A 288,358-nucleotide genomic window follows, 5' to 3' on the forward strand; every position below is an offset into this window, starting at 1 on the left:
AATGTTGAGCTTTAAGCCAACTTTTTCACTCTCCACTTTCACTTTCATCAAGAGGCTTTTGAGTTTCTCTTCACTTTCTGCCATAAGGGTGGTGTCATCTGCATATCTGAGGTTATTGATATTTCTCCTGGCAATCTTGATTCCAGCTTGTGCTTCTTCCAGCCCAGCATTTCTCATGATGTACTCTGCATAGAAGTTAAATAAGCAGGGTGACAATATACAACCTTGACACACTCCTTTTCCTATTTGGCACCAATCTGTTGTTCCATGTCCAGTTGTAACTGTTGCTTCCTGACCTGCATACAGATTTCCCAAGAGGCAGGTCAGGTGGTCTGGTATTCCCATCTCTTTCAGATTTTTCCACAGTTGATTGTGATCCACACAGTCAAAGGCTTTGGCATAGTCAATAAAGCAGAAATAAATGTTTTTCTGGAACTCTCTTCCTTTTTCCATGATCCAGCAGATGTTGGCAATTTGATTTCTGGTTCCTCTGCCTTTTCTAAAACCAGCTTGAACATCAAGAAGTTCACGGTTCATGTATTGCTGAAGCCTGGCTTGGAGAATTTTGAGCATTACTTTACTAGTGTGTGAGATGAGTGCAATTGTGCAGTAGTTTGAGCATTTTTTGGCATTGCCTTTCTCTGGGATTGGAATGAAAACTGACCTTTTCCAGTCCTGTGGCCACTGCTGAGTTTTCCAAATTTGCTGGCATATTGAGTGTAGCACTTTCACTCGTCATCTTTCAGGATTTGAAATAGCTCCACTGGAATTCCATCACCTCCACTAGCTTTGTTCGTAGTGATGCTTTCTAAGGCCCATTTGACTTCACATTCCAGGATGTCTGGCTCTAGGTGTGTGATCATACCATCATTATTATCTGGGTCTTGAAGATCTTTTTTGTACAGTTCTTCTGTGTATTCCTGCCACCTCTTCTTAATATCTTCTGCTTCTGTTAGGTCCAGACAATTTCTGTCCTTTATCGAGCCCATCTTTGCAGGAAATGTTCCCTTGGTATCTCTAATTTTTTTGAAGAGATCTCTAGTTTTTCCCATTCTGTTCTTTTCCTCTATTTCTTTGCATTGATTGCTGAGGAAGGCTTTCTTATCTCTTCTTGCTATTCTTTGGAACTCTGCATTCAGATGCTTATCAAATATTTTCTCATACCTTTGTTTTCTTCTCCTTCTGGAACTCCTATAATTCGAATGTTGGTATTATTCCAGAGGTCTCTGAGACTGTCCTCATTTGTTTTTATTCTTTATTCTTTATTCTGCTCTGCTTCAGTTACTTCCAGCATTCTATTTTCCAGCTCATTTGTCCACTCTTCTGCCTCAATTATTCTGCTATTGGTTCCCTCTGCTGCTGCTGCTAAGTCGCTTCAGTCATGTCCGACTCTGTGCCACCCCATAGACGCAGCCCACCAGGCTCCCCCATCCCTGGGATTCTCCAGGCAAGAACACTGGAGTGGGTTGCCATTTCCTTCTCCAATGGATGAAAGTGAAACGTGAAAGTGAAGTTGCTCAGTCGTGTCTGACTCTTAGCGACCCCATGGACGGCAGCCCACCAGCCTCCTCCGTCCATGGGATTTTCCAGGCAAGAGTACTGGAGTGGGGTGCCATTTAGTGTATTTTTAATCTCAGTTATTGTGTTGTTCTTTGCTGATTTTTCAGTCTTTAATTCACTTAGGTTCTTGTTAAACATTTCTTGTATCTTCTCGATCCCTGCCTCCAGTCTATTTATCTGTGCCTCTGTTGTATTTCCAAGACTTTGGATCACCTTTACTATCATTACTTAGAATTCTTTTTCAGGTAGAATGCTTATTTCCTCTTCATTTGTTTTATCTTATGGATTTTTACTATGTTCCTTCATCTGCTGCATGTTTGTCTGTTTTTTCATTTTGTTTAATTTACTGTATTTGGTGTCTCCCTTCTGCAGGCTGGAAGGTTTTAGTTCCTCTCAATTGTGGAGTCTGCCCTCCATGAGTGGGCTTGGACCAATGCCTTGTGAAAGTCTCCTTGTTTGGGGGACTTGTACCTGTGGTCTGATGAATGGAATTGGATGTGTCTCTCTGAAGGGCAGTACTGTGTCCAGTAGTATGTTTTGGGTTGTCTGGACTTGATGTGGCTTTTGGCAGCTTTTCTGCTAATGGGCAGGGTTGGGTTACTGTTTTGCTAAAGATTTGGCATGAGACATCCGGCCCTGGAGCTTGTTGGCCTTTGGGTGGGGCTTGGTCTTAGTGTTGAAATGGAGCCCTTTGGGAGAGCTCTCTCCCAGTGGGGTCAGGACTTCTCTGGTGGTCCAAAGTCCTGGACTTGGGTCTCTTACCTCGGGGTTCAGGCCTGACCCCTTATTGTAGTACGAAGACTTCACAGGCCACACAGCACAGAAGAAAAAACTCCAAGACTGATGGAGAGAGCAACACCCAACAGCCAAGAACACCCAAAGAAACTCAGACACTTATAAAGAAAAAAGAGGGGAAAAAAGAATAAAAACAGGAGTCAAAAAAGAAGAGAGGAATCAAGTCAATAAACAAATCCCTAAGTGAAAATGAATACTAAAAACTAGACTAGCAAATATACAAAATCAAAAACATGTAAAAAATGCAATATAACTAAGTGATACTGTAAAAGTAGGAAAAAATGAATTTAAAAAGAAGATGGTTTAAAAATGGAAAAAGTAGGTTATGAAAAATAAAGGAATAATATAGACAGAATAAAATGAGAATATGAAAAAGAAAAAAGAAGAAATGGGAATGTATATATAGAGAGAGTGGTAGTGAAATAATGACCTTGTGATTCTTTCATTTCCTCTCCACACAGGTTTCTCCAGTCCCTCTGCCTACTCAGAGAGTCCTCCAATATTTCTAGGAAGGTCCTGCTGTTGGCCGTGTGGAATTAGCTCAGACTCAGATCTTACCTTACTCCAGCTTGTGGTGGTGGTGATCTTTAGTCTCTAAGTTGTGTCTGAATCTGCGACCCCATGGACTGTAGCCCACCAGGCTCCTCTGTCCATGGGATTTTCCAGGCAAGAATAGTGGAGTGGGTTGCCATTTCCTCCTCTGAGGGATCTTCCCAACCTAGGGATCTTCCGAAACCCAGAGTCTCCTGCATTGGCAGGCAGAGTCTTTACCACTGAGCCACCAGGGAAGCCCCCACTCCAGCTTGTACTTGCTCCTAAGGTCCACAGTTGCCCCTGAAGCCCACAGTCTCAGGCTGATGGTGGGGATATCATCCCCTGCACCTGTGGCTGCAGGGGTGCTTTTCCCTTCTCTCTTTGGCTCAAGCTTCCCCTGGTGTTCAGTTTTGGTTTGGGGTTCGCCTCTGCCTGTAGGTGGTCCTCAAGACACAGTTAGGGGAGTGGGCCGGGACCTGGGAGGTCTTCCCAGGCAGAGGCAGATGTGCATTTCCCCAGGGCGGTGGTGTTGGGCTGTGGGCCTCTGGGCAGTGCCAGGCTGCTCAGGAGGATGTGGGCAGTGACCCCTGTGCCTGCTCACAGCTCGTTGATGGAGACCGTAGGGTCCTCCTGACCTCTGGCACTGGCGGCGGCTTTTCTATCTCTGGAGCTACAGGCTGCAGCCGGCTTGTCCCCCGATGGCTCTCCCAAGGGCACGGGTCCTGCGTCCTGCACCCGCGCAGAGCTAGAGCGTTCCCACAGCAGTGATGCATGTGCCTCTCTGGGAGGCCCGGGCTTTCTCCTGGACTCCCTCAGCTGTGTCGTACCAGTCCTTTGAGACGATCTTCACAGCAGCCAGCCCTGGTCCTCTCCCGGGGTCCGACCCTTGAAGCCTGAGCCTGAGTACCCAGCCCCCACTCTCTGCCGCGAGGCTGTGTAAGCCGCTTCTCAGCTGGGACGTGCTGCTCGGCAGCGATCTCTGGGCTGAATTCTCTCCATTCTGCCTTCTGAGCACCTGTTGTTGCGCTCCCCTCTGAGGTTCTGAGGCTCCCTCTCCTGTGTCCCCGCCTGTGAGTGAGGTCCCGATTGTGCAGAAACTTTTCCTTCTTCACGTCTCCTTCCCCGAGGCACAGGTCCCCACCCTGAAATCCTTTCTCTCTCTCTCTTTTTAATCTTCATCTTTTGCCTTACTTCATTTTGAGGAGATTGGCTTGCCTTTTTGGAAGTCTGAGATCTTCTGTCCGTGTTCAGGTGGTGTTCTGTAGAAGCTATTCTACATGATGAAGAATTCTTGATGTATCTGTGGAGGGGAAGTTGCTCTCCCCATCTTACTCCTCTGCTATCTTAAGTTTGTCTCCAAATAGGTTAATCTTGATAGAATGGTGATGCAGTGTGAGAGGGTCATGGGAAGTCAGCTTGGAGATACAAAATGGGGACAACTGGAGGAGCCTTGAATATCAGTTTGATTTTTATTCTTAAAGGGCGTTGATTAAAATAGTCAATCACTTCAGTTCAGTTCAGTTGCTCAGTCGTGTCCAACTCTTTGCAACCCCATGAATCGCAGCACATCAGGCCTCCCTGTCCATCACCAACTCCCAGAGTTCACTCAGACTCATGTCCATCGAGTCAGTGATGCCATCCAGCCATCTCATCCTCTGTCCTCCCCTTCTCCTCCTGCCCCCAATCCCTCCCAGCATCAGAGTCTTTTCCAATGAGTCAACTCTTCGCATGAGATGGCCAAAGTACTGGAGCTTCAGCTTTAGCATCATTCCCTCCAAAGAAATCCCAGGGCTGATCTCCTTCAGAATGGACTGGTTGGATCTCCTTGCAGTCCAAGGGACTCTCAAGAGTCTTCTCCAACACCACAGTTCACAAGCATCAATTCTTCAGTGCTCAGCCTTCTTCACAGACAATCCATAATAGGAATATGAAAAAGTTTCATTTGAGCCAAACTGAGGACCTTAGTCCAGAAGACTGCTTCTCGATAACTCTGAAGAACTGTTCCAGAAAAGCATGGTTTTCAGCACAGTTTTATGTCTTGTCAGAATAAAAAACACCAAACAAGTCAGGGGTACATTCCTTCATGGTTTCAAAAAAACCAGATCAGCACATACACAGTGAGTCAGTATGACCTTGGCACCTGGGAAGGGATCTTATCATTGAGGGAGGATCAGCATTGGTATCCCAGGAAGGGAGGTATTTAATCTTTATTTTTAATATGGATATTATTGTGATCACTACACCCATTTCTTTAACAATTAAAGCAGATGTACAATATATATCGGAGAAGGCAATGGCACCCCACTCCAGTACTCTTGCCTGGAAAATCCCATGGACGGAGGAGCCTGGAAGGCTGCAGTCCATGGGGTCGCTGAGGGTTGAACACAACTGAGCGACTTCACTTTCACTTTTCACTTTCATGCATTGGAGAAGGAAATGGCAACCCACTCCAGTGTTCTTGCCTGGAGAATCCCAGGGATGGTGGAGCCTGGTGGGCTGCCGTCTATGGGGTCGCACAGAGTCGGACACGATTGAAGTGACTTAGCAACAATATATATATGAGAAGCCACAAACAGGTTATTTTGGTTAAGAGGTGACAGTGTCTTGAGTGTGACGGTGGCTGTGGAAATGGAGTGGCAGGAGAAGTTTGGAACTGACGTGTGTGCTTACTGTGGTGTCAGGCATTTTGCTAATACTTACATTACCTCTGTTTCCCCTTATAACCACCTTGACCATGTTAGTTATCAACTGCTGCATAACACGTTACTCCAAACATCGGAGCTTACCAGCAGACATTTATTATCTCACATTGTTCACGTGCCAGAAACCTGGATGTGGCTTAGCTAGGACCCCTGGCTCGGAGTCACTCATAAGGCTGCAGGCATTTCAAAGCTTGACTGGGAAAGATCAGCCTCCTTGCATACTCACGGGTTGTTGGCAGGATTCAGTTCCTTTGGACTCAGGTCTCCATTCCTCCCTCCCTTTCTTGCCCTGTAGGCCTCTTCATAGAGCACCTTGCTTCATCAGGGTGAGCAAGTGAGAAGGCAAGGGAGAGTATCAGCGAGAGTGAGAAGAGGGTGTGAGGAGCGAATTAGGGATGGAGCCAAGTGGGGGGAGTGTGAGTGAGAGAGTGAGCACCAGCAGGATGGGAGGCGTCTTGTAACCTAATCACGTTTTTGTTCCTTAGAAGCAAGTCCCCAGATCCATGTCACACTCATGGGGAGCGGGGTATTAAACATCATCTAGTGTGTAACATGTTACCAAGACTAGCAGGAGGTGAGGCTGGGCAGGTTGGCAGGGAGTGTGTAGCATGCCCTGTTTGATCCCAAGGGAGTAAAGTATATTTCACTTCGCAAGAGTGAAAAAAGATCTGTGATAAGTGTCCTTTTTATTTTTTAAACCGCAAACTTTTACATTCTTCCTGGAAATGGAATTGTCTTAAAGATGGGAAACAGACTGTGCTCATTTTGCTTTTGTTACGTCTGGGATATTCCTAGTCTGCCTTGCATATAGAAAAATCCTTGTTAGTTTCACACAGTTTAACTATATAACATGATTTTGTTGCAAGACAGACATTTTGGAAAGTGCCCCACATAAACACTTCTCTCTCTGGAGAGAACTGCTTTTACCACAAAAGTAGGGTAAAGTGATTCTTGCACTGGAAGATTTTTCAAAGCAGCAGTTATCCTTTCATCAGTTAGTTTTACTTCCTTCAAAATCCACCCACTTGCTGCTCCCAATATTCTGTCATCATCTAGACAGAAGTATTAATCATTAGAAAAGAGAATTAGAATTCCTTTCCCCTTCTTTTTCCTTTCCTGGTTGTTGGCTAAAGAAATGACATCTCAGGCATGTATTCTGATTTTTTTTTTGCCACTTTATTTTTTTAATTGAAGAATAATTGCTTTACAGAATTTTGTGATTTTCTGTCAAATATCAACAAGAATCAGTCAGGCATGTATTCTTAAAGATGCTCAAGAAAGAAGTCCTCAGTATGGAAGCCCAAGTTCACCATCATACAACCATTTACTAGTCAATGAAAATTCCCAATTTTGTATGATAATAAGTTTGGAGATTTCCCTGGTGGTCCAGTGGTTAGACTCCACACTTCCACTGCAGGGGACACAGATTTGATCCCTGTTCAGGGAACTAAGGTCCTATAGCTATGCTGCTGCTGCTGCTGCTAAGTCGCTTCAGTCGTGTCTGACTCTGTGTGACCCCATAGATGGCAGCCCACCAGGCTCCCCCGTCCCTGGGATTCTCCAGGCAAAAATACTGGAGTGGGTTGCCACAGCAAAAAAAAAAAAACAAACAAAAAACAAAAAACAAAACAAAACAAAACAAAAATTAAATTAAAAAACCCTTTTTCACTTTTCACAAATGTCTTAATAAATGTGAGCACTGTCCTGGGGACAGCCTAAAGAAATAGAGCTAGTGTGGGCTTTTACTTTTTAAAGTTTTTATTTCCACAGATAGAACCACATATGGGTAGTTGGATGTCTTGTGGACATCTCAAACTTACATTTCCAAAAGTGAATTTTTAATTTCTCCTTCAGAGTCCTCTCTCTTCCTCCAAACTTGTTTATATGGCTAACTTTGTCTTCCTGGGGACTTTCCATTTCCATTTGTGGGTTAACATTTGTTTTAGTCCTCAGCTACTGACTTAAGTACAGAGAAGCTAGAATTCTGAATCAAAGGTCTTTTAGTAAATTACTTAGCACCCTTCACTCAGGGGATCACCAGGGTATTCCCTTTATGGTAGGATAGACCGTGAAGATTGGTGGGTAGTTATCATCCTGGCTAGTGGCGAGTGGACTTACTGTAGGCAGTGAGGTCTCAGCTGGTTTTTCAAAGAATGCCTTTTATCATTTCATCTGTCTAGCCCCTAGGAACAGGGTTCCTTGTGAAGTATACGAGCTAACAGATCCATGGCAACACTGAGGCAATGTGTGTCTTTCGGCAAACGGGCTCAATTTGTTGCCACAATAACTTTCAGTAATTCCCTAAAATCAGTGCTGGGGGAACATCAAGGCTCCTCTCGTGAAGGAGAAAACTATGTTTAGAAAAGGAAAAATGCAACCTAACCAGATTGTGGGGTATAACATGGTCCATCCACTCATTTGAGGTTGCGTTGGTGTCTGTGTGGTTAACTAACAGGTTTTTTGTGTTGATCGATTTATTGTGAATTAGCATTATGTCAGCCACAATGTGTCCAGTGTCTCACTCATCAGGCCCTTTAAGGTAGGAGTCAGCCCCAATTTACTGTGAGGAATCTGAGGTTTAAATAGATCGAGTCTTGTTCAAAGACTATTTTATCTCCATAACAACTTAGTAAGTAGAAGGGCTGGGATTTGAACCTAGATTGGTTTGGATTGGAAAAAAAAAAAGGAAAAACTGATTCAACAACTTTCAAAAAGAATCCCAAACTCTTTGCATGTGCTTTATCTACACATTTTATTTTAGCCAAAGACTTTTTGAGTTTGTTGGACTCAAGCATCTGATTCTACAGTTATTTTTACATATAGGTTATATATGTATGCATCGATAAATATGCAGATATTTTTGCATATGTTAAATTACTTCCCAGTTATATCAGGTATATACATTTAACTTTATCTATATATATGGATGTAACTTACATAAAAGCAGGGTTGGGGGTGGTCCTTATGTCCTGATTTCACTGCTGTGCCACATTTAAACAAACAGTCCAGCAATCAGAAGTAAAGTATTTCTGATTTTCACTTGTATCTCTTGAAGGACATTACTAGAACCACTTTCTAACCCAGAGCGTGATGCTGGGGACATATCCCCTAGCCTCTACTTTTAGCCCATAGAGGCTCCAAAGCTCTCTGTCTCAGGCCCTACAACACTTGACCTAAATTTGCCTTTGCTTTCTCTTCCCCCACCCTCTCCCTTGAGCCAGATCTCTATTATTTAGGATAATTTAACTCCTTTAGCCATTATCTGGATTCTTTACAAGAAGAGAGAGCCTAGGAGCTGATCCAGAAAGCCAGAAGACATTCTACTTAGAAGCCTGGGGGGCGGGGGGGTGGAGGTGAAGATGAGGCTGGAGGAAGAAAGATGGTAAAAAGTCAGACATTAGCCATATCTTTTAATAGTTACAAATTAGAAATTTTAGTCCTTGTTATGGGCACCATTTTCACATATTATATTGTTATAATCCTTGGCTTTCTTGTACACCAATGTACTATTTGTGATACCCTTTGTGGCATTAAATAATTATATAGTACTTGCTTTGTGCCAGATGCTATTCTGGGTGCTTTATATATATATTAACTGATTTAATCTCCATAACAACCAGTAGGCAGCTACTATTTTTCTTTCTATTTTAGAAATGAAGAAACCAAGGTACAGAAAAGTAACTTATATGAAGTCCCACAACTAATAAGTGGTAAAATGAAATTGAGTCATGCAGTCTGGCTTCAGAATTTATCCTTTAAGACAGTTGCCAAAACAACCTCTCTTATGAAATAATATAATTTTACTTAATAATATTTTCAACATTTACTTTAAAAAATAATGTGGGGGTTGATAGACAATAAGATACTGTCTAAATTTCCTCACTGTTCTAATCTTTTTCTTGCTTGATGGTTGATATTATAGTTGGACTGTTAACTAGATCTGGGACTTTTCTCATGTGTGGAGGTCTCAGAGGTAATGGGCTTTGAAAGACATTAATTTTCTTTCCTGGGCTTTCTGGGTAGCTCAGTGATAGAGAATCCACTGCCAGTGCAGGAGACGCAGGAGATACAGGTTTGATCCCTAGTCCAGAAAGATCCGCTGGAGTAGGGAATGGCAACCCACGCCAGTATTCTTGCCTGGAAAATTCCGTGGATGGAGAAGGCTGGCAGGCGGAAGTCCATAGGGTTGCAAAGAGTCAGACATGACTGAGTGCAGCACAGCATAATTTTCTTTCTACTACTTTCTCAGAATGAATAATCACTTCCCTTAAATGGGGAGGCAGTCACTGTTTCTGACACCGGATGAGAATGCATTGAATTTACAAAACATGAAGCTCCAAACAAAGCACACACATGGAAGAACAAGGTTGGGCAAGGGAGGGTGGGAGCGATAAACTGTCCATCTCTTTCTGTGCATTAAGTGCAGCCTGTGGGCTTCCTTGTCATTGCCTGTGTTTTTTTTTTTTTTTTTTTTTCTTTTTGGTGTATCACTTTCCCATTAGTGAGGATCAGGAGTAGCTATTTCTGAGACCGTGAGTGTACATACTCCTTTAATCTTCTGCTGCTCGCGACGTGCTTGCCACTTATCGGATTCTCTTAAGGAGTGACCAAGAATGACAAATACTTGGAGCCTGTTCTGCTTCAATCCCTGCCTCCTGAACCCCAGGAAGATATCACTAGTTGAATATGAAGAATTTTTGATCCTAGATTTTGCTTTGGAATCCTCCACAATGTTCCCAGCAGCCTCTGCCAATCAGTCAGGTATGACATAAGGCACACCTACTCGGCATCTCTGACTAGACCCTTAGAACTAGGCTGGGTGTGACCAAGAAATCAAAATTGACGCTTGGAGGAGGACTGAGATATCACCTGGGGGCCAGCCTTGTATCTAACAGATAAAAAATCTGGCAGAGGAAGGTAAAGTGATTTCTTTAAGGTCACATTTCTACTTAGTGGCAGAAGTGGCAATTAATAGGTTTCTTGCCTCCTAATCCAGTGCTCAGATACGTCTGTACTGCTTGTCTGAATTCATCTACACCAGATTTCTTTGAGTCTAAACATTTTTCCAGTTTCAGATAGTGTCTTTGCTGAGGCTCCAGTATTTGTCACCTTTCACAGTGAATCTGAGCTGAGGCATCAGGTTGGGCGATGAATGACAAATGTGAAATTCATTCCTAGCTTGTTGGGTTAGGGTTCACTCACTGCAACTTCTCTTGGAGATGGTGGCAGAGAAGCGGAGGCTTGGAGGGGCACTGCTGGAGCACGCAGCCTGCTTGTTGTGATAGCAAGACACACCCATACCCTCTCCTTGTTATTTGACCCAGGGAAGTTGGTTATTCTGGGGGATCCCAGGTGATGTAGGAGCTGCTCAGGGAGCCCGTAGGGTGTTCTAGGTAAAGGTGCAGGCTCTGAAGTGGGTGTAGCCCACTCTTCAACACCCAGCTTCACTACCTGTTCACCGAGTTACTTTGGGAAAGTTATCTCTCTCTCTCTCTCTGCCTGAGTGTCCTCCTCTGTAGAATGGCCATAGCTTATAGGGTTGTTGTGAGGGTTAAGAGAGAAGATGTCACATAAAGTGCATAGTACAGTGCCTGGCAAATACTCACAGTGGCTACCAAGTGGCGTCATAGGAAACGGTAGAGGAAGGACCTTACAGATTGGTCCCTCCACTGAGAGACCTTCCTTAAGCTAGCAAAATCTGTCAGGGTCCACTTGTTCTGAACTCTGGTTGTTAGGGGAATGCTGAATGAGGAAAGAGGCTGCTAGATTTTGACATATATGAAAATCTATCAGGTCACTGGCTGGCCACTGAGATAACAGAAAAGAGACTTCAGTGACCACATTCAACAAGGAACACAGTCTTTGCAAAATCAGTTTAGAAAACTTACTAGACAAATGGATAATTGCAGCCCTTAACAGCATTCCCTGATAGGCAGAATCTGGTTTCCAGAGTTACTACATTGTGATATTCAAAATGTTGTTTTTGACAAAAAGACATACAAAATGGGAAAGTATGCCCTATTCACAGGGAAAAAGAAGAGATTGACAGAAGCTGTCCCTGAGAAAGGCCAGCTGGAAGCTGGCACCCAGTCACTGAATGTTGGCATCCTGGAATTTAGCATAACTTTTAAAAGAAAATGTGGTTGCTTTTTATTGGAAACACCATGTTTTTTTTTTTGGCTTTATATTACATTATGAGTATTATAAATATTTTGCCCTTTTGTCTTAGTGGAAATTACCATGAGGGGAAAAAATGACCAATTTGCACCTGAGAAAAATTAAAATTTTACTCTTTTATCTGGCCTTAAAAACACACATTCTCACCATTCCACTGGGTTTTTAAAAAAAAATTTTATTGGCGTATAGTTGATTTAAAATGTGTTAGTTTCAGGTGTATAGCAAAGTGAATCAGTTTTACATATACATATATCCACTCTTAGTAAGATTCTTTCCCCATATAGGTCACTGTGGTATATTGAGTAAGGCTACTTGCGCTATACAACTGGTCTTTATTAGTTATCTATTTTAAATCCATTGATTTCTTTTTAATGCTCACATAAGTGAATAAAATTAGATGACATTTTCTGTATTTTCAGTGAATCACTCATTAAAGACATATTTGAATTTAACACATTCATTATTCTTGTTTGAGGTACAGTCTATTTGGTATGACAGAAAAGAATGCCTTTCTACTATCCTTGGCTACTCAGACACGGTACATTGTTATTTTCTTGCCCTTTAGATGCTACTGGTGTCACATCTAAATAGAAGTTTAGATCGGCTAGGGAACTGGCTGCCAGCACGTTTAATGAGGAGCCAGAATTCCAAGTTATACCTAGATCAGGTCTAGGCGACCCTCAGGTCTCCATTTGGATCTGAAGCAGTGGCAGGAGAGTTTTACATCTGAGAGCGCAAATCATTCACAGAAGTCATTCACACAGGTCAGAGCCCTGGGTTGGGACTGAACATAGAAGGGTGCAGCGGAGCCAGGAGCAGTCATTCCCTCCACTTGCTTCTAGAAGAGGAGTGTGCTGGTGAGAAAGATGAGCAGGATCTGGATGGCCTCTCTCACAGGGCTGAGGAAGGCTCTGTTGGCTGAGCTTTTGTGGGTTGTGGTTAGTTTGGGGTGGAGTGTGTGCTGGGTTGTGGTTGTCTTGGGGAGGGTATTGGTTGTCTTGGGGTGGGTTGTGGTTGTTTTCTCCTGGGCTGAGGTTGGTTTTGGGTGGGGTGGGGTTGGTTTCGGGTGGGGCAGGGTTGGTTTGTGGGTTGGGGTCGTTATGATGTGCTTGGTTGAGACCTGCTTGATGGTCACAGGTGAGGGTGTCCCTAGGGAAAAAAAAAACAACAACAGTGGCATCAGAACCTCTTTTCAGTGATGAGTGGGCACTAGAGAAAGGAGGCTAATGTGACGGAATGCTGGGACCAGAGTTCATAGGCACAATTCAATGGCCGCTTCTCAAGGGCTGAGTGTGTGTAGAGGAGAGGGAAGCCAGGGGGTGCAGAATGTCAAGGATCAAAAAAGAAACACTCTGACCTTAGGATCTATGGAAGAAGGAATTTATACTGAGCTTATATGACTACCGAAGGAATTTATACTGAACTTATATAACTACCGAATTTGCTATTGGGAAAGTAGTCTGCCCTCAAATGTCCTCATGTCCTTAATATTATATTTGATCAATCAGTACAAATGTTTAATTTTTGCTAATTTCAAAGGTTATAAGAGCTAGACACCATTCCGACCTGAGGATGGCCGACTCTGCTTTCAAGGAAGTGTAAACAAGTCCTGTCCAAACCCATGAATCCGTTTTCGTGGTGTCTGAGGCACTGGTCATTCTCACGGTGATCTGACCACATGTTGGTTCTCTGAGGTTGCCTTGCAAAGAAGCAGAGAAAGCTAGGCCTATATCCCTGGGAGGCTGTCTGCTCCTAGAAAGCTGGAGCTTGGCAATGACACCTCCAACGGTCTGAGTGAACCACGGAAGGGACTCTTAAAGAAGGAGGAGGGAAATGCCCAGTAATTTGCTCAGACCTGTATGCATTCTGCCCACCCGGAAGTGCCTTCCAGCTTTGTGGCATTGTCTATCTCATTTAGCATGTCCTCAGGGCAAATGTTTCTCTAGCACACCACTGAGCCAAAAGTCTGAACACAAATGCTTTCTTTTCCTTATTTTTTTAAAATCTTGATTTTATTAGTGTGGAGCTAAGGAGTCCTGGGGGGCTTTCCAGGTGGCTCAGTGATAATCAGCCTGCCAATTCAGGAGGCACATGAGACATGGGTTCAATCTCTGGGTCAGGAAGATCCCCTGGAGTAGGAAATGGCAACCCACTCCAGTATTCTTGCCTGAAAAATTCCATGCACAGAGGAGCCTGGCGGGCTATAGTCCATAGGGTCACAAAGAGTCGGACACGACTGAGGAACTGAGCACCAAGGGGTCCTGACTAGAAACAAGCTTTTTTTTCCTTTTCCTTGTATTTATATGAGTGTTCATTTTGAAAATGTCCTGGAAAGAGACTAATATCCCAATCTTTTCACAAAGGGAAGCCACCAAAGAAACAGTTAATGTTTTTGTAACATAGTTTGATTTGGCATGATCACTTTAACATCTGTTGTGGAAAATAGATATGTCTTTGACCACATTTGCAATGCTTGGCTGACTGGAAAATGGGCAGCATAACTAGATGTATTTCAGTGTTCGAGGGCTCCCGGGGAAGACCTGTTATCTGGGCACTGAGAAAGACTAATGTTTCCTGTTCTTGGCTGAAACTTGTATTTTAAAACTTAATTTTTTAAAAAAGATTGTATTTATAGTTTTAATGTAAGTTCAAGAAAAGTGGAAAGAAGTATAAGATGTGGAATTTGAGTCCTAGCTTTGTTGTTAGTTTCTGTGTGGCCTTTGGCAAGCTACCTATCTCTTCTGAACCTGTTTCTTGAATTCATTTTAGCTTCCCAGAGAGAGATAAGAGAGAAGGAAGGGGGCAGAGAAAGGAGAGAATGGGGGCAAGGAGCCTCATGATGGTTTGAAGTTGAGGACGACAGCCTGGTAAATGTAAGTGGAAATTTCTGGTTGTGTTGGAGGCCAGAGGCCACCTTGAGAATTAGTGGCATTATTGGTTCTCATTGTTATCAGCCCTTCTTTATACAAATCCCTCTTCTCCTCCCTTAAACTCTTCGGTAAGGTCTGCTATACCTATGAAGGCTTTGTGCCGGGGGGGGGGGGGGGGATTATTATGGAAACTGAGGAAGGAATATATGCCTGCAGATATGGAAAGAGCTCGTGAGGAAGCTGGAGTCTGGAGCCACAAGTGACCGTGAGAATAAAAGACGAGCTGGAACCAGCTTTCGTTTTCCACAGGGCACAGGGTTGAGCTTATCTTATGAGATCTCAAGATGCTGAAAGACTCAGCTGGTATCTGGGTAAGGCACAAGTAGACTTTTTTCCTAGGGCACCCACAAGATTATTTTCCAGGCTGATGGATTTCACTGCCAGGTATGTAAATAGGCTGCAGAGGAACTTACCATTTCTCGGCAGTATTACGGAAGTAAGTTCACCACGTCTCAGGGAATTGAGAGAGTAGATGCTGTGGAGGGCAAATCGAGGAGAGTTAATGGTGAGGAATTCACAAGTTCAGCCCACATGGCTGCCTTCCTAGGGGACCCCAACCTCTTAGTTCTGTTTTTGCTTACATACTTTATAAGCACATCACTTTATTTACATCACTTTGCCAACAAAGGTCCGTCTAGTCAAAGCTATGGTTTTTCCAGTAGTCATATATGGATGTAAGAGTTTGTGCTTTTGAACCATGGTGTTGAAGAAGACTGTTGAGAGTCCCTGGAACCGCAAGGAGATCAAGCCAGTCAATCCTATAGGAGATCATCCCTGAATATTCATTGGAGGGACTGATGCTAAAGCTGAAACTCCAATACTCTGGCCACCTGATGCAAAGAACTGACTCATTGGAAAAGACCCTGATTCTGGGAAAGATTAAGGGCAAGAGGAGAATGGGATGGCAGAGGATGGGATGGTTGAATACCGTTACTGACTCAATGGACATGAGTTTGAGCAAACTCAGGGAGATAGTGAAGGACAGGGAAGCCTGGCATGCTGTAATTCATGGGGTTGCAAAGAGTCATACAAGACTTAGTGACTGGACAACTTTATAGCACATCTAGCAGATCGTTCAGTAGTGATCGTCTCTATATTGGCTTGACTAAGAACCTCCACAATCTTACTCCAGACGAGCTCATGTCCATTCCTCTCCCCACTCTACTCCTCCACCCTGTACTCCAAACAGGCTGGTGTCCAGTGCAGTCTTTGTTCAGGCCCGTCTTTCTGCTTGTAATACTAGTCCCAGGCACATCTGCCCACAGACTCAACAGTGGCCTCTATGACATTGCTTTTCCCTGTTGTCATGAACCCAGATAGGTCTGCATCAGGGAGACTGCACAGCCTAGCTGTGTGCTTCTCCTCACACTGGAGGGCCAGCTCCTCAAGGGCCAATTCTGTCATCGACAATGCCTGACACTTAGCATCATATGGGGTGCTCAGTGTCTGTTAAATGATCTGTACAGCCTGGTCTGTTGTTCTCATATCAGTGGGTCTGTTGTTATATCAGGCTCTTGTCCATGAGATGGTTGGAGAGCATCACCAACTCGATGGACATGAGTTTGAGCAAATTCGGTGAGACAGTGAAGGACAGGGAAGCCTGGCGTGCTGCAGTGCATGGGGTCACAAAGAGTAAGAAACGACTCAGTGACTGAACAGCAACAATCTTGTCCAGACATTAACAGTTAAAGAGAGTGCACTGCATGCCAACCCCTGTGCTTGGTGCTATGGGGACAGTGGTGAACAGCGGGAACCTGGTTCTTATCCTGGTGGCACTTCGAGTCCCTTCAGAGAGAAAGACTTGAAACAAATAATCGACTGACAAGTAATTGGTCACAGTTGTGACACGTGTTTGGATGAAGCAGTGGCAGTGATGAGAGTAAGGAAACTGGGAGCAGGACTTGATGTGGGGCTTTGGGGAGTGCTTTCTGAGGAAGTGACATATAAGCTCAGTCATTACTGTTGCATAGGCCCTGCCTCCCAAGTCCCTGCTGTAACATTCTGGGCAGGAACCTCCTCCTGTTCCCCTTTGTGCCCTACCCAGCACAGTGGGCTTCCTCTAGCCCAGGTGCTATCTCCCTTCCCTCGTCAGCCTCGCTGCACAGCAAGGCATTGTCAGACAACGCTGCATGTGCACTTCGTAAACCATCTATTGTTGCAGGAAGTGTGGAGGACTTAAGGAGGTGAGATGAAAGGAAAGTCATTGCCCTCATTGGTCCTGGCTGGCTTCTAAAAGGCTGCTGTCATTGTGAGGCTGGGTGGTAGCAGCTTCCTTCGGATTCTACCCTTGCAAGTCACTCTGTGGACATAACAGTACCCTCTCCAGAGCTCCAGAAACAGCTAGGTTTGATCAGGCCCAGGGTGTGGCAGGAGAGGGTGGAGTAGCCTGATAACACACCCATCATCACTGTCTACAAAAACCTGCACGTAGTGGACATGGCCTGACGGTCAGACCTGCCCTTTCAGTACAAAAGGGCAGTCTGAAAGTATAAGCACCTCGCCACATTTGGTCCTTGATGAGAACCTGAAAACAAATCCCTAACTGGGAGTGAGAGGAATTTTCTCTTAAACTGTAATGCGAGTCCCCGGTGGCCTCACCTCAGAATCTGTGTCCATTTTGCGGGACACTAGGAAGCCAATTTTATCGTGCAGTCATCACACGTTCTGCTAGCAAGCCATTTCCAAAATGCATCTGTTTTAAAAAATGATTCTCTGTGTAGTGGTGAAACTGGCCTGCTAAAACTGAGATCCCCTGCTGAGTTTATGACCAACCTCTCTATCCAAAACTTTATTCTCTTTCTTATGCCGACACTTCTGCCTATTCCTATGCCCCTTAGGATTGAGAAGTATCAAAGAAAAGGGGAGACTAAAACCAAGCAGGACCCCGAGGCCTGCTCTGGTACAAAACCCCCTCCATACTCCTCATTTCTTGTCAAAAAAGGCTTTAGTTTCCTAGACCCTCCTTGAGTTCCAAAGAGCAGACCCATCAGTTACTAATTAGCGAAGTAAGGAAAGGCAGAAACAAGGGAAAGACAGACAAGAAACCATATTTCAGTGATAAAAGAGTCCTAGTTCTCTTCAAGGGATATACATAACAATATCACACATATCTTTGCGTTGTTCTTCAGAAACTAAGACCACCCTCTGCCCAGGTAGTCATACCTGCTGACCACAGGCACACAGACCCCAGACTGTCTGGAATCAGAAGGCTGATGATTAAGACTCCTGAAACATCACTCTGTTCCCTCACCACCACCAGTGAATCAGAAGAAAGTCATGCCCCTTGCAAACTTCACCCCAAATATGGCCTTTGAAGGACCTTCCCTGAGGGCCATCAGACCAGGTCTTTTGTGCCTGAGCCACCCATTTTCCTCCCTCAGTGCCTGCAGTAAACACTATCCTTTCTTTCATCACAACCCAGTGTCAGTACATCGGCTGCGTTTTGCAGCAGGCAAGTGGAGGGTTTGGTTCAATAACAGTGGGGCTAAGAGCACCCGTCCTGCAGGCTCTTAGCTACAGGCAGCTTCTCTGCACCCTCAGTTTAGCAAGTCTCCTGAAGGGCTGCACAGGGCTTGGCAGAGAGGGCAGTGCCAAGGTAGCGAGATGATTTCAGGATGAGTGTCTTTATTTTTAACTATTTGCTACTGCCGCCCCCAACCCTGTCTGGCTCTGGAGTTCTGTCAGCCCCAGACTAATAGGAGTGAATTGCGTGGAAGTAGCAGGGGAATATAGAGAGTCTGAAGCAAATTGGGTGCTGATGACATGGATTCTTTCTCAATCCAAACTTTAGTCGGGTTCTAGAACCTTCAACTACCCATCTGTGCACTTCCTTGTAAGATCCAACTTTAGCCAGACTCCTTATAAGTCAATTTAGCAAGAACCTCTCACCCTTGATATCTGATCACCCTTATCATCTGATTGAATTCCTCATCCTCTACTATCCCCAGATGATGTCTGATCACCTTGGCCTGCCTTCAGCAGGAATCCTGTTAGGTCAGTTTAGCCAGAGTCCCTCTCACAGGTTTTGATGTTTCCTCTTCCTGATTTTCCATCCGCTCACCCCCTACCCCATTCCCTGGCTATAAATTCACGCTTGCCCATGTTGTATTCAGAACTGAGACTGGTTCTATACTGAGTTCTTGTTTCTCTTATTGCAACAGTCCCAAATAAAATCTGTGTTTATCCATCCATATTCATTCATTTTGCTTTAACTACTCTCCAGCTCTGGGTTTTTCTTTAACACTAGTTTTTTTTCTGTTTATGTTGAGCATAACTTGTGTGTTTGTGTCTGTGTGTGTGTGTTTGTGTGATGTATAAACTTTTGCAGATAAAAGGTAGGACAAAGAATGGTGAGGCAGAAAAGGAGTGCAGCTACTGAATTCTTCACATCATATCTGGCTCGTATTTTGAATCCTCCAAGGTCAGTATAAAACTGTACAAACCCAATGTGAAATTGTAAAGCCCCAGAGCAAATCATTTATGGATCATTTCTTACTTTATCTTGACTGCGGTTATGTCCGTGGAATTAGAAGACATCCATTTTGCCTCGAAGAGCGTGCTGAAATTACCCTTCAAGTCGTACTCAGCTCTGCCTTCACAATAGTGGCTGGGGTTTTGCCAGGAGCCAGTGACTAAGTGGTACTGGTCCCGTGCTTCCAAGACCACAGAGATAATATCGTGACTCACGTGAGTTGACACTAGGAGGAAATACAGAAAGAGTCAGCTGTCTGTGCAGTGAGACGAGAGATGGGGTCATAAAATCAAAATTAAATATGAAAAAGAAAGTTTCATGTATGTAGTATGTAAATAAATAGTAGTATGTAAATAAAGTATGGTCCCATTTTTATCAAATATAAAATAAGTTGAAAAAAATCTGGAAGGAAGTACATCAATATTAGCTAGGAGGATTTCCTGATTGTGCAATTACAGATGATTTTTATTTTCTTCCTAGTTCTTTTTTTGTGTGTTTTCCAAGTTTTCTACAGGAAAAGGTGGACAAAAGAAGACCTGTGCTCTGGTCCTGGCTTTGTTACGTACCAGGGATGAGATCCTGGCTGACTTTTAACCTCTTGAGTCCTGTTCCTATCTGTGAGATGAGAGTTCTGTCCTTTGTGGGTAGGTGAGAGGCATGATAGTGAAGTGGGGGGATTGAAGCTGTAGATGTATGTGAAAAGCTCAAGTGGGCCTCCTGGGAAGTGCTTCAGGAAATAAGGGTCTGTTATTGCCTAGTCAAACAAAACCTATTTGCTGGCTCCAGAAATGCTGATGTTCTTGGACTCTGTTGTGGAGGGTGAGGGAAAGGAGGGGGGGTCTGAGACCCAGAGGCCCTAATCCAAGCACCTAATATCAAATAACCACATAGGGTTCCCTGATCCCCTCTACTCAGTGATCTTACCTATTGACTTAGCCCAGCGTGTGCCCACAGTGGCGTGGGCCACAGATACTTGTGAATTCCACATACTATTTTCAGCATTCCAAAGTGTATTAGGGAGGGAATTTCAAGAGAATATTTCAGTTTGTCCATTTCCTCCCTTAGAAGATCCCTTCTGCGCAAGTTTCTCAATCCTAAGGGTATTATTCTCTAGCGCCCTCCCAACCACCCCAAATTCCTTCAACAGCCTCTCCTTTACAAAATAAAGAAAACTGATCATGTAGCATGATAAGAGCAGACAGTCCTGGATCTGAATCCTAGCCCTAGCATTTAAGACCAAGTCACTTCACCTCTGATCCTTGGTTTCTTTTCTGTCCATCATTCACTCCACAAATATCTATGCTTTGCAGTAGGCTTGGTTCTAGGTATGAGGACAATGACATTATCTTTCATTGCATGGAGATCATGATACTTTATCTTGAAAGGTTCTTGGGATAGTGAAGAGAGGAATGTAAAAACTTTAGTACTGGTGGGTGTTGGATAAGTTGTCATCGTTATTCTTAGCACGAAACAGTTCTCTGTTCTGTTTGTTTTTGCCAGTCAAGGTTGCTGAGCCAGATCCCCTGGCCCTGACTTGCTCAGCTAGAACCTGATATTTGTCCTTAATACCTATGCATGGTGGTGGGGTGGATACTAATGAGCAACAGTGTCATCCAGTCATCATCAAGCCGGTCTTGGTCCTGTTGAGGAGGGTGAGGGCAGGGAGGAGGGCTCTGAGCTTGCCTTTGTCCTTCTGCTTTCTCTCTCTCTTTCTGGCTTATACCCTCCTTTCATCCCTCCTAGTTATCTGTATTATTCAGGTTCCTGACCTCCATGGCCCCCTCCCTTCAGGCTGCCACCTGGGGACCCACATCTGTCCAAAATCTTCAAAGTGCTTTTCTTTCTAGAGCCTCTAAACAGTTTTGGTTTCGTATTTCTGCTTCTGTTCTGTTGTTCCCAACACCCAGCATACAGCTCTCGTGACTGCCATAACCCCACTCACTCTGCTGTTTGCACCCCTCCTCTAGGATAGCGAAGCTTCCTCTGTTCTGCAGACGCACCTGGCTTGCCTGCCGCTCACCCTTGTTCATATCTGGTGCCTGCCTAGAATCTTCCTTCTCATCTCACATCTCACCCCCACTGACTCTCCAAGATCCTGCTCTCTTTCCCTCTCATTCCTGAATCATGTACGCCTTTAACTAGAGAGTTGAGGACTTAATCACATTCTGGCTTGTACTCTGCACTGTAGTTTCACCTGTGGATCTGGGCAATCCAGTGCTGGGTACCTGGAAAGCACTAAGTAGCTGCTCACTGATTTTTCAAAAGCTGTGTATCCGGTGTTGCATAGTACCTTAAAGCCGAAGGTTCCGGAAAAAAGGCAAGCAAGTTAAATTTCTCTTGCCTGTCAAAGTAAAAACAGAGGCAGATGCTTACCCCGCACATTATAATGTATTATAAATGCTACTGCCTTACGATTTTCTTTGACTGATATTAAGGCAGACCCAGGGAACCTGTTCTATGATGTTGCATGAGCTGCAACTGTACCTTGAAACCTGCGAAACCGTTTATACATGTCTCACCGATGTTAACACAAACCCTGAAAAAAAAATTTCTTTTTTAAATAAGGAGAAGCAGTTGGCCTGTGTGGACATTTACTTGGTCTTCCCAAAAGTCCTGGGGATCCCAGTGAGGTCCTGTAATGACACAAGGAAATCATGCAGCCTGTTGTGTAATTCCAGGTGTGGAATCTGATACATCACATATCCAAGGGCATAGGATTTTGACTCTCAACTTAAATCATTCCTACAGTGAGTCAGTTTCTCACAAAGCTTTAGCACATTTCTGTACTGAGAGGAAATCAGATGAAGTTTGGAGAAGTGCATGACACATAGCAGATGTTCAATGAGTCTTAGTTTCTGCTTCTGGTACCTGATGCCTCGGTAAATGTCATGTCCATCGCATCCGGCATGTTCCCTTATGGATCGTCTTCCAGATCGTCTTTTGATTCTTCTTTCTCCTGTGTTCCTACTTTCAGAAGGTTTCTCTGCCACCCCCATCTCTAACTGCCCCACCCACACCCTTTGCGTCTTCACAAGATAGTTTTCTTTCTCTTCCATTTCAACAGCAAAATTCCTCACCTCACGATGTGTTTGTTATCTCAAGTCAGAGATCTCTGACCACCCAGATCCTTCCCTGTATGCAAGCTCCCGCTCTTCCCTGTACACAAGGCCACACCTCCTGGGCCTCATCTTGAATCACAGGATCATCCTCCCTGCCTTGGTTAGAACAAGATCCACTGCCTGAGGGAGTCAGACATAGGGAGCCTTGCCACAGCTGAGGCACTTAGTGACAGTCCCCAAGGGAAAGGAAAAAAAAAAAAAAAAACAAACAAGAAAAAGGACAAGCCAGAATGAGTGTGTGGAGGCAGGCGACAGTCATTCTCCTCAAGCCTAGAATCTGTGGATCGTGGGTGTGGGACCGCTCCAGTGTTCTCTGCAAAATTTGGTGAGAGTTCTAACAGAGGCAAGGTAATATGTTAGATGAAGAGGCAGACTCTGAAGCTGGACAGCCTGACTGGACAAAGGTGGACAACTCCTGGCTATTATTTAGGTTCAAATATTAGTGGTACAATCTACTAGTGACCTTGGGTAAAACTTTAACTCCCCTGTGCCTCAGTTCTCATCTGTAAAATGTAGATGATACTAGCGTTTCCCCTTAGATCAGTACTCAGAACACAGGAAGATGTCTTAGCTCTCACTCCCGTAATTGAGGGGTATGTAGGGTTGTGATTAAGAGAAGGGTCTCTGAAGCTAGAAAGCTCAAGTTTAGATCCCAGGTCCATCATTTAAGTAGCTCTGTGACCTGAGTGATTCCCTGGCATCTCCGCCTGTCTTCTCATTTACAAACAGGGGATGACAACAGCATCTACTCAGCAGGTCGTTGTGAGGGCTAAATGTATTGGTACACGTAAACAACCATATTAAATTTATTGTTAGTATGAAAGTTATATTAGAGAGCACTTGCCTTGACTTGTAGGTCTGACTGATCCCCAAAGGGATGTTTATATAATAGTTTTAGGCACACCAAGGAAAAGCACTGGATTCAGAATGAAAAGACTAAGATTCAAGAGGCAGTTCTGCCACTTACTAGCTGTGAGACCCTGAGCAAGTCATTTAACTTCTCTCAGCTTCAGACTCCTCATTTATCAGGTGGGGCAGTAGCGCTTTCCCTGTCTAACTCACTAGATGTTCTGCCCGTAGACTGAATGTGAACAGTTGCACACTGTACAATCATCCATGGTGGCATTGTTTTATCAAGTGGATGGGAAAAGACTACAAACTGAGGGGCAATTATTGCTTCTTAAAGTAATAAAAATGCCTCCCCCTCCCAAATACAGTTTAAATCCAATTTATTTAAGTGAGAGAACTTGCCGCCGTTGTGCTCTTGCTGCGACTCACTTAACCTGAGTGTTGGGGCATCCTGACTCTCGTGGCTCAGCTTCACCGAGGGGACACGCAGGAAGTGTCCTGGCCAATCCACCCATTCCCACATTCTCATTCTCCCTTCTTCTGCAATCGACTCCTAGCCAGGTCAAAGACACACGCTTTGTGTGTGTCGCTGAGAGCAGGGATGGAGGGGTATGTCCTGCAGTTCTGGCTTGATCTCCCTGCAGAGAACAAAGGAAAGCAGAGAGAACGGCTTCTACTTACCCGTGTAGAGTGTGTTGCTCTTATAGACATCTGGGTTGATGTGGATTACTGAGGGTTTCTTGGCGGTGACCCACGAGAATGGCTTGCATTGGGTAGAGGGATTCGTACAGCTGGCTGGAGAACACAGAAGCCAGAGGCAAAGAAGCAACCCCAGTGGCAGAAGCGGGGCCCTCAGGATCGCCATGGTTTCAATCTGTTTGCAAACTGCTGAGCCTGGAACTGGGTAAAGGCGACAGCTCACCTGTTTATATGCTCTGGGGCTGGATCTTCCGGGCGATGTCATACATGTAGATGTCCTGCCCACTCCTCCTTCTGGAATTTGGCCCAAGATATCACCAGGAACGAATCTCTCCTAGTTTCTGTGACCCTTTGCTCGTTCCAGTTTCACTCAAGAAGGGGAATGTACCGATCATGATTTATTTTGCATCTCATTCACCTCAGCCTCTGATATGTGAAGGAAGCTATGGGAAGGAGTTAATACCGGCAAAGTGAGATTCGGAGTTGAGTAATCATAACCTACCTGGCCCGTGTAGAAACTACATTCTTCTCTGTGTAGGAAACTCAGGCATTAAAGCACTTTTTTTTTTTAATCGAATATTACATACCGTTTCCAATACTCCTTAATCGAACATATCCTCCTGACCCAGTTCATTTTCTGACTATCACAGAACTGGAAAGACTGTACTTCTGGATTTATATTTGTGTCTTTGAAAAGAAACAGCTTTCTCTTACTTAACACTTTCCTCTATAACACAAGGAAACTACTGAAAAAAATCGGAAAATGTGTTTTTTCATATCTATTCTCTGATTTTAATTCACTCACTGAAGGAGAAAAGAGGAAAGATGTATTTTATTGTGTGAGTAGAAGGAAAACAAAACATGTAGACTTGAATCAAAGAGATGCTTATCCATGTTTCTTCAAGAGACATACTTACAAAATGGACCTCTGAAAAACCCCCTCCTCTAGAAAAGTGATAAGCAAAAACAAATTCAACTTTTTCAGAACTCTGGAAATCACCAAAACTTGCAGCAATTCGAGGAGCATTTGTTTAAGAAAAATGGCTAAATCTTATTAAGCACAGTGAGCATCATGACATTTTAACTTGCCCTCTCACTTAACTTTGCCTTTTAACTTTGCATCCCTCTCACCCCACGTCTTCAGGTAGCCTTAGAAACCAACAACCTTGCAACTGTGATAGCCATGAGGACCAGCAAATTAGCGGTCAAGAGGGAGGGGAAAGAATGGGTTTGGAGTGCTCCAAAAAGCTTCATTTTCAGAGAGTTGTCACTATGTGACCTATTTGCAAATTGTCTATAAAGATAAATTCTCAGAGCTTTCAGAACTTTCTCTGTGCAAACAGCCTTATTGTTAGGATATTTGTTGAAAATAGTCAGTGGAAAGTTTTTTTTTAAGAAATTAATAATTATTATTAATACAATTTAATTATGATGCTATGAATTTTAAGAGTATTTTATGACTTCCCAGGCATTTTCATTTTATTCTCATCAAAGACTGATGAGTAAATGATGTTCCCGTATATTTACTAAGTAATATAATCAGGTTGAAAAAACATTTTCTGAAACCCAGTCTGACCATCTTTCAGCTATATTGCTGTTACATAAATTTTGGTGTTTTGCACATATGTTAAGAAAATCATTGCTTGAATTTGGAACTTCATTTATTTAAATCAGGTATTTCTACACTTTCTTTAACATAGACTTTATCCAGGTATTACAGAGTTTCCAAAATGGTGAACATCAGTCTGAACTAAACCTGGAAATGTCCTTTGTTCTTTGCACTGTTGAGTATTTTAAAATAGGATACAAAATCTAGATTACTAGCTTCTTTTGAAAAGAGGGAATATTGAGCGAAAAAGTTTCATTGAATAGCGCTAAAGAGTTGCTGTCTCCTTGACATAAGATATTCTGTTTTCAGTAACCCAGTAAACTCAGTAGAATCTTTGAGTCTTCCTGACACAGCGTCACATGCAGAACTAAGAACAAAGTACGTTGACACTATATTACCAAATTTTTTTTTTCATGAGCTCAGTTTTCTCTTCTGTGTTATGAGTCCTAACTACTTTAGGCTATTGATTTGTGACCTTTATTGAGTCACTTAATTCCTACTTTTATGGGCTTCCCAGGTGGCACAGTGCTGAAGAATCTGCCTGCCAATGCGGGAGACACGAGTTCAACCCCTGGCTCAGAAAGATACCCTGGGAAAGGAAATGGCAACCCACTCCAGTATTCTTGCCTGGAAAATTCCATGGATAGAGGAGTCTGATGGGCTACAGTCCCTGGGGTCACAAAGAGTTGGACATGACTGGGTGACATGCACGGCAATGCCTACTTTTGGGTTGTTTACTCTGAGTTCTTATTTAACATTCTTTATCATTGGAAAGTTTTTTTTTTTTAACATTGAAGCTGCCTGAGGCAGTGGTTGCAACTAACAAGGAACTGAGCAAAAATGTAAAAGAAAAAACTGGAGAATGAGATTTTGACTAGGGGCCTTGGCAAGCTCTGACAAATTCCTGGGAATCTAAAAGGCCACCTGCACGAACAGAGCTATGCACAGGCCTGGAAAAGATCTGAGAAAGCCCTTATCTCTCATCTGTGGCTGACCTTGAGGATCTATACAAGTAAGAAAAATGCAGCTAAGGCAGAGTTGTAAAATGCTTATTCCACCAGTGAATTCATGCTTTAAAATGCACACAGAGGAAGCTGAGAGGAAGCTGGCAAAGGTTGAGAGACTTATTGGTTCAAGATGTTTAGGAAATCTCTGTCTATTCATTAACCGACCACTAAGCTAACTGAGGGCTTCCCCTGTGGCTCAGTAATAAAGAATCTGCCTACAAAATAGGAGACCCAGTTTCGATCCCTGGGTTGGGAAAATTCCCTGGAGAAGGAAATGACAACTCACTCCAGTATTCTTGCCTGTGAAATCCCATGGATAGAGGAACCTGGTGGGATACAATCTATGGAGTTGCAAAGAGTTGGATTTAGCAACTAAACAACAACAAGCTAACTGAGCAGAGACTTCAGTGGCCACACATAATAAGGAATATTGACTTTACAGAATTAATTCAGAAAAGTTGCTAAACAGACAGCAGCATCAACAACAAATGATAACCAACAGCTGCTGCTGCTAAGTCACTTCAGTCGTGTCCGACTCTGTGCGACCCCATAGAAGGCAGCCCACCAGGCTCCCCTGTCCCTGAGATTCTTCAGGCAAGAACATTGGAGCGGGTTGCCATTTCCTTCTCCAATGCATGAAAGTGAAAAGTGAAAGTGAAGTCACTCAGTCGTGTCTGACTCTTAGTGACCCCATGGACTGCAGCCTACCAGGCTCCTCTGTCCACGGGATCTTCCAGGCAAGAGTACTGGAGTGGGATGCCATTGCCTTCTCCAAAAGGAACTACAACAAATCCTAGGAAGGAGGGGAACTTGGTGTACAGAATGGTCAATGGTCATGTTATATATTTTAAATGTTCAATTGTCAACAAAAAATTGTGAAACATACAAATGAAAAAAAGTATGTTCTGTTAATAGAAAAAAAAAAAATCCCAGCCAATAGAAACTGTCCTTGAAGAAGTCCAGATGTTGGATTTACTAGACAGAAATATTAATTCAATTATTATAAATATGTTCAAAGAACTAACAGGAGCCATGTTTAAAGAATAAAAGAAAAGTATAAGAATGATGTCTCAACAAAAAAGGAATATTAACAGAGAGATAGAAATGATAAAAAGAACCACACAGAAAATTTGTAGTTGAAAAGTAAAACTGAAAGGAAAAATTCACCAGAAGGACTTAAGAACAGATTTTAACTGGCAGAAGAAAGTATCAATAAACTTGAAGGTATTCAGTAAAGATATTCAATATATTTAAGAAAAGAAATGCAAGACTATATACTGAAAACTACAACAAGGAACTCATAAGAGCCAAAATGATCTTGAAACAATAACAACAATAATGTTGGAGGACTCACACTTACCAGTTTCAAAACTATGAGGGTATTGTGATCAAGACAGCGTGGAAAGATGGTGGCGTAGAAGGACAATAAGCTCACCTCCTCTCCTGGGCGCCCGAAACTGCAACTGTTGATGAGAAAGACTGGTTTCTACCAGGAAAGATCTACAAGTAAAGACATAGAGAAGGAACCGCAAGGAGACAAGTAAGAGGTGAGCAGTTGTCAAGACCTATACCCCTGAGAAAATAATGACGATTTCAGAGGTTCTCCCCAAGGAATAAGGGATCTGAGCCCCACATCAAGCTCACCAGCCTGGGGGTCTTGCCCTGGAAAAACAAGCCCTTAGAATGTTTGGCTTTGATGGCCAGCAGAGCTTAATTTTGGGAGAACTACAGGGCTGGGGGAAATAGAGATTCCACTCTTAAAGCATGCATACAAAATCTCACATGCTCCAGGACCCAGGGCAGAAGCAGTAATGTGAAAGGAACCTGGATCAGACCCACCTGCTGATCTTGGAGAGTCTCCTGGAGAGGCAAGAGGAAACTGGGGCTCATCCCAGGGATATAAACACTGGCAGCAGCCATTCCTCGGAGCTCAATCTGCCACAGGACACTGATGCTGCAAGTGTCTTTTTAAAAAATCCTTCCTCTAGCTTACTGGTGCCAGGACTCAGCCCTACCCACCAGGCTTTTGACACCAATAATGGGACATCTCAGGCCAAGCAACTACCCAGGGTGGGGCACAGCACCACCTACCAGCAGACTGGCTGCCTTAATACCCCCAGAGCCCAGAGCCACTACTGGACAAGGCCCTTCCACTAGAAGGCCCAGGACTTGTTCCCACACTCCAGTGTACAGGCACTAGACCTGGAATCCCCAGAGATCCCACGGTCCAAGGTAGGACCCAAATCAATAAATTCAGATAGAAAACAGAAGTTAAACCAATGCCACAGAAATACAATGGTGCCTAAGAGACTACTCAAATAACTATAATAAAATGGACTACCTAGAAGCCATAGGCAAATTCCTAGAAATGTGCAATCTCCCAAGCCTGAACCAAGATGAAACAGAAGTTATGAAGAGACCAATTACAGGTAGTGATATTGAATCAGTAATAAAATAAAACTCCCAACAAACCAAAGTCCAGGACTAGATAGCTTCACAGGTGAATTCTACCAAACATTTAGAAAAGACTTATTTATCCTTCTTAAACTATTCCAAAGAATTTCAAGACAACGGCACTGAACTCATTCAACAAAGCCAGCATCACCTTGATACTGAAACCTGACAAAGATATCACAGAAAAAGAAAATTATAGGCAAATATCATGGATGAGAGCTTCCCAGGTGGTGCTAGTGGTAAAGAACATGCCTGCCAACGCAGGAGACATAAGAGACATGGTTCAATCCCTGCATTGGGAAGGTCTCCTGGGGAAGGGCATGGGAACCCACTCCAGTATTCTTGCCTGGAGAATCCCATGGACAGAGGAGGCTGGCGGGCTATGATCCATAGGGTCACAAAGACCGAAGTGACCTAGCACACACACACACATCATGGATGATCATAGACATAGATCATAGACATAGACAAAAACCCTCAACAAGATGTTAGGAAATCAAATCATTACATTAACAATATTAAAAGGATCCTACACCTTGGTCAAGGGGGATTTATCCCAGGGAGGCAAGAATAATTTAGTATCTGCACATCAGTCAATGTGATACACCACATTAAAAAATTGAAGACTAGGGGCTGGCGGCTCAGTGGTAAGGAATCTGCCTGCCAAGACATGGGTTTGATCCCTGGTCTGGGAAGATCTCACATGCTGCCGAGCAGCTAAGCCTGTGTGCCACAACTATTGAACATGTGCTGTGGAGCCCAGGAGCCACAGTTGCTGAGCCCTCACACCACAGCTACTGAAGCCCATGTGCCCTACAGCGCACGCTCCACAACAGGAGAGGCCACCACAGTGAGAAGCTTGTGCTCTGCAACTCGAGTGCGGCCTCCTCTCACTCTAACTAGAGAAAAGCCCACGAGGCAGTGAAGACCCTGCACGCTGCTGCTCCTAAGTCCCGGCAGTAGTGTCCGACTCTGTGAAGACCCTGCATAGCCAGTAGACAAATGAATTTTAAAAAGACTTTAAAAGGTCAGAGAATAAACATCATAAAATCATCTCAATAGATACAGGAAAAGATTTGGACAAACTTCAACATTCAACTAATTTATGACTTTTGGCCAATTAATCTATGACAAAGTAGGCAATAATATACAATGGGAAAGGATAGTCTCTTCAATAAGTGGTGCTGGAAAAAATCAGCTACATGTAAAAAAAAGAGATTAGAATATTTTCTCACGCTGTATATGACCATAAACTCAAAATAGATGAAAGATCACAGTGTAAACCTGGAAAAGTCCTGGAAGAAAACACAGGCAAAACACTCTTTGACATAAATTGTAGCAATATTTTTTGGAATCTTTCTTTTAAGGAAAAGGAAACAAACTAAAATACACACACACACACACACACACACACACATAAAACATACATGCATAATGGCCTATTACTCCAACATAAGAGGGAATAAAATTCTGTCATTTGCAACAATATGCATGGACCTAGAGATTATTATGTTTAGTGAAATAAGTCATACAGAGAAAGACAAAGGCTGTATGTTGCCATTTATATGTGGAATCTGAAATATAAAACAAATGAACACAAAAAATAAAATGAAACAGACCTACAGATACAGAGAATAAACTAGTCATTATCAGTAAAGAGATCCATAGAGATAGAAGGTGGTTTTTAGGGGCCTGGCAGACAAGGAGAATGGAAAATGACTGCTAGTTGGTTTGGGGTTTCTCTTTGGGGTGATGGAAATGTTCTGGGATTAGATAATGGGGATAGCCTCAAAATCTTGTGAATATACTAAAAAACCACTGAATTGCATTTTATGGTATCTGAATTATGTTTCAGCAAACTCTTTACATTCTATTCTGTGTAGGCAAGTTGGGGTAGTAGAAAGAACGAGACTGAACTTTATTTTTTATTTATTCATCTTTTTAACAAGAGAAAAGTATACAAATTTACATGTTTGAAGTGACATGGGAGCCATCACAAGGAACTGACACGAAGAATGAGTAAACCCAAGTGATTTTTTTCAACTCTATTTTTTTCAGCTATATTGAGATATAATTGACATATAACATTGTGCAGGTGTAAAGCGTACAACAGGCGCTTCCTGTTGACTGGATAGGAATCTGCCTGCCAGTGCAGGGGATACAGGTTTGTTCTCTGGTGCGGGAATTTCCACCTCACAGAACAACTAAGCCCACGGGCCACGACTACTGAACCTGTGTGCCCCAACTACTGAAGCCTACGCTCAGCAGCTAGAGGGGCCACCGCAGGTAGAAGCCTGAGCACCGTAATAAAGAGCCGCCCCTCTGCTGCAACTAGAGAAAGCCCATGCAAAAGCAACGAAGACCCAGAGCAGCCAAAAATAAATAAACATTTTAAAAAATTAAGTGTACAGAATACTGATAACACTTTTGTCTTGCTATATGACTACTACCACAGTGTTGGCTGACACCTCCAGTAATGGGGAGATTAAAAAAATACTAATTTAATTTATTTTGCAGTTTGGCTGCAGTGGGTCTTCATTGCTGCGCACGTGGGCTTACTGCAGTTGTGATGCGCGGTGCAGTGTGGTGGCTGCTCACGTTGTGGAGCACAGGCCCTAGGACATGCGGCCTTCAGTAGTTGCGGCACGTGGGCTCAGTAGTTACGGCTCCCAGGCTCTAGAGCACAAGCTCAGCAGTTGTGGCTCACGGACTTAGTTGCTCCATGGCCTGTAGGATCCTCCGGGACCAGGGGTCAAGCCTCTGTCTCGTGCTGTTGCCCTTGGCAGGTGGAGTCTTTGCCATCAGCCACCAGGGAAGTCCGGGAGGTGTTGACTAAGGGTATAAACCCGAGTGTTTTTATGGAAAGACTGAAAAGTCGTGGAAAGGTGTCATAGGAAAAAGGTGAGCAAGTGTAGTAAACAGAAAGGGGAGAGATGTGATTAGCAAGGCCAGTTCATTCAGATTCCTCTCAAGACAGAACGTTAGTGTTAGGAAAATTTTAACCTATGTGAACTTTAGTCTCCACTGCTGAAAATTGAGACATTAATACCAATTTTACGTATTTTTATGCATATTAAATGAGAAATATATGTAAACCATTTAGGGGGGTGAGATGGGTCTGACTCACAGTAGGGGAGTTAATGTTAATTTGTTCTCTTCCTTCTTTCCTTCCTCTCTCCCTCCTTCTCTGTTTTCCTCCCTTCCTTTCCTCCGTTCTTCTTTCCTTTATACCAGATTAAGGCACTGAATCTGGAGAAAAGAAAATACAGGGGTCCTGCTGTTGACATAGAGATAAAAGTCTAATCCTCCCTTTGAACTGGGGGCAGAAGATTGGGGCAATGGGGGACGACTCAGAGAAAAGCTCTGATTTAAGCAGAATTCTTCCATTCATTTATTGCGGTGTGGCGCTGAGCCTAAGAGAGGGCCTGTAGAAGTCATCAGCATTGCCCCGTGGGAGGAGGGAGCTGTCTGTTGGCTACAGTGGCAATTGTTGACCAAACAAAGCTGTTCTTTGATTCCAGCCAGAAATGGCTTGATTTTTCCAGAGGACTAGGGACCACAAGAAAACTAGTTTTTAAAATCATACATTTCTTTGGGCTTCCCTCTCCTCCACCCTTTTCTTTGGAATTTTGGACCTTAGTTCCTGGACATACACACATTTAAAAATCTGCATAGGTGATTCTAAAACAGTGTGTGTGTGTGTGTTTTTTTTTTTTTAACTTTAACATTCATTCAAGTCACATGGAGGGTTTTGCTAACATGCAGTTTCTGATTCACGCATCTGGTATGGAGCCTGAGACCCCTCCTTTCTAACAGGCTCCCATATAAAGCCAAACTGTTGCTTATCCATGGACCACACCTTGAACAGGAGAGGTTTAGCAGCTGATCTGCATAAAACAGATTGACTGTTAAACTAATTGTTAAAGTTGAAAAAGCTGGGTTCTATGACTACTGTGCACCTCAAACTAGTCAACCTGCCTAGAGTTTATCTGATGAAACGCTTCATGGTGGAGAAAGTGGGCACTTCAATACCTGGCTGGTCTCTCTGGAAAGGAGCACTATCAGAGAGGAGAGGGCATCTGCTCTTCTAAGGTCAGTCTGAGGGGAGGGTCCCTGAAATTCACCAGAAGAGACCACTGGTGACTGCAGGCTGCAGGGATTATCAGCCTGAATTTCTCGGCATTTTGATCCAGGGTCATGGGTGTGTCAAAGGTGTTTGGGAGGCAGTTTGGCTACCATGGGGGTATAAGCACAGACTTTGGAGTCAGAGGGGCCTCAGACCTCTTTGTAGCCTCAGATTGTACTTGACTTATGAAAAAGAGAACTATCTAAGCCATAGTTCTCTTATTCATATAGTGGAAAAAATAATACCAGCCTTGCATGATTGTGTCAAGGTTTAAGAAGTAATGCAGGTGACTGCCTGCCATGGCCAATGCTCTTTAAGTAGGGGTTCTTAGCCGCTGATGGCAGGTCAGTGCAAATCTAAGAAAAGGGCCACCAGGGGGAGGGAGGGGCCCCGAGAATGTTTACTCTCATCTGTCTCCTTACAGTGGGTGCTTCAGTCAACATGGGTTGATTCAGGGACTGATTGGCTTTTACCCTTTGGCTCTTTAGTGGTGGATGTTATGTTTTTGAGGCTCCCATAGCGTAGACTCTTTTGCTTTAGGAGAAGGCAGTGGCATCCCACTCCAGTACTCTTGCCTGGAAAATCCCATGGACCAAGGAGCCTGGAAGGCTGCAGTCCATGGGGTCGCAAAGAGTCGGACACGACTGAGCGACTTCACTTTCACTTTTCGCTTTCATGCATTGGAGAAGGAAATGGCAGCCCACAGTGTTCTTGCCTGGAGAATCCCAGGGACAGGGGAGCCTGGTGGGCTGCCGTCTATGGGATCGCACAGAGTCGGACATGACTGAAGTGACTTAACAGCAGCAGCAGTGGTCAGTTGCTCAGAAGATATATACTATCCTTCTCATTCCCTGAAGCTGACACATTTTCAGAGAGATGACAAACTACTGTACATGACAGTAAGAATTTTCAAGCTGAACTGGCCCTAATCATTTTAACCAAGCTCCCTCACTTACGTCTGAGAAAACTGAACATAGATTAAACTTGCCTCAGGCTACAAAAGCTGGGCCTAGAATACCATTCCACCCCACCCCTACCAGCTCCTGGCTGGGTGTTTCTGCACTGTACTGTTCTAATGTCTAGTTAATACCTGCTTGTTCCTACTTGGCATTTTAGATCCAGATGGGACAAAGTCAAGGTATAGTATGTTTTAATTTTAACGTGCCAGGCGTGTACATCCAGGACTCTTGCTCAGTCTGTTTCCATTTTATAGAATTTGGAGAGAAGTTTACTATTGCAATAGCTCATTATTCTATCTTTGCTCAAGACTTTTTATCGGTCACATCTGTGGCTTTAATCCTGAACTGTGTGTCCAGAGAACAGTTGGAATGGCACAGTACTTTGGCCACATGGCCTCATTTGCACCTTCAGTTGCTGGGATTAGGGTTGGGGATATCAAAATAAGTTGCTCAAGGTCACACAGCTTTCGGGAAAAGTGATCCCTGTCTTATACTCAGTTGTTGCCAAATTCCAGGCTGATGACGGTCTCGATCCACACACACTTGTCAAAGGAATGAGAGAAATTGAGAGTAAAATGATGAGACTTTAAAAAGAGAACATAAAAATTTATTAACAGTCCTGCTTTTTATTCTAATTGTATAGCATTTTGACATTTTATAATTAAAATGTCCTTTTTAAAATGAAAGTGTGGTCCTTGTAGATTATAGATAGTAGATCCCTCTCCCACTCATCGGTTTACTTTTTAAAATGTTTTTGTTTGGCAAAATGAGAAAAAATTGGTCTTCTCTGGAACAATTAGCATTCTATCTAGGTCCCTGAAATCCAAAATCTGGATACCAGGGGTCTATGAAGACTTTGCATCATAACTTTCCAAAATGCTTTGTGTTACTGTGGCAAGGAGCCAAGATTGCTGGCATTTAAGTAGGAGTCAGAAAATTGTCTCAGGGTGTGTTCAAAGATCTTTTTCTCATTGAGAGGGAGGCTGAACCTTTTAAGTGCCTCCTTCCAACATTAGAATCCATAGCTCCCCCCCAGTTGAAAATTGATTTCATTCATTTTTTTTTAGGCAGAAATAAAAGCATTGAGGGTACTTCATGGTCTGGGTTGGTGGGTGAAGGACTGGAATGAGACAAGAATAGAACTCTGTGCTCGCTACTCCCCAAACCCCAACAGAAAAGGAACTCGAAACTGCACCCCCAACATGGGGAGGAGGAAGCTTTGGACATCCTTTTCATGTGACCGGCTAGCATGGCTTTGAAACCATGCCCCACAGCTTTAACAGAAACTGGTGACTATCAGAAATTCTTGAGCTTATCTTACAGAACAGCAGGTAAGGGAAAAGCTTTTTAAAACTTCCTTCTGCTTATAGCCTGCCCTACTTGAGCAAGCGCAAGCTCGCCTTTAATCACTTCGTTGCCGATTGCGTGTCCTCGTAGATTCACATGGCCTAGGAATTTGGAATCAGCTCTTGCCCAGTTTGAACCAGCTGAGACTATTTGGGATCATTGACTCTAAAACTGGACCTGAGTAGAACACCGATTACCTGACCTTTTCCCTGCCTCCACTCATCTTTCTGAATGCCTCTCTGCTTCTTTAACTACTCTGCTTCTTTAACCTGTAAATATTTCAAGCCCCTTGACTTTGACAAGGCAGATCTCAGAGTTCTTCTCCCATCTTTTCATTTGGCTGCTTCATGAATAAACCATTTCTCTGTTGCAAACCTCATCATCTCAGCATTTACCTTGCTGAGCATCATACAAAAGAACCTGGCTTGGTAACTGGTTTCGCCTTTGAGAGGCAAGAACTCTGCCTGAGAGGAGGTGGATTGCAAGGTGCTTGGGGAGAGTTTAGCAAGCCCTGGTCAATTACCTCTGCAAAAAGTTGGCTTTCTGATTAGTTTCCGTTATTGTTGTTGTTTAGTCGCTAAGTCTTGTCTGACTCGGAGAAGGCAATGGCGCCCCACTCCAGTACTCTTGCCTGGAAATTCCCATGGATGGAGGAGTGTGGTGGGCTGCTGTCTATGGGGTCGCACAGAGTTGGACACGACTGAAGTGACTTAGCAGCAGCAGCATGTCCGACTCTTTTGACCCCATGGACTGTAGCCTGCCAGGCTCCTCTGTCCATAGGATTTCCCAGGCAAGAATACTTGAGTGGGTTTCCATTTCCTTCTCTAGGGGATCTTTCTGACCCAGGAATCAAATCCTTGTCTTCTGCATTTCAGGTGGATTCTTTACTGCTGAGCCACAGGGAAGCCTTTAATTTCCATTAATTAGACTTTAAAAGTACTTTGGAGGGTGAAGCACTTATCAAGAAATTCAAATGCTTGTTCCTACTATTTAACTGGACAGCTCAATAGTGAAAAGATATAGGATGGTTTAATCAGTGAGGCATGCCTTGGAACTCCCAGGATGAGCCATGGTTTGGTGTGTTGGTCTAATGAGAAAGTGATGGAGACAACTCTCCAGAGGTAAAATAAAAAAAAAAAAAAAGATGCCACATATGAGAATTCCCTTACAGCCTGTTCTTTCAAAGTGTATTGATTTTCTAGGGACTTCCCTGGTGGTCCAGGGGTTAAGAATCCGTCTTTCAATGCAGGGGATGAGGGTTCGATCCATGGTCAGGGAACTAAGATCCCACATGCCTTGGGGCAACTAAGCCCTCTCACTACTGAGCCCACATGCCGTGACTAGAGAAGCCCCGGTGCTTCAGCAAAGACCCAGCACAGTAAAAAAACAAACAAACAAACAAAAAAAAAACAAAAAAAAACAACAGAAAATAGGTGTATTGATTTTCTACCTACTTTATTCATGTGGGTTTAAGGTAGCTAACAGAAATACAAGATTTAAAAAGCAAAAAGTTAAGGATATAAGGATAATAAGAGTAGAGGAATAAGATGATTATGAGGAAGTTGAGGCTCATCATTCAGAAATGCTGGGTGACTGTCTCTCTGAGTTTGGTACTGTTTAGGGCACTGAGGAAATAAGACAAACCCCTGCTCCAATAGAGTTTATGATGTTTTCATGTAATGGACAACAACTCTATTGAAATGCAGACCTGAATCCAGCCCATACATTTCCCTTTTCAATATCATTCCATTAGTTGAGTCCCAGGGACATCCTTTAATTCATTTAATTCTCTTAGACACTACTGACTTCTGCCATTAATTGTGAACTGTGATTTTTTTCCTCCTTTTGTACTGATTTGGTACAATGTGGCAACATTTTAAATATCATTACTGCATACTGTAGCTTCTTATCTTTCCTAAAAACAAAACAAATAACAGTATCTATTTTCCTGATAACATATAGGCTCTATTTCTAGCCTTGTGTACAAATGCATTTTTTTGTCACATGCAACTTGTTATTGATAAAATAATTTCAGATTATTTGTAGCACTATTTCCTGAAACTTTGAGAATCATCAGCTGAAGAAGTTAAAGTCTTATTTGAACATATCTTTCAATTAAGAATGACCAATTCAAAGATGCTTTGTAAAAAATAACATATAGGGCTTCCCTGGTTGTCCAGTGGTTAAGAATCTGTCTTGCAATGAATGCAAGGGATACCAGTTCAGTCCCTGGCCTAGGAAAATCCTGCATGCCGCAGGCAACTGAGCTGATGAGCTGCAATGACTGAGCCTGTTCGCCTAGAGCCTGTTCTCTGCAATGAGAAGCCACCACAGTGAGAAGCCGGCATGCCACAGCTAGAGATTAGCCCCGCTCTCTGCAACTAGAGAAAGCCCGGGTATCACAATGAAGACCCGACACAGCCAATAAAATAAATAAAGAAATATTAAAAAATAAAAGTAACACATAAAATATGTTTAAACTTTTAAACATATAGATTTTAAAATAAAATCTATTTTAAAGTTTTTATTGGAGTATAGTTGACTTACAATGTTGTTAAGTTTCAGTTATACAGCATTGTGGTTGTTATATATATAGGCTTTCCTGGGGGCTCAGATGGTAAAGAATCTGGCTGCAATGCAGGAGACCTGGGTTCAATCCCTAGGTTGGGAAGGTCCCCTGGAGAAGGGAATGGTTCAAGAACACTCCAGTATTCTTGCGTGGAGAATGCCATGAACAGAGGAGCCGGTGGGCTACAGTTCATGGGATTGCAAAGAGTTGGACACAGCTGAGCAACTAACACTTTCACTTCTTGGCCAATATTCTTGCCTTGAGAATTCCATGGACAGAGGAGCCTGGCAGGCTGCAGTCCACGGGGTCACAGAGTCAGGCATGGCTGAGCGACTTATACACACACACACACACACACACACACACATAATTCTTTCCCCACAAAAGTTATTACAAAATATTGAGTAGGATCTCCCATGCTATAGAGCAGGTCCTTGTTGGTTATCTATTTTATATATAGTAGTAAAAGTCACTTAGTTGTGTCCAACTCTTTTTTGACCCCCACGGACTAAGCAGCCTGCCAGGCTCCTCTGTCCATGGGATTTCCCAGGCAAAAATACTGGAGTGGGTAGCCGTTCCCTTCTCCAGGGATCTTCCCAAACCAGGGACTAAACCCAGGTCTCTCACACTGCAGGCAGATTCTTTACTGTCTGAGCCACCAGAGAAACCCACATGTGGAAGTGAAAGTGTTAGTTGCTCAGCTGTGTCCAACTCTTTGCAATCCCATGAACTGTAGCCCACCGGCTCCTCTGTTCATGGCATTCTCCACGCAAGAATACTGGAGTGTTCTTGAACCATTCCCTTCTCCAGGGGATCTTCCTAACCCAGAGATTGAACCCTGGTCTCCTGCATTGCAGGCAGATTCTTTACCATCTGAGCCCCCAGGGAAGCCCGTATATAGTAGTATGTATATGTTAATCCCAAGCTCCCAATTTATCTATCCTCCCCCAACTATAAGGGGATCTTATAAATGATCTTTGAAATTTAAAACATAGAATGATCTTTGAAATTAAAACACAGAATCTAAAAATGCTGATGAAACACATGGGTACTAAAGATAAAATAGATGTGGGAAAGAGAATGGCAACCCACCCTGGTATTCTTGCCTGGGAAATCCCATGGACGGAGGAACCTGACAAATTACAGCCTATGGCGTCACAAAAGAATTGGAGATGACTGAAGCACTAAACGAAAATAACAACAATCATGATGCTCTGAAGAGCTGGTGACAAGTGAGGACAGGGAAAAGAGCGACTATTTTGAAGCCCTCTTGAGGCAGACCTTGGTAGATGGTTGCTTTCCATCTGTTTTATTTAATCATCACAACAATCCCATAAGCTGCTGCTGCCACTGCTGCTGCTAAGTTGCTTCAGTCGTGTCCGACTCTGTGTGACCCCATAGATGGCAGCCCACCACGCTCCCCCGTCCCTGGGATTCTCCAGGCAAGAACACTGGAGCGGGTTGCCTTTTCCTTCTCCAGTGCAGGAAAGTGAAAAGTGAAAATGAAGTTGCTGAGTCATGTCTGACTCTTTGCGACCCCATGGACTGTAGCCTACCAGGCTCTTCTGTCCATGGGATTCTCCAGGCAAGAGTACTGGAGCAGGGTGCCATTGCCTTCTCCCGTTTCATAATCTAGGAACCAACAACTCCCTTCTCATAGGAACTGAGACCCAGTGATACTGAATTGACCAGAAGCTAGTAAGTGAAGGAGCTGAGATTTACAAACATTTATGTCTACTCCATCTTGTTACAAAAATTGATTTGGGACTACAGGCTGAGGTTTGAAACCAGGCCTTTCCTTTTTTGATTGTGGGTTCCCATAGCTTAACATGCCATTACGAAAGATTCTACTAGTGGAAAATGACTCGGTTCAGGCATAACAGAAACATTATCTTGATCTTCTGAAATTGGTGCTCTGGGGCTGTTATTTAATAAGCACTTCTCAGGAACTCTCACATTTATTATCTGTGAGTAATAAGAGTGCATAGGTGGAAATAAGCTTTCTTGCAGTTTTACACTAAGAGAATAAATGCCATCATCTTTATATGCTTATTCTAGAGCAATAATTCCCCACTGGGAGTGATTTTGCCACCTGGAGGATATTTGGCAATGTCTAGAGGCATTTTTGTTGCTACAACTAGTGAAGGGGGTGCTACTGGGGAATAGTAGAAGCCAGGCTGCTGCAGAATGTTCTACAGTGCACAGCGTGGCCCCCATGACAAACAGTTGTCCAGCCCCGAACGTCAACAGTGCTGAGGTTGTGAAACCCTGCTCTAGAGGAAAGGCATTACCTGGTATGTGAAATATTTGTGGCTTTTAATAACAACTGATAAATACCAGTTATTAAACATCCATGGTGGACCTCCCTGGCAGTCCAATGGTTAAGAATTCACCTGCCAATGCAGGGGCACAGGTTCCATCCTTGGTGTGAGAAGATCCCATATGACATGGGGCAACTTAGCCCGTGCACCACAGCTTACTGAAGCCCGCATGCCTAGAGCTTGAGAGCTGCAACTACTGAAGCCTGTGTACCCTAGAGCCTGTGCTCTGCAAGAGAAGCCACCGCAATGGGAAGCGCATGCATCACAACAAAGAGGAGCCCCTGCTCGCCACAACTAGAGCAAGTCTGTGTGCAGCAACGAAGGCCCAGAGGAACCATTGACAAATAAATAACTAAACAAACAAAACCAACAAAAATCCGCAGTGTCTGAACACTTCAAATGATCAGTCAATACTTATGTTCCTGGTATCACTTCCAAATCACTTCCAAAAAATGATTTTCATATATGGGAAACTGTAATGGGAAACCAAGCAGTTCTGAAAATTTGGGCAGCTACCAAAAGGGAAAAATCGTAGTCAGTCCATACAATGAAAAAGAGCTATACACAGGGGCAAGGAAGATGGTCCCTTCAGTGTGGGTGGTTAAGAGCAGGATTTTTGAAGTGGGGAAGAAAGATCTTTTTTTGTCTTCCTGATTTGACCTTCACCATCCAGGTGACTTCAGAACAATATATTGCATTGCTCTAACAATTCATCTTCCATAAAATGGGGATAATGGTAGCACCCAGGTCATAAGGTGGCTGGGAGCTTTTTAATGAGATAATATGTGTGGCACACAGTGCCTGGCACAGAGAGACACTCAGTAAAGTCTTGCTTCCCTAGTTGTTATTCTTGGAGAGAGTCCACAGAGGTGGGGCCTGGGAGCTGCCCACAGTTCCTCCAGAGGGGAGCTCCTCCTTGAGCAACTACAGTTGAGTCAGAGCCGTGGGTGCTTCATGCGGGTTCCAGGACACAGCCTGTCCAGCTAGTCATGAGCTGTTCATCACCGCAGCTGAGCCGGGGTGGAACTGCGCTTGATTGACTGCAGGGTGGGGGGCGGAAGAAGTAGGAAAGAGGATGGAGAGCAAGTTCCTTTTTCCTGTGAAACTTCCTAAACTGAGCACCTTCATCTCGATCTGCAGAGCAGAAGCAGCATGGTGAGTGGAGTGTGAAAGTCTCCATCTGTGAATGATACATAAGGTTTAGAGCTGGGGCTGCCCCAGACTCCTTCCCCAGACAGGATGCGAGCTCTCTAGAACCCTTCAGGGAAGGTGATAGGCTGGCTTGGCCCCCAGGCGTTCGGGTGAGGACAGAGGGCTGGGTGTTCTTGCCCTGGATACCTGCCAGGTTCTTGCTCATGAGGTCATTTGGGCTCTTCGCTTTTGTCTGACGTGGATTTTACCAGGGAACAGCACTCTGTTTTCATCTTTTGTTATCCACACCCTCTGCCGCCTTTTCCTGTGCTTTGTAGACAGAGATATTTTTAGTTTTCTTTCTCTGGTATTGTTCCAGCCCCATGCCCTTGTGACTTCCTGGTCCAGGGCAGTCATCCTGCAGGGTCAGGAGGGTCGTGTTCTGATCGTGCAGGTGTGGGGCCTTTAGCTACATCTAACAGCTCCCCTTGTTGACTGCTGTCTCGGAATATTGCCTTCGTTCTGTGTGGTCATGGACTTGAGCTCTCCTCAGCTTATATCAGCCTCTACCACTTGACTCCTTTGGTTGGTGGCCTTCTGCTTCAGGTCGTGGGTGCAGGCTGCTGGAAAGTGGTGGGGAGAGATGGGGAACTCCCTTGGAAAGAGCGAGGGACACAGCAGCTCTTGTTTGCACGGGTCCACTTTTATTTATCTTCTCATAATTTTTGCATATTTAAGTTTGTCTTAAAAAGTGTATTTGTTTATTTGGCTGTGCCAGGTCTTAGTTGAGGCAGGCCGGATTGTTAGTAGCGGCATGTGAACTCTTATTTGCAGTCTGTGGGATCTAGTTCCCTGATCAGGGTTTGAACCTGGGCTGTCAGCATTGACAGCATGGAGCCTTAAGCCACTGGACCACCAGGGAGTCCCTGGATATTCTCTGTCTTGATCTACACTAGGAACTTCCTGGAGGCTTGTGTCCAAGAGAGGGGGGCAAGTGCAGGACTTAGAAGATGGCCATGAAGCACCGACTTGTGTGTTGGTGGGGAGACTGGCTGCCTCAGGCCCAGCATCTGGATTTATCTACCTGGTAGCTCAGACAGTTTATCACATCAGGGTTCTCCTTAGAACCAGCAACCCCAGGGTCTCAGGACTATATGCTTCTGCCCACAGAATTATGCCCACCTTCCCTAGTTTGCTCACATATAGCATCACTCCTAGGCTGGTACCCTGACCCACCATTCTCATCTCCATCTCCACACTTAGCTTATGGTTTTCAGGTTGTGCTTGAAGGAGCACAGACCTTAAAGTTGGTTTCAAGTTGCTGCTCTCCCACCTACCAGTAGTATGTGACTTGCTATTCGAGTCTGAGTATTTTTGTTTGTACCAGGCTCATTGCCCTGCTGTGACAATCGATTCAATAATTGTAATATGAGTGCCTAGTATGTGTCAGACAATGTGCTCAGTATGGAAGGGCACAAAGACCAGCACCCAGAACTCGATTCCTGATCTTTTTTTTAAAGATGCATATGTTTAAAAAATCTGTTTATTTATTTGGCTGCACCAGGCCTCAGTTGCAGCATGAGGGATCTTTAGTTGTGGCGTGTGGGATCCAGATCCCTGACCAGGGAACAAACCCAGGCCCCTTGCTTCAGGAGCATGGAATCTTAGCCACTGGACCATCAAGCAAGTCCTTCAATCCCTCATTTTGAATTTGGTTTAGTGTTGGGAGGTAGGGCCAAAACCAGATAACTTCAAAATAATGGGTAAATGCTAAGATAGGGGTAAGCACAAGATGATTTAGGAGTACAAATGAAAGACAAAATTGCTTTTCAGAGTAAACAGTGGATGAGCTGTTTTAAAGAATGGGGGGATATGACCCAGGCAAGTGGGTGAAGTTGAGGTACATGCTCCTGGAAGACAGAAGTGGGGAAGATGAAATGACGTGATGGAAGCAGGGGATTACTAAAAGTTAATGTTCAAGACAAAGATTGATGGGGCTGATGCTGGAGAGTGAATAGCGGCTACGTAATGGGAGGCCTTATAGGTCAGACCAAGAATTTAGAACTCCATCCTATAGGCAAGGGGTCTTAAAGCAGGAGAGTGACATGGCCAGATCTGGGTTTGGACCAGTCACTTTAGCAATTATGTTGGGAACGGATATGAGAGTGAAATCTCTGGAATTAGGAATCCAGGTAGGAGGCTGTTGCAATAGTCCAGGTGAGTGATGATAAATTACCACACAATTCATCATCAGCAGGTGCAGGGTATGGAGGAGAGGGATCAGATGTTAAAAATCAGGACAATGAAAAGAGCAGATCCTAGAGGCAGGTTGCTGAGGGGAGGGTGGGGTTAAGGATGACTCCGGGTGTCCGGCTTACCTGGGACGGGTGGAGGATGTGCCATTGACTAATGGGGGTCACAGGAGGAGCCGGTTTGGGATAAGAGTGGAGACGATGAGTTCAGCTTTAGACAGGTCTAGTTTGAGGTGCCTGTGAGATATCCCAGTGGAGACGCCTAGCACACAGTGTATACACAAATCTGATTTCAGAAAGGAAATCCAGGCTGGGGTATAGATTTGTGAGTTGCCTGAACATAGATGATAGTGAAAACTCCCACAGTGGATGCTATTGTCCAAGAGCACTGTATGGAATGGGAAAAGTACTGGTTCAACGGCTGACTGACAGGAAACTCCAGTGACTAAGTGGTGGGTGAAGAAAGGGTCCAAAGCAGAAACTCATACCTACGTGGAGAGGATGCTGTTACAGTCATGAGGGAGTAGATGGTTTCAAGAAAGAGAGAGTGAGTAATAGAGTCAAGTGCATCAATAATAAAAGTATAGAAAACTCCCCACTGAATTTGGCAATAGGAAGGTATTGATGGTTTTCAACTGAGGAGTGGACTAGGGGACCAGAGAGTGCAGTGAATTGAATTGCGGAGGGGAGGAAGTGGGAAGAGTTGTACAGGTTTCAGTAAAGGAGTAATAAGGGAGACAAAGCGGGGCTGAGAGACCCAAGTGAAGGATGCTTTTTGTTTGCTTTTGTTTATTTATTTTTTATTATGTCTACAACCTCCGTTTTATATATTAACTTTTTATTTTGTATTGGAGTATAGCTGATTAACAATATTGTGATAGTTTCAGGTGGACAGCAAAGGGACTCAGCCATACATATGCATGTATCCTTTCTCCTCCAAACTCCCTTCCCCTTCAGGCTGCCACATAACACTGAGCAGAGTTCCCTGTGCTGTCCAGTAGGTCCTTGTTGGTGATCCATTTTAGATATAGCAATGTGTTACGTCCATTCCCAGCTCCCTAACTATCCCTTCCTCCCATCCTCCCCTCGTCCCCAGCAACCGTATATTCGTTCTCTTTTAAAACGTTGCAAAATTTCAGCATATTTATAGTATCAGAGGCAGGAAGATATTAGAGAAGGGGAGGCTGAAAGACAGGGAGTGAATACAACCGTCTCAGCCTGTCCTGATATCTGTGACGTGAAACTCCAACAAGTTCAGACAAGCAGGCTTCCTTTTGCAAGCCATTTTTCAGCTAAACTGTAAGCCTTCCGTCTTCACCCAGCAACCGAGTCCACTAGTCTTTGCGTCTCAGTCTGCAGCAGCTCAAATTCCAGCTTTCTCTACGGACCCAAGTCATTATTCGATCATCCAGCGTGAACAATTGGCTCCCCACATACTTGGCTGAGCAACAAGGCTTCCAAGCAGGTTTTCTCAGCCTACTTCAGTTCAGCTGATTCCAGCACTTACTTATGCACCCCTGCCTCCAGCCCTACTGTCTGGGTGCCAGACCTGCTGTTTCCCAGGCTCAGGAATTATTTAGCTTTCACTTCAACCATAGAAATCTCAGCCAACCTTTATGCATAGCAGTCTATCCCCACCATCTGTGGCCCTTCCTGGTACTGCCATCCACAACTTTCCAGCTGTCCAATACCAGGAACCTGCCAATTGGATCTTGCCTTTCAACAAACTTCAAATATGCAGACTATTCCTGTATTATATGAGCATCAGCTGAGCCAGGCAACAGGACTAGAAGGTTCTCACCTGATTGACACACATCTTCTCCAGGCTAGAGTGGATCCTACCAGACTTCAAATCTTTATTCTGGACAAGTAAAATAGCCTGGTCAGACAAATTTTTATAACACTGCCCAGGCATTGAGGGCTCTCCAGCAGATTACATTACCTTTATCAGCATCCCAGGTTTTTTTTTTTTTTTTTTTTTTGCCTAATTTTGGATCTTAAGGGCAGGCTTTAATTTCTCTGCCTCAGACTCTTCAGATGCTACTTGGCATCTCCTTTCTTCCATGAAACTCTCCCCATTCAGACATGACAGATTTGGTAAAATATTAGGCTGAGTCTTGCTTTCCTCCACTCAAGTCATCTTTGTATGAATTCAATGGTTGTTTTGTGTTGTTTTTCTAAATGGATTTTAGCTGACGTTCATGAAGAGCAGTGAGTACCTATAACTGTGGTTATAGGAAGGAAATCCGAGAAGGTGCATTTCTGGGCCAGAGCTGTGTCACAGCCATCCCTTGGGTCCTCTGCTGGAAACGCAGAATCAAGTCTCAAATGCATTTAAAAATTGTATCCTCTGGCTTTATAAATGTGGGACAGCACTGTACCCCGGGCTTTCCTAATAGCTCAGTGGGTAAGGAGTCCACCGGCAGTGCAGGAGCCACAGGAGATGTGAGTTCAGTCCCTGGGTCGGGAAGATCCCCTGAAGTAGGAAATGGCAACCCACTCCAGTATTCTTGCCTGGAGAATCCCAGGGTCAGAGGAGCCTGGCGGGCTGCAGTCCACAGAGTCACAAAGACAAGGACATGACTGAATGACTGAGCATGCCTGCACTGTATCCTACCTCTGTGAATGTAAAATATCTTGTGCCTATGTAGCAGTGACTATGCTTTATCAGAGCTGTTAATTAACATTATTATTATTTGGCTGCGTGGCTTGAGGGATCTGAGTTCCCTGACCAGACCATGGATTGAACCCAGGCCCCCAGGAGTGGAAGCGTGGACTCCTAATCACTGGACCACCAGGGAAGTCCAAGACATTTTTTTTTTACCTCTCTATTTTTAAGATAATTTTTACAACTGTATTTTATTTTTAAAATAATTTTATTTATTAATCTATTTATTTTGGGCTGTGCTACATCTTGCCACACGAGCGTGAGCTTTTCTCTATTTGCAGTGAGCAGGGAAGCCCACACCCTTGCAGTGTGCAGGCTTCTCATTGCAGTGTTGCTCCCCTTGTTGTGGAGTGGGGGCTCTAGGGTATGTGGTCTACAGGAGTTGCAGCTCCTGGGCTCTAGAGCACAAGCTCAGTAGTTCTGGCACATGGGCTTGGTTACCCCGAGGCATGCGGATTCTTCTTGGACCAGGTAAGAGCCCCATTGGCAGGAGGATGCTTTACCACTGAGCCACCAGGAAAGTCCCTCCCCAACACCCCCACTCCAGCTGTTTTTAATGAGGTTATTCTATTCTAGAGTGTTTTCTTTCCAGATTATGATTGAGAAACTAATAAAGAAATAATGCAGGATACTACAACAAAAACAGATCTTGGCTGTTTTCTGGGGTTTTGTCCTAAGAAGAGGTGGCAAGAATACACAGAAGAACTGTACAAAAAAGATCTTTATGACCCAGATAATCATGATGTGATCACTAATCTAGAACCAGACATCTTGGAATGTGAAGTCAAGTGGGCCTTAGAAAGCATCACTACGAACAAAGCTAATGGAGGTGATGGAATTCCAATTGAGCTGTTTCAAATCCTGAGAGATGATGCTGTGAAAGTGCTGCACTCAATATGCCAGCAAATTTGGAAAACTCAGCAGTGGCCACAGGACTGGAAAAGGTCAGTTTTCATTCCAATCCCAAAGAAAGGCAATGCCAAAGAATGTTCAAACTATTGCACAATTACACTCATCTCACATGCTAGTAAAGTAATGCTCAAAATTCTCCAAGCCAGGCTTCAGCAATACGTGAACTGTGAACTCCCTGATGTTCAAGCTGGTTTTAGAAAAGGCAGAGGAACCAGAAATCAAATTGCCAACAACCGCTGGATCATGGAAAAAGGAAGAGAGTTCCAGAAAAACATCTGTTTCTGCTCTATTGACTATGCCAAAGCCTTTGACTGTGTGGATCACAATCAACTGTGGAAAATTCGGAAAGAGATGGGAATACCAGACCACCTCACCTGCCTCTTGAGAAATCTGTATGCAGGTCAGGAAACAACAGTTAGAACTGGACATGGAACAACAGACTGGTTCCAAATAGAAAAAGGAGTACGTCAAGGCTGTATATTGTCACCCTGCTTATTTAACTTCTATGCAGAGTACATCATGAGAAACACTGGACTGGGAGAAACACTGGACTGGAAGAAACACAAGCTGGAATCAAGATTGCCAGGAGAAATATCAATAACCTCAGATATGCAGATGACACCACCCTTATGGCAGAAAGTGAAGAGGAACTAAAAAGCCTCTTGATGAAAGTGAAAGAGGAGAGTGAAAAAGTTGGCTTAAAGCTCAACATTCAGAAAACGAAGATCATGGCATCCGGTCCCATCACTTCTTGGGAAATAGATGGGAAACAGTAGAAACAGTGTCAGACTTTATTTTTTTGGGCTCCAGAATCACTGCAGATGGTGATTGCAGCCATGAAATTAAAAGACACTTACTCCTTGGAAGAAAAGTTATGACCAACCTAGATAGCCTATTCAAAAGCAGAGACATTACTTTGCCGACTAACGTCTGTCTAGTCAAGGCTATGGTTTTTCCTGTGGTCATGTATGGATGTGAGAGTTGGACTGTGAAGAAGGCTGAGCGCCAAAGAATTGATGGCTTTTGAACTGTGGTGTTGGAGAAGACTCTTGAGAGTCCCTTGGACTGCAAGGCGATCCAACCAGTCCATTCTGAAGGAGATCAGTCCTAGGTGTTCTTTGGAAGGAATGATGCTAAAGCTGAAGCTCCAGTACTTTGGCCACCTCATGAGAAGAGTTGACTCATTGGAAAAGACTCTGATGCTGTGAGGGATTGGGGGCAGGAGGAGAAGGGGACGACCGAGGATGAAATGGCTGGATGGCATCACGGACTCGATGGACGTGAGTCTGAGTGAACTCCGGTAGATGGTGATGAACAGGGAGGCCTGGCGTGCTGCGATTCATGGGGTCGCAAAGAGTCGGACACGACTGAGTGACTGAACTGACTGAACTAATATATTTATTGATGGAGGAAAGTCTCATGTATTTCGCTAGGATCTCTTGGTTTTAGCATTGTTTTTCCAGTACGCTTATTTAAAAAAAAATTTAACTGGAGGATAATTCCTTTACTATATTGAGATGGTTTCTGCCATACATCAACATGAATCAGCCATAGGTAGACACATGTCCTCTCCCTCTGAAGCCTCCCTCCCACCTCCCACCCCATCCCACAGTTCTAGGTTGTCACAGAGCACCAGCTTTGGATTCCTTTGTCATACAGCAAATTCCCATTGGCTATCTACCTTATATATGGTAATGTATGCGTTTTAGTGCTACTCTCTCAGCTCATCCCACTTTTTCTCTCCCTCACTGTGCCCAAAACTCTATTCTCACTACTGTCTTGTAAATAGGTTCATCACTACCATCTTCCTAGATTTCATATATATGCTTTAATATACAATGTTTGTCTTTTTCTTTCTGAATCACTTCACTCTGTATAATAGGCTCTAGGTTGGCTCACCTCATTAGAACTGACTCAAATGTATTCCTTTTTATGGCTGAATAATATTGCATTGTGGATATGTATCACAACTTCTTTGTCCATTCATCTATTGATGGACATCTAGGTTGCTTCCATGTCCTGGCTATTGTAAATAGTGCTGCAATGAACAGTGGGGTACATGTGTCTTTTTCAATTATGGTTTCCTCAGGGTATATGCCCATCAGGTCATATGGTAGTTTTGTTCATGGCAAATATATGGGAAAACAATAGAAACAGTGAGAGATTTATTTGAGGGGGCTCCAAAATCACTGCAGATGGTGACTGCAGTCATGAAATTAAAAGACGCTTGCTCCTTGGAAGAAAAGCTATGACAAATCTAGACAGCATATTAAAAAGCAGAGACATTACTTTGCTGACAAAGGTCCATCTAGTCAAACCTATGGTTTTTCCAGTAGTCATGTATGGGTGTGAGAGTTGGACTATAAAGAAAGCTGAGGGCCAAAGAATTGATGCTTTTGAACTGTGGTGTTGGAGAAGACTCTTGAGAGTCCCTTGGACTGCAAGGAGATCAAACCAGTCCATCCTAAAGGAAAGGATTCATTGGAAGGACTGATGCTGAAGCTCTAATACTTTAGCCACCTGATGTGAAGAACTGACTCATTGGAAAAGACTCTGATGCTGGAAAAGATTGAAGGCAGGAGGAGAAGGTGAGGACAGAGGGTGAGATGGTTGGATGGCATCACGGACTCGATGGACACGAGTTTGAGCTAGCTCCACGAATTGGTGATGGACAGGGAAGCCTGGTGTGATGCAGTCCATGGGGTTGCAAAGTCGGGCATGACTGAGTGACTGAACTGATACAGATGGTAGCTTTATTCCTAGTTTTTAAAAGAATCTCCATACTTCTCTCCATAGTCTTTTAAAAATTATTATTATTTTTAAATGGATATGACTGCAAAACTTGGAAAAGCTGTTACTGCTATTAATGCATAATGTATTGATATGTTCTCTCTCTTTGCATATAAACTCATATTTTATATACAGAAAGTCCCCTACATATAAACAAGTTCCATGCTGAGAGCATGTTCATAAGTCCAACTTGTTCATCCAATAAAGTTATCCTAGGTACCCAGCTTTTATAGCTAGCACCAGACACATGAACTAACTTATGTGATTGGATGTGTGAATGCATGTTCCTATGTTTGTAAGTTCTCAACTTGAAGGTTCATATGTAGGGGCCTACTGTACATAAAATTTGAAGTTTTGGAAATATTAGCAGTGCTCTCAACTTTGGAAACAGTATCCCAGTTATAACATATTTGGTTGGCGTTATACAGAAATTAACAGTCTCCTGGTATAGACCCATTGAACATTTTTTTTTTCCTACTTGTATAGAGGTAACACATTGTATTTGGAGAAGGCAATGGCACCCTACTCCAGTACTCTTGCCTGGAAAATCCCATGGATGGAGGAGCCTGGTAGGCTGCAGTCCATGAGGTCGCTAAGAGTCGGACACGACTGAGCGACTTCCCTTTCACTTTTCACTTTCATGCATTGGAGAAGGAAATGGAAACGCACTCCAGTGTTCTTGCCTGGAGAACCCCAGGGACAGGGGGAGTCTGGTGGGCTGCCATCTATGGGGTCGCACAGAGTCGGACACGACTGAAGTGACTTAGCAGCAGTAGCAGCAGCAGCAACACATTGTATTAAACATATAAGGTCTTATCTACATAGGTTTAACTACAGAAGTTAATGAAGTATTCTCCAAATGAAAAGAAGATAAGGCGTGAAAATTGATAAAGACAGGTTCTAAAGGTAGAGAATGCAGATGGAGGGACTGGCCTAGGGTAGGAGGAAGGACTCTCACCCCTGCGGGAGAGGGAAAAGGAAAAGTGACGATGGATAAGGGTGTGGATGGGGGCTGGAAAGTTAACGAAGCTCTCATCTTAGGGCTTCCATTTTCTCATTAAGATCGGAAGAGCTGTTGTCTGCTGAGATGGAGGGGCTTTGGGGTTGGGTGGGTGGGTGGCTTGAAGAGGGCTGTGGAGGCTGGAACAATTTCTGAGGAGAATGGGAGAGATCACCTGCAAAGCCCAAGGGCAAGGATCCTTGATCTGTGACATTCAGAACCCAGTTGATATGGGAGCCCCTGTTGCCATGATGGAATTGTGTGCTTTCCTTCAACGGCAGAGGAGAGTTGAGGCAGGTCATGGCATGCGTTAGGCATCCTCAGAAGAATGAGGCAGAAGGTAGCTGCTTGTGAGAGTTGGGTTCAGGTCAACTGTGTGGTCTAGGCTGGGTGGGCAGGAAATGAAGGACTCGAGGTAGGCGTCTGTGAGGCTGAGGGGCAGACGTAGTGAGTGAGGCCAGGGGAGAAGTGCGTGGCAAGAGGGTGGCTGTTTGAGACTGGGCTACTGGAGCTTGCGATGTCTGATGTGAGGCAGTTCTGACAATGTTCTTGGATGTGGGGGAAACTGAAGGGAGTGGAAGCAAAACCACGGGATTGGGGAGGTTTGTGCACGGTGTCTATGAGCTACGGACATCCACGTTTCCCAGCAAGGTGGCGGACGTGGAGGAGAGAGAAGGGGTGTTGGGCCTGAGTGTGAGGTTAGATGTTGAAAGGTAGAGGAACGGCAGAGGCTCATGGAACCTCAGGGAAAAGGCTCTTTTTCAGGAAAAGGAAGAGCAAAGGTTTGGAAATGGCCCTGGGGAGTGAGGAGGAGAACACCCCCTCTTCCTGACCTTGGGTCCAGTGGGAGTGGGAAGTAGAGCGATCTCCAAGAAGGGCTACAGGGAAGCTGTCAGACTGGAGTCTGTGCAGTTTGCACTCTGTCCAAGGAGGGGAGGGACCGAAACCATTAGTCACACTCTGAGTCCTCAGGGGCTGGACTGCCTAGGGGGTACTTTTAACCAATGTGACCTTCTAAACCAGAGGAGCCACCTTCTAATTTGCCCAGGGTTCAGAAGGGCTAGCGGTAGCCTTGAGGAGTGCTGTTCTCAGCAGAGAGCTGGGTTTCATCAGAGATCGCAGAGTGTAGAGAATGGATCAAAGATGTCATGGAGTTCACTAGGCAGTCAGGGCTTCAAATGGCCCAGAGGGAAGGCTGGTGAGAGAAGCATGAAGATGGGGAGGAGAGGGCGGCGGACGGAGGATGGAGCAGCCCTGAAGTGTCCTGTGGAGGAGGGGTGTCTGGAGGGGCTTTCCCCAGGGAGCAGGGGCTCTGAAGCATGAACAGACTGGCTGATTCCAAGGGTCAAAAAAAAAAAAAAAAAAAAAAAGCCACTAGCCTCCCAGGGCCTGGCTGGAGCTCCAGAATGATCCCATTTGGATATACCAGCATAGTCCTCAGGACATCTACATTGGTGTCAGTATGCTTGTTAAAAATGCATGCTTCTGGACCCCACCCAAGATTTGAAGACGTGACGCCTTGGTGTGCCATTATGCTCTGCTCCAAGGTGATTTTTAAGCATGTCAAAGTTTGAGAACCTCTGCCTGGGAGTCTCGATGGTCCTGGGTGCATAGCGCCTAGTGGTATTCAGTGGGGGTAATATCGATGCAGCACCTGGTGCAGGGCGTGTCTGGACAATGACAGGCGTTACACACAACCCCGGGGTTGTATTGGTGACATGGGAGGGGCGTAGGAACCCACAGAGAGTTTACTGTTAGCTGATACAGATGCCATCCAGGGCGTGGGCAGAATATTGCTTCACTTTTCCCTTCACAACACCTCTCAGTCACACCTCTGGGGATCCCCCTTCTTGCTCTTGTCTCCCCCTTTTGCTCTTCCACAGGCCTCTTGGTCTTTTCTGTCCACAGCCTCTCTCACGGCTCTGCTGCAAGTAGGGGCCCCAGGTCATTCCTGAGGCTGGTGTGTGGACCGTGAGCAAGGCAGCTGTACTGACAGCCTCCCCTCACTTCCTTCAGTACTGTGCCTTGCTGACAACTTACCTCTTTTCTCTGTGTCATGAAGGCTCCTCAGAAGTGGGGGGAGGAGGAAAGGAAAGCATGGGGTGCAAGGACCCCTGCCCCCTTGTCCCCTGAATCTTACACTTTACGTGGGTTCCCGTCCCGCCTTGGCAGCCAGTTCTCTCCAACACCTCCAGCCCACAACTGAACTGGAACTCTCTTGAAATTCTAAGCAGAATTTGAATTAATTCAGTTCCAATTCAACATCAGAGTCTGAGTAAAGCAAATGTCTATTTAGTCGGGAAGCTTTGGGCTTCCCAGGTGGCTCAGTAGTTAAGAATCCACCTGCCAACCCAGGAGATGCGAGAGGTGTGGGTGCAATCCCTGGGCCGGGAAGATCCCCTGGAGTAGAAAATGGCAACCCACTCCAGTATTCTTGCCTGGAAAATCCCATCGCTAGAGGAGTCTTGTGTGTTACAGTCCACGGGGTCACAAAGAGTCAGACAGAACTGAGCACATGCGCAAGTGCAGGCTAGATGCTTTGGCAATACGGATGACACACATCGGTGAATGGCGGAGGGAAGACTCTTGCGCCCTAGGGGACAGAGAAAAGAGCCCAGGCGGGCCTGGGTTTGAAACTGCCAAAAGTGGGGAAAAGGGATGGGCCGGACATAGCGCAGCAGGTGAAAGGGTAAAAAACAAGTCAGTAGGGCTTGTGAAATGAAATTTGCTCAGCCTAGGTGTAGAGGGGCTGATTTCTTGAGTCAGATGTTTAGGAGATGATCATTGGCCTATGGGACCTGCGGTTATCTGTAAGGTATGAGAAGGTGAAAAACAAGCAAGCAAGCATGCAAACAAATCCCAGACCCCTGAACCCCCCTACGTGTACACTCCCCCCCTTGTAAATGAATGGACAGAGGAAAACCTTAGGATCTGGTGGTAGAAGGGAGTGCGGCAGTTATTTAATCAAACCGGCCGTGTCATTCGGGTGGGTTTGGTTTCATGCTAATTTAATGAATATTGCCACACCCTTGTAGATCAGTGCTTGCCTGTGCTTCTGAGGTTCTCAGACCTAACTGGACTAATGGGGATGGGGGTGGGCTGTGGGGAGAGGACATGGCAACCTGCCACTCTTTTACAACAATGAATACTGAATTGTGTAGGGTTATGAAATCATTCACTGACATGATGTGACAAGCGTGAGTAAGACACCATCCCAGCCTCTGGGGCTCTCAGGCAACCCAGGAAGAGAATCATATGGAGTTTACGATGAATCCCCCAAAGACCTGTTGGATGTGGAAAGACAGTTCCACAAAAGAACAGAAAAGGGAAGAATTAAACTCAGAATGCCTTTATGTATGTTGCTTTTTTCCCCTCCCCAACAAGACTGCAAGTTCTGGGAAGGTAAATATTATACAAGTTCCCTACATGCGAATGAGCTCTGTTCTGAGACTGTGTTCATAAGTCCAATTTGTTCGTAAGTCCAACCCAGTTAGCCAAGGTACCCAGCTAACACAGTCAGCTATACAGAACTGTATGGTAATAGGTTTATAATACTTTTCACATAAATAATACATCAAAACAAACACAAAAAATAGAAAACATTTAATCTTACTGTAAAGTACCTTGGAAGGTATGGTTGTACAGGACAACAGCTGGCATACAGGGCTGGCATCAAGTGAACAGGCAAGAAGAGTTACTGACTGGAGGAGAAAAAGGAGAGGGGAGATGGAGGGCAAGCTGCAATGTCACTCATGCCTGACGTTGATGGATCACACGTTCCCATCTTTGAAAGTCCACAACGTGAAGCTTCATGTGTTGGGGACTTACTGTGACCCCTTAGTGTCTCCATGATTCTCAGCGTGCCTGGGGTTGAGCATGGAGTAGGCATTCAATATTTGCTCCTTCTTATCCATTTCAGTGACTTTAGGTCTTACACCATGATCTGCATGTGTTAGGTACTTGGTTTTCTGAAATGAATAAAATTAATTTTCCCTGTCTTCCACCTCATCCCTTCATTTCTCCCCTGTCTTCCAAGGATTTATGCAAGAAACCATTATTAAGATGAATCATGAAGTGGTCCGTGCTATTAAAGTTCAGCTTCATTGATGAGAAATTTCAGTTAAAATATCAGCAGAGATGAATGTAAGTAATTCCCAACATTAATGAGGCTGCAGGTAAATGAAACTTCTATAAATGGTTAATGCGGGAGTACTTGTTCAGTTTTTTTGAGAAGGCAAACTGATGCTCTGTCGATAGCCTTAAGATGCACATATCTCTACATATTTACCCTAAGGAGAAAAATTACTGTGGAGTGGATAGAGATAAACAGCATTCTTCATGCTGGTGAAAGTGGAAAACATCTTAGGACTGTGTGATTAGCATCTTCAAGCAACCTATAATAATGTGGTAGAAATGTATTTGAAGAAATGGGAGCATATTAAAGATGGATTAAATTTTTTAAAAAATAAAAAGCACCGGCTCAGAAAGCGAGAGCGAAAGGCATTCTGGAATTCTGGTCGGTCCCTTACTGGCTGTGTGGCCTCAGGAAAGTTACTTGACCTCTTTTGCCCTTTGATTTTCTCTTCTGTGAAATGGAGCCGTGGTTCTCCACTTTGCAGGGTTGCTGTAAGGACTGTTGATATATACACAGAACAATAGAACACTTGGTTCTGAGACTGATGTGTATTGGATGCTCAATCAACAGTGGCTTTTATTACCCAATTTCTGCTTTATAAAAAGATATGTATTTGCACATGTGAAAGAAAAACCAGTAGAATTTACAGCAAGATGTTACCAGTGTTATCTCTGACTGGTGAAACTATAGTGATTTTTCTTTCCTTCCTTGGGTTTTTCTCTTTTATCAAATTTTCTACAGTGAACATTGTAGAAATGATATTAATCTTATAATCCAAAACAGTACTTAGAAAAGAAGCAGTCCTGGACTTGTACTAAAACATGAGAGAGATGGAGATGAACCTAGTGACTTATCTGTGCTAGGTTATAAGAGACCTTAGGGATCGTTTGTTTAATTTCATTGTACAGCTGAGGAAACTGAGGCATCAAGAGAGAAATGTATCAGGTTAAATATGAATTAGTAGTGAGCATCATTGTTTCCTGAGCCAGTACTTTTTTCTTGTTTTCCTTTTCTTTTCCTATTGGAGCATAACTGCTTTACAGCGTGGGGTTAGTTTCTGTGGTACAATGAAGTGAATCAGCCTGGTGTATACATATATCCTCTTCTTCTTAAGCCTCCCTCCCACCACCCCCATCCCAGCCCGCTAGGTTATCACAGAGTACTGAGCTGAGCGCTTTGTGCTATATTAGCTGGCTCCCACTAACTAGCTATTTTACACAGTGTATATTATATATAGCATTTCCTTGATGGCTCAGTGGCAAAGAATCCGCCTGCCAATGCAGGCGATGTGAGTTCAATCTCTGAGTCAGAAAGATCCCCTGGAGAAGGAAATGGCAACCCCCTCCAGTATTCTTGCCTGGGAAACGCCATGGACAGAGGAGCCTGGAGAGCTACAAGTCCACGGAGTTGCGAAAGGGTCAGACGTGACTTAGTGATTAAACAAGTGCATATGCGTCAATCCCAACCTCCCAGTTCCTCCCACCCTCCCCTCCCCTCACTGTGTCCCTCACCTAGTGCTTTTTCAACTACACTCATCTGTCTTTGAGAATTTGGGGCTCAAGAAACGGGTGACTTTAGCCCTGGATATTCCCCCAACCTCTGGAGTCACCAGAAGAATCTTGAATCTCTAGAATCTTCTGGATCTCCTGGGGGAGAGACTTCTGTGTCCTTTCCTCTCTCCAGGAAGGGCAGTGTCGGGTAGGGTCCATTTCTGGAATCTGCTACTTTCTACCATCCAAGTGTGAGCAAGTTCCTTCTCCAATTTTGTTTTTTAATTCATTAAATGGAGACAGCAACGTCACTGGAAATCTTTGGCATGATTTCTGAGCCAGGTCACTCTCCCGGGAGGGCAGAGTCACCTGCTGATCAGCACATGCATGTTCCGAGAGCACATCCAACCCCTTGTGTCTAAAAGGGACTTGTCTTACCTCCCGAACCTGTTTCGGCTCCTGTAGTCCACCTTGGAAAATGGCAACACCAGAATCCATGATGTCATCCTCCACATCGCCTTCTTTTTTAAAATTATTTAACTTTAATTTTATTGGAGTATAGTTGATTTACAACATTGTATTAGTTTCAGGTGTACAGCAAAGTGATTCTGTTATACAAACACATGTCTTCATTAGGATTTTTTGAGATTCTTTTCTCATCTAGGTTATCACAGAATATTGAGTTGAGTTCCCTGTGCTATTCAGTAGGTCCTTGTTAGTTACTTACCTTGTATACAGCAGTGTGTGTATGTTCACCCCAAGCTCCTGACCTGTCCCTCCCTTCCCTGCCACATTTCCCCTTTGGTAACCCAAAGTTTGTTTTCAATCTCTGTAAGTCTGTTTCTGTTTTGTAAATAAGCTCACTTGTATCTTAAAAAAAAAATTAGATTCCATGTACGAGTGATATCATATGCTATTTGTCTCTCTCTGTCTGACTTTACTCAGTATGACCGTCTCTAGGTCCACCCATGTTGCGATTGCAGCATGATCTCATTCTTTTTTATGGCTGAATGATGTTCATTATTCAGTGAACATTATATGATGGAGCAATGTCCATTGTGTATATGTACCACATCTTTATCCATTCTTCTGCCAGTGGATGTCTAGGTTGCTTCCATGTCTTGGCTAGTGTAAATAGTGTCACCGTGAACACTGGGGTGCGAGTATCTTTTTGAATCAAGGTTTTCTCTGGATAGATGCCCAGGAGAGGGATTGCTAGATCACATCTTCTGATCCCTAATCGACTAGTTGCTAAGTACTTGCTGAGTAGCCTATAAACAACTCACATTCATGCAATCAGTATTGATTAGCACAAGGCACTCTCCATCTGGAAAGTGGGAGGGTAGGAGGAAACACAAGAATGAACCAAACTGTCCTGGAGGAGCTTATCCTTGGGAGAGGGTTTCAGGGACATAAACAGCAGTAAAATCAGGTAGAGAGGGATCATCACCATAAGCAAAGGACAGCTAATGAGACGTGGGGCTTGAGATGAAGGGGAGATTAGTTCTAGTGGGGCTTGGTGGAGGAGAAGAGCACTCAATTGATCTGGACCTTGAGGGTGGTGTAAGGATTTGGATGTGCTTGAAGGCTTTGGGAAGGAAGGCCCAGGGATGACCAAGGAGGAGGAGAGCCTCGTGGGCGAGGGGAAGAGGAGGGGAGGAGGTGTGGGAAGCAGGTGAGGTCAGCAGGGCTGGTGTGAGCGGAAGGCCTTGACCTCACATTCAGTCTTCCTAACCACAGAGCTGACGGTCTGAGTGACCAGGAAGAGAAGATTCCAAGGACATCATTGTCACTCCTCAGGGATGCTGGTGCTATATATTTAATCCATTCTGTGAGATTCACTGAGTCCTACTCTGGGACAAGTACCAGGCTAGGTGGTGAGCAAGACATCACTGGCCCCGTGGACAGTACAGTTTAGTGGTGCAGACAGGCCATTAAGAAGCAAACACCTTAATTGCAAACTATGATATATGTTAGCAGAAGCAGATTTACCCAAAGCTAATGGAGTTTACCCTTCAAGGTCTCTACCTTGCACGTGGGCGTAGCTGTTTTGAATTTGTGATTTTGTGACCTTCCTCTTTTTGAAATTATTTATTTGCCTGCGTTGGGATTTAGTTGATGCAGGATGTAGTTCCCGGACCAAGGATCGAACCTGAGCCCTCTGCACTGGGAGCATGGTGTCTCAGCTGCTGGACCACCAGGGAAGTCCCTGTATAACCTTCTTCTTAGAGTCAGCCTTCAGCAGGGCATGAGCTTCAGGTCCCATAGAACCTGGAGGTACCTGGTGCTCTGGATGGAGACCCAGGAGGCGGGAAGGAAGCCTGCTCAGATGGGCATGTTACCAAGCATCTCAGCGCAGGCTGCTCTCACAGGCCGGCCTGCGTCACGTTTTACTTTATGTCCTGCACCCGTGACATCATCTGTCTCCCTCTTCTTCCCGTGGCTGTGCTTAGGCTGCAGGGTCCTCTTCTCTGTTCCTCTAAGACTTTTCTCAGCTCAAGGCCTTTCACAAGCTTCCACCTAGAAGTCTTTCCCTCAATTCCTTGCATTGAAGGCTCCTTCTTGGTTTTGTTTCAGGTCTCCGGGTTAAACGTCCCACTGTCAGTGGTGATGGGAGGTGCTCCGCAGCCTTGCTAATATTTGGAATCCTCATACTTTAATGTTTTGCAAATTTGGTATGAAGCAGTATCTCATTGTTTGAAGGAATATTTCCTTTATAGAACAGTTATAAAGTGGCCCTTTTGACTTTCTCTTTGCTCATTTCTTTGTTTGGTTGCTTGCCATTTTCTTATTGGTTTGTAGGAGTTCTTTACAATACTGGGGACTGAACATTTTTGGTTATATGTATTATATTGCTCCTCAAAATATAGGCTTGTCATTTACCTTTCTTTGTGGTGTGTTTTGTTAAGCATGCATTTTTCATTTTAACATAGTCACATTTATGGGGCTTCCCTGGTGGCTCAGCGGTAAAGAATCTGCCTGCAATGCAGGAGGTGTAGGAGATATGGGTTCAATCCCAGGTTGGGAAGATCCCCTAAAGGAGGAAATGGTAACCCACTCTAGTATTCTTGCCTGGAGAATCCCATGGACAGAGGAGCCTGGCGGGCTAGAATCCATGGAGTCGCAAAGAGTGGGAGATGACTGTGTGACTGAGCATGCATACACTTTTATAATCTTTTATGGGCAGTTTTTTTTTTGAGTCTTTTATTTATTTTTTATTTTTTTGAGTCTTTTAAAAAGAACCTTCTCCTTTCATGAAGTAGTAAAAAGTTATCTTTCTTTTAAGTATTAAAAAGGTATATTTTCTTCTGAAGTTGGGAAGATTTACACGTCACCTTTGGGTCTTTAATTTACTGGAGATCTATTTTTGTGGCTAGAGGAGATAAGAATAGAATGTGTCCCCCATGTAGCTAATCAGTTACATCAAAAGCATTCCATCTCCACGGATCTGTAACGCCAGTGATGAGTGTGGGGTGGGGTGTTTAGATAGAAAGATACGGAAGCCCTCTTTGATAAGGGAACTTTGAGCTTAGAAGAGAGAAAAACAAACACAGAAGCCCTGGGGTGAGACACCCTCAGTGTCGGAGCAATGGCCAGGAGTAGTGTCGTGGTTAAGAGGCTGGAATGGCACGCTCACTGCAGGCCAGGTCATGAAGGAACTTGATGGTCACAGTAAAGGCTTCAGATTTTGGCAGCTGCTGAAGGGCTTTAAGCAGGGAATGACGTCAGATTTACGTCTTGTGATGACCACGTTGACCGCTGCATGAAGATAACGCTGTCATGGGGCTAGATATTAGTTAAGAAGCAAGAGAGCATGGCAGTAGGAACAGGGAGGGTGGGAATTCAAATCCAGGGTGTATCTTGAAGGTGGAGTGAAGAGAACCTGCTGGTAGATTGGATGTAGGGTGTGAGAGAAAGGCTAAGACCTCGTCACTATTCTTTGCACCCTCTTCTTCTGAAACTCCTAATTGAATGTTTGCTAGATCTTCTTGGTCCTTCTGCTATCTTAGCTAATCTGTGTATCTTTCATCTCTTTGAGCTCCAGCTGCATTCTTGGCGAATCTAAGGTCAGCCAGTTCAGTCACTTAGTCGTGTCCGACTCTTTGCAACCCCATGAATCACAGGACACCAGGCCTCCCTGTCCATCACCAACTCCCAGAGTTCATTCAGACTCATGTCCATCAAGTCAGTGCTGCCATCCAGCCATCTCATCCTCTGTCGTCCCCTTCTCCTCCTGGCCTCAATCCCTCCCAGCATCAGGCTCTTTTCCAATGAGTCAACTCTTGGCATGAGGTGGCCAAAGTACTGGAGTTTAGCCTCAGCATCAGTCCTTCCAATGAACACCCAGAGCTGATCTTTAGGATGGACTGGTTGGATTTCCTTGCAGTCCAAGGGACTCTCAAGAGTCTTCTCCAACACCGCAGTTCAAAAGCATCAATTCTTCAGCACTCAGCTTTCATCACAGTCCAACTCTCACATCCATACACGACCACTGGGAAAACCATAGCTTTGACTAGACGGACCTTAGTCGGCAAAGTAATATCTCTGCTTTTCAATATGCTATCTAGGTTGGTCATAACTCTTCTTCCAAGGAGTAAGCGTCCTTTAATTTCATGGCTGCAATCACCATCTGCAGTTATTTTGGAGCCCCCAAAAATAAAGTCTGACACTGTTTCTACTGTTTCCCCATCTATTTGCCATGAAGTGATGGGACCAGATGCCATGATCTTCGTTTTCTGAATGTTGAGCTTTAAGCCAACTTTTTCACTCTCCACTTTGACTTTCATCAAGAGGCTTTTTAGTTCCTCTTCAGTTTCTGCCATAAGGGTGGTGTCATCTGCATATCTGAGGTTATTGATATTTCTCCTGGCAATCTTGATTCCAGCTTGTGCTTCTTCCAGCCCAGTGTTTCTCATGATGTACTCTGCATATAAGTTAAATAAGCAGGGTGACAATATACAGCCTTGATGTACTCCTTTTCCTACTTGGAACCAGTCTGTTGTTCCATGTCCAGTTCTAACTGTTGCTTCCTGGCCTGCATATAGGTTTCTCAAGAGGCAGGTGAGGTGGTCTGGTATTCCCATTTCTTTCAGAATTTTCCACAGTTTATTGTGATCCACACAGTCAAAGGCTTTGGCATAGTCAATAAAGCAGAAATAGATGTTTTTCTGGAACTCTTTTCCTTTTTCCATGATCCAGCAGATGTTGGCAATTTGATCTCTGGTTCCTCTGCCTTTTCTAAAACCAGCTTGAACATCAGGAAGTTCATGGTTCACGTATTGCTGAAGCCTGGCTTGCAGAATTTTGAGCATTACTTTACTAGCATGTGCGGTGAGTGCAATTGTGCAGTAGTTTGAGCATTCTTTGGCATTGCCTTTCTTTGGGATTGGAAAGAAAACCTACCTTTTCCAGTCCTGTGGCCACTGCTGAGTTTTCCAAATTTGCTGACATATTGAGTGCAGCACTTTCACAGCATCATCTTTCAGGATTTGAAATAGCTCAACTGGAATTCCTTCACCTCCACTAGCTTTGTTCATAGTGATGCATTCTAAGGCCCACTTGACTTCACATTCCAGGATGTCTGGCTCTAGGTGAGTAATCACACCATCGTGATTATCTGGGTCATAAAGATCTTTTTTGTACAGTTCTTCTGTGTATTCTTGCCACCTCTTCTTAATATCTTCTGCTTCTGTTAGGTCCCTACCGTTTCTGTCCTCTATTGAGCCCATCTTTGCAAGAAATATTCCCTTGGTATCTCTAATTTTCTTGAAGAGATCTCTAGTCTTTCCCATTCTGTTGTTTTCCTCTATTTCTTTGCATTGTTCATTGAGGAAGGATTTCTTATCTCTTCTTGCTATTCTTTGGAACTCTGCATTCAGAAGCTTATATCTTTCCTTTTCTCCTCTCTTCTTTTCACAGCTATTTGTAAGGCCTCCCCAGACAGCCATTTGCTTTTTTGCATTTCTTTTCCATGGGGATGGTCCTGATCCCTGTCTCCTGTACAATGTCACGAACCTCCATCCATAGTTCATCAAGCACTCTATCAGATCTAGTCCCTTAAATCTATTTCTCACATCCACTGTATAATCATAAGGGATTTAATTTAAGTCATACCTGAATGGTCTAGTGGTTTTCCCTACTTTCTTCAATTTAAGTCTGAATTTGGCTATAAGGAGTTCATGATCTGAGCCACAGTCAGCTCCCAGTCTTGTTTTTGCTGACTGTAGAGAGCTTCTCCATCTTTGGCTGCAAAGAATATAATCAATCTGATTTCGGTGTTGACCATCTGGTGATGTCCATGTGTAGAGTCTTCTCTTGTGTTGTTGGAAGAGGGTGTTTGGTATGACCAGTGTGTCCTCTTAGCAAAACTCTATTAGCCTTTGCCCTGCTTCATTACGCATTCCAAGGCCAAATTTGCCTGTTAGCCCAGGTGTTTCTTGACTTCCTATGCGGGCGAGGAGGGCTGAGAGGAGCTACTCTACGTTCAAGATCAGGAGGGGTGGCTGTGAGGAGATACCCCTCCTCCAAGGTAAGGTGCAGTGGCTGTGCTTTGTTGGAGCAGCCCTGAAGAGATACCCCACGTCCAAGGTAAGAGAAACCCAAGTAAGACGGTAGGTGTTGCGAGAGGCATCAGAGGGCAGAGACACAAACCATAATCACAGAAAACTAGGCAATCTAATCACAAGGACCACAGCCTTGTCTAACTCAGTGAAACTAAGCCATGCTGTGTGGGGCCACCCAAGATGGACGGGTCATGGTGGAGAGGTCTGACAGTATGTGGTCCACTGGAGAAGGGAATGGCAAATCACTTCAGTATTCTTGCCTTGAGAACCCCATGAACAATATGAAAAGGCAAAATGATAGGATACTGAAAGAGGAACTCCCCAGGTTGGGAAGTGCCCAATATGCTACTGGAGATCAGTGGAGAAATAACTCCAGAAAGAAAGAAGGGATGGAGCCAAAGCAAAAACAATACCCAGCTGTGGATGTGACTGGTGATAGAAGCAAGGTCTGATGCTGTAAAGAGAAATATTGCATAGGAACCTGGAATGTCAGGTCCATGAATCAAGGCAAATTGGAAGTAGTGAAACAGGAGATGGCAAGAGTGAACGTCGATATTCTAGGAATCAGTGAACTAAAATGGACTGGAATGGGTGAATTTAACTCAGATGACCATTATATCTACTACTGTGGGCAGGAATCCCTTAGAGGAAATGGAGTAGCCATCATGGTCAACAAAAGAGTCTGAAATGCAGTACTTGGATGCAATCTCAAAAATGACAGAATGATCTCTGTTTATTTCCAAGGCAAACCATTCAATATCACAGTAATCCAAGTCTATGCCCCTACCAGTAACACTGAAGAAGCTGAAGTTGAACGGTTCTATGAAGACCTACAAGACCTTTTAGAACTAACACCCCAAAAAGATGTCCTTTTCATTATAGGGGACTGGAATGCAAAAGTAGAAAGTCAGATTCTAAGGTGCCTTCTTTCAAATACTAATTCTCGCTCTGACTGTGACTAGTGCAGAGATTCTTGTGACTCCTGAATTCTAAATTCGATGAGTATATTTTTCATTTCCAAGGTGAAAAAAATTTATAGCTAATTGTTTTGGTTTCATAATTTTTTTGTTTTCTTTGAAGTAGACATTGAAGTAAAAAGGTGTCTATGGGAGATAAGACTGTGGGAGCTGAAGAATAGAATATTTTCCCATGTGGATAACCAGTTACATCAAAAGCATTCCATTTCCATGGATCTGTAATGCCAGTGATGGGTGTGCGGTGGGGACTGATCCCCCACAGATGGGCTCCCCAGAAATGAAGTTGATGTCCTGTGGGAATCCTGGGGAACTGTCCCACGTGCTTCCTGGGTATCAGCCCTCCACCTCCACTCCCTCCCTCATCATGCTTGGAAAGGGGGGCTGGTTCTTCCCCAACCATGAATCCTCACCACTAAGGTGCTAAGTCATTGAGCTGCAACCATTAGGCTTGGATGAGTCTCAATCACAAGGCATTGGATTGGTACTTCTTCCCATCGGGAACACTGAGCCTGGATTCTGTCACATTGTACTGCTCTTACATCCCAGCCAACGATTAAGTTACATCTGACTCTTTGAGATCCCATGGATTACAACACACCAGGCTCCTCTGTCCCCCACTATCTCCCAGAGTTTGTTCAAATTCATGCTCACTGAGTCAGTGATGCTATCTAACCATCTCATCCTCTGCCGCCCCCTTCTCCTTTTGTCTTCAATCTTTCCCAGCATCAGGTTCTTTTCTAATGAGTCGACTGTTTGTATCAGGTGGCCAAAGTATTGGAGCTTCAGCTTCAGGATCAGTTCTTCAATGAATATTCAGGGTTGATCTCCTTTAGGATTTACTAGTTTGATCTCCTTGCAGTTCAAGGGACTCTCAAGAGTCTTTTCTAGCACCACAATTTGAAAGCAACAATTCTTCAGCGTTCAGCCTTCTTTATGGTCCAACTCTGACATCCATACATGATTACGGGAAAAAACATAGCTTTGACTATATGGACCTTTGTCTGCTAAGTTATGTCTCTGCTTTTTAATATGCTGTCTAGGTTTGTCATAGCTTTTCTTCCCAGGAGCCAGCGTCTTTGGACTTCATAGCTGCCGTCACTATTTGCAGCGATTTTGGAGCCTGAGAAAAGAAAATCTGGGACTGCTTCCCCTTTCCCCTTCTATTTGCCACGCAGGCTTCTCTAGTCCTCAGATCTAGTGCTGTCAGTCTGAGAGTCAGGGCCCCTCTCCCACAGTCTGGACTTCTGTGCTGGACTTCCCTGAGCTGCCCTAAGAGCAAAAGACTCGAGACCTGCTCCTCTCTGTGGTTCCCCCAGTGGGTGTGGCCCTAACAGCCAGGGCCTGGGCTCCTTGGTCCTTGCTTTTATTTGCCAGGTGGACATTACAGCTTCATTTATCTCTCAACTTTCCTCAACATACTTCCATAAGTCTATTATGCTGCTCCCTAAAACTGACTTCATTCGGATGGGGTCACGTGTGGATTATTGATGTGTTTGCCTCTTATTCTTAGCATTGAATTTCTACTTGTGTTTCATAGTTTTTGATATGCAGGCTCATTTGGAATTGGAAACTTTGGGATTTTCTTTTTTCTCTTTTTCTTCCTACGTGTCCAGCCCTACCTGTTTCAAGCTGTTGCAGTTGGTTCCTCACTGCCCCTTGAAGCTCTGATCTGGGAACAGGCCTTATGCTGCTGGCTGGCGGTTGAGGTGAGATGGCACAGTAGGCTCTTTTAACTCGGTTCCCAGAAGAAAGGCTTAGTCCTCCAGCTCGCTGGGCCCACAGCTTCCTAGGAAGTTGTCACCCTGGGCTGCACTGGGCCGCAGGGTTTTCAGCTTCCTTTCTGGATTACGGGTGACCCCACCCCAAGTTGACTCTAAGCAGCGGAGCACTGTTAGTCCTTTTGCAGTTGCTGTTAGAGTTGAGCCCCCTGACGCTGCCAGCTTCCAGACCTAAAACCCAGGAGCCGAGAGCTTCAGCTGTGTTCACTTCTCATCCAAAGAGATTTAGTATTACTTTTTTCAGTCCAACTAGGTCTTTTGGGTTTTCCCTTTTTATAGTTTGCAATGTGTCTGGGGCAGCACGGTGCAGATTAGCTGGACTCAGTGTGCTATCCTGACCCAGTAGGTAGTCTTTTAGTCCACGGTGGCCATGCTCTAAGGAATGGCTCTGAAAACCTCAGTGGGATGGCTTCTCCCCAAGCAGCCATGCCCACTGACGGCATGTGGTGATAAGACCGGCAGATAGCCACTCAGAGGGCAGGGGGGTGCAGGGGACACTCAAGTCATTTTTCCCTTCCTGTGTACTCAGAGGCCATGAGACCAACCCTCTGCACAGTACAGGTGTCCCCTCTACACTGCCTCCAGAGACAGGCAAGGTCAGCTGGGTTAGCTCCCTGTCCAGAACCACCTGCATTTGCACTGCTTTGTTTTCAGGGAGGGAGCCCTTCTGGTATCGAGCATCAAAGTTTCTCCTGTAGCTCTCGGCCAGAAGTTTCATCTGCAGCACTGAGTAGGTGAGCCCCTTCCCATCTCCCCTCAGCTATCTGGGCGCAGCAGTAGACTTTTCTTTCCCTGGCTGCCTCATTCAACCTCCTCTGCTGTGCCCAGCATGTTTTTTTTCACTCTTCAGGAACTCGGGATTATCACACAGACTTTGTAAAACAGGGGCTTGTCCTGACCAAGGAGGAGAGACAGACCATTTAGCTCCTGAGAAGGTGGTGCCTACTGACATCTCTTAAAGAGGAAGATGGGGAATGGGTTTCCTCACATCTGGTCTCAGCTTGGTGGCATTGGTGGTAAAGAACCCACCTGCCAATGCAGGAGATGTAAGAGACACAGGTTCGATCCCTGGGTTGGGAAAGAGCCCCTGGAGGCGGAAATGGCAACCCACTCCAGTGTTCTTGCCTGAAGAGTCCCATGGACAGAGGAGCCTGGTGGGCTACAGTTCATGGGGTCCCAAGGAGACATGACTGAAGTGACTTAGCACACATACAAGCATGGTCCCTGGTAGGCAGCTAGCTAAGATATGGTTTTTCCAGTAGCCATGTATGGATGTGAGAGCTGGACTATAAAGAAAGCCGAGAATTGATGCTTTTGAACTGTGGTGTTGGAGAAGACTCTTGAGAGTCCCTTGGACTCCAAGGAGATCCAACCAGTCCATCCTAAAGGAGATCAGTCCTGAATATTCATTGGAAGGACTGATGCTGAAGCTGAAACCACAATACTTTGGCCACCTGATGTGAAGAACTGACTCATTTGAAAAGACCCTGATGCTGGGAAAGATTGAAGCCAGGAGGAGGAAGGGATGACAGAGGATGAGATGGTTGGATGGCATCACCGACTCAATGGACATGAGTTTGAGTAAACTCTGGGAGTTGGTGATGGACAGGGAGGCCTGGCGTGCTGCAGTCCATGGGGTCGCAAAGAGTCGGTTGGACATGACTGAGCGACTGAACTGAACTGAATTGAAAAGTATGTTTCACAAGGAAACATCTCCCTCTAGTGGCTACCAAGGTGTATCTCATGATGCTTTCTTTGCTGTTTGGTCCGTGAAGATTCCCTTAGAAGGTTAAGAAGATCCACCGAGCTGTGGGTGGGAAAGCTGTAGACTGCAAAGACCCCATCTGACTTTCTGACTAAAATGAACTGATTTTGCATTGGTGACCGGTGAGAGAGAGAGAGAGACAGAGAGGGAGAGAGAGGGAAAGAAAGAGTGAGGGAGGGAGGGAGGCAGGGAAGGGATGCGGGAGGGACAAACAGAGAGAGAGAGTGAACTTAGCTTCAGTTTCCAGGTTTCTCATGATTTCCTGAAGCCAAAATTTACAAATTGTTATATTCCTTGGTGGCCCAGACAGTAAAGAATCTGCCTGCAATGCAGGAGACCTGGATTTGATCCCTGAGGGTTGAGAAGATCCTCTGGAGAAGGGAATGGCCACCCACTCCAGTATTCTTGCCTGGAGAATCCCATGGACAGAGGAGCCTGGAAGGCCACAGTCCATGGGGTTGCAGACAGTTAGACATGACTGAGTGATTGACACTACTTTCATACATATGCTAAAATGGATATTATCCCCAGAAACTCCAGAACAGCAGTTTCTCTTTTATGTGGCTTCCTTATTAATTGGCTCCTTTGATTTTCTCTGTTGGTCTCTACTTGCTAAGTGGTTTAGTTGAGTCCCTTTAGTTGCAGTAAACAGACTCCTTTATACCAGTTGGAGGGAAGTTGGAGAAGATGTTAAAAGGACAGAGGAGCCTCAGAGGAGAAGAGATGTCTACAGAGCCTGCCTTTTGGACCTAAGGTCATACCAGGGCAGGATTTCCCGGGATTTTGCCCGGTCTAGTTCTCCCCGATAAGGTGAAACTTGTCTCCTCTCCATTTTCTGCTTGCTCGAATTCGCCCTTGCCTTTTCTCTACATCCTAGCTTCTGCTTATTCATCATTTTGGTTTACTCCGATTTCGTTGTGGTCCCTCTGGCATCTCTCCTTCCCTCCACTTTGTGAGATTCCAGCCTCAGCGCTTACTACCAACTGACTGATTTCATTGGCATTTTCTAGTTCTGTTTCTTGAGACAGAAGTCTAATTGATGCCACCACCTTTTTAGGGGGTACTAAAAAGGGGTACATCAAAAATCTCCGGCCAGCCAGTGAATTGGCCGTTTGGGGATCTGCTTCCCGTTGCAATCACTTGGGCAGGGGAGGGTGTGATACAAAACAGAAGCACCTGAGAATGTCTTTGCAGAGGGGCCCAAGGCCAGGCAGTTTCTTCCAGAAGGGCATGTGGGCATGACATACTGTAGGGCTCTCCCATCGGGAAGCTTGTCCCATCTTGGTGGGATTCATCTACTTCATCTGTCCTGTTGTGTTTCCCGTCCTCTCTGCGTGGTCAGTGTTGAGGAGCACAAAGAATAGCTTGTGTGATCCTAAGGTGGAAATAACCAGGACTTTCCTGGTGGGCGGGTTGATTAATTTGGCTGATGAGGGACAATGTCACACTGGGGCAGAGGAGACAGGCAGTGGGGCTGGCAGTCAGCTGCTAACTGATAGAGCAAGTTTGTTTGCATTTCAAAAAAGGCACTTCTTCCTCAAGATCCTTCACTGACATCCTCCAGAAAACTGCTGTAGAGACCAAACAAACCTATGAGGACCACAGGGTGCAAGGAGCTCTCAGGATTTAAGCAGAGTCTTTGGAGGTGGTTTTGGGGGAGACGCTAAGTCCGCTGTCTCCCCAGATTGCTGGCATTCTGCTTACAGTCACCTTTCCTTTGCTACCAACATTTCGTGAATTTCAACATTTGCTGACTTTGTAAGTGGCGAGCAGTGGACCTGCTGCATTTGGTAACAAGAAGCTGTGTGTCCGGCACTGACCCCGCTGTCTGCGCTGGCTGCCGGGCCCACACTGAATACCGCATGTATCTCAGCCAGCCTGGCCTCTACAGCGTCCTCACAAGGATCTCACGTGGCGATGCAACAGGGGTCCTGCCTGTTCAGCGGACACAAGTGCAGAGATTTGCATACAGAAAATATTGGGGGCGGGAGTGGGAGAAGATAAGCAGTTACTGAACATTTTCTACATGCTAGGTGCTGTGCTGTTTCACTTACATTGTTCATATTTTTGCATCAAATCTGTCGTATCTATGATGAGCCTCATTTTACAGCTAAGGAAACGGGGCTGAGGGGTTCCACCAGGGCTGCTGCAAGCCGTGTATTTTCATCGCTCCAAGAGATGCTCTTCACTTTGTAACTGAAGCGGCATGGTGGTTAGAGGTGGGGCCAATGTCACTCGCTCAAGCCTCACGATGAGGCAGGGGTAGAGCTGGGATTCAAACCCAGGCCACAGCTCATGCCCCTTCTGCTGCACTAATCTCGTGGAGAGCCCATAGGATTGTGTGCTAAGTCGTCTCTGGGCTCTGGGCTTGTGTCGGACTCTTTGGGCTATGGACTCTATGGACTGTAGCCCGCCAGGCTCCTCTGTCCAGGGCATTCCCCAGACAAGAATACTGGAGTGGGTTGCCGTGCCCTCCTCCAGGGGATCTTCTCGACCCAGGGATCCAATGCAAGTCTCTTGCGTCTCCTGCATTGGCAGGCAGGTTCTTTACCACTAGCGCCATCTGGGAAGCCCTCCACCCGCACCCCCCACACCCCGCCTCACCATAGGAATAAGCAACTGAATTTAGTTTTATCCCCTCCTTAGAAAGTTTCATTCACATATTCTGAAATTAACTGCAGGAAATATAGAATTTTATCCAAGATTACAGCAACCTCTCAGAAAGAAAAATGAGCATTTACTTACTATGTACCACTCACGTCCCAGGTGTTGGGCTGTTAAGACCCACCCAAATCCCCACTGGAGGCTGTGCTGGACTGGACTGTGAGCCAAATGATATGCTTCCAGGGTATGACAAAGTCAACCTGAAAACCGGATTTAGTTCCAAGTTGGAGGTTCTCTACCCACCGATAGGTGGTTTTAACTGGTCTGGCATTGACTCAGCGTCTCAGTTCTCTAAAGCTCCCTGAGTGATTTTACGGCAAGCCAAAGCTAAGGAGAGCTGATCTAGTCCAGCCCTTTAACACAGAGTAGGTCAGAAAAGGAGCCCAGGGGCCAGTGACTTGATCAAGACCACTCACCGGGGAGTGTTGCTACTGAGTGTGTGCTGGTTCCTCCTGGATCCTCTGCGTGCTGGGAAGGGACAGGGAAGGGATGGGTCACCTGTTGGAAGAGACAGGCCATTGGTAGTGCAGGGGAGGCATTTAGTTGTGCCCAGTACCTGCTCTTAACCATCTCATCATATGAAATTGATCCTTAGAGGGCATGATCACTGTCGTGAGCTGGAATCAGGTGAGACTCATGACAGGAAACAGCCTGCTGTCATTGGTTAGGATGAAATGCAAAGCCATTGTAAGAAAAACCGCCAAGAATACAGTGGCTTAAAGAACATCGTAGTTTATTTCTCTGTCATCCAACAGTCTACGGTGAACAGATGAGTGCGTTTATTCCACAAGGGCGGTCAGGAAGCCGGCACCATCCCCAGAGCATTGGGACTGCTGCCTAAGCTGGTTTGCAGGCACTTCTGGGTTCCAGAAAGAAGCATGTGGAATGTGTCTTTTTTTTGACCACACTATGCGGCATGTGGAATCCCCTAGTTCCCTGACCAGGGATTGAACCCGTGTCCCCTGAGTTGGAAGCTTGGAGTCTTAGCCACTGGACTGCCAGGGAAGTCTGCACGTGGATGTATTTTAAGTGACACACATCACTTTTGCTCATTTTTCCGATGGTGAGCATTTAGTCCCCTGGAAGCAAGGGGCATTGGGTAAAGTATTCCTTTGCGGTAGCCAGTGTCCAACTACAGTTCTGGTCCTCTAATAAAAGGAGAAAGATTTTAGTGCCCAACGAGTGTCTCCACAGTGGCCCTCAAGGGAATTTATTCTTGGCATCTTCCCTCAATCACTCTTCCATTCAAGAAGCATTTTTGGCACTTTCTATGAGTGGGGCAGGCACGTGAGAGGAAGCATAGAGCAGGGGAAACTCGGTTGGATGTGTTAAGTCTAAGAACATTCCCTAGAGGCAGCAGTGTTTGGACTGAGTTTTGAGGATGAGTAAGAACTGCAAAGAAGAATATGCCAGGCAGAAGATGTACCAAGGCCTGGAAGTGGATGGAAGTGGGTGGGAGAAGGGGAGGTTTGAATGCAGCAGAGTGGCTGCAGGGGGGCTAGAGAGGACTTTGCAAAGCCAGACCATGTGGACTCCCACCTGATGAAGCCAAAGAGCACAAAGTAACCTTATCTTCTTTCTTTCTTTGTCTTCCTCTTTCCCTCCCTCCCTCTCTCCCTGTCTCACCCTCTCTCTCTCTCCCTTCCTTTTGTTGACTGAAATAAAAATGCACAATGAGTTTCGAGTTTATGTAGGAACTTACTGAGGCTTAGGGCTAGGGAGATGGGGCTTCCCTGGTGGATCAGACAGCAAGGAAACTACTGCAATGTCGGAGACCCAGGTTCGATCCCTGGGTGGGGAAGATCCCCTGGAGGAGGGAATGGCAACTCACTGCAATATTCTGGCCTGGAGAATGCCATGGGCAGAGGAGCCTGGCGGGCTACCGTCCATGGGGCCGCAAAGAGTCGGACACAACTAACACTTTCATTTCACTTTTTCACTTTTGCAGATGGGGAGACAGACTCTCAGATAGCTCTGAGGAGCTGCTCCAGACAGGATGGGAGTGAGAAGATCAGCAGATAGGTGATTTTGGAGAAGGGTTACATGCCGTCAAGCACACATCTTGGTGGAAGTTTGCTGTTAGTTACCAGACACAGGTATCTCAGTAACTAATTTTAGTGTTTTTCTAAGTGTGGGAAGATACAAGAATCTGGATTCATGAAATTTTCTCCTGAAAGTGTCTCACTATCTGAGGGCCTGTTCTGCTTGTTTTCTCAGGGCGCAGAATACCTCATTCCTGATCTTTGCCCTGAATTCCTTTCCAGGTGTATTGTAGGTAGAACTGGATGGTGGGCAACATGTGTTGTTTTATTCTTTCTAGTCTCCCTTCTTCCCTTCTTTTTTTTAAAACGTATTTTGTATTGGGGTATAGCTGATTAACAGTGTTGTGACAGTTTCAGGTGAGCAGCAAAGGGACTCATATACTGATGGATGTACATGTATCCATTCTCCCCCAAACTCCACTCCCATCCAGCCTGCCACATAACACTGAACAGAGTTCCGTGTGCTAAGGTCCTTGCTGGTTACGCATTTTAAACATAGCAGCGTGTACATGTCCAGTATTCATTGCAGCACTGTTCCCAATAGCCAAGACATGGAAGCAACCTAAACGTCCATAGGCGGAGGAATGGATAAAGAAGGTGGTACGTATGTATACAATGGATTATTACTCAACCATTAAAAGGAATGATATAGTGCCATTTGCAGCAACATGGATAGACCTAGAGACTGTCATACTGAGTGAAGTAAGTTGACAGAGAAGGGGAAGTATCGTATGACATCCCTGGTATGCGGAATCTAAAAAGAAATGAGACAAATGAGCTTACAAAACAGAAGGAGACTTACAGGCATAGAGAACAAACTTATGGTTGCCAGGGGGAAGGAGGAGGGGAAGGGATAGTTAGGGAGTTTGGGATGGACATGGACACACTTTCTTCCTTTTTACAATACATCTCCTGCATTTATTTATCTTACACCTGGAAGTTTGGAAGTTTCTACCTTTTGGCCATCTTCACCCATTCCAGCTCCCTCCTCCCATAGGTTCAGGCAACCATCATTTGGCCACCTGATGTGAAGAAATGACTCACTGGAAAATACCCTGATGCTGGGAAAGATTGAAGGCAGGAGGAGAAGGGGGTGGCAGAAGATGAGATGGTTGGATGGCATCACTGACTCGATGGACAGGAGTTTGAGCAAGCTCCGGGAGTTGGTGATGGACAGGGAATCTGGGCGTGCTGCAGTCCAAGGGGTCGCAAAGAGTCAGACACCGCTGAATGACTGAACTGAACTGATGTGACTTATTTCAGCTTGCCTGGTGGCTCAGTGGTAAAGAATCCACCTGGTAATGAAGGAGATGTGGGTTTGATCCCTGGGTTGGGAAGATCCCCTGGAGTAGAAAATGGCAACCCATCCCAGTATTCTTGCCTGGAGAGTTTCATGAACAGAGGAGCCTGGTGGGCTATAGTTCATGCGGTCACAAAGAGTCTGACTCAACTGAAGCAACTAAAGAACAACATGTGACTATTTCACGCAACATAATGTCCTCAAATTTCATCCATATTGTCACCAATTGCAGGAGTTACTTCTTTTATGGCTGAATAATATTCCATTATATATATATACACACATATAAACAAATTTTCCTTATATATATATTCCATTATATATATATAAACAAATTTTCCTTATATATATATTCCATTATATATATATATATAAACAAATTTTCCTTATATATATGTATTCCATTATATATATATATAAACAAATTTTCCTTATCTGTCAATGGACACAGTTTATTTCCATATCTTAGATATTATAAATAATGCTGCAATGAACATAGAGGCACAGATGTCTTTCTGAGGTAGTGGTTTTGTTTTCTCTGTATGTATCTCCAAAAGTGGGATTGCTGGATCATACAGTAGCTTTAGAACCTCTATCAGTTCAGTTTAGTTTAGTCGCTCAGTCGTGTCGGACTATTTGTGACCCCATGGACTGCATCATGCCAGGCTTCCCTGTCCATCACCAACTCCCAGAGCTTGCTCAAACTCATGCCCATTCAGTTGGTGATGCCATCCAACCATCTCATCCTCTATTGTCCCCTTCTCCTCCTGCTTTCAATCTTTCCCAGCATCAGGGTCCTTTGGCCAAAGTATTGGAGTTTCAGCTTCAGCATCTGTCCTTCCAATGAACATTCAGGACTGATCTTCTTTAGGATTGACTGGTTGGATTTCCTTGCAGTCCAAGGGACTCTCAAGAGTCTTCTCCAACACCACAGTTTAAAAGCATCAATTCTTTGGTGCTCCATTTTCTTTATGATCCAACTCTCACATCCATACATGACTCCTGGAAAAACCATAGCTTTGACTATTTGGCCCTTTGTTGGCAAAGTAATGTCTCTGCTTTTTAATATGCTGTCTAGATTTGCCATAGCTTTTCTTCCAAGGAGCAAGCGTCTTTTAGTTTGAACAGAACCTCCATACTGTTTTCCGTAATGACTGCACCAATTTACATTCCCCCCAACAGTACACCAGTTTCCCTTTTCACCACATCCTTATAGCACATGTTTCCTGTCTTTTTGCTAATAGTCATTCTAATAGGTGTGAAGTGATAAGTCGTCATGGTTTTGATTTGCATTTCCCTAGTGATTTGCAAATTTTCAATAGATAGTTTTGAGGAGGAAATTCACTGGTATATACATGGGGGAGGGAACTTTGGGGGGATCTGAACTTTAACTTTCAGAAGACTATGAAGAAGCTGAGCTGAGCTTTTGAAACACCCTCCCTCAAATCTGAGGTTATTTTAAGAATCAGCCATGTGTTGGGAAATGTACTGTGGTCTGACTGGCCTTGCCCCAGCCTATCTGGATTACCGGGTGGGGGCAGTGGTGTGCCCTGGAAGGAATGGGGTGTGAAAGGGGACTGTCCAGGGCACAGAGTGGTTTCAGGAGGAGGCCTTAGATTGGGGTAAGGCAGCATCTCTTGGACTCAGACTCCAGAGTGGAGGTGCCTGGCATGTTTCTGCTGGTGGATGGGAGGTGAATACACTGGCCCTGTGAAGTTGGGAGATGGGAGGCAGGTGGATAAGGCACCTACATATGTCCTGCTGTACTCCCAGGCTTCTGCGAGATTCGCGATAAACGTAGCTGGTCTGTGGCGCGCTGTGAGGTGGACCCCAGGGTAAGGGCTGGGAAGCAGGGTTCTGAGCCAGGCCCTTTCCCGAGAAGCCCGTGGAGTGGTGCCCCGGTGGAGGCCTGCTGTTCCCGCAGATCCACGAGCTCCCGAGCTCCCGGGGCGCCCTGGAGTCGTGAACGCACTGACAGGTGGGTTGCTGGGGGCGTGGAACCTCTGCCTCAGGGGATCCCAGGATGGGAACTGAAAGGGAATGTGCTCTGGCTTTGCAGCTTCCAGGGATGAGGCCCGGAACATTCTGGTTATGCTTTCATGTTCCACTCCCAGCTCTCAGGAGGAGAGATCCTGCTGCCGGGAATCTCACTGATCCTGAAAACTCATCCCTTTAAAACATTCTCTTTTAAGTTCTTGGCTTCTGCTTTCCAGTCTGTGTCTGTTTCCTCCTCTCTCCCGCTCTGTCTCTCATTTCTCCCCACGAGCATGCCCGGTCAGCACACAGCTGGTCACCTCGTGTTTCCTAAATGTTTCTTTTCCTGCCTCTTCGAGTCCTGAGGCAGGGAAGCCGCTGTTTCTCCACGGGCAGCGGGGAGACAGCCTGCGGTTCTCCTGAGCGGTGGTGTTTTCTCCCATCGCTGGCCTCAGGCGGGCCTGCCGGGCTCGCACACCAGGCCGGCTCAAGATGAAATGGGGAGCGGGGTTCTGCGGGTCAGAAACGTAGCCGCGGGGCCGATCCAGGTGCTGGCTTCCAGGCAGGCCATTGCAAACTTTGCTGTTAGGAGTCATCTCCTTTGTTCTTACAGGTTTCTGCTTTCTCTCTCTTTTTTAAAAAACAATAAGATAATTTATTTATTTTTGGCGGTGCTGGGCTTTCTTGCCAGAGCTCTTCTCTAGTGGTGGAGGGGGGGGGGGGCGGGGGGGGGCACTCTTGATTTGCCCGGCTCGGGCTTCTCTTTGCAGGGGCTTCTCTTGATGTGGAGCACGGGCCCTAGGGCATCTGGGCTGGGTACTTGAGGCCTCCCGGGCGCTAGAGCACAGTCTTAATAGTTGTGTTGCTTGGGCTTAGTTGCTCCAAGGCAGAGTGCAGGAATTGAAGGCATCTCTCTAGCATTGGGAAGAGAGCACCAGAGAAGCCCTCTGCTTTCATTTTGCCCAGTCTTGTGTTAATTGCTTTTCTGACGGTTTTTCTGGCCGGCTGTTTTTGCTGTCAGGGATGGCTGCTGTGGGTGGAGGTAATGCCGCAAGCCCAAGAGAGAGCGATCACAGTGACCTTCTGCATGGCGGGGGTCCCTGCTCCTCCCTGACCCAGGGTAGAAGATTACAGAGTTGGTCATCAACAGTCAGGGATGCAGGCTTAGAGCCTTAAGAACTGACAGGAGCCTGTGGCCAAGCCTTTCCCAGGGTGCCATTCCCTTGCCATTTGTGGTTTTCGAGGGCTGCCCTTCCAGTGCAGGGACCTCAGGGTGCAGGTGCTTGTGTGCTGGGCTGGATGACCTCTGGGGTCTTTACTAAGATCCTACAAATGCTGACAGCAAAGAGACTAGAACTGGGGTGATCAGATCTTCCCGACCAAGGGTCAGAACATCTGGGAATTCAGTAACTCATTCATCACAAATATTTACTCCCAAACTCCTATTCTGTGCCAGGCATGGTGCTAAGGGTTAGAGATGCAACAGTGAATAAGTGTTCAATTTGATGGGGGAGCTAGACCTGCACATGGGTAATTACAATGCAGCGAAAGGACCGCATTCTGGGGCTTCCCAGGTGGCTCAGTGGTAAAGAGCCTGCTTGCTGGTGCAGGAGACACAGGAGGTGCAGGTTCAGCCCCTGGGTCGGGAAGATCCCCTGGAGGAGGAAATGGCAACCCACTCTAGTGTTCTTGCCTGGAAAATCCCATGGACAGAGGAGCCTGGTGGGCTACAGTCCATGGGGTTGCAGAGATGGACACCACTTAGTGCCTGAGCACGTAGACGCACATGGTCAGGACCAGGCTCCACTCACACGTGGCTTGCTTTTGAGCACAGAGGAGAGGTACCTGGCCTAGTGAGGGCTTGAGAGGGACCAAGGGGACTGAGCCTGAAAAAAGAAGCAGGAGCTGGCTGGGCCAGGCAAAGGGGGTGTAAAGGAGAGGAGAGGAAGGGTGAATTGTCGTCCTGCGTGAACCCCCCTGTCTAACAGGAACATGTTGACAGCGAGGCATGTGAGGAAGAGAGAATGACAAAGCACAGGTCTCTTGCTTTTACAGACCAGATTTTAATCTCCTATGTATGAGAGTCTCAAACTCAATGTCCAGCCACCCAGTGTCTGACCTGTGAGTGCCCTCACAGTTCCTTGGCGAGGGGAAGAGCACAACCTAAAACGCCCCCCAAGGAGTTGCAGATGAGTGTGTCCTGGTAGACCTTGCTTCACTCAGGGACTGTCTGAAAGGCGGGCGGGCTCCCAGAGCGCCCAGTGTGGTGCAGAGTGCACAGTTGGTGCCCATCAAATCCTCAACTGCAGAGTGTGTGTTGGCCCCTGGACTGTCAGGGTGATCAACAAGAACCTGGTAGTTAGAGGCAGCCACCAGTTACACGAGTCGTTGAGTTGACAACAGAACATGGGCCAGGCAGAGAGAAGGCTGCCTGGGTGTCCCTGAGCGCAGCATTGGCAGGAGGACTGGGGAGGCAGGACCTTCCCAGGGAGAGACACCCGTGGCGGTCTCTACTGGAGACAGGGGCTGGCAAATTCCAACCTGAGCTGGTTTGTCTTCTAAGGACTCTAGCGATAACCCCCCAGATTCCTTTTCCTGATTTCTGCTGGCCTTAGCTCTTCTGGGCAGATAAAGGGAAGTCCATGGAGGCATGTGATTTTAGGAAAAGCAGCCCTGGAGTCAGCTGACCCTCAATTTGAGTCTTAGCTCTGACACATTAGCTCTGCAGCCTCAAACACTTAGCTTCTCTGATCTTGATTTTATCATCTATAAAGTGGGGTTCATCATATTTATTTATTTATTTATTTATTTTTTAATTTTTAGTTTTTTATTTTTTAAATTTTAAAATCTTTAATTCTTACATGCATTCCCAAACATGAACCCCCCTCCCACCTCCCTCCCCAGAACATCTTTCTGGGTCATCCCCATGCACCAGCCCCAAGCATGCTGCATCCTGCGTCAGACATAGACTGGCGATTCAATTCACATGATAGTATACATGTTAGAATGTCATTCTCCCAAATCATCCCACCCTCTCCCTCTCCCTCTGAGTCCAAAAGTCCATTATACACATCTGTGTCTCTTTCCCTGTCTTGCATACAGGGTCATCATTGCCATCTTCCTAAATTCCATATATATGTGTTAGTATACTGTATTGGTGTTTTTCTTTCTGGCTTACTTCACTCTGTATAATCGGCTCCAGTTTCATCCATCTCATCAGAACTGATTCAAATGAATTCTTTTTAACGGCTGAGTAATACTCCATTGTGTATATGTACCACAGCTTTCTTATCCATTCATCTGCTGATGGACATCTAGGTTGTTTCCATGTCCTGGCTATTATAAACAGTGCTGCGATGAACATTGGGGTACATGTGTCTCTTTCAATTCTGGTTTCCTCGGTGTGTATGCCCAGAAGTGGGATTGCTGGGTCATAAGGTAGTTCTATTTGCAATTTTTTAAGGAATCTCCACACTGTTCTCCATAGTGGCTGTACTAGTTTGCATTCCCACCAACAGTGTAGGAGGGTTCCCTTTTCTCCACACCCTCTCCAGCATTTATTGCTTGCAGATTTTTGGATCGCAGCCATTCTGACTGGTGTGAAGTGGTACCTCATTGTGGTTTTGATTTGCATTTCTCTAATAATGAGTGATGTTGAGCATCTTTTCATGTGTTTGTTAGCCATCCGTATGTCTTCTTTGGAGAAATGTCTATTTAGTTCTTTGGCCCATTTTTTGATTGGGTCGTTTATTTTTCTGGAGTTGAGCTGCAGAAGTTGCTTGTATATTTTTGAGATTAGTTGTTTGTCAGTTGCTTCATTTGCTATTATTTTCTCCCATTCAGATGGCTGTCTTTTCACCTTGCTTATATTTTCCTTTGTTGTGCAGAAGCTTTTAATTTTAATTAGATCCCATTTGTTTATTTTTGCTTTTATTTCCAGAATTCTGGGAGGTGGATCATAGAGGATCCTGCTGTGATTTATGTCTGAGAGTGTTTTGCCTATGTTCTCCTCTAGGAGTTTTATAGTTTCTGATCTTACATTTAGATCTTTAATCCATTTTGAGTTTATTTTTGTGTGCGGTGTTAGAAAGTGATCTAGTTTCATTCTTTTACAAGTGGTTGACCAGTTTTCCCAGCACCACTTGTTAAAGAGATTGTCTTTACTCCATTGTATATTCTTGCCTCCTTTGTCAAAGATAAGGTGTCCATATGTGTGTGGATTTATCTCTAGGCTTTTCAACATCCATTTATGATAAAAACTCTCCAGAAAGCAGGAATAGAAGGAACATATCTCAACATAATAAAAGCTATCTATGACAAACCCACAGCAAACATTATCCTCAATGGTGAAAAATTGAAAGCATTTCCCCTAAAGTCAGGAACAAGACAAGGGTGTCCACTTTCACCGCTACTATTCAACATAGTTCTGGAAGTTTTGGCCACAGCAATCAGAGCAGAAAAAGAAATAAAAGGAATCCAAATTGGAAAAGAAGAAGTAAAACTCTCACTGTTTGCAGATGACATGATCCTCTACATGGAAAACCCTAAAGACTCCACCAGAAAATTACTAGAGCTCATCAATGAATATAGTAAAGTTGCAGGATATAAAATCAACACACAGAAATCCCTTGCATTCCTATACACGAATAATGAGAAAGTAGAAAAAGAAATTAAGGAAACAATTCCATTCACCATTGCAACGAAAAGAATAAAATACTTAGGAATATATCTACCTAAAGAAACTAAAGACCTATATATAGAAAACTATAAAACACTGATGAAAGAAATCAAAGAGGACACTAATAGATGGAGAAATATACCATGTTCATGGATTAGAAGAATCAATATAGTGAAAATGAGTATACTACCCAAAGCAATTTACAAATTCAATGCAATCCCTATCAAGCTACCAGCCACATTTTTCACAGAACTAGAACAAATAATTTCAAGCTTTGTATGGAAATACAAAAAACCTCGAATAGCCAAAGCAATCTTGAGAAAGAAGAATGGAGCTGGAGGAATCAACTTGCCTGACTTCAGGCTCTACTACAAAGCCACAGTCATCAAGACAGTATGGTACTGGCACAAAGACAGACATATAGATCAATGCATCATATTTATTTTTAAATAGCTCTTATGAAGATCGAAAGAGACAGCACAGGTAAAGCTCATTCTTCATGCCTTTATCTCTCCCAGCGGGGTGAGGCCCCCCATTCATTCAGTAAACAGGTACTGATTGTCTGCTTTTTGTTGGGATTCCCTGGTAGCTCAGATGGTAAAGAATCTGCCTGCAATGCAGGAGACCCAGATTTGATTCCTGGGTTGGGAAGATCCCATGGAGAAGGAAATGGCAAACCACTCCAGTATTCTTTCCTGGAGAATTCCATAGACAGAGGAGCCTGGCAGGCTACAGTCCATGGGGTCACGCAAGAGTTGGACATTACTGAGTGACTAACACTCACTATTTTTCTGCTTATTGTTAAGCATTGTTCTGGGAAAACAGTAATGAATAAAACCCTCACAAAGCTCATGTGCTGATGGGGAAGCTAGAAAATAAGTAAGGGAACCATTAAATAAATAAACAGCATAAACTAAGACTGTGGTAAGAGCTACAAAGCCAAGGAAAGAGGCTCATGTAAATAGCAGAGAGCAATTTAATAGGAGGCCCGAGGAGTCTTTGGGTTGTTCAGTGATATTTGAACTGAGACCTGAAGACTGAGAAGGCATCTGCCTTGCCAGAACCTGTGGAAGGAAGCGCATTCAAGGCAGAGAAAACAGCACGGAGGCGAGACGTGTGCTGAGGGTAAGCGCCCGGCCCATGCAAGGGAAGAAACAAGGTTCTTGTAGTTCGAGCACTGTGGACCCTGGGGCGTGCACTGTGAGAGGAGCTGGTGAGCAAGAGCAAAGTCCAGACCTGCTGCGCCAGGGTGTCTGGAGGCCCGCAGGGAACTCACAGAGCTCTGTGGGAAGTTCGGTGTTTAAGAGAACCCTCAACATCTGTTGGACTCCATGCAGACTACTGACTGGCCCAGGATAGTTTGCAGTTTCATCATGAGACTTCCCTCCGTGCTTTGATGGCGTCGCTTTGTGAAGCTGGCTTTTCATTGGTTGCTGTGATAAAAAGCAAGCATAGTGGGGAAACTGACAGAGAACAGGAAATGAAGGTGGCAGTGTCTAATCAGATTCCAGGTTTTGAGAGGCTGTGCCCTCCCCCAATGGCACACCACACACATGCCGCTAGTATGCGGTTGTCATTATTTAAGGATGAAACAAAGATATCGTTCTTCCCCAATTTGTATGCATTCTTTTGTCTTTTAATATGTATTTGTTTGAGTGCCCTGGTCTTAGCTGTGGCATGCAGGATCTTCTCTCTTTCTTGCTTCAGTCTTCCTTGTGGCACGTGGGATCTAGTTCCCCGACCAGGGATGGAACCTGGGCCCCCTGCACTGGAGTGGGTGGAGGGGAGGGCGCAGTCTTAGCCACTGGACCACCAGGAAAGTCCCTGTATTATTTTTTTGAATAGCTACTCACTTATTAGGACATAAAAACTTATACTATTTGGGTCTACCTACCTTATTTATTTATTTTGTCTGCACTTGTAGGGTCTCAGTTCATTCACCAGAGATTGAACCCCAGCTCCCAGCAGTGAGAGTGCTGAGTCCTAGCCACTGGACTTCTAGGGAATTCCTGGTCCTAACTGTTAGGTTGGTGAAAAAGTAATTGTGATTTTGGACCGTGCATTTTAAATCATTATAACTAGGCTCAAATACATCTTTGTCAATCAAAATAGGAACCATTATAATCAACACATTTTTGCCAAAGACAAATAAGTTTGTTTATTCTTGTAGCATAAAAATCCATGCTTCGAGATTCCACGAACTCTTAGAAAGCATTTGCTACCTCCTGCTGGTTGTGGAAGCATTTTCCCACAAAAAGTTGTCAAGATGCCTGAAGACATGATAGTCAGTTGACGAGTGGTCAGGTAAATATGGCAAATGAGGCAAAACTTCATAGTTCAGTTAATTCAACTTTTGAAGCATTGGTTATGTGATGTGCAGTTGGGTGTTATCATGGAGAAGAATTGGGCCCTTTCTGTTGACCAATGTTGGCTACCAGTGTTAGAGTTTTTGGTACATCTCACCAATTTGCTGAGCATACTTTTCAGATGTAATGATTTTGCTAGGATTCAGAAAGCTGTAGTGGATCAGACAGGCATCAGACCACCAAACAATGACCCTGACCTTTTTTTTGGTGCAAGTTTGGCTTTGGGACGTGCTTTGGTGCTTCTTCTCCATCCAATCACTGAGCTGGTTGTCACTGTTTGTCTTATAAAATCCATTTTCATTGCTTGTCACAATCTGATAGAGAAATGGTTTGTTATTTTTGCATAGAGTAAGAGAAGAGGACACTTCAGAATGATGATTTTTAAAAATTTTCGGTCAGCTTTTTCACCTTTCCAATTTGTTTCAAATGCCGAATGATCATAGAATGGTTGATGTTGAGTTCTTTGGCAACTTCTCGTGTAGTTGTAAGAGAATCAGCTTCAATAATGGCTCTCAACTATCATTGTCAGCTTCCAATGGTCAGCCACTCTGCTCCTCATATTCAAACCTCGGCAAAACCTCTTGAACCACCACTGCACTCTATGTTCATTAGCAGTTCCTGGGCCAACTGCATTGTTGATATTTTGAGTTGTCTCTGTTGCTTTAAGACCCATTTTGAACTCAAATAAGAAAATTGCTTGAATTTGCTTTTTGTCTAACATCATTTCCCTAGTCTAAAATAAATATAAAATAAACAGCAAGTAATGTCATTAGCAAAAAAATAAATCAAGCAATATGCATTAAAATGATGTATAATGCAACCACATTTATTTAAGAATGTATTCCAATACCAAACAGCAAAGTTCAACAATGCAAGACCTCAATTATTTTTGTACCAGCCTAAATACTTCATGAAAAGAATCCTTGGGTATTTTTTGTGGTCTCAGAGGACTGTGAAAAAATTACTGAGCCTCTGAGAGCACTATCAACAGAGAAGGTTGTTGATAGCTAGCCCAGTTGATACCTAGCCCAGAGAAGCCCACCCCTGGGCTAGGTGAGGCTGTTCTTCAGTCGCTCAGTTGTATATGACTCTTTGTGACCCCATGGACTGCAGAACGCCAGGCTTCCCTGTCCTCCATTATCTCCCAGAGTTTGCTCAAACTCAAGTCCATTGAGTCAGTGATGGCATCCAGCCATCTCATCCTCTGTCATCCCCTTCTTCTCTAGCCTTCAGTCTTTCCCAGCATCAGGGTCTTTTCCAATGAGTCAGCTCTTCAAATCAGGTGGCCAAAGTATTGGAGCTTCAGCTTTAGCATCAGTCCTTCCAATGAATATTCACGACTGATTTCCTTTAGAATGGACTGGTTGGATCTCCTTGCAGTCCAAGGAACTCTCAAGAGTCTTCTCCAACACCACAGTTCAAAAACATCAGTTCTTTGGTGCTCAGCCTTTTTTTATTGTCCAGCTCTCACATCTGTACATGACTACTGGAAAAATCATAGCTTTGACTGTTTGCACCTTTGTAGGCAAAGTAATGTCTCTGCTCTTGAATATGCGGTCTAGGTTGGTCATAACTTTTCTTCCAAGGAGCAAGTGTCTTTTACTTTCATGGCTGCAGTCATTATCCATAGTGACTTTGGAGCCCAAGAAAATAAAGTCTGTCACTGTTTCTCCATTGTTTTCCCATCTATCTGCCATGAAGTGATGGGACTGGATGCCATGATCTTCGTTTTTTGAATGTTGAGTTTTAAGCCATCTTTTTCACTCTCCTCTTTCACCTTCATCAAGAGGCTCTTTAATTCCTCTTCATTTTCTGCCCTATGGGTGGTATCTGAATATCTGAGATTATTGATATTTCTCCCGGCAATCTTGATTACAGCTGGTGCTTCATCCAGCCCAGCATTTCACATGATGTACTCTGCATATAAGTTAAATTGGCAGGGTGACAATATATAGCTTTGATGTACTCCTTTCCCAGTTTGGAACCAGTCCATTGTTCCATGTCTGGTTCTATGTGTTGCTTCTTGACCTGCATATAGGTTTCTCAGGAGGCAGGGAAAGCAGTCTGGTATTCCCATCTCTTGAAGAATTTTCCACAGTTTGTTGTGATCTACACTGTCAAAGATTTTAGTGTAGTCAATGAAGCAGAAGAAGACATTTTTGTGGAATTCTCTAGCTTTTTCGATGATCCAACAGATGTTGGCAATGTGATCTCTGGTTCCTCTGCCTTCTCTAAACCCAGCTTGTACATTTGGAAATTCTCAGTTCACATACTATTGAAGCCTATCTTGGAGAATTTTGAGCATTACTTTGTAACATATGAAGTAAGTGCAATTGTGTGGTAGTTTGAACATTCTTTGGCATTGCCTTTCTTTGGGTTTGGAATGAAAACTGACCTTTCCAGTTCTGTGGCCACTGCTGAGTTTTCTAAATCTGCTGGCATACTGAGTGCAGCTGTATAATCATAAGGGATTTGATTTAGGTCATACCTGAATGGTCTAGTGGTTTTCCCTACTTTCTTCAATTTAAGTCTGAATTTGGCAATAAGGAGTTCATGATCTGAGCCACAGTCAGCTCCCAGTCTAGTTTTTGCTGACTGTATAGAGCTTCTCCACCTTTGGCTGCAAAGAATATAATCAATCTGATTTTGGTATTGATCATCTGGTGATGCCCATGTGTAGAGTCTTCTCTTGTGTTGTTGGAAGAAGGTATTTGCTACGACCAGTGTGTTCTCTCGGCAAAACTCTATTAGCCTTTGCTCTGCTTCATTCTGTACTCCAAGGCCAAATTTGCCTGTTACTCCAGGTGTTTCTTGACTTCCTACTTTTGCATTCCAGTCCGCTCTAGGGAAAAAGACATCTTTTTTGGGTGTTAGTTCTAAAAGGTCTTGTAGGTCTTCATAGAACCATTCAACTTCAGTTTCTTCAGCATTACTGGTTGGGGCGTAGACTTGGATTACCGTGGTATTGAATGGTTTGCCTTGGAAATGAACAGAGATCATTCTGTCATTTTTGATATTGCATCCAAGTACTTCATTTCAGACTCTTTTGTTGACTATGATGGCTACTCCATTTCTTCTAAGGGATTCTTGCCCACAATAGTAGATATAATGGTCACCTGAGTTAAATTCACCCATTCCAGTCCATTTGAGAAATGCAGGTCAGGAAGCAACAGTTAGAACTGGACATGGAACAACAGACTGGTTCCAAATTGGGAAAGGAGTATGTCAAGGCTGTATATTGTCACCCTGCTTATTTAGCTTATATGCAGAGTACATCATGCAAAATGCCAGGCTGGAAGAAGCACAAGCTGGAATCAAGATTGCTGGGAGGAATATCAATAACCTCAGACACCAGGATGGCACAACCCTTATGGCAGAAAGCAAAGAAGAACTAAAGAGCCTCTTGATGCAACTGAAAGGGGAGAGTGAAAATGTTGGCTTAAAACTCAAAAAAACTAAGAAAAAAAAATTCTTAGATTCAGAAAACTAAGATCATGGCATCTGGTCTCATCACTTCATGTCAAAAAATGGGAAAACAGTGGAAATAGTGACAGACTTTATTTTTGGGGGCTCCAAAATCACTGCAGATGGTGTCTGCGGCCATGAAATTAAATAGCTCAGTTGGCAAATCATCTGCCTGCAATGCAGGAGACCCGGGTTCGATTCCTGGGTCAGGAAGATCCCCTGGAGAAGGAAATGGCAACACACTCCAGTATTCTTGCCTGGAGAATCCCATGGACAGAGGAGCCTGACAGGCTATAGCCCTCGGGATCGCAAGAGTCAGATAAGACTTAGCAACTAAACCACCACCTTGGAAGAAAAGTTATGACCAACCTAAGCATATTAAGAAGCAGAGATATTACTTTGCCAGCAAAGGTCCATCTAGTGAAAGCTATGGTTTTTTCCAGTAGTCATGTATGGATGTGAGAGTTGGACTATAAAGAAAGCTGAGCACCAAAGCATTGATGCTTTTGAACTGTGGTGTTGGAGAAGACTCTTGAGAGTCCCTTTAATTGCAAAGATATCCAACCAGTCCATTCTAAAGGAGATCAGTCCTGAATATTCATTGGAAGGACTGATGCTGAAGCTGAAACTCCAATACTTTGGCTACCTGATGTGAAGAACTGACTCATTGGAAAAGACCCTGATGCTGGGAAAGATTGAAGGTAGGTGAATGGGATGACAGAGGATGAGATGGTTGGATGGCAACACCGACTCAATGGACATGAGTTTGAGTAAACTCTGGCAGTTGGTGATGGACAGGGATGCCTGGAGTGCTGCAGTCCATGAGGTTGCAAAGATTCGGACACGACGGAGCGACTGAACTGAACTGAGTGCAGCACTTTCACAGCATCATCTTTTAGGATTTGAAATAGCTCAGCTGGAATTCCATCGCCTCCACTAGCTTTGTTTGTAGTAATAACTTCCTTGACTTTGCATTCCAGGATGTCTCACTCTAGGTGAGTGATCTCACCACCGTGGTTATCTGGGTCATTAAGACCTTTTTATACAGTTCTTCTGTGTATTCTTGCCACCGCTTAGTATCTTCTGCTTTTGTTAGGTCCATACTGTTTCTGTCCCTTATTGTTCCTAACTTTGCATGAAATTTTCCCCTGGTATCTCTAATTTCTTGAAGAGATCTCTAGTCTTTTCCATTTTATTGTTTTCCTCTATTTCTTTACATTGTTCACTTAAAAAGACGTTGTCTCTCCTTGCGATTTTTTGGAACTCTGCATTCAGATAGATATGTCTTTCCTTTTCTCCTTTGCCTTTCGCTTTTCTTCTTTTCTCGGCTATTTGTAAGTCTCCTCAGACAACCATTTTGCCTTTTGCATTTGATGTGAGGGTGCCCTCAATCAAACCCTTTTCTTTTCAAGCCCTGCTTCTGATATTGGGTGCTTGTTTCTTGACAGCTTGCGGGTGAGTGTTTGTGCATGCTAGCAGGTACTGAGGAAATGTCGGGTAGATTTTCTAACTGGGTGGGTCCCCAGCCTCCCTCATCACTTGGATCACTGGAGAACTTTGCAAAAATAGTTTCCTGGTCTCCTTCCTGGAGGTTCAAATTCAGTAGGTCTGAAGGGGGAATCTAAGTTTAAAAACCTGTGCTCCCACACCCTTTCTTTTAGACAGCCAGAAGGGCCCAGGTTTAGGGGGTGAATCTGGTTGTTTTCCGGCCAGGCTGTGGCCCAGGAAACAAGGTGGCAGTTTTGATCTCCAGGTGGGGAAGGGGCATGGGCACCAGCCCCAGAACCGTGGGGGAGGTGGTTGCTGGCCGCGTTCATTTGCACAGCCGTTCCCGGTGAGGGTGAGCAGCTGCGGTGCTCTGAAAGGAAGCCGCCCTTGCGGGGAAGGTCATCCCGCTCCCAGGCCCAGTGATCATGGCCTTCCCCGGCCCAGACGTCTGGGGAGGGTTTTGGGGCGGGGTGGGAGAGGGAGAGGGAGAGGGCTGGGCGCAGCTGCGAGAGAAGGTGGCCGAGAGGTGGCAGCATCAGCCCGCCCGCCGTCTCCGAACCTCCAGGCCCGGCGGGGGTCGCGGAGACTCAAGCGGCTCGGAGATGCTCAAGTGGCTGGGGACGGGGGCGCCAAGGCTGGCCGGGCTGACCCCGGGGCTGGCGGGGAAGGAACCACGGAAGCAGCCGCGAGGTGCACCCAGCGGCGGCTCGATGTCTCCCGGAGTCTGGGAGCTGGGGTTCGACCAGTCTGGTTACACCCTGGTTGAGTCTTTCTCCGCAGGATTTTCAAGAGTGCAAAACATTGAGTTCAGGGGAAACGGAGATGAGCCAAGGGCCCTGGGTGCCCAGGTGAGGAACCGCTGCCTCAGTATGCTCTGATGTGAAGAATTTTTTTAAGGGGTGGCTGGCATTAAAGGTAAATCCCTTGTTGGTGTCTAAAATTCCACTATCAGAGATGCATTCGTTTAAGTATTGTTCCCTTCTCAAGGCTCTGGGAAGCAGCAATGCATTGGAATTTAAACTCGAGTAAATCAATGACTCCATCTAAGCTTAATTCCTGGCAAGAGAAAGGTTAGCCCAGAATACTGAAGAAACAAAGAAGCCTGAAGGCTCAGTGATTGGTCCTGGCTAATCAGGCCCCAGGGACCAGGGCACTTCCTAGGAAGCTCTCAGAACCAGTTATGTTGGAGAAGAAGGAGCCCTATACCCACTCTGTGAATGTCTGAGAGAGGAATAATGAGGTGCCAGCCCAGGGCGATTAGTTCAGTGCGTTGCCTTATTGTTACTGATTTTGTAAAAGAGGAAGCACCTGTACTAAGACTTTCTTAAATTATAAAATTAATCTCTTCCTTTCTTCCCTTCTACCTTCTCTGTTTGAATTAGGGAAATGGTGTGGTGTGGTATGATGAAAGTTTTACACCAGAAATTCCTGGCTTGGAGATCGGCCTCTGCCCCCCGCTTCCTGGCTATGTAGTTCTGGAAAATAATCTTTCTGAGCCTCAGTTTTCACATCTGTAAAAGTGGGAAAATGGTACCTACTAGGATGGTTGTTGTGAGCTTTAAATTACAGAGCAGCTGGAAAACTTCTTGTGAATGTATGTACTGATTCAGGCCCGAGTGAGGTGTGTGTCACGATAGTCACTGTGAGGAGCTTCCCTGTGGTCTGAGTTTTACGTCTTGCTCTGTGACGACAGCGATGCTGTTGAACAAGGCTGTCCAGCTTAAGCTGGTATGGTGTTTGAGTGTGTGTGTGGCCGTGGTGTGTGTGTGATCACTGTGAATGAGAACTCGATACCCTTATATGCTGGACTTAAGGAACCTTTTACTAGAAGGAATAGAAAATATTGGCATGCAATAAAGTCTAATCATCATTTGAAGACTGGCTCTCCATAGATTTTTTCCAGGAATTTCACATATGTTTATTCTTGTGACAAACTAAAATCTATCCTCTATATTGACTAGAAGTCTTTGGACTAAAGACCTTGAGGCAGAGGTTGCAGTTTTATCTATCTTTGCAAGGACAGCCCCCCTCCTCTCCTATGCTTCTGCTGCTGCTGCTGCTAAGTCGCTTCAGTCGTGTCCGACTCTGTGTGACCCCATAGACGGCAGCCCACCAGGCTCCGCCGTCCCTGGGATTCTCCAGGCAAGAACACTGGCTTGGGTTGCCATTTCCTTCTCCAATGCATGAGAGTGAAAAGTGAAAGTGAAGTTACTGAGTTGTGTCCCACTCTCAGCTACCCCATGGACTACAGCCTACCAGGCTCCTCCGTCCATGGGAGTTTCCAGGCAAGACTACTGGAGTGGGGTGCCATTGCCTTCTCTGAAGTCCTATGCAGTATGTTCTAAATATGTGTGTGAACCCAGTCAGTATTTCTCCCAGTGATAAAGTTAAGGGTAAAATGGTATTTTTAGATTCACAGCTGTGGAGGCTAATGACTTTTGTATCTTTTTCTTTCCCTCTGTTCTTCCTTCTTATCTGAAAGTTCATTAAATATGGGTTTGTAATTTGGGTTGTTATTAAATTACTTTTGATGTTGTGTGTGGCCTGGATTTAGATTTTTGACACATATTCTGTCTTGTAACTGTTTTTAAACAATTATCTTAGGCTTGTCTTTTTGTGTGGTTGGCTTCAGTGCTCAATGCTAGTCCTTTTATGTTTTGATTTTCCCATTCTTGAGGTCCTAATTTTAAATTGTCACTTGGGCAGTTGGAATATATTTTAAAGTGATTTAAGCAGTATATGAATGGTAGACATTTTGAGCCCTTATGAATGTCTCTCTTGTTTTCTCCTCTCAAAATTAAAACTTATCTGAGTAGAATACCTGAATCTAAATTTTTTTCCATGTCAAAACTCTATAGGCATTATCATTGTAGAAGAGAACAAGGTCAGCATGATTTTCATTCCTTTATAGATATTTTTATATTATTTTGGGGTCTGGATATGTAGATAGACAAAAAAACATGTTTTATATTTTAATTTAAAAAATTGTCAGACTATTTTTAGATATGAGTCTATGTTAGTAACTCTTTCCTGGAAACTGGTGAATGTCTCATTCTCCCAAACCCTCCTCTTTTGGAAAGTTTTCTTTCATTATATCTTCAGTGATTGCTTCTTCTTTGATTATTATAGAGCCTTCCTCAGAAATGCAAGTCTTGGGCTGAATCTTTATTCCTGGTCTACAATAGCTATCATCTTCTTCTTTAATTGCTGTATCAATATTTTATCAGTTGTAAGAAGTACTTGTATTTTATGTACTATTAAGGAAGAAAAGATGCTGCCAGTTAAACTATGACATAATGCCATAATTACAGTCCTGTGAAATTGGAACGTTGATCACACCAGCTTCTTTCCTGTGAAGTATTTCATTTATTTTGAGATATTTGACAGTTTCTCCTGCCTTTAATTGCTTTGTTTGGCATGTGACAGGCAATCTCTTTTGCGTGTATCTTAGTTACAAAACATAACAATTTCTAAGCTTCTACTTAAGGGATAACTTCTTTTCCCTTTCTTGGATCCTGTAAAGAACTTGGCTTTTTGAAAAAAGGAATTTCACTCCTTGCTCCTAAAACAGATATTTGCTTCAGTAACATCAAATTACATCCTGCTGGTCTAATTCCACGCCTTTCTGCAAACACAATAACTTCCTGCTTCAGTGCCAAGTCATAGTGTAATCTTTTAAAAGACATTTTAAATGGCAATTAAGCTCACATGTGATTGCAACAATGTACATAACTCAGTTAACATGCTTAGAACATGAACAGCTGAGACCACAGTTAGGCCATGCCCAAGACTTGACAACAGTCTCACTGGGATCGCTTCCAGGTCCACAATGATTGTGCAATGCCACTGATTGTAAGACTTGACTGATTTCTGAATTGTTGTGAAAAAATGGACATCTTAGAATGAGTGGAATATGATAATATCAATTCTTTGCTCTCTTTCTCTGCAGTTTGGAAGTGTTTCTCAAGTTTGCCGTCCATAATACTTACTTGATTTTCTGCTGTGTTGGTTGTACTTGTTCACCACTTCCTATGTGCAGTCACTGAGTCGTGTTGGGCTCTGTGACCCCATGAACTGCAGCACTCCAGGCTTTCTTGTCCACTGCCTCCTATATATGGCTTTTAATTATTGTTTAACAATTTTATTTTCTTGGAGATATTTCTTTTATCAGAAATAGCACCCTTTCTATCTGTTCTTAGATGCCATTGGTCAGATTCTCATCTCTAGGCTTGAAGCCCCTGGATATTTACCATACAACTGAGCTCTATTGAATTCAAATGATGTGTGTGACTTATAGAACTTCCCCATAAGAGCATTCATTAAGCTCTTCTCCATGCTTATCTTCCCTCATTCCAGCTGAGTGCCAGAAGATGACAGTGAGAATCTAGGAGGCCACATGATGAAGATGGTGGAACTTTTGTTATCCTGGGTGCCCAAGGATGGAGGTCTTGCTGACTTGAAACATTTGCCTTAGACTGTTTTTTAAGTGACAAGTCAACTTTTATTATATTTCATCCAATATACAAATATTGGCTGTATTTGTACAGCAGCTGAATTTACTCTAATAATACATATTCTGAAATCACCATGTACCTTTTCTAAAAGATTTTCACAAAATTCTTACAAAGTTTCAGTGAGAACTGCCTTGAATTTGGCTTTCTTAATTACTGTTGCTGCTAAGAAAAGAGAGTAACTTGGACAGTGAAACTATTGCAAATGAGGTAATGAAGTAATTACTGGATTTTAACATTTCCATCATTTATGCCAAAGGAAAAAAAGGTTTCAGAATACCATCTTTCCCCAGTGAGTACATAGGGTTCTGAATTGCTCAGACATTTGATTAAAGAAGAACTTTTGCAAGCAAGTGACTGAAGCCTGGATGGGTAATAACTGGACATTGTCTAACGCTATTTTGGATGAAATATTTTTTTAGAAAACTCCACTCTTTTAGCTCTTGTCTCTTTTATTATAGAAGTTCTGTGATTGTTTATTTGAAAAGATTCACAATTACCCTTTGCATAAACAAAGGAGCTTACCCCCATCACATTTTTGTAAGACCTATAATGTCATTTCAGGTGGCAGTCTTTGAGCCTTATCCTCAGTTCAGTTCAGTTCAGTTGCTCAGTCATGTCTGACTCTTTGTGACCCCATGGACTGCAGCACACCAGGCTTCCCTGTCCATCACCATCTCCTGGAGCTTGCTCAAACTCATATCCATCGAGTCGGTGGTGCCATCCAACTATCTCACTCTCTGTCATCCTCTTCTTCTCCAGCTTGCAATCTTCCCCAGCATCAGGGTCTTTTCAAATGAGTCAGTTCTTTGCATCAGGTGGCAAGTATTGGAACTTCAGCTTCAGCATCAGTCCTTCCAATGAATATTCAGGACTGATATCCTTTAGGATGGACTGGTTGGATCTCCTTGGAGTCCAAGGGACTCTCAAGAGTCTTCTCCAACACCACAGTTCAAAAGCATCAATTCTTTGGTGCTCAGCTTTCTTTAGAGTCCAACTCTCACATCCATACATGACTACTGGAAAAACCGTAGCTTTATCTAGATGGACTTTGTCGGCAAAGTAATGTCTCTGCTTTTTAATATGCTGTCTAGGTTGGTCATTGGCACCCCACTCCAGTACTCTTGCCTGGAAAATACCATGGATGGAGGAGCCTGGTAGGCTGCAGTCCATGGGGTCGCGAAGAGTCGGACATGACTGAGTGACTTCACTTTCACTCTTCACTTTCATGCATTGGAGAAGGAAATGGTAACCCACTCCAGTGTTCTTGCCTGGAGAATCCCAGGGACGGGGAGCCTGGTGGGCTGCCATCTATGGGGATGCACAGAGTCGGACACGACTGAAACGACTTAGCAGCAGCAGCAGGTTGGTCATAGCTTTTCTTCCAAGGAGCAAATGTCTTTTAATTTCATGGCTGCAGTCACCATCTGCAGTGATTTTTGAGCCCAAGAAAATAACGTCTGTCACTGTCCAGGTTTATCCTGGTATCGATTTTATCTCAGCTTGCTTTCCATATGGTTTTCAGTTTCATCCTCAAAGGGCCATGTTATATTTTTCATATTATAGATGACATTTTCCTAAAATCTTCTTCTGGTTTCTAGTAAATCATCTTCAGAAGTGTGTTCTTTTTCTTAGTCTTCTGGGTGATTCTGTTTTTTTTTCTCATATGTGGCATTGTTTTCCAGTAGGTCCAATTCCCCTCCCCCAACCCCTGGCCCCTCTTCATTTTACCGTAAGGCAAATAGAGATTTGGTGCTTGCTAAGAGAGGAGGTGTCAGAGAAGGCGATGGCACCCCACTCCAGTACTCTTGCTTGGAAAATCCCATGGACGGAGGAGCCTGGTAGGCTGCAGTCCGTGGGGTCGCTGAGAGTCGGACACAACTGAACGACTTCCCTTTCACTTTTCACTTTCGTACATCGGGGAAGGAAATGGCAACCCACCCCAGTGTTCTTGCCTGGAGAATCCCAGGGATGGGGAAGCCTGGTGGGCTTCTGTCTATGGGGTCACAGAGAGCCGGCTACGACTGAAGCGACTTAGCAGCAGCAGCAGCAGCAGCAGAGGAAGTGTGGCTTGTCCTTGGCTCTGCTCTCTGGGCTGTTCTTCAGGTGTGTAGTTGGAGGGCCAGTTGTGGTGCATAGCTCCTCAGCAGTCCCCAGATCCCTCTTGATGGGATTCAGCTGTTCAGCCCTGCTGAACTGCCGGGAGGTCTGCTCCTCCTTCTGCCTGTTCTCTAACATTCAGAACTGATGAGATTGTCAAAGTCTTACTCTCCAGCATAAACTGTCTTTGTGTTGGGCAAAATACCTTCCACAACGTGATGTGCCATGGCTACTCACCCTCATCTACTTCCTGCTTCCTGGTTTCCCAGGAATTGCATTCTGTGAATGGATGTAGTTAAATTGAGGGAGATAGAACAGTTCTCTGGGCCATCCAAAGAGTAGTACCCATAGTAGAGAGTCAGGTGTTGGTTCGGTCCTGGATCTCTGCACTAGGGGTAGAAAGTAGGAGAAAGGCAAAGTGTTCCTATCACTTTTCAGGTAGGTAGGTCAGCTCTGTTTTACAAGGTGGAACATGGATTGTTTGTTTCAATGCAGCTTAGCTTCATTAGCTTTATTTAGGTAACAGAAATTCTTTTCAGATTCTGGTAACGGCTTGGTGAGTCATCTTCATTTTAAAAAAAATTAATTATATATTTACTTTTTGGCTGTGCTGGGTCCTCATTGCTGCCCTAGGGATTTCTCTAGTTGAAGCGAGTTGGGGCTTCTCTTCATTGCTGTGTGTGGGTTTCTCATCATGCTCCTTTTGTTGAAGCATGTGGGCCTCAGTAGCTGTGGTACCCAGGCTTAGTTGTCCTACGTCATGTGGGATCTTACTGGACCGGGGATTAAACCTGTGTCCCCTGTATTGATAAGGGGATTCTTAAGCACTGGACCACCAGAGAAGTCCTTCCCTTGTGGCTCAGCTGGTAAAGAATCCGCCTGCAATTCAGGAGACTGGGGATTGATCCCTGGGTTGGGAAGATCCCCTGGAGAAGGGAAAGGCTACCCACTCCAGTATTCTGGCCTGGAGGATTCCATGGACTGTATAGTCCATGGGGTTGCAAAGAGTTGGACATGACTGAGCAACTTTCACTTTTTCATCAGAGAAGTCCTCTTCTTCAGTTTTGAAGTTGTCGAGAATATTTCTCTCTTCTTCTGTTTTGTAAGTAATTTAGAGATAAGTTTAGAGGCACTTCATTGGATATATCAAGCTAGGTGGTATTTAAACCCTGAGAGAACCAGATTTTATTTTATTAAAAAAAATCGGTCTAGGAATTAGTTCAGTTTACTTACTCATCATGTTCTGTTTACCCTAAATCAGTTTATGAAGCATCTACTGGGTCCAAAGTTGTCTTCAGATGCTTCTCTAAATTTCATTGCATGGGCCTTTGAAGGAAGTGGGGGTGTGACTTCTTTTGGTAGCAGGTGAAAAAAAGAAAGTGAAGTCGCTCAGTCATGTCCGACTCTTTGCCACCCCATGGACTGTAGCCTACCAGGCTTCTCTGTCCATGGGATTTTCCAGGCAAGAGTACTGGAGTGGGTTGGCATTTCTTTCTCCAGGGGATCTTCCCGACCCAGGGATTGAACCTGAGTCTCCCCCGTTGCAGGCTGACGCTTTACCCTCTGAGCCACCAGGGATGTAAAAGTCATCAAATGGAGGGTAATTTCTCTGACCTAGGGTCTTATTCAATATATTTTTGATTGTTGATAATAGAAACCAATTATAGCTAGTGGAGGTGGCGGGTGGGGGAAGGTGGAGAAAGAGAAAGAAAAAAGAAAAAAAAAAGCATATTGGGATGCTGGAGTACCTCAGGAATCCAAGAACAGTTGGGACTAGGAGCTCCAAGCTGTTAGGAATCCAGACCCTCCATTGACTCTTCCCTGCTTTCCTTTGAAAGAAACTTTAATTGTAAACAAAGGCCTGTTCAGAATGCAATGTGACTTTTTCTGCTTCTCATATGCAAGTAAAATGTATGCCTGAGAGCTCCTGCCTTTTCTCCATTCAAGTAATACATTTCAGGCTGACTGATGGCTCTTCTTGGTTGTTGTTATTCAGTCACTAAGTTGTATTCAGGTCTTTGCGACTATATGGACCACGGACTGTAGCCTGCCAGGCTCCTCTGTCCTCCACTATTTCCCAGAGTTCATTGCATCCTCTGCCACCTCCTTCTCCTTTTGCCTTCAGTCTTTCCCAGCATCAGGATCTTTTCCAATGAGTCCACTCTTCCCATCAGGTGGCCTAAGTGTTGGAGCTTCAGCAACAGTCCTTCCAATGAATATTCAGGGTTGGTTTCCTTTAGGATTGACTAGTTTGATCTCCTTGCAGTCCAAGGGACTCTCAAGAGTGTTCTCCAGCACCACAATTTGAAAGCATCAATTCTTTAGTGCTCAGCCTATTTTATGGTCCAACTCTCACATCTATATATGACTACTGAAAAAACCATAGCTTTGACTAGATGCACCTTTGTTGGCAAAGTGATGTTTTTGTTTTTTAGTACTCTATCTAGGTTTGTCATAGTTTTCCTTCCAAAGAGCAAGTGCCTTTTAATTTCATGGCTGAGGTGACCATCTGCAGTGATTTTGGAGCCCCCCAAAAGAAAATCTGTCACTGCTTTCACTTTTTCCCCTTCTATTTTCATGAAGTGATAGGACCAGATGCCATGATCTTTGTTGTCTGAATATTGTTTTAAGCCAGCTTTTTCAATCTCCTCTTTCACCCTCATCAAGAAGCTCTTTAGTTACTCTTCACTTTCTGCCATTAAAGTGGTATCATCTGCATGTCTAAGGTTGTTGATATTTCTCCTGGCAGTCTTGATTCCAGCTTGTGATTCATTCAGCCTGGTATTTTGCATTATGTACTCTGCATAGAAGTGAAATAAGTGGGGTTACAATATACAGCCTTCTTGTACTCCTTTCCCAATTTTCATACCAATGAGTTGTTCTATGTCTGATTTTAACTGTTGCTTCTTGACCTGCATACCGGTTTCTCAGGAGACAGGTAAGGTGTTCTGGTATTCCCATCTTTTTAAGAATTTTCCACAGTTTGTTGTGATCTACACTGTCAAAGTCTGTGTGGATCCACAGTCTCCAAAGTCCACACAGTCTCATCCCATGGGTGAGAATTCAAACTGCCGTTTTGGCGGTTCCCGCTTATGATCCTGGGTCACAAACTGATATCATCATTGGTTTGTGAGCAAAAATGCAGATTTGATTTTACTTCAACCTTTTTAAAATGCTGTTTATTTCACCTTGTGAGTCATAGGATTTTGTTAGACCCCAAGGGGTTTAGTCAAGGCTATGGTTTTTCCAGTGGTCATGTATGGATGCAAGAGTTGGACTGTGAAGAAGGCTGAGCACCAAAGAATTGATGCTTTTGAACTGTGGTGTTGGAGAAGACTCTTGATAGTCCCTTGGACAGCATGGAGATCCAACTAGTCCATCCTAAAGGAGATCAGCCCTGGGTGTTCTTTGAAAGGAATGATGCTGAAGCTGAAACTCCAGTACTTTGGCCACCTCATGCAAAGAGTTGACTCATTGGAAAAGAGTCTGATACTGGGAGGGATTGGGGGCAGGAGGAGAAGGGGACGACAGAGGATGAGATGGTTGGATGGCATCACCGACTCGATGGATGTGAGTTTGAGTGAACTCTGGGAAATGATGATGGACAGGGAGGCCTGGCTTGCTGTGATTCATGGGGTCGCAAAGAGTCAGATACGACTGAGCGACTAAACTGAACTGAACTGAACTGAAGGGGTTGGCCAGACCCTCAGGGGCTCAAAAATACAAAGACCCACTCCCTTTCTCATCTAAAGTGCCACCTGACTAGCTGTGCTTGTGGGCAGGCATGGAATTCAGGCAGTGTCCAGGCAGATCAGAAGCAGGTCAGAGGCCTGCTCCTGCTTTTGAAGCCCGAACAAGACTTCCTCTGTTTTAATTTCCCTAAGAACTAGCTATTAGCATAACTGCTGGCTCCAACTCAGGGCTGGGGTAGGGGGCAGTTCTCAGAGAGAGGCTCACTGTGCCCTGGTCAGGCTGCCCGAAGGTGACTATCACTTTTGGCTTTGAGAAGAAAGCCCATTAGGTCCTATCCTGAGGGGAATGGGGGCTCCTGACCACAACCCTCCTCTCAGGCCTATGGGTTACTTGGGTGGCCGAGAGCACCAGTCTTCCCTTTGAGCTGAGGGTCTTGGGGGGAGCTCTTGTGAAGAGTTGCGGAGTTAATTTTTAAGTCTGCACACCTGTGTCTCCAGCTGTCTCCCATTACACTTTCCTTGGCGTTGTTCCCGAATCTGTCCAATCAGAAACACTCTTTAGTATGAAACCCACATTTTGCAACTTTCTAGCAGTGACTTTATTTGGAAATTAACCTCTCCCTTCACTTCTCAAGCAGAACCAGTCGCAACTGGACAGGGCACACCTGTACCAGTGCTTTTCTCTATGGAGGTAGAAATGGAATATGTTTCTCATGGATACATTTAGTGGAATGCGGCTGGAGCTAGCAGTGTGCCAGAGCACTGGCATGGTCATCAAAAGTCCTGGGTTTTATTCTGCACATTAGCCTTCAACATAAAACTTCATCAGTTTGAGCAGATTTATTGGTGGACCCAAATTCCAGTTTTTACATTTATAAAGTGGAGATAATGATACTTTGCTTACCATCTTTCATGTGCTTTAAATAGAATCAAATATCTGTAAATGTAAGCCATTCTTGTTAATTGACATCAGAAGGACTATTCATAAATTCTGACAGTATTCCAGTGACTGATAGAGATTTGTGTAACACCAGGAGGACAGGTGGGAACTGAGCGTGGTGAGACAGTTCATCCAGTGGTACAGGAACATCAGAGGGAAAGCTGGATGAAGCATGAAATTCTGAATGCCCCCCACCTGAAGCCTCTCAGGTGAGCCCAGGTCTTCTCCAGGCACCTGCTTCTCCTGGCTGGACCTCCTGTCTTATTCTGCAGTTGACCCGTTCTGATCTGACCAAAAGACAGAGGCTGTGTTGAGACTGAAGTAGCATGCTTGAGCCCCCATCCACGTGACAAGTACTCGTGTGCATCCTAGACAAGACTCCGGAGCTAACGGTGTTGACTGGGTTGTCATACCCTATTGACTATGCCAAAGCCTTTGACTGTGTGGATCACAATAAACTGTAGAAAATTCTGAAAGAGATGGGAATACCAGACCACCTAACATGCCTCTTGAGAAATCTGTATGCAGGTCAGGAAGCAACAATTAGAACTGGACATGGAACAACAAACTGGTTCCAAATAGGAAAAGGAGTACATCAAGGCTGTATATTGTCACCCTGCTTATTTAACTTCTATGCAGAGGACATCATGAGAAACACTGGGCTGGAAGAAGCACAAGCTGGAATCAAGATTGCTGGGAGAAATATCAATAACCTCAGATATGCAGATGACACCACCCTTATGGCAGAAAGTGAAGAGGAGCTAAAAAGCCTCTTGATGAAAGTGAAAGAGGAGAGTGAAAAAGTTGGCTTAAAGCTCAACCTTCAGAAAACGAAGATCATGGCATCCGGTCCCATCACTTCATGGGAAATAGATAGGGAAACAGTAGAAACAGTGTCAGATTTTATTTTTTTGGGCTCCAGAATCACTGCAGATGGTGACTGCAGCCATGAAATTAAAGGACGCTTACTCCTTGGAAGAAAAGTTATGACCAACCTAGATAGCATATTCAAAAGCAGAGACATTACTTTGCCGACTAAGGTCCGTGTAGTCAAGGCTATGGTTTTTCCTGTGGTCATGTATGGATGTGAGAGTTGGACCGTGAAGAAGGCTGAGCGCCGAAGATTTGATGCTTTTGAACTGTGGTGTTGGAGAAGACTCTTGAGAGTCCCTTGGACTGCAAGGAGATCCAATCAGTCTATTCTGAAGGAGATCAACCCTGGGATTTCTTTGGAAGGACTGATGCTAAAGCTGAAACTCCAGTACTTTGGCCACCTCATGTGAAGAGTTGACTCATTGGAAAAAACTCTGATTCTGGGAGGGATTGGGGGCAGGAGGAGAAGGGGATGACCGAGGAAGAGATGGCTGGATGGCATCACTGACTCGATGGACTTGAGTCTGAGTGGACTCCGGGAGATGGTGATGGACAGGGAGGCCTGGCGTGCTGCGATTCACGGGGTCGCAAAGAGTTGGACACGACTGAGTGACTGAACTGAACTAAACTGAACTGAAGGCCTGGGAGCTCAGACGTGGTTGTTCTTTTTCCCATTCCTTCAGTGTATCATGTGCCCCCAGATGAGAAGGACTGGGACAGGTGGGAAACTCAGGAGTCATTGTTGTTGTTGTTTCGTTGCTACGTTGCGTCCGACTCTTTTGTGACCTCATGGACTGTAGGCCTGCCAAGCTCCTCTGTCCATGAGATTTCCCAGGCAAGAATACTGGAGTGGGTTGCCATTTCCTTCTCCAGGGGATCTTCCTGACCCAGGGATCAAACCCGAGTCTCCTGCATCTCCTGTATTGGCAGGTGGATTCTTTCCACTGAGCCACCTGGGAAGCCAGGAAACTCAAGTTCAAGTGAGGCAAATCCAGAGGATGGTTTCCCTCTCTTGTACCTTCTTGGGACAGTGTGTGTATGGGTTGGGGTGAGGTAGGGTAGGTGAATTAGGGTTGAATAAAATGATAAAATCCAAAGGAACAAGGTCTCACTTCCTTTGGTTTTGAGCTGCTGTGAAGTGAGATGCAAAAAGAGTAGGTGCTGCCTTTTTGGCATGAGTTCACAAGGGTGCTTTTGGTTCCTGGGTCACAAATGCTTACAACCCTGTGGCCTGGATAATGTCATTATCCAGATAAGGATTCTGGGTATGAGCTGACATGCCCAAGGTGATGTCATCAGTAAATAGAGTCAATTTGAACCTCATTCCAGAAGTTTTCCTCTTAGCAATCACTACCCATTGGGGAATTTTAAAACACTGATACCCAATTCTGATATAAGTGATCTGGGTTGGCCCTGGGCGTTGAGGTTGTTTAAAGTTCTCCAGGTGATTCAGTATCCAGCCTAGGTTGAGAACCACTGTGTTTTCCCTAGTTTAGCGACTAGGGTCCAGCCACCTTCTAAGGCAGTGGCTCTCAAACTCGAAAGTACATAAGAAACACCTGTGAATATTGTTTAGCATGGGATTCTGATTCAGGTGGTCTGGGAGGGCCTGGGGTTCTGTATTTCTAAGTCTTCCAGGAGATGCTGCTGGTCCTGAAACCACACTTTGAATAGCAAGGTAATCTGACCAGCATACCTCCCACGTGGTGCTGAGTGTCCTTTGACCCAGGTTCCCCCTCTGTGCTCAGACGGCCACGCAGACTCGCTGCCCACCCCACCCCTCCAACCAAGCTGGTGTGTGACTCTATCCATCTGTGTGATGTTTCATCAAGCTGAGGTGCTCCTTCCCTTCCTTCCACCCCTGGGTTGCTGCTATGGATCTTGGACTGTACTTCCTTCCTGCCGCTGCTTCTGATTCCAGAACCTGGAGTCTCCCAGTTGCCCCTTTTTTTTTGATGTCAGCCCAGTCCTGATGTGTAACAAAGCTAGGTGAGCCCAGTTAGTGAAGACCAGAAAGACTTGTATTTGGGATCAGAAGGAGAGTCCCAGATCTCCCACTTCCTGCCTGGATGACCTTGCGCAAGTTACTTGAGTTCTGTTAAAAGAGGAAGATCATTGCCTTGTAGGTTTACGGTGAGATTACATGAGATGATTTAGGTGAAGTGCCCACGCAGAAACCGGTGTGCTCCATTAACAATAACTGTATTATTAAGGAGGTTGAAAATAAACATTTACTGACTGTCCGGGGTGTGCCATACCCTGCGTTAGATGATTAGTAGACATTATCTTGTTTGAGCCTCAGAACAACCTTGCAAGGCATCGTACTTATTTCCTCTCTTGTACAGCTGAGGTTATCGAAATCCTAAAGGTCATGACTCACACAAGGATGCACAGCTAGCGAGCTCTAGGGCCGAACTTGCATCCCCATCTGTCTGACTTTGAAGGCTTCTGCAGGTCTCTTTTGACAGTTGTGGCTTATTTGTCAGACAGGAGGTTTCCATAGACTCTTGTTGACTTAGCCATTTGGGGAGAGGAGACCAGTACCCAGAAGCTCAGTTCAGTTCCGTTCAGTTCAGTCACTCAGTCATGTCCGACTCTTTGCGACCCCATGAATCGCAGCACGCCAGGCCTCCCTGTCCATCACCATCTCCCGGAGTTCACTCAGACTCACGTCCATCGAGTCCGTGATGCCATCCAGCCATCTCATCCTCTGTCGTCCCCTTCTCCTCCTGCCCCCAATCCCTCCCAGCATCAGACTCTTTTCCAATGAGTCAACTCTTCGCATGAGGTGGCCAAAGTACTGGAGCTTCAGCTTTAGCATCATTCCTTCCAAAGAAATCCCAGGGCTGATCTCCTTCAGAATGGACTGGCTGCTGGGAAATAGCTTTCCTGCTCTCTAGTTGCCGTCAGAGAATGGGCAGGTGGGCAGGAACAGGGGTAAGGGTCAGAAAGTGACTTTGCTGGGCCTAATAAACACAGCCTGCCTGGTCCCTGGCCCTGTGAACCAGGCAGTGAGGGTCTGGAGGAACCGTAGGTTTCTATGCCCTCCTCACGAACAGGTGTGCATGTGTGCATGTGTGTGTGTGTGTGTGTATGTGTGTGTGTGTGTGTGTACGCACGCATGCCCTCTAGAGGGTTGAGAATGAGCTGACAGCAGCAGGTGTGAGTACTGTGGATGGGGAACGAATGAGACCTCCCTATGTCTGGGGTGGGATGGGGCACCCCTACAGGCTCCCACCCCAGTCTCTGTGAAGAAGAGCTCGATGGGGCCCAAGCCCACCAGTCTCTTGTCTCCTGCCAGACCCAGGTGCCTGCCTGCCGGGCGTCTCTGCCTTTGCCACAGGTGGCAGCAGGTTGTTGATGTAAAGTGTAAACTGCATCTCTGCATGGCAGCCTGGCAGCAGGAGTGTGCTGATGACAGAGAGTGAGCGAGCAGCAGAGGACTCAGGAGGCTGTGGGGGGCTGCAGCTCAAATCCCAAATGGCATGACAGGGGTGGTGAGTAGGGGGCTGGTCCTGTCCCTCTGCAGAGGACCCTTGCCCATCCCTAGTCTTGGAGGCACGGAGACGGAGGCCGGGGACTGCACATTCAGCGGTCCCAGAGTGAAGGCCACTGTGCCCTCAGACCAGGCAAGCCGGGGTGGCCCGGCTGCTTGCCCAGCAACACGGCCTTGCTCTGCTCTGAAGGGGGACAGGGACCCTTGGTTTGCACTGCCCTTTAATACCTCTTAGCAAGGCCACCAAGATGGATTATTTAGTGGAGGAGGAGACGGAGCTAAGAGAAACTCAGGGAAAGTGCCCAAGCCTCCAGGTGGCGGTGGCTGCTTCTCCCAGGGAATAGAGCCTCTGCCTCGCTTTACACCTGGTCCTCTAGCCTCAAAGCTCATGTTGACCATCTTGATGAAAAATGTGCAGATTTTACACAATTATAGGAAAAAAGAAACTCCATATGGTTGCTTCATTATTTATATACCTGGTTTCATATAGTTTTGATTATACTATTTTCAAGTTATCAAAACTCTTTCTCTCCTTACAATTGCTAGATTGAGATCTTTTAATTCACCCAACATTTTATTTTTTTTTCATTTTGAATTCATCTCAGACTTCAGAAAAAAGTTGCAAAAACTGTATGAGAAAATCCCCTCACCTAGACTCCCCCAATGGCAACATCTTCTACAAGCTAGAGGACAATAATCAGAACTATTAGTATTGATACATACTATTATCTAGTCTGTGAACTTAACTCAGATTTTGCCAGTTTTTCCACTAGGCCCTTTCTCATTTCCAGGATACCATCCAGGATCACACTTTACATATGATGGTCCTGCCTGCTTAGTGTCCTTTCATCTGAAACGGTTCTTTGGTTTTAAAATGTCTCTGATGACCCTTTCATGTTTGAAAAGTGCTAGCCAGCTATCTTTTTGCCTTTTGATTAACAGTAATGGGGTTCTGCAGGCAAGAATACTGAAGTTGTTTGTCATTCCCTTCTCCAGTAATGGCCCTAACAGAAGAAGAAGATATTTAGAAGAGGTGGCAAGGCTATACAGAAGAACTATAGAAAAAAGATCTTAAAGACCTAGATAACCATGATGGTGTGATTATTCAACTAGAGCCAGACATCCTGGAATGTGAAGTCAAGTGGGCCTTAGGAAGCATCACTATGAACAAAGTTAGTCAAGGTGATGGAATTCCAGTTGAGAAATTTCCAATCCTAAAAGATGATGCTGTGAAAGTGCTGCACTCAATATACCAGCAAATTTGGAAAGCTCAGCAGTGGCCAAAGGACTGGAAAAGGTCAGTTTTCATTCCAATCCCAAAGAAAGGCAATGCCAAGGAATGTTCAAACTACCGTACAATTGCACTCATCTCACATGCTAGCCAAGTAATGCTCAAAATTCTCCAAGCTAGGCTTTAACAGTGTGAGAACTGATAACTTCCAGATGTTCAAGCTGGATTTAGAAAAAGTAGAGGAACCAGAGATCAAATTGCCAACATCTGTTGGGTCATAGAAAAAACAAGAGAGTTCCAGAAAAACATCTGCTTTACTATGTCAAAGTGTAGTGGATACTGTGTGGATCACAACGAACTGTGGAAAATTCTTAAAGAGAATACCAGACCACCTTACCTGCCTCCTGAGAAATGTGTATGCAGGTCAAGAAGCAACAATTAGAACCAGACATGGAACAATGGACTGGTTCCAAATTGGGGAAGGAGTATGTCAAGGCTGTATATTGTCACCCTGCTTCTTTAACTTATATGCAGAGTACATCATGCAAAATGCCGGGCTGGATTAAGCACAAGCTGGAATCAAGATTGCCGGGAGAAATATCAATAACCTCAGATATGCAGATGACACCACCCTAATAGCAGAAAGTGAAGAGGAATTAGAGTCTCTTGATGAAAATGAAAGAGGAGAGTGAAAATGCTGGCTTAAAGCTCAACATTAAAAAACTAAGATCATGGCACCTGGTCCCATCACTTCATGGGAAATAGACGGGGGAACAATGGAAAGAGTGGCAGACTTTATTTTCCTGGGTCCAAAGTCACTGCTGATGGAGGCTGCAGACATGAAATTAAAAGATGCTTGTTCCTTGGAAGAAAAGCTATGACAAACATAGACAGCATAGTAAAAAGCAGAGACATTACTTTTCCAACAAAAGTCCATCTAGTCAAGCTACAGTTTTTCCAGTAGCTATGTATGGATCTGAGAGTTGGACCATCAAGAACGCTGAGCACCTAAGAATTGATGCTTTTGAATTGTGGTGTTGGAGAAGACTCTTGAGGGTCCCTTGGACAGCAAGGAGATCCAACCAGTCCATTCTAAAGGAGATCAGTCCTGAAGATTCATTGGAAGGATTGATGCTGAAGTTGAAGCTCCAAGACTTTGGCCACCTGATGCAAAGAACTGACTCATTGGAAAAGACCCTGATGCTGGGAAAGACTGAAGGCAGGTGGAGAAGGGGATGACAGAGGATGAGATGGTTGGATGGCATCACTGACTCGATGGACATGAGTTTGAGAAAGCTCCAGGAGTTGGTGATAGACAGGGAAGCCTGGCGTGCTGCAGTCCATGGGTTGCAAAGAGTTGGACACGACTGAGCTACTGAACTGAACTGGCCATTTATCTTCTATGGTGTTCTTAATTTAGGTTTATGTGATGTCTCATTGTGACTTACATCCAGGCTATTCATTTTTGGCAAGAGCACCCCAGAAGTGATGTGTGCTCTGTCTCAGAGCATCATACCAGGAGGCGCGTGGCCTCTCTTTGTCCTGGTACCTGCGGTGTTAACTTTGAGCTCTTATTTAAGGTGGCACCTGCCAGGTGTCTCCCCTGTACATTAACTGCTTTTACTTTTCTAATAAGTGTTTGGCGAGGAGACACGTTATACATATCCTGTTTCTTATGATTTGCCTACTGATTTTAGGATTCAGTCATTCATTCATGTATTATTACTGGGTAGTTTAATTCACTTATAAATGCAAAGACAGGATACTTATAAAGCAAAAATAAAAGAATCTTATATGCCTGTGGGCAGGACTGTATCCCTTCTTACACTTCTAATCTATTTGCTAGGTTGTCTTCATAGTTTTGTACCATTTAGTACAGTGTAGTCAGTGGTTAAGTAAATAAAAGGTTGAATGTCACATCTACTCTGCTTTTACTGTGTTTGCTTCTAGGTATAACACTATTTTAAGGATGCTTCCTCCTCCTAGCTGATTCATTCTTGTCTCTCAGAGCACACAGTGTCTTTGGAGCTCAGATCTACTTTCTAAATTTAATCTGAACTTAAGCTCCATCTCCCTCTATTTAGACTGAAGATATGTAGTCTTATTCTGCGTGCCCCAGTGATTCTAATTTCTACTCAGGACCAGTATTTTCTTGGTGAATGACTCAGCATTTTACAATCTGACATTTTTAAGAGAACCACTTTGCTATTAAACTGAAGTCATATATTAAACTGAAACCTGACGCCAGCATGGGTCCAACAAAGGTTAGACAAAGATAAGACAATTTGTCACACCTACCAGCCTGCAAAGTCCACGGCAGAAATCAAATGAGATTCCAGAACCAGAGCAGGGGCCTTTGACTACAAATTCGGAGGCAGAGACACCCTTCTCAGAGATGGCTGAGGCCCTGGCTTCCCAAGGACCCTCTCTTGGCCGTGTTTATGGACTGTGTGCAGAGTCTGTGCTCAGGAACTGAGGCCCAAGTTAGGACAACGTGTTTAAAGGAGGCTTAAAAGTTGAACCTCCAAATTGGGAAAGTTGTAAATTTGAAGTGAGCTGTTATTGATTTTTGCTTTGTACCAAAGAAGAATTGATGGAATAGAAAGCAAGCCTTCCTGTCCATGCATCTCGAAGCCGCTGTCAGCCCGGGGATTGTACTTCCTTCATTGTTTATTTCAGGTCGCACAGATATACACATAGACACACACACTGCTTGAGTCTGCTCTTGGGAACGCAGGCCTTTTCTGTCCACAGAGGTGCGGGCCAGGAAGCCGGCTGAATGCAGCAACAGGGCTATTTTGGTAGAGCCCTTTTCTGTCTGTGATCTACCGACACAATTGAAGCCGAATCTGGCCTCTGTACCCTGACACCGAATTAATTCTCGGAGACAGAGTTTTGAATAAAGGAGGGAAGAACAGCTTTATTGCCTTGCCAGGCAAAGGGGCCCACGGGGACTAATGCCCTCAAAACTGTGTGTCCCAACCTGGAGAGGTAGGGGTAGTGTAGAGTTTAATAGTAATGGTTCAAAGAGGAGGGCGTGACCAGCTTGTGGACATTCTTCTGATTGGTTGGTGGTGAGCTGAGTGGGCGTCAGCATCATTAACCGTCTGGTTCTAACCGGTCTTGGGTCTGCTTGCTTGTGGGCAGCATAGGGTTAATTTCTCCCACATGGTGGGGGTTTCAGCAGCTGCAAAATAGCTCAAAGATATTGTTAAGTATTTATATCCTGCTCCTCCCTTGTTTCACCTCCCTTCTCTTCCTTAATAGCAACTGTTGGAACCTGCCCATTGGAACTCAGGGAAGGTGATGGAGGCTGAATGAAGCCTGTCTCCTGTAATCAAGAAATGGGGGTCACAGAAAGGGTTTTGTGCCCAGGAGCCCCACAGGGTCTGACTTGCTATCAGTAGCAGTAACACAAGGCTTTCTTTTTAGCCATTTTTAAAATCATGCTCTTCGTGAGTGTGGGAGGGGCGAAAGGAGTACCTAGATGGAGAAAGCAAGAGAAGGCATGGATACAGATGGGAGGAAGGCGAAACTGAGCCCTAAAACTGAGTTCCCCTGCTGAGTCTGTGATTAAGCTCTCTACCCAGAACTTTATTCCCTTTCCTGTCCATCCCTGCTCCACTCAGGATTGAGGAGCATCAAAGAAAAGGGGGGACTGAAACCGAGCAGGAAGCTGCAAGGCCTTGCTGAGTACAAGCTTCCCCATGTTTGACCCTCCTCTGAGTTCCAAACAGCAGACTCAAGCAGCGTGTGTATGTGTGTGTGTGTAGTGTGTGTGCAACAAAATGCTCCCAAGAATGACTGTCTGACTGCATAATCCCTCCAGGGCAGGCATGGGCCGATGCCACCCTGTTCCCTCTTCGGATCATGTGCCCGGTGGGGCATTGGATCTCATAAACAGGTGGCCTGATGCTCTTCCCGCTTCACCATGGTTCCAATCCAAGCAAAGTAAGACTAGGGAAGGGAGAGTATAGTCCACGTCCCATGGGATAAGGGGGTAGCAACAACCAGTCAGAGTGAAAGCAAAATTAATTTTGTGCCTTTGTCCTTGGGAAATGAAAATGAACCGGGCCTTAGGAGACTCTTCTGCCCTGGCTCCTTAGCATGAGGGAGGGAGCAATTAGCTCCAAGGTTTTTCATTTCTGCATAATCCTAGTTAGATCAAGTTTCAAAGATCCAGAGATGCTTCTTTAAGTCCAAAAGATGCTCCACACCCTTGAGTCCACATGTGACTCCAGAGCCAGAGGGACTGTCAGCAACTCTGACGTCAGAAGACCTAGAGCCTGGTAATAATATGAGAGGGAAAAGTGCCCAGCCATGACATTAAGTGGAATTTATTTTCATCATCTTAGGTTTCTTACTGCACCACACACTCCTTCCCCACCTGCAAATGCAGTCATTTTTTAGGATGCAACTCTGAGGGTTGTAGGGCTGTCTGAGAAAGAATGGCTCACGTGCCATCAATGTATAGATATGCCCTTTCCAAATATACGCAACAGGAAGGTGACCTGCCGATCCAGGGAAGGCAATAAACCACACATTCAATTAGAATGACATACATTTAATCACAATTGTCTAATGGTATTTGAGATTTCTTATTTAATCAGTAATGAGACGACCCAGCAATTAATGTTTCTGGAATTGCAGCTGCCCTCACCAGGGCAGTGTTGATTTTAAACTAATCTTTCTATTTTATATCCCTTTTTTTATTTCTGGAGTTAATAAAGGTGCTCTAATGAGTTGTATTAAAACATCAATTTCTCCTTTTGTTGCATCCACAAGTTTATCATGGTTTTTAATCAAAATATTGAGCGAATATGTAGGAAGGAGCTTAGGATGTCAGAGTCTGCCTGGATGGAGAAGCTGGGGTGGGAGATGGCTCATTTCTCTCTGACCCCCTCTCTGGGAAGCTGTTTTTCCCCTTTGGAAGAGGTCTGAGATGAGGGACCATTTCATGGGCATGTGATTTGTGTGGTTACGCAGGTACCAGGCTCAGAAGGCCCTGTGCTTGGTGTCATGCTCTGCTGACACTATCTTGAGTATTAATGCCTTTCAAAAAAGATCTCATATTTTCCTTAACCACTGGGCCCTGCAAACTGTGCAGCCAGCCTGTTTGAGAATCTGGCAGAATCATACCCTCCTTGAGTTAGTGCTAGTGTGGAGTGGGCAAGAAGTGGATGGGGAGGCAGGTGGGGGTGAAATCTTAGAAATATATATATGCACACATCCATATATATACATGTCCCTTGCTTCCATTTAAATCAATTATACATGTGTTATACATGCATTGTTCTGGGTCTTCCTTTTTTTGCCTCATCCTATATCTTGGAGATAATTTCATAGCAACAATAGATTTGTCTGATTGAAAGTTTTGCAAAGATTTATACTGGCATCCGTGTGGAATAGAACAAGGGGAATGGAGGGAGACCAACTGAGAGGCTCTTTCAATTTTCCATTTATTTTTATTCATACATCAAACATTTATTTAAGTCGTTGCTGGGTTCTGTGATATCAAGTCACATAAGAAATTATCTTTGCCTTCAAAGAGCTCAAGGGAGCTAAGACAAGTAAACAAATAAATCATAATGCAGTGTGCCCAAGTGTTGTAACCAGAGTGAAGTGACAAGTATCTGGACTGGGATGTCTCCAAGAGATAAAAAAAAAAAAAAAAAAAAACAGCAGGAGGTGGCTGGAATACTTTTTCTTTGGAAAAGGTGTCAACAGGTGCAGTCTGATAAAGGGTAACAAGCACTTTGGAAGGGAGAGACTGACACATCTTTCATTTATTTTATATTCTCCTGTCTCCCCATCCCCATGCCCACACTGACATGGTGTCTGATGCAGAGGAGTGTTACCTGACAGAGAACAAGGCTAAGCAGAGGCTTGAGATAGGGATCAGTGGGTTCTCAGCCTTTGCCTATGGCATCTCCAGCTCCTGCCTGGCTGCAGTAGAAACAGTGAGCAAATTCTTGATTATGCAGGGAGATGAGCCTCTGATTCATTTTTGATGTTCAACGTTATGAGGCAAGCTCCCCAGCCATCTGTTCAAAGGAGGGATGTGTTACATATTTTGATTAATTTATTTTTATCTTAATCAAGTGGCAACTTTCCGTCTTGGTGCATCTTAACCTGAGCAGTTGTGGCTGGAGGGCGACGGGCTTGAGCAGATTGATGAGGGAGGGGGAAGGTGGGCTGTCTGGTGTGATGCTAATGTCAGATGCAGGAGCAGAGTCTCCCCTGAACTGCCCTTTCACCTCCCTAATTAGGGAAGAAATCACAGGCCCTCCAGTGGGCATTGAAATGCTTAGAGCGCCAACCTCCTGGGGCTCATTATACAGATAGGGGTAGAAAACCAAAACAGCCAGGATCTGCTGCTTACGGCCAATGGGCCACAGGGAACCCAGGCTGGGGGTGAGAAGCATGAACAGCTTCCTAGAATGGTTGCATACAAGTGAAATAACTGGGAGGAGGCTGCAGAGTCCTCACTAGAAATGGCTAAAACATCTTAGCCAGTTTACTGACACTAAGAGATTTATGTTTTTCCAGCCATTGGCATTAGGTGGAAATGTGCAGTTCTGTTTCAGGCGCTGGCTCTAGGACCTCACAGAATGAGTGCGATGGAGTCGAGAGTAATAATAGTCCAGCCATTTGTCTTCAGTGTGGGTTTCCCCAAACTGAGGAGCCTGAAAAAAGGATGGGGAGCAGTAGGCTGCAGTTCATGGGGTCGCTGAGTCGGACATGACTGAGTGACTTCACTTTCACTTTTCACCTTCATTCACTGGAGAAGAAAATGGCAAGCCCACTCCAGTGTTCTTGTCTGGAGAATCCCAGGGATGGGGGAGCCTGGTAGGATGCCATCTATGGGGTCGCACAGAGACGGACACGACTGAAGCAGCAGCAGCAGCAGCAGCAGCAGAAATCCAAGGGAAAGGGGTGAGGGAGATGGACAAGGAGGAAGAGTCATAGTGAGCTGGTGCTACGTGGGCAACTGGGCTCAATTCTGATGAGGACCTGTCAGAATCATCCCTCTGCAGGGGGAGTCTGGTGGTTTTATTGACCGACTTGCGATGCCATCAGTTGAGGGTTTGCCCTTGCAGGTGTTAATATCTTGAGATTGCTGTTAACAACTGGGATGTGGAGGAAGAAAGCCCTAGGGAAGACAAGCAGAGACTCGGAGGGTGCTTGAGTTGGTTCCTTGGACCATGCATGGGGACCAGCAGTCTCAGCTGCAGCTGAAGTCACTGTGTAGGGCACAGACAGCACCCCTGTCTGTCCTGTGGGCAGGGAGTGGGAGGAGGAAAAGAAATACCACTTAGTCAACAATGGTGACCAGCCTGTGAGTTTCACTGGCATGGCAGGCACCAGTTTCAGGTGGGTGGGAAATCTCAAATTCTTTGTGCGTGTGTGTAGGGATAGAGCAAGTCAGCCAAGATGGTGTGGTCACACTGTCTCGCCTCGCTCCTTCCCCACATTTTGTAAATAGTGACTGTGTAACAGCTGAGATCACTTCTAGCACTGTGCAGGCACGCCGTTAGGTCCTCGCTTGGTCACGGGTTACTTTGCGCAGTACACCTGTGTGGGCTTCAGCATGAAAGCCCTGGCCGCTGCTGCTGCTATACTGGAGTGACATCATGGTTATGTTATATGCGGTTATGTTTTGGCTACATTATGGTTATGTTATGGCTGTTGCTACGGCCGCTGCATCAGCCGGGAGAGAGGCTATGTTACAGCTGCCAAGCCAGCCAGGAGAGAATAAACGTGTCTGTAGTTCCTATGGCTCCTCAAGTCTTCTTCCAGCCTCTTAGCCTGCGCCTTGCCTACCCTGAGTTCAGCAAACAGTGCGGACAGCGTGAACAGCGAGACCGCTGGCGCTGTGAGCAGGACCAGTGATACTGTGTGCATGCTCATTCATGTCCGACTCTTTGTGGCCCCAGGGCCAGGCTCCTCTCCCCATGGAATTTTCCAGGCAAGCATACTGGAGTTGGGTTGCCATTTCCTACTTCCCGACCCAGAGATCATACCCGAGTTGCTTGTGTCTTCTGCACTGGCAGGAGGGTTCTTTACCACTATCCATGCCCATAAATTAACCTAAGTTTGATTCTGTGCTCCCATCATATTGTACTGATGGAAAATTTTATCTCATTTTGGGACTTTCCTTCCCATGTGCCAACCTCCTTCCCAGCTGCATGGTTGGTTCTGGGTTTCTGTGAGTCATTGGATGCTCCCCAGGCAGCACGCTTTGTGCTGGTGCTGGTATCTGTGAAGGATGGTTCTCGATGTTTAGGTGGTATATAGGGTGGTTTTGCTTCTGGTGATGACTTTTCTGATTACCTAGTCAGGTAGAGCTCATTTTCTTTTTCATGTTTGCAAGCTCTTTATTTTGCACACTTTGGAGGTGTGAGTCCCTGTGCATGGAAAACGCTTCTCTGTAAAAAGATGCACTAGTTTCTGTGTAACTAGTTTCGTTACTGCCCCATTTTCCCCATCCCTGTGACCATCTCCAAGTGACTTTGTGGCCTCTGTATGGGAATAATGTCACAAGACTGGCACCTGGATGCTGGCCGTCTAGACACTTCCAATGATAGTTTCTTCATGAACTAGCCTATGGGTCTGCTTATTTTTTGACTGTTTAGGAAAGACCTTCTAAAATTTAATTTGTTTTAATTTAACTAATTGAAAGGCTGCTGCTGCTGCTAAGTCGCTTCAGTCGTGTCCGATTCTGTGCAACCCCATAGACGGCAGCCCACCAGGCTCCCCCATCCCTGGGATTCTCCAGGCAAGAACACTGGAGTGGGTTGCCATTTTCTTCTCCAATGCATGAAAGTGAAAAGTGAAATTCGTGAAGTTGCTTAGTCGTATCCGACTCTTAGCGACCCCATGGACTGCAGCCTACCATGCTCCTCCGTCCATGGGATTTTCCAGGCAAGAGTACTCAAGTGGGGTGCCGTTGCCTTCTCCGAATCAAAAAGCTATCATTCAATAAACTTGAAAATTTTTGATGTATAATTCTATGTAAGTTTTAACACATATATAAATTTGTGGGGCCACCACCAGCACAGATCAGGATACAGAACTTCCCATCACCCCCAAAAGCTCCATTTTGCTGCCCCTTGGTAATCACATCCTCTCCCCACTTGTAACCCCTAGCAACCACTGTTCTCTACCACTATAGTTTTGTTTTTTTGAAAGTAAGGTCTTCATGTTTAAAACATTGGAATAAAATTCAATGTTTAAGGTCATTCTGGTTTTGTATTAACACACATGTTTTCCGTTGAAGCAAAGAGTCTTAAAAAAAAAAAGAATTTCTTTTTGACTATAACACATGGCATTTGGGATCTTAGTTCCCAACCGGGGATTGAACCCTGCATTGGAAATGCGGAGTCTTAACCACTGGACCACCGGAGAAATCCCTGAAGCAAGGATTAGACAACACCTGCAAAGTCATGTATGTCAAGGTAGCTTGCTATGAAGATGCTGCCAGAAAGTCCCAGGGAGGGCGCCAGCGTTGCCAATGTCATCAGCCTTAGAGTATTTCAGGGAAATCAGTTCCACCTTCTCTCTCTTAAGCTTCTTCTTCTTGGTAGTATATAGGACGACTTCTTTTTCTTAACACCACCATAAAGTCTTAACAACCAAACAGTTCCTTTTTTAATGTTGTAACTGCATGTTGCTGGTGCATCCATCTTCGGGCTGATTTTCCAACAAAACCATTCCCTGCTGATTGGGAAGTATCTTTGCTTTCACATTTTAAATTTTATCCATGGGTTCAGCCTTGAGAGTATTGGCCTTTCCTATTAGGACTTTAAAAAAAAATCTGCATCTTGGAAGTAGTTCTACCTGAGATAAGTGAATCTGAAAGGAAGGGTCAATTCTGATTAAGTGTTGCTAAAATTTGTCTTAATCTGGGTTAAATCTGGGTTATAGGAGAAAAGGGAATAAGGAGCCCAGTGTCATAATTGGGTTCTTTCCGAAAGACTCAGGGAAACACTGGTAACTATAATTGGGCCATCCTGACCTTGTCACTTGGATTGTTAAAGGAATTGATTGGAGGTGTTCTGAAGTCAAGAGGAGAGAACCTCCTTCTTACGTACTGCCCACAGATTCTGCATCCTGGCTGGTGGCCCCAGGGCAGGCTGGGGGACAAGGGAATAGCGTTTCTAGGACACCTGAAGGAATGAGTTGTTGTTTTGTTTTAATGGAAGTAGAGGAGGAGGCACAAGACCCGTCTCTGACAGTCTCCTTGGTAATCTTATACTCAGTTCTGTTCTGGACTTTTTTCTCAGGTCTAAAGGCTGCTTAAGCTCCAGCCATATGTTTCAACCAGCTGGAAAAAGAAAGGAGGAGAAGCCAGGCTCTCTGTCTTTAAGAACCCTCTTCAGAAATTACGCTTACCATTGCACTTATCGTGTCTTCTTACTTTTCTTTGGCCAGGACTAAATTGACTAAATTGACTGAAACTGGCGAGTTTGGGAAATGTAGTGTTTGTCCCACACAGCCATTTGCCCAGCGAAAATCAGAGGATATTCATGTCAATATCCAGATTGGGACTTCCCTGGTGGTCCAATCGTTAAGAATCTACCTGCCAATGCAGGGTTCGATCCCTGGTCCAGGAAGATCCCACAAGGCATGGGGCAACTCAGCCCATGTGCCCCAGCTACTGAGCTTGCACTCTAGAGCCCACGCGCTGCAACTTCTGAGCCCGCTTGTCACAACTACTGAAGCCCGCATGCCCTGGAGCCTGTGCTCTGCAAGAGAAGCCACTGCAATGAGAAGCCCGCACTCCAGAACTATTAATAGAGAGTAGCTCCCACTCACCACAACTGGAGAAAGTCTGAGCACAGCAAAGAAGACCCAGCACAGCCAAAAATGAATAAATAATAAATAAAAATTTAAAAAAGAAAATATCCAAATTGGAGCGTGAGCAGAAAGAGCTTGACCCCTTGACGTTCACTTCCTCTCCTGCTGTGTAGTCACCCTGCTAGAGGGCATGGAACTACTCCTTTGAAATGTACAGCCAGGAAGCACACTTTCTTTCCTTCTTTGTCCCCATCATGAATGGGATCCCTTGGTAATTTTCAAAGATCTTTCTTTAGAGCCAGGTGTGAAAAGCAGAAAATAAACAAAGAGAATGCTGGATGCTAAGAAACTTACAACTTATGGGTTTGGATCTTAAGGTAACGGCTTTCCATCCCCAAAAGCCTGGCATGAATATACAAAAGTTTTGCCTGACTTTGATCCTTTCAGCTGCTGTCAGATCTCTGTGTAGAGGAGATTAGCTTTGCTTTTTCCTGGAACAAGGCACAGGGCCATTTTTAAACTCTGCCATCCCACCGTGCTCAGCCATTTAGATCTGACTTTCCCCTGAGCCACAGGCTTTGTCAGTGATCACTTCTAGTGATTAACGGGTAAGACTCTTCCTCTCTATGTGGAGAATGAATTCTTCCCTTCAAGCCCACAGGGCAACAGGACTTTCACCACTCTCTAAATAGTGTATCTTGAGATCTTTTCATGTCAGTCCCTATTGATCTAATGCATCCTTTTTAGCAGTTGTGTAAATATTCCATTGTGTGGATAACTCCAATTTATTTAAGCAGACTCCTATTGCTGAAGGCTTTAAGAATTGATGTTCCTGTCGAATAATTCTTTTTCACTGATTAGTTTTTGAACAGGAGAACAGCCTGAGTTTGGAAGGGGAGGTAATGGCAAGAGAGAGGCATGGGGGTGGTGGGCGAGGAGACCAACTTCCTCCATTTCATACTATCTTGAAGGGTGACCTTTTAGAGAAGCTTGAATGGAATGGACAAGAAGTGAAATCTTCTAAATCTGCTGGAGGTTGAGACCAGATCCACAGGTGTCCTTGGGATCAGAGAAATGAATAGTGTCATTAACTTGAAAATGTAGGTGGGCTGGCACACAAACTTTTAAAGCTCACACCTCAAAGCAAAGTTTTCCCCTGGTGGCTCAAACAATAAAGAATCGGCCTGCAATGCAGAAGGCCTGGGTTTGATACTTGGATCAGGGAGATCCCCTGGAGAAGGGAATGGCTACCCACTCCAGTATTCTTGCTTGAAAAATTCCATGGACAGAGGAGCCTAGCAGGCTACAGTCCATAGGGTCTCAAAGAGTCGGACATGATTGAGTGACCAACTTTCACTTGTTTTCTTTTACTCAAAGCGAAAGCTTGACCTCTTAATAGTCAAACTGGTTGACGCAAAAAGCACTTTGGGTAACTACTCACTTTGGGTAACAACAAAGACGAACACTTCAGAGATCAACAAGGCCAAGAGTAAATGTCAGTTCAATTCTTCCACCAAACCTCCCAATCCTAATGTGATTGTTCTGAAATAGCATGAGCCTCAACACTTGTAAAGAAGCATCCTTCCAAATGTTTTTAGGGTCTCTGGCCTCCCAAATATATTTGCCTCCTCCCTCCCCCAACTGATGGCCTTCTGCCTGCTGAGAATTCAGCTTTCTTTCTATTCTTTTACTAGAAAACCCTGCTCTCAAAAAAGATGAAAAAACCGAAAACCTGTTCACATTACAATTTAAATTGCCAATAGCTATTTAAATGATATCACGTAGGCTTCCTAGATGGCTCAGTGGTTGAGAATCCACCTGCCAATTCAGGAGATGCAGGTTCGATCCCTGGGTCAGGAAGATCCCTAGGAGAAGGAAATGGCAACCCACTCCAGTATTCTAGCCTGGGAAATCCCATGGACAGAGGAGCCTGGCAGGCTACAGTCCTTGGGGTTGCAGAAGAGTCAGACATGACTGAATGACTCAACAACAACAGGGAGGGAAACTAGAAACTTACATTTGAGTGCTTGTGTGTATATATGCACACACATATATTATTTATTTATTAATTTTCCTCTTTAAAAAAGATTGACGTATAGTTGATGTATAACATGCATCTCAGGTGTACAATACTGTGATTCACAATGTTTAAAGCTTTTACTCTATTTATAGTTGTTATAAAATTGACTACATACCCTGTGTTGTACAGTATATCCTTGTGGCTTATGTCTGTGTGCTCAGTTACGTCTGAATCTTTGTGACTCCAAGGACTGACTGTAGGTTGCCAGGCTCCTCTGTCCATGGGATTTTTCCAGGCAAGAATATGGAGTGGGTTACCATTTCCTCCTCCAGGGGATCTTCGCTGTCCAGGGGTCAAACCTGTGCCTCCTGCGTTGGCAGGCAGATTCTTTACCGCCAGCGCCACCTGAGAAGCCCTATTCTTGTAGCTTATTTTATACCTAATATTAGTAGTCTATACCTCTTTATCCCCTACCCCAATATTCCACCCTCCCACTATGGTAATCACTAGTCTGTTCTCTAAATCTGTGTCTACCTCTTTTTTGTTCTATTCACTAGTTTCTTATGCTTTTTAGATTCTACAGATAATAGAATCTATTTGTACATACAGAATTTGTCTTTCTCTAACTTATTTCATTGAACACAATGTCCTGCAAGTTGTTGTGTCCACCCATGTTGTTGTGAATGTCAACCCATGTGACATTCATGACACAGGATTGTCGTCACATGGCATTCAATCCATGGGAATGTCAATCACAATGTCCATCCATGTTGTTGTAAAAGTCAAAATTTCATTCTTTTTTAATGGCTGGATAATATTCCATTATATTACATACCACATCTTCTTTACCCATTTATCTGGCGATGGGCACTTGGGTTGCTTACATTTCTTAGCTACTGTAAATAGTGCTGCTATGGACATTAGGGAACATATATCTTTTCAATTTAGTGTGTTTTTGTTCTTTTGGATATATACCCAGGAGTAGAGTTGCTGCGTTATGTGATAGTTCTATTTTTAGTATTTTGAGAAACCTCAGTACTGGTTTATGCAGTGGCTGAACAAATTTACATTCCCACCAACAGTGTATGAGTGTTCCCTTTTCTCCACATCCTAGTCAACATTTGTTGTGGGGTTTTTTTTTGATGATAGCCATTTTGACAGGTATCAGATAATATCTCATTGTGATTTTGACTTACATTTCCTTGATAATTAGCATTATTGAGCATCTTTTCATGTGCTTGTTGGCCATCTACATTTCCTCTTTGGAAAAATGTCTATTTTTCTGCCATTTTTAAATTGAGTTGTTTGGGTTTTTGTTGTTGTTGTTCTTGTTGAGTTCTGTAAGCTGTTGATATATGTTGGATATTTACCCTTTATTGGTCATATCATTTGCAAATATTTTCTCCCATTCAGTAGGTTGTCTTCTCACTTTGTTGATGATTTCCTTGGCTGTGCAAAAGTTCTTAAGTTCCCATTTCTTTATTTATTTTTTATTTCTTTTGCTTTAGGAGACAGATCCAAAAATGTTGCTATGATTTATGTCAAAGAATATTCTGCCTATGTTTTCTTCTAGGGGTCTTATATTATGCAGTCTTAAATTTAAATCTTTAATCCATTAAAATTTGTTTTTGTACTGTGAAGAAAGCTGAGAGCCGAAGAATTGATGCCTTTGAACTGTGGTGTTGGAGAAGACTCTTGAGAGTCCCTGGACTGCAAGGAGATCCAACCAGTCCATTCTAAAGGAGATCAGTCCTGGGTGTTCTTTGGAAGGAATGATGCTAAGGCTGAAACTCCAGTACTTTGGCCACCTCATGTGAAGAGTTGACTCATTGGAAAAGAGTCTGATACTGGGAGGGATTGGGGGCAGGAAGAGAAGGGGACGACCCAGGACGAGATGGCTGGATAACATCACTGACTCGATGGACATGAGTCTGAGTGGACTCCGGGAGATGGTGATGGACAGGGAGGCCTGGTGTGCTGCGATTCATGGGGTTGCAAAGAGTCGGACACAACTGAGCGACTGAACTGAACTGAACTGATGGTGTTAGAGAATGTTCTAATTTAATTCTTTTAAATGTAGTCATCTAGCTTTCCCAGAAGACCATCTTTTCTTTATTGTATGTTCTTGCCTCCTTTATCCTAGATTAATTAACCATAGGTGTGTAGGTATATTTCTGACCTTCTTATCCTGTTCTGTTGATCTACGTGTCTGTTTTTTTACCCGTACCATACTTTTTTGATTATTGTAGCTTAGCAGTACAGTCTGAAGTTCAGGGAGTGCGATTCCTCTTCTTTCTCAAGATAGCTTTGGTTGTTTGATGTCTTTTGTGTTTCCATAAAAATGTAAAAATTACTTGTTCTAATTCTGTGAAAAATGCCTTTAGTATTTTGATAGAAATGGCACTGAGTCTGCAGATTGCTTTGGGAAATATGGTTATTTTCACAATATTGATTCCTCCAATCCAAGAACACAGTAAATCTTTTGATCTGCTTGTATCAACTTTAATTTCTTTCATCAGTGGCTTATCATTTTCCTAATACAAGTCTTTTACCTCCTTAGGTAGATTTATTCCTAGGTATTTCATTGTTTTTGATATGATGGTAAGTGGTTTTATTTTCTTTTTTTTTTTAGGGGCTTATTTTTTAATTTTTTTTAATTTTTATTTTTTTTAAATTTTAAAATCTTTAATTTTTACATGCGTTCCCAAACATGAACCCCCCTCCCACCTCCCTCCCCATAACATCTCTCTGGTGCATGGGGATGACCCAGAGAGATGTTATTTTCTTAATTTCTCATTATGATAGTTCATTGTTAGTGTATAGAAATGCTACAGATTTTTGTATATTGATTTTGTGTCTTGCAACTTTACCGAATTCATTGATGAGCTCTAGTAGTTTTCTGGTGGTGTCTTTAGGATTTTCTTCCCTAAAGTCATGTCATCTACAATCAGTGAGTTTTAATTTTTCCTTTCCAATTTGGATTCTTTTTGCTTCTTTTTCTTCCCTGATTACTTGGTTAGGACTTCCAAAACTATATTGAACAAAAGTGGCAAAAGTGGGCATCCTTGTCTTGTTCTTGCTCTTAGAGGAAATGCTTTCAGCTTTTCACTGTTGAGTATGATGTTGGCTGTGATTTTGTCATACATAGCCTTTATTACATTGAAGTATGTCACCTGACTTGCCTCTTGGAAACCTGTATGCAGGTCAGGAAGCAACAGTTAGAACTAGACATGGAACAACAGACTGGTTCCAAATAGGAAAAGGAGTACATCAAGGCTGTATATTGTCACCCTGCTTATTTAACTTATGTGCAGAGTACATCATGAGAAATGCTGGGCTGGAAGAAGCACAAGCTGGAATCAAGATTGCCAGGAGAAATATCAATAACCTCAGATATGCAGGTGACACCACCCTTATGGCAGAAAGTGAAGAGGAACTCAAAAGCCTCTTGATGAAAGTGAAAGTGGAGAGTGAAAAAGTTGGCTTAAAGCTCAACATTCAGAAAATGAAGATCATGGTGTCTGGTCCCATCATTTCATGGGAAATAGATGGGGAAACAGTGGAAACAGTGTCAGACTTTATTTTTTGGGGCTCCAAAATCACTGCAGATGGTGACTGCAGCCATGAAATTAAAAGACGCTTACTCCTTGGAAGAAAAGTTATGACCAACCTAGGTAGCATATTGAAAAGCAGAGACATTACTTTGCCAACAAAGGTCCGTCTAGTCAAGGCTATGGTTTTTCCAGTAGTCATGTATGGATGAGAGAGTTGGACTGTGAAGAAGGCAGAGCGCCGAAGAACTGATGCTTTTGAACTGTGGTGTTGGAGAAGACTCTTGAGAGTCCCTTGGACTGCAAGGAGATCCAACCAGCCCATTCTAAAAGAGACTGGTCCTGGGTGTTCTTTGGAAGGAATGATGCTAAAGCTGAAACTCCAGTACTTTGGCCATCTCATGTGAAGAGTTGACTCATTGGAAAAGACTCTAATGCTGGGAGGGATTGGGGGCAGGAGGAGAAGGGGATGACAGAGGATGATATGGCTGGATGGCATCACTGACGCGATGGATGTGAGTTTGAGTGAATTCCGGGAGATGGTGATGGACAGGGAGGCCTGGTGTGCTGCAGTTCATGGGGTCGCAAAGAGTTGGACATGACTGAGCGACTGAACTGAACTGAACTGAACTGATGTTCCCTGTACGGTCATTTCATGGAATGTTTCTTATTTTTCTTTTGGTTATAAATGGATGTTGATTTCATACAAACATATTTTAATTAAAATTTTTAGTGTAGAAGTTTCAAATACAAAAGTAGAGAGAAAAGTGTAATAAACCCACACCTGTCTGTCTTCTAAACATTTATTTGCCATCTGCCATTTTTGTTTCCATCTGTCATCTGTCTCCCCTCAGCATACATTTTTTTTCTGGGTTACTTTACATTATTTCAACTTTTTTCACTTCATATTCAATTATGGAAAAGGAAGTTATGTTTAATGGGATAAAACCTCATGGGAAGTTTCATAGGGCTACCTGGGTTGAGAAGGAACTGGGTGCAGGGTCAGGATTCAGCAAAAACAAGTTCCTGGGTTGTATAGGATGCCTGCCACCAATGCATGTACCCACCATGTAATTCCATCTTGCTGTCCCCGCTTCCAGCCCAAGAAACGAAAGCCTTACTATATAATAGTGGAGGCATTTACAGCCAGTGGGAGAGAATGTTCTGGAGGGAAGAGGGCTTTCATGTCCCAGCCACCCGCAGCTGCCTATTTCTTCATCTTCCTCCGTGGATCACTTTGCAGTGCCTTGATGTCATTTGAGCAGAGTGGGGTGTGAATGTCAGGCAGAGCACAGGCCTTGCTGCCAGCAAGTGAACGTGGAGGGAACAAAGCCAGGCAAGGCTTCAGGTGGCAGCCGGCCTGAGGCTGAGGGGAGGAGCAAGCAGAAGGACGTGCCATTTGGAGGGACTGTGGGCTTCAGGCCTCCTGCTGGAGCATCAACAGCTGTCAGTGTTATCCAAACTCCACTCTCCACTCAAAATGAAGATGTCATGGAGACAGAAGGGAATGCCAGTCATGCCCTTTGATTTGCTTGTTTTTCCCAGAAGCAGCAGTTTTGTCTCCAGAACTCTTTTCTGGCAATCCAGTCTGTCCCAAGGACAGGTGTATTTGCATGCGCTGCAAGCCCAAGAGGTACCTCTGTGTGTGACTGGCATGTGCAATGTCAGGGTGGGGCAAAGGGGCAGGAGGCTGAAGGCATGTGGGACTGGGTGTATCCATGCACCCTCTGCCATGCACCTTCCTGTGTGATTGTTGTTCAGTCACTCAGTCATGTCTGACTCTTTGCAACCCCATGGACTGCAGCACTCTAGGCTCCCCTGTCCTTCACCATATCTTGGAGCTTGCTCGAACTCATGTCCATTGAGTGGGTGATGCCATCCAACCATCCCATCCTCTGTTGTCCCCTTCTCCTCCTTTTCCAGCATTGGGGTCTTTCCCTGTGTGACAGACTCTAGAAATGCTGGCAGCATCAGTCAGCCGGCTATTTGAGGATCAGGTGTTCTTGGGGTGGGTTTTCTGGAGCTGGTTAGATCGAAGGGAGTGCTGGCTCATATTATCAGTGTTGAACCCGACGTGACGGCAGGAGGCCAGAGGAGCCTGTTGGTTTCTGCTGGCTCCCAGGCTGCACACATCAGCTCTGGGCTCAGGTGGGTTCTGCTATTGCTCATGTGCCATATGCAGAATGTTGAGGGCTTTTAGGAGAGAATCTGGTTGTTCACGGTGAATTCTGCAATTGGCCACATGGCTTTGCTCAAGTCTGGTGAACATTTTTAGTGCAAGGGAGCCATGAAGACTATTAACTAAAGCTCGAACTAAACAGAATCCATAGGTTCTCTAGTTTAGCATTTTCTAAAGTGTGTTCCGCTGAGCAGTAGCTCAAAATTAGGAAGGGGACAGGGGATGTTCAGGTGGGTTAAGGTTAAGAGTGGGTAGAAAATTCCATGATGAAGAGAGTTGGGAAATGGACGGTTGAACAGGTCTGCCTGTAGATTTCTCACGGCATTGGTTACACTGTTTACACTATCGTGCGTGTGACTTTCTAAGAGAGGGCTGTGATGAGCTGTGTTCCTACTATTTGTTTGGCTACAGCCCCCCTGCTGCAAGTGTTTTCTCAAACACATTTTAGGAAATGAAGTCTTTCTTGAATGAAGATTCATTCTGTTGACTTTTTAAGTCATCGACACCAAAATACCCAAAGTCTAACTATCTCTCAGAAAGAAAAGAAAGAAAGAAAGAGAAATCGCTCAGTCATGTCTGACTCTTTGCGACCCCGTGGACCGTAGCCTACCAGGCTCCTCTGTCCATGGGATTCTCCAGGCAAGAATACTGGAGTGGGTTGCCATTTCCTTCTTTAGGGGATCTTCCCAACCCAGGGATCGAACCTGGGTCTCCCGCATTGCAAGCAGATACTTTACCCTCTGAGCCACCAGGGAAGCCCCAAATATTTCTCAAGTATCTTTTTATCCCCAAGTATCTTTTAATCTGGATTTTTCTTCACTTTTTTGGTCTTGTACTAAAGAGAAATAATTTGACATTAATATTGTTAAAAGCTTCTCCTAAATGATTTTTGAAACTTTGATTGACTTTGCATTTCCTTTCTAGTTTATATATATATAAACCTTTGTATCTGTGTAAACTCCGTTTGGGAGCTTGGAAACATTCTTACTTTTCCAACAGCCCTGAGAAACAGCATCCCCATTTTATAGGTGGAGACACTGAGGCTCAGAGAGGTTTAGTTGTTGGCTCAAAGTCTCATATGGAGTAGGAAATGGTAACCCACTCCCATATTCTTGCCTGGAATATTCCATAGACAGAGCATCCTGGCGGGCTACGGTCCATGGGGTTCGCAAAGATTCAGACATGACTGAGCAGCTGAACACAAAGTCTTATAACTGATAAAGATGTAGATTTCAGTTTGTCTGACTCTGAAGCCGGTGTTGTTTTCTTTCAGGTAAAGGAAGAGCAGGTTTTTCTTGTTTGGCGTCTGCTTACCCACAAATACTTTCCCTGAGGGCGTTTACTTAATTTTGTTCACTCCAAAATCCCAGAGCCTTGCACATAGTAGGTGCTCTGTAAATATTTATTAAAGGAAGGAAATTACTATCTTCTCACCTGGGTAATAAATATGCAATGAAAATGTCTCTTCTGGGTCCCTAAGGAGGTTAGTTTGAGAAAACATCAGAGCTGATTTTGCAGCTAAAATCAGAGTCTTGGTGAGGCCAAGTCAAATAATGAGGCTGGGGTTGTTCTGGGGACAGAGAAAAAGAATTTAGCCCTGTGGGAGCGTCCCAGGGTTGCCTCTGAATCCTGACTTCTTTTAAGCTTAAAAGAAAAAAGCAATATTAACCACACATGCCCAGAGGAAAGAACAATGAAAATAGAAGGGTCTGACATGAAAAGGAAGTCTTCCCCTACGCCTCCATGGCTGGTCCTGCTTTTCACTTGACATGTGGTCATGACGGTTGTTTCTGTCCATAACTTAAATAATACGCTTGCATTTCTATTTCTTGACTCATCACTTTGAAGCAGCAGCTATTAACTTCCTACTATGCACTCCTGCCTGGAAAATCCCATGGACGGAGGAGCCTGGTGGGCTGCAGTCCATGGGGTTGCTAAGAGTTGGACATGACCGAGCAACTTCAATTTCACTTTTCACTTTCATGCATTGGAGAAGGAAATGGCAACTCACTCCAGTGTTCTTGCCTGGAGAATCCCAGGGACGGGAGAGCCTGGTGGGCTGCCATCTATGGGGTCGCACAGAGTCGGACACGACTGAAGCGACTTAGCAGCAGCAGCAGCATGATAAACGAGGCAGGTATCTTCTCCTGGTTTCTTTCTGCCAATTTTTGTTACATTTTTATTCTACTTATTTTCTCTCTGGTTTAGAATGAGGTGCTTAAACCCTCATTCCTTGATTCATTACCTTAGTGTCTCTCGTTTCCCCACCTTGCAACATGAGACCATTACTCCACATTGCCTCCTTCCTCTTTCTTCCCATTTCAGTAAGTGCTAACTTCAGGTTATCAAAGTTTAGAACATCTATACTTCATACTGCAACTATATAGTTAGTCTTCATGTTTTGTTTATATACCTGTTGATGCTGAAAATTGAAAATCAGCACACAGCTTTAACCAGTATTGTGATTTTGTAAATATTACTCACTGTGCAATCAGTAGAGTAATTGGATCTATGTTGTTGTTGTTCAGTCGTGTCTGACTTTTTGCGACCCTATGGACTGCAGCACGCCAGGCCTCCTTGTCCCTCATCATCTCCTGGAGTGTGCCCAAGTTCATGTCCATCGAGTCAGTGATGCCATCCAGCCATCTCATCCTCTGTCGTCCCCTTCTCCTCCTGCCCCCAATCCCTCCCAGCATCAGAGTCTTTTCCAATGAGTCAACTCTTCACATGAGGTGGCCAAAGTACTGGAGTCTCAGCTTTAGCATCAGCCCTTCCAATGAATATTCAGGGTTGATTTCCTTTAGGATTGATTGGTTTGATCTCCTTGCAGTCCCAGGGACTCTCAAGAGTCTTCTCCAGCATCACAGTTTGAAAGCATCAATTCTTCGACACTCTGCCTTTTTTATGGTCCAACTCTCACATCTGTACATGACTACTGGGAAGACCATAGCCTGAACCATACAGACCTTTGCTGGGAAAGTGATGTCTTTGCTTTTTAATACACTGTCTAGGTTTGTCATAACTTTTCTGCCAAGAAGCAAACGTCTTCTAATTCCATGGCTGCGGTTACCATCTGCAGAAATTTTAGAGCCCAAGAAGAGGAAATGTGTCACTGCTATGACTTTTTCCCCTTCTATTTGCCATGAAGTGACGATCCTAGTTTTTTTCATACTGAGTTTTAAGCCAGCTTTTTCACTCTCCTCTTCCATCCTCATTAAGAGGCTATCTAGTTCCTCTTCCCTTTCTGCCATTAAAGTGATATCATCTGCATATCTGAAGTTGTTGATATTTCTCCCAGCAATCTTGATTCCAGCTTGTAACTCATCTAACCTGGCATTTCTCATGATGTGCTCTGCATATAAGTTAAATAAACAGGGTAACAATTAACAGCCTTGTCATACTCCTTTCTCAATTTTGAACCAGTTAGTTGTTCCATAGGAGGTTCTAACTATTTCTTCTTGACCTGCATACAGGTTCCATAGAGGAAATGTAATCCTAGTCATCAAATCTGGGCTCTCAAAGGAGGTTGTTCCAAGCATCACGGTCAAGTGGATTACTACTGTACTCTATCAGTTCTTAAAACACACACACACACACACACACACACACAAAACCAACCCACTGATTTTTGTATGCTCCATTTCATATCTGGAGCATACACTGACTCTCATCTTGGAATTACTAATTGTAATTCTCCCTTTTCTTACTGACTGAAGTAACAAAGGCCTTCTTCACATATTACTAAGAATGTCCAGCTTCTTAATCATTCTACTCTATAAGTATGAAATGGCCAATTTCAAATAGATTTCTTTCTAACTGGGTCCTGAGCTTTTTCAGTGCATTCCTGACTTAGCTCCACTGTTTACTGGATCTCATACAGTCTCTTAGATTTGAGATGGGCAAATGGACAATGTCCAGATGATATGAAAAAGTAAAACCTGCAGCAACCAACCCAGGACACCAACCCATTATTCACAGTAACTCATCCAGGAATCAGCATGTTATCTATAAGCCAGACTTGTAGGAGAGTTAACCACTATCATAGCAAACCAGCCCATGAAGCCAAATAATAACCTCTGAAACAATAGGACCAATCGGGGCAGGGCTGGATTAATATCTGAAAGTTTCCCTCATTTTTGTTCCTGATTCCAACTTAGGACCAACCAGGGACAGCCAGTGTCCACCCGTAACCGATCACACAGGAAGTTAGTCCACCCATGACATCCCCACACCCGCAGCCTCCAGTCAGTGCACATCTGAAGCCTTTACTTTTTCCAATATAGAGCTTTCTTGTCCTTCTGCCCCACTTGAGTCTCTGCCAGACACAAGTGATGGGGTTGACTCCCTTGCAAGGTCTGAATAAATAACCTGTGCTTGTCCTTATTTGGTTGGTGTTTATTTATTTCCACAAGTTCATATTTTGCTTGTTTGCTTTTCTGTAGTACATCCTCAAGTAATTTTTCTCAAGTAAGATGTCTGGGTCTTAGCAGGTGTGAAACATCTTTATTCTGTTCTCTCCCTTGGCTGACTGCTGGGTTCAAAATCACTTTACTCAACATTTTAGAGGAATTGCCCCACTGTCTTCTACTATCTAGAGTTGTGACTGAGAGGATTATCAATCCTTTGCAGATAAAATGTTTCCCCTAGTGGCTTTAGAATCTTCCCTTAATCCACGTTCTGAAAGCACATGAGGCGAGATCTAGGAATTATCTTTTTAGGATCATCGTGCTCAGGACTTGGTGGGCCTTTTAGCAATACAGACCTCAGAAGTGTTTATTTGACTCTTTGCTCCATTTCTTCTTTTTTTGGTTCTCTCTCCCTGGACTTCTGTGAGATGGATATTGGCTCTGATTAATCTTTTATATCTTTTAATTTTTCTCTCATGTTTTAGCTGTTTATATTTTTGTTTTTCCACATTGGAGTACTTTCTTAAATTTCTGTTTCAACAATTATATTCTTCTCAGTCTCTTTGGGGTTACTAAATTGAGTTCTTTGAGTTCTACACACTTCCTTAGCAGGCTTCCCTGGTGGCTCAGTGGTAGAGAATCCACCTGCCAATGCAGGAGATGTAGGTTCGATCCCTGGTTTGGAAACAGCCCCTTGGAGAAGGAAATGGCAACCCACTCCAGTATTCTTGCTAGGGAAATCCCGTGGACAGAGGGGCTTGGCGGGCTACAGTCTGTAGGGTTGCAAAAGAGCTGGACTCATAGCAACTCAACAAGAATATCGTCAACATTTCCTTGAGTCTATGTCTTTGAGCTGTCTCTTTTTTTCCTGTTCTCTTTGAGGGTCTGCTGACTCTTGCCTGTCTGCGCACATTTACAGGGGGAGGACGAGACCCCCTCATAGGGAGTCTGTGTGTAGTTTTCCTGGCTATTGCCCTTCACCTGAAGGAGAGGGCTGAGTGTTGTACCAATTTTACACACAGGCTTCATTTCAGGTGAAGTTGGTTGGATGGTATCACTGACTCAATGGACAGGAGTTTGAGTAAACTCCAGGAGTTGGTGATGGACAGGGAAGCCTGGCGTGTTGCAGTCCATGGGCTTGCAAAGAGCTGGACACAACTGAGTGACTGAACTGAACCAAACTTCATTTTAAGTGTGTGAGTGGGGAGCTGTAGGCAAGATTGGGATGACCCTACTTTGGGATGCCAATTCCACTGTGAAATGTTACCCATTTCCAGAAAGAACTTCCAATTTCTTCTGATTTTTCAGATTCAGCCTGGGGGCAAAATGCTGGGGAGCCCAACCCTTGAAGAGCCCACTTCAGTCTGTCCTTTGTGGCAGCTCCTCCTTCACCCTGGGGCTCTAGCTGCTAATTTTTTGGGTGGGGATGGTGAGGCAGGGTCTCTGCCACCCTCTTGTCACTGCTGTTTGCATCAATATGATTGAATTCACCTTGTGACCTCTTTGGTCCTTTCATACCCTATCTTCTGCTTTGAGCATTTTGATGACTTGATTCCCTTTGTACTTTTAAAACTGTTATTTTGGCTGACTTTTGAAGTGTTCTGGGTTTTTTTTCTACTGCCTTTTAATGGATTCAAGTGCTTTTCTGTTAGATTTAGGACTGAGGTAGTTAGAACAAAGTTTCTGTGACCAAAGGCAAATCAATATAATCTTACACTTTATGCTGTCATCCCAAAGCACGCTCGAAGCCACAAAGAGACCGAGAACTTGGGATAAAGAGGCGGTGACAAAAAGAGTGGGAGTGCTCTTCCTCCTTACCTTTTACCTGGAGTAGATGCAGACCCCATGGGAGCACACCTGTGGCCCAGGAAGGTTTAACATGTGCTGTCACCTCCTCTCTGCTCTGAGGATGGTTAGAAATATTGTGCAGAACTGCAGCGTTTTTTGGAAGAGGCATGTAGAGTCTATTTCACCCCCTCCTAGATTCTTCCCCTCTAGCAGAAGTCAGAGTTATGGTAGCCTAACTTGGGATAGCAAGATAGATATGTTTCCCAGAACAATTCAAAAATGCATTCATCAACAACTTTGCAGAGTGGGGAGAAAAAGAACTCTGAAAAATAAAAAAGTTGGCTCAATCATTTCATGAGCTGATTAGAACAAGAAGACCTTGATATTATTTCTTGCATACTGTGCACACACTATGGGGAGAGAGTAGGAGTTGTTGCTGGGGTCCAGTCTAGAGACTGGCTGTCTGGCCCCTGCCTGGGACATTCCTAAGATTCCACCCTGGTGGAAGCTGAGGGACAGCGATCCTAAGATGTCAGCAGCTCATCCTGCAGAAGCCAGCAGTCCTCTTACTGCAGCAGAGCCTTGGTTCTTCCTGGTACCCCATCTTCTCATAGTGCCCAGGGTCACATGGCCAGCAAGAGGCAGAGCTGGGGACTTCCCTGGTGGTCCAGCGGCTAACACTCTGGACTACCAATGCAGGAGCCCCAGGTTTGATCCCTGGTTGGTGAACTAGATTCCATATGTCATAACTAAGAGTTCACATGTTGTAACTAAAGAAGACTCTTGAGAGTCCCTTGGACTGCAAGGAGATCCAACCAGTCCATTCTAAAGGAGATCAGTTCTGGGTGTTCATTGGAAAGACTGATGCTAAAGCTGAAACTCCAATACTTTGGCCAGCTCATACAAAGAGTTGACTCATTGGAAAAGACCCTGAGGTTGGGAGGGATTGGGGGCAGGAGGAGAAGGGGACAACAGAGGATGAGATGGCTGGATGGCATTACCAACTCGGTGGACATGAGCTTGAGTGAACTCTGGGAGTTGGTGATGGACAGGGAGGCCTGGTGTGCTGTGATTCATGGGGTTGCAAAGAGTCAGACACAACTGAGGGACTGAACTGAACTGAACTGAACTGAACTAAAGATCCCGCATGTTGTAACTAAGACCTAGCACAGGGGTTAGTTACATAATAAATACATGTATTATTTACTTAATAAACAAAAAAAGTAAATATTAAGAAAGAAAAAGGCACAGCTGGGATTCAAACCCAGGCCTGTTGGATGTCACAGCCTGTGTTCTTTCTTCCACAGCGTTGCATTGCACTGTTTCTCTGAAGAAGCTGGCATCAAAGGTCAAGCATGACATATGAGTCAGCCATGCACATGGGTGGTGAGAGGCTGTGAAGCACAGCTGTGTTTCAGGGAAGGGGTGATGGGAGGGCTGACTGCAGTGTGGGGCAGGTAGGGACCAGTCTGTGCATCCACAGTCCTTCTGGCCTCTGTGAGGCCCAGGGCCCAGCCTCACGTTGCTGCTTGGTCAGTAGTTGCTGCTAAATGAATAACGTGGAACAGCCTGAGAGGTTCTGTGGAGAAGGTAGGGTTTGAACTGTGTAGAAGCCTTGGGTCTAAGAGGGTAGAGAAGGCAGAAAGAGCTTTCTAGGGCTTGAGAGACAGGATGGGGCATGTCGTGCAGGTGGGGGCAAGGGGGAGGGCTGGAAATGTTGGCAGGTCAACTTGAAGAAGCAGCAAAGGCCAGATAGTACCAGGTCCTGAACATCAGAGAGACTGGAGGGAAAAGAACTGAGAAATCAATGAATGGGAATGCTGTGCTGTCTTTAAACATGAGCTAGGATGAAGATGCTTTGATTTCTCAGATTTCTTGAAGATGAATAAAATTATCTCAACTAATGAATTAGTAATAACAGTTATATTATGGAAGCCTCACCATGAGCCATAGATTTTACAAAATGCTTTACATACATCAGCTGAGCCAATTTTTGCCTCCTTTGTGAGGTAGTTGCCATCTCTATTTCTAGAGAGGAGGAAATAGAGGCTCTGAGAAACTCAGAAAGGTTAAGAAGCTTGTCCGAGGACACACAGCCCGCCAAGGCAGAGCAGAGGCTTGACGTGAGGAATGTCTGCCTCTGAGATTCTTAATGACTAGGTTTTACTGCCTCCTGGAACAGGTGCACTTGGGTCCAGCAGCAACAGTGGGGGTCCCTGGGGAAGCTGGGGGCCGGTCCGCTGCTGTGTCATCCAACAGGCAGGATCAGGCAGGCTGGGAGGAAGGGTGGGCTAGCTTTGCCCGGGGCCAAGCTGGCACAGCTGGGCTCCACTATGCAGGATGAGGAGCCAATGCCCCCAAGGTTAATTCCAGCCACATTGCTCTACAGCTCTATTGCTCAAAGACTTGAAGCCAGCCTCAAATGAATGAATAAATGAACAAAAATATTTGCTCTTCCTTCTGAAGCTCAGGCACGACTGAGCGACTTCACTTTCACTTTTCATTTTCATGCATTGGAGAAGGAAATGGCAACCTACTCCAGTATTGTTGCCTGCAGAATCTCAGGGACAGAGGAGCCTGGTGGGCTGCTGTCTATGGGGTCACACAGAGTCGGACATGACTGAAGTGACTTAGCAGCAGCAGCAGCAGCAGCAGCAGCAGCAGCAGCAGCTGAAGCTTGGCTGGGAATCTCTCTCCCAAACTTCTCGCATGCAAAATGTAGTTCCAGGGAGCAGATTAACATTTCAAACTGGTTCATACAATTAGACCGGAACACCTGGTTTTGCAGTAAGTCTGATTTTCTGTGTGTGCAGAGGGGTTCTTGAAATTCTCGTGCTGGGCGGGTTACCCTGGTGACTGGGCACCAGCTGTTCTGTTGGCACGTTGTGTGACAATTGATGGCAGGTCCCCGCTGGCATTCGGCAGATGCCCTGGCAGAAGAGGTAGCAGGTTAATGCTGACACCTTCCTTTCTTCCTGTCCTGTGGGGCCCAGGCTCCTCTTTAGCGATAAGTGGCACAGGCTGTGGGGAAGAGGGTGGGAGCTGTAGACAGTGGAAGCTGGCAAGCACTCTCCTCACCTCAGCATCTGGGCTGATTCATCAAAGCTGAAGGCGTGGGCAGGGAAGGGTGGCATTGGGAGTCGTGTGTCATCCTCGAATCCAGACCCACCCTGTGCAGCCCTGCCTGAGGTAGACATCTTCACCTGGGGGTTTTATCCCAACTTTACTGATGCATGGAACAAGTTTTAGAACTTCATTCATCAGCATCAATAAACTCCAAATCCTCCCCAAACAGAACAAAACAAAAATCTGGAGTCTGGAAAGAAAGAGGAGCTATTTATCATTTTTTTCCCAACTGCCCAATGGTAGCTCTCTTGCCCATTGTTGGCGGAGTGCAGGGCCCTGCCTCTCCGCTCAGAACCCATCCCTGGAGCTTTTCCCTCATTAGCCCTGACCACAGGGCATCAGCATGGCTGAGGCTCAGGCTGGCCAGGCAGACGCTCTGACCCAAGCTACCTTTGTATCTGCTGCCAAAGCCTCAAGGATGACAGTCAAGGTGAAAGAAGGGGTCAATGGCACTTGCCATGGGCACTTGCTGCCGACCTCTACAAGGCTTAAATCATGTGCTGTGGCATCTGCTGACCTTCAACACCTGCTGCAGGGAGTTCAGAGTGGATACCAGAAATGAGGCCCTCTGTGCTCCCGAACACAGGCAGAACAGGTCTTCAGAGACTTAAGATATTTTAAGGAGCTGATTTTATGAGCCCAACTCTTTCGTCTCCTCATATCTAGAAAAGCACTAAATTCCTTCATGGGGATGTGTGCTCCTTGTGACTAGCAGAAACTTTCTGCAAACATATGTGCTTGGTTGCATGCACTCCCCTTTCGCCACAATCACATATACACTGACCTTCCCCCCTACTTCTCTGGAGCAATTCCTCAGAGATGTTTGAAACGCGGTCTCCCAGGCTATAGTCCTCTTTTTTCCCCAGATGAAACTCAATTCATAGCTCTCGTGTTGTAGATTCTTTGAAGTCAGCAAAGGGAAGACCAGAATCCATCCATTCATCACGCACGAGTTGTGCCAGCAGCCATGGTACCCTGGAGGAGCAGTGGGGTCCTGGTGGAAGGCATGACTGAAATATGAATTTATTATGTGTTCTCAACTGCTTGGTTCTTAGACACTTTCTAAGACTGGAAATTGGCTTTTAGAAGACAATTGTTGGGTCTCAGAGCTCAGACTTTTCCCATAATCAGCACTGGTCACCCTTGCTTGTAACTATCAGATAAAAAACAAATCTGGACTTAGTAAGAAGGACTTTATTTGAAAGGATTATTCTAAGGGCTGAGAGGGAAAGAGTCTATTGTAAAAGGGAGAAGCTCCCACTGTAGCCTCTGCAAGGGCCTCAAAGTCTCGGCAATGGGGTTTTTCTTTTGCAGGGAGAGTAGTAAGAGTAGATAGAACCGAATGAGCAAACAACCAATCAGAACAGTAGGTCAGACAATGGTTTATTTACCAAGCACAACTACCTAGGAGAAGGGGAGCAGCTTCAATGTCTGGTTAAAAGCATTTTACTCCGACTGTTCTGATTGAATTATCAGGCACTAAACAGTATGGCTGACCATTGAGGAGGTAGAGAACGGGAATTTGGAAGGTCTGTGTCTGGAGTTGTCATAGACAGGACACAACAGCCCTGCGTTCTGGGTTGTGTGGGGAAGGAGGTTCTGTACAGTGACCAGTTTTCTGGAACACAAAAAGGTGGGGGGATTTTTTTAACTATCACTGTTTTCAGGAGCACAGGGCTCCTGGCTGATAAGGAAACACGCTTTTAAGCCTCTATTGCTGCCAAGTCTGTTATCTCAGTTAGGATCATGGAGCAGGCTGTGATAACCGCCCCCATTTTGCAGAGAGGCAGAAAACGGGAATTTGGAAGGTCTGTATCTGGAATTGTCATAGATAAACAGGACACAACAGCCCCCACATTCTGGGTTGTGTGGGGAAGGAGGTTCTGTACAGTGACCCATTTTCTGGAACATGAAAAGGTGCAGAGTAAGGAGCAGAGACGGGAATTCCCAAGGTTGACACCAGGAAATGGCTGAGCTGACCCCTGAACCTTGGTTTTTTAGATCCCAGATCTGTGCGTGTTCCTTTTCACCATGCTGCCTCTCTGCATGGCCTCAGTGACTTAACCTTGTACCACAAACCTTGGCTTGTTTTTAAGACCCTAGCACCATTATTTGACAAATAAAGGATCCATATGTATGTGTGGAGTTTTTCATGATAATTACATTACACCAATATCCAAAGAAATATGAAAATGGAGATCAATTGCAATCTCAATCTGCTAGACTGAAATTGTGTTCCGTAATTTCTATGCAGTCATCAGCACTTACTCTGCCTAACAGGCTTGCCTTCTAATGCAAAAGGACTGCATTAGCGCAGCCATCAAACCCTGCCGCCCCCAGCGTTACAATCAATGCTGCTGCAAAGCTGCCCCCCTCTCTTTTTTAAAACCAAAATAGCATCCTTAAAGGATAAAAAAGAGATGTAAAGCTTACATCTTTCTCTTTGTATGTTTTCAGATTCCCCACCATGTAACCCCCAAAACAAAAGACATTGGCGATGAAATATTTTATATAGTATCAGGATGGAATCCAAAACAGGCTTCGTTTTGGTCCTAAGACAGCCTAGTTTTGAGAAGGTTCTGTTCACACATGGCAGCAATTGTTCAAGGGGAGTCTTCCCATTGGAAGGTGGAACAAGCAGCTTTTATGCATCATGAAACTGCTGCTAAGTCACTTCAGTCGTGTCCGACTCTGTGCGACCCCATAGACGGCAGCCCACCAGGCTCCCTCGTCCCTGGGATTCTCCAGGCAAGAACACTGGAGTGGGTTGCCATTTCCTTCTCCAGTGCATGAAAGTGAAAGGTGAAAGTGAAGTCGCTCAGTCATGTCTGACTCTTAGCGACCCCATGGACTGCAGCCTACCATGCTCCTCTGTCCATGGGATTTTCCAGGCAAGAGTACTGGAATGGGTTGCCATTGCCTTCTCCAATCATGAAACCAGGACACTGCAGATATGATACCCCATGTCTCCCTCTCGGCCTGTTCTTCAGATGCTTCATGTAGGGGTGAGTGCCTGGGTGGCTGCTTTTCCCCCTCCAGCTCTGCTCCCCCTGGGCTCTCTTTCAATTCGCACGGGCTTTATTCTCCTAGCTGCCTTAGGGACGGCCACTATGATGTACCCCACATCTCAACATTCTGAGCCTGGATTGGGACCTCAGAGCCGAACACAATACCTCCCTGGGTGATGGCTAGCAAAGTCCCTGCTGTGGTCTGACTCTGGACTCAGGTTCTAGAAATAGTCCTGGGTTTCCTTCTGGCTCTTCTGCTGACTTGCTGTGCAGCTTGGATAAAGTGCTATAGCTCTCCATGCATCCCCTGTTGATGAGGGAGAGATTACATCCATTTCTTTGTGTTGTGATGGTTAAATAAGATAATACAATCAAGTAGTTGGCATTCAGCTAATGCTGAAGTTCCGATACTTTGGCCACCTGATGCAAAGAGCCGACTCATTGGAAAAGACCCTGATGCTGGGAAAGACTGAAGGCAAAAGGAGAAGGGGGCGGCAGAGGATGAGATGGTTAAATAGCATCATCGACTCAATGGACATGAGTTTGCGCAAACTCTGGCAGATAAAGACAGGGAAGCCTGGCGTGCTGCAGTTCATGGGGCTGCAAAGAGTCAGACACGACTTAGGGACTGAAAGAAGCACTTGATGAATGTTAACTAATAATGGTAATGATGATAAAACAAACATACTGATAAGTAGAAGTGGGAAAGGAGAAGAGATTTGCTGGATCCTCCCCACTTTCCTGCAGGAAACAGACGGTCACTTTTAAAGCTAATTTCTGAAACCTTATTATCTAACCCACGGTTCTCCATTAATGTTCTCTTTGGGTGGGACACAGGGTCTCATAATGGTCACTAAGACTGCACTCTCCCTATATGTGACGTGCTTCTCCCTGCTGACCTTCCTGACTCACTGTTGACTAGGGAGTGCCCAATTTACGGTCTGGCTGAGTCCCTCCTTTAACAGGGGGTCTGGCTATCTTATCTCAGGAGATGACAACATAAAGGGGAAATACTCAAGTTCAACACAAAGCACAGGTGGATTGAAATCCCAGCCCTGCCACTTCCTATCTGGCTTTAGGCACAGATTAAGCAAAATACTTAATCTCTTCAAGCCTCAGTTTTTCCTTCTGTAAGATAGGAATAATGGTAATTTACCAAAGAGCGATCAAGGAGGTCAAATCAGTCAATCCTAAAGAAAATCAACCCTGACTATTCATTGGAAGGACTGATGCTGAAGCTCCAATACTTTGGCCACCTGATGCAATGAGCTGACTCACTGGAAATGACCCTGATGCTGGGAAAGATTGGGGGCAGGAGGAGAAGGGGGTGCCAGAGCATGAGATGGTTGCATGGCATCACTGATTCAATGGACATGAGTTTGAGCAAACTCTGGGAGATAGTGAAGGAGAGGGAAGCCTGGTGTGCTGCAGGTCATGGGGTCACAAAGAATTAGCCTTGACTGAGTGACTGGATAATGGCAACAAACCAAATGGAGGACTGAATAAGATAAGAGGTATACAGTGCCTGGCATATAGTGAGAACTCAGTCAACGGAGATACTTTTGAATGGCTTAGAACAGTGTGGAGATTCCTTAAAAAACTGGAAACAGAACTGCCTTATGACCCAGCAATCCCACTGCTGGGCATACACACCGAGGAAACCAGAATTGAAACAGACACGTGTACCCCAATGTTCATCACAGCACTGTTTATAATAGCCAGGACATGGAAGCAACCTAGATGTCCATCAGCAGATGAATGGATAAGAAAGCTGTGATCATATACACAATGGAGTATTACTCAGCCATTAAAAAGAATATATTTAAATCAGTTCTAATGAGGTGGATGAAACTGGAGCTGATTATACAGAGTGAAGTAAGCCAGAAAGAAAAACACCAATACAGCATACTAACACATATATATGGAATTTAGAAAGATGGTAACAATAACTCTGTATGCAAGACACCAAAAGAGACACAGATGTATAGAACAGACTTTTGGACTCTATGGGAGAGGGAGAGGGTGGGATGATTTGGGAGAATGGCATTGAAACATGTATAATATCATGTAAGAAATGAATCGGCAGTCTAGGTTCGATGCAGGATACAGGATGCCTGGGGCTGGTGCACTGGGATGACCCAGAGAGATGGTATGGGGAGGGAGGTGAGAGGGGTTTCAGGATCGGGAACACGTGTACACCCATGGCAGATTCATGCTGATGTATGGCAAAACCAATACAGTATTGTAAAGTAAATTAAAGTGAATTTTTTTAAAAAAAGAAAGTATAAAAAAAAAGCCACTTAGGTTTTTCTCGTGGCTCTATCTGCAAAGAATAGTTAAGAGTGATGGATGGGATGTAGGGTATGAAATGGGGAAAAGCCCTGAATGAACCTATTACTGATTCTAGCAGCAGGCTTTGAAAGACAAAGGCTGTGGGGAAAGGTTTTGGGTCCAGTCAGTCCCCAGTCCCACGTGTGCCCTGGGGGTCAAGGGGGAGGCGGCTCCCGTCCTGAGTTGGGGATTTGGTTGTGTGCATTCACACTTGAGTCCCCCGAAGGGTCTCACTTCCCAAGATCCTGCCCTGCAGCCTTCAGCTCAGTCCTTTCTAGAGGTGCTGGAGTCATTCACGCAGCAGCACATCTTAATTTGGGATTGGAAGTGAGTGAGGGCCCAGGGCTCTGATGCTTGCCACTTTGGGGAGGCAGTTAGAGGCCTGCGGGGAGCAGGTCTGGACACAGACCTATGGCTTTCCTGTTTCATCAGGCAGGTGCTTACACTTATTCAGTGCCTGTGACGTGGAAAGTGCTGCACCAGATGCTGGAGCGGGGACATGGGGAGTAGAACACGTGCCCTGTCTCCCTTGTAGAAGAGCTTGCAGATGATCAGGAAGTTAGCACACACGGCAGGAAATATATTACAGAGGATTCCCATAATGAGTGCATTTTTACGAGCTAGGTCTCTGCAGCGGGGGAGGTGGTGAGCTGAGTTGGGGATGGGGCTGGAGGTGCAGTTTAGATATGGATGAAGCTCACCAGGAAAGACTTTTCATGGAAAATTAACTTGGGCAGGGTTTGGAGCCACCCAGGGACACAGAATGCTGGAGAGGAGAAGGCGGGGGTACTGCAGAAGGGAAAACGGTATTTGCGAAAGTGTAGAAGCAGGATCTGGACAAGAGTTGATAAGCCCAGGGAATTCCCTGGTGGTCCAGTGGTTAAGAATCCAGCTTTTAATGCAGGGGACAGGGGTTCGATCCCTAGTAGGGCAACTAAGATCCCATATGCCATGGGGCAACTAAGCCTGCATGCCACAACCACTGAACACATGCTCTAGAGCCCCCAGGCCACAACTATAGAGAAGCCTGTGTGCTACAGTGAAAGATCCCATGGGCCACAACCCAACCTGACACAGCTAAATGAATAAATATTATAAAATGATAAGCCCATGGATGTGTCTGGAGCGGGAGTGACACGCTGTCTGTGAGGTGACTGGAGGGCAGGGTGCAGAAGACTGGAGGGCAGGGTGGGGAGCTGCAAACCTCCTGAGAGGCGAACAGACCATTCATGTACACCTTTGACAGAGGCAAACCTGTATAGGGACCTGAGATAAAGTAAGATCCACCTTTAATAGGTTTGTGTGTGAATGTGCGTGTGTTTGGTTGAGGTGGGCGGCGAATTACTTAGGACTCTGATTGCAAGCAACAGAAGCCGAAGTGTGACTGCTGGTCCACCCTGGGGCCGAGATGGGCAAACATTCCAGAGTGTCGCAAGTGGCTGTAAGGGCAGTGTGAGGGGCTGGGCTGCTGTGTGGCTTGTCTGTAGGGCAGTGGAAAGGCCAGGAGACCCAAATTCCAGACCTGACTCTACACAGCTTGAGGTCTTGGGCACATGTCCCTCCTCTCTGAGCCACTGTTTCCTCATCTGTTACATGAAGGGCTGGCTTAACTGATTCCTCCCAGCTCGAAAAGTGTGTTTCTCTTGCCCGTGGATGGGATGAGGAGGGCCTGGTTTGGGGTGAGGGCCGGGGAAGTGAAGTGGGTATGAGGAAAGCGTCGTTGGAACAACTGGAAGGTGCTGATGAAGAGCTGGTTGCGGAGCATAAAGAGGATTCCAGGGACGCAGAAGCTGGAGGATGGTGGCTGTCTTCGCGGCAACAATGACAGTGGGAAAGAAGGCCCATCTGCAGAGAGAAAGAGCTCAGCATTAGGCAGTGGGGTATCCAGTGTGAGAGACCTGACGATCCCCGTGGAGGGTTGCATGTTGAAAGCCACACGGCAGAGTTAGAAATGGAGATCTGAGAGGCATTTTCAAAGGAGAGATGTTTGGAGCCAGTGGAGACGTTGATGATGAGGGGAAATAAGAGGAAGGAAGGCAAAGATGCCTGGGAGATGCAGAGAGAAGAGCCACAGGACAAGGTGCAGCTGGGAGGAGGGGGTTCCGCTGGGCAGGTGCTTGGGTGATGCCCAAATGTATGTGAAACTGTAGTGGCCGGGAGGAGGGTACCAGCCCCTTCTCAGGGAGCAGTGGGCGTGGATGCCCAGTGGTGAGGAGCTTAGAAATGAGAGGCAGCTGAGGCAGAAAATGAAACCCGTTTTCGAGTAAATGAATTGGACAATGAAGGCAAGAAGGAAAAAACAGGGTAGTGGCTTCAGGGACCAGTGGACTCTGGATTCGGGAGAAGTCTCTCTCTCCGCCTCCCTCCTTTCCTTTTTCATGTGAGGACACGGTGAGAAGACGCCATCTATGAACCGGGAGGAGGGCTTTCACCCTCTCACCAGATGCTGCATCTGTGGGTGCTTTGATCTTGGACTCCCAGCTTCCAGGATTGTGAGAACTGTCAGAAAGAAAGTTCTCTCGTTTGAGCCACCCCGTCTGTGGTATTTTTGTCATGGCAGCCCAAAGGGACTTGGACACCTTCCCGCCCTCTCCCTTTTCAGTTGTGACCCTGAGGAGCTCCTGGGAGCACAGAGCCAGCCGGTGCCCTCTGTCACGCACCCTTGGTGGCCTTGATAGTTCAGTGTGGAAATTTGGTGCGAGGTGGGCTGTCCAGGTGAGAGATTTTTTTTCCCCTATAGCTCCTGGCCTCAGGTCATTAAGACTGGGAGGTTGAACAGTGTCTGGGGGACTCAAAGGATGTCCCTGCTATCAGTGGCTTATTCTCGTTTCCCAGGCGTTGAAGTCAAGGCATCTCAGTGAAGGCTGATGGACAGTGGACAGTGTCACCTGTGGGTATTTGGGGAATGGTGACTCATAGGAGCAGAGGACAGAAAGGGCCTGGACCCTGCCACCAAGCTCTGCACCAGGCAAGCACATGGTCTTTGTGGTTCCTCCTCTAACTGCCACCCCTCTCAGAAGCAAAGTGCCAGGGTTGATTCCTGCATTCGCTGTACGCCAAGAGATAATGATGCTCCGGTGTTGGGGGTTCAGAGTCTTTGAAGGCACACCCTTAGGATGACTAGATAGCACTGGTTACCCCAGGGCCTGTCACCTCCTGACTCTTGCAGCTTCCCATGTGGCTGGGTTCCCCAGAGGGTTCTGGGGAGGCCTGTCACGTCCTCCCTGTCATGACTCCTGGAGAGCTTGTCAGAGCGTTGCGTTCATCTCCCATTTTGCTTAACCTCATCTCACTGATCTTTCTCAAGTAGTGGTTTTAAAAATAAAGGACTGTCTCCTCTCACTTGAAAAAATGGGCCAAGGAACTAAATAGATATTTCTCCAAAGAAGACACACGGATGGCTAACAAACACATGAAAAGATGCTCAACATCACTCACTATCAGAGAAATGCAAATCAGGACCACAATGAGGTACCATCTCACACCAGTCAGAATGGCTGCGATCCAAAAGTCTACAAGCAATAAATGCTGGAGAGGGTGTGGAGAAAAGGGAACCCTTTTGCACTGTTGGTGGGAATGCAAACTAGTACAGCCACTGTGGAGAACAGTGTGGAGATTCCTTAAAAAACTGGAAATAGAACTGCCTTGTGACCCAGCAATCCCACTTCTGGGCATACACACAGAGGAAACCAGAATTGAAAGAGACACATGTACCCCAATGTTCATCACAGCACTAATAGCCAGGACATGGAAGCAACCTAGATGTCCATCAGCAGATAAATGGATAAGAAAGCTGTGGTACATATACACCATGGAGTATTACTCAGCCATTAAAAAGAATACATTTGAATCAGTTCTAATGAGGTGGATGAAACTGGAGCCGATTATACAGAGTGAAGTAAGCCAGAAAGAAAAACACAAATACAGTATACTGACTTGCCTCTTGAGAAATCTGTATGCAGGTCAGGAAGCAGCAGTTAGAACTGGACATGGAACAATAGACTGGTTCCAAGTAGGAAAAGGAGTACATCAAGGCTGTATATTGTCACCCTGCTTATTTAACTTCTATGCAGAGTACATCATGAGAAACACTGGGCTGGAAGAAACGCAAGCTGGAATCAAGATTGCTGGGAGAAATATCAATAACCTCAGATATGCAGATGATACCACCCTTATGGCAGAAACTGAAGAGGAACTCAAAAGCCTCTTGATGAAAGTGAAAGTGGAGAGTGAAAAAGTTGGCCTAAAGCTCAACATTCAGAAAACGAAGATCATGGCATCTGGTCCCATCACTTCATGGCAAATAGATGGGGAAACAGTGGAAACAGTGTCAGACTTTATTTTTTTGGGCTCCAAAATCACTGTAGATGGTGATTGCAGCCATGAAGTTAAAAGACGCTTACTCCTTGGAAGAAAAGTTATGACCAACCTAGATAGTATATTCAAAAGCAGAGACATTACTTTGCCAACTAAGGTCCCTCTAGTCAAGGCTATGGTTTTTCCTGTGGTCATGTATGGATGTGAGAGTTGGACTGTGAAGAAGGCAGAGCACCGAAGAATTGATGCTTTTGAACTGTGGTGTTGGAGAAGACTCTTGAGAGTCCCTTGGACTGCAAGGAGATCCAACCAGTCCATTCTGAAGGAGATCAGCCCTGGGATTTCTTTGGAAGGAATGATGCTAAAGCTGAAACTCCAGTACTTTGGCCACCTCATGTGAAGAGTTGACTCACTGGAAAAGAGTCTGATGCTGGGAGGGTTTGGGGGCAGGAGGAGAAGGGGAGGACAGAGGATGAGATGGCTGGATGGCATCACTGACTCAATGGATGCGAGTCTGAGTGAACTCCGGGAGATGGTGATGGACAGGGAGGCCTGGCGTGCTGTGATTCATGGGGTTGCAAAGAGTCGGACACGACTGAGCGACTGAACTGAACTGAATGCATATATATGGAATTTAGAAAGATGGTAATGATAACCCTGTATGCGAGATAGCAAAAGAGACACATGTATAGAACAGACTTTTAGACTCTGTGGGAGGGGGAGAGGGTGGGATGATTTAGGAGAATGGCATGGAAACATGTATACTATCATGTAAGAAACGAACCTAGACTAATCCTAACCCTAACCCTAAATTCTATTAAAATACAAAAAATAAAAAATTAAAAAATGAATAAAAAAATAAAAGGCCCTACCCTCAAAAAAAAAAAAAAAAGAAATTAAGACAGTATTTATCTAGTGAAAAAAAAAAAATAGAGGATGGCCTCCTCTTGCTTGAAATTCCCTTCTCCTGAAACATGTCTGCCATCAATAGAGCCAGCCTCCAGGACCCTGCCCTAGCACTGCTGCAGGCTGCTGGCAACAACGTTGCTCTCTGCGCTGGGAAGAGGTCTGGGGGCACTCCTGCCCCTTCACACTCCTGTCCTGGGGTTGAGGGGGACTAGGTCGGGTTTGGAGGGACCTGTAGGAGTTAAGCTGCCCCATCTGTACTTGCCTCCTGGGTCAGTCCACCCTTTATGTGCCCTGGAGGAGGGGTGTCTGATGGAGGCAGGGATGGATCCAGAACTGAGGCTGGAGGAAGCGTCAGCTTGCAGGCAGCATCAGCTCGCAGGCAACATCTGCCCGCGGCAAGGTGAATGCTCCTGCCAGCCAGATGCCAGGGCTGGGCTTTTGGCCTGTGTTCAAGCTCAGGCCGGCGTGTGCTTGGTAGGCGCACCCGCGGGTTCCTTCACCAAGAAGGAACCAAGCCTTTCTTTTTATCTAGGCTCTAATGCGGAGAAGGGAGGGCCCCGGCTGGCTTTGGGCTGGGCTGACTCCCCCGGAAGCGCCTGGATTGAGGAGGGGGAGGTGGGTCTTTCTTTCCTTCAGAGAAGGGGCTTTCCCAGGGCCGCAGGCCACTTGGAAGGTGGGATGCTCTGCCCTCTGGCCCCGAGGGTCACACGTGTTCTGCCACCGACACGGGGGCTTTTCAACTGCAGGCTGCTCCTGCCAACCCTTTCTGTTTATCCACTCACGGATTGATTTTCTCATGAAACCCTCCTACTGCATGATTTAGGTTCATTTATATAAATTATACAGTGATTTATTTAATGACCTACTTGGAGCACTATAAATTCTACAGCATCCGTGCAATTTATTATTTAACCCCCATATAAATCATGCAAGATGAAGAGACGGAAGAGTGGATAAGGATCATGGGCCAGGTTCAAATTGCCTTCTGAAAGCTCAAAGAGGGCTTTGTTTTAAGAACCAAAACAGACAGAATACCAAGATGTCAACTACTCTGGGGGCGAGTGGGGGTATCCTAGCAACATTTGTTTCCTTGCTAGAACAGTGCACCCTCCTGCGGGATTCACTGGAGCTCTGCCCGCAGGTGGTGGGGTGACATGCATGCAGGTTGAGCTGCTGTTGGAAGGAGGCCCCTTGGCTCCTGTTGGCCAGGGACCATGAACCCAGCGCTGTGACATTTCTGCACTTGGAAAAGTGAGCTATGCTTCATGCAGAATTGACAGAATAGGCCCTTCGGCTCTTGTCTAAGCCCCAGTACATTTGCTAAAAAATTATCCTCTGGTGTGAAACTACCCACCTCTTCATCTTCCTTTATTGGTCAATTCCTTCCCCATATTTCCCTCCAGGCAGCAGTAGGCAAAGGAAACTCATGACTATATATAAGGAGACCTGCTCTTCTCTGCCCCTCCCCAGAGCGAAGAACAGGATACATGTGACCTAGAAATACAGTGTGCAGGATGCTGTGAATGTGGCCGGAATATCATCCATTCATTGAACAACTCACTCCTTTATCCATTCAATAAGAATTTACAGACCTCTTCCACAATTCCAGGGAATAGGAAGAATGAGGTACTATGTGTAGTAGTTAAGGCTCTCTTCAAGTCAGGACTGGAGCAGAACAGTCTTAAAATCATAGAGCATCCCCAGCATGGAGCCAGCCCGCATTTGCTGTTGTTTTTCAGTTGCTAAGTTGTGTCTGACTCTTTGTGACTATGGACTGCAGCATGCCAGGCTCCTCTGTCCTCTAGTATCTCCTGGAGTTTCCTCAAGTTCATGTCCATTGAGTTGGTGATGCTATCTAAACATCTCCTCCTCTGCCACCCCCTTTTCCTTTCGCTTCAATCATTCCTAGCATTAGGGTCTTTTCTGATGAATCGGCTGGTTGACTCAGATGGCCAAAGTATTGGAGCTTCAGCTTCAGTATCAGTCCTTCCAATGAATATTCAGGGTTGATTTCCTTTAGGATTGACTGCTTTGATCTCCTTGCAGTCCAAGAGACCCTCAAGAGTCTTCTCCAGCACCACATCAGTTCTTTGGCACTCAGCCTTCTTCATGGTTCAACTCTCACATCTGTACATGACTATTGGCAAAAGCATAGTTTCGACTATACAGACTTTTGTCAGTAAAGCGATGTCTCTGCTTTATAATACGTTGTCTAGTTTTGTCATAGTTTTTCTTCCAAGGAGCAAGCGTCTTTTAGTTTCAGGGCTACAGTCCCTTTATCAGTGATTTTGGAGTCTAAGAAAAGAAAATCTGTCCATTTCCATTTTTTTCCCTATTTGCCATGAAGTGATGGGACCAGATGCCATCATCTTAGCTTTTTCAATGTTGAATTTCAAGTCAGCCTTTTCACTCTCCTCTTTCACCTTCATCCAGAGGCTCTTTAGTTCCTCTTCACTTTCTGGCATTGCAGTGGTGTCATCTGCATTTCTGAAGTTGTTGATATTTCTCCTGGCAGTCTTGATTCCAGTTTGTGACTCATCCAGCCTGGCGTTTTGCCTGATGTACACTGCATATCAGTTAAGTGTACCTTAAACAAGGTGACAGTGTACAGCTTTCTTATATTCCTTTCCAACTGTGAACCAGTCCCTTGTTTCATATCTGGTTCCAACTGTTGCTTTTTGACCCACAGAACAGCTTTCTCAGGAGACAGATTAGGTGGTTTGGTACTTTCACCTATTTAAGAATTTTCCCCAGTTTGTTGTTATCCACACAGTCAAAGGCCTTAGCATAGTCAATGTAAGAGAAGCAGATTTTTTTCTGGAATTCTCTTGCTTTCTCCATGACCCAACAAATGTTGGCAATTTGATCTCTGATTCCTCTGCCTTTTCTAAACCCAGCTTGTACCAGTAGCCTTAGGAAAGGTTTAAAGCTCTTGCTGGACCCTTATGTTCCTCAGGTGCAAGATGACAATAACAGTACTTATATCATCCAAGGTCATTAGTAAGTGAAGAGAGATAAGTGAGATGATGCATAAGTCATTGAGAATGGGACTTCGCAGATAAGTGCTCAAGAATATTTGTTATTATTTGACATGGATTCTGGCTTCTCAAACTGTAAAATATTAAGATTTGCAAAACTCATGCCTAAATAAAGATGACAAGATAGAAAAGTATATGTTCTTTAAGAAAGAGGTGCATATGAAATGCTGAACTAAGCTTTTCTTTTATATCATTTGACTATTTTGTAACAAGTAAATCATACACATGGTGCAAATTCAAAAGGCACAGAAAGAAATACACCAAAGAGTAACTCTCCCTCCCACAGTTGTCCCTGGGCATACAGATTCCCCACCTGGATGCAGCCACAGTTTAGTCCCTCATGCATCTTGCCAGAAAATCTTTGCACATGGAGCATAAGGGTAAATGTGGTTTCTTTTCACAGGAATGAGCAGCACACAACCGCTGGCCCAAGAAGCTTTCTTTTTTAACTTAGTAACGTGTCCTGGAGTTTGTTCCTGCAGCTCTGCCCCATACCATTCTGTTCTGTTCCAGGACATTGCTGAGTTAACCTACTCTGCATTGCTCCACTTTTACATTGATTCCAATATTTTGCTATTACCCAAAATGGATGCAATAAATACCATTTCTTGTTAAAGTATTTCTTGAGTTAAATAACGAGTTGTGTAATTGCTGGGACACAGAGCATAAGCATCTGTGGCTTTTACAGTGGTTGCCAAATCATGCTTCACAGAGCTTTTACCACTTTCACTTCTACCAGCCAACAAAACCGAGCCATTAAACTCTTGATCTTTGAGACTGAGCATCTTTTCATCGTCAGGAGCTATTCAGGCTTTTAGGGCTTCCCAGGTGGTGCTAGTGATAAAGAACCTGCCTGCCAATGCAGGAGATGTAAAGAGACATGGATTTGATCCCTGGGTTGGGAAGATCCCCTGGAGGAGGGCACAGCAACCCACTCCAGTATTCTTGCCTGGAGAAGCCCATGGACAGAGGAGCCTGGCGGGCTACAGTCCATAGGATCATAAAGAGTCAGACACGATGGAAGTGACTTAGCACACACTCATGCATAGACTTTTAAATGAACTGTCTGTCTTTTAATTGAGGGGTTAATTTTTTTCTCTTTGATTTGGAATGGCTCTTTATATATTAAGGAAACTAGTGCACTGTTGGTGGTGCATCATTTTCACCAGGGATAGGACTGCCTTTAGACCCCCTCAGAAGGGATCTTTGTCCTGGCTCCACTCTGGCCTCCTGTGGATATTCACTACTCCATGGGTGAGGAGTCTGTAACCCTAAGAGTGTGCTCACTCTTCTAGATCATTCCATGGGTATGCAGGATCCTGGGGGTTTCCTGCTCAAGCAACACCAAACCCTTTACCAGGCTTCTTTCTCGGGTCCATCCTCTAGAGAATGGACTGTGCTGCTGGTATGCACACTCTTGGACTCACTGGCGTGTGTGTGTGTGTGTGTGTGTGTGTGTGTGTGTGTGGAGTGTGGACATGCAGGCTGGGCTGCTGTCAGCATGAGTGCAAGGCCCCCTGCGAATGAGATGGAGCCAGAAGTGGGAAGAAAGGGGCGGCTGGGTTAGTCCCGCCCACTGTCACGTATAGGGATTCCCAGGTGGCGATAGTGGTAAAGAATCCGCCTGCCAATGCAGGAGACGTGGGTTCCATCCCTGGGTCTGGAAGATCCCCTGGAGGAGGGCATGGCAACCCACTCCAGTATTCTTGCCTGGGACATGCCATGGACAGAGGAACCTGATGGGCTACAGTCTATATGGTTGCAAAGAGTCAGACATGACTGCAGTGACTCAGCACGCATGCATGCATGCCCGCACTATAATGTGCAGCATTTATAAAATAAACACATTTTATTTAAATTAAGTTTATTACCTTGAATTCCAACTTTTAAATACTATACATACACTATGTGGGCCTCCATTTATAATCTTTCCATGGCCACTTGCCTTGGGCCCTGCAAATGTCAGGGGCAGGCCTGACCACATCCTCTAGAGTCAGCAAGAACCATCCGGCACATTTGCATGTGTGTGCATTTTACTTTGGTATGAAATCAAGGCCTTCAATTTGTCATGGTTTTCAGAGCTTGAAGCAAGTACAAAAAAGTCATCTTCTCTTTGGACAGTCACTGTCTTACCCCCATTTTACAGATGAGGCATCTGAAACCCGGGGAGGTTCAGTGACTTATCCAAAGTCAATCTGTGGCTTTCTTTTTTCAGGCCCTCTGATGTCTTTGCTAAGGGTTTCCATGAAAACTGCTTCAACATCCAGCTTTTCATGTTGCAATCAAATCAGAGTGAGAAAGTCTTACAAGAGAGAATAAAGACAGCTTCAAATGCAAGGATCAGACCAGATTTCACAGCAGACCGGAGCTGTCTGTCTTCAGCCGCAGCTCCTGCTGGCTGTGTTTCCTAACAGAGGATCCCTCTCTTTGACTTTCTCTTGTGAGATCATCCGGAAGCACGTGCACCAGAGAGTTGGAATGACGCCATTAAAAATATTGATACTGGTGCGGAGTTGTTTGCGTCTTAGCCTGCGCGCTACTCTAACGGCACAGTGGCAAACATGGCATTTTCCTTGAGTAATTACAGAAGCCAGCAGATGTTTAGAGTGAGTTGGCTGTTTATTGACGTGGGACGCACAGCCTCACTGATCGGGGCTTCTGGAATCATGGCCCTTTGTCATCCAATCGGTGCTCCTTCCTGGGAGTGAGCAGAGACCCTGCAAGAGAGCCAGGCCCTCAGCTCAGGTCTGAGAAGCACCCCCAGGTGAGAGAGACGCCGCTTCATGGCAGAAATCAGAAGCCCTGTGCCGCGCCCCACCCCCACCCTGCCTCCTCCCCTGTGCTGAACAGAGTCTGGAGCCTGTGCGTGTGTGTATGAGGGGGTCTCAGCTGGTGTTACCCTCCTCCCCCGGGAGATCAGTCACTTTTAATAGCCACAGGTGGAGCCTACTGCAGGGTCTGAAGGTCCCTGTTGCCCAGAGAGGGACTGCGTCCCTGGGGACACTGGCAGAGTGGGGGTGGGGCTGGGCACGCGGTCCCGCGTCTCAGCCCCTCTGCACGCGGTTCTGCACCTCTGCCCCTGGGCACGCGGTTCCACATCTCAGGCCCTCGGCACGCGGTCCCGCATCTCAGCCCCTCTGCACGCGGTCCCGCATCTCAGCCCCTCTGCACGCGGTCCCGCATCTCAGCCCCTCTGCACGCGGTCCCGCATCTCAGCCCCTGGGCACGCGGTTCCACATCTCAGGCCCTCGGCACGCGGTTCTGTACCTCAGCCCCTGGGCACGTGGTTCCACATCTCAGGCCCTCTGCACGCGGTTCTGTACCTCAGCCCCTGGGCACGCGGTTCCACATCTCAGGCCCTGGGCACGCGGTTCTGTACCTCAGCCCCTGGGCACGCGGTCCCGCATCTCAGGCCCTCTGCACGCGGTTCTGTACCTCAGCCCCTGGGCACGCGGTCCCGCATCTCAGCCCCTCTGCACGCGGTCCCGCATCTCAGCCCCTCTGCACGCGGTCCCGCATCTCAGCCCCTGGGCACGCGGTCCCGCATCTCAGCCCCTCGGCACGCGGTCCCGCATCTCAGCCCCTCTGCACGTGGTCCCGCATCTCAGCCCCTCTGCACGTGGTCCCGCATCTCAGCTCCTCTGCGCCTGTCTCTGGTTTGTCTTTCCCACTGTCGTGGTCGTTCAGTTCCTTGGTTGTGTCCAACTCTTTGCTACCCCATGGACTACAGTACGCCAGGCTCTCTGTCCTTCACTATCTCCTGGAGTCTGCTCAGATTCTTGTCCGTTGAGTCGGTGATGCTATCTCACCATCTCCTCTTCTGCCGCCCCTGCTAAGGCACTCCTCTTACTTAGCAGGGTTGCTAAAGTTAGATTTCTCTCAATACACTCCTGGTCTTGCTCCAAAGAGGAGACACTATGTCGCCCTGGAATCCAATTCCTTTTCATCTGGGTGTGGTGGAAGGCACAGGGCCTGGAGCCAGACACATCTGGTCGAGCCTCTCTCCAGCCAATCACCTAACTTCTCTGAGCCTCAGTTTTCTCCTCTGTTGAAAGGAATGGGAACACTTCTCTCCAATGTTAAGGGTTTAAAAGGAAGTGATGTAAGGATGTACTGGTCATAGCTGGCATTGCTCAGTAGTTCCTATTTTTAGAACTCGACATGGCTAATAAGTTTTTAACTTTACAAATATTGTCACTTGGGATTTCATTAGTCATCAAGAGTTATAAGTGAAGAAGGGTGAATATTACTCCACGTAAGCAGAGGAGTCGAGAAAGGAACAGAGAGATTTCTACAACTTAATCTACAAATGTTCTTGATCATCTGTTGTGTTCAGAGTGCTAAAACTTCCGTCTGTAAATCTTACCTTTGAGAAGTTTATAAGCTCACAAGTGAGACTGCTCTGTAGTCAAGAATAAACTCAGTGAAGGGATGAACTTTGGCTGTTTTGTTGATGGCTGTATACCCAGCACTCCGTAAATGTTTGTTGATTGAATGAATGACATGGTTTTTAACTCAAGACACAGAGAAGGGTAATAGCAGATTGACAAGGCCCTCTGGAAATTCAGAATTGGGGGAGGAGTTCCAGCCGGGAAATGTGAGGAAGTAGTTACATTTGACCTGGGCTTTTTTTTTTTTTGTAAGATGTTTTTGATGTGGACTATTTTTTAAAAAGTATTTACTGGATTTGTTACAGTAGAGCTTCTGTTTTATGTTTTGTTTTTTTTTGGCCATGAGGCATGTAGGATCTTAGTTCCCTGACCAGGGATTGAACCCACACCCCCTGCACTGGAGGTGATGTCTTAACCACTGGACCACCAGGCAAGTCCCTGGCCTGGGCTTTGAATGGGTGACTGAATCTTAGGCTGAGACAACAAGGGAGGATAGTCCCATGAGCTGAGAAAACAGGGGCAGGAGTGCCAACATGCCGCACTAAGGAAACACGCCTGACGTGTGTTGCCTGGAGACAGGGGTACGTGATGCCCAAGCTGGGATCAGTACTCTGGCAACCATACACCCAGGTTTGCCAGAAAGCGTCCCAGAATGCCTGTTGTGGGTCAGTGAACACCTGGTGCTTGTTTTTAGTGCTGCTTTTTACTTTCAAAAGTGACCTGATGTGGAAGATCACTGCATCAGTAGTGAGAGTGAAGCTGTAAGGAAAGCTTAGGGGACTAAGGAGAGAAGGTCAAAGAGTCAGGGCGTGAGCGAATGAGTATTCAAAAGGCGTCTGTGACCACCCAGCTCCAGCTGACGGCCGTCGTGTAAGTAGAGACCCAGGGTCATCGATCGTGGTTCTCCAGAGAGACAGAAACAGCAAGATCTGTAAAGATCTGTACATAAGAGAAGACTTATTGTAGGAATTGGCTTGTGTGGTTTTGGGGACCAGGAAGTCCCGTGATTCGCAGTCTATAAACTGGAAAACCAGATGAGCTGGTGGTTTAGGTCAGGCTGAGCCTGAAATGGTGAGAACCAGGGAGGCAGCCGAGGAGGGAGTGATGATGGTGAAGGTCCCCGCAGAACCAGGAAAGTGGATGTCTAAGGGCAGGAGGAGACGGATGTCTCAGCTCAAGCAGGGAGAACAGATTCCCCCTTCCTCTTCCTTCTTATTCCATGCAGGCCCTCAGTGGATTGGATGACACCCACCCACACTAGGGAGAAAGATCTTCACTTAGGTCACCCACTAAAATGCTCATCTCTTCTGGAGACACCCTCACAGACACACTTAGAAATAATGTTTAATCAGCTATCTGGGCATCCCTTTGCACATAAAATTAATCATCATTTTGGGCTTGCCAGATCTCCTGGTGTTTGAGACAAGTCAGAAGTCTGATTTTTTATATGTAACTCCTGATTTTAAAGCATTGGTTCAAAAAAATATGAAAAACTATGGAGATCAAACAAAACCTGTCTGGATACTGTAACTGGCCTGAGGCCACCATTTTGCCCACCTGGTGGGCAGTGGGGATCTGGGAGATTTCTGAGGAGAGGGGCAGTGACCTGATTAGATCTGAGGGTCACTGGGACCTGGGTGTCAAGGAGGAGCTGGTGGGGGGGGCAGGGATGAGGGTGGAGGTGGGGCCTCCGGTGGGAGCTCCTGGCCATGGACCAGGTGAGCCATGGGGCAGCTCTGACTACGGCTGGGGGCAGCAGGGGTGCAGACAGAGACGAGATGCTGGACCCTTTGCAGAGGCCTGGAGGGCAGAAGCTGGCCGGTTGTGAGCCTGAGGCCCCAGCAGGCTTGTGGGAATCACACTGTGGAGGTTACAGTCTCCACAGGAGATGCCTGTGACACTCTGCTTCTTCCTCAGCGGGTCCTGGCAAGGTTAGCTGTCACCTATCCAGTTAGACCGCCTGGGGCTTTGCTGCTCTGCACCCTGTTTAATGCCCCAGGAGAAGACATCCACCCACAGCTCAGGCTCCCACTTGACTCCCAGAGTCACCAGTCACGCCTCTGGATCAGGAAGCAGTGCAGGTGTTTGTGGCTATCTGACATGTAAGACCCGCTCTCAAAAAAAAAAAAAAAATCTCTTACAAACTGTAAATGCTGCTGGTGATGACTCAGTTAGCATGTCCCCCAAAGGAGATAACCAAGCTCATAATGGGTTTTCTCACACCCACCTGAGTTGGGCTGAGAATGAAGGCAGCTCTCGGGATTAAATACCTTCCACCCGTGCAACAGGCTCAGCCACTGATTCGACCCCCAAGGGGCTGGGTTTTGCTTCTCTGAGGAGCTGGCCGCCGGTGTTTGCAATCATCAGAGCTCCCGGCCAGCAAAGCCATGGGCAGGATAACTGGATGGGTGATGGTTAATTCTCAGGATCACTATGTGAGGCAGGGCTGATATTATCCCCATATGAAAAACTAAGACACTGAGGCTTCAAGGGGAGAGGAGAAATAAAGAAGAAAGTTGGAGAACCTGTCAAACTGAGGCCTATTGTGGGCGGGACACACAGCACCTAGAGAGTATTCGCTGCCCGAATACAGGAAAGATGCTGAGCTCTGTCTTCACTCATGTGTGAGCGGTCAGTTGCTCAGTTGTGCTTGGCTCTTTTCAACCCCAAGGGCTGTCTCCTGCCAGGCTGCACTGTCCGTGGGATTTCACAGCCAAGAATACTGGAGTGGACTGCCATTTCCTTCTCCAGGGGAACCTTCCTGACCCAGGGATTGAACCCATGTCTGCTGTGTTGCAGGCAGATACTTTACCACTGAGCCACCTGGGAAGCCACTGTCTTCACTCAGTCAAATGCTCTCCTGAGAGAGAAAGTAATTCTGCATAGCCGCCATCCCCCTTCCTCCCTGCAGTGCTGTTGCTCATACAGTGCAGGGTAAAGACCAGGTATTTGGGGTCGAATCTCAGCCCTACCACATCATATCTGTGTGTTGCTGTTGTTCAGTCGCTCAGTCCTGTCTGACCCTGTGACCCCATGGACTGCAGCATGCCAGGCCTCCCTGTCCTTCACCATCTCCCAGAGCTTGCTCAAACTCATGTCCATGAGACTATGATGCCATCCAACCATCTCCTCCTCAGTCATCGCCTTTTCCTCCTGCCTTCAATCTTTCCCAACATCAGAGTCTTTTCTAATGAACCAACTCTGCATCAGGTGGCCAAAGTATTGGAGCTTCAGCTTCAGCATTAGTCCTTCCAACGAATATTCAGGATTGATTTCCTTTAGGATTGACTGGCTTGATCTCCTTGAAGTCCAAGGGACTCTCAAGAGTCTTCTCCAACACCACAGTTCAAAAGCATCAATTCTTCAGTGCTCAGCCTTCTTTATGGTCCAACTCTCACATCCATACATGACTACTGGAAAAACCATAGCTTTGACTATAAGGACCTTTATTGGTAAGGTCTCTGCTTCTTAATATGTTATCTAGTTTTGTCATAGCTTTTCTTCCAAGGAGGAAGCATCTTTTAATTTCATGGCTGCAGTCACCATCTGCAGTGATTTTGGAGCCCCCCAAAATAAAATCTGTCATTGTTTCCATTGTTTTCCCATCTATTTGCCATGCAGTGATGGGACCAGATGACATGATCTAAGTTTTTTCAGTGTTGAGTTTCAAGCAGGCTTTTTCACTGTCTTCTTTCACCTTTATCAAGAGGCTCTTTAATTCCTCTTCTCTTTCTGCCATAATGGTGGTGTCATTTGCATATTTGAGGTTATTGATAGTTCTCCCTGAAATCTTGGTTCCAGGTTGTGCTTCATCCAGTCTGGCTTTTTGCATGATGTACTCTGTATATACATTAAATAAGCAGGGTGACAATACAGCCTCGACATACTCCTTTCCCAATTTGGAACCAGTCTGTTGTTTCATGTCTGGTTCCAACTACTGCTTCTTGACCTGCATGTAGGTTTCTCAGGAGGCAGGTAAGGTGGTTTGGTATTCCCATCTCTTGAAGAATTTTCCACAGTTTGTTGTGATCTACACTGTCAAAGGCTTTAGTGTAGTCAATGAAGCAGAAGAAGACATTTTTGTGGAATTCTCTAGCTTTTTTGATGATCCAACGGATGTTGGCAATTTGATCTCTGGTTCCTCTGCCTTTTCTAAATCCAGCTTGTACATTTGGAAGTTCTCAGTTCACATACTATTGAAGCCTGGCTTGGAGAATTTTGAGCATTACTTCGCTAGCATGTGAAGTGAATACAATTGTGCGATAGTTGGAACATTCTTTAACATTGCCTCTCTTTGGGATTGGAATGAAAATTGACCTTTTCCAGTCCTGTGGCTGCTGCTGAGTTTTCCAAATTTTGTGGCATATTGAGTGCAGCACTTCACAGCATCATCTTTTAGAATTAGAAATAGCTCAGGTGGAATTCCATCACCTCCACTAGCTTTGTTCATAGTGATGCTTCCTAAGGCCCGCTTGACCTTGCACTCCAGGATGTCTGGCTCTAGATGAGTGATCACAACATCGTGGTTATCTGGGTCATTAAGATCTTTTTCTGTAAGTTCTTCTGTGTATTCTAGCCACCTATTCTTAATATCGTCTGCTTCTGTTATGTCCATACCATTTCTGTCATTTATTGTGCCCATATTTGCATGGAATGTTCCCTTGGTATCTCTAATTTTCTTGAAGAGATCTCTAATCTTTCCCATTCTATTGTTTCCCTCTATTTCTTTGCATTGTTCAGTTAGGAAGGCTTCTTATCTCTCCTTGTTATTCCTTGGAACTCTGCTTTCAGATGGCTATATCTTTCCTTTTCTCCTTTGCCTTTAGCTTCTCTTCTTTTCTCACCTCTTTGTAAGGCTTCCTCAGACAACTATTTTGCCTTTTTGCATTTCTTTTTCTTGGGGATGGTTTTGATCACCTCCTCCTGTGCAGTGTTGCAAACCTCTGTTCGTAGTTCTTCAGGCACTCTTTCTACCAGATCTAATCCCTTGAATCTATTTGTCACTTCTACTGTATAATCATAAGGGTTTTGATTTAGGTCATACCTGAAAAGTCTAGTGGTTTTCCCTATTTTCTTCAAATTCAGGGTACAAAAGTGGTGAAGAGATTGAGAACCCTTTCTGAGAGAGTTGTTGGTAGGCTGGGAACCACATGCAATGTTCCCCATCCCACAGGGAGTGGTGGCAAGGTGAGGACCACTTCAGAGGGCCAGAAAAGACCTCCTGCTTTGGGGATGCATGGGGAACGATCAGGGCTCACACCTGTGGCTGCAGATGGAGAGTGGCATCTGGAAGCAGCCACACTCTCCTTCAGCTGGACATGCTTCCTAGCCCAGATATGGGACTTGTGTTAGGACAGGCCTGGAAGGGACCCTGCAAAGGGAAGTTTCCCCAGGCAGGGATGTGATGGTTAATTTTATGTGTCAACCCAACTATGTCACGGGATGCCCAGACATTTGGTCAAACATTATTTGAGTGTGTCCATGATGCTGTTTCTGTGTTTCTCTTAGCATTTGAATGCTAGTCTCATAGTTTTCAAATGCTTTGAGAATAGCATTTGAATCATAGGTGGTTAAAGCATGTCATGTAGGTGGGCCTCGTCCAGTCAATTAGAGAACAAAAAGGCTAAGAGGGAACCCCTTTTGGCTGCTTTGAACTGCAACAAAATCTGCCTTCAAACTTGAATTGAAGCATCAGGTCTTTGTGGGTCTTGAGCTCACTGGCTTCTGGACTGGAACTTATACCACAGGCTCTCCTTGTTCTCACGCCCTAAGACTCAGATTGGAACCACAACCTTGGTGCTCTTGGGCTCCCCCAGCTAGCCAACTGCAGATCTTAGAACCTCTCAGTCTCCATAATCATGTGAACCAATTCCTTGTACTACATCTGTCTATCATTATCTCTCTATGTGTCTGTATACCTGCATATCTATCGTCTCTACCATCTAGCTATCCACCTATCTGTTATCTATCATGTATCTATCCATCCATATATATCTTACTGGTTCTGCTTCTCTGGAGGTAAACACTGAAGTTGAAGGGCAGGATAGGGAAGGCTAGCAGAAGAGACATTGCCCGCTATGTGGAACCCAAGAAAGTGCCAAGTGAGAAAAACTCAGCTTTTAAGCCCTGCCAGGTCCAGGATAGTGAAAGGCCATCTTAAGTGAGAGCCAGTCAAGTGATTACCTTCCTACCTCCTTAGTTACTCCCTTTCCTGCTTCTGCGGGAGCTGAGGCTGGGGCTGGGGGGCAATGAAGCAGTCAAGGAAGATGGGGGCTGTGGGAGAGGCAGGAGAAGCTGACTACAATTGCCTCCGGGTTGCCGTTTGGCCCGTTTGCTAGGGAGGAATAGAAACTGCCATGCAGCAAGGAAGCCTCAGTTCAGATCTCTGAGAATCAAAATACCCATGAAGAACAAAGGGGAAGAAAGCAAGATTATGCAGAGGAGACACTTTGGGCCATGCTGTTGAAGAGAAAAGGAGGGGGAATTGGGTAGGAAGAATCCTAGCCCGCGTGCAATGCTGAGTGAGTAGGAAGAATCCCAACCCGCGTGCAATGCTGAGTGAGTCTGAGAGTGGCTCACTAGCCTTCCACTCATCCCCAGCACTGACTCAATGGACATGAGTTAGAATGAACTCCGGGAGACAGTGAGGGACAGGGAAGCCAGGCGTGCTGCAGTTCGTGGAGCTGTAAAGAGTTGGATATGACTTAGCCATTGAACAACAGTCCCCTAGCAGAGGCTGCCATCAGAAGGGCCCCCTCGCAGGCAGGAATGGGCTGGTTCTGGTTGTGCTTGGCCTTCAGTTGGGAGCAGCCCTGGGAAGTACGGCCTTGGTGCAAGTGTGGTGGTTGGTCCCCAGGATGGGCTGGGCTGTCAGTCAACTCCACTCCCCACAGCAGGTTCCCCTGAAGGAGAAAGAAGCAGTCACCTTCACAGCCACCAAAGGCCCCGACCATCCTTTCTCACACCCTCTGTTTTGCTCCCCAACAGTCATACTCCCTGCAGAGTCCACATGCCGCAGAGCCCATCTGGGCAGAGAAGAACATTCTAACTCCAAGTCAGGATTTGATTATTGAGTGCGATCTGACCATTGTTAATTGCTGAATTGGGACTGCCTGCATTTGAAAGTGACTATAGAAATCTTTATTGCCTACGAGTGACCAGAAGAACCATGTTGATTATTTAAGATTTCATCCAAGAAGGACCACTTCCACTGAGGAGGTAAAAATGAACTGTGGGTCTCAAAGCAAAAATACCTTTATGGCACTGTTTCCTGAGTCCTGCTCGTTCAATGTAGTGGTTACAGCTATAAAGTGCTTAGAATAATGGCCATGCATTAACCACTAAATAATAGAGGTTAGCTTCAGGCAACCTTGAGGTCTTTGAAAGAGGAGAGAGAGGAGACTGGAGACAGGAAAGGATGGAGGGAAGCAGAAAGGGCAGGTGGGTGTCAGTGCACATGCCCAGCCCTCTTGCTAACAGCCGAGCTCTGGGGGGTGACCTCCCCACACGTGAGGTCTGCGAGAGGCTGGGGCCAGAGGGGGATTGCTCAACATCCATCTCTGGAATTAATTAGATCATGAAGCCACTGTATTTGGAGGAAGAGAAAGAGGTCCGTCTGTCCTACTGGCTGGAGCCCAACTCTCTGGGGAGTGTCTGCAGGTTCCTGGAAGAGTGGATGTGTCTTTTGGTTATTCAGGGAGCATATTGCCACCAAGCTGGCCCTAAAACAATATCAGTCATCTCCATTGAACCTTGCCAGCAGCCATGAAAGGCTCTGTACAAGTGAAAAATCCATTCTTGTTTCTTAAGATGCTGAAAGGATAGTTGGAGAGAAAGACATGTGAATAGAAAATTGATAATAAAGACATAATAAACGTCAAAGAAAAAGCTCAGGTGATAATGAAGATCTAGCATCAGGGCACTGTAGGCTTAACAACCAGATGAATGCTTCTGGCCAGAATCACTACAGGAATTCAGGACTGGGAGACCATGGAATTGGACAGATGGGGTTAGAGTCACATTCCTACCTTCGTCTGCTGAGTGACCTTGGACACAGGACTTAATCACTTTGAGCTTCAATTTCCTAACCTGTTGGGGGTATATAGGAAAATGAAAGAATAGAATGATAGGGTGCCAGTAAAAATATATCATAAATGCTCCACGTGCATTAACTTTCTTTCTTACTTTCCAGTGGCTGGAGTGGCAAGAATGGCCACAGGTTGGTGGGACTTGAGCTGAGCCTCCAGTAAGGAGGATTTGGTGGCTGTGTTGTCAAAAGTAGATTGTTGGGAAAAAAGTGTTAGTCGCTTGGTCACGTCCAACCCTTTGCAACCCCGTGGACCATAGCCTGCTAGGCTCCTCTGTCCATGGGATTTTCCAGGCAAGAATACTGCAGTGGGTAGCCATTCCCTTCTCCAAGGGATTTTCCCAACCCAGGGATCTAACCCTGGTCTCCTGCATGGCAGGCAGATTCTTTACCATCTGAGCCACTAGGTAGATTATGGTACAGAAATGCTTGGTGGAGGGTAAGTTCAAGATGGCTTGGTTAACACTGACTGCAAGAGTTTGATTGTTATGGGAGTAGGGGCCATAAAGATGATAGAAGGTGAGTCTGAAGCTGAGAATGTGGGAGTGGAATCGCAGTAATAGCTACAACCATTTAGCTTGTGTTGTGGGCTGAATTGTATGTTCCCCCTCCCCAAGTTCATATGTCTAAGTCCTAACCCCTCCATAGTTCAGACTGTGACCACACTTGGAGGTAGATTAAGGGAAAATGAACTCTTTAGAACGGGCCCTAATACAACATGACTGGTGTCCTTATAGGAAGAGGAGATTTGGATACACACAGGGGGAAGATGATACGGAGACCCAGGGAAAAGATAGCCACCAACAAGCCCAGCAGAGAGCCTGCACAGATCCTTTGCTCACAGTTCTCAGAAGAAACCAACCCTGTAGATACCTCGATCTTAGATTTCCAGCTTCCAGACCTGCAAAAAAGCAAATTTCTGTTGTGTAAGCCACCCTCTGTGATGTATCTTTTGATGGCAATCCTAAGTTAGGGTAAGCACTTTCCATGTGTTCTCTTATCATTAGGCAATGGGAGTAATATTTTCATGGTGGAGTGGTTGCAGCCTTGCGGTGAGTGCTGGGAGTCAAACCCTGGATCCACCATTTATAGCTTGGACATCAAATGCAGACGATGGTAACAGTGAAGGTGGGGCTGGAAGAGAATGTAATAAATGATGGGGAGATTTACTTAGGACCTGAGTTGGATGAAGCCATACCCAGGCTAAAGTGCTGTCCCCTGGGTTTGGTTTCATGAGGATATCTCAATTCAGTTCAGTTCAGTTGCTCAGTCGTGTCCGACTCTTTGCAACCCCATGAATTGCAGCATGCCAGGCCTCCCTGTCCATCACCAACTCCCAGAGTTCACTCAGACTCACATCCATCGAGTCAGTGATGCCATCCAGCCATCTCATCCTCGGTCATCCCCTTCTTCTCCTGCCCCCAATCCCTCCCAGCATCAGAGTCTTTTCCAATGAGTCATCTCTTCGCATGAGGTGGCCAAAGTACTGGAGTTTCAGCTTTAGCATCACTCCTTCCAAAGAAATCCCAGAGCTGATCTCCTTCAGAATGGACTGGTTGGATCTCCTTGCAGTCCAAGGGACTCTCAAGAGTCTTCTCCAACACCACAGTTCAACAGCATCAATTCTTTGGCTCTCAGCCTTCTTCACAGTCCAACTCTCACATCCATACATGACTACTGGAAAAACCATAGCCTTGACTAGAGGGACCTTAGTTGGCAAAGTACTGTCTCTGCTTTTGAATATGCTATCTAGGTTGCTCATAACTTTTCTTCCAAGGAGTAAGCGTCTTTTAACTTCATGGCTGCAATCACCATCTGCAGTGATTTTGGAGCCCCCCAAAATAAAGTCTGACACTGTTTCCACTGTTTCCCTATCTATTTCCCATGAAGTGATGGGATCAGATGCCATGATCTTTGTTTTCTGAATGTTGGGCTTTAAGCCAACTTTTTCACTCTCCTCTTTTACTTTCATCAAGAGGCTTTTGAGTTCCTCTTCACTTTCTGCCATAAGGGTGGTGTCATCTGCATATCTGAGGTTATTGATATTTCTCCCATCAATCTTGATTCCAGCTTGCATTGCTTCCAGTCCAGCGTTTCTCATTATGTACTCTGAGTATAAGTTAAATAAGCAGGGTGACAATATACAGCCTTGACGTACTCCTTTCCCAGTTTGGAACCAGTCTGTTGTTCCATGTCCAGTTCTAACTGTTGCTTCCTGACCTGCATACAGATTTCTCAAGAGGCAGGTCAGGTGGTCTGGTATTCCCATCTCTTTCAGAATTTTCCACAGTTTATCGTGATCCACACAATCAAAGGCTTTGGCATAGTCAATAAAGCAGAAATAGATGTTTTTCTGGAACTCTCTTGCTTTTTCCATGATCCAGTGGATGTTGGCAATTTGATCTCTGATTCCTCTGCCTTTTCTAAAACCAGCTTGAACATCAGGAAGTTCATGGTTCACGTATTGCTGAAGCCTGGCTTGGAGAATTTTGAGCATTACTTTGCTAGCCTGTGAGATGAGTGGAATTGTGCGGTAGTTTGAGCATTCTTTGGCATTGCCTTTCTTTGGGATTGGAATGAAAACTGACCTTTTCCAGTCCTGTGGCCACTGCTGAGTTTTCCAAATTTGTTAGCATATTGAGTACAGCACTTTCACAGCATCATCTTCCAGGATTTGAAATAGTTCAACTGGAATTCCATCACCTCCACTAGTTTTGTTCGTAGTGATGGGAGCCCTCAAATGCTGGTGAAATCTTTACTAGTTTTTCCTGGCTCTTGACCCAGAGCTCCCCTATAATGTATCATTGAAATGATTTGTTTCCAGGTGGATCCTGCCTGTGATGGCTACATCTCGATGCCCCTTGATTTAGCCTGTATTCTGGATTTTGTGGCCCTCAGCTCCCTCTCCTGATTGCTCTAACCACCTTCCTAATGTATAACAAGTTTTTGGTCATTGTTGTGGACTGAATGGTTTTGTTCCTACCAAATTCTTGTTTTGAAATCCTAACCCCTAATATGATGGTCTTAGGAGGTGGGCATTTGGGAAGTGGTTAGGTCATGAGTGTGGAGCCTGGAGCGCTCTCTTTCCCTCTTTCTGCCTTGTGAGGACACAGTGAGAAGCTGGCAATCTAGAGCCCAGAAGAGGGCTCCCAGCAGAGACTGTCCATGGAGGCACCTTGATCTCAGACTTCCAGCCTCCAGACTATGAGAGATAGACACTGTTTAAGCTGTCCAGTCTATGGTTATTTGTCATAACAGTTCAAACTAAGTCATCAAGTGAGTGTTGGGGTGAATATGGTGTTTAAAGCAGAAGGGTCTATGTTAGTGTGTGTGAAGTATTTAGTCACTCAGTCATGTCTGACTCTTTGTGACCCTATGAACTATAGCCCACCAGGCTCCTCTGTCCATGGGATTTCTCAGGCAGGAATACTGGAGTGGGTTGCAATTTCCTTCTCCAGGGGATATTCTCCACCCAGGGACTGAACCTGGATCTCCTGCATTAGCAGGCAGATTCTTTACCACTGAGCCGCCAGGGAAGCTGGTCAATACTGTTTCCTAATTCCAGTTGACTGAGATGGAAGCTGTGCATTAAGGATTATTGGCCAGGATTTCTGAATAACTGTGCAGAAACAATGCAAAACTCTGCATGCAACCATCTGAATGCAGAGTTCCAAAGAAGAGCAAGGAGAGATGAGAAAGCCTTCCTCAGTGATCAATGCAAAGAAATAGAGGAAAACAATAGAATGGGAAAGATTAGAGATCTCTTCAAGAAAATTAGAGATAACAAGGGAACATTTCATGCAAAGATGGGCTCAATATAGGACAGAAATGGTATGGACCTAACAGAAGCAGAAGATATTAAGAAGAGATGGCAAGAGTACACAGAAGAACTGTACAAAAAAGATCTTCAAGACCCAGATAATCATGATGGTGTGATCACTCATCTAGAGCCAGACATCCTGGAGTGCGAAGCCAAGTGTGCCCTAGGAAGTATCACTATGAACAAAGCTGGTGGAGATAATGGAACTCTAGCTGAGCTATTTCAAGTCCTAAAAGATGATGCTGTGAAAGTGTTGCACTCAATATGCCAGCAAATTTGGAAAACTCAGCAGTGGCCGCAGGACTGGAAAAGTCAGTTTTCATTCCAATCCCAAAGAAAGGCAATGTCAAAGAATGCTCCAACTACCGCACAATTCCACTCACTTCACATGCTAGCAAAGTAATTCTCAAAATTCTCCAAGTTAGGCTTCAACAGTACGTGAACCAAGAACTTCCAGATGTTCAACCTTGATTTAGAAAAGGCAGAGGAACCAGATCAAATTACCAATATCTGCTGGATCATAGAAAAAGCTAGAGAATTCCAAAAAAACTACTTCTGCTTCATTGACTATGCTGAAGCCTTTGACTGTGTGGATCACAACAAACTGGAAAATTCTTTAAGAGATGGGAATACCAGACTACCTTACCTGCCTCATGAGAAATCGGTATGCAGGTCAAGAAGCAATAGTTGGAACCGGACATGGAACAACAGACTTGTTCCAAATTGGGAAAGGAATATGTTAAGGCTGTATACTGTCACCTTGTTTATTTAAGTTATATACAGGTACATCATGCAAAAAGCCAGGCTGGATGAAGCACAAGCTGGAATCAAGATTGATGGGAGAAATATCAATAACCTCAGATATACAGTTGACATGGCCCTTATGGCAGAAAGTGGAGACACAACCATTATGGCAGAAAGTGAAGAGGAGTTAAAGATCCTCTTGGTGAAAGTGAAAGAGGAGAGTGAAAAAGCTGGCTTAAAACTCAATATTCAAAAAACTTGGATCATGGCATCCGGTCCCATGACTTCATGGCAGATAGATGGAGAAACAATGGAAACAGTGACAGACTTTATTTTCTTGGGCTCCAAAATCACTGCAGATGATTACTGTGGCCATGAAATTAAAAGGCATTTGTTTCTTGGAAGAAAAACTATGACAAACATAGACAGCATATTAAAAAGCAGAGACATTACCTTGTTGACAAAGGTGAAAGTGAAGTTGCTCAGTCGTGTCCGACTCTTTGCGACCCCATAGACTGTAGCCTAGCAGGCTCCTCTGTCCATGAGATTTTCCAGGCAATAGTACTGGAGTGGATTGCCATTTCCTTCTCCAGGGGATCTTCCCAACCCAGGGCTCGAACCCGGGTCTCCTGCATTGTAGACAGACGCTTTACCGTCTGAGCCACCAGGGAAGTCACATCTAGTCAAATGTATGGTTTTTCCAGTAGGCATGTATGTATGTGAGAGTTGAACCATAAAGAAGGCTGAGCATTGAAAAATTGATGCTTTTGAACTGTGGCATTGGAGAAGACTCTTGAGAGTCCCTTGGACTGCAAGGAAGTCCAACCAATCAATCCTAAAGGAAATCAGTCCTGAAGCTCCAATACTTTGGCCACCTGATGCAAAGAACTGACTCATTTGAAAAGACCCTGATGCTGGGAAAGGTTGAAGGCAGGAGGAGAAGGGGATGACAGAGGATGAGATGGTTGGATGGCATCACTGACTCAATGGACATGAGTTTAAGCAAGTTCGGGGCATTGGTCAGGGACAGGGAAGCCTGGCGTGCTGCAGTCCATGGGGTCACAAAGAGTCAGACATGACTGAGCAACTGAACTGAACTGAACTGAACTGTGTGCAGCAAAGCCTCCTGCCTTCCTCACTACCCTAACCTGGAACTTTCCTGCACTGTTTTATGAGCAAGAAATAATCCTCATTATGTTGAGTAACTAAATGTTTGTGTCTGTTTGTTACTGCAGCCCAACCTCCTCTAATGAATACATTCACCACTCATGTCCCCGTCAGGCTAAAAGCTTGCAGTGAGAAAGGCTCACAGTCAGCTCTCCATTCCTGTTTTGTGCCTCCTTTCCTACCCTCAGCTCTGCTGAGCCTCTGTGGTTTCTGACTCCTCTGGGGTGGGCAGGAGAGGAGGAGAGAGGTCAGAAGCCAGAGAGATCTTACTTGAGTGAGACTGCTGTAAACTTGTTGCTTTGGTCCTCATTGCTTTGGTACATGTTCCAAGTTGACTCTCTCTTATGGGTTGCTTTTATGGGGTATGCTGAAGAGCTTCTGTTTCTCCCTCCAAATCTAATCTCTCACCCCCTTCAACCTGCTTTTGCCCCAGATGGTTGACCGGTATAGACAGTATCAGAGGGCTTCTTCATCTTTTGTCATCTGCTTGAGTTTGGCCAATGGGGAGCAGTGGGAGGAGACGAGGGAGAGGCAGGCGAGAGAGGTGGGGGCCTTTGCTCCTCTGATCCGCCTCCTGTTAGGCTGCACTGTCTTCCTGCATCCCTCTGCTGAAGGTCACAGCTCCTGCTGGGAAGTTCTTTCCATGCATGGCTCTCTGCATCTGGGCTCTAGTGAAGCCCTTGCGCCTGTAGGATGGTACGGGTACCAAACTGTTATTAGCTCCAGGGCAGCACTACACTGTTTCCCAAGGTCTCCCTCTACCCTGCCCACACCTTCTTGTTTTTGTTGTTTGGACTCTTTGTGACTCCATGGACTATAGAGCACACCACATTCCCCTGTCCTTCACTGTCTCCTGGAGCTTGCTCAAACTCATGTCTATTGAGTTGGTGATGCTATCCACCCATCCTATCCTCCGAGGCCCCCTTCTCCTCCTGGCCTTAATCTTTCCCGGCATCAAGTTCTTTTCTAATTAGTTGGCTCTTCATACACATGCTATTCAACTCTCCTAAAATTATCCAATTTGAGTGACACCTATTCTGCTACTGTGGGATCTTCAGAGATGCCCCAACCAGAGCATCCAGCAGGTGCACTTCCAGTGATGTGGCCAGTGTGTCTGCTACACTGCTACCTTAAAATTCGACCCTCAGCTCCTGAGTGTTCCATGGTATGTCCTCTCCATTGGAGGTCACGTTACCCCTCCAAGTGCTCTACTGCAAGAGGAAACTGAAGCTTGGAGATGCCTTGTGACTTGCCTAGGGCCCCAAAGCTAGTGAGTGGTGGAGCCCCGAGTCAACTGCAGCCTCAGTTACCATCACAGCTAGTGCTCTGCCCTCTGCCGTGACTCCACACGCATTACCAACCAGCTTCCCAAAGCCTCTTCAAGCTCGTACTCCCACCAGGTAGAAAGTGAAGTCATCCTTGTTTTCAGGGTGACCAGAATTCTGCATGGCTTAGATTGAGTGGTTGGAGCTGGTCTTGGGAGAGCTCCTTTTATTGACGTGAAGACAAATGCCTGATTGATAAGATGATTCCATTAGGAAGTTGTGGGAAGGAGCTACAGCAAATAATTTAGGCCAGATGCTGCTGTGCTTCTACTGAACAAGACAGTCAGTGATTCAGTGAAAATCAGGCTGCGAGCAACGGGTGCCCTCAGCAGGTAGATGTGGACCCAAGTGGTGGTGCTTGTCAACACTTCACCTTGAGCAGGGACGTCTCTGCTCCCATAACCAATTCTCTCCCCAGCCCCCCACTGCTCCCAGGCCTGAAAACACCTTACAGCTTCCTGGGCATCTTTTGGCAAATGCAGTATTGACATCGTAGCACTTCAGTCTACCTTTGTATATTGAAAGAGGGTGGGGACGGGTCCATGGCTCTCCTGCCTACACTCCCTAGAGGGTAGATCTCCTGCCAGCCCTCAGCCCGGGTTCCCTCCAATGTGGCAGTGATGCAATAACAGGCATCGCTTTTCTCGACCCCACCCATGGGCTGGACCTCTCCTAGGTGCTTTCACAGTGCCCTGTTCTTAAGACCTGTTAGTTCAATAAGTGTTTATCTAGCACCAACTATGTCCCTAGCCCGGGGCTTCCCAAGTGGCACTAGTGGTAAAGAACCCGCCTGCAAACGCAGGAGACGTAAAAGGTGCGGATTCGATCCCTGGGTCAGAAAGATCCCCTAGCAGAGGGCATGCAGCCCACTCCAATATTATTGCCTGGAGAATTCCATAGACAGAGGAGCCTGGAGGGCTACAGTCCATGGGGGTCACAGAGTCTGAAGCGACTTAACACATTTGCCTAGTCTTATTCTAGGAACTTGCTCTAAAATCTTAACATAGTATTTGTATTACTGTTTTGTAATTGTCTACTTCAAAAGACTCCAGGAAAATCACTGACTTTAAATAGGAAATATTCACCTTTTTATTGTTTTAATCAAGAATATTGAAAACTTTCACAATCTTTCTGCATCTTAGGAGTATATTCAATAGAAATAGAAATGAAGAGACTTATGGACAACGTTGGTTATTACGGTGTTATTTATGGAACAAAAACATCAGGAAACAATGAAATATAAAACATAGGAAACATAAGTTACATACATTAATGCACATCATACAGTCAAATACTACCAAATTTTAACATTGTGGAAATATTCATATTTTTATCTTGGCTAGAATTCTGCATGAATTCTGAGGCTATGTCTTACTATCATTTATAAATATTTTATTTAAAAATTATTCCTAAAAAATCTTTTCAAACTAGTGCATGGCACATTGCCAGCAAATAGATACTTGAAATGAATTCAGTGAATGAACTGATATAGCATTTGGGTTGACTATTGGATAAGGTTTAGGGTTTGAGGTTTAGGGTTTTCCTGACGGTCTTTTTTTTTTGTCAGGAGAGGAAACCAAGTCAATCAAGTGCTGCTCAATGTGGCATCCAAGGTCGTGGGCAGAGTCCATGTTAGAATGTAGACTCCTGGGGGGTCACCTCCCTCTCCTTCACTCTCTCACTTGTTTCTATGTCATCTTGTCCTGGTGTGGCCAGTACAACCACATGAGTTAGCTGTGAAGAGAGAGTTTTTGATTCTGAATTCTGTTTAGAGGCCCCAGGAAACTGAGAAAACTGATAAAAACTGATTTTTTAAATCAGAAAACTGATAAAACCCATGCAGATATCACCATGATCTCTGAATGTCCCAAGGGAGGACACTGAGGTCTAGAGGACTGTGGGGCCCCAAGGCCACAGTCCCTGGAGAGCTGGGGTGAGAACTTGTCAATTACCTTTCAGCCACACAGCGCCGTTGAGCCAGGGTTGTGGTTTGGTGAGGGGCCTGCCTTGCAAGGGTTTATGGGCTCACCATCTCCTTGTTGGTCTAACAAGGACTGATGTCCGCCTGATGACTGGTGAGCAATCTGGCCGGGGGGACAGGAGTTTGGGGAGGTATCATATGCCCTCCTTCCCCTAGCCCTCTCAGCTCCTGGTCCCGCTGTGCGCTGTGCCCTGACAGGGACTCCATGAATAGGTATGGGCATAAATTGGTATTTTGCCTCAGGAGTCTTAGAATAATGTGAAACAATCTAAGCGGCAGTTTGTATAACACTTCACAGTTCTCTAAGTGCTTTCACACACATTATCTCATTGCAGGTACCTGCTCTCGTTTGAAATTGTTGCAGGTGTCAGCATACAATTAAAATATCAATTAAGTCAGGGTCTGAAATAAATCAGTCTGTGCTCAAACAGGAATTAAAAAATTAAAAAATGACAGTTGTCCGTCTAGGACTAATCCCCAGCTCTGATCCACAGCACATCTCCCCCACCAACAAGTGTGTTCCAGCTTCATAGTGCCCATTGACCTGCACATCTATTCTTTAAAAAAAAAAAGTTTTTTAATATTTTAAATGGTCACAGGATGCCAACTTTATTTATTTATCTGTTTATTTATTATTATTTTATTCGGCTGCATGGCACGGCATGTGGGATCTTAGTTCCCCAACCAGGGATTGAACATATTCCTTCTGAACTGGAAGCACAGAGTCTTAACCACTGAACAGCCAGAGAAGTCCCACCATCTGTTCTTTTAATTAATCAATTAATTTTAATTGAAGGCTAATTACTTTACAATAATGTAGTAGTTTTTGCCATACATTGACATGAATCAGCCATGGGTGTACACGTGTTCCCCATCCTGAACCCCCCTCCCACCTCCTGCCCCATCCCATCCCTCAGGGTCATCCCAGTGCACCAGCCCTGAGTGCCCTATCTCCTGCATCTGACCTGGGCCAGTGATCTCATTCACATGATGATATACATGTTTCAATGCTATTCTCTCAGATCATCCCACCCTCACCTTCTCCCACAGACTCCAAAAGTCTGTTCTTTACATCTGTGTCTATTTTGCTGTCTTGCATATAAGGTCATTGTTACTATCTTTCTAAATTCCATATATATGCATTAGTATACTGTATTGGTGTTTTCCTTTCTGTCTTACTTCTGCATAATAGGCTCCAGTTTCATCCACCTCATTAGAGCTGATTAAAATGCATTCTTTTCAAGGGCTGAGTAATATTCCATTGTGTATACATACCACAGCTTTCTTATCCATTCGTCTGCTGATGGACATCTAGGTTGCTTCCATGTCCTGGCTGTTATAAACAGTGCTGCGATGAACATTGGGGTACACATTTCTTTTGATTCTGGTTTCCTTGGTGTGTATGCCCAGCAGTGGGATTGCTGGGCCATATGGCAGTTCTGTTTCCAGTTTTTTAAGGAATCTCCACACTGTTCTCCATAGTGGCTGTACTAGTTTGCATTCCCACCAACAGTGTAAGAGGGTTCCCTTTTCTCCACACCCTCTCCAGCATTTATTGTTTGTAGACATTTTGATAACAGTCATTCTGACTGGCGTGAGATGGTACCTCATTGTGGTTTTGATTTGCATTTCTCTGATAATGAGTGATGTTGAGCATCTTTTCATGTGTTTGTTAGCCATCTGTATGTCTTCTTTGGACAAATGTCTATTTAGTTCTTTGGCCCATTTTTTGATTGGGTTGTTTATTTTTCTGGGATTGAGCTGCAGGAGCTGCTTGTATATTTTGGAGATTAATTCTTTGTCAGTTGCTTTGTTTGCTGTTGTTTTCTCCCATTTTGAAGGCTGTCTTTTCACCTTGCTTATAGTTTCCTTCATTGTGCAAAAGCTTTTAAGTTTAATTAGGTCCCATTTGTTTATTTTTGCTTCTATTTCCATTACTCTGGGAGGTGGGTCATAGAGGATCCTGCTGTGATTTATGTTGGAGAGTGTTTTGCCTATGTTCTCCTCTAGGAGTTTTATAGTTCCTGATCTTACATTTAGATCTTTAATCCATTTTGAATTTATTTTGGTGTATGGTGTTAGAAAGTGTTCTAGTTTCTTTTTTTTTTTTTTTTTACTAGTGGTTGACCAGTTTTCTCAGCACCACTTGTTAAAGAGATTGTCTTTTCTCCATTGTCTATTCTTGCCTCTGTCGAAGATAAGGTGTCCATAGGTGCGTGGGTTTATCTCTGGGCTTTCTATTTTGTTCCATTGATCTATATGTCTGTCTTTGTGCCAGTACCATACTGTTTTGATGACTGTAGCTTTGTAGTATAGTCTGAAGTCAGGCAGGTTGATTCCTGCAGTTCCATTCTTCTTTCTCAAGATTGCTTTGGCTATTCGAGGTTTTTGTATTTCCATACAGATTGTGAAATTATTTGTTCTAGTTCTCTGAAAAATACTGTTGGTAACTTGATAGTGATTGCATTGAATCTATAGATTGCTTTGGGTATCTGTTCTTGATTTTTCTCTTTTTGTGCCCTCCATCAGGAATTCTCTCCCTTGCTTTATCTATTCCCCTTAACCTTCAAAGTCTCAGTTTTATATCTCTGATTTTGTTATGGTTTTCTTAGCACTTTCTTTTGCCTGCTCCGCTCCTGCAGAATTAGTTGCTCCCCACACCGAGTGCTCCTACAGACTGTGGTTTAGCACTTCTTACATTATACTCTGGGGCTTCCCAGGTGGCACTAGTGGTAAAGAACCTGTGTGCCAATGCAAGAGATGCAGGTTCGATCCCTGGGTGGGGAAGAGCTGCTGGAGGAGAACATGGCGACCCACTCCAATATTCTTGCCTGGAGAATTCCATGGACTGAGGAGCCTGGTGGGCTACAGTCCGTGGAGTCATAAAGAGTCTGACGTGACTGAAGCGACTTAGCACTTCTTACGTTGTATTCCACTAAATAACTTCTGTTCAGTCTCCTTCATCAGACTGAGCATCTTGACAGCAGAGCTGTTTTATCCTCTCCAGCGCCAGCTGCCCTATAGGTGTTGGATGCGTCTATTACATGAATGAAGACTTGAGCCTGAGGCATTTGGTGGCCAGATGGAGCATCCCCGGTGGATTGGCATTTAGTAACCCTGCTGTCCCCCAGGTGCCTCAGCCCAATGCCAAACAGAGTGGGCTCCCTGGGGCAGAGGCTAGTGCTGAGGACCCAGTCACTCTTTCTGTGCAGCCCTATTTCCATAGGAAGCTTACTCACCAGGTAAAGAATAAATCTTAGGTTTTACAACTTGTTTGCTTTACTCTGTAAACAGCCTTCTCATTGTAACAAAACACAACAATAGAAAATCCCACAAAAATCCATTTTCTTTTGCAAACATTAAAATACCTAGGAAGGATTACGGAAGATTTGGCTACTCTGAATGCATCTGGCAATGTGTTCTATGTTGCTTTTTCCCAAAAAAATTGCCTCTGTAGACAGCAGATAAGGTGCGTGCACGTGTGTGTGTGTGTGTGTGTGCGTTTGCGCACGCGTGTGTGTGGCTGCATGCACACAAACACTGAAGACAGGGCAGACGGAGGTTCAAGTCTAGCTTGACTGTTCATCTGAATGATCCACAGCATCTCTAAGATGGGGAGGACGAGGCCTGTATTGCATCCTGAAGTCATTCGTGAGGATTGTAACAAAGCCAAAGAGCCAGCACAGTTCCTGACACTCAGAAACTCTCTCCCCAGAGGCAATGGAAGCACAAAGAAAAGCACAGTTCCGGAATGTTTTCTCTCCTTGGGAACCGTGTTCACACACATTGTCCTATTTCTGTGTCATTGACAATACTTCCCACAGTCACTTATCTTTCCCCAGGCACATCTCTCCCTAACTGGGCTGGAGCCCCCTGGAGGGCAGGCCCAGCTCAAACTCTTCCTTCTATATTGCAGAGGAGATGCTCACTGCATCCACAGCCTCATTGCAAAGACCCCTGGGAGAGTGAGCATCTTCTCTGTTTTGCTTCTAGGTCTCACTTAGGATGCTGACTCCTGGCCTGGTATGATGCTGACTACTGATGCCAGAAGATGATAGCAGAAGCTGCTCCTCAACCTTTCCTCCTGGTCACAGGTGTGAGGATGGGTAGCACATTGGGTGGACTAGAGCAGAGGCTTCGCAGCCCCAACCCCACCTCTGGAGGGCTACACTTTCCCGATAGGGCTGTTTCTAGTATGAAAGGATAAGGCAGTGGATCAGGGCCTAGACCACATCAAGGTACTCAGTTGTTCTTGTTAATACCACAATTCTTCAATTTTAAGATACCATTGATTATTAGATGGACTACAGAAAACAGCTTTTCTGGGAAAATTTGAGTGTCAATTACCAATTAAATGTGTATATCTCAACCTCAGACACACTAAAAAAAAAAAAAAAAGCACAAATGAGCTCTAAATTGTCTCAATTTTGGCCACAGAGATGAGTTGCTGAGAGAGAAGTATGCGAGGCATGAAGCAATAACCACGAACACAATTAGAGGACAACCTTGAGAATCACCCTGGTGGTTGCCGTGATGCTGGCACTGCAGACGCTCCCAGGCCTGGGATGAAGAGTGTCAGGGATGCTTGGCTTGGATCCGCTGGGCTCTGTGTGTGGTTCAGGCTTTCCAGAGCCCAGCCTGTTGGAAACTGGGCACATGCCTTGGTGTCTATCCCAACATCAAGTACGACCAACCTTCAGTTGGCATCTGGCAGACCAGTCCCTGCTGCTGGGCATCCTCATTATTCTTGGAGTGTCTTTGCTCTCAGAGTTAGGGAGTGTGGGACAGCCTCTGCCAGAGCTTTGCCCTTTCCTTAGTTTATAGGACTATGCTTGTGCCTTGATTTCCTTTCCCAAGTTCATGAAATCTACCAGGATTTAGTCAGGAAAACAGAATCCACACTAGGTATATCAAACAGAGAGGATTTAACACAGGATTTGGAATGTGCAGGTGTTGGAAGTCTGGGGCTGCACAAGGGTGATCGTGAAGCACCCCAGAATTTATTTTTTTAATTTAATTTTTATAAATATTTATTTTTGTGTTTTTACTTGGTTGTGCTGGGTCTTAGTGGCAGGATCTTTAGTTGTGGCATGTGAGACCTAATTCCCTGACCAGTTTTCAAACCTGGACCCCCTGTGCTGGGAGTACAACGTCTTAGCCACTGGACCACCAGGAAAGTCCCACCCCAGTGCTTATTACCTGCTGGAAGAACCACAGTTGGGGCTGGAGAACAAAAGGGAGGAGGAGGGGTGTTACCAGGATCTGGGAGTAGAGAAGAGGGGTCACAGCCCCAGGAGCTCCAACTATGGAAGAGGGGCTATTTCAGCTGGAGTTGGGATGATGGAAATAACACAGCGGCTTTAGAGACATCACCAGGGGAAGGAGAAAAGAGGGAAGGACCGAGAGAGGTGGAGGAAGAACAGTGGCCTCTGCCTTTCTCTTGCCTTCTGTTTCCCCCAGCATCTTTTCACTGAGAAGGCTTCTGAGGAAGTCAGCTGGCAAAGGAGCATAGGCCTTACAGAGCAGTAAACAGAGGGTGGCCTTGGGGCTGAGAGACCATAGATAAATAATAAGTACAGTCAGGCAGCTAACAGGTATTTATTGAGTACCTTCTACAAGCCAGACACTGCTGTAGTGCTGGGGAGTCAGGAGTGAACAAAACAGAAAGTCCTCGCCCTCTAAGAACCCATATTTTAGTTGGGAGAAATAGACAGCAAACATATCAAGAAAATAACAGTATCACAGATGGTGGTAAGAGTTACAGAGAAAAATAAAACAGGGAACTGGGTAGGGAGTGGTGAGAGTGGGTGGGTGGGCAGGAAATGTTTCACTGAGAAGTGGTGTTTCACTGAAAGAGTGAGGGATTGAGCCCTGATGCTATCTGGAGGAAGAAGATTATAGGCAGACACAGAGAAGGTACAAAGCCGCTGGGGCCAGAGCAGAGTGTATAAGTGGAGAGGGGCGGTGGGCCCCCGATATTTGCATCCAGGAGTTCAACCAACCGTGGATTTAGAACCCACAGATACGGAAGGCAGACTGTACTGCCATTTGGCAGGATAGGAGCCTGAAGCATCCTTGGATTTTGGTATCTGCAGGGGATCCTGAAACCAACCCCCTGTGGATACTGAAGGAGGGTGGTGATAGGAAATGAAGCCTCGGAAATAGCCTGACAAAGGCAGTTTGGTTCCAAAGAGAAAAGAGACCCCTTGGAACAAGCAGGACACCTGAAAACCTTTACATAAGTTTCTATTAGGCCCTGGCCCCCTCTGGACTGCAGATCTGGTTTATTTGCACTGGTTTCCCCTCTCACCCCTTGTAGGCAGGGAAGAGAGATAAAGAGGGTGACTCTTAAGGACACACTCTGCAGGGCCTGGCAGGACACTGTAACAGCTTTATGCTAAATGAGATGGAAAGCCGCGCTCACCTTCTGCCCTGCTGACACCTACTTTCTCCTCCCCCATTCCATATCAGGAGCTGAGGTCCACTTTGAGTCCTAGTTCAATTATTGGAATTCTCCTTCCTCTGATCTCGACATTCACACATTGTCTACTAGACTGTCAGAATGTCAGAAAACAGGACCCTGTCTGTGTTACGTATCACTGTTTGCATAACTGGTGCTTGGCATCCAGCAGGGGCTTAGTAACCACCTACTGGATGAATGAACAGTTACAGATCTTCACAGATCTCATTTGTCACCAGCACTGTGATGGGTCAACTCAGATGACTCAAAGCCAGTGTCACCCGACAGTGACAAGGGCAACTGTCATCAGTACAATTGTTAGTTGGAGCAGGCTAAATAATAGGGCAGTTGTTTGATTAAATTTTAAAACCGGGTCCATGAAACTTGTGTGGTTATAGTCTCAGTATCCATGAAAACTTTGGGGCCAAGGAGTTGCATACTACTCAAGTATGTCCACCCCACTGCTTTCTTGTAATGATGGAGGTCTTTTTTCCCCTCCCTTTTATTAGTGATGAAGGTTTTGTTGGAGATAATTGTATTTTTAGCAGCACAGTTAATGAACTAGCTAAGCATCAATAGACGGAATCATAAAACCATTAAACACCAAGAGCAATAATGGGAAACTGTGTCTGGTGGTAATGAAATTAAGTGTCTTTATGAGGTCACTTTATTCCTTTTCTCCTCGGCTCTCTTGCCCTCCTGAGTACATGGTGCTGCCGCTCCTAATTGCTGTTTCACTAAAATGCACAATGCCATCCATTTTGTGTTTTAATTCAATGTATTTCTAGGGCCTTCAGGATCATTAAACCCTTCACCAAGAGAGCGCAATGGAAGTGGTGATTATGAAAGCTTCTGGAAATGGCCCAGGAGTGTAGGAGAATGAAGAGCACAGACAAGGTTGAGAAGGAAGGAAAAAGGACCTGCTGGATTTAGTACTGGATCCAGACTAATGAGAACCAGTGCTCAAGGTTGAGCCCACAGGAGTTCCTGGTACAACCTCTGAAGTTAGGATGGGGCCATTCTTGGAGGGATGGAAAATCCACAGTTATCAGTTCAGTTCAGTCGCTCAGTCGTGTCCAACTCTTTGCGACCCCATGAATCACAGCACACCAAGCCTTCCTGTCCATCACCAACTCCCAGAGTTCACTCAACCTCACGTCCATCAAGTCGAGGATCCCATCCAGCCATCTCATCCTCTGTCGTCCCCTTCTCCTCCTGCCCCCAATCCCTCCCAGCATCAGAGTCTTTTCCAATGAGTCAACTCTTCGCATGAGGTGGCCAAAGTACTGTTTCAGCTTTAGCATCAGTCCTTCCAAAGAACACCCAGGGCTGATCTCCTTTAGAATGGACTGGTTGGATCTCCTTGCAGTCCAAGGGACTCTCAAGAGTCTTCTCCAACACCACAGTTCAAAAGCATCAATTCTTCGGCACTCAGCTTTCTTCACAGTCTAACTCTCACATCTCTACATGACCACTAGAAAAACCATTGCCTTGACTAGACGGACCTTTGTTGGCAAAGTAATGTCTCTGCTTTTGAATATGCTATCTAGGTTGGTCATAACACTCCTTCCAAGGAGTAAGTGTCTTTTAATTTCATGGCTGCAGTCACCATCTGCAGTGATTTTGGAGCTGCCCAAAATAAAGTCTGACACTGTTTCCACTGTTTCCCCATCTATTTCCCATGAAGTGACGGGACCTGATGCAATGATCTTCGTTTTCTGAATGTTGAGCTTTAAGCCAACTTTTTCACTCTCCTCTTTCACTTTCATCAAGAGGCTTTTTAGTTCCTCTTCACTTTCTGCTATAAGGGTGGTGTCATCTGCATATTCAAGGTTATTGATATTTCTCCCGGCAATCTTGATTCCAGCTTGTGCTTCTTCCAGCCCAGCATTCCTCATGATGTACTCTGCATAGAAGTTAAATAAGCAGGGTGACAATATATGTACTCCTTTTCCTATTTGGAACCAGTCTGTTGTTCCATGTCCAGTTTGAACTGTTGCTTCCTGACCTGCATATAGGTTTCACAAGAGCCAGGTCAGGTGGTCTGGTATTCCTATCTCTTTCAGAATTTTCCACAATTTATTGTGATCCACACAGTCAAAGGCTTTGGCATAGTCAATAAAGCAGAAATAGATGTTTTTCTGGAACTCTCTTCCTTTTTCCATGATCCAGCAGATGTTGGCAATTTGATCTCTGGTTCCTCTGCCTTTTCTAAGACCAGCTTGAACATCTGGAAGTTCACAGTTCACATATTGCTGAAGCCTGGCTTGGAGAATTTTGAGCATTACTTTACTAGCATGTGAGATGAGTGCAATTGTGCAGTAGTTTGAGCATTCTTTGGCATTGCCTTTCTTTGGGATTGGAATGAAAACTGACCTTTTCCAGTCCTGTGGCCACTGCTGAGTTTTCCAAACTTGCTGGCATATTGAGTGTAGCACTTTCACAGCATCATCTTTTAGGATTTGAAATAGCTCCACTTGGATTCTATCACCTCCACTAGCTTTGTTTATAGTGATGCTTTCAAAGGCCCACTTGACTTCACATTCCAGGATGTCTGCCTCTAGGTGAGTGATCACACCATCGTGATTATCTTGGTCATGAAGATCTTTTTTGTACAGTTCTTCTGTGTATTTTTGCCACCTCTTTTTAATATCTTCTGCTTCTGTTAGGTCCATACCATTTCTGTTCTTTATTGAGCCCATCTGCATGAAATGTTCCCTTGGTATCTCTAATTTTCTTAAAGAGATCTCTAGTCTTTCCCATTCTGTTGTTTTCTTCTATTTCTTTGCATTGATCGCTGAGGAAGGCTTTCTTATCTCTTCTTGATATTCTTTGGGACACTGCATTCAGATGCTTATATCTTTCCTTTTCTGTTTTGCTCTTTGCTTCTCTTCTTTTCACAGCTATTTGTAAGGCCTCCTCAGACAGCCATTTTGCTTTTTTTCCATTTCTTTTCCATGGGGATGGTCCTGATCCCTGTCTCCTGTACAATGTCATGAAACTCCATCCAGAGTTCATCAGGCTCTCTATCTATCAGATCTAGTTCCCTAAATCTATTTCTCACTTCCACTGTATAATCATAAGAGATTTGATTTAGGTAATTACTGAATGGTCTAGTAGTTTTCCCTACTTTCTTCCATTTAAGTCTGAATTTGGCAATAAGGAGTTCATGCTCTGAGCCACAGTCAGCTCCTGGTCTTGTTTTTGCTGACTGTATAGAGCTTCTCCATCTTTGGCTGCAAAGAATATAATCAATCTGATTTTGGTGTTGACTATCTGGTGATGTCCATGTGTAGAGTCTTCTCTTGTGTTGTTGGAAGAGGGTGTTTGCTATGACCAGTGCGTTCTCCTGGCAGAACTCTATTAGCCTTTGCCCTGCTTCATTCTGTATTCCAAGGCCAAATTTGCCTGTTACTCCAGGTGTTTCTTGACTTCCTACTTTTGCATTCCAGTCCCCTATAATGAAAAGGACATCTTTTTTGGGTGTTAGTTCTAAAACGTCTTGTAGATCTTCATAGAACCATTCAACTTCAGCTTCTTCAGCGTTACTGGTTGGGGGATGGACTTGGATTACTGTGATACTGAATGGTTTGCCTTGGAAATGAAGAGATCATTCTGTTGTTATTGAGACTGCATCCAAGTACTGCATTTCAGACTCTCTTGTTGACCATGATGGCTACTCCATTTCTTCAGAAGGATTCCTGCTCACAGTAGTAGATATAATGGTCATCTGAGTTAAATTCACCTGTTCAAATCCATTTTAGTTTGCTGATTCCCAGAATGTCGACGTTCACTCTTTCCATCTCCTGTTTAACTACTTCCAATTCGCCTTGATTCATGGACCTAACATTCCAGGTTCCTATGCAATATTGCTCTTTACAGCATCGGACCTTGCTTCTATCACCAGTCACATCCACAGCTGGGTATGATTTTTGCTTTGGCTCCATCCCTTCATTCTTTCTGGAGTTATTTCTCCACTGATCTCCAGTAGCATGTTGGGCACCTACTGACCTGGGGAGTTCCTCTTTCAGTATCCTATCATTTTGCCTTTTCATACTGTTCATGGGGTTCTCAAGGCAAGTATACTGAAGTGGTTTGCCATTCCCTTCTCCAGTGGACCACATTCTGTCAGACCTCTCCACCATGACCCGCCTGTCTTGGGTGGCCCCACACGGCATGTCTTAGTTTCACTGAGTTAGACAAGGCCGTGGTCCTAGTGTGGTTAGATTGACTAGTTTTCTGTGAGTATGGTTTCAGTGTGTCTGCCCTCTGATGCCCTCTTGCAACATCTACCATCTTACTTGGGTTTCTCTTACCTTGGGCGTGGGGTATCCCTTCACAGCTGCTCCAGCAAAGCGTAGCCATTACTCCTTACCTTGGACGAGGGGTATCTCCTCACAGCCGCCCCTCCTGACCTTGAACGTGGAGTAGCTCCGCTCGGCCCTCCTGTGCCTGCGCAGTCACCGCTCCTTGGACGTCCACAGTTATACTTGTACCTGAACTTGTACCTTTTAGTTTGGGAACACATTCATATACATAATTTCCATTGAGAATTGTGACAAGGCCACATGATGAAATTTTATTCTCGGTTGTCTGATGAGAAAACTGAGGCTCAGGGAAATTAAGTGATGTTGACTCCCACTATTCATCAGAAGCCAAAGTTGTATTCTTCCTTTCACTCCAAGACATTTCATGGGCTATGAGCAAAACCACTTGCCAATGATGTAAAACTTGCCCTGCAAAGGTTAATAATTCAAGAAATATTTGTTGAGTATCTACTACTTATTGAGTATCTGCTATATTCTTGGGCTCCAAAATCACTGCAGATGGTGACTGCAGCAGTGAAGTTAAAAGATGCTTTACTCCTTGGAAGGAAAGCTGTGACAAACCTAGATAGCATGTTAAGAAGCAGAGATACTATTTTGCTGATTAAGGTTTGTATAATCAAAGCTATGGTTTTTCCAGTAGTCATGTATGGATGTGAGAGTTGGACTATAAAGAAAGCTGAGCACCAAAGAAATGATGCTTTTGAAGTGTGGAGTTAGAGAGCCAACATGGAGCCAACAACATGCAGTGAATTAGGGTGATAAAAGGGAGAACGCATTGGTGATTGGAGCCCCTAGTCTAATCTATGAGATAGGAAATCTTCCTGGAGTGAGTGAGGTTTAAGCTGAGGCCTGAAATGTGGAAGTTAAATAGATGAAGGAGGGAGGATATACAAAGGTGGGCTGAAGTGTCCGAGGCAGCAGTGGTTCAGCAATTTTTGTCTATTTTGTCTTGAGAGTCCCTTGGACTGCAAGGAGATCCAACCAGTCCATTCTAAAGGAAATCAGTCCTGAATATTCATTGGAAGGACTGATGCTGAAGCTGAAACTCCAATACTTTGGCCACCTGATGAAGACCTGACTCATTTGAAAAGTCCCTGATACTGGGAAAGATTGAAGGCAGGAGGAGAAGGGGATGACAGAGGATGAGATGGTAGGATGGCATCACTGACTCTGTGGACATGAGTTTGAGTAAACTCCGGGATTTGGTGATGGACAGGGAGGCCTGGCGTGTTGTGATCTATGGGGTCTCAAAGAATCAGACACGACTGAGCGACTGAACTGAACTGAACTGAACTGTGGTGTTGAAGAAGACTCTTGAGAGTCCCTTGGACTGCAAGGAGATGAAACCATTCAGTCCTAAAGGAAATCAACCCTGAATATTCATTGGAAGGACTGATGCTGAAGCTGAAGCTCTAATATTTGGCCACCTGATGCAAAGAGTCGATTCATTAGAAAAGACCCTGATGCTGGGAAAGATTGAGGGCAGGAGGAGAAGGGGGTGACAGAGGATGAGATGGTTGGACAGCATCATCAACTCAATGGACATGAGCTTGAGAAAACTCTGGGAGACAGTGAAGGACAGGGAAGCCTGGCATGCTGCAGTCCATGGGGTCTCAAGGAGTTGGACTTGACTTAGTGACTGAACAACAACAATATGCTGGAAACACGATGATGTTCAGAATAGACACCTTCCCCATTTTCATAGAACCTGGATGTAGCTGGGAGAACAAGCACAGCCAACAACATGCAGTGAATTAGGGTGATAAAAGGGAGAACGCACTGGTGATTGGAGCCCCTAGTCTAATCTATGAGATAGGAAATCTTTCTGGAGTGAGTAAGGTGTAAGCTGAGGCCTGAAATGTGGGAGTTACATAGATGAAGGAGGGAGGATATACAAAGGTGGGCTGAAGTGTCCGAGGCAGCAGTGGTTCAGCAATTTTTGTCTATTTAGGAGGTAGCATCAGTTGGTAAGTCTAAGGAATGATTTTGTGTGGGGGCTGGAGGGGTAAGTGGAATTAGGAGTGCCTTTCCTGTCTTGGCCGCCTGGTGGGGCGATGACAGTTCTGTTTACTAAGACTGTGGGAGGAGCCCAAGGGTAGAGGTGGGCCGAGATAAGATGGTAATTACCGGGTATGTCCCATTTTTATAAAACTGAGCCCTAAAAGGCTGCAGCTGGCTAGGTCCATTGGTATCCCAGGGCTAAGAAGTGAGATAAAGCCCTGATACAGACATGCTGTTAATTTCTCCATGGAGGTCACCCTAAAGCCGCGGTACCCTTTGTTTCCACCCTGCTGAATCGAAAGGCAGAATGAAGCCTCAGAATGACCACCACCAGCCGGAAGGATTAGGCTAAACATGATGAAATTTAAGAGGGACAAATGTAAATGACACACCTCAGGTTTACAAAATCAGTTTCATGTCAAGGATGAAAACCCTGATCTGACAGCAGCTCATATCCACAGAACCTAAGGGAGTCAGCTGGCTGTGAATCCCACATAAACCAACAGCGTCATTCGGCTGCCCCTTCTCCCACCTCCAAAGCCTCCTTAACGGTAGCATCGTTGGGGAGCCCGGGAAAGGTGTTTATCTGAGAGGAACAGACCTGTGAGCGAGATGCAGCAGCCAAGTGGGAGGGATGTCAGTTCAGAGACATGTCTGTTGCTGCCCAGGATTCTAGGCGCCGCGTGGAGCGTGGTCAATGCGCATCTCCAATAAAATACCCGGAAAAATCAGGGACAAGGGCATAGTTCTCAATGGACCAGAGGCCTCAGAGAGAGGGATTTGTTTGGGTTGGGAGTATAAGAGAGTGTGGACCAAGGAATGTTAAAGGGAGGAGGAGCCTGCCACATCTGCTCACTGCATTGTTTGTTTTCCTGCTGTGTTTGAGTGTTAATTAGGTGCCTGGCTGCTCTTACGTGCTCTGCTGTGGGCAATACTGTAAAACATCATCTATGGAAAAACCAGTAGTTCAGACTGTCCTAGTTCAGCCAGCAGGGGCTATTCAGAGGACAGTGAGGTCTGGGAGGACAGAGAGATCAAAGAGGTCACGGGATAACTGGAGGCCAGGGAAGATGTCACTGGCAAGGCACGAGCTGGGGAAAATGAGAAACTCAGCTGACTGCAGTCTTGGGAAATAAGGCAGGAGAGGTAAGCAAAAGGCCAGAGCTTGACCTGTTCGGTGGGCCAGACAAGGCATGGAGATGTGATGGAGGTCGTGTGGGATACAGAGTTGACCGAAGGGTCTCCTGCCTGGTGAAGCTGAATTGAAGGATGACTCTGAATTTGTGAGTTTCCCCCTGATCTGTTTCTCCTTTCATAGCGCCTGCCCCACATGGCTGATTACCCCTGTGGTGTGCTGAGGGTCTGTAACAGACAGGAGTGTCCAGACAGCAGGAAGTAGGAAACTCTAAGGCAGATCTCTAGAGGAGAAAGCCTGGTGCCTTCTGATGGGAAATCAAACTAAATCAGAGCAAGTGTGAAAGCAATTTCTAAATTGTGGTGGAAGAGATTTCCCTTCCTTGTTTTCTTCCTTCCTCCCTCTCTCATTTCCCCCCTCCTTCCAACATATATTGAGCAGTACTCCCAGCTCTCTGTGAAGGGGTGGGGACCCAAGATGAGCAGAACACAGGTCCTGCTCCTTGTAGTTCCTAGTGGAGAGGGGAAGTGGGACACATGAATAAGTACTATCATTTCTTTGATTTTAAAATGCACTCTCAACATAATAACAGCTTTTCAGAAGCAAAACAAAATAAAAAATAAAAAACACACCCACACTAAATGTACACATTGTTGCAAAATGTCCCACTTTTAGAAACATTCAAATGTGAAAAAATATAGTGTGTTTCAGAATTGAAACATATGAGCAGCATAATCATTATTATCACAATAGGAGTGGGTGCCGTGACCCCTCAGAACATAACAATGTGGGCAAGAATGTGTCTTAGAAGCAGGGGTTCCAGCAGTGTGATCATTGTCACAACAGGGGTGGGGACAAGATGCCACTGGAGCCCACTGGAGGAAGTTCTTTAAGCCTTCTGGGGACAGCAGATTAGGCTTCCAGCGGGGGCTGGTGTTGTAAGGCCACCTTGCAGGCAAACAGTGGTGGAGGAAGTGGGTAAAAGGCCAGGGGAGGGGGCTGCAGGCAGAGTGAGTGGTTTTTGCAGAGAGCGCGGTGCATCCTGGGAGCAGCTGCATCTTATCACGGAGATTGTCATTATCAGTGAGGAGCAGAGGGGCCTTCAGTCTGGAGGAGTCTGACGTGTCTCATCACAAAGACAACAGGGAAGGAGATGTGAGCAGTGTGTCACAGAGCCAGGCTTCTCTGCTAAATGTAACCTGTCTCTTGAAAGGTTTTTCTGTTTCTGTTTACATAAGGCAGAAGCTGATTGCCTCATGCAGAAGTGCTGTGTTCTCCAATAGAAAGAAAATACAACAGATTTCGGTCAGTAGGCTTGGAATTTTTCCTTAAGTCTGCTTGGCTGTTTCCTTAAATCTTTTCTCCAGAGCAAGGATGCCCTATAGGAGCGACTGACTGTGTTGCCTCCATGGGCACATGGGCCTCGTGTAGGCTCTTCTCTGTCTGTCTTTCTGTCTGTCTGTCTCCTACTCTCTCTTCTTCCCAGTTGTCAAGAAGCTGCTCAGGCAGGCAGCCAGGAACCGAGATTTTGTTCGTGTATGTGTGTGCATGTGAGGCTGTTTCTGAATTGCATCCACACAGATTGTCCTTTGGGTATCAGCAGGATGAGGGTGCCATTAGCAAGAAATTAATCTCTGTTGGTCCCAGTTTTCAAAGAAAGCCCAATAAATAGCCTGGATGTTCTTCCCGGGAAAGCCTGGTAAAAAAGACAGATGAAAAGTAAAGTGAAGTGTTAGTCTCTCAGTCATGTCTGACTCTTTGCAACCCCATGGACTGTAGCTGACCAAGTTCCTCTGTCCATGGGATTCTCTAGGCAAGAATACTGGAGTGGGTAGCTATTCCCTTCTCCAGGGAATCTTCCTGACCCAGGGATTGAACTAGGGTCTCCTGCATTGCAGGCCGATTCTTTATTGTCTGAGCCACCAGGGAAGCCCTCCCCTGAACCCCTCTGCAAAAAAAGACAGACAGTTCTGTATTAATTAGGACATTCTCCCGGGCTGTGTCTTTTCATGCTCTTGGGGGAATGGATATTCTCTTCAGGCAGAGAAGCACTCATCTGGTCCTTTCCACGTTCACTCCATAGCCCAATCCCCCCTGGACCTGAACGAAAGAAGCCCTTGTCTGCTCCTCCATACTTTTTCTCAGCCCTGAGAGAGCCTTGAGCTGTCTGAGCAGAGAGCCAGTGTACACTGCAAATGGCGCCTGGGGAAATCATCAGCTTGGCTCCCGAAGGTTCTGCCACTGGAGCCTCCTTGGAGCATGTTTCCTTATCTGTTAAATCAGATTGTTTATACGTAATTTCTGAGGCTCCGTTTCAGTTCTGTGACAGCAAGTCAAACAAAAATAAAGGTCCTTGTTACTGAATGTTTATACTGTGCTAATACATGAAAAGCTAAAAGCCTTACATATATTATCTCACTGAATCCTCATGGCAACTCCATGTAGTTTAGACTCTTGCTATCCCATTTTACAAATGCGGAATGGAAGCTTAGAGATGTCATGTACGCAGCTCAGGGAAGCGCATCAGTCAGCGGCAGAACTGTAATGAAGGCGGGTCTCTGATTCTCTAGCCGATACTCTTGATGAGTTGTCTCAGCCCATTTTTGCTGCTGCACAAAATTCCACAGACAGGATGACTTAAACCACCAACATTTGTTTCTCAGTTTGGAGGCTGAGAAATCAAAGATCAAGTTGCCAGAAGGATTGTTGTCTGGTGAGGTCTGTCTCCCTGCTTTGCAGATGGCTGCCTTCTTGCTATGTCTTTGTACAACAGAGAGGGAGGGAGCGAGGGAGAGAGGGGAAAAAGAGAAAGAGAGTGAGTTCTAGTCTCTTCCCCTTCTTATTAGGGCACTAATCTCATCATAAGGACCCTACTCTCATAAAAAAGAAAGAAGTGTTAGTCACTCAGTCATGTCTGACTCTGTGATTCCATGGACTGTAGCCTGCCAGGCTGCTCTGTCCTCGGAATTCTCCAGGCAAGAATACTGGAGTGCATTGCCATTCCCTTACTCCAGGGGATCTTCCCCACCCAGGGATCGAATCCAGGTCTCTGGCTTGGCAAGCAGATTTTTTTTTTTTTACCATCTGAGCCACCAGGGAAGCCCCACTCTCATGAACTCATTTAAACCTAATCACCACTAAAAGGCCCCACCTCCTAATAACATCACATTTGGGGGCTTAGGGCTTACACACAAAGCTGCTGTGCCCGTGATCAGGACTCTGGAGGTTGATGAACAGGAGGGGAAGTGTGGGAGAGCCCGTGTGACTGAAGCTGAGAAGGCAGAGGTGAGGGAGCCAGGGGGGAGGTATGGAGTGTTCTGTTGGACTTTGTAGGTAATTTAAATAGTTTGCACCGCATTCTAAGTGCAACAGAAAACCACTGTAAGGTTTTAAACAGGAAAGTAATGTGAACTGAGGAGCAGGAAAACAAGATCACTCGCTGTAGGGAAGAGGCCCCAGTAGGAACAGGAAACCCAGTTGATGGGCTGTGCCCCCCAGTCCTTGTTGTTTTTTAAATTTCTGTACCACTTGCAATAATTTATTATTATTCCATTTCTTTAATCAAATAGCTGACCAATTTGAAATTATTAGCAAAGCATGGTGAAATTTTATTCACATCACTATATTATGTGCAGAGTATGCTTTTTTATATAATACCTATAAATTAAATATGTAAACTTTGTCTTTCATAAGTATATTTTTGTTCCCTAATGGTGCTCACCAATCTTGTAGATTGTACAAGAGATAGCAGTGGCTGGGCTAGAGTTGGCAGTGGACATGGAAATAATAGGAAACTTTAGGGGGGCTTTTTAGGAGCAAGACATGGGGAGGGGATGGCTAGAGTTAGGGCTGCAGGTAAGATAATGTGCAGAGATAGGGATGGGCAAGCTCATTTTGGATCCTGGTGAGGCAACTTGTTTTTAAGAGGTAATGCTCATTCCTAAAGCTTCCCAAAGTGTCTAGCTGGGTCAGTTAGGATGACTTCACCTGCAAGTTAGAGAAATCCCCCAACTCAAAGGTCATCAGTTAGGAACCATGTCACATAGCAGAAAGTCCAGAGGTGGTGTGTCTCCCGGACGGTGGGATCAGGCCTGCGATACCAGCAAGGGGCCAATTTCTCTTCTCTTCCCTCTGCTGAGGAAGGCTCCCAAGCTGCCTTGCCTTGTGGAGGCAGACGACCTTGGCATTTCTAGACAGCAGATACCCAGTCGCAACCACATCCTTGTCAGGCCCAACTGGCCAGGCTGAGTCGTGTTTCCACCCAGTGAAGCAATCTTTGCTCAGACAATGGGTTTTCTCTGACCCCTTAGATAGTTCAGGGTTTTGCTCAGAGCTGAGAAAGGAGGTGAAAAAGTGGACCGATCTGGGGTTCTGTTCAGGGGAAGAGATCTTCCGGCTCATTGGGTTTGTCGTGAGGTCCTGGACAAATGAGACCCAGCTTTTGCATTTCTTAGACCAACAAATACATCATTAAGGGAGTGGATGTGGTAACTGGCTTCCCAGGTGGCACAGTGGTAAAGAATCAACCTGCCAATGGAGGAGCCACAGGAGATTCTTGTGTTGAGAAGATCCCATGGAGGAGGAAATGGCAACCCACTCCAGTATTCTGGCTTGGAAAATTCCATGGACAGAGGAACCTGGTGGGCTGCAGACCCTGGGGTCATAAAAAGTCAGATATTACTGAGCACATGTGGGAACTGGTAATAGGATTGCCAACTTTTAATTTTTACCTTGTAAAGACATTTAAACAATTACTACCTGCTGTCTCTATCATTTCATCAAAAGAACATTCTAAAATCAAAGAAAAAATTTTTACATTTAATAAACAACATTATCAACATTTGCTTTTTTTTCAAATTTCTTATCTGAAATCTGGAAACCACTCTCTTGGACCACTATGGTCCATAGAAAACAAGTTCTTAACTGGATTGACGGGCCCACAGAGTCTGTGGAATTGAAGTCAGAGGGCCTTCTTGGGTAGACAGAAATTACAGCTTCATTTTCACTATCCTTTATCTGAAGTGTAGCATTTCTTCCAATGACGAGTGTGGCAACAGATTGGCAGTATTAGCATGACCTGTGATTTTTGTCATTAATAGAAATCACAAATATTTTCATATTGTATCACAATTGTGGTAGACATCTGGGAATGTCATTGATGCCGATCACTATATTGAAATTATAGGAGCTATTAGTCACCGTTGGAAGCAGGGGATCCTTCTTGACAAATTCTCCAGTGTGGCCACTGTTGTCTGGCAGCTCTGTGTATGGGGCTGGCGGCCTCTGGGCAGTGAATTCACATTCTCATGGGGGTGACCCAAGGCAGTCCAATAGTCCTTAACCATATTGTTTGTGGATCAGTGCACAGGAGTCGAATCGTTTTCATAGTTTGCTGAAGTTTTTGCAAATCTGAATCCCTTTAACGTGATTTTTTTCTCTTGTTTGGGAATGCAACTTTTGGTGACATAGACGAGTTCAAACATGTCTGGTGGCCGCACCGACTGTCAAAGTGTGATACTTAAAGCAGCTTCTTGTGATTGCTAACAGATTGCAAGTGACGTGGGTCATGACCGTGTAGTAAGCTCTCCGGGTAGCATAGTCCTGTCTTTGATTTTTCTTTTTTTTTGTTCCCCATCCGCACACTCTCTCTGTGTTGTGAAGTAAAGTCTTACCTGCACAGTATGTATTCGCCTGTTGTCCTTGCATCATTATTTTGTGAAAGTGTCACACATTAAAAATACATTTGTGGGAAACACTGACAATATGAGAAATGAGAACCATTATTTCACATGAAGCAATAGCTAAATTCCAGGGAGAACAGGACTTCTGAGCAGCTGGTGTCACCCCTAGTCCACACAAAGGTGAAAAGATGTTACTAGTGCAAACATTGACTAATCATAAATTCTGCCTTCCTTCCTTGTCATAAAATGTAATGAATATTTTATACTTTACTTAATTAACGTACAAATAATACACTTCTAGGTAGATTTATCAAACAAATCACTTAGGAACCACGAAGAAACCATTGTATTTCAAAAAATGTCACTGGAACAAAAATATTTTAACTTTATTATTTTTTTATGGACTCAATTTATCTTGCGCTGGCAAAGGAATGAAGGTCTATGAAAACTATATACCTGGTTTCATTTACATTAATTAAGCAAAAGGGCACAAGATCACAATGATTTCTTTACTTTTGTGGAGAAATTATTATTATTATTATTTTTAATATAAATTTATTTTAATTGGAGGTTGATTACTTTACAATATTGGTTTTGCCATACATCAACATGAGAAATTATTGCAAAAGGGATTTTGAAGTCAGGAAGACTGAAAGAATACATCATGTCTGCCCATCTTAAAAATGCATCTAAAGAAAATGAAGGGGTTTTTTTGTGTGTGTGTGTGAATGAAGAACCTCAATTTCAAAAAGGTAGGATACTTCAAGGACTTCCCTGGGGGCTCTGACAGGAAAGAATCTACCTTCAATGTGGGAGACCTGGGTTTGATCCCTGGGTTGGGAAGATCCCCTGGAGGAGGGCATGGCAACCAACTCTAGTATTCTTGCCTAGGACACGCCATGGACAGAGGAACCTGATGGGCTACAGTCCATGAGGTTGTAAAGAGTCAGATATAATTGAGCAACTAAGCACAGCACAGGATACTTCAAAATGCGGATTTGCCATTTCATGGAAACCTTTTCCAGGAGAGTTCTTGAAGTTTCTTACCTAGTGCTAAACAAAAGCCTCACATGACTGGGGAAACCTGAAACCACAAAAGCTGGGAATGCAGAATGGACTGGAAGTGGCTCTTCAGGTCAAGGGAGGTGTTTCCATGGAGAACTGGTGGAGTATTTTGAAGTGGGTTATGGAGGAATTGGCAGCTTTGTCATCCTCCTCAGTGAATCACTGGAGGCAACCACTAGCATCTTATAATATAGCTACCTCCTTCTTTTGTTCACGGTGACCTACATCACAAAATAATTCTTGTTCTGTGGGTGACTTGGAAATTGCAAAGACCACTGACATTTTGGAGATGGTGTAGCTTCTTTTTTTTCTTGTTTGTTTTCAAACAAACTTGACTGGACAGAAAATCTAGTGATCTTTGCACGAGACCTCCTGTGATGATTGTTTGTTTTCAAACAAACTCGACTGGACAGAAAATCTAGTGATCTTTGTATGAGCCCTCCTGTGATGATTAGTTGTGTGTCTACTTTAGTGGAAAAGGGAGCACCTTCTGTTGTTATCACTTGTTGCATTTAATAGACATATTCTGTTTTTTCCTAAATCCTGAGGGAAGTTTTGTTGACAGCCATAAAAAGCCATCAACTTTATCAAAAGTCAGTCTCTCTGAATCAGTATTTTTACAGGTTTTATCAAAAAACCATAGCAGAAAATAATGAGCTTCTCTATCACAGAGAAGCTCATTGAATTCAAGAGGAAAGTTTTACTTATTCTAAAAGAAAAAGAAAATCCATTCTGGGAACACTTTAAAAGAATTTTGTCTGTGTGTTGGTTGGCTTACCTGGCAGATGTTTATAACCATGTAAATGAAATGACTCTTTCCATTCAAGACCTTGATATCATCATTATGAATGCTTCTGAAAACATTACGAGCTTTCTTGGCTGATACGAGGCTAACATCTTTCAAACTTTCAAATGTTGGGGGAAGTGCTGTAACCTCAGTGGAGTTGAGTTACAATATGCTGTCAATTTATTTGAAAAGAGTAATCTATAAACACCTGGAAACACTTTAGAATGCCTGCAAAAGTTATTTCTGTCTTGATGGTAGCAAAATTGAACCCTAGAGTCACATTCTTTTTCTTTCTGATATAAACTGAATCAACAGTGTTGAGCTAGCCAAAGATGAATTCATTGATCTTAGGACCAAAACAACCACTATAACTAAAGTTTCACTGAAAAGCCTTAAAGAGTTATCCTGGTCCCTGGGAGACAATTATCTCTACTCTGTGAAGTTGCTGACAAGCTTTAATTTCATTTTCAACACTGTATCTTTGAGGATTAGATTTTCAACTTTGTAACCAAAAATAATGAGTTGGAGTTCAACAGAACGTGTGTTTATTTTGTCAAAGACCAGTCTGCCATCTTATGTTCTTATTCCAGGTAAGCAAAAAGTGTTCATATGGGTATGTCTTTAAAAATTAGAATTTGAGCTTTCTTGGTGGCTCAGTGGTAAAGGATCCACCTGCTAATGCAGGAGACGCAGGTTCAATCCCTGATCCTGGGAGATGACATATACCTCGGAGCAGCTAAGCTCGTGTGATGCAACTATTGAACCTGCGCCCTAGAGCCCGGGAACTGAAACCACGGAGCCCAAGTGCACAACAGCTGAAGCCTGTGCACCCTAGAGCTGTGCTCCACAACAAGAGAAGCCAGCGCAGTGAGAAGCATGTGCACCAGCCCCGCTCTCCACAACTGGAGAAAAGCCTGCAGCAACCAAGACCCAGCAAGCCCAAAATAAATGCATAATTAAAAAATAAAATTTACCTTGACTTTATTTCAAATGTAATGTTTCATTTTTAATGCCATACAGAGTATCAAATTTATTGTTATAAAATGAATATATTTAAAAACAATTGCATTTTGGTATATTTAGAAGTGACTTAGCATGCATGCATGCATTGGAGAAGGAAATGGCAACCCACTCTAGTGTTCTTGCCTGGAGAATCCCAGGAACAGAGGAGCCTGGTGGGCTGCCGTCTATGGGGGCTGCACAGAGTCAGACACGACTGAAGCAATTTAGCAGCAGCAGTTTTTTTTTTGTTTTGGTGGCAACCTTGCATATTTATTTTGGGCATTGAAAACCTTTATTCTAAGATAGGTCCACAAACTTTATGAGACTATACAAAGGATCCCTGTTATAAAAACAACAATGAAGTGCTGATCTAAGAGGACATGATTTAAGCTCTCAAGTTGCTTAAATATGGGAAAAGGGGAGGTTGGCTGTGTCTTTTGGAGGCTGGAGAAAGAGAAGCTCCCCTGACATCAGGCTAGGCCATCCGTAAGAGTCCTCTGCTTCCTGGAAAACCCACTGACAGCCGTGTATGTTCCACCCCTTCACACCCAGGACAAGGGAGGAAAGGGAAAGATAGCCCCCACTAAGAAGGCCACCCTTCTTATCTTCCCATAATAATTGGTTTTAGGAAACTTGGCCACTCTTCAATCAATCCCAAGGACTGAAATGAAATGCATTGTTGACTTCTTCCTGTGTGTATGGAGTGTGGCATTGTAGGGCCACAGAGAAGAGGATCACAAGGTTCTTTCCCTCAAGGAGTTAATTTATTTGTGGAGACAAAACTAGTGCATAAAGCAATTAAGGAGAATTAAATGCAAAGCGAGGTGATGTCTTGAGAAAAACCTGCCTGTTGACTTTTTAATTACAGTATCCCCAGAGTTTAGAGTATTGCTTGGCACATAGAGTGTGCTAGAAAAATATTTTTTGAATGAAAAAAATTGATGACTGAATTTTAAAAATAACACTTATTGTTATGAGAGTAATACATGTTCATCAGAGAAAATTTGAAAATACAGAGGAATATAAAGCATTAGCAAAGAAAAAAAGCAGCGAAAAATTTTCATATTTCTTTCTCCCTCCTATATACACATGTACAACACGCACACTCAGACTTTTTTTACAGAACAAAATTGGGGCCTGAGTTTTATTGCTTGAATTTTTTTCTCTTAAAATTATACTGTGAATATTTTTCTGTGCCATTAACTATTCTTCAGAACATTATTTTTAATGGCTTCGTTATACAGTATCCTATAAATAATAAATCATGATGTAGCCTAACATTCCTATTGTTGAGCATTTGGGAACGTTTTATAAGACCAAGAGCTGCATTTATTTGTCGCTTGCTCGGTTACAAGTGTTATGATGAGTTTTCCCCCTCTTCATACATGATCTCATTAAATTTCCTTCTCACAGTGATCCGATGGAGAGGAATTCCTTATACCCACCTTTATGGGAGGAGCAAATTACCAAAGGTCACAGTGCTGGTAGGTGACAAAGCTGGGATCCAACCCAGGTCATGTTTAATGTCAAGGTGCAGGTCCAGCAAGCATGACTCTAGGCCCCTCCCCTGGCGTGTGTGAGGAAGGCACGGGACTCCTTGGGCACTAAGGGGATGCAGAAACGCACATCCGCAAGGCGAGTGGGTGGGATGGCAACCAAAGCCGAGACGCAAAGGAGGGAATGCCTTTCAGGTCCGCAGCTGCGGAGACATCGTGATGGACTAGACCCAAGCCGAGTGTCTCAAGGAGTCTGTTTCAATAGGGGCATTTCAGAAGTGAGAGCCAAGGTGTGTTCCACGTTCCCTGCTCCTAACTTCAGGCAGGGGAGAGACTAAACCCCTCTTTCATATCTTCTTGCTGTTGAGTCATCTGAACAAGAGCCTTCATGCAATGGTTGACAGAAAGGCAGTGAAAAGCAGAGGGTGGCTCTGCTCTCATGCCTTCTTGCGCCTTCTCTTGGATGAGCGGTGTCAGAGAGGAGCTCGGAGGCTTGACAGGGTGGAAGGCAGGGACCCCAGCTCTACCACAGGGAAGAACCAAGGGGTCTTGAACTGAGCACAGCTCTTCAGCTGGGGCAGGTCGCGGACCAGGCTTATGTGATCAGGTGTCCTGGTATAGCTGGGAAAGAAGGGGGGTGGTTTCTTTAGATGTAGGACTTTCTTTGTCAAAATTGAGACTCAAGTCCCAGGCAAAATGGAATGATTGGTCACCAAAGGCCTAGGCTCTTCTTCATGTGAGGGCTCATTCTGTGGGAAAGGTCCAAGCAAGTTTATTTATTTACTTATTGGTTGATTGATTGATGGGTGGAAATATAACAAGTCCTTTATATACTAACAAGTTCCATTCAGAGAGTGTATTTGTAAGTCCAATTTTTTTGTTAAGTCTAACAAAGTTGCTACTGCTAACAAAGTTAGCCTAGGTATCCAACTAACACAATTGGCTATAAGCACTGTACTGTATTAGGTTTATATTCATACAAATAACATATAAAAAAACACAAAAAGTAAAACATTTAAAATCTTACAGTACAATACCTTGAAAAGCACAGGAATACAGTATAACAGCTGGCATACAGGGGCTGGCATCGAGTGAACAGGCAGGAAGCGTTCCTGACTGGAGGAGGGAAAGGAGGTGGGAGATGGTAAGAGATGGTGGGTCGTCAGCAACAGGAGAGGGAGGGCGAGCTGCAGCGTCACTCAGGCCTGACTTGGATGGCACAGGCTCTGGTTCCTGACTGGGTTCAATTCTGTCTACCTTCTTGAAAAAAAGGATCCAGTGCCGTCTGGGCAGAACCCTACCAGCAACATCATTGCTACTTTTTTGTTTGCTTCCGGACATTCTGGGCTTGAAACAGAAATATTGTACTATTGTACTCGATATGGTATTGCATAGTACTGTACCGTACTCTACGAAGTACACAAAAACATAAACACTCGTAGAGGATTCATGCATGTGACAATGTATGTCAGACACGTGAACAGACCTCACATGGTTGGGCATGAAAATGCACGTTTGCACCTTTGAAAGCCCACAACTTGAAATTTCATCTGTAAAAGGCTTAGTGAATGGTTGACTGACAGTGTCGTATTAGCATCAGATATACAACATAGTGATCTGATATTTTTATAGATTATACTCCATTGAAAGTTGTTATAAAATATTTATTATAGTCCCTGTGCTGTACATTACATTCTGATACTTTAATTCTTTTATACCCAGTAATTTTGGCCTCTTAGTCTCCTTCCCTAGCTCCCCCCTCCCCTCACCCTCTCCCCACAGGTCACCACTCGGTTGTTCTCAGGTAGGTGTCTGGAAAGAGTCGTTGGTGACCCAGGACCCAGGGCTGTCTGCACATGCTCACCCCCATTCCTCACCCTTGCAACCTGTCTCTCCCTTTGTGCCTTCACTGAAGCTGTGTCCACCAGGGTCACTGATGGCCTATGTACTGCTAGATTCTGGGCACTTTCAGTCTAAACCATGTCACTCTCACCCAGGGGCCTCCCTGCTTCCAGTCTTGCCTCTTCAGTCTATTCTGAACACCAAAGACAAAAGTGATCCTTTCCTATTTTTTTCTATTGAGAAATAATGTATATACAGCAAAATTTACCTACATTAGTGTACAATTCTGCACGTCTTGACAAACGCATCCAGTGGTTTAACCATCAGCACAATAGAGAACAGTTCTACCACTCCAAATAATTTTTCTGTGTCTACCTCTTCCCTTACTCTCAGCTCTGATAACCACTGATTTGTTTCTGTCTCTGGACCTTGCCTTTTCAGAATGTCATACAAATAGAATGAGGTAGTGTGTAGCCTTTGAGTCTGGCTCTTTTCACTTGGCACATATATTTGCAATTCATTCACGTCATGTATGTCAGCAATTACTTCCTTTTTGAGACTGATTAGGATTAGGATTCCATTGCATACATATTCTATGCTGTTTACCTATTCCCCAGTTGAGGGATATTTAGTATTTTCCAATTTGGGGAAAATAGAAATGAAGTTGCTCTAAAAATTCACATACAGATTCAGATTATTTGGTGCATGTAGGTTTCCAGTTTACTTGGGCAAACACCTGGGAGGGATATTGGTAGAAGTGATGTGATAGAAGTATGTTTCACTTCATAAGAAATCTTTAAACTTCCAAAGGGACTGTGGAAGGGACTGTGCTTATTCTGAATCCCCTCCAGCAATGAATGAGAGTTCCAGTTGCTCTATATCCTCACCAGCACTTTGTATTATCAATTACAAAGATCATTTTAGCCATTCTACTAGATGCGTAGTGTTATCTCATTGTGGTCTTTTAAATAAAACATTTCTTATTGATGGACTCTTGGCTGCTCTGTGTCTTCCTTGCTTTGTGCAGGCTCTCTCTAGCTGCAGTGAGCAGGGGCGACTCTTCCTTGTGAGGGTGGGCTTCTAGTGGCAGTGGCTTCTCGTTGCAGAGCATGCAGGCCTCAGTAGCTGTGGCTTGGATTCAGTAGTTGTGGCACATGGGCTTAGTTGCTCTGAGGTACGTGGCATCTTCTCAGACCAGGGATCAAACCCATGTCCCCTGCATTGGCAGGTAGATTCTTACCCACTGCACCATCAGGGAAGTCCTTGTGGTGGTTTTAAGTTGTATTTCCCTAGTGGTTAGTGTTCATGTACTTGCTGCCACAATTCTTTTGCCCATTGAAAGCATCTGTTCAGTTCTTTTACCAATGAAAACAATTGGACTGTTTGCTTTTTTGAGTTTTAAGAATCCTTTATGTATTCCATGTCAAGTCTTTTATCAAGTATGTGATTTATAAATATTTTCTCCCAGACCATAGCTTGTCTTTTTATTTTTGTAATGGTGTCTTATGAAAAACAGAAGTTCTTAATTTTGGTGAAGCTTATTTTCTCAATATGGTGTCAGGGCTAGGAAATATTTGCCAAGTCCAAGTTCACAAAGATTTCATCCCATGCTTTCAAGCAATAGTTTTACAGTTTTTGCGTCTAGGTCTGTGTTCCATCTTGAGTTAATTTCTGTTATATGATATGAGAATTGATAGAGGTTCTATTTTTTTTCTTCTTTTGCTTATGGATTTCTAGTTGTTCCAGTGTGGGACAGTGAATTGGATTGCCTTTGAAATTTTGTTTGAAATGAATTGCCCAGATATATGTACGTCAATTTCTAAATGCTCTTCTGTTCCCTTGGTCTACATGTAGAAGACTGCTGCTAAACATTTAGGAACCGGCTTTTGGGAGAAGAGCAGGGGTGGGCTGGAGGAGTCCTAATTTGTAGTGTTTGCTGATGTTTATTTCTTACATATTCTCACAATGGACGGTTTCAAGCAGCCAATTTGACATCAACCAACTTGTAAAACTCTCGAAAATTTAACAGGTGGCTCTCATGAGCTGCTATGACTCCAGCACACCACTCTGTGTATCCTGTTTTCCTAAACCACACTGTTGTGATTACCATGGTTTCATCCTAAGTCCTGAAGTCAGGTAATGTGATTTCTCAAATTTTGTTCATCAGAGTTGTTTTGTCTATTCTAGTTCCTTCGTCTTTCTATAAACATTTTTGAATCAAAGGATCGATTCCTGCAAAATTTCCTGCAGAGATTTTGATTGAAATATGTTGAATCTGTAGGTCACTCCAGGAAAAATTGCTATCTTAAAAACCCCAAGCCTTCAAGTCCATGAACAATATAGCTTTCATTTATTTATATATATTTTTGTTTCTTTCATCAGTGTTTTCTAGTTTATGGCATACTGATTTGCATATATTTTGTTAGTCTTATGCTTCAGTGTTGTGTGGTTTTGGGGTGCTACTATAAATAATTTTTTGCAAATTCCCATTTCTAATTATTCTTCGCAAGTCAATATGAATACAATTGCTTTTTGTATATTGTGAGACTTTGGGGAAATCACATACATTGATTCTAACTAGTTTTTTGTTGGTTTTGTAGATTCTATATGATTTTCTGCCTAGACACTCAGGTTGTGTATAAATAGAGTTTGTACTTCATTTCCTATTTGCATTCATCCATCCATTCATTCCACTGGCTGGGACTTCCAGTGTGATGATGAATAGAAGTAGTGAGAGTGGACATCCTTGCTTTGTTCCCCATCTTAGGGAGAAAGCATTCAGTGTTTTACCGTTAAGTATAATATTATCTGGAGGTTTTCTGCAGTTGTCCTTTGTCAGGCTGAGAAAAACTGCTTCCATTTCTAGGCTGAAATATTTGTTGGCTGAGTTTTCATCATGAGCGGGTGCTTTTTCAAGTGCTTTTTCTGCATTTATTAAGATGATTACTTGGTATTTTTTGTGGGTTGAATTGTAACCTTCCAAAATATATGTTTAAATCCCTAAATCCAGCTCCTACAAATGTGACCTTACTGGGAAATAGGGACATTGCAGGTGTAATCAAGTGAAGATGAGAGCATATTAGACTAGGGTGGACCCTAAATCCAATGACTTGTATCCTTCTATGTAGAGAGAGATTTGAAGACACAGAAGATAATCCGTTCCAAGACTCTCTCATCAGACGCATCACTCCAGTCTCTACCTCTGTCTTCACATGGTATTTTCCCTTGTGTGTCTGTCTCAAATCGCCCTTTCCTTTTTCTTATTAGGACAGCAGTCATTGAATTTATGGCTCAGCTTAAATCCAGGATGATTTCATCTTGAGTTTCTTAATTGAATTACATCTGCAAATACCCCATTTCCAAATAAAATCACATTCATAGTGCCAAGGGTCAGGACTTGGATGTGTATTCTTGGGGATCACTATTCAATCCAATACATATACTTAATTTTATATGTATATGTACCATATACTTATTTATTTGCTTAAGCTTTCTCTCTTCAGCCTGTATAAAATTTCCACTTGGGTGGGGAGTTTTGCCTGTTATGTTCACTTCGCAGCTCTCTCTTAGTACCTGGAATGGTGCCAGTCATAGTGTAGCTGTTCAGTAAATCTCTGCGGAATGAATGAATGAATGAATGACTCTCACTTCTCCTTGCTGCAGCACCAGACAGGGCTGCGTCCCTCTTTTGTTCCAAGACTCCCCTTCCTTGGTTTCTAAGGCCGTCCGCTCATCCTTCTTTATTTCTCCTTTGCCGTCTCTGATTGTTCCTTCTTCTGTCTCACCCCTTAACTAGTGTGTCCCCAATCTTCTTTCCTTTCTTTTTTTTTAAAATTGAAACATAATTGATTTACAATGTTGTGCCAGTCTCTGCTGTACAGTACAGTGGCTCAGTTATATCCTATAGACATTTTTTGGTATTCATTTCCATTATGGTTTATCACAGGATATTAAATATAGCTCCCTGCGCTCTATAGCAGGACCTTGTTGTTTAGCCCAATCTGCTTTTCTACTACTCTATTTCTTCTCCCCAGGAAGCTCACTCAGCTCTGACCAGTCACTTGCTAGATGTATGTGACTCACATATCTGTATCCTCACCACAGCATTTCTCCTGAGTCATATTTCCACTTTCTCCTTTTATCTGACTCATCCTTATAATTGATGTTCCCAACAATCTGACACATTTTTTTTCTCCAACCCTCTTTCCAGGGTTCAGTACCATCAGCCCATCATCGTTGTTGCTGTTGTTTAGTTGCCAAGTCATGTCTGACTCTTTGCTACCCCATGGACTGTAGCCCACCAGCCTCCTTGATCCACGGGATTCTCCAGGCAAGTATACTGGAGTGAGTTGCCATTTCCTTCTCCACCACCAGCCTCCCAGTTACCAAAGTCAGAACCTTGGAATCAGCCTTGACTGTGCTATTACTACATCCGATCTCTCACTAGGTCCTGTAAAGTTCATCTCTTGAAGACTTCTTGGATCTGTCCACTTCTCCACATCCCCACTGCTACAGTTCAGCCACTCTCATTCCCTCCCAGTCTCTCTGCTTCTTTCTAAGATGCAAAGTTTCTCTACTGCTCTTCATCAAAGCCCCTCTAGTGACTGCCCTGCCTACAGTTAAGGCAGACACGCGCCCTCCCCAGGCTGTCTCCTGAGGCCTGCTCCTTGGTTTTTGTTACCCAGTTGCACTGACCTTGCAGTTCCCAAGTTCACCAATTTCATGGATTAGACCAGAGGGCCCTGGGAAGCAGACCAGTCCACCAGACAAATTCCTGGTCCCCGCCTGCCTGTTTGCTTCCCGGTCCCTTGGACCCTGGGAAAATTGTGTTGAAAATTGTTGGGACAGAAAACATTACCAAAAAAAAAAAAAAAAGAGAGGAGGTTTTAACATTTGGAGTGGGGGGAGCTGTCTTCAGGAGAGATTTGGGGTTCTGGTTTACGCTCAGGTTGTGGCGGTTTCTTGGAGAACTACCACTCTTCGGCATTAATTGTTGGGATCGATGCTGCAGCAGTTATATAATGTTTATTGCAACCACCACATATCTGAGGCTTAAGTGTTGCTAAATGTCACTTTCACGCTCCCCGGTGTATGGTGTGTAATTATAACTGGTTCACTACCTTCTTTGTGAGGGAGGCAGATGCTTTTAGCCTGAAAAGGAGAAGAGAAATGCATTTTCTCTAACCTTACGAAAAGCACTCATTTCCAGAGAGATCCTGGGTGGAGGGAGAGGAGCATCACATGGGCTCTTCATCACAAACACCTTTGCTGGGTGTCTCCTAGAAAGTGCAGGACCCCTCCTCCCTGCCTCCCCCCCTCCCCAGGCTGCAGTGGGCATCTGTGACCCTGAAATCAAATTCAAGGGCAGAGAGAGATGGACCAACTGGGGATCAGAGCGACAGCCAGCGAAGCAATGAAACAGGTGTCATCACATCACAGAAACGTGACCTGAAAGGAAGAGCCGTGGGTGGGCCGGTGGCCATGTGGCTTGGGTCTGTATCTAGCTGTGTGGCCTTGGATAAGTCACTTTGACTTTCTGATTTCACTTTTGTCATACGTCAAATGGGAATAATAAATCCTGCCTGCACTACCTCAGTTAAATCCAACCCTAAGACTGTGAGTTATTGAGTGCTGCTGTATTCCAGGCACCAGAGGACCCAGCAGTGCACACAGCAGGTGTGGTCCTGCCCTTGGTGAGTTGAGGTCTATGGCAGGAGTTGGAAAGCTGTGAGTTGCAGCCAGATCTGGCCCGGGCCCTGTTTTTGTACAACCTATCAGCTAAGAATGGATTTCACATGTTTAAAGGGTTGTAAAAAAAAAAAATAAGAATAAGAATATGCAATAGAATGTGTGTGTGGCTAAAAGGTTCAAGACGTTTATCTGGTCCTTACAGAAGGACCTTTGATGACCTTTGGTCTGGAACTTGGCAGCCACCACATGGGCACCGAGTATTTGACGTGCGGCTGGAGATGCACTGTGATCCTCCGTGTACTGTGGTGGGGCTGGTGTGTGTGCCATGCAGGTTCCTGCTCTGCTCCTCACTGCCCCCCCCCCCCCCGCCCCATGCCCTCCTCCTGTTGCCCCGCCCCCAGGCCTCTCAGGCCCTTGGTCTGTAACCTTTGGACTTCCCATGTGGCTCAGTGGTAAAGAATCCGTCTGCCATTGGAAGAGATGCAAGAGACACAGGTTTGACCCCTGGGGCAGGAAGATCCCAGAAGGAGGAAATGGCAACCTACTCCAGTATTCTTGCCTGGAAAATCCCATGGACCGAGGAGACTGGCCCATGGGGTCCCAGACAGTTGGACATGACTTAGCGACTGAGCAGGCAGGCTGTAACTGTTAGAGCCACTCTTTCCTCCTAGAGTGCCTGCATTCGACCTTGGAAAAGCAAAGACTTCAAAATCCTAATGAAAATGTTGTAGGAGAAATTCATTTTATTAGGAACCAGGAAATCTAGATGAATGGTAATAAAATGCCAAAGAGCCACTAACATTAAGGTCTTGCTAAGTGTTTCACAAGCATTATTTCACTGAATCGAATAGCAATAGCAGAGGAACTCAATGTCCTGAGTTTACAAATGAGAAAAATGGGAGTGCAGACAGCTAAGTGACCTTCCTGGCTGGCAGGTGGCAGAACCTCCATCCACTGACCTGAGTATGGTGCTCTTCCCATGACCTTAGCGGTCACTCAGGGTCCAGGGCTTGTCCTGCATGAGGGGTGATAAGGGAAAACAGGTAGTGGTATTGGGGTTAGTCAGTCTGGGGTAGTGGACACAGCTGTGGCCAAGGAGTTAAAAGACGTAGACTCTGTCCCCAGGGCTGCCCCTTATTAACTGGGTCCGGCTCTTCCCTCTCAGGCCTGGAGGCCCTCATCTGCAGCAAGAGTGGCACTGTCTCCTCCCAGAGGCTCTTAGCACTCACAGCCTGAGAGTTAGAATCAAGGCCAAGTGCAGGGCCTCGCAGTGCCAGCCCTGTCCCTCGAGGTCTCCTGGGAAGAGGTTTAAAAATGCAGGTTTCTTGGCCCCCCTCTGAACTGCCTCCTCCAGTGCCTGTGAAGTGAGGTGTTAGAATCTGTGTTTCTGAATCTTTTTGAAACTTCAGGTTTATGAACCAGTTAGTTAGAGATTGTGGTTGATTTTTACTAGAACTTTGGTATCAGCACTTTCGAAGCAAGGGTCTCCAACACTCTTTTCTTTGTCTCATCTAATTAAGTTGATAATCTTGTCAGTACTAGTTTCAAAATATAACTGGGATCCAGCCATTTCTCACCCCATCTGTTGGTTGTCATCACAGTCCTGGGCACCATGATCTCTCACTGGACTGCTACAGAGAGACCCTGTCCCACAGCAGGTTAGGGACAGGGGACCCAGGTTCAGAACCTGGCTCCATTGCTTGCTAACCTCTCCATGCCTTGGTTCCTTAGCAGTGATGTGGAGATTATTACATGAGTTAATACGTGATAACATATGACATGATAATTCCTCAACAGATATCATGTACCTTGCAAAATCTCTAACTGATGTCTCTTCTAGGCCTATTATGATCCACCTTCCACCCAGCATGAGAGAGATTTAAAAATGTAAATCAGGTTATGTCACTATCCAACTTAAAACCCTCTAAAATCTTCAACCTCTCCATTATACTCTGGATGAAATCAAAACTATTTTCTACAGCCTGGGGAGCTTTACAGGTTCAGCCCTAAACACTCTCTCACCCGTTCTTACCCTTACACTCTCCACTGTAGCCACGATGACTTTCTTGCTGCTTCTTAAACACAGCAAGAGCATCTGGGCCTCAGGACTTTTGCACTAGCTCTGCCAGCTTATGGCCTGAGATTATATCATATATTTGTTTACATTGTTGCCTTGCCCACTAGATTGGAAACTCTACGAGGGCAGGCATGCAGAGTAGTGCCTGGCATATCCCACGTGTGGATGAATCCTTACCCTGTTCCTCCTGCCTCCCCAGCTCCACCTTCTACCTCTCGCCCCTCCATTTGAGCTCTGGTTGGCTTTTTTTCTGCTTCCACTTCTCCCAGCTGAGACTGTTCTGTGGTGAGCGGTCTGGGCATTTAGCTGTCGTTTATCAAGGCAAAGGTAATTATTCTCTGGGAAATCATAACTTGATATACACATTGCTTTTGCACCGCATTGGTGTGCTCTAATGAATCCCAGAGAGGAAGAAATATTTCTGGAGACACAAGTTGCCCCGCCAGGCCTTTTGTCTTTCCTGTTGGGAGGGGTGGAAGCTATTTATTAACCCTCAGTTCCCTCCCGGAATCACGGGCAGGAGGCTGCTACAGGTGCGACTGGACCCTTCATTATTCATCTGAGTTTTCATCTGGTCAGTAAATCTACCTCTTGAACATGGCTGTCTGTATTTAATGTATCTAGGGAGTGGGCTAATTAAGCACCTAGTTAGATGGCCTCTTCATAGGCATTTTATGGTCTAGAATTTTCCCTGTGACTCATGGAATTTCTCCCCGAAGGAAATAAATCCAAGTTCGGCTTCTTGAGCTGTGAGAGATCAGATGCCAGCCATTCATTTTCCCGGCTCCCCTCTCGGCTCACGCCAGCTTCTTAGCCCTTCTCTCCCACAGCCACTGCTCTTGTGCTGTGGCTTAATGCCCAAGCTCTCGGTTGGTAAAATCGAGATCATACGATCCAGCTCATGGTTGTGGTCAGGATTCAGCCTGTCACTTTCATAAGCCCTTATTCTTAATCTTAGTGCAAGGGGTGATATGCAAAAATACTTACCTGCTAGTGGCCCAGGCTGGCAAGTTGCGCCAATGCTGGGGCACTGGAGATGTCGCCAGTGTAGTTGTTGAAGCGTAGGGGGCTCTAGGGGGTCTCAGAGGAGAAGTGGTGTGGCCAAGGTGATGGGAGCCCTTGTGAGGTTGGGAGTAATGAAGTATAACTGGTATGACACACTTCAATAGTGCAACAATGCGGATGGATGTCTGTGCTGCAGAGTCCTGGCCAATGGCTAGCTGGCACGCGAGAGCTTCTGCCAGCTCCTTCTGCCTGCCCCTTCATGGCAGCCTTAGTTTCCTTTACTTCTCTTCTTGTTCCTGGTTCTGTCCCACATCTGACTTGCTGCTGTTGACCTTTGACTTCTTCTCCCACGGGCCCTGTTCTCCATCTAGCCCTCGGGGCTTCAGGTCATCTCATGCAAACATCCCTTGTGTTTGCCCTCATCTTCGGGTCCTCCAACCTCAGCTCTGAGGTTTCGGGAATAGGAAGGGGCTCTGCCTGTTCAAACCTCACTTGTCCCAGTCAAGATCCACCTTGAAATTTGCCTCTTCCGAAAAGTTTTCTCTGCTATTCTCAGCTGTCTAGATGGGACAGTGGACTATACAGCCACCCTCAGGGGCTCCTCAACCCGGAGCAGTTTGTGGCACGGGGTAGCAATGGTAAGTGCTATAGGAGTTAACGGGCGGGAAGCAAATGTAGGGAAACGGGGTGTTAAAGCATTAAGCAGATCTGGGGTGAATCTCAGTTTTGCTTGTCATCGGTCGCATTGTCTTGGGCAAGTTGGACTTGGTGAGTGCCACAGTTTCCTTCTCTGTGAAATGAAGGGTCTTTGTGAGGATCAAGTCAAATGATGTTTGTGAAACGTGGTGCTCAGGGCCTGGCATACTGCAGGTGCTCAAAAATGGTGCCTGTTGCTGTTGTCCTGTGTACCATTTTGGTTTCTTCCTTGAGGAAGATGTGATGTGATGGCAAGAGCATGGACTTTGGAATCTAGAGAGCTACGAGGTCAACACTTATTCGATTACCAAATTGCTGTGAGGCCTTCAGCCAGTTAGGAATCTATCTGGGTCCCTGTTGGTAGGAATGGCACTCATGCCTTCCTTGTGGAGCTTGCGGGGGTCATGAGACAAATGCTAGGAGAGCGGCTGGCATACAACAGGCGCTCCACAGTGCCGGCCCTTTCTGTCCCCTTCTCTGCTGCTCAGTGACCCATGACCACAATATCTGACAAAGAAACATGGATCCACTCACTTGATAAGGGATAATTTTCCATCCTCACTTGGTTTTTATTTTTTTAACCCGGCAGAAAGGCACTAGAGGAAGTGAAATTGTTGGGAGAATTGCCTTGTTTTCAGAAACATTAGATAAATTAGCTTACACATTTTATTGTTCCTGAATGCTGTGACTAATTTATCTCCCTCCTTTGAAGGTGCCTGTTCCAACCACCCCAAAGCAACGCTTCATTTTGTGCATGGTCGATGTGATCTCCTCACCTGATTTATGCCTTGTTCAAATGAACTTGCTTTAATACAATTTTAATTGTTTCTAATTCTTTAAATTAATTATAGCCGTTTCAGTGGCTCCTCTGCGTCTGTGCTGTTTCTCTGTTTCATCTCCATGGAAACGTTTCTTACAAAGAGGAGTGCGTCTGTGTGTGTGTGCGCGTGTGTACGTGTACGTGCATAGGCCTTTTCTGTTTTGGATGTTGACTTGAGTGTGCTTTTAAACTCTGTAATATCTGCTCCTGGAAGGAGAATGCTGGGGAGACAATGAGTGAAAGCTATTTGTTTTCCATGCGGAAACACTGCCTGGACTAGAAAGTCAGCTGTGAACTCTGCTCCACTGACCCGCCTTGCCCCATCCTGCCTCTTCCCAGCCTGCAAGCAGCTCAGAAGGACCATGTGGGGTTAGTGCTGAGATAACTTAGTGCAATATTTGGAATTAATAAATGAATATCCATGGAGTGCTTTTGTGTGCCAGACAGGACTCGTTACGAATGTTAGTTGATTTAATCCTTGTCGCTACTGTGTGAAGCTGGAGTCATTATTCTCAGTTTAGAGATGAAGGAAAGCCACCAAGAGGTTAAATAACTTGGCCAGAATTGCTCAGCAGGTGAGCGGTGTGACCGGGGTTTGATCTCAGGTTTTGCTGATCTCAGAGGACAAGTTCCCTTCACTTGATTGCACTGTTTCTTTCCCTCCACTACCGAGGGCTGTAGACTCGCTTTGTCCTTCTGGGCCCCTCTTCTTGAAACTTTCTGGACACCAACAGGCCCATCTGTCCCCCTTCAACCCTTCTGGCTCTTTGTTTTCGGCTCTTTGGCCCGTCCCTTTATTAGCCTTTGCATTCATCCCTGGTCAACCCGAAGACAGCCCTGAGTTTCGTCATTTTTCACTCCCTGTGCACCCAGCACAATGCTCCCCATAAATTGCGTGGGTACTTGGTAAATATTGAACCAAGTTGGAAGGAAAAGCAGAGGTGTTTTGAACAATTAATTATATTACATTGTAAACATGAGAGTGGTTGTTGTCTAAGCTGCTGTTTCACTGACTTGTGTAGACACTTGGTGAGGCATATTTGGGAAAGTGGGGTGAAGCATGATCAGGAGCACTGTGAAATTAACTAGGTTCCTGCATGTGTGTGGGGGGAAATGGGGTTCTTGCCTTCTTAGTACCGAGAATACCTGCTGCCACTTCATTAGACCTGGCAAGTCTTGGCCTCAGAATGTGGTCTCTGATTCAGGATATGGCAGGAGGTACAGGTTTCTCCAGTCTGGCTGTCCAGGCAGGAAAGAGGGTGGGAGATTAATGGGAAAAGCTAGCAGAGGTAAGTGGGGGCTTGGATCCAGGTGCTCACCCCCTTCTTTCTTCTGGCTAGAATTCTATGGATTCAGTGAGGAGGCACCAGACAGATTCTGAAAGGGAAGGAGGATAATTTTAAAGGTAAGCAGAGCTACACGAGGAGACAAGATGTACAGGTGTATTTTGAACAATTATTCTAGCACCTACATCCCTGCGGACACATGCCCCATCCCTTCTCTTCCCAGCCCGGGGCCAGGCATTGATCCTAGAAGGGTTGCCTTGCTCAGGATGCTATTGAGAGCTTCTCAGTAGGAACAGCCTTCAGGACCAGCTGGCTTATATACCGAGGAATCAGCCAGTCTCACTGCCCGGCCAGTGCACCTCATAGAATACATCTCTGCTCCCCTCTGCACGGAGGTCTCTGCCACCCCCTGTACCACTGTGAACCCTCCCACTTGGCCATCCACACGCAGCCTGAATGCAGATGTCACATGGGCGCTCCTGTGACGTGGTGGCAGAGGCTCCCTTGGGTTCTTAGTGATGAGGTAGAGTTTGGTGGCAATTTTCTCAACTGGTGTTGGCAGGGCCCATCGGCCCCTGCGTTCAGGGCCTGGGGTAACTTTTGCCCCCAGAGGGCTTCTTCTTTTTCCTTGTTCTTCCGTTGCTCTTTCTGACACAGCAGGCTGCCTTTCAAGCTGGATCTTGGGGGGAGGTGGGCCAGCAGGGCACTAGGGGCTGACATCTGAGGGCAGGTTTCAGTTCTGTGACTGCCCTGGCCTGGCTGGCTCCTCAGTCTTTCCTGTCCGCCATGAGTCATATGAATCTTCAGTTCAGCTTCCCTGAAGGGAGAGCCACCCAGGGCCTCTGCCCGCATCACCGGATGTTCCTTACTGGATTGGCAGCCAGTGAAGCTGTCAGTCTTGGAGCCGGGGTGTCTGGGCAGGACCTCACGGTGGTCAACCTCAGCTGCATTGAGTCCCCGCACCTAGATAGTCGTCTGCACGGTGGAGACTTCTAGCAGTCTGCTGTCCATCAGTGCACCTTTCAAATATCTATTCTGTCCACCACCACTGGAAGAATTTCTCGATCAGCTGGTTATGCCTGGATGTTGCTTGTGGGGCTCTGTGGGCCATCTTCTCAGCCTCAGGGCTTTACACAAATATCCACTCAGCAGGCAGCAGAGGAGGGGTTTCAGGAAGGTTCCTTCCTCTGAGGCTATGAGGGGGAGAGAAAGGTGTCCTGTTGATGTTTTTGCTTCTCCCTGTTCCTGCAAGAACAGAGAGAAAACTCTGACACACCGGGCTGTGGGAAAGACACAGTGCCGTCTCAGCTCAAAGGTAAGCAAGCACACTTGCACCAGCACATATAACAACACACACACACCAACACACACACACAGTGGCACGCACACACACACACTGGCACGCACGCACACAAATACACACACACACCAGCACACAAACACCAGCATATGCATCAGCACACACAATAGAACACACACCAGCACAAACACCAGCAAAACAGTAGCACACACATCAGCACAAACACCAGCATATACACACCAGTATACACACCCTAGCACACATGTACCAGAACACACAGAGCAGTACACACATACGAACACACACACACTGGCACACACACACACAAACACACACACACACCGGCACACACACCAACACACATACACCAGCACACGCACACCAGCACACACAACCAGCACACATACACCAGCACACACAACCAGCGCACATACACGAGCATATACATCAGCACACACAGACCAGCATGGACACACCAGTACATACACATCAGCGCACATGCACCAGCACACACACACCAGCACACACACCAGCAAACACACACCAGCACACACACACACTGGCATGCACACACACACACACCAGCACACACACCAGCACACACACCAGCACACACAACCAGCACACATACACCAGCATATATATCAGCACACACAGACTAGCGTGGACACACCAGCACATACACACCAGCACACACACCAGCATATACACCAGCACACACAGACCAGCATGGACACACCAGTACATACACATCAGCGCACATGCACCAGCACACACACACCAGCACACACACCAGCAAACACACACCAGCACACACACACACTGGCATGCACACACACACACCAGCACACACACCAGCACACACACCAGCACACACAACCAGCACACATACACCAGCATATATATCAGCACACACAGACCAGCGTGGACACACCAGCACATACACACCAGCACACACACCAGCATATACACCAGCACACACAGACCAGCATGGACACACCAGTACATACACATCCGCGCACATGCACCAGCACACACACACCAGCACACACACCAGCAAACACACACCAGCACACACACACACTGGCATGCACACACACACACACCAGCACACACACCAGCACACACACCAGCACACACAACCAGCACACATACACCAGCATATATATCAGCACACACAGACCAGCGTGGACACACCAGCACATACACACCAGCACACACACCAGCATATACACCAGCACACACAGACCAGCATGGACACACCAGTACATACACATCCGCGCACATGCACCAGCACACACACACCAGCACACACACCAGCAAACACACACTAGCACACACACATACTGGCATGCACACACACACACACCAGCACACACACCAGCACACATAACCAGCACACATACACCAGCATATATATCAGCACACACAGACCAGCGTGGACACACCAGCACATACACACCAGCACACACACCAGCATATACACCAGCACACACAGACCAGCATGGACACACCAGCACATACACATCCGCGCACATGCACCAGCACACACACACCAGCACACACGCACACAACTTCAGAATTAAGGGCTCAGCATCCAGTCTCCCTACAATGACCTCTGGTTGGTTGGGCTTCTGGTGGTTAGTGAACCAGTAGCCTCTGGTCTCTTTACTCCTGTGAAGACCCAAACTTCCTGAGGTCCAGTGTGATCAGCAAACAGAAGCCTGGAAGAAAGAGCTGCCGCGTCCCTGGAACACAGAGGGTGGGTCCTGCTCAGGGCAAACTGGGGTGAGAGGGCGCTTGATTAGGGTTTTCCTCTCACTGCTTTTCTCAGAACCTTCCTCTCCACAAAACTGCCTGTTCTGACACTATGGAGGTCACAGACGGGGACATACATACAGAAGCTTGTGCCTTGATTATTGCGTTGCACCAGATTTCACATGAAATACCCTTTGAAATTCCTGGGAAGCATGCACCACCTCTGTTTGGGCCTCGTCCCTTCTCTGGACCCCATCTAGTCCTGACCTGCACTTCATCCAGGCTACTCTATCCTCACCCCTTGCCCTCCGGGTGAGACTCAAGGTGTGCGAGGCTTGGAGGGAGGGTTAGGGAAAGGTTGAAAGCTCAGGTGTGGGATGGGAGAGTTAAAACTAGACACAGCCACAATTTCCTCATGTCTTGGCTCAATGGATTTCTTTAAAAATTGAGGCATAATTGACATTTTATTAGTTTCAGGTGTAGGACGTAATGATTCAATATTTGTATCATTGTTGGCTTAACGATTAATGGCACTCTCCTTTGCTTTCAGAAGCGTCCTAATTTGGGTAAGTTATATGATCATCCAATTTAAGCCCACTTTATCTGCCACTGATGTATGTAAATTGTTCTCGTATTATCTCAAGATGTTCCTGGATCCAAAAGGATGCTTTCGGGCTTTTCCTGGTGGTCCAGTGGTTAAAAATTCGCCTGCAGGGGACACGGGTTTGATCCCTGGTCCAGGAAGACCCCACCTGCTGTGGAGCAACTGAACCCGTGTGCCTGGAGCCCACACCTAGAGTCCGTGCTCTGCAACAAGAGAAGGCACCGCAATGAGAAGCTGATGCACTAACTAGAGGATAGCCCCTGCTCACCGCAGCAAGAGAGAAGCCGCGTAGCAACAAAGACCCAGGCAAAATAAATACATAAATAGCAAGTTGCTGTGGAACATCTCTTGTCCAGTGGCAGGGCCCAGCTGAGGGTTGAGACGATGGATGCAGGAGTATAAGTGACCCCAGGACAGGCCTGGGGATGCGTGTGACTCTCCTCTAGGGGCACCGTGTCCATTTCCCAGGAAGTTCTTGAAGACCCTTCCCCCATGATCAAGGCTGCAGGGCATAGGGCTGATGCTGGAGAACCCAGGCCGTAGTGAGCTATTTGGGGGCACAACCTCCTCACCTCCCCCTCCCCACACTGGGCTTCCCCAGGCAGCAGAAGCTACCCGAAGGCTCTTGGCCTGTCCTGGCAGCAGCCTGCAGGTGGATCTGTATGCAGGCAGCTGGGGTTCCCAGGAGCTGGGGTCTTGACCACTGTGTGGAATGCTGGGCCCACTGGGGACACGAGGAAGATGGTTGATTTTTCTGCCACACCTCACAGCTTGGCTGGAGCAATGCTGTCTGCTCTGTCATCCTAATAAGAAACAAACACATTGTTTTGTTGTGTTTGATTTCCGTGTTAGGCTGGAGTCTTCAAGGGCTGTTTAAAATTTAATAAGTGAGAATAAAATGAGGAGGAAAAAAAATATTCCTCTGGGGCATTTGACTGCATCAGATTTGTTAATTCCAGCTCTGTGTTTCCAGGGGGCAGATGGCTGACCCAGCAGCGGGTAGGGTGCCCAGGCTTCTTCCTCCAGGGCTCAGGGCAGGTTCCACTGTCCGTTCTGGGAAAAGACCCACCTTAGGAGGGCCACCTGATCATGCCTCAGGTGGAAGCTGAGGTAGCAGCTCAGGGAAGGAGTGTTTCCAGGGACCTGGGAACAAATTTTGTTCCCTCTTCTTCAAATTCAACCGTATTTTATTAAGCACTTACTGTATGTCAGATAGTGGTAGGTGCTGAGCTGGAGAATTGAAAAAGGTGTGAACTGTGCTAAGAAGGCAGAGAATGGATTCAGGCAATGTGCAGGGCTGTGTGAGAGAGTACAGGGTACAGGAGGAAACAGCAGAGGCTTCCGGGAGAGTCCCAAATAGAGACCAAGGACGCACCCCCTCAGCTGCTGGGAGCTGGGAGGGCCTTCAGCCATGGGCACCCTGTGGAGGTGCCTATCTCTGGAGAGAGCTGTCTAGTCCCAGATAATGCTTCTTCTCAGGGCAGCCACATCCAGTGGCTGATGGATTGTGTGTATGAAGGCCCAACCCCTTGCCCCAACTTGGGACAGTTGTGAAGGGTCATCTGAGTAGCAGAATCCCTGTGTGATCAGATGAGCTTAGCATCTCCCTTGGTCCAATTCTGCTCCCTTCTCTCCCACAGGTGTTGACTGGGAGAGCATCCTCTAATAGACCTCCTGCATGTTCACCCCTGTCTCCGGGTCTGCGTCCTGGAGAACTAGCCTGCAGTCGGACCTAATGCGGTCAGCATTGTTCAGGGAGGGCTTCTGGAAGAAGTGACTTTCAGGCTGAAATCTGCAGGATGAGTAAGAGTCAGTCTGGTGACAGCTATGAGTCTGGAGGGAAATGGTATTGGTTCCAGGAAGAAGAAGAGAATGTGTATGGAAAGGCATGCCCAGGTGGGATGGCAAAGTAGGAGGCTGGGGGCTGGACATTTCACAGGGCTCTGTGAGCTGTGATGGTGGCTTGGGTTTTATTCCAAGGGCATGGTGATGCCATAGCAGGGTTTTAAATAGGGGTTGACACATGACATGGTTGAAATGTTTTCTTATAAAAAGAACTTGAGTTGAAGATGGTAAAAACAAGTAAGGAGTCCAGCTAAGGAAGCTGGTGTGGTAACTCAGAAGAGAGATGATGGTGGTCTGAACTGAAGTGGCTGGAGAGAGGTACATGGATTTAAAAGATATTTACTTAGAAGGAAGAATCAATTGTCAGAACTGATGATGGATAATACATGGAGGGAGAGACAGGAGACGAGGATGATATTTGAGTTTCTGGCTTCAGTAACTGTGAAGATGCCACCACCATTCAGTGAGATGGGGAGCAGGTGGAGAAGTGGATTTGGGAAGAAGGTGATGGAAGGAAAATGTGTGTAGTTCAGGAGTGTAAAATTTGAGTGGTCTTTGAGATATTAGAGAACAGAGCTAAGACATCTAGGCATGTGGATACAAGGCTCAAGAGAAAGAACAAAGTTATTTATTTATTTGTGGAGAGTTGGACCATAAAGAAGGCTGAGCACCAAAGAACTGATGCTTTCAAATTGTGGTGTTGGAGAAGACTCTTGAGAGTCCCTTGGACCTCAAGGAGATCAAACCAGTTAATCGTAAAGGAAATCAGTCCTGCATATTCATTGGAAGTACTGATGCCGAAGCATCAATACTTTGGCCACCTGATACAAAGAGTGAACTCCTTGGAAAAGACCCTGATGCTGGGAAAGATTGAGGGGAAGAGGGGTGACAGAGGAGGAGATGGTTGGATGGTGTCACTGACTCAATGGACATGAGTTTAAGCAAACTCAGGGAGATACTGATGGACAGGGAAGCCTGGCATGCTGCAGTTCATGGGGTCACAGAGAGCTGGACATGACGTAGTGACTGAACAATAACACCACCACCACCTATTTCTTATGATAAATTGCCCTCAGTTTGATGGCTTAAATAATAATAAGTATTTATTATTTCAGTTTCCATGAATGAAGAATTGAGCAGTGCCATAGCTTGGATATTTCTCATTGGGTGGCAGGCAAAGTGCTGCTCAGGGCTGTGGTTATATGGAGTTTCAGCTTAGGCTGGAGGATGTGGTTCAAGATGGCTGTCAAGCTGGTGCTGTTGGCAAGGGGTCAGAAATTCTCATCATGTGGAGCTATCCATAGGTGGAGGTTTGAATGGCTTCACAACCTGAGAACTGAGAGCAGGGCAGAAATGGCAATGTCTTTATTGATCTATCCTCAGAATCACACACCATAACTTTCTACATCCTAATGGTCACACAGACTGACCTCGATACACTGATGGAGAGGACTGCACAGGGTGTGAATACTGGACTCAGTGGCCATTGGTGCCTTCTTTGAGGGTGCCTACCACAACTCGAGATATAGAGACTTGAAAATCATCAGCATTTAAATGATATTGGAAGTCTTGGTAATGGAAGAGATTGCTTGAGAGATGTGTGCAGAAGGACAAGAGGAGGATTTAAGGACCACGTCCTGAGAGACACTGGCCTTTAAGGATAAGCAGAGAAAGAGAAGCCAGCAAAGAGACTGATGAAAAGCATGACCGTATGTCCTGGTTTGCCAGTGGTTAGTTCTGCTTTATGCCTGTTGTGTCCACAGGACAGTTTACTCTGCCCCTTTCACTTTCTCAAGGGCCCTGGATTAGATGAAACCCACATGGTCGCCCTATGATCACAGGCAGCCAGAGCAGCAGAGGAAAACCAGGAGGAGCCAATATCGTGACGGACGTTGGATTTCACGACAAGGAGGTCCCTGGAGACTTCAGCAGCAGATGTTTGAGTTGGGAGCATGCAACCCGGGTTTCAGAGGGTGAAGTGAGTGAGAAGCAAAGTAAGTTATTTTAGTATTGTCATTTTCTAGAGGCTGAATGAAAAAATGAAGGGAGAAAGCGGATTTTCAGAGGATGGGGAATAGTGAGAGAATTTTTCTCTGAAGATGTCAAGCACTAAACTATATATATTTGACGAAGAAAAGGCTCAGTAGAGACAGAAAGGTGTTTTTTTTATCACCCAGATTCTCCAGAGCAGGGGAATAATCTGGAAGAGAATTCTGGAGGCCTCAGCATCTCAAAAATTAAAACCAAAATGAAGGTGCAGCAGCTGATTGGTAAGGAATAACAGCCTCTCCAGAGAAGGCAATGGCACCTCATTCCAGTACTCTTGCCTAGAAAATCCCATGGATGGAGGAGGCTGGTGGGCTGCAGTCCATGGGGTCGCTAAGAGTTGGACACGACTGAGTGACTTCACTTTGACTTTTCACTTTCATGCACTGGAGAAGGAAATGGCAACCCACTCCGATGTTCTTGCCTGGAGAATCCCAGGGACGGGGGAGCCTGGTGGGCTGCCGTCTACGGGGTCGCATAGAGTTGGACATGACTGAAGTGACTTAGCAGCAATAGCCTCTCAGATCTCTGAAATTCCCAGGGATTCACTGGGGTCTGCCTGGTGATCTGAGCTCTGTCTGATGACCTGGTGGGCTTTCTGGTCTGGAAATCCACGTGACCTGGCACCAGAGGTGTTTCTGGGTATTGTCAGCTCCCATACTTCCCACTCTCCTTGGAAAGGCTGCTTCTTTCCAAAGTTCTGGAGATGTTTTGGCTTCTGAGCTGACAGGGGAGCAGCAGCACTCTGCAAAGGGGGATTACATGCTGTAGGGATGTTGGAGATGCCTCAATTTGTACGAGCTGCAGAATGAACTGAAATGGTCCTTACCCTCATCCACAACCATGATATGGGGGCCTGGCTCCATTGTCCTAGAGAGCTCAGGCACGGGTATTTGTGTGTTTGTGTTAGTCACTCAGTCGTGTCCAACTCTTTGCGACCCCATGAAGTGTAATCTGCCAGGCTCCTCTGGTCTATGGAATTCTCCAGGCAAGAATACTGGAGTGGGTTGCCATGCCCTCCTCCAGGGGATCTTCCCAATCCAGGGATCAAACCTGGGTCTCCTGTATTGCAGGCAGATTCTTTACCATCTGAGCCACCAGGAAAGCCCAGGGACATTTGGGGGCCCTTTGTAACAAGCTGGCCCAGGAAGGAGAGAAAGGATTCTTTGTCATAGAAGGGCCAGGATAATTGCTTCACAAGAAACCATGACCAAGTCCCAGAGCCAAAATGAATATATGCGTTTGGAAAGAAAACAAGGTCTTGTGAGCGAGGTGTGTCTGCCCCTCAGAAAATCAAGAGGAGGCTGGCTGTAGCTGGCTCGGGGGTGGGGAAGGGAGTCCTCAGTGCCTGTGAAGCGCCCACGTGGCTCCCTCCACCCAGGAGACAACAGCTGCCCTGACCACCCCTCAGCCCCCACCGAGAGAGAAGCTCACAGACTTTGCCGACCTCAGCCCCTATCAGAGACTCGCACAAGAACGTGTTTAGGGCGGGGCCGCCATTTCTCTGTGGAGGAGAATCCTTGGAGGAGAGGCGGGACACTGGTGAGGAGGAGAGAGGGCCGGGGAGGGAGCGACAGCTAAGAAAACCGTGAAAGGTGAGGCTTGTCCTCACCGCCCACCATGTGGTGCGAGGGGTAAAGCCTCCTTGCCAGTTCTCTGGCTCTATCACGGTACTCTCTGGAGCCCTCCATCCGAAGGGAGCTTGCCCCTGTGATGGAACGGAGGCCACGTTCATACTCTGGGCGAGGACCCCCGTCCCCGTGCATGAACCGAGTTGACCGTGGCCTTCCCGCGCGGATGGAGGAAGGGGGGACTACACCCGGGTAAGCCGGGGAGGCCCACTGCTTGGATAGCCTCCCCGACCCATCTCAAGCCTGTGTGAGCGCAGACACACACCCAGCAGGGGACGGGAACCGCCCGGAAGGACGCTGGGGTTTGAGGAGGACGCCGCTGGCAACTGTGCACATTCTGGGCCTGCCGGGTGGGGCATTCGCGGGCCCGGAGCTCCTGGAGTGAGCTAGGGGCGGCACCCGAGTTGGCCCAGCTGGGTGGGACCCAGCGTGGGCTGCAGGCGCAGGTGCCTAAGCCCTTAGCGTTTGGGCGGGTGGATGGTCGCAGCGCATCGCGGGGCTGCCGCCCCGAAGCACCGCGCAGCCTCTTCCCGGCGGGGAGTCGACTCTTACCGGCAACCTGATAATTTAAAAACAAATTGATATGCTATAATTGCAAATGTCTGGGTTGTCTGGCCCTGACAGGAATCGTCTGAAAGCAAACAGTCTGGTCCAGCCGAGGGCGAGGGAGGTGTTTTTCTGACAAACGCGCGCTGCTCACAGAAGGATCCCTCTGCATCCTGAGTCCTTCCCTGTTTTATGGCAGGATGTAAATTCTGCATCGGGGATTTTTTTTTTTTTAATGATTCCTTTTCTTGACGTGTGGATTCTGCATTTCATTTCTCCCCTGAGAGGCGCCGGAATCATCCAGCCGTCCTCCTCGTCAAAGTTATGGGCAATTTGACCTGCCATTTAGCTGTTTCCTGGAGCCGGTTGAGTGGTTCTTAGGGCCGTTTCTGCCTTGAAGACAACACAGGGTATGTTATAACCCATGCAGATGAGGGCCCAGGACCGCTGGCTTGAGAATTAACGAATGTTAATTCTGCCTCGGCTGATGACTGAAGGTTTCACCAAGTTCACAGACCTTAAGTGGAGGCAGGGGTCCCTTCCCCATATGACTCATTTAGTTTAAAGGGCAAGGGGTTGAATAGGCAAGTCAGAGAAAACAAACCAGAAAGAACAGCATATTACAGAGAAAATTTCAGAAGCCTGAGTAGGTTCCACAGCTCTCTTCTACATCCATGTTGATAGGAAGGTGTGAGCTGACCCTATGTGTGGTATGCCCCTGTAATGTGATTTATGATAAGACGTGCCTTGTTCCTGGTCTTGGTCCAGAGCAACTGAAAGCCTTGGTATTTCCTCAGTGATGAGTCATAAATGAAAAAGAGTCTTTTGTTATTCATAACAAGCCCCCCTTCAATCACACCTGAGTGTAATTTTTGAATGGCCCTTAGATGTCACAGGATGGGAACCGGTTGCCAGGGAACCAACCAAGTGATTAGTGGCCTGGAACTTTCAGCCCTACCCTACCATCTCCCAATCTCTAGGGAGGGGGAGAGAGGGGCTGGAGGTGGAATCAGTTGTCAATGGACAATGATTTAATCAACCACATCTACCCAGTAAAGCCTCCATAAAAATCTCTAAAGTATGGAGGGGCTTCCTGGTGGTCTAGTGGTTAAGAATCCACATTCCCAAAGCAGGGGGCATGGGTTCATTCTCTGGTCTGGGAACTAAGATCCCGCATGCAGCAAGAGGTGGCCAAAAAAAGGAAAAAAAATACCAAACAAACCTGAAGTATGGGATTCAGAGAGCTTCTGGGTTGGTGAACAAGTGGAGGTGCCAGGAGGCGGTGCACCTGGAGAGGACATGGAGACTCTGTGCCCCTCCCCTGTACTTTGCCCTTCACTTTTATCTGGCTGTTCCTGAGTTACATCCTTTTATTTAAAAAATGGTGATCTAGTAAGTATACTGTTTTCCGGAGTTCTAGAAGCTGCTCTAGCAAATCAGTTGAACCCCAAGAAGGAGCCAAGGGAAGCTGTGATTTATAGCCAGTCTGCCAAAAAGCACAGATGACTTGTGATTGGGGCTTAAAGTGGGGTGTGCGTGTGGGGTCTTGTAGGAATGAACCCTTAGCCTATGGAATCTGATATTATCTCCAGGTAGTGTCAGAACTGAGTTAAATTGTGGGACACCCAGCCAGTGTCTGAGGCTTGCCTGGTGTGGGACTTGAGTGGCCAGAGATATTGTGACTTTTTCCTTTCTAGCTATTTACTTCCTTATATGGTTGTGTTGGGTATTAGTTGCTGCACGAGGATCTTTCCTGTGGCCTGTCTTGCTGTATCTCACTGTTCGCTGAACCCAGGGTAGGCAGGATATGAGCAGGGAAGATGGAACTGTGAAAACTCAAGGAGCCGTAGGAACTGCAGGCATGTGTATTCTCTCTGACTGGCACAGCGGCTATGGCAGCAGCAGACATGCTGCATTCTCCTCTTGTGGTTGACCAGCGGGCACAGCCGTGGGGCAAGAGCTTTTTCAGGTAGAGCTTATATATGTTTATAGAACAAGAGTGGCCCATGGCCAAGCATGTGCATGCATGCATGCGAGGTGCTGTGTGATCTCAGCTGTTAGATAATCATGTATTTACACAATGTGGGGCAAGATAGCCTGACTACTACCATCTTGGCTAATTTGCTCTTTCCCTACACAGCCCAAGAGCTTCTCTCCAGTTGTGGTGTGGGCTCCAGAGCACACAGGTTCAGTGGCTGTGGCACACAGGCTTCGTTGTCCTGTGGCTTGTTCCCTGACCGGTGATTGAACCCGTGTCCCCTGCATTGGAAGGTGGATTCGTAACCACTGGATCATCAGGGAGGCCCTTCCTTTCTAGCTCTTAACTTCACTATGTGTCAAACACTTATGGTGCACCCACGGCAAGACAGTTGCTGGAGTTGGAGTAGGCTTTTTTCTGCAGAGTGGTGAAATGAGCCCATTTCAACCCAGTGTGGTTAAGTGCCAGCAAAGAGGCTTTGTCTTTGTTGTTCAGTCACTCAGTCGTGTCCGACTCTGCAACCCCATGGACTGCAGCATACCCGGCTTCCCTGTCCTTCACCATCTCCTGGAGTTTGCTCAAACTCATGTCCATTGAGTCAATGATGCCATCCAATCATCTCATCCTCTGTCGTCCCCTTCTCAGCATGCAGGCTTAATTCAGTGTTTTGCTGGAGCTAGAGAGAGAGGAAGGTTTAATCATAGTGGTTGATGTTTGCTGAATTGCTACCATGAAACACGTATTATGCTAAATGCATTCCCTGCATTGTCACATGTAATACGCACATCAACCCTAGGTGGCAGGTATTATTCAGATCATTTTACAGATAACAAAGCTGGAACTTAGAGAAGCTAAGTAACTGGAAATAAGGGGGTGGTAAGAGGCAGACTGGGGTTCAAAACTGGATCTGTCTGATACTCTTAACTACCGTTGCTGCATTTCCCATATCCCTGGCCTGCGGGGGTCAGAGAAGCCTTCAGAAGCCCCGAGGTGAAGTAAGGGCAGGATGACCCTGGTATTGGCCAGGGTAGGGTGGTCTGAGGGTTATCTGCTCTGGGAGGGAGGAGTGGAGGGGGATTGGGACCTCTGCCCCTAGAGCCGCTGTCCTCCTCTTCCCAACCACTCTTCTAGGCTCTGGGATAAGAAACAGCAGAAGCCTCAACAGGAGACTGCAAATTCTTGGCTATTCAATTGGAGCGTTTTGCTGCTCTTGAAACCAGCTGGAGAGAAGGAGCCAGCGAAGAGCTTGAAGAGCTGGTCTTTGAGTCAGAGCTAAGTATAGCATAGCCAAGTGCTTCATCTCCCCACTCACCATATCGCTATGGATTTTGAAGGAGGTTGGCTCCGGGGAGAAAATATTTAAGGCTGGAGAAATAGAGTTTTCTTCAGTTTGTCTTCTGTGTAAATAAGAGGGATGCAAAGCACAAATGTTATGCTGGTTCTTATTGATTAACGTGCTAACAAGTTAAACAGTTTTTCAGCTGTACCCCTCGCCTCTTCTCACGGCCGCTGTGCACACGCTGGGGGGCCACTGCCGGGAGGCCATGCCCGAGGCAACCGAGCTCCCATCCTGGCCCCTGGTTCCCAGGATGCACCTCTTTCTCTGGGTATCGTTGGCATCTTCTTCAGGCTGTTTCTGTATCCTGTCTTTCCTTATCCACATCTCTCTTTCTTTGAACACTCCATGGGTCTTTCCCTCTTGCTGTGTTTTCACTTGAGATCCCACACTGAACACCTAGACCCAGAGCTCAAGGAGTTTGTAATCTGGATTTTCCAGAGTGTTCAGTGTCTGCCAGTGGCTGGTGAGGCTGGTGGCCGTCAGATCTGCACTGGTTGCTGTCACCCTGAGGATTTGAGAAGAAAAGGGAAGCAGTGCTTTTGGTGACCTATGTTCTCAAGAACATAAAACCTTGGTGACTGCTTCATGCCAGGCCGGGCGTCTCAACCCGAGGTCTGTATGATCTCAAGGGAGATGAATAGAGAGCAACTTTCTAAGTATGTGTGTCTATGTGCATTTAGGGGAAAGTTTCATAGTGTTCACTGAGTTCTCAAGGTTGGCCAGGTGCCAAATCATGTATGCACAGCCATCCTGTAAGTGTGGCCCCAGTAGGGAGGCTCAGGCACTAAAGGGTGGGTCAGAATTTAGCTCAGAACTTGGACTCTTAAGAGGTTCTCCTACTCCATGAGAAGCTTTATTTACCTTTGAAGAGCAGCAGTGAAGAAAGAAACCAATAGTTAATTTGACCCTTCAAATCTATCTTTAATAAAAGATCATTTCCTTTGTACTTGGTCTTGTTTGGGGGTTGATTTGCAATTATTAGACTTTATTATGTACTTGAAGGAGCAGATAGAGGAAGAATGAGGTTATTATTGCTTTATTCTTTGATATATCCTAAAACTGTAGAGTTGGAAGGGAGCAGAAAGTTCATGTTGTCCACCTGAAAGCCCCAACCCTGTTGCCTCGTCCAGAATCTTCTCTATGCCTCTCCCATCAAATGGCTATTTAGCCTCTGGCAGGGAGAGAGAATGCTCTGTTCACTTTCCATTCATCCATTCAACTGCGCATTCTCATATGCCGTGTACTCTGCTAGGTTCTGGGAAGATGACAAATAACAGCCTTGGTGGCCGTTAAGGAGCTTACAGTCCAGCAATCTGGAGAGGCAGACATTGAATAGTGATGAAGAACGTTAGAGCAGGGACAGCTCTGAGGCTAATGGGGATCGCTCTGCTCTGTGGGTGGTGGTGCTTATAGAAGGCATGCCCAAAGAAAGTAGTATCCAAGCTGAGCTGAGAGGGAAGGGGGAGCTGGGAAGATGGAGGAAGATTGGGTGGAGGGAGGGCTGTAGGCAAAAGGAGCGGCACAGTCAAGGATCTAAGAATGAAAGAGAAGGAGCGAGGCTCAGTGGAGAACGTGAGAGGCCATGATTGGAGCAGAAAAAGAGAATACACAGAATAAATAAATAGAGTGGTTTCCATGGCAACCTGCTTTTTTTTAGACAAGTCTGAGTGAGAAAGTTTTCCCTGACCTTTCTACTTACGGCCTTCTAATGCTCCTAGGCAGAGAAACATCTTCATGGGATTTATGAAGACAAACAGACATCCCAGCCATGAATTTTCTCCTCCACTTCCTTATATTGGACATAACTTTAACACAAAAGAAACAAGTTTTGTTTCTGCTGTACCCTTGCTATGACCGCCGCCTGGAATATTGTTTTGGACCCATCCACTCAGCCCAAAGGTTTGTATATGTTCACCTGCCCCTTCAGACTGTGTGCTTCTGAAGGATGGGGACCATGACTAATTCTCACAAGTGCCTAGTGCAGGCCTAGCATACAGCAGGTGCTCGATTAGTGCTTTGTGGGTGACCAGTGAATGGGTGAATGGCTTAGATGCCAATCAGTGACGAATCCTATGAACTGCTGTCAGTGTGAAGTGGAGGGAGGCAAGCAGGGAAGCTGGACAAGTTATGGCAGGAACTGTGGGTGTCACCCCAGGAAGCTGAGGTTCCTTCCATGCTGTGAATTTCATGGGTATGATTACACTTCTCAGTGTATATTTCTCTCCTCCAGATCTTAATAGTACCCCTAGTGATATAATACTTGACTCACATAAATTTAATATTGTGAAAATTGTTGCATAACAATCATAATTAGATTTTAAAGATCTTGGGAAGTCTGCATTACCAACCAACAAAGCAGCCAGTGTGTCAGTGACTACTGCAAAACCACAGTGTGAAACTGGCAGTAACCACCCTAAAGAGAAGGGGCTTCCCTGGTGACTCAGCTGGTAGAGAATCTGCCTGCAATGCAGGAGACCCCAGTTTGATCCCTGGGTTGGGAAGATCCCCTGGAGAAGGGAAAGGCTTCCCACTCCAATATTCTGGCCTGGAGAATTCCATGGACTGTATAGTCCATGGGGTCACAAAAAGTCAGACACGACTGAGCGACTTTTGCTCACTCTAAAGAGAAGACCTTTCCTCTCTCTGATCTGTGTTTCTGTTATTGTGTGACTTCTCAATGCCTTGACTCATGTCTTGCTTTTGTTGGTGATAATTATATTATATTCAGTTATAGTATTGTGGTAGACAGTCTCCAAGATGACCCCAAAAGATTCCTATGACTTGGTATCTATGCTCTTGTGTAATCCTGTTCCCTTGAGTGTGGACTGGAGATAGTGTCTGACAACTAACCAACAAAATTTTGGAACAGTGATGGTGTCACTTCTCGGCTTAGGTTATGAAAAAGACTGATTCAGCCATGGGCCTCCCTCTCTCACTCTCTTACTCATTTTCTCCAGGGGAAACCAATTGCCATGTTGTGAGCTGCCCTATGGAAAGGCCCACATGGCAGAGAACCGAGGAAAGCTCCAAACTGACAGCAAGCAAAGAACTGAGGTCTTCAGTGTCAAAGTCCGTGAGGACTTGCATGCTGCTAGCAGGATGTGCAGAAGCCTGGAAGTGGATTCTCTTCTCAGCTGGCTCCTTGACGGCAGCGTTGAGGTAGAGGCACCCAGCCAAGCTGTGTCTGGATTTTAGATCCACAGGAATGATGAGATAATAAATGCTTTAAGCTGCTAAGTTTAGGACACTTTGTTATACAGCAATAGCTATCTAATAGAGGTTTTGGTCCCACCTGAGAGCTCATGCTGTAAGAAATACCTAAAAATATGGAGTAGATTTCTAATTGGCCAGTGGATGAGGCCTGGGAAGATTTTCTGATGTGTATATCTGAGAATACCTAAGTTAAGTTGAACAGATGTAGAAATCTGAACTTTGATGATGTTGCCAGTGAGGTCCCAAAGGGAAATAAGAAACATTTTATGGAAATTGAGGAAGGGAGGTCTTTGAGATGTCGTGGCAGAAACTTGATGTTATTGCCTACAGAGGTGTGGAAAGTAAAAAGTAAAAAATGTGCCCAGTGAACTGAGTCCTCTAGGTAAGGAGATTTCAAAGTACAGGGCTGATGGTGCTGCTTGGTGCTTCCTTGTTGCTTATAGTGAAATGCAAGAGGACAGAGATATATTGAGGGAAATACTGATAAACAAAACAGAGCCAGGCATTGATGAATTTCTCAGCCTCTCCAGATGGCAAACAATGCTAAAATTAAGAAATACCTTCCAAGTGAAGATAAAATCCAGGGCACTGCCAGGATCTTCCCCTAGTTGAAACTTCAGATAGGACTGGCCTCAGCTGACTTCTTGTTAGAACCTTGTGAGAGATCTGAGGGTGGAGGCATGTGTCTTGACTCACAGAAGCTCAGAGATAATGCATGTTGTTTTAAGTTGCTAATTTTGGGGGTAAGTTGTTATGCAGCAATAGATAACTAGTACTATCATTATGATCGCCATTACTATATTACCTGTGCAACCAGAAGGATGTCCATCTTCACTGTATGTAAGATAAAACAGGGAGTCTCTGTACCAACAACAGAGGGCAGTTAAAGTTGAGATTACTGTATTGAAATAGGGGATTAGGTAAAAGTTAATATAATTGAATGGTCCTAAGATTTTTCTGGGAAATCTGACCAGTCCAAAAGGAAAGACCTACAGGAATTAATTTCAGAGTTTCTGCAAGAATAGTAGAGCCAGGTCTACAAGGTCAGTGGGCCCAAGCCACACACATAGAGCTTCCAATCAGTTTTAGCGTGCCGTCTTTTTTTTTTTAATTGACGTATAATTAAGATATAACATTATATTAGCTTCAGGTGTACAACATAATGATTCAATACTTGTATATATAGCAAAATGACCACCACAGTAAGTCTCGTTACCATCAATCACCATACATAGTTACAACTTTTTTTTCTTATGATGAAAACTTTGAAGATCTACTCTCTTAGCAAGTTTCAGATATGCAAGACATATTGTTAACTTCATTCACCATGTATTATTATTAACTGCAGTCATCATGCTATACACTACACCCCCCATGACTTATTTACTTTATAGCTGAACGTCTGTAACTTTTGAGCCTCTTCTTCTATTTTTCCACCCCCTACACCCCACCCAGGCTTTCCACGTGGTGCAGGAGTAAAGAATCTGCCTGCCAGTGCAGAAGACGCAAAAGACTGGGTTTGATCCCCGGGTCAGAAAGGTCCTCTGGAGAAGGAAATGGCAGTCTGCTCTAGTAGTCTTGCCTGGGAAATCCCATGGACAGAGGAGCCTGGCGGGCTACAGTCCGTGGAGTCACAGAGTCGAACACAACGGAGCACACAGCAGCAGCAGCTACAACTCCCCATCAACCCCCCCATCCCCCTCCCCGCCCCCCGCCCCCCTACCCCGCCTCTGGCAACCACTGATCTGTATATAAATGAGCTGGTTATTATTGCTTTTAAGATTCCACAATAAATGAGCTCCAACGGTGTTTGTTTCTCTGTCTGACTTATTTAACTTAGAATAATGCCCTGAAGTTTCACCTATATTGTGCAAATAGCAAGACTTCTTCCTTGTTATGGCTGAATAATATTCATATATTTATACACATTTAAGCACACCACATTTCTTTATCCATTCATCAGTGATTGGATACTTAGGCTGTTCCCATGTCTTGGCTATTGTAAATAATGCTGCAATGAACATAGGGGTGCATATATATTTTCTAATTAATGGGTTGGTTTTTTTTTGTCTTCAGATAAATACCAAGAAGCAGAATTGTTGAATCATATGGTAGTTCTGGGGCTTCCCTGGTAGCTCAGCTGGTAAAGAATCTACCTGCAGTGAAGGAGACTTCACTTTGATTCCTGGGTTTTGGAGAAGGGCTGGTCTACCCACTCCAGTATTCTTGGGCTTCCCTGGTGGCTCAGATGGTAAAGAATCCACCTGCAGTGCAGGAGACCTGGGTTCGATCCCTGGGTTGGGAAGATCCCCTGGAGAAGGGAATGGCTACCCACTCCTGTATTCTTGCCTAGAGAACTCCATGGACAGAGGAGCCTGGTGAGCTGCAGTCCATGGGGTCATAGAGTCGTACACCACTGAGTGAGTTTCGCTTCACTACACTATGGTAGATCTATTTTCAATTTTTTGAGGAACCTCCGTACTATTTTCCACGGTGGCTGCACCAACTTACATTCTCACCAACAGTGCACAAAGGTTGCCTTTTCTCTACCTCCTCACCCACACTTGTTTCTTATCTTTTTGATGCTAGCCATTCTGACAGGTGTGAGGTGTTATCCCATTGTAGTTTTGACTTGCATTTCTTTGATGATTAGTGATGCTGAAACTTGCCACTTTTAAATGTAAACAGATACAGGCATTTGAGGACAGCACCTAACATGAAAGACACAAACCAAAACAAACAAATAAAGGCAACTTTGAGGAAATGGCAAATGTGTAAGAAGCAAAAAAAAAACTTCAAAGAAATCTATCAAAATGCTCGAAGAGATAAAAAATGATAAGAGAATACAGTGCAGCCAAACTACAGAATAGGAGGCTGTAAAGAAGGAACACTCAGAGATCACAAACAGCTCTTGGAAATTTAAAATTTGGCAGCAGAAACCAAAAGCTCAGTAGTTGGGTCCAAAGACTGTATGATCAAAAATGGAAGTTTTTCTTTTTAATGTTTGTTTTTTCATAGCAACATGTCCAGCATCTTGAATTTTACTTTGTAAACAGTAGACACTCTACAAAAATTTGTTAAGAGAATGAGTAAATGATAATAAATTGGGTAAATCTTCTTAAAATTGTTATTCACTCAGTCGTGTCTGACTCTTTGAGATCCCATGGACTGTAGCCCACCAGGCTCCTCTGCCCATGGAATTCTCCAGGCAAGAATCTCCTTGGAGCAGAGGAAATAGGCAGACATGGGAATGAGGAAAGCAAAGTGAAAGGCCTCCAAGAGATCGGAACTTGAGTAATGGGAACTCTGGAAGGAATAAGTCAGGTGGGAAACAAAGAATCACTGAAGAAAAGGCTCAGTAAAAATTCCTCAAAATGAGTGACTTGGATTTCCAGAATCAGCATAATGAATGCAACTGGAGCTACACCAGGGCACAGCACTGTAAAATTTTAGGACATCAAGGACAGCCACACCTGAGGCTAAAAGGCAATGGAATAATACAAAATCTGAGAGGCAAATAATTTCCAACCAAGAATTCTACACTGAAAGAATCAATAAATGTGAAGGTAGGACAAAGATATTTCAGAGATTCAAGATCTCAAAAAAATTTCTTTCCTGTGCACACTCTTGTCTATGAGGCAACTAAAGGATGCACTTACCAAGATAAGGAAGTAATCTAAAGAAAACAAAGACATGGATTTACATAGCAGGATCCTCTATGACCCACCTCCCAGAATACTGGAAATAAAAGCAAAAATAAACAAATGGGATCTAATTAAAATTAAAAGCTTCTGCACAACAAAGGAAACTATAAGCAAGGTGAAAAGACAGCCTTCTAAATGGGAGAAAATCATAGCAAATGAAGCAACTGACAAACAACTAGTGTCAAAAATATACAAGCAACTTATGCAGCTCAATTCCAGAAAAATAAACGACCCAATCAAAAAATGGGCCAAAGAACTAAATAGACATTTCTCCAAAGAAGATATACGGATGGCTAACAAACACATGAAAAGATGCTCAACATCACTCATTATTAGAGAAATGCAAATCAAGACCCCAGTGAGGTACCACTTCACACCAGTCAGAATGGCAGCAATCCAAAAGTCTACAAGCAATAAATGCTGGAGAGGGTGTGGAGAAAAGGGAACCCTCTTACACTGTTGGTGGGAATGCAAACTAGTACAGCCACTGTGGAGAACAGTGCGGAGATTCCTTAAAAAATTGCACATAGAACTGCCTTATGACCCAGCAATCCCACTGCTGGGCATACACACCGAGGAAACCGGAATTGAAAGAGACACGTGTACCCCAGTGTTCATCGCAGCACTGTTTATAATAGCCAGGACATGGAAGCAACCTAGATGTCCATCAGCAGATGAATGGATAAGAAAGCTGTGGTACATATACACAATGGAGTATTACTCAGCCATTAAAAAGAATACATTTGAATCAGTTCTAATGAGGTGGATGAAACTGGAGCCGATTATACAGAGTGAAGTAAGCCAGAAAGAAAAACACCAATACAGTATACTAACACATTTATATTGAATTTAGAAAGATGGTAATGATAACCCTGTATGTGAGACAGCAAAAGAGACACAGATGTTTAGAACGGACTTTTGGACACTGTGGGAGAGGGAGAGGTTGGGATGATTTGGGAGAATGGCATTGAAACATGTATACTATCATGTAAGAAATGAATCGCCAGTCTATGTTTGATACAGGATACAGGATGCTTGGGGCTGGTGCACGGGGATGATCCCGAGAGATGATATGGGGTGGGAGGGGGGTTCAGGAATAGGAACTCATGTACACCCGTGGCTGATTCATGTCAATGTATGACAAAACCAATACAGTATTGTAAAGCAAAATAAAGTAAAAAAAAAAAAGCATATTTTGTTAAAAAAAAAAAAAAGACATGGGATTTAAGAAACAGGCTCTAACACAAAGCAGAGGTGAAGGAAATACCCAACATAGTGGTATGAAGAGGGTCCAAGATGACAGCTGTGTAGCAGGCATGGAGAACAAGTTCAAGTTGCAGTCACGGAGATTTCTCCAAACACAGAAAGTTAACAGAACACCTAATGTGTTTGAATGTATTGAGAAGAAATTCATAGAATTGGAGGAGAACTTGAGGGTAAATCAGTGAGAAGGACATAGAACACCAAGAAGACCATTATTTAGTCTTGGAAACTAAATAGCCTGGGGAAACAAAATAGGCAGGAATGGAAAAACAATGGTGGTGTCCAAATGGCTTAGCTGTGAAGAACATATATGCATTCACAGTGATGAAGAAACTAAATGTCGGCCTAACCAAACTTCCCTTCTGGCTCTACGGGGATAGAGAATGGGCACAGGAGTGGGAGAGTGTGCATACACCTGGTGGGACCAAGAGGAGGAAGTTACATCTTCATCTTCCAGATGGCTCAACAGAATCTAAAAGTTTTTAAAAGTGGCCTTGCCAGCAGGTTATTTAGTGACGCAGGAATAAATTGAAGGAAAAATCAGGTAAGAGAGTAGAAAGTGATCACCTCTTGGGAGTGGGAAGTGAAATGCAGAGCGTGGTGAAGCCTTACAGAATTATTTCCTCTTTATACTATGTACCTGTTGCTGCTGCTAAGTCGCTTCAGTCGTGTCCGACTCCGAGCGACCCCAGAGACGGCAGCCCACCAGGCTCCCCCGTCCGTGGGATTCTCCAGGCAAAAACACTGGAGTGGGTTGCCATTTCCTTCTCTACATGTTAGCCTTTGATAAAAAGATAAACTAGATTAATAAAAAATCAAAAAGACAAACTAATAAAGAAAAGAAAGTAACCAGATGGTAGGAAAAGAAAGGAGTGATTTATAAATAGCACAACACTGCAAAACCTTGCACAGAGCAGAGCTGTGATAGAAGGAAGCGGATACCCAGAGGAGAGGCGTGAAGATGAGTTAGTGCCTGAGAGGAAGATAGGGGTCGGGAATGAGGGTGGCACAGAGTGGCAGAAAGAGCATTTCGGGCAGAGGGAGCAGTGTGAGCAAAGGGGAGGGTGGGATGAATGGGGAGACTGGGATTGGCATACACTACTATGTATGCTTGGGGCTCAAGTTAGATTGGAAGGAAGCCACGGAACTTTGGAAATCCTTCCTTTGCTAGTCTGCCTTCTGAAGTTCAGCTTCTGGTTTTCTCCCATGACACACTCATCCTTTCCCCAAATCTTGAACCCTGGGGTTTTATGTTAACAGGGTGGTGGCTCAGATGGTAAGGAATGTGGGAGACCTGGGTTCGATCCCTAGGTTGGGTGCCAGGGTCCAGCCCCGGTGGATCCAGGGAATTCGAAGCGGGGACGGCGTTGGAGTGAGAAAAACTTATTTATTTATTAATATAAGATTAGATTAGGAAGAAATAGTGTAGTAGGAAGATTAAGTGGAGAGAAGAGGCTGATTAATTTGGGTTACGTGGAAAACCAATTAAGTTCCAGACAAGGAGCTTGCACCATCTATGTTAGGCCACCGGCGCCCGTTTGAATATCGGAGAGTGCCCCACCTTGGGCTCTCTCTCTTATGGATCTTAAAAGCTGGGACGAGTAAGTAGACGTAGTGAGCCTCCACGCCCCAGATGGGAATTCAGCCTGAAATTAGAGTAAAGAGGAGACACAGGGGAAACCAGTCCAGCGACTGGCTCTCCTTCTATTGCCCTTCAAGGCCTTTTATAATTTTGATTATACATAGAGATCAATGGGTAATACAAAATTATGTAGCATTCACAGCCCAGACTCTTTCTGTGTATCTTTTTGTATACAAAAGGTCTCAGGTGATTTACATTATCTTCTGGCCAAGAGGCTTGTTAACACTTTTTGGCTCTTTTCCTTAATGAATGTTAATTTTGTTTCCCCTGAAGTGTTTTCCTTTAATCTGCATCTCCTTAAAGCATTAAAGTTACATCTCTATAGAACAAAGATGCAGTGGGTTATAACAAAGAAGGTACTTAACTCAAAGACCTAATGTTGCTAATACCAGGTCTACTACTTGTTTTTCTATATACCAACTATATCTAAAAATAAAGGATATGAAAATTTGGCAGCAAGTATCAGCTCAACAAATGAAACTTTTAATCAGTCCTATTCTAATGATTTTGACTCCTCGGAAGCCCCTACATTCCTAGGATGTTTTAAGCTTCCTGTGCCTCCTGCGGTCAAGAGGCCTCAAACAATCACACGCGCAGCTGTACGAGTCCTGCAGGCAGGCTAGAAAGCCATCAGAGGGGTTTTTGGATCGAAACACTCTTTCAAATGCAGAAGACTAAAGCCCTGAATTGACTTTTTCCAAAGAATGTCAGAGGAGTGGAAAAGCAGGCAGATTCTTATTTTTTGGGGGGGGGGGGTGGATGCTCAGGAAATTCCAGGGGGAAAACCTGAGGTCTGATTAGCCTTGCCATCAGAGCTCTGCCACATGACCTTGTCACGGGTGGAATTCCTCACGCTGGCTCCCGGCAGTTGGGAAGATCCCCTGGAGAAGGGAAAGGCTACCCACTCCAGTATTCTTGCCTGGAGACTCCGCATGGACAGAGGAGCTTGGCGGACTTCAGTCCATGGGGTTGCAAAGAGTTGGACACGACTGAGCAACTAAGCGCTATGTATAAAATAGATACTAATGAGAATCTATTGTCTAGCACAGGGAACTCTACTCAGCGCTCTGTGGTGACCTAAATAGGGAGAAAAGCCAAAAAAGAGAGAGAGATGTATGCATATAGCTGATTCACATTGCTGTAAAGCAACTATATCCCAATACAGAAAAACAAAACAAAACAGAACAAAATAACCAAAGCCAAGAAGATATGAAACAACAGGTCATGTTTAGAAAACAGTGCATCGAAAAGTGGGCCATTGCTTCCTAGCTTCAGAAGTCATCTCGAAAGACGCAAATTCAGACGCCATTAAAGCTAGGAGGCAGACGGGGTGTTTTAATGAGGGTTCCACTGGGCTCAGGGCACTGGATTTGGCAGGAGGGCAGCAGCGGAAGGAAGGGTGAGGGTGGGCAGGAACAAGGATGGGGGACCAGGCTGCATTTTAGCCAGAAGCTGAATATGGCAGGGATAGAGTTTGGTGGATGGGTTTCAGTGGTGGTGACTTTCCAGGCAGGCAGGAGCAGTCACCCGGGGTGGAGTTAGAGACTGCCAGAGATGCCAGCTGTGCCCGTCGCTTGGAGTCCTACCTACATCATACGTAACCAGACTGGGCTTTGGAAAGTATCCTGCCCCATGTAGTTTGGAAGGGTCTGGCTGCTACAGAGGATGCCTTTCTCGAACAGAAAGTCTTTTTGATCTCTACAAGCCTGTTTTCTTCACTATAAAATGGAGATGATGAGAATAATAATAGGATCTAATTCTTGGGGTTGTACCAAGGAGGGTCAGAATGAGCTGATGTGGGTGAGACAGGATTATGAACCGTAAAAAACTGTGCAGATTGGAATTATTCTAAACTTCCCTCAACTCTGATCCTGCACTCCATAGCCCCATCACCTCCTTAAAGGAGGCAGCACATTTGCTCTAAGTTGGAAACTAACTGTGAGTTGACCTTGTACCTTCCAGTTGCCAGATTTACTTCCGATGTTTTGTGGTCTTTGTGCTGACTTGCACAGCAGTTGTGGAATAAATGAAACATATGCATTCCCTGGGCTTTCCTGGTGGCTCAGCCAGTCAAGAATCCTCCTGTGATGCGGGAGACCTGGGTTTGATTGCTGGGTTGTGAAGATCCTCTGGAGGAGGGTATTCTTGGCAACCCACTCTAGTGTTCTTGCCTGGAGAATCCCCATGGACAGAGGAGCCTGGCGGGTTACAGTCCATGGTGCTGCAAAGAGTTGGACATGACTGAGCAACTAAGCACAGCACATGTATTCTCTAGAGCATTAAAATCTCATTGCTTTATTATTTTTTAGGAGAACATCAGAATGATTGGGCTATCTGATATTTGATAATTCAACTTTTTGAACTCAAATATATTCTTACATCATTTCATTTTAAAATAATTTGTGCCATAAATGTGTGTGAGAGCACGTATCTGTGTAGGTATTTACCCTTTATTCCTTCGGAAGATGAAAGAACAAAGTTTTTTTTATAATCCTAGGATATTATTTGGGGTTAGACCTGGTCACAATACCTTTCTTTCTTTCCACTTTATCATTTCTCCCTTCCAAGCTGGGGGCCTCTGCTCTCAAAGGTGGCATGGCCAAAGTCTCCTTAAGGTGATGTTTTATCAGAGAAAGAAATATTGTGCCCAATGCCTTCAAAGAAAGGAGCCCACTGCTGGTTTTGCTGCATCAAATATCAACCCTCTTCAGTTACAGTTATCAGCTTCTAGTGGGAATGCCCCAGAGGCAATGTTTTGTGTTTTAACCTTTTCTTCCAGTGCAGAGGTAATTTGCAATGCCTGGCACTGTAATAGAGCTCCCACAGACTGGCACCAGTTGACGTATGTTGTGGTGTGATACGTAGTTGATATACTCTGGTATGGCATACTGAGTGATCTGTTCTTGACAAATATTTCAACACCACTCACTCTCTCATGGTCCCCTTTCCTTTGCTGTAATGTTTGCGAGAAAGAGAGCCACTCCAGTTTTCTCAAGTGGAGGGGTTTTTATTCTGAGACTACAAACTGGACTTGAACCTGGAGACACTCCTGGAATGGAGGCTGCTCAAGCGATTGGCGTTGGTTCTAACTCTTGTACGGGCTACTGCCTCTTTCTCTTTTTGCTGCCCCACTGACTGCTTCCTGCCCTGCCCTGTGTCTTTTCTTTACATAAAAGCTTTTGCTTACTTATAACTTTGGATTGCTGTGACACTTAGTGACGCTGCATTACATTAGGATGCTTTTTCACCTTCAGATCCCCTGGTTAACCAGCCCATTCTATATTCTGGTTAAAGTTTTGAAAGATGGAATGCGATTGGTCTAGGTCATCATTTTATAGCAGAATCAGTGGCCATACCCACTCCTGGTCCAGTCTCTAGTTGTGAGGGGAAGGGGCTCTGTATGGCCATGTAGCACCATCTGTGTTCCAATGAACTGTGGTAGACAGGTCCTGTGACTTACGTCTCCATTATGGGCAAAGTCTTTCTTTGAGTCAGAGAAATATAGAAGACAAAATTCAGAGCGTCCTTCCAGCCAGAGGACTGATTAAATATTTTAATAAATGAAATCCAGACCCACTGGTAACATTATAGCAATGGCCTTTATACTTATTTTGCATTGAAACTTTATAGCTTTAGATTATATTTTGGTATTAATAGTCTCCCAAGTAGTTAGGCAGGAAGAAAATATCTCTGAAAATCAAGTCCATGACTGTATTCTCCAAATATGTCTCTTGGTTTTCAGTTGCCTTTCTGCTACAGGGCAGCTGGCCCAACTCAAATCCCAAGTGCATACTTGGATGTGCTCATGGGATGGAAGTTTTCTGCTAACTGAAGGAATCCATCAGTCAAATACCCCAAGATATGGAGGTAATTTCTAGCAAAGTTTTTGTGGCATTAATTTGTTTTACTCTGACAACTTGATTAATCAGTTTTATTGTGACAACTTGTTTTGCTGCAGTGCTGCCTAATCAAGGAGCTGTCACCAAAATACTTTATGACTCCCTATTTCCATCACAAATCAAAAACCTCACTGACAGCTCACCAACAGAAGAAGCAGTGATAATTAAATGCATTCTGACAGAATTAGGAAGCATTCAGTTGGGTGACGTTATTAGGAGAGATTGCACTTGCAGAGAAAGGAACAATCAGAAGGTACTCTTTCTAAGTAATTATGCAGTTTCCCTGGCAAACCCCAAATACCACACCTGTGGAAAGGTGCAGGGGGTGAGCTGAGAGTTTTGCACACACCTCTGATGAATGCCTGGGATTTTCCCTGCTGGATCTGGAGAAAGCTGAGCCTCTGCGCTTGCTGATTATCAGAAGTAGAGTCATTAGTATTTATCCAGTAGACAGTGGGAAAGAGAGAAAACTTGTTAGGAATGGAGAATGCATTATAGGAAACGCATTCCCACCTGTTTCTAGGAGCTGTGCCGGAAGCAATGGGAAGATGGTGGAGAGAAGCGAATGAGGGTGTGCCTCTTCCAGAGGGGCCCAACAAGTGATCATTTTAAAGAACTCCAGAAGTTAATTTTTCTGCGTTGTGCTTATCATTATACCTACAGCAAAGGTGATGAAGGGAAGCACTGAAAGAACAACTCCCTCAGCAGTCCAAAACCCCTAGATAAAAGAATGTCTACTGGCCAAACACTTACAGTGTCCTGGGCACCATATAAGCAGCTCTGTGTATATTATATCATTTAATCATTACAACAGCTGCATAATAGGCATTCTCAGTTCCCTTTTCCAAGGAAGGAAACTGAAGCTCAGAGTTGTTAAGTAACTTGTCCAAAGTCTTGTAGTGAATAAGTGTAAGAGCCAAGATTCAAATTCAGGTTGTTCTGATTCCAAGCCTAAGTATTTCCAGTGGGCTTCGTCAGGGCTCCCCTCGCTGTCTCCCTGCCTGGGACAATTCCTTGGCAGCCTTATTCCCGTCTCTTGGAGAATGGCATTGTATTGTCTGCCATCTGTTCAGACACAAGTGGAGAGGCTTCTTCACTTGTAGTGAGGTGGGTGGGTGCAGCAGGTCCAGCTCTGAGTGCAGAAGTGCAGGGGAGATCAGCTCTGTTACATTAGGCAGTCTCTCTCCTTGCCATCCTGAGTTACAAATGAGCGATGTGAGCTCTGCTGGGGAGGGTCCTGTTTTGTAGGCGCTATGGAGATGAGTGTTATGACAAGCAGGACATTTATGGCCCCAGATGCCACAGGGCACAAAAGTCAATATGTTGCATGCTCATTTAGCATGTTTGACTCTAATGAAACAGGTTGGAAATAATTGGCTTTTTAAGAAATGCTGCATTTCATTTTATTTCCATCAGAAGACATACACCCGCTGGGTGGTTGTAACTCCAGACTTCACAAATTTACCTCGTTCTGAGATTGGCAAGGAGGGGATGGTGGGGACAAATAGAAGTATGTGTGCCAGAGAAAAGGTCAAGGAAGGTATCCTTCCAAGAAAAGCACAAAGCATGGTTGTGTAGGGTTTTTAAGTTCTTTGGCAGTTGAACATTTTCTACCTGTGTGTGGTCAATTATTTCCTTACCAGTGATCAATGTCTAGCATCCCTGGCCTGGGATGATTGAAAACAATTTCTTGTTTCCCCCTTCACTGATTCCCAGTTGAAGTCTATGAAATGGTAAATGGCATAATGTTTGAAAGTGTTAAGTTTTAAAATCAACAAAAGGTTGTACTTTCATGACAGTCAGAGTCTAGATGGTAAAGTAGAAACTATACTACTTATTTCTATAGGGAGAATTGGAAATAGGGATTTGATAGAATAGATCAATCAGTTCAGTTCAGTTCAGTTCAGTTGCTCAGTCGTGTCCAACTCTGCGACCTCATGAACTGCAGCATGCCAGGCCTCCCTGTCCATGAGCAACTCCCAGAGTCTACCCAGACCCATGTCCATTGAGTTGGTGATGCCATCCAACCATCTTATCCTCTGTCGTCCCCTTCTCCTCCTGCCCTCAATCTCTCCCAGCATCAGGGTCTTTTCCAATGAGTCAACTCTTCGCATCAGGTGGCCAAAGTATTGGAGTTTCAGCTTCAACATCAGTCCTACCAATGAACACCCAGGACTGATCTCCTTTAGAATGGACTGGTTGGATCTCCTTGCAGTCCAAGGGACTCTCAAGAGTTCTCTCCAACACCACAGTTCAAAAGCATCAATTCTTCGGTGCTCAGCTTTCTTTATAGTCCAACTCTCAGAACTGATCAGTTTAATCAATTGGGGGATTAAATAGAATGGATAAGGGGACTGAAAAAGCAACAGGGCAAACAGAGGTAGTGACTACAGGAAGCAGTTGCCCTCCTAGGGTTAGGGGAACAAAGGGAAGTGATTTGTGTTATCAGAACCCAGCAGCTCCGAGGAGGATCCCACATTGTTGGTACTCAGACCTTCAGAGGAGGGGCTCTGCCTGGATGGCGCTGGTATCTCTGAGGTGTACAATGAGGAGTGTGGAAAGAAGCTGGAAAATGGAACTGACTTCTGCTGTTCATGCGGATGCCTGAGTGAGGCACGCTTATGGGGCTAAGGAAGTGGAAAGGACCAGTTTCACCCGGCTAATATTTCCATAGTCCCTCCAGTTACCCCTATTGGTCAAGCCTAACAGGGAACTTGCTGGCAAAGCAGTGAAGTGGTTTGCATAGTCCCTGCCCCATTACAACTTAGGGTACAATAGACTGGATGTGAAACTGAGATACAATAGCTTAATAACAAGCAAAAGTGTCTGTACAAGATAGTGCCGTAGCTAAGAGTATGCAAGAAATGAGCTTGTCAGATCTGATAAGACCTGTGTTTAATGTCACTGCCCATTAAGGGCTCTGGAGGGCAAAGAAAATGAAGCTGAGATGTGCTGCGTCTGCTCAAATGGTGGCTCTGTGCACATCCTCTTTTGATAAGCTTCTGGATCCTTGGCTAAAGAGATTGATGCTCTAATCTGACAGTGTGTTTTCATCTTGCTCATCTGCAGTTCTTTAAAAAGTTGCAGTAGGTGCCAGAAGTGTGTTTGGAAACAACAGTCTCCCCCTACCCAACCCACCCTCGCCCCTGCAGCGTTATTAGATTTTGGAAGGAGTCTCGGGAAAGTGAAAGAAAAATGGGGCTCTGAGAATGTTTTAGAGAAGGACATTGCACGAGAGCTGCAGGATCAGCTGAAGACAGGGAGGCTGACTTCAAAGAGAAAACCGAAGAGCTAGTGTTATGTTATTACTTCAACATATGAGAATTAATCTTTGTTTTTCACAGAAAAATCATTTGAGAGCTGTGACCTTGGCTTTCACTGTTTTGTGCAAGCCAAATGAGGTTTTAAAAATGAATTTTAGAGGATAGGGTCTCAGAAATAACTTTATTCTTCAGAAAGGTGACTTTTAAGCAGGATATTAAAAATACCAGATTGAAACAGCCTCAAGATAGTTCAACAAAAGTGCTGAATATCTTTGGCCAAAATTTGGTTTAGCAAAAGATGCCTATTTTGGAATGAAACTGATCAAGCAAAACAGGAGGAGATGGCCACAAGCCTGGGCAATTATTATAAAGCAATTCATCTCTAGGACAAGTGGTTTGGGGAAGGTCACGCCTTCTTCCATTTTATTTGGGTCACTTTAGGATCTTGGCCTAGGCCGTGGTTTGGGCAACTTCTGCACTCAGTAAGAATGACAGAGTGTCCAAGGCAGTTTTTATCTGTCCTATAGCAGATTCACACCATGCACCAGATGGGCTGAGCTGAACTGAAAAAGGCAGAGATAGATGTTGGAGGAATCAGATAGGACATGGTGAAGAAACCACATTCTTCAACTTCTGAAAGAGAAGATGTGAGAAAAGGGACATTGTTGGCTTAGATAACTGCTTGGAAAGTTGAACCCCACAAGAGGAGGCTGACTGAGTCTGCCCAAAGGTAGGTTGAAAGTCAGCTTGGGTCCTCTGACCTCTTCCCTTCTAGGAGATTGGTGGTTCCTAGTAGAAGTAATAAATGCTCCCTTGCTTAAATGCACAAAACATAAGACCAAGAAAATATTTTTTATCTAGAGCTACTTGGACATGCAAAATGGGAAAACCTATTTTTAGCCTCTAAGGAGGTAGTTTTTCCTAAATAAAAAAGTTTCTAGGGATCAAATCAGTGATTTTCTGTGAAGAGAAATAGTGAGCTCAAGGCAAAGGTAGTTTAATACTTGATCAACTGGATTTGAATTTTTGGCAAAACAGTCTCTCACACTTAGAGATCTAACTGAATCCTACTCATGAAATGACCCTAAAGAAAATAACTACAATTCCTTTCTCTTGTGGTTGAGCAGTTATCATAAAATGCAAACTAAATTCATGGAAATCTTTAGTCCAGGTAAGGATTCAAGATTTCTGCTGCAAATATAAAATGTCTAAGACTTATTTTGATTGTTTCTGGAGTCATCAAGTGTTATGAGAATGCAATGTGAACATTGGAGAACAGTTGATTCTGTGCTTGGGGCATGAGAACCTGAGGTGGACTAAATTGTAATCATGTGAGCTTCAGAAAGCAAATTATGACTGTGATAATTATAACATGTTAAATTTATGAACGGAGAAGGCAATGGCACCCCACTCGAGTACTCTTGCCAGGGAAATCCCATGGATGGAGGAGCCTGGTAAGACCACAAGTCCACAGTGATGCTCGAATGGGACAAAAAATGTGAATTGTGCTGAGGCAGGCCAACTGGTTGGTGCCACATTACCAAAACTATAAGTATACCCACCTATGTGGGGGGAGCATGGTCACTGCCAAGGGTCAGAGGACAATTCCTGGAGGGATAAATTGGTCATGGTGGCTCTCAGTTATGGTCAGAATTACCCAGATGATGAAGTGTTAAATCAGAGCCAGAATTCTCTGAGAGCAGTGGACTTTTTTGGACGCTAGAAAGCTGCAGACAGACGTATTGCTCAAGGACACTTGGGTATGGCCACAGCTTTCTCCCCTAGGAAAAACCATCCTTGCTAACAGTGAGTTTAGCCTGAGAGAATGGAGGGCTCTGTCTCTTCATATTAACCTCTTAAATATTGCTTATTAAGAGCCTTGATTAATAAGGCTTGTGAAAGTTCTTCTTCAATGATAATCTCAGAAGTTTTCCTTCTGCATTCTGCCTCTTTCCTATATTTTGAGTCTCTTCCTTTCTGCTCATTATTTCTCCACAGCAAAGAAGTCAACAGCCTTGCCTCCTCCCCAGCCAAAAGCAATGTTCCCAAACCAAAAACTAAAAACTACAAACCTTCCCTTGACTCCAATGTATCCCTTTAGTTATTGTCCAAAATCTTTCTTCTCATCTGAATATTTTTGCCTTAAAAACTTTTTGGGGTGACATTTCAGCAAAAGTTTTAATTCTGAACTCAAATGAAAAAACCTATAAGCTCTTGACATTATTTTCTAGAGACATATTTGAATTTAATGGGAACAATGTTTATTTATTTAATCAATCATTTGCTTCCAGTTACACCTTTGATCTCAGATCCTACTTGAGGGATCATTTTTCCTGTTCCTTTATTTATGCTTTTAATTATTTTAATTGTGGTACTGTACACAAAATTTTACCGTCTTAACTATAAAGAAAGCTGAGTGCAGAAGAATGGATGCTTTTGAACTGTGGTGTTGGAGAAGACTCTTGAGAGTCCCTTGGACTGTAAGGAGATCCAACCAGTCCAGCCTAAAGGAGATCAGTCCTGGGTGTTCATTGGAAGGACTGATGTTGAAGCTGAAACTCCAAAACATTGGCCATCTGATGTGAAGAGTTGACTCATTTGAAAAGATCCTGATGCTGGGAAAGATTGAGGGCAGGAGGAGAAGGGGATGACGGAGGATGAGACGGTTGGATGGCATCACCAACTCAATGGACATGAGTTTGGGTAAACTCTGGGAGTTGGTAATGGACAGAGAGGCCTGGCGTGTTGCGATTCATGGGGTTGCAAAGACTCGGACATGACTGAGCAACTGAACTGAGCCATTTTAAAGTATAGAATTCAGTAGGAAGTACATTCTCATTGTTGTGCAACCAATTTCCAGAACTCTTGAATTAACTCCCTATTTTCCCTTTCCCCAACCTCTGGCAACCACTATTTTACTTTCTGTCTTTACGAGTTTAATTATTTTAAATATTTTATATAAGTCAACTCATTCAGTATTTTTCTTTTTGTCTTTTTTCACTTAGCACAATGTTCTTGAAGTTCTTACATGTTGTAACATGTGTCAGAATTTCCTTCTTTTTAAAGGCTGAATGATATTCCATTGTGTGTATATACTGCATCTTGTTTATCCATTTATCTATTGATGGATACTTGGGTTGCTTCCACCTTTTAATTGCTGCAAATAATGCTGTGTTAACTATGGGTATACAAGTATCCCTTTGAGACCCCATTTCAGTTCTTTTGACTATAGCTAAAAATGGAACTGCTGAATCATATGGTAGCTCTATTTTTAATTTTTTAGGGACTGCCACACTGTTTTCTTTAGGGGCTGCATCATTTCACACGGCTACCATTCTACATTCATCACATCCTCACCGACATCTGTTATTGTTTTCAATACCAGGCATTTTAATGAGTGTCTCATTGTCGTTTTGATTTTCATTTTCCTGTTTGTTAGTACCATTGAGCCTCTTTTCATGTGTCTATTGGTCATTTGTAAATCATCTTTGGAGAAACAGCTCTTCAAGTCCTTCACCATTTTTAACTCTGTGTGTTTGGAGGGTTTGGTTGGGTTGGGTTGTAGGAGTTCTTTTTATATTCTAAATACTAACCCTTTATCAAATGTATGATTCGAAAATATTTTCCCCCATTCTGTAGTTGCCTTTAATTCTGCTGATTGTATTCTTTGATGCACAGGAGTTTTATTTTTTGATATAGTGCAATTTATCTAATTTTTTATGCTTATGCTTTTGGTGTTATATTCAAGAAATCATTGCCAAATCTAATGTCATGAAGCTTCACCTGTGTTTCCTTCTAAGAGTTTTATAGTTTTAGCTCTTACATTTAAGTTTTTAGAATCTATTTTGAGTTAACTTTTGTATATGGTATAAGATAAGGATCTAACTTTATTATTTTACATGTGGATAGCCATTTTTACCCCATACTATTTCTTGAAAAGCATTGAATGATTATTGAATGATCTTGGAACCCTTTTCAAATATCAGTAGACCACATATGGAAAGTTTTATTTCTGGACTCTCTATTTATTCAATTGATCTATCTATCTGCCTTTATGGTATTGCTTTACTATTTCAGTTGCTATAGATTTGTAAGAAGTTTGAAATTAGGAAGTATGAGCTATTCAATGGAATTCTCCTTTTTCAGGTTTGTTTTGCTATTAAGGGTTCTCAAGATTCTATATGAATATTAGGAAGGATTTTTTATTTCTGTAAAATATGCCATTGGGATTTTGATAGGGACTGTATTGAATGTGTAAGTCACTTTGGGTCATACTGATGTTTATACAATATAAATCTTCTAATTCAGGAATGTGGGATATCTTTCTAATTTATTTGGTGTCTTTAATTTCTTTTAGGGATGTTTCATAGTTTTCAGGGTACAGTTATTTCACCTCCTCAGTCAAGTTTATTCCTAAGTATTTTATACCTGTAATGTTATTATAAATGGAATTATTTTATTAATTTCCTTTTCAGACTGTTTATTGTTAATGTATAATGCAATTAATGGTTGTTTGTTGATTTTTTCCTCCTGATTTATTGAGACATAATTACCATACAGCAATATATAAGTTTAAGGTGTACATAAACATAGTGATTTGACTTGCGTACATCAAGATTAACAAGATAGGTTTAGTGAAAATCTATCATTTCATATAGATACAATGTTAAATAAAAAAATTTGCTTGTAATTAGGATGCTTAGAATTTACTCTCTTAACAACTTTCACATAGAATGTATAGCAGTGTTAATTAAATTTATCATGTTGTACTTATATTTAGAAGTTTGTGCCTTTTGACAAATGGCAAGATTTCATTCTTTTTATGGTTGAGTTTCATTCCATTGTTAAGATATGCAACATTTTCTTTATCCCGTCATGTATTGGTGAACACTTAGGTTGCTTTCATATTTTGTCTATTGTAAATAGTGCTGCTATCAGCATGCCTATGTGCTTAGGCGCTTCAGCCGTGTCTGACTTTTTGTGATCCCGTGGACTGTAGCCCTCCAGGTTCCTCTGTCCATGGGATTCTCCACTCAGGAGTACTGGAGTGGGTTACCACTTCCTTCTCCAGGGGATCTTCCCAACCCAGGGATCAAACCCATGTCTTTTACATCTCCTGCATTGGAAGGCAGGTTCTTTACCACTAGCACCACCTGGGAAGCTCAACACAGGGTGTATATATCTTTTCTAATTAGTGTTTTTGGTTTCTTCAGATAAATACCCAGAAGTGGAGTTGCTGGATCACATGGTAATTCTACTTTTAATTTTTTGAAGCATCTCCATACTATTTTCCATAGTGTCTTCATAGTGTTTTCATCCCTGGTAACAGTGAATGAGGGTTCCTTTTCTCCACATCCTCCCCAATGCTTGTTATTTGTTGTCTTTTTGATAATAGCCATTTAGATACACGTGAGGTGGTGTGTCATTGGTTTTTGGTCTGCATTTCTCTGATGATTAGAGATGTTGCTGTTGAGCGTCTTTTCATGTGCCTGTTGGCCATCTGTGTGTCTTCTCTGGAAAAAGGTCTATTTGGGTCCTCTGCCCATATTTAAATGGAGATTTTTTTCTTTTTTTTGATGTTAAGTTGAATGAGTTCTGTGCATAATTTGGATAGTAGCCCCTCATCATATGTGTGTGTGTGTTAGTCACCCAATCACGTCTGACTCTTTGCAATCCCATGGACTATAGCCCACGCACCAGACTGGCTCTGTCCATGGCATTCTCCAGGCAAGAATACTGGAGTGGGTTGCCATTCCCTTTTTCAAGGGAGCTTCCCAACCTAGGGGTCAAACCTGGGTCTCCTGAATTGCAGGCAGGTTTTTTACTGTCTGAGCCACCAGTATCATCTGTTCAGTAGATGATATTTTCATGTTGTCAATAGTTTCCTTCACTGCACAAAAATTTTCAGTTTGATGTAGCAACATTTTTTGGTTTGTTTCCCTTGCCTGAGGAAACATAAAAAACATTGCTAAGATTGATGTCAAAGAGTGTGCTGCCTATTTTTTTTTTCTAGAAATTTTATGGTATCAGGTCTTACATTAAGTCTTTAAATTATTTTGAGTTTATTTTTGTATGTGGTGTGAGAAAGTAGTCCCGTTTAGTTTTTTTTTTTTCCACATGTAGTTCTCCAGTTTTCCTAACATTGTTATTGAAGAAGCTCTCTCTTCACCATTGTCTGTTCTTGCATTCGTTGGCTTAGATTAATTGCCTATAAAAGCATGGGTTCATTTCTTCATTTCTTTTCAGATCTACTTATCTGTGGGTCTGCTTTTTTTCACCAGTGCCATACTATTTTATTATTGTAGCTTTTTAACATAGTTTGAAACTAGGAAGTGTGATACCTTCTGTTTTGCTCTTCTTTCTTTTCTTCTTTTTCTTTTTTGGCTATTGGCAGGTATTTTCTATTTCCATGAAAAATTTAGAGTTATTTTTTCTAGTTCTAAAAAAACATGCCACTGGTATTTTGATGGAATTGCCTTGAATCTTATTATCACCTTGGGTAGTATGGTCATTATCAGTAGTAATACTTTCAACCCATCAGCATGTGATATCTTTCCACTGTGTCATTTTCAATCTCTCTCATCAGTGTCTTATAGTTTTCTGAGTACATATCTTTAACTTCCTTAGTTACTTTGTTTGCTGTTATTTTACTCTTTGTGATGTAATTGTGAATGGGATTGTTTTCTTAATTTCTTTTTGATGGTTCATTGTTAAATATATAGACATGAAAAAGATTTCTGTATATTAATTTTGCATCATACAGCTTTACTGAATTCACTGATGAGTTCTAGTAGTTTTCTGGTGGCTTTTAGGATTTTCTATGTATAGTGTATATCATCTGCAAACAGTGAGTTTTGCTTCTTTCTTTCCAATTTGGATTCCTTTTATTTATTTTTCTTGTCATATTTCTTTGGCTAGGGTTTCCAAAACTGTGTTGAGTAAAAATGGCAAGATAGGGCATTCTTGTCTTGTTCCTGATCTTAGAGAAAGTGTTTTTAGATTTACACCACTGAGTATGATGTTATCTGTGGGCTTGTCATATATGGCTTTTATTATGTTGAAGTATATTCCCTTTATACATACTTTGTTGAGAAATTTTTTCATAAATAAATATTTAATTTTATCAAATGCTTTTTATGCATCTACTAACATTTCATGCAAAGATGGGCTCGATAAAGGACAGAAATGGTATGGACCTAACAGAAGCAGAAGATATTAAGAAGAGGTGGCAAGAATATACAGAAGAACTGTACAAAAAAGATCTTCATGACCCGGATAATCATGATGGTGTGATCACTCATCTAGAGCCAGACATCCTGGAATGTGAAGTCAAGTGGGCCTTAGAAAGCATCACTATGAAAAAAGCTAGTGGAGGTGATGGCATTCCAGTTGAGCTGTTTCAAATCCTGAAAGATGATGCTGTGAAAGTGCTATACTCAATACGCCAGCAAATTTGGAGAACTCAGCAGTGGCCACAGGACTGGAAAAGGTCAGTTTTCATTCCAATCCCAAAGAAAGGCAATGCCAAAGAATGCTCAAACTACTGCACAGTTGCACTCATCTCACACACTAGTAAAGTAATGCTCAAAATTCTCCAAGCCAGGCTTCAGCAATATGTGAACCATGAACTTCTAGATTTTCAAGCTAGTTTTAGAAAAGGCAGAAGAACCAGAGATCAAATTGCCAACATCCGATGGATCATGGAAAAAGCAAGAGAGTTCCAGAAAAACATCTATTTCTGCTTTATTGACTATGCCAAAGCCTTTGACTGTGTGGATCACAACAAACTGTGGAAAATTCTGAAAGAGATGGGAATACCAGACCACCTGACCTATCTCTTGAGGAATCTGTATGCAGGTCAGGAAGCAACAGTTAGAACTGGACGTGGAACAACAGACTGGTTCCAAATAGGAAAAGGAGTACATCAAGGCTGTATATTGTCACCCTGCTTATTTAACTTCTATGCAGAGTACATCATGAGAAACGCTGGACTGGAAGAAACACAAGCTGGAATCAAGATTGCCGGGAGAAATATCAATAACCTTGAATATGCAGATGATACCACCCTTATGGCAGAAAGTGAAGAGGAACTAAAAAGCCTCTTGATGAAAGTGAAAGTGGAGAGTGAAAAAATTGGCTTAAAGCTCAATATTCAGAAAACAAAGATCATGGCATCTGGTCCCATCACTTCATGGCAAATAGATGGGGAAACAGCGGAAACAGTGTCAGACTTTATTTTTGGGGGGCTCCAAAATCACTGTAGATGGTGACTGCAGCCATGAAATTAAAAGATGCTTACTCCTTGGAAGAAAAGTTATGGCTAACCTAGATAGCATATTCTAAAGCAGAGACATTACTTTACTGACTAAGGTCCATCTAGTCAAGGCTACGGTTTTTCCAGTGGTCATGTATGGATGTGAGAGTTGGACTGTGAAGAAGGCTGAGCGCCGAAGAATTGATGCTTTTGAACTGTGGTGTTGGAGAAAACTCTTGAGAGTCCCTTGGACTGCCAGGAGATCCAACCAGTCCATTCTGAAGGAGATCAACCCTGGGGTTTCTTTGGAGGGAATGATGCTTAAGCTGAAGCTCCAGTACTTTGGCCACCTCATGCGAAGAGTTGACTCATTGGAAAAGACTCTGATGCTGGGAGGGATTGGAGGGAGGAGGAGAAGGGGACGACAGAGGATGAGATGGCTGGATGGCATCAATGACTCGATGGATGTGAATCTGAGTGAACTCCGGGAGTTGGTGATGGACAGGGAGGCCTGGCGTGCTGAGATTCATGGGGTCGCGAAGAGTTGGACACAACTGAGCGACTGAACTGAACTGAACTGAACTGAAGATGATCATGTGATGTTTATGCTTCAATTGTTTAATGTAGTGTATCATGTTGATTGTTTTGTGGATATTGAACTCTTCTTGCATACCTGACAAAATTCCATTTGACCATGGTGTATGATCTTTTTAATGTATTATTGAATTCAGTTTGCTAGTATTTTGTTGGCAATTTTTGCATCTATGTTTATTAGTGATATTGGCCTGTAATTTTGTTTCTTGTGATACCTTTGTCTTGTTTTGGTATCAGGATGATGCTGGCCTCATAGAATGAGTTTGGAAGTGTTGATTCTGCTACAATTTTGGAATAGTTTGAGAAGAATAGTTGTTATCGCTTTGGATGTTTGATAGAATTCACCTGTGCAGTCATCTGGTCCTGTACTTTTGTTTGTTGGGAGTTTTTAAAATTACTGATTCAGTTTCATTACTGATACTTTTCTCTTCATATTTCCTGTTTTTTCCCCGTTCAGTCTTGAGAGATTGAACATTTCGAGGAATTTGTTCATTTTAGTTGCATATTTGTAGTAATCTCTTATAATCCTGTGTATTTCTGTGGTATCATTTATAACTTCTTTTTCATTTCTGATTTTATTGATTTGGGTCCTCTCTCTCTCTCTCTCTCTCTTTTTTTTTTTTCCTTGACATGTCAGGCTAAAAGTTTACAGATTTTACTAGTCTTTTAAAATAATTAGCTCTTCATTCAATTGACCTTTTCTATTATTTTTAGTCTCTATTTAACTTATATCTGCTTTGATCTTTATGATCTCTTCCTTCTCTTTGATTTCTTCAGTGATCCACTGGTTGTTTAGTAGCCTTTCGTTTAGCCTCCATGTGTTTGTAATTTTTTTTTGCAGAGTTTTTTCCCTCATAGTTGATTTTTAGTCGTAGAAATAGAATTCTGGTTGGAAAAGATATTTCATGTAGTTTCTGTTCTCTTCAATTTGCCAAGATTTGTTTTGTGTTCTATCCTGGAAAATGTCCCATGTGGACTTGAAAACAATGTGTATTCTGCTTTTGGATGGAATACTATAGATCTATTAAGTCCATCTGATCTAATTTGTCATTTAAGGCCAGTGTTTTTTAAATTCACTTTCTGTTTGGATTTTCTGCTTCTGCCTATTTACGTAAGTGGGGTGTTAAAGTCCCCTACTGTTATTGTGTCAATGTCACTTTCTCCCTTTATGCCTGTTAATGTTTGCCTTATATATTTAGGTGCTTCTATGGTTGTTGTATATTTACAATTGTTATATCTTTTTCCTGGATTAATCCCTTGATCATTGACCAATTTCCTTCTGTGTTTCTTATTACAGTCTTTGTTTAAAGTATTTTGTCTGATTTAACTATTTCTACCCCAACTTTCTTTTGATTTTCATTTGCATGGAATAACTTTCTCCATGTCCTCACTTTCAGTCTATTTGTTCTATTTGTGTTTTTAGCTCTGAAGTGAGTAGCATGTTGGCAGCATATGTGTCTTATTTTTGTATCTATTCTTGCACTTAAGTCTTTTGATAGGGACATTTACTCTATCTACATTTAAAGTGATAATTGATATTTATGTACTTATTGCACTTTGTTAATTGTCTTGTGGTTCTTTTCTGTTCTTTGCTTCTCCTTTTGCTCTCTTCCCTTGTGGTTTTATGTCTGTCTTTAGTATTGTGTTTGTATTCATTTATCTGTTTTTGTGTATCTATTATAGACTTCTGATTTGTGGTTACATAAGGCTTCTATACAGCCATCTCTATATATGTGTGAATGTTTAAAGTTGCTGATCTCTAAAGTTTGAAAACATTTTAAGAACCCTGTGTTTTTGCCTGCCCACCATGTTTACTCTTTGTGGCAATATATTTTAATCCTTTTGTGTATCCCTTAACTACTTGTGTATATAGATGATTTTACTACTTTTGTCTTTTAACCTTCCTATTAGCTTTAAATGTGATTGATCTACTTTTATTATGTATTTTCCTTTACCAATGAGATTATTCCTTTCATAATTTTCATATTTCTGGTTGGGACCTTTTTTTTCCTGCTTAGAGAAATCTCTTTAACATTTCTTATAAAACTGGTTTTGTGGTGCGTTTAGCTTTTGTAATTCTTTTAGCTTTGGCTTCGCTGTAAAACTTTTGATCTGTCCTTCAAATCTGAAGGAAAGCCTTGATGGGCAGAAATTTCTTGGTGGTAGGTTTTTCCCCTTCATCATTTTTAAATTAATTAATGAATTTTAATTGGAGAATAATTACTTTACAATATTGTGGTGGTTTTTGCCATACATTAACATGAATCAGCCACAGGTGCACGTGTGCCCCTCATCCTGACGCCCCCCACCTCCCTTCCCACCCCATCTCTCTGGGTTGTCCCAGAGCATCAGTTTTGAGTGCCCTGCTTCATGCATCAAACTTGCCCTGGTCATCTATATTACATATGGTAATATACATGTTTCATATTCTCTCAAATCATCCCATCCTCACCTTCTCCCACATAGCACAAAAGTTTGTTCTTTACATCTGTGTCTCTTTTGCTGCCCTGCATATAAGATCGTTGTTACCATCTTTTAAAATTCCATATATATGCATTAATATACGATATTGGTGTTTCTCTTTCTGACTTACTTCACTCTGTATAACAGGCTCTAGTTTCATCCACCTCACTCTGTATAACAGGCTCTAGTTTCATCCACCTCATTAAAGTGGACTTGAATGCCTTCCTTTTTATAGCCAAGTAACATTTCATTGAGTATATGTACCACAACTTCCTTATCCATTCATCTTCCAATGGACATCTAGGTTCATCATTTAAAATATATTGTATTACTGTCTTCTGGCCTGCAGATTTTCTGCTGAAAATTTGACAGTTGTCCTTATGGGAGTTCTTGTGTATAAAACTTGTTGCTTTTCCTTTGATGCTTTTAATAAGTATTCTCTATCTTAAATTTTGTCATTTTAACTACAGTGTTTAACACAATGTATCTTGGTGTGGTCCTCTTTTGATTGACCCCACTGGGAATTTCTGTGTTTCCTACATCTGTTTATCTGTTTCCTTCCCCAAGTTAGAGATGCTTTCAGCTATTATCACTTCAAATATGTTCTCTGCCCATTTTTGTCTCTTATCCTGTAGGATCCCTATAATGCAAACATTAGTATGCTTGATGTAGCTAGTCAAAAGGCAGAATTTCCAGTTATAAGATAAATAAGTACTAGGGATGTAATATGTACAATATGATACATTTATTAAAATTGCTGTACTTTATGTATGAAAGCTGTTAAGAGTGTAAGTCCTAACCATTCTAATCACAAAGAAAAATATCTTTTTCTGTTTATTTGATGTTATATCTGTATAAAATGATGGCTATTCACTAAACTTACCATGGTAATCTTTCCATGATATATAGAAGCCAAATCACTATATTTAAGTACATCTTAAACACATGTATTCTTATATATTGCTGTCTGTCAATAATATCTCAATAAACCTAGAACAGGAAAAAATACTGATGTAGAGTTTATGTCAGTGGATTCATAGTGTGCCAAATATTTTATGAATAAATATGTAACTATCTACTACACATATATTTAGTTGCTATCATTAAAATTTTTTCTGTTTCATTATTATTATTATGTTTGGTTAACTCCCAGGACTGGCTATGTGATACCAAAAGGATTCTACTGTGCTTCTTATCATGTATTTTAATGCCTATCATAAAAAAAATTAAACATACAAGCAAAAAAAAAAAAGTATCATTCCATTTTCTTCTGGCTGACATAGTTTCTGATCTACTTTTAAGATTTTCCCCTTATCCCTGGCTCAGAAGTTTGATTATTCTGTGCTTTGGTGTGGTTCCTTATATGTTTATTCTTTTTGAGCTTCCTTTGAATTTCTTGGATCTGTGGGCTTATCATTGTCATCAGTCATAGAAATATTTTGGCTATTATTTCTTCAAATAGTTTTTGTACCTTTCTCGCTTCTTTATATCTACAACTTAAATTTTAGACTGCTTGCCATTTATTTCCTGGGCACTCTCTCTGCTCAGTTTTCCCTTTGCCTTCCATGCTTCATTTTGGTCATTTTTCCTGTAGTCTCTAACTCACTATTAATCTGATCCAGTGAAATTTGCATTTCAGCTATTGTATTTTTTGTCTGTAGAAGTTCTAGATGGGTCTTTTTATGTTTTCCATTTGTTTCCTCACCATATTTATGTTTTCCTCTACATTCTTTCACATATGGAGTATATTTATACTAGCTTATTCTAGTATTCTTTTTGCTAGTTATATCAATTCTATAATTTTGGGGTCCATTTCTAATGATCAAATTTTCTCTTAGTTATAGACTACATTTTCCCGCTTCTCTGTATTCTTGGGAATTTTAGATTGGATGCCAGACCTCATGAATTTTGTGCTATTCACTGTTGAGTTCTGTTCTATTTCTTTAGAAAGTGTTGAACTTTCCTTTGTTTCATAGTGATTTGCAATTAACTCAACCCTTCTAAGGTTTACTTTCATGCTTTACAAGAGTGGGTTCAGAGCAGCCTTTAGCATCGGGTTAGTGAGCCTTTCTATAAAGGTGACACCTTGAATACTCTTCCTGATGTCTCATGCATTGTGAGATCACTCCACTCCCTCTGGTGACAACATGAATTACTCCTAAGACAATGTGAGCTCCAAAATTGTTTGGTCTACTTATTTCCTTATAGAATTTCAGGTCATGCATGTATGGATTCCTATTCAACCAAAAATGTGAGAACCCCCCATCGATATATTTCTGATGCGCTCTCTGTGCAATCACTTTCTTTTGACAGTTCTTTCATGTAAATTCAAGCTGTGTTGATCTCCCTGAACTCCTGTCTCGCTTTCTTATCTCCAAGAGAATGTGTGCTCTATTTGGATTTCTCTTCCCTGCTCTGTGTCCTGGAAACCGCCTCTAGGCAATGATCTGGGAAAATCATAGTGTTCACTCCATTTGTTTCTCTTATCTAAAGGAGCACTGCCCCCTGTTGCTTGTTGTCCCATGTCTGCAAACCATTGCTTTTATATAGTTGGTCCAACTTTCTAGTTGTTTTAGATTGAAGGGTAAATCTAGACCCAGTTATCACATTCTAGCTGAAAGTGGAAGTTCTCATCTAAACTTTTAGAGCAATACTTTATTACTTTTGGGGGATGTGTGTGTATGTAAAATACTTACACTTTCTCCTTTTAGCTAAATTCTATGTGTTTTTAAAAATATTTGAGTAAAAAAAACCCAGAAATATAGCCAATATTACAAATTCCTATGTATACAGTAGAAATGAACACTAATGATTCACATCAAATCTTTTTTCCAAGCAATTATGTTAAATACATTGTAAATATATTTCCCTTGCAGGAGGTATTATTCTAAATGTTTTCACATATACTGAATAATTTAATCCTCACAACAATTCTGTGATTTTAGTATAATGAATGACACTGATGACACTGTTGTGTAAATGAGGCTAATGAGTAATACATTAACTCATAATATTTAACAATGGCTAAGTATTATGCTCAAGGTCATAAAACTTGGAGTGAGTGGAGCTACAGGATATGAATTAATAACCAGTATACTATACCACCTCTCATAATTATTGAAATACAGAAGACACACAGATCAAGTGGAAATTCTCTGTCCTTGGTCCTCAATCCTATTTTCTTTATTCTTTACTCAGAGGCAAAACAAATGATGAAATTCTTCATTCTTCCAGTCCATTTCTGATACTTTAACCTTCATTTACACATAATAATGAATGATAGGCAGTATTTCTGTGTTTTGAAAATTTACATAAAATTTATCACATCCTACATGTATGACTTGCTTTTTAGTATTTTATTCTTGAAAACAATTTATATTGAAAAGTGTCTAATTGTGCTTCTGTTTACTTGGTTGTCTATACTACATATCACTGAGACTATATAAACACTCCCCAAAGTTGCAAAGTCCATGCCAGGTAGTGAAACACATTAGGTAATCAGTGCCTGCTCTTTCTTGCCCTTCTCTTGAGCCCCTCTCTTGCCCCTCTCTTGCCCTGCTCTGCACTAGCTGCCCTCAGCCTCTGCTGTGCAGCTGTCCTCTACTCTTTTGCCTGCTTCTTGTGTAGGCTCCTCTGCTTCTTATATGTTGTGTGGTCGTTTTCTTGACTTGCTTCTTCTTTTTGATGGAAAAGAGTGCAGAGAAAATAGATTGTTTGAAACCACGCTTTCTACAATTATCTTTATTCTACTGTTTAGAGAGTTGGACTGTGAAGAAGGCTGAGCACCGAAGAATTGATGCTTTTGAACTGTGGTGTTGGAGAAGACTCTTGAGAGTCCCTTGAACTGCAAGGAGATCCAACCAGTCCATTCTGAAGGAGATCAGCCCTGGGGTTTCTTTGGAAGGAACAATGCTAAAGCTGAAACTCCAGTACTTTGGCCACCTCATGCGAAGAGTTGACTCATTGGAAAAGACTCTGATGCTGGGAGGGATTGGGGGCAGGAGGAGAAGGGGACGACAGAGGATGAGATGGCTGGATGGCATTACTGACTCGATGGATATGGGTCTGAGTGAACTCTGGGAGATGGTGATGGACAGGGAGGCCTGGCGTGCTGCAATTCATGGGGTCGCAAAGAGTCGGACATGACTGAGCGACTGAACTGAACTGAACTATTTATTGCATACATGATTGATAATTTGTCTGAATACAAGTTCTAGACTGAAATAATTTCACTTCTGATTTGTGAAGACAATGTTCTGTTGCATTCTAACCTCCTGTGGAACTGATTTTAGATAGAATATTTCCCCCCCCCCCACCATGTAGCTTTTTGAGAGCTTTTCTTTTAGCCTTGATCTTCTAAGATTTCAAAACTTGTGTGAATTAGTATTGTTTTTGACAACTTTACTAGACACAAGTTGTGACTTTTTGATCTAGAAACTTCTATCCTTCATTTTGGGAAGTTTTAAAATATTATTTTTTAAAAACAGCTTTATCCTCTCTGCTTTTCTGTTCTCTCTAACTGAATATTTTGTTGTTGAACCTCCTGGACTGATCTTACCTCTCCTGAAATTTTTTCTTTGTCTCTTGGTTCTATCAGTTCAGTTCATTTGCTCAGTCATGTTGACTCTTTGCCACCCCATAGACCGCAGCATGCCAGGCTTCCCTGTCCATCACCAACTCCTGGGGCTTATCCAAGCTCATGTCTATTGAGTCGGTAATGCCATCCAACCATCTCATCCTCTGTCATCCCCTTCTCCTCCTGCCCTCAATCTTTCCCAGCATCAGGGCCCTTTCAAATGAGTCAGGTGACCAAAGTATTGGAGTTTCAGCTTCAAAATCATCCTACCAATGAACACCCAGCACTGATCTCCTTTAGAATGGACTGGTTGGATCTCCTTGTAGTCCAAGGGACTCTTGAGAGTCTTCTCTAATACCACAGTTCAAAAGCATCAATTCTTTGGTGCTCAGCTTCTATATTTTTGGACAAATCCTCAACTTTATCTTTCAATCTTTCCATAATACTCTCTTACTTCACTTACTATATTAACTGAAAAATTTTAGACCTTTTTATTATTCTCCATTCCTTTTTATAGCAACCTATTTTTGCCTGTTCTTATATCATGAACATAATCTCCTCTTATTTCTATGAGAATATTGCAATTAAAAAATTTTTCTTCTTCTCTATTGATTGTCTCCATCCCCTCACCCTGCTTTTTTTTTTTTTTTTAAATTTATTTGGTCTCCTTTTTCATCCTGGAGGATTTCTTCAGAGGTCTTGATCCACTTGGTTGACCCTTCACTTTTGAGAGTGAGTCACTTAGGAGAGTTTCGTTGTAGGTGGTGCTTGTTGACTGGTGTGCATCAGTGTGGGTGGTCAAGCAAGGACCCTGCTCTTTCATTTGAAACTCTTAAAGTCAGTCAGTATCTATAGTTCTGTTCTTCTGGGCAGTTTCCCCAAAGAAGAATCCACCAATTTCCTGTCTGAAATTTGTTCGTTTAGGATTACATCTCAGAATAAAGGAAGGAAAAGAAACTGGGAATCTCATTTTCACCAAATCTTGATTTTAGTTAGGCATCGGTTTTCCATTCTTTTGTTAGCTTGGTCTCCTTGAGTATGGAACTCCTTGGCTTAGTTTTACCACAGAATGAATCAGATATCTCATCCTGTTGTGGGAGAGAGTTGTTGCTTGGCTCTGTAATATGGGGGAAGCGTATTGGTGGTCTCCTTTTCTCACTTCCATTTGGTCCATCTTTTCCAGTTCCAAGCCTTACTGCTGCCTTCCATAGCCCTTAGTGCTACAGAACACGAGACTTTCCGGTATTTTGCACCATGGCTTAACATTGGCATCCTCTTCTGTATATGCTTGATATTCCACTGTCTCAGGTCTATTAATGCTTTTCTCCTTTTCCATATCATTCATCACCTGGTGTCATCTCTCATCTTCTATTCTCTTTGTCCTTGGGGGTTTATAGCATTTTTAATTCTTTATTCTCATTTTATTGGGATATTAGGAAGGAGAAGAGATAAATTTATGTGTTCGAACAGTCTTATTTAACTGATAGTTGGAGTACCTGTTTCTACCCTTTAATTTGCCAACTTTTTTTCTCATTACCATACTACTTGAAAAAGCAGCTCATTCTAACTGCCATCTAAGCTTCCATTTTTCAGTGGGAGCACAATCCTACTTCTGGGCTTCATGCAGGGGTACAGGCTCCAGTCCTTTGCCATCTTTTAGGCACCTTTCATTCATATTCTTTTACAGTATTAACATCCCAAATCCCAGAACCCTTTTCTTGTCCTGTTGCCCTGAGGGTACAGTGGGGCTCATGACTCTAGCCCACTGTACTTTCCACTTTGTTTTCATAGATATTTTGACCTTTAAAATGTTAAATTTTTAAATCTTTCTTTGAAACACACACATGTACACACATTTACCTCCTAAGTCTGGAGTACATAGGGAAGTTCTATTAAAATACCTTTATCTGATCACAAGCCCTTCCTGTGCAACTTTGACGTGAGGTCCCATACTTGATGTGATTCATTGTAATCTTTCATCCTTCCATCTTAATTGCAAGCACTTTCGCTTTAGTTTTCTAATTTCTAGGCCCGGTGGATTCTCTTTAGTTCTTGTCTTAATTTCCTTGTTGCATTTAACATTTCAGTTTGCCACCTCCGTGAATCTATCCTTTTAGCCTCTATGTGCTATTTCCCCATTGTCCTGCATGTATCTCTGGCCAATCCTCCTGCAACTCATTTGGAGCTCCCCTTTCCTCCATCAGCCACTGGAATATTGGTGATCTCTCAGGTCTCATGCAGATGACAGCACCCTTATGGCAGAAAGCAAAGAACTAAAGAGCCTCTTGATGAAAGTGAAAGAGGAGAGTGAAAAAGTTGGCTTAAAACTCAACGTTCAGAAAACGAAGATCATGGCATCCAGTCCCATCGCTTCATGGCAAATAGATGGGGAAACAATGAAAACAGTGACAGACTTTTATTTCTTGGATTCCAAATCACTGCAGATGATGACTGCTGCCATGAAATTAAAAGACGCTTGCTCCTTGGAAGAAAAACTATGATCAACCTAGACAGCATATTAAAAAGCAGAGACATTACTTCACCAACAATGGTCTGTCTAGTCAAAGCTATGGTTTTTCCAGTAGTCATATATGGATGTGGGAGTTGGACTATAAAGAAATCCGAGCACCAAAGAATAGATGCTTTTAAACTGTGGTGTTGAAGAAGACTCTTGAGAGTCCCTTGGACTGCAGTGAGATCCAACTAGTCACTCCTAAAGGAAATAAGTCCTAAATATTCATTGGATGATGCTAAAGCTGAAGCTCCAATGCTTTGGCCACCTGATGTGAAGAACTGACTCATTGGAAAAGACCCTAATGCTGGGAAAGATTGAATGCAGGAGGAGAAGGGTATGACAAAGGATGAGATGGTTTGATGGCATCACCGACTCCATGGACATGAGTTTTAGCAAGCTCCGGGAGTTGGTGATGGACAGGAAACTTGGTGTGCTGCAGTCTATGGGGTCACAAAGAGGGGACATGGCTGAGTGACTGAACTGAACCGAACCAGGTCTCAACACAAGCCCTGTGCATTTCTCACTGTATATGCTTGCCCTGGTAGATCTCTTCTATACTTGATTTAGCTACTGACCATATACTGATGGGCATGAAGTCCTCATCTCTCACTTATACCTCCCTGACCCCTATCCCCAGATTTCAGCTCTATGACAAACTCTGCTAGATATCTATACCTGAAAGGTCCACAGTCATTTCAAATTTAAGATGACCAAGGATTAATATATCATTTTCCTTCTGAACCATGTTCCTGTTCTTGAATTTTTTTATTTCAATGAATGACACCAACATTTACATGTTCACTCAAGATAGAAACCTGGGGGACAATCTTGAATCCTTTCTTCTTACCCTACTCATTATAGTTGTTGTTAGGTAAAAGACCAGGATACCAAAAAAGTGTCTAACAGGCTTTTTAATGGCGAAGCGCCCCCAGGTGGGGTTCCTGGACCCGAACGAGGCAGGTCGAGGAAGTCCGTGCCCCACCTTGTTGGGGGTGGCTTTTATACGTTCGTTGCGAGTGGTGGTCAGGCTAGATGGACGGGGGTTCGGATAGGTCACCAGGCTGAGATGTCGCGGGCTGACAGGTCCTTCTACGTGGCTGAGGTGGGGCAGCTTTGGCTGGTGAAGTGTGCTCTCATTGGTCCCCGGGATCTGGGAGGCTCCTTCCGTTAGGGACTTCCCCCCGCTGGTGGGAGGGAGAGGAGGGGCGGCCCAGCATGGCCCCGGGTCCGGCCTTACAGTTATGTCTTTGGTTAGCAAGGAACAGAGACATATTTAGTCTCAAGTAATGGGAGCTTATTTGGCCAGAAATGGAGGTGGACTCTAATGATAATAAGTCAGGCCTCATAAGAAGTGCAAATGGACCCAAGGTAGGTCTAGAAATCTCAAGATCTGCAGCTTGTAGAGCTTTCTGGCAAGTGTGATGTCAACATCTCTCCTGTATTCACCTCTGAAGGTGAATTCCCTTATTCTCTCTTCCATCATGTATCTTTTCTCTCCATCATAGACTGTTCTCATGACCTGGGCTTGGCATGATCTCTCATGGTTCTAACTCTACTTCCTCCTTCCTGTAACCTCTGCTTGATCTTATCTGAGCCTCTGGTCTCACTGTTCACCGCCTGTTTTTCTCTATGTTCAACGTTTTAGATTCCTGGGATCAGGAATCAGATTGGCCCAGCTGGTCTTCTCACACTTGGCCACACTGCAGGGACCTTATCAGCCGATTGAAAGGCTTCCCTCATCTCAGGTGCTCACCCTACTCCAAGCACGTGTAAAAGGAGGAGCCCGTTAATCTGATAAGAACTGTGACCACGTAAGTCCATCCTCCAAATGATGTGTTACCCTTCGTAGGGGAAGCTGCCATAGAAGATACTGACAGATGCGAATATATATTCCTTATTCAATATATCATCCAGTTCATCAAATTTATTTTCTAAACAGTTTTCAAACCTGTATCCTTCCCTCTATTCTTAATCTCAATGTTTTGGTTTAATTCCTCGTCTTTCATCTGCCCTGCGGCAGCAGTTGAGTGCTCTTCTTCTTTCTTATCTTTCTTCCCTAACTGGTGATAATACTGACTTTAAGCAAGGAGCAATGGTATCTGTTATCTTTCATTAGGAGTAGACATCTGAGCCCTGGAGAAGGGAATGGCAACCCACTCCAGTATTCTTGCCTGGAGAACTCCAGGGACAGAGGAGCCTGGCCAACCACAGTGCATGGGGTCACAAAGAGTGTGACATGACTGACACTTTGACTTTCTTTCAGACATTTGAACACGTTCTTGGTATCAGGAATGCCAGCAAATACTAGATGCAACAATGCTTTACTCCCACAGAGAAGAAACGGAACCAAAGCCGCACCAGTCTTGGGCGTCAGTCTCCAGTGGCCAGCAGGCCCCTCTCAGAGGCCAGTGCAGCAGAGCTGGCCCTTGCATACCCTTCTTGTACTGCTGCAGAAGGGCCTTGTCCCCTTCTCACAGGCGGAGATAGCAGTGGGGTTGGCCAGGTGCCATACGCCACAGATACTCAAGCAGAACAAAGGAATACACACTGAGCCTGAAACAGGGCAAGATTATCCCACAAGCTGAGAAGTTCAGAACAAGTTGCAAGGGCTCTTTATTTTTAAGGAAGTGTTCCAGGCCCACGGCCCATTCTTAGGCAGCTGAGTGGGGGTCAAAAGCAGATACGCATGAGCCTGCCTTTCCCAACATGAAGTGTATTGCATACAATTTGTTACTTGTTCTTAACTAAATTAGTAGATGAATTCAACTTTTTATTTGTTCCTTAAAAGGAATCCAGAGACACTAACCAAATTAAGTTGTTTTATTCCTTCCACAGGATTAATTTTTCCTCCTGGAGGGTCAGCGTTTCATCAGCCCTGTCTTGGATGATTGCAAAATCCCCCTAATTATCTGCTGGGTCTCAGTCTCATCCCAAATCCAATCCATCTTCTAGGTTTATTTTTCTAAAATGTATATCTGATTATTTTCCACTCTCCTATTGAAAAATTCAAGGTCCTTTTCAGGACTATCATCTGTCACTTCCTTTTGCCATCCCCGACCCCTGAGCTATACTTTGCCCTATAGTCTTACTGGGAGGTTTCCCTGTTTACACTTCCTGCACGGGGCAACAGGCTGTCCTCTATAGGATGACGTTCCTACTCTGCCCATGAAGAACCCACCACTCTAATTGAGGTTTTCATGCCAACCTCTGTCTGTCCATGTGATGCAATCTCATCATTTGAAATGTAAGGAATTTAGTTATTTCATGTGGTATTTTTCTTACTTCTGCCAAGCTGTTGATTTAGCTGTCAGAAGCTGGAGGGAAGGGATAGTTAAGGGACTTTGGGAATGTCATAAATATACATGTTGCTATATTTAAAATGGATAACCAACAAAGACCTATTGTAGAGCACATAGAACTCTGCTTAATACCAGCCTGGGTGGGATGGGGGTACGGGGGCATATGGATCCATGTATATGTATGGCTGAGTCCCTTTGTTGTTTGCCTGAAACTGTCACAATATTGTTAATCGACTGTACCTAATACAAAATGTCTTTGGTGTTAAAAATATAATAAAATGCAAAAATGAAAGGAATACTGAGTCCAAGCTCTGAGCCACTATGACACAGCACCTCTAGGGCAGGATTGTGTTATGTTCATTTCTATCTAGTCCCCTCTGCTGCACACCTCTCTACCAGGGAACCCACCTCTGCACTGTGCCTGTGGGTGCAGCCGCAGCAGTCTTTTTCCAGAGTCCTTGGTTACCAGCCATCTGTGCAAGGAGTTTACAGAAATATCCAAAATAAAAATACTTAGTATAAATTTATTTGCAAGTCCATGTTTATTTCAGATCTTTGTCTAAGGAATTAATCTGCGGGTGATCTGAGGGCAAATAGGTGCACTGAAAGGGCACAATGGGGCTGCCAGGTGGTGCAGGCATACGGAATCCGTCTGCCAACGCAGGAGACTCAAGAGGCATGGTTTGATTCTTGGCTCAGGAAGGTCCCTGAAGAAGGAAATGGCAACCCATTCCAGTATTCTTGCCTGGAGAATCCCATGGACAGAGGAGCCTGGCGGACTACAGGCTATAGGACATCTCAAAGAGTCAGACGTGACTGAGAGGTTAAGCATGCATGCCAAGGGCACATTTGGACTGGTGCCACCTGGCAGGTGGTGGGGATGGTATGTGGACGTGTGTATGGGATTAGGAACTTGAATCCCATGGCTTCTCATTAAGATCAGGCTGATTCCTCCCTGCCAAGCCAATTAGATTTTTTTTTCCCATTGAGGTGTAATAAACTGCACATATTTAAAGTATACAATTTGATAAATTTTAACATGAGATATAAACATATACATATATATATGTGTGTGTGTGTGTGTGTGTGTGTGTGTATACCTATGAAGCCATCACCACAATCAAGATAATGAACATAACTTTCACCCCCCAAAGTTTGATTATGCCCTTTGGTAATCCCTTCCAATTGACCTCCTTAACCTCCTTATTCTCTCCCCAGGCAAACAGTGATCTTCTTTTGTCACTATAGATCAGCCGGCATTCTCTAGCATTGCCTATAAATAGGATACTATAGTACAGTGGTTTCCAACATTTTTGGCATCAGGGACCAGTTATGAGGTGGGGGGATGATTCAGGCAGGAATGTGAGTGATGGGGTGCAGCAGATGAAGCTTCCATTGCTCAACCACAGCTCGCCTCCTGATGTGTGGGCCAGTTCCTAACTGACCAGGGACCAGACTGGGGTCAGAGATTCCCGCTATAGCATATAATCTTTTTTGGTGGGGGAAGAGGTCTGGCTTTTTTCATTCAATGTAACCATTTTGAGGTTCATCCATGTTGTTGCTTCTTTTTTTATTGCTGAGGAGCAGTACCTTGTGTGGCTGTCCCACAATTCTTTCAATCATTCACCCGTTGATGGATAGTTAGCTTGTTTTCAGGTTTGAGCCATTTCAAGTAAAGCTGCTATGTACATTCAGGTATAACTTCTTGTACTTTCGTTTTCGTTTTTCTGGGGTAAATATCTAGGAATGAAATGACTGGTGTACGAATGCATAAATGCTTAACTTTCACATTCTCATCAGCAGTGCGCGTTAGTTCCAGTTGCTCCAAATCCCCCCACACTTGGTATGGTCAGTCTTTTTTATTTTAACCATTCCAATAGGTGTATAGTGAGTCTAGATTTTGAACTTAAAATCTTTCAGTTTCCTGAGTCCCGTTTCAGACCGGGTAAATCATAACTTTGAGGAGGGGGCTTGGGGTGTTGTATTTTTTGGAAAGAGAACCAGTTGATAGCCAGCTGGGGGAGCCACCACTCTGTACCACGCTGTCTCCAGGTTCTTTGAAGGGACTCAAAGACCCTGACACAAGTGATACAGGAAGGCAGTGAATGGAGTCAGAAAGAACATTTTCTTCAAAGATGAAATGTGTCTAATTAGCTGAGCTTGTGTTAGATCAGTCATCATCTACCAGAGCTGAAGTGTCAGTTTAGAAAACTCCAATTAGAAGAGAATCTTGATGCACCTCTTCTGGGTGATGTGCGCTTATGTTGCTGAAGCAAGTGATGCCGTGCCAGGTGCCGCAATGAGGCTCAGTGGAACCAGCATTAGAATGTAAAGAAGAGTCAAGATGACACGGCAGGCATTGATGGGAATGGAGATGGGTGCAGCCACAGTGGAAACAGTAGCGAGAAGACTCAAAAAATTAAAAGCGGAACTGCCATATGATCCAGCAATCCGAATTCTGAGTATTTATCTGAAAATTGCTATCTCAAAAATATATCTGCCCCTCATGTTCACTGCAGCATTATTTGAGCCTGTGCTTAGTCTCTCAGTCGCGTCCGACTCTCTGCAGCTCCATGGGCTGCAGTCCACCAGGCTTCTTTGTCCTTGGGATTCTTCAGATGAGAACAGTGGAGTGGGTTGCCATTTCCTCCTCCAGGCAGCATGATTTACAATAGCTGAAAGACAGAGACATCCTGTGTCAATAGATGGAAGTCTGGGCAAAGAAGTGTGGGCTACAGATATGCAATGGGCTTCCCAGATGGCTCACTGGTAAAGAATCCACCTGCCAGTGCAGGGTGCTTGGGTTCGATCCCTGGGTTGGGAAGATCCCCTGGAGGAGAAAATGGTAACCTACTCTAGCATTCTTGTCTGGAAAATCCCATGGACAGAGGAGCCTGGAAGTCTTTACTCCATGGGGTGGCAAAGAGTCAGACATCACTGAGCACACACAGCATATGTACAAATAGAATATTATTTGCTGAAACCCCAATTTCATCATTTGTGAATTGGGATTTGGAGGCTTCGGTTAGATAATTGAAATGGTTTGTAAATGGAAATGTTCTCTCTAAATACTGTATAAAGGAAAATAGAGCTTCTTTTACTAAGGGCTTGCCCTGTGCTAGGAACTATGCATATGTTACCTATAATCCTCACTAGAATGTTTTTAAATACTTATCACTAACTCCATGTATAGATGAGCAAATTGACGTTCAGAGATTGTGAATCTGTTCAAGGTCACACAGCAGGTAGGCAGTGGGGCCGGGAGTTGCGTATTGAGGGTATGTCTACACTGCCTGTTGGTTTGTTGTTGTTGTTTTTAAACTTAAGTATAATTGACTTATAATATTTTATTACTTTCAGGTGTCCATAGAGTGATTCATTCTTTTTATATTATACAAAATAATCAGCACAGTAAAGTCTGGTTTCTATCTGGCCTGGTTTCTAAATGACAAGATACCTCTAATTTTGGAGTCAGTGGATTACCTGTGTTCTTCAAATATTGGTCAGAAACAAATCTTTCATAAGAGTACACATTTTACACAGTATTGAGACAGAGGCCCAATGAAATATTTACCATGGTACGGAAACTCTATGTCAAATCTTAGCCTTCCCCCAACATTGAGTAGAAAATTCCAAAGCTGCTTCTGAGCCAGAAACATTTTCAGGTAGCTTGATAGAGGGGGAATATGAATCCAGCATCACGGGACCAGTGTGTGTACCAGCTCTATTATTGCTCAGACTTCTGAGATTCAGCCTTCTAACCTGTAGAATGGCTATCATAGTCTTTGTAGTAGCAGAGATGTTACAGGGTTTAAATGAGAAAATTGAATGAAAACACCTGGCAGCTCTCTCCCTCCTTGAAAACTTAAAAGTATTTTCCTGCAAAGGAGAGCAGAAGAAATCTCCTCTATCATCTTATTCCAAGTTCTCAAGCCTCCAGCTGCCATATAATTTTTCCTTGCCCTGTGTAAACTACCCCAAAGCAGTTTTTCCCAGCAGTGTGCGCAGCTAATAAGATGGCAGCTTCAGCCTTGTCTTAGACAGTACAATCTTGTTTCTTTCTTTTGTTAGAAATTATAGCCTTTTTATAATTTTATGAAGTATAACATTCACCCGCTACTCTAATTATAAAAGTTACACATAACAATAAAGCATTAAGAAAAGTAATTCCACTTTTCTAATGGGTCATGTGTTTGCTCTGTTTCCTCTAGGCTTTGTTTTTTTTTGTTGTTGTTGTTGCCTCATTCTTCTTGGGCTACATAACAAAATCTTGCAGACTGAGTGGCTTAAAAACTTACAGTAATTTATTTTTCCACAGCTCTGGAGGCTGGAAGCTCAGGTGCAAGATGCCAGTAGGAAAGAACTGTCCCCTTGGGTCGCAGATGGTAACCTTCTCTCTGTCCTCGCGGAGGTCTCTCCTTGGTCCCTGACTGCCTGTGCACAGAAGGTGCGGGGGATGGAGAGAGAAAGAGTGAGCTTTCTGGTGTTTCTTCTCATGAGGAACTGATCCTGCTGGATCTGAGCCCCACCCTTACAACCTCATTTAATCTTAATTGCTTTCTTAGAGACCCCGTCTCCAAATACAGCCACATTGGGGTTTAAGTCTTTCAGATATGATTTTTTTTAGGACACATTCAGCTCATTGCATGTGTTGTAGACCTATGTATATGTAATTGATGTTATCTAAAATAATTATAGTATGTAATATATATAGTATTCAATACCATCCTTTAACCATTAACATCATATGATTTTTCTTATGCCATTAAAATTCTTGGAAAAACTTCCTATCATGCTAAATAGAAGTCCCATAACATTTTCACTATACCTCTGTTGCTGAGTTTTAAAGTTAATTCAAATATTCCATTAATATAAATAACACTTTATACATAAATCTGTGTATATGTGATTATTTACTTTCAATTTTCTTTCTTCGAGTTATTTAATATAGGAAATTGTTTTTAAGTTGCTAAGTTTTCTTTCCTAAACATTTTTGTTATTAATTCCCAGTTTTATTATGTTTTCAGAGAATGTTGCTTACAAAACAAGGCATAAATTTAGGAACTTATTGAAGATTTCTTTGTAGCTCAGTATCAACTTTGTAAATGTTTCACGGGCAACATGAAAGGAAGGTGTATTTGGTGACTGACAGGCACATCATTTGATGTATTTCTATTAATTCCCTTCTTTTAATTTTATTATTTAAATCCTCTATGTCTTTACTCATTTTTTTTCTTTTCCATATCTATCAAGAAATAGCTGATATTTAGGTATTCAAAATTATGGTGTTTATCAATTTTTCTTCCAACAACTTTTGCTTTTTATAGCCTGATGCTGAATTACTTGATATATAAAAGTTTATGACTATTATGTTTTAATTGTGGATTGTAATTTTTATAAATAGAAAATGACATTTTATATTTTGTTGAATGCTTTTTGCTTGGAATAAAACCTTTTCAGAATTTAATATTGCCATTTCTGTGCTGCATTGTTTTGTACTCGCCTGAAAAGTCTTTACTCATTCTTTTATTTCACACCATTTTTTTCTCTTTTGCTATATGTCTGTTTCTTATAAGAAGCATGTAATAAGATTTGAATTTGTGGCACAATTGGAGAATGTTTTTATTTTAATAGGGTAGTTAAACTCCTTACCTTTATTTCATGATTGATTGATTGATTTTTATATTTGCCATCTATTTTATGCTTTATATTTTTATGCCTCTTTGCTTTCTCTTTGTTTTCTATCTTAAGCTGTATGGAATATGTTTTATATGCTTTTGTGTTCTTCAGTGATTTGGAAATATGTCCTATTTTAAATTATGTTGCTGATTACCTTTAAGTACTAAAAACATTTAAATATGTACTTTTAAAAGTTTTTATTATGATAACAAAGAAAAGACATAAAATATATGTTTAGTATTGTATAATTATTAAGTAAATAACTATGTAAATACTATCTTTTGCTTTCAACCTTTCTATATCCTTGGGCTTCCCTGATAGCTCAGTTGATAAAGAATAATCTGCCTGCAATGCAGGAGACCCCGGTTTGATTCCTGGGTCAGGTAGATCCTCTGGAGAAGGGATAGGCTACCCACTCCTGTATTCTTGGGCTTTTCTGGTGGCTCAGCTGGTAAAGAATCTGCCTGCAATGCAGGAGATCTGGGTTCAATCCCTAGATTGGGAAGACCCCCTGGAGAAGGGAAAGGCTACCCATTCCAGTATTCTGACCTGGAGAATTCCATGGATTATAGTCCATGGCATCACAAAGAGTTGGGCACAATTGAGTGACTTTCAATTTTATATATCCTTATGGTTTTGATATGCTTCTTGCAAGAATGATATAGTGAAGCTTTTATTTTTTGCTAAATTTTGTATAAATTTTTGCATCTATATTCACCAGAGATATTGGCCTTTAATTGTCTTTCTTTTTTTTTTTTCTTTTGTTCATAGTGTCCATCTGGTTTTTGGTATCAGGATGATAGTGACCTCATAGAATATTTCCTCCTCTTCAATTTTTTGGAATAATTTGAGAAGTATAAGTATTAGGTTTTTTTTTTTTTTTTTATGTGCTTGCTAAAATTCCCCTGTAAAGCCACCTGGCCCTGGACTTTTGTTTGCTGGGAGTCTTTTCATGACAAATTCGATTTCACTGCTAGTGACTGGTGTGAGCTATGGTGGTTCAGCCTCAAACAGAGGTCAGGGATGTTTCTGATGTGTTGTATGTGTGAGCACAAGTAATGGTTGCCCTCCCTTTGCTCAGATGCCCCCTGATCTGAACTGCCTCTGTATCTCACAGACAAGTCCTCTCCCCAGTGTGGAGCTGCTTTGTGAAACAAGCTGGGCTGGACCGTTCACTAGGTTCAGGCTATGGCACATGCTGGAGTGGTCTAATCTGGCTTGCCACCAGAGCAGTTTTCAATCTGCCCTCTCCATGGTGCTTTGGGAGCAAGTCTGCTTGCCTTCCTCAGGAGTGAAGTACAGGCTTCCTGCAGCCCCAATGGGGCTCATCTTCTCTATGTAAGACCTCATGGCCAGGGCTCCCAATAAGTGGTCCCAACTGCTCATCTCCCCCTGCCCACATAATCTCCCTTTTCATGAGTTGGCTCAGATGGCAAAGCATCTGCCTGCAATGCGGGAGACCTGGGTTCTATCGCTGGGTTGGGAAGATCCCCTGGAGAAGGAAATGGCAACCCACTCCAGTATTCTTGCCTGGAAAATCCCATGGAGGGAGGAGCCTGCTAGGCTAAAGTACGTGTGGTTGCAGAGTCGGACATGACTGAGCAACTTGACTTTCACTCTTTTTTTTTTTTTCATGAATCTCCTCCTAGAAGCACAAGTCCGGATATGATCACACGATCACTTCTCTTCCTTTTGCACCTGACTCCATGTGGGTCTTTTTTACAGCCTCGATTATATTGCAGTCTGACAGTTTTCAGTGAAAGTTGTTCTATATGTAGAGGCATTTTTTATATCATTGTGGGAGAGGCTGATTTCCATGTCTTCTATTTCACCATCTTGATCTCCTCTCCAAAATGTAATTTATATACAAAAAATGCATAGGTCTTATGTGAAGTTTGTGAATATCAAATGTGAATATCATTTGTCAGTTATATCTACCCTTATGACCAACACCCAACACAGGATGTAGAACATCTAAATTACTCCCCAAATTTCCTGACACCCCTTTTAGTTTGATTTGCATCATTATGGCCAAGTAACCATTTTTTGGTTTCTTGTACATCACATAAATGGAAAATATAGTATGTATCTTGGTGTGCTTGGAGTCTCTCACTCAAAGTGATGTTTCTGAGACTTCCCTGGTGGTTCAGTGGCTAAGACACCATGATCTCAGTGCAGGGGGCTTGAGTTTAATCCCTAGTCAGGGGACTAGATCCCACATGCTGGAAGTTTACATGGCACAACTAAAGGTTCTGCATGCCACGACTAAGACCCAACTGGCTGCCCCCTCACCAAAAAGAAGGGATGCTTCTGAGGTTTATCACCATTATTCCAGGTATCACTAGTTCACTCCTTTTTATCAAAGTAGCATTCCTTTGTGTGAACTTACCACAATTTGTTTATCAAGTGTCCTGTTGAAGACAATTTTTTCCCCCTGCTTTTTGGATTATTTGTTTTTAATTTGGAACATTTGGTCCATTTATATTTAATGAAATTTCTAATATGCTTGCATTTTAATCTACCACCTTATTTTGTGGTTTTCATTGGTTTGACCTGTTTCTTTTACTCTCCTTTCTTGCATTTGTTTGGACTTATGGAGTATTTTTTTTTAAGTAACTTTAATTTTTCTTTCAGCCAGTTTGGAAATATTTACTCTGTTTCTATTCACTTGGTGGTTATCTGAGAAATTACTGTACATGCACTTAATTTATCAGTTTGAAGTTAACTGATATCTTTCATTTCCTTCTGATAGTATCAGAACCTTAACCTTTTTACCAGCTCCCTGACTTACTATTGTTACCTATTTTAACTCTTTACTTTTTACCCCTTGAGGCATTTAACACTATTGTTTTATATGGTCAATATATAGATACTCCCATGTTCTCTATGTCCTGAGTTCATTTCTTCTTCATTTTCAGTCTTTCTATCTGAGGTTGCTTTCTGCCTGAAGTATATCTTGTGAATTTCCTTCGATTAAGGCCTGCTCATGGTGAATTCTCAGTTACTCCTGGTCTGAAATGTCTTTATTTCATCTTCCTTTCGGAAAGATATTTTTCTTTCTTAAAAAATTATTTATTTTTAATTGGAGGACAATTGCTTTACAGTGTTGTGTTGGTTTCTGCCATATATCAACATGACTCATCTATAGGCATATAGATGTCCCCTCCCTTGTGAACCTCCCTCTTACCTCCCACCCCGTCCCACCCCAGAGCACTGGGTTGAGATCCCTGTGTCAAAAAGCAAATCCCACTGGCTCTCTATTTTACATATGGTAGTGCATATGTTTCAAGGCTACTCTCTCAATTCGTCCCACCCTTTCCTTCCTGCACTGTGTCAACAAGTCTGTTCTCTATGTCTGTGTCTCTATTGCTGGCCTGAAAATATATTCATCAGTACTATTTTCAAGAAAAAGAAATGCAAAATGGTTGTCTGAGAAGGCCTTACAAATAGCTGAGACAAGAAGAGAAGCAAAAGACAAAGGAGAAAAGGAAAGATATACCTATCTGAATGCAGAGTTCCAAAGAACAGCAAGGAGAGATAAGAAAGCCTTCCTCAGTGAACAATGCAAAGAAATAGAGGAAAGGAATAAAATGAGAAAGACTAGAGATCTCTTCAAGAAAATTAGAGATACCAAGGGAACATTTCATGCAAAAATAGGCACAATAAAGAACAGAAATGGTATGGACCTAACAGAAGCAGAAGATATTAAGAAGAGGTGGCAAGAATACACAGAAGAACTGTACAAAAAAGGTCTTCACACCCAGATAATCACAATGATGTGATCACTCACCAAGAGCCAGACATCCTGGAATGTGAAGTCAAGTGGGCCTTAGGAATCATCACTATGAACAAAGCTAGTGGAGGTAATGGAATTCCAGTTGAGTTATTTCAACTCCTAAAAGATGATGCTATTAAAGTGCTGCACTCAATATGCCAGCAATTTTGGAAAACTCAGCAGTGGCCACAGGACTGGAAAATGTCAGTTTTTATTACAATCCCAAAGAAGGGCAATGCCAAAGAATGTTCAAATTACCTCACAATTGGACTCATCTACACACTAGCAAAATAATGCTCAAAATTCTCCAAGCCAGGCTTCAACAATATGTGAACCATGAACTTCCAGATGTTCAAGATGGTTTTAGAAAGGACAGAGGAACCAGAGATCAAATTGACAACATCTGTTGGAAAAAGGAAGAGAGTTCCAGAAAAAAACATCTATTTCTGCTTTGCTGACTATGCCAAAGCCTTTGACTGTGTGGATCACAATAGACTGTGTAAAATTCTTCAAGAGATGGGAATACCAGATCACCTGACCTGCCTCTTTAGAAATCTGTATGCAGGTCAGGAAGCAACAGTTCGAACTGGACATGGAACAACAGACTGGTTCCAAATAGGAAAAGGAGTATGTCAAGGCTGTATATTGTCACCGTGCTTATTCAACTTATATGCAGAGTACATTATGAGAAACACTGGACTGGAGGAAGCACAAGCAGGAATCAAGATTACCAGGAGAAATATCAGTAACTGCGGATATGCAGATAACATCACTCTTAAGGCAGAAAGTGAAGAAACTAAAGAGTCTCTTGATGAAAGTGAAAGAGGAGAGTGAAAAAGTTGGCTTAAAGCTCAACATTCAGAAAACAAAGATCGTGGCTTCTGGTCCCCTCACTTCATGGGAAATAGATGGGGAAACAGTGGAAACAGGAGCAGATTTTATTTTTATGGGCTCCAAAATCACTGCAGATGGTGACTTCAACCAAGAAATTAAAAGACACTCCTTGGAAAGAAAGTTATGACCAACCTAGACAGCATATTAAAAAGCAGAGACATTACTTTGCCAACAAATGTCTGTATAGTCAAAGCTATGGTTTTTCCTGTGGTCATGTATGGATGTGAGAGTTGGACTGTGAAGAAAGCTGAGCATTGAAGAATTGATGCTTTTGAACTGTGGTGTTGGAGAAGACTCTTGAGAGTCCCTTGGACTGCAAGGACATCCAACCAGTCTATCCTAAGGGAGATCAGTCCTGGGTGTTCTTTGGAAAGACTGATGCTAAAGCTGAAACTCCAATACTTTGGCCACCTCATGTGAAGAGTTGACTCATTGGAAAAGACCTTGATGCTGGGAGGGTTTGGGGGCAGGAGGAGAAGGGGATGACAGAGGATGAGATGGCTGGATGGCATCACCCACTCGATGGACATGAGTTTGAGTGAACTCCGGGAGTTGGTGATGGACAGGGAGGCCTGGCATGCTGCAATTCATGGGGTCACAAAGAGTAGGACACGAATGAGCAACTGAACTGAACTGAACATTCCATTGCATATCTACATACCACATCTTCTTTATCCATTCATCAGGGCACATTTAGATTGCTTCTATGTCCTGTCTATTGTAAATAGTGCTGTGATGAACACTGGGAGGCATGTGTCTTTTTAAATTGTGATTTTTCTCAGGGTTTATGCTTTGTAGGGGGAATGCTGGGGTTTTCCATTTTTTTAAAGAACCTCCATATTTTTCTCCATAGAGAGTGAACATGTTAGTCACTCAGTCATGTCTCACTCTTTGCGACCCCCTGGTCTGTCCAAGGAATTCTCCAGGCAGGAATACTGGAGTGGGTTACCATTCTCTTCTCCAGGGGATCTTCCTGACCAAAGGATAAAAGCTGGGTGTCCTGTATTACAGTAAAGGCTTTATCAATTTACATTCCCACCAATAGTGCAGGAGGGTTCCCTTTTCTACACATTCTCTCCAGCATTTATTGTTTGTAGATTTATTGGTGATAGCCATTCTGACTGGGATGAGATATTTAAAAACCAGGCTTTTATTTCTTAAGTACAGTAAGGATAATTGAATTTTAATCTAGCTTGATAATCCCAGTGTCTAAATTTGAGGGCTCTGTCTCTGTTCTTTGTTGTTTGTTGGTTTTGACTCCTTTTATCTGTTTTATAATTTTTGGCTGTATGAATGTCATTGCCCTCATACATATTAATTTTAGAGATTGAAGCATAATATGAAAGTGCATTATTTAGAGAGGATTTATTTTTACTTCTGTGGCATACCTAGGGGAACTACCGGTCTAGAACCATTTTAAATTCATGCCCTGAGGTGTTTTTTCCCCGCAACCAATTTATGTGAATTTCAGCTACAAATGTGCTCAAGAGCCGCTCTGATCTGTAACTTCTCAGATAAGTTTTTGTTTTCACTTTCCCCTCTATGTTTTGACCAGGACCAGAACAACCTTCCTACTGACAGTTTGGGATGGTAATTGTGAGGGGTTGGGACAGAGAGGGAGGTTGACGTCTACTAATTAACCCTTCTTGTGAAGATGCAGCCTTTTAGGAATCCCAGCTTTATGTATGGATAAACACTGCAGCTCCACCTGCCTCTTTTGCCTAGCTAAGGCACTGATGTTTGCTGTCGAAGGTGGAATTCAAGTTTGCAGAGACAGGCAATGCCTGGCTCTTTCCAGTCTCTTACACTTTGGTCTAGCAACTCCTTGGTATGCTGCCAGGACTCCTCTGCTTTTAAAGACCCTTAATAAATATCTTTCCAGAATGTTTCTGTTGCTTCTAGCAGGAGTGTTGGTCCAAATTTTTAGCCCATCATAAGCTCACAAATAGAAATCCATATGCATATTTTGAGGATAAAAATAGCAGATAAAATAACATTTTTGACTATATACATGTAGGATAAAAAATTTGACAGACATTTTACATTTTTCTGCCATCACAATTCTATTTTCCCCTTCCCTCCCCAGTGTTCCATCTGTTTTAATTAAACTGGAGTTTTATGATACAGAATATTAGCTATAAAATATTCTTATTTTTACATTGTATCTTCTCTTTCAAAAATTATTTGACATTTGCATTTAATTTGCAATAATATTTAGAGCAGTTATTTAGATTTGTCATTAGTAGACTTCAGTAGTCGGCAAATAACTTTCCCCATTCTTAACTCAGTTGTATATTTTTAAAAAAATATTGAATAGACTGCATTTTAGAGAAGTTTTAGTTTACAACAAATTTGAGGGGTTGGTACAGAAATGCCTCATATACTCTCTGTCCTCACTCATGCCTCCCCCAGAGTGGTACATTTGTTGTGATTGATGAACCTACCCTGACACACCATTATCAACCAAAGACCATGGTTTACACCACGGTTCACTCCTGGTGTTTCTCATTGTGTTGGTTTGGACAAATGTATGATGATGCGCGTCCACAGCTATAGTATCATATAGATCACTTTCACTCCCCTAAAAATCCTCTATGTTATACTACTTCGTCCCTCTTTCTCCCTTAAGCTCTGGCAATCACTGTGGCTTTTGTTTTCTAACTTTCTTTATACTTTTGCCTGTTCTAGAATGTCATGTAGTTGGAATCATACCACATGTAGCCTTTTCAGATTGGTTTCTTTCACTCAGTAATATACATTTAATACTTTCCTATGTCTTTCAATGGCTTGACAGTCCATTACTTTTTAGTGCTGAATAATATTCCATTGTCTGGATGTGATACAGTTTTTAATACATTCACTCACTGAAGGAACATCTCAGTTGCTTCCAAGTTTGGGGAGTTATTAATAAAGCTGCTATAAACATCCATGTGCAAGTTTCTGTATGGACATATGTTTTTCAGTTCCTTTGGGTAAATACCAAAGAGTGTGATTACTGGATCATATGGTAAGAGTATATTTAGTTTTGTAAGAAACTGTCAAACTGTCTTCCAGTGTGCCTGTCTCATTTTGTATTCTCACTAGCAATGAATGAAATTTCCTGTGGCTCTACGTCCTCACCAGCATTTGGTGTTGTCAGTGTTCTGAATTTTGTCCATTCTAATAGGTGTCTAGTGATATTTTGTATCTCCATGATGACACGTGTTATGGATCATCTTTTCATGTATTTATTTGTCTTCTGAACTGTGGTGTTGGAGAAGACTCTTGAGAGTCCCTTGGACTGCAAGGAGATCCAACCAGTCCATTCTGAAGGAGATCAGCCCTGGGATTTCTTTGGAAGGAATGATGCTAAAGCTGAAACTCCAGTACTTTGGCCACCTCATGCCAAGAGTTGACTCATTGGAAAAGACTCTGATGCTGGGAGGGATTGGGGGCAGGAGGAGAAGGGGACGACAGAGGATGAGATGGCTGGATGGCATCACGGACTCGATGGATGTGAGTCTGAGTGAACTCTGGGAGATGGTGATGGACAAGGAGGCCTGGCGTGCTGCGATTCATGGGGTTGCACAGAGTCGGACACGACTGAACGACTGAACTGAACTGAACTGTACATCTTCTTGGATGAAGTCTTGGGTCCATTTTTAAATGAAGTTGTTTCTTGTATTGAGTTTTAGAATTCTTTGTGTACTTTGGATGTGTCCTTTGTAAGATGTATCTTTTGCAAGTATTTTCTCCCAGTCTGTGGCTTATCATCTCATTCTCTTGACATTGTCTTTTGTAGAGCAGAAGTTTAGTTTTAATGTAGTCCAGCTTATCAGTTATTTACTTTATGGATCATGTCTTTGGTATTTTATCTGGAGTTATTGACATACCCAAGGTCATCTAGGTTTTCTTTTATGTTATCTTCTAGGAGTTTTATAGTTTTGCATTTTACATCTATGTCAATAGTCTGATTTGAGTTAATTTTTGTGAAAGGTATAAGGTTTGTGTCTAGATTTATATTTTTGTATGTGGATATCCAGTTGTTCCAGCAGCATTTGTTGAAAAGGCTAAATACAGTCTACTGTATTGTCTTTGCTGCTTTGTTAAAGATCAGTTGACTATATTAATGGGGGTCTATTTTTGAGTTCTCTTTTATTCTTTTGCCAATGCTACACTGTCTTGATTACTGTAGCTTTATAGTAAGTCTTGAAGTTGGGTAGTGTTAGTCCTCCAACTTTGTTCTTTTCCCTCAATATTGTGTTGGCTGTTCTAGTCATTTTCCTCTCCATATAAACTTTAGAATCAAAATAACTTGCTGGGATTTTGATTGGGATTGTGTTAAATCTATAGCTCAAGGAGGGAAGAACTGACCCCCCATCACTCTGCCTCATATTCCTAGTGGCCCTTCTCCATTTCCTCTTACCTTTGAGGCAGTGGAATGAACATACTTTGCAAAGACGAGGTAATTCAAGGCTGAATGTTGCCCTCATTGTTGCCACACACCTTTCCTGCAAGTCCTTGTGGAACGTGGACCAGGAATTGAAACTCCCAAACTCCCAACTCAAGGTTCCTTCTCCAGCACTGTGTTGTCATAACATAGTAGGTTTTTTTTTTTTCAACTGTAGAAAGATCTGAGTAAATAGTGTTTTTCTTTTTATGATAAATCATTCTCACTTCCTGTTAGATTTAAAGAAAGAGAGAAAGGGAATAAGGAAATAGGGAAGAAAGAGGTTTAAAGTATTTAAAGTATTGCCTCGTTGAAGTCCTAACCTAGATCTTCCTTCATTTGTCTCTAAATATAAAATTACAAGGTTGCAGGATTAATTATATTACAAATTAATATACAAAATTTGTATATTACAAAATTAATATACAAAAGTCAATTGCTTTCCTATGTACCAGCATACAAACAGGTGGAATGTGAAGTTAAAAACACAATATCATGTACACTGGCACCCTAAAAAAATTAAATTATTGTTGTTGTTCAGTTGCTAAATCATGTCTGACTCTTTACAACCCTATGGACTGCAGCACACTAGGCTTCCATCTCCTTTACTATCTCCTGGAGTTTGCTCAAACTCATGGCCTTTGAGTCGATGATGCCATCCATCCATCTCATCTTCTGCTGTCTCCTTCTCCTGCCCTCAATCTTTCCTAGCATTGGGGTCTTTTCCAATGAATTGGCTCTTTGCATATAAAGTGGCCAAAGTATTAGAGTTTCAGCTTTAGCATCAGTCCTTCCAATGAATATTCAGGATTGATTTCTTTTAGGATTTACTGGTTTGATCTCCTTGCAGTTCAAGGGACTCTCAAGAGTCTTCTCTAGCAACACAGTTCAAAAACATCAATTCTTTGGTGCTCAGCTTTCTTTATGCTCCAACTCTCACATTCGTACATGACTATTGGAAAAAAACATAGTTTTGACTATATGGATCTTTGTTGGCAAAGTGATGTCTCTGCTTTTTAACATGCCAACTGGGTTTGTCATAGCTTTTCTTCCAAGGAGCAAGCATCTTTTGATTTCATGGATACAGTCACCATCCGCAGTGATTTTGGAGGCCAAGAAAATAGCGGCTGATATCCTACCGTCCCTGAATGCCAGAACTTCAGCCCAGAATCCAGAACCAAGAAACACCAATGTCTGGGTTTCGCACCAGGATGAGGCGGCCATGGAGGGTGGGTGTGTGTCCACATTTCACAGAATGGGTGGCTTGAGGATCAGAGAAGGATTTGATACATTGAATCCTAGGGAGCAGCAGAAAGCAGGTCAGGCAGGGATTCTAAGCAAGTGTCAGCAGCTAAGAACTGGGAGGTGGAAACCAGAAGCCAGAGAGAATCCTTGAGACGAGAGTGCAGGGAGAGGAGACCTCAGAGGAGCTGTATGCTGGCAGGAACCTCGGTGTGCCAGGCTGATTTGGAGAGGAAGGAAGGCAAGCCAAACAGAAAGGGGCCCTTGAAAAACAGTCAAGACGGGGCGACGGTACCAGCTTGAGAAAACGCAGGGGGAGAAAAATGTGTGTCATGATTTAAACTGCATTTGCACCGGGGCAGCATCTGCCTGAGAGCAGAAAGGGCTGTAATTGAAGTTCCAGAAGCATGGAGACATTTAGCGGAAGATTAAACTCAGGGAACAGTGTATTTGTAGAAGGAACAAGGCAACTGGCCTGGGGGTGGGGACAGTGATGGGCCTCTGGCTCCCACCACTGAGTGGCAACCAAATAGCAGGTATTTACTTTGTTCTCAAAGGCTGGGCTCTGCCTTAATCCCAAAGACAAACACCTTCCTCATAGTAACACCACATCCCAGCTCACAGGGGAGGAGGGGACACATTCAGTGGAGGACTTGTATGTCCTACCTCTCCTGGGGGTCATCAGTTGTCTTTTGGGGCTGGGCTGCCTGCTGGTTCCTCTAACAAAAAAAGTAGCCAGTGACCGCATGACGGGTGGATGAATGAGCGAGTGTTTCTGAAGGCCACGAGGTTCCTGTGAGCCGTGGTGGACACTCATTACATGAGCAGCTGCCTCCCTGCCTGCTGCTCAGTCTGGGTTGTCAGGCTATCCATGGCAGCAACCTGGCCTTTGCCTCATGTCTGCTTCCTCTGGAGTGGCAGGGCTCAGCCTCTCTCCTTTCTGGGTTGGGAGGGCAGTTGGTGAGGGCCTGGAAAAGCAAAGTGCTGGATTTTTTTTTCATCCATGGGCCAGAAAGCAGAGAGAAATGGGGTAAGCTGTTGTTTGTGCCTTGGCTACCAGCCTGTACCAGGCTTAGGGCTTCTCGTGATAGACCTTGATGCCCACAAGGTGGTTTCCTTGATGCACAGACTCAAGTAGACCCACCGAGGTTCCTTGTGAGGTGGGACCTACATGGTACAGGCCAGAGCTTCTTTCTGTATCTGGGTTCTCTGGTGCCTGGTCTCCCCTCTGCTTCTCCCAGGAGCACAGAGGCAATTGGAGCAGGCCTCAGCTGACACCCTCCTGGTTGGTACCCAGGGCAGCACAGAAGGTCCTGGTAGTGGGCTGGGCAGGGCTGCTAGTCTAAGACAGAGGTCTCCTGTGACAGCAGTGGGCAGCTGCCTCCTCTTCTCTCTTCTGTCCTCAGGGAGCTTACATTACCTGGTGCAGAAGAGGAAATTAGGCAAGCCACCATCATAGATTTATTTTGATTGCACAGAAGACTCTTGATTTGCACATAGTAGAGTAATACAAGCAATAGCCAAATGCATTGTAAGTATATTTTTCTTAAGATAGATATCTCCTGGTTTTAGATAGAAATCTGATCCATGAGGTCCCTGATGATCAGAAGGAGCAGATGAGACCTTCCGCATCTGATATCAGAGGGGCCTGGAAGGTTGTACTGCTTTCCACAGTCTCCCTTCTCTGCCTACCACAATGCTTGTCATTCCTACAAAACCCATTCCCTTAGATTTGAGGAACCAATGCCACTTTAAACACTGTAAATGTTGTCTGGGAAGGGCAACAGATTAAGCCATAATTTGCATTAGTTTACCTTAATTTATCAAGTTAGCACTAGTCTCCTATGAGTGCTTGGAAGAAATGAAGATGGGTTTTGATTGGGGCTGAGGAGGGGAGCAGAGTGGGCTGGCTGGCAAGTGCGGTCCCCCAACAGCAGGGATGGCCTGAGGGCACTGACTGCCAGGTTCCAGGTCGATGTGGATGCAGAGCAAAGAGCAGGGAGCCCAGAGCCAACTCCGATGCAGGTGATGGTTCAGGGACCAGCCTATCAATCACACACATGCAAGAAATGCTTTATGTGGTTGTCCCCTGATCTCCACGTCTGTTTAATCTCCTCCGCCAAAACCAAGCCTTATCTGTCTTTGCACCAGTTCTTCTGATTCTTTTCTGCACGCAAGTAGCAATGTCTTTAAGCCAAAGCCCAGGTCATTTTTATTAAATTGCAGAATGGCTGGGTTGTTTTGTTGAATGCGGTTGAAATGAAGAGGGTAACCCAGGTTTCTGTGAGTTCTACCAGATGGGGGAACAAATGGGCCGTTTGCTTTTCATGAGTTCATGCTTCTGCCTGCTAGCGCAGTGCCCCCAGCCCAGCCCAGTGTCTCAGAGAGGGTGGGTGGGAAGAGGAAGAGGCCACAGAGTGGCTCTTGGTTACTTGGGCCCCATATCTGCTCAGGGCTGGGGGGTAACCCAGCCTTTGTGACTTGGCAGTGTTCGCCCTTTCTTATCCTCCTTGGTAGGCAGATCTGTCCCCTAGGAAAGCTGTGGGTGCATTAAGAGTTGAGTAGCTTGAAGGCAATGGCACCCCACTCCAGTACTCTTGCCTGGAGAATCCCATGGGCGGAGGAGCCTGGTGGACTGCAGTCCACGGGGTTGCTAAGAGTCAGACGTGACTGAGCGACTTCATTTTCACTTTTCACTTTCATGCATTGGAGAAGGCAATGGCAACCCACTCCAGTGTTCTTGCCTGGAGAATCCCAGGGATGGGAGAACCTGGTGGGCTGCCATCTATGGGACTGCACAGAGTTGAACATGACTGAAGCAACTTAGCAGCAGCAACAGCAGCAGCTTCCAGGGAAAAGAGACCTTGACCCCAATCCCTTCCCTTTTGATGTTCAATGTAATAAGAGCTTCTCTGATGCCCTCCACTGAGGTTGTTATACTGCAAATTTAAAAAGTCCTGAGGGAACTTGCTGTGAGAGTGGAGGGTTGGAGAACCTGGGCTCAACTCCCAGGACTTGGCGGCATCTCGAACTCCCTTCCACATCACCGCCTCTTTGCATCAACACTCTTCAACCCAAGCCAGGCCTGGTCCCCCTGCCTGGGCATGGTGAAGAGGGGCAGAAAACCAGTGTGCATGAAACGGACACCGCTGAGCTCAAGGGGCTCCTCAGCTCCTGCTGGTGCTCCTGCTACCTGGTCTTATTTATTAAGAATTTACTCTTCGAGTCTGTAAGATTCTTTCTGCCTCTTGCTCACTCTTTCCTTAATGTCCCCAAACTCTTCTCCATCTTGTTCACTGACAAAACCTACCTTTCATTTTTTCAAGGAAATAGTAGAAGAAATCAGAGGAGAAGTGTATCTTTTCAGCACCAAATTCACGAACCCGCTAGCTTCTGAGAGACCTGAACTCAGCCCTGCACGGAGCCTTACCTCTGCCTCCCTCCTGCAGTAAGGATAAGAAGTCCCTGCTTGATGGAGGTTGAGACCTCCAGCTATAGGGTAGACCCCTTTCTCTCTTGCCCACTCAAGGGTGCTGTGTTCTCCTTTATTCCTTCTCTCTCGTATGATTGATTCGTTCCTTTCTCCTGGCCTACAGACACGCTGTAATTCTCACTCAGTCCAACAACACCCTGAGACAGTCCTGGCCTCTGTGTAACCCAGCTCCCTGTCCCCATCGCTGTCCATTCCCTATTTGTCTTGATTGTACTTGTATCTCAGTTCATTTGTTTATTTTCTGTCACTGCTTTCTCTATGAAGTTAGACTTCCAGTGGCCCCAGTGCCTAAAAGAGTGTCTAGAGGGAGGTGGGAGGGGGGTTCATGTTTGGGAATGCATGTAAGAATTAAAGATATTAAAATTTAAAAAATAAAAAATTAAAAAATTAAAAAAAATGCTTACTAAAATGTCCTGAATAAATAATAAATACATGAACATAAGAAAAGTAGAAAACTCCAACATTTTGAGTATACCTTAACTGCAAGGGGATAGAGTTGAGTGTTCTGAGCGAACATGAAAGGCAGGATGCCACATTGTGACATTAACTACTGTGGGTGCTGGAACCCTAATGGGTGGTAACCAGGTGGCTCTACCTCAGGAATCAGAGGGCAAGGCAGTGGAAGCTGAACCAACGAGCAAGTTGAACCCCTCCCCCCCCATAGATCTCTCCCCTTTACAGTGACTTCCAGTGCAGCTCTTCCCTATCCCCCTGTTATCCTTTCCCAGGGAGCTCTTCGGACCCAGGAGGCTCCTTGGACTCTCATGGGGTAGGGCTTCGGGCAGGTTGCCCCTACAAGTCACTAGATATTCCAAACAAACTGAAGGGCGGCAGTGCACTCAGCCTTGATGCCTGCTAGAAGCTTGCAACGGCAACGGTCCAAGGCCCCTCAAAAGAAAAGTTGTAGCGACAACAGAGGAATATTAGGTTAGACCTTCTCCAAGTTATAGCAAGGGTGTTCTGGCTTCTTGAAGGATGCTGGCATTTTTGTTTCCATTTTAAGTGTGTGCATTTGGCCCTTTCCCAGTACATTCTTTGGAGTCCCAGGTTAGCAGAGAATGGGAAGACAACACATAATCCAGGTAAAGATGGTGGAAATCTTGTAGAAGGCAGCGCCTCAAGACAATGGGATGGAGCACAATGCTTCTCCCAACCCAAAGGATCTGGGAAGGTTAGGCCCAGGGCAGGAGATGACCTGAGGGAACTATACCCGGGGAAAGAATTAGATGAGATCTGAGTTCTTCTGGCCTCCCATTTCAACAAGCCTACAAAATGATAATGGTGAGCATAGACTCATAGTCCCTGAGCCCTGTGAAGATGGGTAGAAAGTTGGTCTCTTTATCATTGTAACATCCACTGGCATAGTATCTCACACATTGCAGGTGTTCAATAAATATCTATCGATTTAATGAATGCAAGAACTTATTCTAATACTGAATTCATAGACATGGAGTAGGAATACAGTCACATGTGAAAATCTGCTTATTTTTTGAGTAGGTGAGAAGACCTTGAGCCAAAAATATGCCCCTCTGGAATCTCTAGATCAGATTGGAGGGAGGGAGAAGAAGCATTTTTGAGGGCATCCCAGGCCTGTTGTCCCCTGAGTTGGGGTCTGGGGCAAGAGGAGGAAGATATAAGTATTATAAGGACAGCAGCAGGGACTCAAACTCTTTCTGGCTATAAAACTCCTTTGAAGTTCTAAGGGAAGCATAATCTGTATGCCCAAGAATAAGAACATATACACTGAAGAAATATGGATGGGCAGTAAAAGAAATATCAACTATGACCTTGTCATGAATTATAGAAACGAGAACGTTTATATCTGTGCACACTTTTTGTCAAATATATGATAATCACTGTGCTGTGCTTAGTCGCTCAGAAAGTAGTCGGACACGACTCAGTAATCACTGATTTCGTTTATCTTCTCTTCTTCCTTTCCTCTACAACAATGTTCCTCAGCCCTGCCACTCAACATTTTGGGTCAGACAATTCTTCGTTAAGCTGCAGGGGGTTCTGTAGGCTTTTAACAGCATCCCTGGCCACTACCCACTAGGTGCCTATAGCGCCCCCTAGTAGTGACACTCAAAAATGTCCTCAGACCTGTGGAGAAATACTGCCCGCAGCTAAGAAGCTCTGCTCTATTTTTTAATACGAGGAGTGTTGGTCCTAGATAACTTGCCAGCCATAAGAGAACTATATTGCCCGGAGATCCTGGGCTTGAGGGGTTACAGTGACCTTCACCGGTGTCTCCAGCAACAGTCTCTTCTCATCTGGGGCTCCAGCTGTCTCACTGTGATTCCAGCTTCTTGAAAGTGCTTCTGCCTTTTGGTGATCGAGTGCTGTTTTGATCAACTTTATTGATTTAGAGGATCAGATAGCCACCAGGTCATGATGGGCAACTCAGGCCACATGGTTGCTCGCTATTTCCTGGTTGACTGTTTAGTCTTTGCAGACGCCAAGTAACAAGCCAGGAATGGCTTCTCAGAAGAAGAGATGTCAGCAAGGAGGGCATGTCCTTGTTCCCATGTCCCGGAGGTCTGTGCTGTGATCCTCTTGTTGGGCTTCCAGAGGCCCCATAAAGCCTCCTGCTTTGCCACAGATGCTTTGAGCAAGGTTGGGTCTGGTGGATCAAAGTCCCCCAATGGACGGACAGCTTGTCCCTTCCCACTCTGGTCTGGACCCACGCACAGCTCCTAGCCTCGCTGCTGCTTTGGTAAACGGGTCAGGGAAGCATGCCCGCTGCGATACGTTCAGCCTTCACAATCCAGAGAAGCTCAGGGTTATCACCTGTGGATAATTAGAGCAACAAAGAACTACACCCTCATCTGTTTCCCTCCTCACGGTCAAGGGCAGTGCCTCCTGGGAGCTGAGACTTTCTGTAGAAGTTTCTTTGGGGAGCTGTGGAATGCTAATCATTGCCTCAAAGGGAAAACTGGCAGGCAGAGCTCTGCTGGATATCTTTCCAATGCCTCATTCATGCTTCAATCAATTATTAGCGTTTGCTTTCTCCAAGTGGTTAATTAAGCACAGATACTGTATCTGTATGTTTCAGCGCCCAAGTTGTCACAGCACCTAATTTGCAGCAAAACATAGCTGGGTTCCTTCTTCCCAGCTTTCTGTGTGCAGTGGGTGATTCCTTGGCCACTCACGGATGTGCTTTTCTAAGTATTAAAAGTGAACAAAAGTATAGATAAGAACCCTGTAGTCAACCTTCCTTGAAATCAGGGAATCCTTCTTTACATCTCTCAGCATCCCTGAAGATGCCTAGAGAAGCCACAAGAAACTAACTTTATAAGCAGGGAATGCATTCCATTATTGAGGAACTTCAGGTGTTGGATAGCTCTCAGTTGCCAGCTTATTCCCTCCTAGGTATTTTAGTTTCAATTAGGAAAACTTGGTTATTGTCTTAAGGTCCCAAGAGCTTACTTCCCAAAGATACATTTAACTGAAACTAAAAAAATCTTCCTTTAAGAAATAGAACTCCTTATTAAAAACCAAAACACATAATGAAAAAAAAAAAAAAACAGATATCAAACAAAGCCCAATCACTGGAGCCTTGAGTAAGAAGTATCTTTTGATCCACCCTAAATTTTCCTGTTGTAATTTAAATCCTTTTGGATTGTGAACATAGCTTTGGAGCTTCTGGCCATTTATTATTTTCATTTGCAGATGAGAAACACTTGGTTCAGGAAGGTTAAGCAACTCATTCAAGTGTACACAGAAAGTCTTAGGGCTAGGATTTGAATCTTGTTCTGCTGGGAGACAGAGCCTACATGTTGTGGGGAGCCTCTGACAGGTCAGATTCAATGAATGACTACTTTCTGAAAATCAAAGAGAGAATCTTAATTGTTTGAGCAAGTTTTCTTCTCCACTCTTAAATCAGAATTATATGAATCATCTGTATTTGCTAGAACAAAGAAACTCTCATTTCTAGCTTGTTCACTGAGTTTTCTCTCCATCTAACTTTCTCTTGCTTGTGACTTTTTTGTTGATGTTTGATGAAAACTTGCTCTAAGATCAATCTTTTCCAAAGGTTTGTCTTTGAATTTATCAGCTAGAGTTCTCATAGGAACCAGCCCTATGTCTTTGTTTCAAGGCCTTGGTTTGTACTGGACACAACCAGTTTCTAGAATGGGTGGGACCCTCCCAGGTCAGTATTTAGAAAGCACATTCAGATCACCCCTGACAAGGGCATCAAGAACCCACTCAGTATTAAGTGTCTACTTGCTGTTTGTTGTTTATCGCTCAGTCATGCCCATCTCTTTTGTGATCCCATGGACCGTAGCCCGCCAGGCTCCTTTGTCCATGGGATTTCCCAGGCAAGAATACTGGAGTGGATTGTCATTTCCTTTCTCCGGGGGATCTTCCTGACCCAGGGATTGAACTCCCATCTCCTGCATTGGCAGGCGGATTCTTTACCACTGAGCCACCAGGAAATCCCCAGTGTCTGCTTGCTGTGCTTAGTCGCTCAGTTGTGTTTGACTCTTTACAATGCCATGGACTGTAGCCTGCCAGGCTCCTCTGTCCATGGGGATTCTCCAGGCAAGAATACTGGAGTGGGTTGCCATTCCCTTCTCCAAGGGATCTTCCCACCCCAGGAATTGAACCGGGGTCTCCTGCATTGCAGGGGATTCTGTACCAGCTGAGCTACCAGGGAAGCCCAAGTATCTACTTACTGTGTACCAAATATCATGGTACCATGTAGATTTCACATCAGTACAGAGTTGCAGCAAATACTTTTGGCAAGTACACGGAGGCATAAATCATGTATTGTGACTAACTTAAAAATAGAGCCAAAAGAAATTTTTAATAAGTGGTTTTACCAGTGCATCAAATATCTCAGGCTCCAGAAGAATTCATTAGTTCTGAAGGTCTCTTCAGAGATATATGTCAATATCTACGTATCTCTAGAGATATGTAGCAACTATCTGGGAACATCAGTAGCCTGAAAGAACAGTCTCATCACGCCTTGTTGAGTTTTATGAATGTCCATTCTCCTGCATGATGACTTTGAGACGTCTCCCAGGGACCTGTGTTTTTATTGTCTGTGTGCATGAATTTGATGCTTCCTTAATAATCCATAAGTGTATGTAAGACCATCTGTTGAGCACTTGCTTACCCAGGCGCGTTTGACACGCATATACTTCATCTTCCCAGCATGCTCATGAACTGTGAAAGTGTCAGTCACTCAGTCCTATCCGACTCTTTGCAATCCTGTGAACTGTAGCCCACCAAGCTCCTCTGTCCATGGGATTCTCCAGGCATGAATACTGGAGTGGGTAGCCATTCCCCTCTCCAGGGGATCTTCCCAACCCAGGGATCAAACCAGGGTCTCCTGTATTTTCTCCTTTTATCAGATGAGGAAACTGAGGCACAGAGGTTAACTAATTTGCTAAGGTCACTTGGTAAGTGGCAAGGCTGGATTCAGCCCTGGGTCGGCTTAGCTCTTTTCTTCTCCTTCCTTCTTTCATGCCCCTAGATGACTGATCGATTCCAGGAAACCCACGGTTGCCAGCTCCAGACACTCACACTCACTCTCTAGTCATCAACAGCTGCACTTCTGGGATGCTCTGGTGAAAGTGACTACATGGCAGCGTCTCTCCTGGCCCACTGGGCTATGCGGGAGAAGTGGGGTTCAGAGCTGTGCTTTCTCTGGACAGAGACCCCCAGGGCTCTGCTGTGGGGGCAACTCTCCTACAGTTGGACATGCACTCCATTGTGACTGTAGTGAAAGCTACGTATAAGATGTCTGCAGCCAGCTCAAGGCCAGTGGCCTCAGCTCAGGGCCTGGTTCTGACTTCTCCCCATGAGAGGCAGGACCTGTGGGGAGGGGAGTGGTTGGAGAGAGGAGGAGTGGATCATGCTATTTCCTGCAGATTCTACCGCTCTCTCTTGTTTCCTACTCTCTCAGCTGAATGACATTTGTACCAGCTGCTCCCAAAAGGAGTCACTTTGGTGAAATGTCACAGGCTTCAGCATGAATGATCCTTCTCCATCCTTCACTTCTCTCCCTGCTGCCTCCCGTCCACCCCTCAAGTGCCTTTTTTTATTCTGAGAGGACACTGCCTTGAAATTCAAGTGCAGGAAAAAGTAATTACATTTTCTATTCAGGTCTGCCTCTCAAAAAAGCCTCCAAATCATCTCTGGCTGAAACACAGGGATTATTCCAGAGGGAAAATGTTATTAGTCGCAGCTTTGCCTGCATCCCTCTCTGGGTTTTACTCCCCACTTTTCTCCCATGCTAAGGCCAGTGGTGACAGCATGGTTGATTGCTGCTGTCTGCCTGCCATCCTGGCCACCTTGGGAGGGCTGAGGCCATCTCCCAGTGGAGGTCAATTGTCTCGTTCAGTGTCACCCAAGTAGTAAGTGGTGGGCTTACCTGGAGTCCCAGCAGGGCCTCTGCAACTCCAGGGCTCTGCTTGTAATAACTGTGCCGTGTAATTGCAGTGGCTATAATTGCAGAGCCAAAAATTGGGAAACGTTATCTGACAAAAGACTTGCTTTTCCTGATTTATTGCTTTTTTCAAAATTTTAATGTGAAAACCCATTTGAAGTTACCCAAATGAAATCACATGTTGTTAATATGTTTAATATAATTACCATTGTTGTAGGAATAAATTGTGTATGACTGGAATTATTCCAGGAAATCCAGCACACAGAGCTGTTATTTGGTGGAAATTACACTTGAGCAGGAGTTAGGAGTCCTAGATTCCAGTCCAGGTTTAGCCTCAACTAGTTGTGTGATCTTGGTTAATTTATGTCACCTCCCTGTGCCTTGTTTTTTTGGTTAGTGAAATGAGAATGTAAATGATGGGCTTTACATTGTTATACTTGACTCAGGGTTGAAATTTTGAAATGGGAACTGAGGCCTCTGTATTTATTTCTGTGTTGTATGTATCTATATGTCTTGTAAATATATGGGATTACCAAAATAAGCTCATAAAAGAGCCCTATTTAATTGGCTTAAATGAACTTAAGCACTTATACAAATACTCAGAAATATAATACTAGCTAGAATAAATTTTGGGTGGTGGTCCAATTCCTGGAAATCCCTTCCCCTTCCCTGAAACAGTTGGAATAATTCTCTTATTAACCTATGAAATCATCCAGGCCGTAAAAATAAACTGCCCCATATTTTGAGGACTCATGCTTTCTGAAATGGCCCACACTCTCTCTGCCAGTGTATTTATCTAAATAAATATACTTCTTAACTTTCACTTTATCTCTCACTGAATTCTTTCTGTGATGAGATATCCAGAGCCTGTGCTTCGTTAAGTCCGGGCACCAGCTGTGTGAGCTCAGTTAAAAGACTGTGGGTTCAAGTCCCAATCTGAAGTGCACAGCTTCAAGAGGGCTGAATCAGGTAATGGCTCAGGACCTTCCTTGCGCTGGTGTCCATGACCTTGTAATTCTAGGTGCTGACTTCATTGTTTGAACAGTTCGCAACATATACCTGAGATTCTAACTTTAGAAATGATTTGACTCCACTTCTACTCCGACTTCCCTGGTGGCTCAGAGGGTAAAGCATCTGCCTACAATGCGGGAGACCCAGGTTTGATCCCTGGGTTGGGAAGATCCTCTGGAGAAGGAAATGGCAACCCACTCCAGTACTCTTGCCTGGAAAATCCCATGGATGGAGAAACGTTGTAGGCTACGGTCCATGGGGTCGCAAAGAGTTGGACATGACTGAGCGACTTCACTTTCTACTCTGGGCGAATCTTGGCATCATATGAGTCCAGTTCTGTGCCATCTGGGAGCCTCTCTCATTCCCTGGGAAGTCTACTTTCTTTTTTGCCAGACTGAACTCGGGGACCTTATGTTTCTGTTTTTTCCTGTAAAATGATCTCTTGGACTCGCCTCCCTGCTTCTTCCTTGCCCTCCCTTCAGGCTAGATGCCCACCTCCTCCTCTCATCCCCTCCTGCAGCTCCTCCTCTCAACCCCTCTCCCCACCCCCCACCCCACTGCCCCCAGGCTCGTCCTGCAGCCCCCTCATCTCGCCTCCAGCAGCGTCTCCCACTCCGTCTTCCGTATTTCAGTCTCTGCACTGGCTTCTTCCTCTCCACATAAAACACAGGCTTAGCTCTCCCTAAACTGAAAGGAGATAAACAGCCTCCAGCTCTGCAGTCTCTGCCACAGTTGATAAAATTCTCTCTATCCTCCTCAGGGCTCCCTCTCCTTGCTGCCCACTAAGCCTTTTAAATTTCCTGCCCTTTCCACTGCTGAACTGTCTTCTTGAAGAGAACCAGACAGAGCCAGTTCCTAAGGGCCAACAGCACTTCCTGTCACTCTCCCTGCCTTTCTGCAGCCCTGTCGCTCCCACCTTTCTGGAACTGTCTCATCTGGCTTCAGGTGTCACTACAGTATCCAATTCTCTCTCCTGCACTTGGGGAGGTTCTGACTTTGACTCCTATTCTCCTTTATCAGAGATTGCATCTAAACTTATTTAGCTTCCACTAAATCGAACTGCTATTTTTGACACCAAGTGTCCCCGGACATCTTTACTTGGGTGTTTCTTTGTCACCTTTCTCAACATGTTTGGGTTTTTCTAGTGACTCAGATGATAAAGAATCTGTCTGCAATGTAGGAGACTTGGGATTGATCCCTGGTTGGGGAAGATCCCCTGGAGAAGGGAATGGCAACCTACTCCAGTATTCCTGCCTAGAGAATTCCATGGAGAGGAGCCTGGCGGGCTACAGTCTGTGGGGTCACAAAGAGTCCACAAGAGACTGGGCCAGACCTGCCTTTGCGTGTCTGAGTGTCTCCTGCGGAGGCACGGGTCAGCAGTGACCTGCCGTGGGGACAGGAGCTCTGGCCACAGCAGCCCTGGAAGGCAGAGTGTGACATAAGTCCTCTGGGAGGAGGTCACCATTAGCTCCACTATAGAACTACCAAGCAGACGACCTACAGACTGCAGAAAAATTATACCAAAGAAGTTCCCCTACTGTTGAAAAAGGCTCACAACAGATTTCCCAACCTGGAGATCTGGCAAAGGGACTGAGAAGCCCCAGGGAATTTAACTAGGAAGGCCAGTGGGATTCAATTACAGAACTTCCACAGGACTGGGGAGACAGGCTGTTGGAGGGCACAAACTAAACCTTGTGTGTATCAGGTCCCAGGAGAAAGGCCCAGGGACCCCACAAGAGACTGAGCCAGATTTGCCTGTGAGTGTTTGGGAGTCTCTGGTGGTGGCACAGGTTGACAGTGGCCTGTCGACGGGTCAGGGGCAGACTGCAACAGTTCTGGGAGCCACAGCATGCTGGCAGAAGTCCTTTTGAAAGAGATCGCCCTTGGCACCATTATCCCTACCATAGTTTGGCCTCAGGCCAAACTACAGGGGGGAGCACAGCCCCACCCACCAACAGAAAATTGGATTAAAAATTTACTGAGTATGGCCCCACCCACCAGAGCAAGACCCAGATTTCCCCACAGCCAGTTCCTCCCATCAGGAAGTTTCTACAAGCCTCTTACCCTCATCCATCAGAGGGCAGACAGAATGAAAACCACAATCACAGGAAACTAACCAAACTGATCACACGGATCACAGCCTTGTCTAACTCAATGAAACTATGAGCCTTGCCACGTAGGGCCACCCAGGACGAATGGGTCATGGTGGAGAGTTCTGACAAAACGTGGTCCACTGGAGAAGGGAATAGAAAACCACTTCAGTGTTCTTGCCTTGAGAACTCCACGAACAGTATGAAAAGGCAAAAAGATAGGACACTGAAAGATGAACTCCCCAGGGTGGTAGGTGCCCAATATGCTACTGGAGAAGAGTGGAGAAATAGCTCCAGAAGGAATGAAGAGGCTGAGCCAAAGTGGACACAATTCCCAGTTGTGGATGTGTCTGGGGGTGAAAGTAAAGTCTGAAGCTGTAAAGAACAGTATTGCATAGGAACCTGGAATGTTAGGTCCATGAATCAAGGTTGCAAAGAGTTGGTCATGACTGAGTGACTAACATTTTCACTTTCAGCCAGTGAAATTTGGAAGAAAGTGGTGTCACCCAAATCTTTCAAGATGGTTACAGTGGAATTGACCACCCGTGGCCAAAAGCATGCTTCTTATCTGGATTTCCCATGGCTGTTGATTCAGTTGCTGCTGCTGCTACTAAGTCGCTTCAGTCGTGTCCGACTCTGTGCGATCCCATAGACAGCAGCCTACGAGGCTCTCCATCCACAGAGTTCTCTAGGCAAGAGTACTGGACTGGGTTGCCATTTCCTTCTCCATGATTCAGTTGAGTGGGTTTGAAATCTAGTCAGTGTCTCTTCTTGCTCTTATCTTTCACATCTTCTCATTCGTCAGTCACTAAGGCTGCTCTGCTTCTTGTCAGAAGTCCCCCAAATGTGTGGCCTCTTCAGACAAAGAATCCCTTTCCTAGTTTTTAGTTTTCTGAGTCTCTAACTCCTCCTATTTTCCTACATGCCAATCATCTTTCTAAAATATCACTTGGCATATTTCACTGTCTTCTGGTCCCTGCATTTCCAATCCCTAAACAAGCTTTCCAAGCTTCCCAGAATAACACTTAAAACTCTTAGGTCGATGTTCAAAGGCACTCAAACTTTGGCCATAGTTATTCCCCTCTATGACAAACCTAGACAGCATATTAAAAAGCAGAGACATTACTTTGCCAACAAAGGTGTACATATTCAAAGCTGTAGTTTTTCCAGTAGTCATGTATGGATATGATAGTTGGACCATAAAGAAGGCTAAGCACTGAAGATTTGATGCTTTTGAATTGTGGTGTGCAGAAGACTCCTTTGGAATGCAAGGAGGTCAAACCAGTCAGTCTCAAAGGAAATAACCCTGAAAATTCATTGGAGGGACTGGTGCTGAAGCTCCAAGACTTTGGACACCTGATGCAAAGAGCTGATTCATTGGAAAAGATCCTGATGCTGGGAAAGACTGATGGTGGGAGAGAAGGGGGTGACAGAGAATGAGATGGTTGGTTAGCATCACCAACTCAATGGAGATGAATTTGAGCAAACTCCAGGAAAGAGTGATGGGCAGGGAAGCCTGGAGTGCTTCCTGGGGTCACAAAGAGTCGGACATGACTTAGCAGCTGAACAGCCTCTCCTATGCGTCCTCCTCTCCTTAGATGCAGTGTGTATTCTTTGCCTCTCTGTGTATCCAGAGCTTGCTCCTCCTCAATCCCATGTGACAATTTCCTCATCTACAAAATGGGAATAATACTTCCTCTGATTTCCTTAGGGTGTTATGAGGATAAAATTCACTTATCAATAAATATTTATTGGAGAGGTAAATGTTTTCTAAATTTTATGTGCCAGGTTCTGGCAGTTTATGAAGATAAATTCTGTTCCCTTCTTTGAGTTGCTCATATAATTGGGGAAATGTATACATAAAATGCCCACAATATCAGTAGGGTGGGTGGAGCAAGGGTTGGCTGGCTGGCATGTACTGTGGTCCTGTCCCTGGTCCTGACACCTGCTAAAGGACCTTCTATGTCACCCTTCAGTGATGACTCCCTGTCCTCCTCCATCCCTGCAGGGCCCAACTCTCCCTAATGTAAAAATGAATGATAATGGATGCTAATTTAATGTGTTGCTTCTTCCAGGTGACATATTTACATTTTAATAGACGATGCAAAGGAGGATTTTTTAAGCCTTATGGCAGGTGGGTGGGGACATATTTTGAGTTAGGGAGGATTTGGGAGGCCTCCAATCACACTGTGTAGGAACCAGCACCAACTAATTCTTCTCATGGGGTTGGCTCCACTCTGGAGTCCAGAGATGAGGATCCCTCCCCAGGCTGTGTCGCCTCCACACGCTCTCTGAGTATCTGGAGGGTCGGAGTCTCGGTTCAATGACAGATGAGACATCTGTTCCATGATGGGCTATTACCAACAATTCATTACTGCAAAATGGACTTACCCTCATTAGCCCAGGAGCTCTGAGTTTAATGTGGCATTCTGCAATCACACAGATTCTGCTGCACACATTGAAGGCATGCATCACATTTTATGGAGCCAGGAAACCTGAACTTCAGAAAACAATAGAGATTTAGCATGTCTCTTGAATTAGTTGACATATTTACTCTTCATGAATACGCCTATTTTGTAGACACACACTGTAGTTTACAGCCTCATTATTAGAAATTAATTCGCCCCACTGCTCTGCCCAAGGACATGGTTCTCCTTGGGGAACAGTGTTGCCCTTATCATCCTGGTGCTTGCTGTAGGTGAATAGGTTTCTGAAGTTCTGGCCTGGGAATATTTCCCTTGGGCAGCTGTG

The 288,358-nt window shown here is 44.4% G+C and overlaps 1 protein-coding gene and 2 long non-coding RNA genes across 4 annotated transcripts; 2 read left to right on the forward strand and 1 right to left on the reverse strand.

Moving 5' to 3' along the window:
* Positions 1–12,606: 12,606 nt before the first annotated feature.
* PLET1 (placenta expressed transcript 1) lies at positions 12,607–24,002 on the reverse strand. The gene is made up of 4 exons (XM_069553966.2): positions 23,819–24,002; positions 19,194–19,395; positions 15,112–15,173; positions 12,607–12,917 (listed from the first exon to the last, which is right to left on the reverse strand). Exons 1-4 carry the CDS (start codon positions 24,000–24,002, stop codon positions 12,607–12,609), a joined length of 759 nt encoding a protein of 252 aa, XP_069410067.1.
* An 11,091-nt stretch (positions 24,003–35,093) lies between these two features.
* LOC138421160 (uncharacterized) lies at positions 35,094–171,894 on the forward strand. Its single transcript, XR_011249421.1, has 3 exons — positions 35,094–35,322; positions 72,302–72,449; positions 171,490–171,894. It is a non-coding gene; the product is annotated as an uncharacterized lncRNA (long non-coding RNA).
* Positions 171,895–213,906: 42,012 nt separating this feature from the next.
* Positions 213,907–222,937, forward strand: LOC138421161 (uncharacterized). Of its 2 annotated transcripts, none has more exons than XR_011249422.1 (6): positions 213,907–213,963; positions 217,708–218,183; positions 218,354–218,527; positions 219,634–219,814; positions 220,873–221,074; positions 222,584–222,937. It is a non-coding gene; the product is annotated as an uncharacterized lncRNA (long non-coding RNA). The 2 variants fall into 2 exon arrangements; XR_011249423.1 differs by lacking the exon at positions 213,907–213,963 and adding an exon at positions 214,886–215,008.
* The last annotated feature ends 65,421 nt before the right edge of the window (positions 222,938–288,358 follow it).

This window comes from Ovis canadensis, chromosome 15, assembly GCF_042477335.2.
Source record: "Ovis canadensis isolate MfBH-ARS-UI-01 breed Bighorn chromosome 15, ARS-UI_OviCan_v2, whole genome shotgun sequence".
Taxonomy (NCBI): domain Eukaryota; kingdom Metazoa; phylum Chordata; class Mammalia; order Artiodactyla; family Bovidae; genus Ovis; species Ovis canadensis.

Excerpts from the sequence above, each read along its gene's own strand:
- PLET1 (XM_069553966.2), bottom strand. The coding sequence starts at position 24,002 with ATGGCGATCCTGAGGGCCCCGCTTCTGCCACTGGGGTTGCTTCTTTGC. Across the intron at positions 15,174-19,193 it reads ATAACCGCAGTCAAGATAAA|CATCTACTCTCTCAATTCCC; the intron begins GTAAGAAATGAT and ends TGCCCTCCACAG. Across the intron at positions 12,918-15,111 it reads CGTAATACTGCCGAGAAATG|GGACACCCTCACCTGTGACC; the intron begins GTAAGTTCCTCT and ends TTTTTTCCCTAG.